Raw genomic sequence first — 288358 nt, forward strand, 5'->3', positions numbered from 1 at the left:
TGGACACCCCTGCTGTAAACCAAGAGGGAGTACTTTTATCTTTGATGTGTTGATGTGTTTTTATGCTTTACTTTTGGCAAATGTCACTATTCTTCCTGATGAATACTGCTTATGGATCTCAAATTTGGATTTTGGCTCAGATTCTTTTTGGAGTTTTCCCAAAAGCAGAAAAGAATAAGCAAAGATCAGATTAAATTCCTTCCCATGAGGTTACAGGCACAAAAGCTCTCACTTTTCTTCATATTTCTTATTGTTCTTCTTCTTTATCTTTTGTTTCTTTTTTAGGAACTATGGTGAGCAAAGAGGACATCAAATGTGTTATTCTCTCAAATTCAGATGAATCCGACTCAGAGACCGGCCCATCGCACTCTGCAGAGTTCAGATCAGACTCAGACAAGCTGCTGGTGAAGAAAAGAAACAAAGCCTTACAAGTACGTTTTAAGGATATCTGCGAAGCTCAGAGAGAACATCGGGGACGACACTCGAGGTCCATTTCCTGCAAAGTAACACACAGAAAATACTTGACCATGCCTGCCAGGCGCTCTATTCCAAACGTGACCAGGAGCACTGGTGTTCAGACCTCCCCAGACCTCACTAAGCGATATAAAACTTTTCCTTTTGAGAGGAAAAAAGGACATACGTTCAAACATACTGCTTTAGTGGAAGATTACAGAGGACAAAACAATGGGTTTCTGAGTGATATAAAGACAGGAAAAGGGGATGAACAACCTGCTGGAGAATCCTCTGAGTACAAGGGTAAGATTGTGGGGCAGACAAAAGCTCTGCTTCACCACCCCAATGACAGCAGCGACACAGAGGATTTGCTTTCCAGCGTCAACTGTTTGGATGGACCCTCGTGTCCAGACTCATCACATTTCTCAGAAGAGGGCCAGCTGAGTAGCCCTCCTTCTAAAAGTGAACCAGAATACCAGGTTTGTGGGAAACGGACCAAACACAAAGGATTATCCAAAGAAGACACGGATGCTGGCATTTCCTCAAAGCGCCAGCTGGCTGACTCAGAGTTTTCACAGGACAAGCCGAAGGGCATGGGCCCTGTTGCATGGAACTCTTTGACACAGGTGGCGTCAATAGGAAGCCCCTCTGTGAGCTGTAAACGGAAAAAGGGTCTGCAGTTGGGTGAACAGCAGTCCCAACCCTTTCCTCATAGTGCTAAATGTTCTGTGCAGTCACAAGGGCAATGTCGGACAAGGCATGTGTCTGCCTCCTCTAAACTGCAGCGATCAGTTGAGGGGGACGAGGGATTTCTACCAGGAGGCACGGGAACCCAAGGCATGGGGAGCAGCCAGCAGATAATACCCTTATCTGGAGACAAGGATATCAAAGCACAGCTGCAGGCCATGGAGAGCCTCATCAACTCAAGCCAGGAAACCATCAAGGTCCTTCTTGGAGTTATTCAAGAGCTGGAGAAGGGTGAAGCACAGAGGGAGGGGTGAGTCAACACTTCCACACTGCACACTGTTTCTGGTACACTTTGAATTGTTTTATACCTGAAGGTAAACATGCTTAGTAAACACGACATATGTACATTTCATTTAATGCAGAGAAGCACTATGATTACGGTCGATACAAATTTATTATAACTTCAGTCTTATTTATATATTTTTGTCTGTTTTATCTGTTTATTCTGAAATTTTGTGCTCACACATTTTGGCACACAAAAATATATTCATATACCACGATAACTTCATCCAGGCTAGACCCCCAAAGCACAGAGTTAGGTTGTAAATCTCCCACAAGATGGTTGTTTAACTGCTCTTTTTAGAAACGGAGAAACAGCAGCAGTAATAAACCTCACCTCACAGGAACATTCGGTGCACAAATACATCAAGATTGATATAAACTAGGGAGTTGGTCTAGAACAGGGATCACCATCCCCAGACTTCGTCGGCCAGTGTCTTGCAGGTTTTCGATGAGTCCCTGCTGCAACACATTTGGTTTAAATTAAAGGGTTCTCCGCCAGCTTGCTGTTCAGTTCTGCACAAGCTTTATTTAAAAATCCATTATCTGTGTCAGACGTGTTGCAGCAGGGAAATAGAGAACTTGCAGGACACTGGATCAACAAGTCCAGAGTTGTTGATCTCTGGCCTAGAAGGTTTGCTATTTTCTAAAGACACTACCATGTGTATTCATTTCATACCTGTGTGAAATGTGAGTTTTGGTCCTTCATTCCTTTGAAGTAATTAATCACTGGTAATTATTAGGCCTGTGCACAACTGGACAAGAACATTCATTCACTCATTTTCTTAACCACTTAGTCCAATGAAGGGTCACAGGAAAGCTGGAGCCTATCCCAGCAATCACTGGGTGAGAAGAAGAGTACACTCCAGACAGGTTGCCATCCCATCACAGCATGCATGTATATTAATCTAAACCTGTGCATAAATGAAAATAAAACCTGCCAAGTCGGGATATGTAAAATGTGTTGTTGGGATTTTCTGTTGAAAAACTACAACTTGGAAAAAAGGCAAAACCACAAACATGAAGCGCTGTTTAAGGTAGGGCTTTCTTTGTTGTGAGTATGACCCAACAACTGGGAATTTGCTGTAAAAAATATGTTGTAGAGTCACAAGCGTCATCCTTGCACTAAATTATAAATTGACCCCACAAACATTGTATTTGTATAAAGTGTGTTTAACTTAACAGAGCCATGAAATCTGACTGAGAAAGAAAGTAAGAAAGTAGTGACTCAGAAGGAGTAAGGTAATTTTAAATAGTTAATGAATCTTTATACAAGTTGAGTAATCCACACACACATAGTATCCTATACCTATCATTGCAACCCAAATTTAAGCAATTAGCACAAGAAAAAATTATGTCATAATGAAGAAAAAATGTACTGGCTTAGAAGATAAAACATATGTTTAAAGAGAAACACTTGATTCTTCAATAAGACCTTGTTTAGCTTTCACTCAAATGCACAGTAATGGCACACATTTTCCTACACAGCTGATTATTTCAGGGCAGAAGTATCAGCACACGTTTGGTGACCGCATGGTGTGTTTCTAATGGGCAAAAAGTTTTGATTTCAACATTGTTTACTTATGATCCAACATAGTTGCATCCTTTATACAAACGAAAGGAACAATCAACCGTTTTTAAACTACAGGGATTAATGTGCTGTCACAGACCAGGGCAAACAGGGGCAGGGACAACAGTTTTTAATACAAAATGTCTGCAATCCTGGAGTACCGTGAAAGCAGCTATGAAGGTTTATTTAATTCAGGAACAACTTCAGTAAATTAAAGTTTGCTGCTGGTGTCAATAAAAGAGATGCAGAAGAACACTGTCTCCTTTCCCAATTCAATGAGGCAATGCAGTCTAGCTAGAAAAAAATCTAATAAGTGCTTATTTTGTGTTCCTAAACATGAGTGTCTCAATCCATGTTAACTTATTCTAATGCTAGCTTTAAGTTTCATAGGTATATATGCATAAAAAAGTAAATAATAAGGAAAATGGGAGGAAGCAGAAAAGTTACAGGAGTTGTAACCAAACAGAAACCTGACATGTGTGTGTGGATCAGTTTGGTCACTTTGTTATATGTGATGTATGGCATAATTTTATGATCATGTTTGTTGAATCGTCATATTGTTGTGCCTGATGTTTCATCGGAGGTTCACCAAAGGTTTCAAAAAGGTTAAAAGGTTTTATTAGTCACTCCATACCATAAGGAGGGTCCCTCTGAATACCATAGACATGATATACATGTAGACGCCTTATTGAGCGCTGGAGACTGAACCAGCGTTGCCGCCATATTGGATGGGTTTCCGCTTTCGAGTTTTGCTGCAGAGTCAACGTAGTTTCCCCACATAACTGTTTTCTGTGGAACAACGCATATATATCACACACAAACAATACACTTTTCTAAGTAATTGGTTGATAAATAATGTTTACACAGTGAATAATCTACTAAATGCAAATGATAATTTTTACTCCTATGAGGTGTTTTATGGAAAAATATGATATTGATGCCTCACAAAGAGAGTTTTACATGGTAGCATAACTACCTCCACCAAGGAGGTTATGTTTTTACCGGCTTTATTTGTTTGTCAGTCTGTGTTCAAGATAATTTAAAAAGTCATGAACGAATTTTCATGAAATTTTCAGGACATGTTGGAAAAGTGAAAAGGAAGAGCTGATTTAATTTTGGTGGGGATCAAGATAACCGTTTGGATCCAGGAACTTTTTAAAGACCTTGGCAGAGGTTTGTGCTCTTTGAGTGTTTTTCTGGGTAACTTTAGAATTGCACAGTTTTGATACAATACTTTAGTTTCAGACTGTGTACAACTGTATCTGTATATTGATAAACTAATAAATGTAAATAAAACAATGAGTCAACCATAGTCAAGAGAAAGCCAGCAACTATTCCCTTATTTTGTTCAGCATACGGTTGCAATAACCCGCAAAATTTTAAATGCAGATTGTGTAGACTTACATTTCACGAGGTTGAATAATAATTTATTTGACCCGATAAAAATAGACAGATAAATCCAAATGCATCAATAAACAATCAAAAATTTTTGTATCAAATTCATTTAAACATTTATTTATACTGTAGCTATCTTATGTCTTAGTTAAATAGCATTATAAAACATATTCTAACATAAAAGTATGTTGTTTTTAACAAGCTTTACTGTGAGAAATATCAGGTAAAAATGAAATTATTGTTGTGATTGGGCCTATACCTTACAAAAAATGCATTGGAGGCACATGGGAGACCCATCCAAGATGGCGGTGCAATGAAACACCAGCTCGTATAGGCAGCGTGATGCAATGTGGCGTCTATATATATTATAGAATCAGGTCAGATCAACATTTTAACCCATAAGAACCAGCATGCCATATATGACACACAGTTTCTGAGACATTTTGCATCCCTTTATGGTACAAACTTTGCTCAAAATCCTGTGAAATACAATCAGATTTCTGTTTTCTGCCCCTTAATGGAAACCAGAAAGCAGAAGATTACACTATAAAAAATGATATACCACATGGTAATAAATGGCAAATATCCCTAAAAAATGTGTTTCTTTTTTTTTTACATTGTGTTAAAGGGACAAACAAAGACCTCATTTTAAAAAATTGGACTTTTTGGTAATTTTTTCATGGGTTAGGTCTTTATGGGTTGAAGTTCATCTTCAGCGGACCATTAACAGTCTGACTAAAGACAAGCTCTTTATACCATGAGTTTAAATACAAAAAACATAACCAGTTGTGTGACACTTATACATGTTTTTCAGTGGAATTTTTGTACAAAACAGCAGTTCCTCTGTAATGTAAAACAACTTACTACATTTATATTGTATTTATACAGACATTTAAATTAGAAATAGCATCAGCAAAATTCAGAAAAGCCTTTGAGCCAAATCACTTTTACTTCTTTGACAGTAGCACAAACCTAGGAATAAACATATTCCATCTCAAAAATTCATTCCAACTTTGACTAAATTATGTTGAAGTCATTTTCATATCAGAACAAGCCACCTTAGTGTAGCGCTGTACAACTCAGTTTTCAAAGCTCAATTAGTGCAGCCTCATAGCACTTTGCCTTTCATCTCCAGAAAACTAGTCCTGCTGTGGAGTCTCCACAATGTTGTGTTGCATTGTGTGCAAGTGTTATTAGAGAAGTGTAATCAGAGAAGAGAAAGGCTTGCTTCTATAGTGCAGTCCAAAATAGTCTTTCCTGATTTTTCCAAGCTTTAGACAAATTACTGAGGTGGCCAGTCCTCATTACCTCACATCTTCCCACACTGACAACAGCGTGAATATCTGGACTGTGGTCTCCTGTTATTAATGTTGCAATGTCATCTGGGCATTGCAAAGTTGACCTGTTTCTCTCAGGGCATTAATTTAAACTATGATTCATCTGACAGAAAGTGATTTTAATAATGAACAATACACACTGCAATATAAAATATTAACCTGATTATAATAACTTAGTAAAAATTAAAGGTTCAATCTTTTGCAAAGACCATTAATTTTCTGTTTTGTTAGATATTTGGCTTAGTTTTGTCATAACTAGTTCATGCTCCGGGACTCCATGTGCCTGATCTGTTTGTGTTTACGACTGTGTTCTGACAGCATTTTATACAAAGAAGTCTCTTTTGTTTCATTGTGCTGCTAAAATTATATATATATATATATATATATATATATATATATATATATATATATATATATATATATAATTTTTTTTTTCACTGAAATGCAGTTGTACTAATAAGATCTAGATTTCTTGTAAATTCCAATTAACTTTTGTCTTTTTTTATTTCACTATTGAAAACATAGTTATTGTTTATTTAAATTCATTTGAAGTTTTAGATTTCCTTTTAGAAGTTTAGAAGAAGTTTTTAGCTTTTATATGGCAAGATGGGAGATGTATTTCCCACCCCTGTTCATTATTCTCATTCCTGTATTTGAAAAGATGTGTTAGTGTCACAGAGTTTTGTGACTTTTCTTTCAAACTGCTCGTGTACTGCAGCTACTTTATCCAGTGGGAGAAATATTTCTTTAGACTTTTTTTTTACTGGTCTGCAGACTATATAGTGTCTGCTTCATCAGAAACTTGAAAACATGTGATTGTCAGTATAAAATGTTCCCTGGTATGCTCCAGTGACATGGCCATACTTGCTTCATGCATGGACTTTTTCAGTTTTTCAGATTTTTGAGTGCGACTGAACATGCATTTGAGTTGAAGACATCTGTCGGCGTATTTGTTTCACATCAATAATTTACAGACATGGTGCAAACTGAATTAATCAACTGAATAAAACCTTGAAGGAAAATATGACCGTTAGCAGATGGAAATGAAAGTATAATGAGAAACTACAGCTACAAAGAGCTTCATCATCACCATTAGTGTAGCCATAATCATTTTAAACGAGAAAATCTATATGCGATCGCTATGATTCATTGTAACTTCATAGAATATCTGAGGTTAAAAATGCTAATTTTGCATCATTATTTTTCTTGTCAAACATATTACATTTATTTTTGTCCCTTTTTGGGGGGAATCTGTATCAATTAAAACTGCTTCTTTCAGTTTGTGCAGTAATTATGTGAAGGTCAGGTAAACAATTCAGAATGACATATTATGACTTTGATTAAATTTTAATCACACAGACCAAGTCACAACTCAGAGTATCAAAGCTCACCTGCCTCAGCATCTTCTCCTCTCTCTAAACTGCCTGATCACTTTGATTTTGTCATCTGACAGTATAAGGAAATAAGTGTCGCTTAGTGATTATCAATTCCACTATTATTACTGACAATATGGCACTTGGAAAATGATTTCTTATTTATTGACTTAAACTTCTATGCTGACTTGTTTTAAAACAACTTATGTCCCCCTTTGTTTGTATTATTCCTGAAGTTCTGACACCAGGCACAACCACCTTTAGTACCAACAAGCACTACTGCTTTGAACAGCAAGAAACAAATGAAAACGCTCATCAGAGCATTTTAAATGGGTTATAAGGCAGGACCTGATCCGGAAAATGACATGGATAATGCAGGAGGTGCAAGATATTGATGGGGACATGTCCTTATTGTCCCTGCCCAATCCCACGGGTGCGGGTGAGATCCAAACTGCAGTAACATATCCAATATTTGAAAATGGACTGAAAACATGTCAACAATGTATGCAGCATCTCACGCTTTGACATCATGGATACACCCCGGTCCCCTCTAGTTCCTAAACAGGGCCAAATCGATGTATTCATCCTTCCAATATAAATGAAGGGCAAATAACAGTTGATTATTACAGATTTTGTGCACGTTATTTAACAGTTCTAAATTACAACAAATGTTTACATACTAAGGATGAATTTGATTTGAACTGCTTTTATTTTACTTCTTAGAGTCACAATAAATAAAATAATAGATATTTTTAATATTTTTTTACAGCAAATGAACATCTACTTGCAGGATGACAATACACCAATGTGTTGTTGTTCTTCCCAGACTGCAGAATCTCTGTACCTCTGTAAAACTCTCCAGACTTGTCACACATGTGCCAACACACATATGTGGACTTATTTGTAACTTTCTTTTTCTTCCAGAACAACAATTTGTTTTTTCTTTTACCTTCTCATTTCATCTTCTTTGATTTAAAATACTCCAGCAAATGGATGTGATCTGATTCCAAATTGGCTGGTTTAAATCACTATGGAGATTTATGAGCTGTTTGAAATGCTGCAACTTAGAGAAGTTCCACATTTGATTCTGGCAGTGACATTAATAAAAAGCTTGTTACAGTAGTTTCTAAAGGTTTGAGTATTCTTCCCTTGAAAGCACAGCTTATACCACATCATACCATATCAGACCATACCATCTTTATGTATAGAGCCCTTTAAATATAACTTGGCTGTACAATAAAAGAAAAGGCAGGCACAATATTATCAATGACCAATAAACATAAATACACAAAGCAGACGTCACATTTGCAACAAGTATGAACTGCTGGTCCGGTTAAAGTTATTTGTAGAATTATTATAATTTTATTTTGGTAACATTCAGACCAACAATTCATGTTACTAAAATATAGAACAATGGGCAACATCAGATATTGCCATTGTGTTGCAGACCAATGCAGCAAAGTCCCAAATTGAAACATAAATGGATCAGGCAGGTGGTCTGAGTGGTCTGTTTCCAATTTCTTCTAATTTTACACACATTGGCAGATAGAGTATGCCACCATTCTGATGCATGAACTTACAGGCAGCCTTATCAAGTTTTCATTTCTTCCATTTCACAATCAGTTTCCACTTTTAACAGTCATGGCCGAGCAGCTTTAATAATAGAACTTGTTACAGTGGAGAGTAGATGAAGTCTTCACAGGAACATAGGGGTAACCTGGTGAGTTTAAGATCCTGTTGAGATGGAGAAATATAGGGGGGAATCGATTTCTATTGGCATAAATCTGATCACTTAGTAATCTAGAAAAAGCCTCAGTAACAAAAACTGCTTATCAGACTCTTGTGATGTTCATGTTCAAATCTGCAAAAACAACAGTAAATAATGCAGATAGATCACAAATGCAAGTACAGGTGTTGGTCTACTCAGAAAAAGAACAGTAAAATCAGTCATTCTTCACGTTAGTCTCAGCAAGGGAATGACTGCCTGTTTGGCATGTATGAAAAGAACCTACACACATGAACCTAACCCCTGCTGTGAAGGGATTTGTTGGCTCTAGACCCCTTAAAGGAAAGGGTCACTGCAAACAATGATCGAAGTGGTCTCTTCCAGAATAATAATGCTCCCATCCACAGATCAGAGGAAGGCGGATCACTCTATGATGTAATGAGAATTATTTGTGCTGTAGGTAATGTCCTTCACAATCACCTAAATCCAAATAGATAGCTCCTTTAGCCTCCATAATCACTAGAAAATCACTCAGAGTGCAGTCCACACCCAGCTCATTTCCACACATATTTTGAAGAACCTTTTTTAAAATTCCTGTTCACGGTTACTTAAATTTCACTCCCAAAATTTTATTAAACATAAATTAAACCAAGACACATACAAGAAAAGTCATTGAAATCTGCATATAGCTTTTGCATAAAGTTGCTAACAAACAGACAGACAAGCAGATAAAGGTGGCAAAAACATCATATCCTTGGTGACGGTAACAGTAAATAAGGGGAAATCTGTAAAATTTCTCAAGAATTGCAGGAAGCTAATATGACAAGACATGGTCAACAGCTCATTGAGATGTTTCATGTTAGTTTGTCTATTACTTTCCAAACTGTACATATCCTCATAGGTCACACTAATTTCATCAACAAAATCCCCTTTTAGGGAAATTTAGGAAAGTGTTCAGTTCATGGTCCATGAACTATTTTTGTGTTGCGAAGTCCAGTTGGAAATTTTGATTACTTTTGTTTTCATTTCACTTTATATTTGGTGAATAAATGTTTCTCTTTTGTTGGAGACTTTTCAATGACATTTTTAAAAGAGGAAGTATAAACAATCCATTTGATCATCATGTTTCACTTTTAATGTTTTCTAAACCTCAGCAAAATTACTGTGATGCTTTGTGGTTTATATGGTGTGCCAGTGAATAGGATGCATTTCTTTTTTTTAATCCTCCATTCACCTTTTATACCTCTTAGTCCAGTTAAAAGTCCCAAGGAAACTGGGATTGTCCCAGCAATAAGTAGGCGAGCGGCAGTGTGCACCCTGGACAGGTCGTCAGGCCATCATAGACCAACGCAGAATTACAAACCATTCATGCTCACATTCTTGCTCACGAGTTAACTTAACATGTATGACTTTGTGGGGGTTGGGAAGAGGCCGGAGTACCTAAAGAGAACTTACGCATACACAAGGAGAACATACAAACTCTTCACATTAAGGCAACTTATAGAAACCTTTCCACGGCCAAGCCTCCAACTAGCGACCTTCTTGCAGTACTGCTATGCAGCCCCATATGGAGTACCTGCTCTAAATAAACGCTTTACAGTAGTTATATCTAACCATATCTTAATGTCAAACCTGTTCTATACCACCAGATGGTGATGAAGTGTACTACTGGTTTGCTAGCAACCCAGAGGTGATGAAAGGGTTAACACCATGGTAAAACAATGAATCAATATACAGAAAAGAAAAAAAAAAAAGCCTCCTCTTAAAGTGAGTAACTGTAATTCTCGCTACAGTACATGTTTACATTATATTGTAAGGCCAACAGTGTAATTACAGAAGTAATATTTTGGCCAAATTGTGACAGCTATCTAATTCTACCTTCCCAACACTGCTAACTCATCATGCATCATCATTTCTGAATATATGACTTAGGCATTATGCTATGAGGGTAACAATTAATAAAACATTGACTTGGCACAGTAGAGCTTTGCTTTTGTTCACACATTATGTAGTGTTCAGGCAGGCAGAGCAGAGCAGCAGGCAGCAAGGCAGGGGTGTTGACAGTAAAAGTGGAATGATGAGGGCAGGGCACATCCCAGGAAAGCTGACGTAGGCAAACCACACAGCCGTTAGTCCACACTAACAGTTCGCTTTGAGGAACTAAAGAACTTTGAGAAGTGAAGTTTTTGTTTGTTTTTTCCCCATGAAGAATTTCTCAACCTGGTAATCTGTGCTTCAGTACAGTCTCTGTAGAAAAGGTCATGAACCTTCTACCCCGGATAGGAAAAGGTTGTGCTATGTACAAGCGCTGATTATAAATTTAGGTTAATGCACTTTGATTATTAAAGCAAAGCTCTTTAAATTACTGGACTCATCGTGCAGCTGCACAGCTCCAGATTAGACCTTGTCTGTGCTGTGAGTTACTGTCCTTGCTCGCAGCTGTTGGAAGAGACTTTATTTGCGAAGGGGGCAGGATGGATGAACTTTTTGCCCTTGAGCTCTGATCAGCATTTTCAATCCGAGCACAGGCTTCACCGTGTCCCTCAGTGAGGTCACCTCTCGTGTCATCATCATGAACAGTTGAGGTCCACACCCTCCACATGTCATCTATCAGGTTGAAGGGCTGCCATGACAGCATGCAATTACATGTGCGACTCTAACGGGCTCCTCCCATGTCATCCCGACATCACTGTAGATTACCAGTGCATTCAGTGACATATAGTGTATAGAGTGTAAACAGTGTATAGAGTGTATATAGTGTAAACAACACTGCATGCACGTGTCTATGTAAATCCCTATAGAGTAATCAAGATAATGACAATAAAATGTAAAATTGAAACTGTTAAACCAGTAAAAGTCACTGGAGTTTTAGTGTTTTCAATTTAACATGTGGACATATTAACATGAAGTGTCACCTGGCTTGCAGCTGGCGCTTTGCAAAGAGCTTTCAGCATAAAAATCCCATTGCTTATTCAGACATCAGACCCACGGGGCAAAAAAACTAAATCATGGTAATTGCTTTTTTTTTTTTTCTTTAAATATCTGTCCGCAGAAGACTGAGCAGGATAGGTGGCAAAAATGTAAAACGACGTGCAGAATGTCAAGACGCTGATTTATCATTGTTCGTGAGTCATGTAGCAGTTATTTGCTTCTTACATGCCATTACCCATAGAACAAAGACATGGAAGACATATTGCAGAATGCGATTGCAAAGCACAGTAATCCTGTTATAAAGCATCAGCAAGCCCACACTCTTAATTAAGCAAATCTGGGAGATCTGCTGGATCAGAACCCAGCTGCGAGCAATGCAGCATGAAAACGAGGTTGAACAAATCTGATAGCCAAAGCACAGGTGTTGAAATGCAATGTTAAACTGTCCCTGCAGATCATACATATCTTTCCATCTCTTTTGTTCACAGGCTCACCTACAGAACGGGACAAGACACAGCCAACTGCGATACATGTAGAAACAGCGCCTGCATCATTTACAGGTGGGCCTTTGGCGATGCCACTCACTACAGCTGCATTAAATGTGAAATAAACAGGCTTTTTTTTATGAGTTATTTGAGGCAGTGATGCTTCGTGAGTCATTCATGGCAGCTAATCTTGCATCTTAATTTATGTGAAAACTCACATTTTATACATGGGACCATCCAAAATCTGGAATCTCTGCACCAAGTGTGGTTGAATTTGGCACTGGAATAGTCGATAAGAATAGATTTCTACTGAACTGTTCTGAATGTTTCACATTAATCTTGATCATTAGAGGAAATCGTTATCTACCCTAATTTACTTTTGTTCAGTATTGTATTAATGCAGCTGTATTTTATTTAGTAGGTATTTACAGGAATCAGCATTAATTAGCTTAATAACAGCCTGCAGTAATTAGCTCAGCCAGTTTGACACTTGGCTTCTTCTTCAAGGCTTTTTCAGATACAGCAGCAGCTCTGTGATCTCAATATTACATCAAACTGTGGAAGGGTTTAAATGAATTATGGGTGTACTTTTTATGTTTATTTTGTGTTTATTTAGCAAAAGTTGATACATAACTGTTTCAGTTGGTATTATCCCAGTACCTTATGAACATCTTTGTTTGTATTTGAAAAAATAAAAAAAGTTTTTGTCCTTTTTTTGAGCTAATGAACCACAATTAATATGTTGTCCAAACATGTAAAACAACATAACTTTCTACAAATGTCAAATAACTAATTTTCTTAATTTAGTAAAGACATAAAAGTAATCACAATATCAATATTTATAGTGGTATGTTTCAAAGGGCTGAACGGCGCACTATATTGGATTGAATTAGAATTCATGCAGCTAAAAGGAGCAAGAAAGTGTGGTTACCACCTAACACAGAAAAGAATAGTACTAATACACACAGTGTATGGTAAAATGGTAAGTGAAAAGTATGACAATTAGCTATCTTAAAATCAATATTAAATGATGGAGTCAACTAAAATTTTCTGTTTTCATTTTAAATTTTAAAGGTTCCCTTTAATCAATATTTTAGGGCATTTTAGAATCTGCTGAGCTGTGCAGATGTAATGAGCCATGATTAATTTCTACGTATATTGCCAAAAAAAATATAAACAGTTTGCAGCAGTTTAGTGAAAAATTGTGTACTTTTTACAAGTTTAAGCCAGTATTCAGTTTTAGCACTTTTATTCTTCAACATAATCTGAACACTTTTAAACAAGCTTTCCTGACATTTCTTTCAGTCTTCAGAAGAATAGACTTTTTACATTACAAAGCTCCTCTTGTGGTTTTGGTTGTTTTGTAACTCTTTTGTAGCTTCAGTAATGTTGAGATCTGGACTCATTGCAGGCTTATCACTTCATAAACCCTGCTCACACTGAATTTTAGTCTAACTCTGGTGTAATTTGGTATACAGAAATCTTCACCGAGTTCCCCTTCAGGAATTGCTTCTTTTCAGCTGCTGTTCCATGGAGATCATTTCAGATAAAGCTTCAGTGAACAGCAGATGGATCACCTGAGGGTCCAAATGCATCATCTCTTGCACTGGTCTTTTCTGGATTTGTTCCATTCACCTGATTCTGTTCCATTCATCCATTTAAGGAAAAAAAAGTTTTTACTGATTTCTTTGAGACAGGCTTTCAAAGGTCTCAGAAGCCTCAAAATGACTTCTTTGTAAAGTTGTAAAGTTTTTGTCTCACTTGATTTATCTTTTAGGTTAGGAGCTTAAAAACATAATTGGCTTTTATTACGAGCCTTAATGACCAAAAACCAGATTCCTCTGTCACACGGACTGGACTTAAAATACATAAAATAGCAGCAACTGTTTATAGAAAAACTAACAGAAATCTGTCAAGCCAGGACAAATATTCAAAGAAAAGCTATTGAGAACTCAGTGATGGGACACATTAGAAAAAATACAAGGTTAAACTCCCCTATATTAGTTTTTTTTTTTTTTTTACTTCTTAGGTCATTTTGAACAAAATCTAGTGATTTTACATATTTATTTTAACAATACAGAATTATTTATATGATAGAACAATAAAGATATACTTTTTTTTTTCAGTAATAGGTTTTTCATTTGGGTGGAATCCTTCTGTTTTCATGTTTTCTTAATAATGTGAGTAGGATGATGGTGCAAAACAGGAAGCCTAGGAGTTGAGAACTGCTGGCTGCAGCCTGAGTGATCTCTCTTTTCCTCCTCGAGGTGCTTTCGTTGTTTGGTATATGACCAAGGAGGGAGGGAGGGAGGATGGGAGGGTTGGATCTGTGAACTTTTGCAAAGAAATCAGTGACATGCACTGGGAGGTAAGTTGGAAAATAAATATTTGGAAAGCAATATACTTGCTGGCTGAGGTATAGGGAATAATAAATAACCAGATAAACAAATGATTTAATCCAAAATGGAGGAATCAGAGAATCATCTGGAAATGTATTGAATAAATAACCCGAGGGAGCAATTTTCAGCACAGCAATTGACAGGAACGTATAGTGGATGTTGCACTATACCATATTTTTACTGCAGTGGATGATGGGATGAATAATGGATCCAGAATCATTTGCAAGGAGTTTCTGGGGAATGTATGACCTGAATGGGATGGGGAAAAAACAGAAAGCAAGCCAGTGGGAAGTGAGCTGGTAAAAGCAGGAAATGCTGTGACCCTGAGTATATGAGGAACAAAAAATGTTATCACTCCATAACACATTTAACCTTTTACATACTGGAATGATAAAAATGTTTTGTGTTGCACAGTAGGACTTAAAGGGGTTTACACATACACAGGACTCTAAATAATCTCCCACCAGCATTCATTTATTTCATTTTTAATTGGACTTTTATTTTTGTTTTAAACTAAACACTGGTTATTCTAGTGGTGTGAAAGTGTTCTTATGTAATAAGGGAAAAAGAATGACTCAGAGGTCATAAAAGGTCATAAAGATGTAAAATTCCTTTAGGCTGTGATTTTGTCACTTCTATGTTAAAACCTCCACTCCTACACCCCTAAAACCCCACTGTTCTCATGTTCTCTGAAACAGGACATGTGAAACTCTTTGGAAAATACGCTGAAGTCCATAGAAGAAGGATATACTTTGAACAGTTGCGTTTCTCATAGTTAAAGCTTAAAAATACGAAACCAAAACCTCACACCACACCTTCCTCTCTGAACACGTAGTTGACTTAAGCAAAGAGATCTGTTTTCAACTTCTGCTTGAAGCTTCCCTCTTCACAATATACACTGAATGACTGTGCAGCCTCACTCTGCAGAAGGCTTTTTTTTTGGACACAAAAAGAAAAAATTGTTATGCTCTGATTTTTTGAGGATTTTTCCTCGTTATAACTTTTCCTACAAGACGCCTCCGCTCTATTCTCCACTTGATAAGTCCATTGTGTCAGACTGACCCAGATTGTAGTGAAAGACTTTATTGGAACTCGGAACTGAAGCTCAATTTCATTTGAGTTTTAGGGGAATGAAATATCATAAGGTCCCTTGCAGGCGCCCCCTGTGCTAACAAATTTGCTCTTTTGGGACGAGGCAAGGCAGGTTTATTATACAGCACATTTCATTTACAAGGCAGTTCAAAGTGTTTTACATAAAACAGTGAAAGCGTTAAAAAAAAAAGTTAATTTAAAACAGACTTTTGAAAAAATCAAAGAAATGAAGACAGAAAAAGCTCGAATAAAATGCAAGACATAAAAGTTGCATTGTTCATGAGCCTTGCATGAATTGTTTTGATAAAAGGCAGAAGCAAAGCCTAAAGTTTCCACCCTTGATTTAACTGCTGAGAGTGTCATCAGACCTGCAGTTTCCTGCGAGTTTGTGCCACATGTAAGGAGCATAAAAACCGAATACTGCCTCTGCATGTTTAGCTTTGACTCCAGGAACAGAAAAAAAAGACCTGATTCTGATAACCCGAAGAATCTGGTTCATAGCAAACCAGAAGATCCCAAATTTAATTTTCCCTCTGAATCTTTCAATGCTTTGTAAAATAGTAGCAAGATTGCGAGTGTAAAGATGTGAGGACTGGTTATATGATCAGCTTTCTTGGTCTGAGTGAGGATTAGAGCAGCAGCATCTCGGATGAATAGCAGGTGTCTGGTGGACTTTTTAGGAAGACATGTAAAGACAGCATTACAGTAGACTAGTCTGAAAAAGATAAATGCATGAACAAATTTTCATGGGACGTGCTGAGACATCAATTCTCATCCTTGATACGTTCTCTAATTGACAATCAGCTGACTTTGCACGTACCTTAACATGACTGCTAAAATTCAGGTCTGAGTCCATGACTACTCCCAGGTTTCTGGTTTTGTTGTTAGCTTTTAACTTAGCTGTTTAAAGCTGTTGAATTCCAAGTTTCAATCTTTCTTCTTTGGCTCTTAAAAGCTTTTTTCTCATTTTGTCTTCAGGGGGTCGGTGTCAACCTACAGCCCCTCATGAGCAACAAGTCTAAGTTATTCTTTTGACGGAGCGGCTTGATGATAGTTGTTTTTAGGGTCAGACAGAAGACACCTGAAACCACATACTTGTTTACAATCTGAGGAGCCTTGAAAAACTCTGCTGGCAGGGTGTCAAAACAGCAAGTGGTGGATTTCAAATGGCAAATTATCTCGTTCAGGTTTTTCAGACTTATTGGAGAAAAGTGTGTAATGATGTTTATGTCTCCTCTGAGTGGACACAGTGATGACATATGACCTGCTCCTGGTCTGGAAGCTCTGACTGACTGCCTGATTGTCTGCATTGTCTCAGTAAAGAAAGAAGCAAACTCCTTACAGGACTGGTTGGATTGAAGTTCCGGGGTTCCTGACTTGAGATGATTAGTTAACCTGTCAAAAGTAACAAACAAGGCACAAGCTTTAATGCTGTTCTTAGCAATGATGTGAAAAAAGAATGATTGTCTTGCATTTCTGAGCCCCAGATTATAAATCCTCTTTGTGGATCTCATAGTGAACTTGTAATTCTGTTTTTTCACCTCTTAGTGGCATTTTTCCATCGAGATCTCTTTTTGGTGGTGATCGCTTCCACCTTAGTGGGAGCAAGAACAGAAAGGATCAGACAGAGCAACGGCCATCACCCAAACCTTGGAAAAATCCTGACTTTTAGTAAAAACAAGATCCAGACTGTGTCCTCTACTGTCTGTTTTTTCTTTCACATGCAGATTCAGATCAAAGTTGTGAAGAACAAAACACACGTCTTCGCTCCCTTTGTCCTGGGGGGTCATCGGCATGAATGTTGAAATCATTACCAAGCTTGGATTAGTCGAATTCATTCATGTATGATACATATATGCAAATGGAAACTTTTTCATTTATACACAAAACATACATCATAGTAAATCATTTCTGTGTTGTACAGCTGAACAAAGACAGAAAATTATGATGAAAGTTGATATATATATATACTCGGTAAGTCTGAGATTTAATGATGATCACTGTCCAGGTGAACTTTTTCTCTTACACCTTGCCTGATGTCTGATTAATCTAAATTTATGTCTGTAAAACTCCCTAAATCACACCCGTCATACCATTTATAGCAGCAGAATGTTCTTATTTTGTCACAAATGTTCAAATAATGAACTTACATTTCTTTGTAAACAGTGAATATTCAATATGTTTATGCTTGAAATGCATATATGAGAAGTCCTTTAGGGAAAAGAAAAACTTAAATTGAGTGTGCGAAATTGTTTTTGCTTTGTGACTCTGATCTTAGTTGCTTTGTTATGAGAGCTTTTGCAACCAAGCCTTATATGCTGTTTAAATTTTGATTTACTTTAGAAGCAGGAAAAGGACTATTTCATGTTCTCCTCCCATGCAGAAGAAGTTGGTAGCCAGCAGCAAAACTGGTAAAAAAAAATAAATAGATAACTAAAAAGCTGCCCTCCATCTATATCTAATAGGAGGCTAACAGAGTTAGAGTGCCAGCTACTCACACTTCTCCACACGAAAGCAAAAGAAAAGCAGCTGGACAGTGGTCAATAAAACATGAAACAGACTCAAGCCTCTGCAAAATGAGCCTGAGTCCCCATCAAAGAATGACTTTCAGTAGCCATCAGTGGTAAAGCTAAGCAGACTTGATTTCTACTCTCACTGACTCCCTGCCAGAGCAAAACAACCGCTGGAGATTCCAGAAACAGCAAATGATTAAATCTACATCTGACTCTCCGGTCACAGCGAACATTTAAATCTTCTCTGCCTTCACAACTCATAAGACAGAGTGCATGCGGAACTAAATAAAGCTTTTAAACAGATGCACATCCCCTAAATAGATGTGTTGCTAAGCTGTTCACCTTTAGCATACGGTGCTCATCCATCCAGATGTTGACCCTCTTCTAATGTCGAAGTAAACAAGGCCAAGGTGGGTGATAAGAATACTTGCGTTCTCCCAGGCACTCCGTTACCCTCTTCCTCATTCTGCTCAAACGTAAAACCCACTTTAAGCCTCAAGCACTTCACTGAGCAGGAAAATAGGAGGGGAATCTGAGACAGCTTTCCTCATGGACAGCGCTCCCTCAAGCAGCAAACAGCATCAGAAGTCTGACTTCAGAGAAATGTAGCATGGTAGTTCTTCCTGACATTGCTGCATTTCATACAGCTCAGTCTGATTACCTTAGTAGTTTTTTTTTTTTTTCCCATTAGGTCAATAGAAGTTCTTGTGGGGTTCAGTAAAAGTCAGTATTAAGTTTTTTTCTTTTCTTTTTTTTTTTTTTTTTTTTTTTTTTTTTTTTTTTTTTTTTTAATGCTTCTCAAGGCTCAGGACAAATGATCTACAGTGAGATAAAAAAAAAAAAAAGAAAATACAGGTTTGAAATCAGGCCAAAAAAAACCCTCATTTCATCTCTTGCCAAGAGTCCTGGAGTGGTCTTTGATAATGACTTTAATTTTGAAGTGGGAACATCATTAAAGTATCCTTTCATCACACAAAGAATGAGAGAGCCAAGGTCAACATTTCTCTTTCAGTACAAAAAAAAAGATTTTTTTTTTTTTTTTTTTAAGAGTTCTCAATTAGTGTCCTGCAGAATTTTCATGGAACAATTAACCTGGATTAAATGTCACTTGTTTATTAAGGAAGACTAAGTGGTACTGCAAAGATTAAGTTATAATATTGAATGTCTTCAGGTTTAACACAGTCTTCCAATTTTTTCTTCTGTGTAGATTAGTGAGCATCAATCCAACCTGCATGCGGGTGTAGTGCATCACAAGCATGAACAGCAGTGGATGAATGAGAATCCCCTACCTCTAAGAGGTTTCATTTACCAAAATATGGCAAATTCAATTATGATCATTTTTATTATTTATGGGGAAGGTATTAATATTAGCATTAAGTTAAACTTAATGGAGATCTGCTATGCGACTAAAAAGAAGCATGTGTCAATTTGTGTCCTTATTGCAGTCTGTGGAATTTGTGTCATTATTGATCAAATGGGTCTATTCATCAATATGTTTTCAGGGGTTAAGCCATCATTGCAAAGACTGGGCTTTCAAAGCATTTTTGAAACTGTATACTTTAATCGGTATTGAAGTGTGTTATCTGTGTGAGGAGATTTTGTTGGAGCATGCCAATTGTGTTTTACTCATCATAAAGTGAATATAAAATTTGAAACTTTAGGTTTAAAAAAAAATAGATGTAACGGCGACATACTGCATGTTGTCATATAAGGTTCATGACAGACAAAATCCCTAGTAAAGCTCCCAGTAGAGTTTTTTTTTGTTTTGTTTTGTTTTTTTTGTTTTTCTTTTCACTTTTGATATCCAGATATAAGGGCAACTTAGTTTAATAATAACAAAAAACTCTGTATGGTTTTCACTGACACAAAAAGTGCCCACAGCCTGTTGTCATCAAACTAAAGCATGCTAATAAAATCAGAATGAAGTCTGCAGGCTATAAGTAAAGAAGGAGAGTTTCTTTCTGTCTGTGCTATGTATTGTTAAAAAGGTGTTTATTTCAGTTCATCCAACAGATCTTTAACAGTTTCTGAAAGGAGCAGAGCTTTGGCAAGCAGGGTGGTAATATATCACGATCTTATCTGTCTCTGCCAAAGCAATTGTTACCAGTTCCTTAAATTCTGCAAATAGCGCTGTTTAGTATTCCTCAGCAAAACTAAGGTACTAAAACTTTCAAGCAGTGCTCAAAGAGGAAAAAAAACAAACAAATTTCTCTATTTTAATCTTTAAAGTTTTTCTACCCTTTGCTCTGTCAAACAAACCACTTCATTATTCAAAAACTGCTGTGGGGTCCCATCACAGCAGCCCTGTAAGTTATCCTTTGCTCTGTCCAGTGTGTTAAACAACTGATAGGATGGCAACAGTCACCTACCTGGACACTGTTCAATGTGACATATTGATAAATAAGATTGAGTTCCCTAACAAACCATAAACAGAAAGATGGAACGTAGTATGACCCCTAAAAGTGTGTGTTGCAACAGTAACCAACATTGTCAGCCACTAAAATATTAGCATTCAGTTTCGGAGGTTCTGCACATCGTGGATATCCAGTAGAGTCATGCCGAGCAGCTGCCGAGCTCGGTAGTCAATCTGCTGCTCGTATCCAAGCAGTCTCCTCCCACCCTTTGGTATTTTGCAGCATCTCATACATCACAGCTACAAATAGGGCATACATTGGCATGAAGAATAAAGATAGATAGGCCTAGTCTACAGATGATAAATTACAGGAATAACTGTTGTGACACTGTCCATCACAGAGGACGAAACGGGAGTCCCTTAAAAAAAATCCTCCATATTACATAATTACTGACCTAACTTTAGTTTGTAATGCAAGTACTGTGTAATTTATCTGTTAAGTTTCATCTGTGGTAATTATGGCATTAAGTTTTCCAGTTAAGACAACACCACCAGACACTGTTGCTGCAGCCTATTAGCTGTATTGTATCATAACTATTGACACTTAACAGGTTTCTCATGATGAATATTCCTGAGAATAAATGTTTTACTGTGAAGCAAACATAAAGAAATAAGTGACTTCAGTTTTAGTCTCCTGGTTTGCCGGCTTACTGTATAACATGCAAGATATGAAAATAATCCTCAAGGCTTCGTGCAACTAGAGCAAGGATTAAAATTTATTATTAGGCTATTATTAGTGTTCTCATGATTAAAACGGAGCATCTGACACAACTGAACAACACAATTCGGAGATGGGGGTTGTGTCCACACTCTTCTCCTTTTGTTCTCCTGCCATCCTTATCTGCATGCATTAACGAGAGCATCAATTCCACATAATGCAAGCCCACCACTGAGTAAGCCTAGACTACAGCAGAAGCCCATATTAAAACCATGCTCAGATCAAAGCATTATGGGCTTCTATTCCTGTCATGCTGTGTTGACTAAGAGCCAGCATTTGAATCAAACTACACAATGTAGCGTTTCCAATTTGGAACTAACAATGACTTTGAAAAACAGTTAAGTTGAGAGAAAGGCAAGTGCATTTCAACATGATCAGATGCGAGGATCTAATTAGCTCTTGTGTCCCATGCTGAGATGGCGGAGCTGTGGCTGTTTTGTTGCACAATTGTCAAGAGTGTCCATTTTGTTCTGCTCACATTAATGAGATAGGCTTTTTTCTCTCTGTATCTGTTGAGCAGAAGGCGACCTACCTAACAACCACTGCAGCTATTGTATTGGATATGCTGTACGTGACTGAGGGGAGGATTTCCACACAGTTTACACAACCAGAGGGAAGTTTTCACTTCAGTCGTTGCCTGTCAGCTGAGGAAATAACTGTCATTCTCCGGTGATTAAATCTACGATACCATCATAGATTTATGAAGGCACGACAACATGTTGGGCCTAAACCACTCTATTATGTCATGTGCATCATTTGAACTGTGAACGACGGTGGGGGGGATCAAGGGACGGAAGAGACTTTACGCCGAAAGGTGCCAGCAGCAGCAGAAAAGAGCAGAGAACAGAATAAACAGGGCTACAAAGACATCTCACAGCAGCAATATCCCTCCCAGGAGCAACAATTATTGAATGGTGCTCAGCGCACCACGACCACAGACAAACAAACAGCTCACCACTGATCACAGCAACAGCTACTCACACTGCATAGCTAAAAGGATGATTAATCTGCTTTGCTGAATGCCCTAGAAAAGCTACCCTGTCTCCAACCGCTTCAATCTGTTTGTGCACGCAGATGATCTTAGATATCGGGCTTTTGTTAGATGAAGCACCTGCTCCCCGGTGCCACCAGAATCGTTAAGTACTGCCTCTGGCTTCCCACCAGGCCTTTGTCCACAGTGTGCGGCAATCACAATGATCTGCCAAGTGATTAATTGTTTAATAATTGCTAAGGCTACTTTAGTGCTGCAGTGTGCTGCTGTCATCCCGTTCTGCTTTCTGTCAAGTCAGTGTTATTTGAACAGCAGCTTTAAAAGATGCAATGTTTTAAAGATACAAACAGTGATAAAAAGCAAAAGGAAATGGAGAAAGGGAACAGTGGATGGTATGAATAAGAGATGCTCAGCACATACAGCAAGAAACAGCTATTCTGCCTAGATAAAGGCTTTCACTGTATTCTGAAAGCGGAGTGGCTCATTGTTACGGATTCAGTATTCAGGAGACTTGCTGGTGTTAGCTCTCATTTGAAGTGGGAACAAAGAAAAAAGTGCACAAGAGAATAAAGAAAACCCTGTAGAGATGGAGTTTTTGCTTTAATTCAACAAAACAAGTAAAAAAAAAAAAAAAACTCCTTTTGTATTAATAATAACATTAAATTTTAAGCACTTACAAATGCACTTTCCTGTATTTTGTCTTGAATTTGTTTTATTTAACTCACTGATTCACTGGAAGATTCAACCTATTAAGCCAATTTCCAATCCTCCATGGGGTCTCTCCCCTGGAGGCTGAGCTCTTCTCTTAACTGACACTCATCACAAGGATGAGGACAGTTTCCAGTTTCATTATAGCACTTTGATTCAAGCATATCCTTTAGCAAACTAATTACACTGCCCATCAAAGCGGTTAACCCATCAGGGCACACTTTGTGCCATAATGTCCATCAGTCTTCCTCTAGACAAGGTGAGGACCACATTATTGGCCTTGTCTCATCAGGTGTCATCTCTTTTTGCAGCATTTATAATCCTCTGAATGGCAGGAATAAGCTCTCTAAATTGTGGTAGTCATTTGAATCAAATAGAAAAACAATTAATAAAAATGACACGGAATTAAAACACCAAACCAGAAAGCAACACAAGACTTTTTTTCACCACATTTCTTGTTTAAGAAAGCTTTGTTTACAGGTGTTAGTTTGGAATGCACAGATGCTCCATTCCCAGCTATTTCTACTGATATATTTTCAAAGTTATTGCATAATCTAAGAATAAATACATTAACAGAGCACCAGAAGTCAATAGCTATAAAGTGAGAGGAGATAGTGTACAATAGTGTATTTATCCCTCGCTTGAATACAAGCAGTTAATCAGGGTCTGCTCTGCCTCTCAGTGGTCTCATTCGGATGGGATTAAGCCCCACATTTCTCTCAGGCCTGAGAGATTTTAATCATAGAGAGAGTACAGCTACTGGGGCGGAACAAAATCAGACGATGACCAGCCTGGGATTATTCTCATGGATGTGGAATTCTGATGTCAGGAGCAGCCCACATTCTGGCTGTTTTATTTATTTAGTTTTTTTTTTTTCATAATGAAAATAATCTATGCCAGAGGAGCCTTTTGACTGCAGGCATGGAAAATGGAGAGAGGATGCAACGGAACTCTATCACTCAGAAAAGACTTTAAAATATGGATATGTGCCGAAACTAATATGTGCTGCCAGCAGTGCCTGTTTGTGCATTTGAACCTTTTGCCTCCATTTCAGCCTTCATCTGGACATCAGTTAGTTATTATCATAGCAAAGAACTCTCACACATAAATTTTATGGTTACCAAACAGTCAAATCACCAAACGTTTAAATCCATCAAATAGATGTTTCAGATGTTGGTGTTTGCCAAAAAGTATAATAATGAATTAATTGATTGAAAAATTTCAACATTCTGTATTTTATGCTTGCCTTTGCAGTGTTGAACTGGACTTTAAACAACAGGAGGATAAGCTCCAGCCCCTGATGAAGAGACTTTGCCCCCTGGACAGCCAACAATGCCCTGCTCTGCCTTATTCCAATGAAGTGTTCACATCCACCCCAAAACGCAAATCCAAGACAGAGTCAAAGAAGCATGCCCGTTGGAAACTCTGGTTCCTCTGAATAAAACATGAAGGCCTTGGAGACGGTCATTTCATTGGGAGCATTAACACCCCAGTTATTCTCAAAGTGGAAGGAATATTCAGATGGAGATCAACCCAAGTGAGCGGATGACGATGGAGGCCTGTTGATTTAGAGCTCTGAGCTGAGACTGTCAGGTCAGCTGGGGGACAGCAGAGACACAAAACATTTTCAAATCAGTCTAACCTTTTTCTGGTATGATTGCAGGACGGGATCGGCGTACACCTGCAAAAATCTAGGTGAGCTGTGACATGCGTTTTTGTGCAGTGTTTAAAAAAAAAAAAATTGAATCTGTGTGAAGATGATTTGTCTACTGGATACATTTTGTATTCACATTTTTTTTGTGTCGTGTCTTCCAATGATTGCAACACACTTTTGATCTTTCCCCCTCTTTAGAGCATATTCCTTGGCAACAAGAGGAGGCACCCTGTGGAGAGTCTTGTATGACTGAAGCTAGAATCTTTGAACGGACATCAGCCCAACCTACAGCAAAGCACAAACATTTGAGCATTGATGGGAACATGCATAAAAGAATGACATACACCAGTATGTGACAGAATTCCAGTACTGTTCTTACAACCCTTCGCTGTCCTCTCCTCTTATTAACTTGCTGCTCTGTTTTTCTGACTGTACGTCTGCTTCTCTTTACAAACAACTGATCACCTCCACATCTCAAACTTTGTCCCTTTATCTATCTCTCTCTGTGTGTGTCAGTCTGTTTCTTTAGCTCACCCTCAATCAACTAGACAGCCAACTTTTCTTCACCACTGTTATCTCCTCCTACAGTCTGACACAATGTGCAGAATCAATATTTTAGATTACCTTAATCTTTTTTTGGCAAACTACTGTGAAGTTAAACTCTGAAGACTACATGTTCGGACCATCCTCTTGAAGCAGGTACGACACGGAGAAATATTGAGAAACATTCTGGGTTCGAAACAGATGTTTTTTTGTTTTTTTTTATCAGCACATATAATGTTATAGCTACTTCTACAGCAGAGTATTTTCTGTGATAACTAAGAAATATTTCCTTTTACTTTTTTTTTATTTCAAATTTTCAACAAAAAGAAAGGGAGCAAAGACTATTTTAACATTTTTCATTTAGTCCACTAAAAATTTTGCCTTGCCTCTTTGCCACTTCGTGCATCGCAGCAAAGCTCAAATATGAAGTCTTGAAACAAATTTATTTCTAAGCCCTGTTTCATGTCAACTACACGATTATAGAGCTGTTTTGTAATATTGATTTTACTTGCCATTCAGCTACAAACTCCATTTAGCAGCTTGTCTTTTCTTTTTTTATCTCTCTCAGAAAGCAACAGCCATTTCTTTACCAACCCACACAAACAACTGTGCAATCAACTTGTAGCAGGAGCAGAAGGGCTATATACTAAACTAAAGGAATATAGTAAATGTTTCTCAGCAGAAAAGATTTGTAGCCACCAGCTTTGGTCGTGTATTTAAAAAAAAGAACAAAAGTTTGATTATGTAGCAGTGACACAGAATGTGTTGCAGAACAGGTATGTAATGAATCTTAACAGTCATTTTATAACTGTAGCTTTTGAGTAGACAATGATAAGTGTATGAGAAATGTAAGGAAAACATGAACTGGACTCCCATCATTAGGTTACAAGCTAAAAGACATTATCCAGGTTGCTAATATCCATGCAAAGAGCTGTACCTTGAGAAAGTGCAATTTAGTGATTATGTGCAATATTATGCATTTTTCTACTGTTTCCACAATTAAAATGTTTTCAATTGAAACTGATCCAGTGTGCTCCCATGTCTGCCAAATGAAAGAGGCAAAAGAGTTGTGAAGTTTCACAAGATGTTTTGAAATGGGAAGCCCAGTTAGAAGAAAAAAAATGTTCTGCATTCATTACTTTCTTTTCTTTTCTTATCAAATAAGACCAGGTAGGTCATAGTTTAGGGCACATTCACATCTGCCTTTTTGAATCAAATCCTGGTCCATTTGCTCGGGAAGTCCGTTTTGTTTGGGGAAATGATTTCTTTTTTAGACCAAATTATGGGACTCGGTTTGCCTACAAACACAGGTCTCAGTCGGCTTCAAGAAGACCAAATACAAGAAGCGGACTACAAAGTCACAAATAAATAGTCACTCCTTGCATTTGGCGTAGCATTGCATTGTGGGTATCAATTACAATAAGGGTCCTTTGCCTCGTCTGTTGTTCATACTGCGCCACGTTGTTGCAGTGTAAGTCCGCAGTATACTTGCATTAGACGATATTTAAAAAAAAACCAAAAACAGCTATAACTTCGTGCTCCATGTTTAGCTCGCAAGTTTTCTTCTTCATGTTCTCTCTTTTGCTAAATACTAGTGCAGCGCCACCTTTGGTGAGAATGGGGATATATTATTCTTTTTTTTTGTTCTTCTCTTTTGTTTGTCTTGTTCAGCTTTTAAGCAAGTAGAATAATGGTCTGGATGCTGTGTTCCGCTGAGTAAATTTACTTCACCAAGGGGAGCTTTGTAGAAATAATGATCCCCGTGATATTCTGGATTCTTTTTTTTTTTTCTATTTATTTTTTATAATTGTTTGTATTATAGATTTCGTATAATACTGCTTGGGGGGGATATATTATTCTAATGGTTTGGCTCTTTTGACCAAAGTGCAGCATCGCCTGGATACACCGCGGACAATCCTGATGCAAATGCACCCTAGTGTTCTCGTTTTTATGTCTTATGGGACAAATCAAGCATTTACAGTGTTGCCAGACTTCAACCGGCTCACCCTGAGCAAAAATACCCAAACACAAGTTGTATGTTCATGCTGGTGCAGTACGAAGTGCACAGACCTTTAAATCAGAGAAACAAACCAACCAGCCCACAAACAAATTGCAGCCCAGGACAGCAAGCTCCTCAGGTCAGTTTACCTGCATCTCAAGGACAAAACTCCTTTAAAGATGACAGTGTGCGTATTCTAGATAGAGTCGACTTAGAGGTACTTAGATTATGATTAATTGCTGCATTCTTTGACAAGTAAGTTCTCACTTTCACATATTGCCAATTTTATTAAGGACTCTTTAGCATCATGCTGCAAAGACAGGGTTGGCTGCTGTTCAGGTTCTTTTCAGTGTTCCGGGGTAGAAATTTGTGGTTGCATTTTGTGCCAAACAATGATCTTGTCATCAACACTAAGCCAATTTTGGTGCCAAATCCTGATCAAACAGTGAGCGAGAGTTACGCTGCAAATGGTAGTCCTGTCCAAACATCCCAACAGACTAAAAAAAACGCACAGCAAAGCAAAACTATATGAGAGAAAAAAGTCTTGCATAGAAGTCAAACTACCTCAAGGACAAAAATCACGTGGGTTACAGCATTCCACCACCTGTCCTGCCTGGAAAGACCCGGTCGATCGTTCATTTGACAGCATTTGGTCAAAGTGTCACATATTGCCGTGGGAGGTGTGTCATGGTAGTGACACCTAAGGACACTTTATGCATATTTTAGATGCTGTACAAGCTTTGGCAAAGCAGGTGTATTTGACCTCCTATGATAACTGGGTGGAAATATTGCAGGTGGCAGTTTAGGTGCATGAAAACTCTGAATAATTTAACTAAGACTTCCATGGTGCATTTAGGGCAGAAACAAAAGAACAAAAATTAAGTCCCTGTACTTTAAGATTCACCATCGTACGCAAAGAATTGTGCTGCTGAGAAAACAGTTTTGCAGTATGCTACATAAATTAAGTCCCTGTTCCTTTGCCTGTCAGTTTTGGCCTAGAAGCATTGTATTCTAAGCCCTGGTCTGCAGAGTGATACGACACTATTTACAGATGTCTGGGACAAATTTATATAACATGAACTTACATAACTCAGAAGAATCCTGCATGCAACAATGAGGATTTTACTGAAAAAAAGGAAGATTTTTAAAAAGAAATACCCCTTCACAGCTGTGTGTGACAAGAGATGACCACCCTACTGCAGGGTAAGACAGCCTGGGATGTGTTCTCATTTTCCGTCTTTTGTGCTATAGTAAAGCAGAGAGGGACCATGACGAGCTGTGCAGTTGTGCTCCCTCTGTGATCTCTTCAAATGTGATTAGTCTTCAATAGAAAGAAGAGACACAACCTTCACGTCCTGCAGAGGGGTGAGGCGGTTCCAGTCCATCAAGCTCAGTGACCTGATCCCGTATCCATCCTTCGCCCTTATCACTGCTGCTTCGTCTGTCCCTTTTATCCCCCTCACTTACTTGTTTCTCCCTTTCTTTTAAAAGCATTTTCTATCATTTGAATCTTTAGTTTTCATCAGTCCTATTTCCCTAACGGTCCCTCACCCTTCTGCATTGTCTGCACCATTAGATCCTATACTTGCTATGTGTTGTGATATTGTCATAAAATAGGAAAACAAAACACACATTTATGTCTAGAAATAAAAAAATCTGAATAAATTAAAGTTATCAGTGAATAAAGTGCTTTTTTTTAAACTACAAATGTCAAATCGTGTGACTACGAAGTTTAAAGTTTAATTTTTTAGATTTGTTTAAAATAATAATTTGCATGCATGGATTTTCTTGAATTCCATGCATTATCTCATCAAGGAGATTCTTTAATAAAAACATCATGTTAATATTGATGCAGTGCATTAATTGTGAATAATCATAAATTAGTCAATTCAATAATTTTCCTAATTAAAAGGTAACAAGTCAGCAGAATGAATTTTAAGCCGCCTTCCTTAACACAGTTACATTTTCCACCATCAGGTGAACAGAGAGAAAGCAAGGTTAGAATATCAGATCTTCTACAGTGGGAGGTGAGATAAATCTGAAGAAAATTTACAATACCTTGCGTCCATGCACAGTTACTGGTACATTTTCAATGTTTCTTGCCAACAAATTCTCTAACTATGCATAATTAGCTTGACTAAAACTGTTTCTATGACCACCAAACAGTTAAAACAAGTAAAGAGGGTAAAAAAAAAACAACAAATAGAACAAATGTTATGGATCTCCATGTTTATGTACGCAGACAAACAATACCTCAACTGAATGCACATATCTTGCTGTGACCAAAATTAATCAAACAAGATGCAAAAGAAAGCTGAATTTATGCACCACATTCCTAAGATATCTTATTTTATCTTTACATCCACCAAGATAAAACTGTATTTAGATGAAAAAAATAAATAAATAATTAAAAAAAATAAAAACAATCATTATAATAATAATAATATGTTTCTCAATGTGCTCTGCAGGCAGTTTCCCATCCAAAATCTGTTTTCTGCCCAGTTAAATGGGTTTGATTGGACAGACATGTCAGTTCTTTTTCCTTCTTTCTTAAGTGCCAGACAGAAAGCTTCTCTTCATAATGATGAATACATCCTGCTGCAGCAGAAAGGAAAATAGACATAGAGGACCTTGTAGAACCCCTGATAACTTGGAGACCCAAGAATTGGATTGCAAGCGTCTGCATGTAGTTTCTCTGTGATCGGAAGCAGAACTTTGAAAATAAATGTGTAACAAACAATCAATTAACAGCAAGAAATGACGCAGTAAAAAAGTATTAATATACTCACTCTTAATTAATATTAAAATACATACATACATACATGCATACCTACACACACACACACACACACACACACACACACACACACACACACACACACACACACACACACACATATATATATATATATATATATATATATATATATATATATATATATATATATATATATATATATATATATATATATATATATATATATATATATACACACACACACACATAGGGCACAATACATAATATTGTTGTTAGAAACCAGCACAATCTAATTATGTGTTAAGTTGATCTTTAGCACAAAATGTTACAGTGTGACAATAAAGGCTCCAGAGTTATACAGTTATTGTATTTTTCTCACTTATTTCCTAAACAGACAGTTTTCTGATGTAGTCATATTGATGTTCCATGTCTCAATGCATCTTCCTCTACCTTGCTGTACATCATCTATGCTAAAACTCTTGCAACACTCCCCTATGTGATGATTTTTAAGTTTCATTTCTTTGTAAATATATTTTGGCCTACATTTTTCATGTTTTGTCATGCATTCAACACTGCTGATATGACCAGAAATACCTCTTAAGAGGGGGCAGTGAAAAGAAAGGATAGCGGAGAACTTAAATCTGCAAAAGCAGAATCTTTTTTGCAACACTTTGTGAGATTAAAACCTGCCTTAAGAGCCATTTTTCACTCCTACCACCTAATTATTTCCTCTTGCTTGTGAATATTAGGCAGAGGAGTTGCATACACAAAGTTAGGAATTAAAATGGTTAGGTTTAAATAGTTAGTCTTTTACATTTATAAAACTAGACATTCTTCCTCTCACTTCACACCATGGATGCTTTGCAGCAGGAAGCACCAGCCAAGAGATACAGTGGCATCTCTGAACTTACAAGAATGGATGATGATTTGATGATGTGGGCAAAAACCAGCCTACAAAAGATTTTCTGGGGAGATTAGGCTGCATAAATAGTGAGCAGTGCTTTGGACACTCATAACAGTTGCATCACAGTGCAGTGACCTTCTTATGTTGCTGCAGTTATTTGAGAAGTACAACTGTTGTGAGGTTTCTTCTTGGTACCTGCCATAGTTATTAACGCTCACATAACATTGAAAAAGTACTATATGGCCGATTTACTACAGCTAGTAAGACAAATACATTTTTAATGTTTGAGGTAGCCATTCTGCACATTCATATTCTCTAAGCCTTTCTTAAAAACAACCTCATGAATACAGAATATATAGAAAATTTAAGAGTCCAACTTAAACTTAAAGCTAAAAGTTACATTTCATTTTCTCTTGACGCCATTGACCTCTCTAAGATCAATGCTTTTTTGGTAGTGTTACGAACACTCTTGAGGAAGACCATGAGGTTAGACCCACCAGTCCCAGTGCCGTTCAAAGCACTTCCCACTCCTCTGAGAGGACAGCCCATGGACCGGGCATGGTTGCCCGGCACAACGACATATTTAGTCACAGTATTAAGGTGGTAATTCCGTAAATCCACAAGTGCAGAGACGCAGGAGTTGTAGGCCTGACAGAGCTCAGAGCTGGAACAAGTCATGATGAAATCCCGCAATGATGGACAAACAGATAGAGTCTCTATCGCCTGGCGGTGGGCAGGAGGCATGTAATCTCTCATGCGTGTCAGGAAGGCTCCTAGATAGGGTGAATCAATGGAGACAACAGAGAAGAGACTTGAGACGGGGAAAAAAAAAACAGCCTTTCCCGGAAACATTTGCTGTCAGAACGATCAGCTGACTACACAAACTGCATGACTTATTCATGAAATGCATTGAGGAGGTCAAAGGTTGAAAGGTATTCCTCTACCTGTTTCATCCTCATGTTGAATGCACAACAAGGCATCGAAGCACTGAATGGCTGAACTCTGTGCCGCACTTCCACCGGACAACATGATTGGTTCATTGCTCACGCCTTCATACAAAAGACCCTTTGGAAGCATGGGGTTATCTCGCCACCTGAAACAATTTAAAAGTGCTATCAGTCTGCTGTTTACAGACGTGCAATTAAAAATATGCAATGCCAAGTAAAACATAGAGGACAGCAACAGATGAGCAGCATTGAGGGATAGAAGGCCTGAAGATTGCTAAAATACTTGAAGAGACTATCAAAGCATCAACTGTAATATGTGTGACACGTGAGCAGACGTAAAAAAAACTTACCCTGAGACAAAAATTCTCAGTGTGCCATGAAATGCAGCTGGCTCCACATGATCTGAAAAAAGCACAAATTCCGCCACTTTAATTATCTTGAATGTCTCAGCCTTTCTAATAGGCACAGCATGTAAATTGATTAAATTCATGTTGAGATAGTTATAACTCGAAATTACTGTGCATGAGTTGGAAAGTTTCCTTCATCTTCTTAAGTGACTGAGTTACTTTGAATAAACCTTTCTGTATGCCGATGAGGTCAGAGATTTTCATGGCGTGCATTACCTCCAGAGCCCCCTGAAACACAAGGGGACAGTTTGAAATCCATTGTTAATTTGCAACAGGCAACTAAAAGAAAACTGAAAAGTTGATGTAAAGGCAGTGTGTCAGAGAGTGTTGGTGTTGGAAAAAATAAAGGGGAAAAAAAAAGAGGAAGATTAACAACTGAAAGTACTGACCGTTATGCCTGAACTGGCAGCCATCTCCACCAGCAATGACACCATAAAAAATCCCTTGCAACTCTCCCCACCGGGAAAGGAAAATATCAAGTCCATGTTCCTGTTTTTTGGGGAATTTTTTTGTTTAAATTAAGATTAAAAAGATATTGCTAAAACATCATATGAGATGATTACACAACTAAATTCCATGAGAAGGCAGAGTGAAAGAGAGAACTTGTGTTAACTTACCCAATTTCCATATCCCTAAAACGACACAGAGAGAAACAGTGCAGGAGTGGGTTTAAATGGAAAAGGAATTACCAAGATATTTTATTGCGCTATCACCGTTACAAATGCTCAGGGTACTATAAATGCAAACTTAAGTATAAGAAAGGCAGACATTACTCACCCTGTGGGATCCTTTAACTTCCAGTTGGCTAAAACAGAGTCTGCATAAGTCAGGATGGGTGGGAGGCCAAGCCTGCGAGACACTTGCCAGTATGGCCAGGCCAGTGCTTTTGGGAGAATCTGTCAAACAATGTGACATTAAAGTTTCTGTTTAGAGATAAGTCACAACAATGTTGACTGCACATCTCAGTTTCTTAACCACACATTGTTGTTGGTCTACCACTATCACCCAAACTGAAATATTGTCAAAATATTTTATTTATAAGTGAAATGTCACACCGATCATACTATGTGGCATTCAAACATCCATCCATCCATCCATCCATCTTCTGCCGCTTATCCGGGGTCGGGTCGCGGGGGCAGCAGCCTAAGCAGGGAAGCCCAGACTTCCCTCTCCCCAGCCACATTTGCCAACTCTGCGGGGGGGATCCCGAGGCGTTCCCAGGCCAGCCGAGACATGTAATCCCTCCAGCGTGTCCTGGGTCTTCCCCGGGGTCTCCTCCCCGAGGGACGTGCCTGGAACACCTCACCAGGGAGGCGTCCAGGAGGCATCCTGACCAGATGCCCGAGCCACCTCAACTGGTTCCTCTCGATGCGAAGGAGCAGCGGCTCTACTCTGAGCCCCTCCCGGATGACTGAGCTCCTCACCCTATCTCTAAGGGAGAGCCCGGCCACCCTGCGGAGGAAACTCATTTCAGCCGCCTGTATACAAGATCTCGTTCTTTCGGTCACGACCCACAGCTCATGACCATAGGTGAGGGTAGGAACGTAGATCGACTGATAAATCAAGAGCTTCGCCTTCTGGCTCAGCTCCTTCTTCACCACGACAGACCGGCGCAGAGCCCGCATTACTGCAGACGCCGCACCGATCCGTCTGTCGATCTCACGCTCCATCCTTCCCTCACTCGTGAACAAGACCCCGAGATATTTAAACTCCTCCACTTGAGGCAGGACCTGACTCCCGACCCGGAGAGGCATTCAAACAATTTTCCCTAAAGGATACAAGGACACCCTGACGTGCGCCCATCACTGTGAATTAGTACTATTCTCTTGATTTTCTCTCCTCCATTAAGAAACTACTGTTAAAAGAGCATTTTGTCCCTGTGCGCTGCTTTGTGTTAGCATGCCATAGTTTTGTGAATCTTACCAAACGTTAGTTTGTTTAGAATCTAAACTAAGATTGTAAACATTGTAAGAATTGCCAGAAGCTAATGCGTACAGTTTATAAGTCTCCAAACCCCATATATTCTGATTCTGATCCAAAAAGCCTGGTGTCATTTTCAGTCTCACTGCATAGTTTAGCCTTATCAATAACACAGCATTGAAAGTCTCTATCAATCTGAAGTGATAACCTTTACTCATCTTGAACCACTGGATTTCACCAGATATGTTGTTGTGACTAAGCCAGAATTGAGTAGAACTAATGTTAATAAAAGGAAGAAAGAAACAGTGGTCTTACAAGAAACTGAAACAACATTGGCGATGACGAACAAAAAAAACAAAAAAAAAATCTGGGTCTGGATGAAAATGATACCACAATTTATTCCACTAATTTTTCTACCATCCAAAAGAATACTGACATGCTACTTATTGAAAGTTTGAGTTTCATCGTAAAATATGTTTCTCATAAACAAAAATTTGGTCCATTTTAAATCATTAAGTAACCACTTTTCAGCATTTATCTAGAAGCAATCGCTTTCAAGGGCTCGCATTTATATCACATTGCCAAAGCACTGAAGAAAAAGTGTATCATTTTAAATGTCTTTCATTTAGTTGAAGTGATGTTTTACCTTGGCAGGTGCATGTTGCCCTTCTTGCCACACATATCCCATGCTGATGAATCCCAGAGCCAGGTGAGCCAGCCTCAGCTCACGGTGACCGCTCAAAAAATGGGGACTCAAAACTGGCATCTGAGTTGAGATCAGATTTAATGTTTACAGTTTTCAGGAACAATGAGCACCTTTAAAGCTGAGAGCTCACATTCACACGTGTGATTTTTCAGTTCTAATACTGTTTGGTATTTTTATTGAGGCTCTGCAGACTCTTACCTTATGAACCAGATCCCGTAGTTTACAGGACTCAATCAAATGTGTGAGATTATTTGCCAGATCCAACCACACCCGATAATAGTCTGGAAGGTGAGTCTAGAAGATTATGAAGATAAAATAATGTGGTCATTGATTTTCTCCAGTGAATGTGTGTGTGTGTGTGTGTGTGTGTGTGTGTGTGTGTGTACGTGAATGGATGAGTGAAAAGGTGTGCTGAGAATTTACACATAGATTGTAATCAATGATATCATCAGCTCATGTTTTCCATGGTGCATGACCTACATGTCAGTGAATGATTGCTGCTATCAATCAGAGACAAAAAGCTATTTAATAAAGGGGGCATGACAGAATGAGGAGGGGGGAAAAATCTCAGCCGAGGTATCCAGAAGGGGAATAATCTAGAAAAATAAGCTTAGGCTGTTCTATAATTTCTTTGTTATAAAAGTTTTCAAGTAATGTCTAATTTAACTTGACGTTTTGAATTTACGGAACATTTTCGGACAAGCGGGCAGTACTGCTCAAATGAAAGGCTCAATAGACGCTAAGATATAGGTTTCCACTGGATCAATAACCTTCCATAACATGACACAAAAACAACAATACTTATCTGTTTCAGCCCACAGGGACTAGTTTTGTTGCTGACCAAACACTTAAATGAAAGAAGTAGATGAGAAAATATGGCTAAAAGGTAAACCTAAATATCTCTGCCTGTGCTGAATGGACGACGTTGTTATTCTTCAAACATTTGGAGAATATCTGCTATGAAACATAAAGAATGATAAGATAACTTACCAGTGGCTCTTCAAGAATAAATCCAAGCTCTTCGGAAATATCAAATGCATCAAAGTATGCCTGCAGTGTCTCTCTGAGGTTTGTCTCCATATGTTCCACTCTGTATCCTATCGTACTTCAGTTATAAGAGGGGGGGAGAAAAAAAAATCACTGTGCGCGAGTGACTCACATATATCAATTGGTAAACTTGTTCCGAACTTGCTTCCACTATCTTTGTCTCATCCCTTTTTATTGCACTCACTCAACTGCAAACAGCCAATCAGATTTCTTCCACAGTAATGTCAAGAGTTCACAGAGCAAAGCAGAAAGTCCCCATTTTGTGCAAGTTGCAGTTGAATATGTTCCTATTTTGTGGCACTCCTAAAAATGAACTGAAAATAACATCAGCTGCCAAATAATAGAAAGTGTCAGGATCACATGGTTTTCATGTTGCCTAACAAATCAGCGAAGAATAATGCCTTTGTGACTCAACATGCAAAAGGGATGATTAGATGCATCAGTTACTGAGACATGTATATTACTAATTATTCACCTAATGCGGTAAGCTTCACAGACATCATAAAGTGCAGGATATTTACATCTTCCCACTTGTTTATAAGTGGTTCAGTTTATGGTTCCTCCTCGTGCCATCTTTAACATTGTCCTTGTCACTTTGGTGTAAAAAAAAAAAAAAAAAAAATCCTTCAAATATAGTGCTAGTGGATGAGAAACACTTTTAAACACACTTTGTAGAACCACTGAAAAAATGGAAAGAAAAGTCTTTTCTTTTTTTTTTTTTTTTTTTTTTTTAATAAAAGGTCTTTATTTAGCCCTTTACCAAAATGTAGCATTTTTGGGGAAGATATTAATCATTTATTACCATGTGATATGTCAATAATAATATTATGTAATCTATTGCTTCCTGAATCTATTAGTGGGCAGAAGACAAGTGTCAGATTGTGTTCAACGGAATTTTAAGCAAAGTTTTTACCAGGAAGTGATGCAAAAAGTCTCATAAACTAGGGTTAGGTATTGATCAAGGCTGTCTCTTTTTCTTCAAAGTTTAAACATCTGAAACTTGTTTGGATGAAATAATAACTCTTTAAGTGCTTAAATGTGCGTTGTGTAACATGATCAAAGGTCAGTGACAGAAAAATGTTATATATCTTTAAAAATTGTACTACACACTTACATAATATAACTGTTATGTTTTTATTCTCCTGGAATGAACCATTTACATCTACTTGTTGTAAGTCTACAAACATAGTAGCTGCCACCATTTTAACTATGGTGTCTCTGAATGGACAAACAACTGTGTGTTTTTTGGGACCCCTGAGCTTTAAAACTGCAATGCCAGCTTTGTTTGATAAGTGGGGCACCATTTGGGATAAGTAAAAAGGAAAAAGACACATAAAAGAGGGTGCACTTGGACAGCAGTTACCTGTAATGTAGTCATTGCTACGCCTTAGGCCACTGGTTATGTCTGGAAGGATTTTGATTACTGATGGTTACCATCTATGTACATCTGTTCTTGGTTTTTAATGTAATTTCTATGTAAATCTTTACCACTATCTGTCAATAATTCTTACACACTGCTCCTTAAAGATAATAAGACAAATGAGTCAAACTATTGGAGATAGTTTCACTTGTGAGCCAAAAGGGGGAATTCTAGTCTCAATTTACTTAATGTACTGTCTGGTCACATCTAAAATAATAATTTGCTTCATTGCTATGATAATGGAGGAAAATGTGGGGCCATCTTTGTTTACTGCATTTTTACTTACATTTTTATTTCAAATGTGACTGACTGGGATTCTTGGTAAAACTTACAGGTCTAGTGTGGAACATTTACCATTAACTCAATTTGTGTTCAGTGAAACTTAAGGAAGGCAAGGCAAACTCTATCCAAAACCTACAGTGAACATGTCTCCTATTTGTGAGAGTGACAGTTATTGTGTGTGTGTGTGTGTGTATGTGTGTGTGTGTGTGTTAACCCTTTAACTTTCACTCTCACAAAATGGCCAGGGAATTTTTTGTGTGTGTGTTTCTTTTTGACAAGAATAAATGTATTTTTCACAAATGGCTGAGATGTTGAAAAGAAGAAGTTAATAATAACTTCTAGTAGTGTTATAAAACACTACTAACACACTCAGTTTGGGTTTAAACCAATTGGTAGTGTTGGCTTATGCAAGTTTATTTCCACTTTTTTTTAAAAAAAAAAAGATATTCTGCAGATTTACCACAACCACGTGGTAGACCAGGACCTTAAAGTGTTAAGAAAAGGAATCATACAATATTGGGAAGCTTTATTTTAATTGTGATAACTCTTTCTAAATCATAATGATTTTGGAAGTAGCTGCTTTCTAATGAAAGTAATCAACTCATAATGTATGTAAGTGTTCTTAGTTGTAGTCTCACTTCTGTGATGAGTTTTGCTTAACTTATAAAAGGCTGCTGTAATGGGCTCCAGGTTGGCATGGTGGTTATTTCAGTTCCCTCAAACCTTTGCTGGGTCTTTTGAGGAAAAGCCTGTGTATGCCTGGGTTCTCTCCAGTTTCTTACCACAGCAAGTCCAAAACCTGTTTGTTAGTTTCTGATTCCAAATTCCCCTAAGGAATGAGTGGATGTTTGTCTCAGTGTGTTGATTCTGCAATGGATTGGTGGCCTGTCCAGGTTGCTGGGATGGGCTCCAGGGACCCTGCCTTGCAAAAACTAGATATAGAAAATAAATGAATGGAAGATTATAACTGGAACACATGCAATAGTACTGACTCTCTGAATGCAACAAAGAAATATACATTTTAATTGGGAATCAATGTCGATTCATTGTCTTGCGCCTGCATACACACTCAAAAATAGAGGTACCAGCTTGTACCTAAAAAGGTACAAAATACTGACCAGCCATACACTTAGTTTGCAGCATCTGACCTTCATTGTCTGGTGTAGTAAATGACTGTTAAGTAGTACTACTGTCATCACTCAACTCTGCTCTAGTTTATAACATTACAGCCATTAACATTACATTTTTCAATGCTGCAGGTACCCTTATGGTCAAAATGGTACAAATTTGTACTTTATGTCATTTTGAACCCTTTTTCATACTCTGAAGGTGTGCTTCTGGTCTCTTAAAGACCAGTATTGTACTTTTGAGAGAACATTTCTTTAAAATGTACCTATAGGTACAGAAATGTCCTTATCTTGTACCTCTATTTTTGAGAGTGTATTCAAAGGTAGTGTCATGGGGCAGTTAGAGACCATCCTAGCTGATTCCATGTACAAGGCAGGTTGCCAGTCTGCTGCAATAAAACATGCATAAAATAAAAAATAAATAAATGTGCCTTGTATATATTTGATTTCTAGCTCATTGAAATGAGCACAATAATAGTTTCTCAACAAAAGTCATTGACAGTTTAAAAAAATAATTTCCACTACAGAATGTTACATATTAATCTCCTTTCTGCTCTGTGATTGGAAAAATTTGAAGTATTTACAGTCAATAAAGGACAATTAGTCCAAGCTGGACACCACTGATCTCTAAACCCTCTAATAGCACTGTATCATCATTCACCAGCAGCTATTGTAAGCACACAGGCAAGCAGTTGCAGTGGGAAAAGTAAAATCTGCTCCGATAACCAAGGCCATATGTCAAACACCAGCCTGTTGAAAGGTTTGGAGCATAAAATAAGTATCCCATCATGAGAGAAGTTTTCTTCAAAATTCATCCTGCTTAGTATGAATAACACTTAAAATTCCAGTTTTAACATTTCCCTCTTGGCCAGGATGTGCATGTACATATTTTGACATTGCATTATATATATATGATAATATTATAATTTCTGTGTATCTAATCATATGTGTGGATAATTTGAAGTTCATGAAATATCCTCACATAATACGTAATACACAACTCATCAGATGGAACCCATTTTGTCATTTGTTCAAAACCACAGCCTTCTCTTTTCTACCACCTTTTTCCCACAGTGGATAAACTGGTTTCATACATCTGGCTGCTTTATGGAGGTTGCTTTGTCCTCTGTCAGCAAGAGTTGCTGGGCAATTTCTCTGGGATTTGATCAGGTCTGGAGTTTAGACCCACAACTAAGCTGCTTTGTCAAACTGCTGCACCACTGCAACGTAGGCAGAGCTAAGGTGTCCTCCTATATCATGCAAGCCCTCAGTTTCTGGCTCCTATTGTCAGCATGCTTAACTGCAACTGCCAGCAATCTTTCAAACCATTTAACCATCCAAAACAGCAGGACAAACCAGTGGGAGAGGGAAGAAGAGCAAGAGGGATGAAAGCTGTGGTGCCTAAATTAATTTCAAGACCACTTACCAAGTCATCAGACACAGGGCGAGCAAGAGGACAGTACACTTACTCAGGCAAGGGGAGAAGTAGACAGATTGGGCAAAGGGACCTGGAATCAGGATTTGTGTAATGTTAAATTTCGTGGTAGGAAAGAGGATACCAAGAGCAGCAAAAGTCCATTTATTTGTACAGGGTTTGAGTCACAAAGTGCTTCTGCAGCGATCCTTCAATTCTCATTTCTTGCTCAAATTTTGACACTCAGCAGCTGTACTCTGTCGTCTCCCACATATATATTGTCAGGAGGAAAAGCAGTGGTTTCCAACCGGCACATCAACTAATGGAAAGAAAAGAAATCAGAAATGTCCCAGTGTTCTTTCCAGCATTATTTGTGTTCAAGTATGTGGAAGAACGAGTCTACCAGCATGCCAAAAGTACATTGTTGACATATAATTTGAAATTCCTACTTTTGTAGTCAACAGAAGTGACTTTACAGATAGTTGTTATAGATCTTTATGTTTAGTTTCTGAGAATGACCAAGAGTCTTTTTGTTTTGTTTGTTTTTTTATTAATTTGGATCTAAATTGGATTTTTCAACTGATGTAATAAATGATGTACATTTCTTTATTTGAAATGAATTGTGAGAAATTCATCATACTACAGACAAAATGGTGCGCAATCCAACTATCAAACATAACCTTGTTTTTGTCTGACATTACTTTTCTCAAGGAACTTTCTATTTAGCCAATGTTCTACTAATAACAAACTCAATTTCAAAGAAAATCTCTCCTACATGCTGCTTTAAGTGGCTTAACCATTTTAGGTGGGAGCGCTTTGGAAAAGTGTGGTTTTGCCATGCACTTACTTGCTGGCACTATTAATAGTACTGGGATGTTCTACAAACATTCAAACTCAGAATGATGCTTCTGCTGCAATTATTGGCCAAGTTTTCATGGTATATATATTATAAGAAATCCAATAGAACCATCATACCACCTTTAATTTGAATTAAACTGGGTCAAATAGGTAAAGAATATCAGTATATCACAGCTTGATATCATATATTTACAAATTTGTATTACTGTGTTGAGAGAGAATCCTTTAAAAGTTGGATATAACTCCTCATTTAAACTCATTTAAAGTTACTCTGCTGAATTTCTGTGTTAATAGTGACAAGCCACAAGATAATTCATTTGAGATCAATCTACATGGGAAATTCAAGATTATTTCCTTTATGCATTGGTTGATATGATAGGTAGAAGGAAGAAGCTCTCAGCAGAACCAGACTCGAGGAGGTACCCATTTGCCTCCGTTGTTGCCATGAGAGGAGATACAAAAGGTGAGAAACAATAAGCAATAATCTATGTAATCTCTGCAAGAAGGTTTGTGGTATCAGCTTCTGTAGATAGGAAATATCAAGTTCTGGATATGTCTATAAACAAATACAGGAAGAAAAGAGCAAAGACTAAAATGGACCAGCTTCAGGAGAGAGAAGAAAGTTAATGGCATGAAACTGCAGCGTCAATGCAAGTAGAGTATAAGAAATTAAATTTGAAGAGATGTAATCAATTTATCATTAGTTCTCCCCCAGTAGCTTGGATCAAGAGCATGATAACTAAAGCTTGATTTATGTATCTGTGTTAAATCTGCATTGTGTCGCCTTCACTGCAGACCCAAAGGTTCACTCGTTCCACACACCATTTCCTCCATTGTCTTACTTCCCATCTATGTTTAAGTAATTTCACTTACAGGGATTGTTCAACAGGTATCATCTCCAATATATGCCACCTGTACACTAAATTTACTCAATACAACCTTAACTTCAGATTACATGGCATTTCAAATATTTAATATCCTGCTGGAGTAGATTTACTACAACAAAAGATGATTGGGGATTAAAGTCTTAAAAATTTCACCCGAAAAGAAACAAACACGACATAGTGTTGAGCGAAATAATGGAAGAACCAACACTAACTAACTGCTGAGGATAAAATCATATAAAAAAAAACAAAACAGCACGTGTTCTGCATTCCGGTCAACTTAATAGTTGACCGGAGTGCAGAACATTTAAGAATTTTTTTATATTAGATATGAAGAGGAAAAACTATGCATCAGTATGCACGTGTATGCTCGCCACGTTTTACTAAGATGTATCAGCTGTCATTCAGACTCTTCTCTCCTGAAGAAGCATTTTATATTTCTAGCACGTATGTCACATTTCTTAGCTTGTTTTAAGCCCAGTTTTAGAAGAAAATCTTTCTGTTTCCCAAACTTAAAGTTGTACCTTGGAGACTCTGCTTAATTTGGGAAACTCCAAGATCTCAGAGAAATAAGTTCTTTAGGATAAAAAGAACATGATGTCTTGAAGATACTATAGAGCTTTGTCATTGGAGCGTTACATGTGAGAAGACTTTTGTAGGAGATTTTACACAAGGCTAATAAATGTATAAATATAAGCTCAATCAGATCTCCTACTGTAGCATTTTGGGCCTGCAGGAGTTTTTCTGAGCATTCACTAAAACATCCTGAGACTTAGATTGTTCAGCCTCACAAAGAAAAACAAATAAATGTTTTAGTTTTTCTGCAACAGTGTGATACGATTATCTTTTGACAATATTGTATGAGTCAGTAAATTTAAAACTTGAATCCTTATTGAGCAAGGATCATGCAGACAATTAAACATTTTTATCACAACAAATCATTATTATACATATAATCTTGTTCTGATTTGGGTATTTACATTCCCAAGGAAAATAAAAACAGTAATAATGATAATGAGAACTTCTCTCAATATCTGAGACAGGAAGTCTCAAGTGTTGGTTGGGATTGTTTTTTTTATGGTTACTCAAAGAAAATGGCTGAAAACATCATAGTATAAATGAATGAAAAATTTCAAATAAATAGAAACTTTATTTGTTACCATTTAACAGTTAGGGATTATAATTGATTATGTGAAAAATATCACATATATAAATTGTAAGCCAAGCACAAAAATCATGATAGATTCTATTCTACAGAAATTTAGCAGACGCTTTAATACAAAGCGATTTACATTTGAAATATATATCATATACGATATATAATTATTTTTCAAACATTCTAATATCATGGTTGTTTTAGTTATTTATATTGTATAAATTACCATAGTTATATGTGAGGTTTATTGTACACAGAAATGCCAAAACTGTGACATAACAAGATAAATAATGATTACCAATTTATCAGCCTCTCTCTGGAAGACGTTAAATAAGACAACAGAATCTCTTCCCTGCATGATTAGATCTCTAACTTAAGCAACATGCCAGTCAGCAGAACATTTAGGATAAACACCACATAGCCTGCCTCTCTCCTGCTAATTGCTGGGATAGGCTCAAGCTCTCCCACCACCCTAAATTGGATTAAGCACTTCAGAAAATGGATGAAAAGTTGGATGGATCACGTGCAGTTCTGGTACCCGTCTACTGTCTTTAAAATGATGGAAACCACATTTCACCACATTTCACCATACAAGCATACAAATACGTACTCAAACCACAGATAAGGGACTCTTATTGTCATATGGACATACTGTCTGAATGGGTAAGGCGGTGTGGGGAGGCGGGCATGTGGTATCTGTTTGGTGCTTCAGCAGGATGCCATGATATTATCAAATGATTAGCCTTGACCTGATGTTGGAAACCTTTTTGTTTCTCTTGAAATGTTTTTCAGATTTCAGCTGAAGTATTAAAGAGTGCCACGCTTAAGGCTGAAAACAGCCACACACAGTAAATTGCGCTTTTGCTGAAATGTGAGAATTGTAAGAAATAACTAAATGGAAAATCAAATTAAAGCTAAAAATCATTTGGAAAGTGTGCAGTTATAATTAAAGCAAAAAGTAGATTATGAACAAACAAATAACTCCTTTTTTCTTTAAAGGCTGACAAACTTGAAAATCTTCACATGCAGTCAGATAAATATACTGCAAATATCTTTGCAGTTATTTTCTGACTGTTGTTCACATTCCTTTTTCTGTTTTTATTTAGGTCAAAGTAGATAAAAACTTTCTTTCAATTTGAATATATGTATAGATTACATCACCTCCTCTAACAAAGCTAAATGTTTTGGAACTGACGACATAGTTTCTTATTCTTACTTCACATCATATTTTAGTTTTATTGGTTTTTGGACTCCTGTGCCGTGTTTTTTGTGTCATGGCAATTTGGTTTAATGGGTTTTAATGTGTTGGCTTTTAACTTTTATTATGTCTGATGTTTGTGTTTGTTTTGATATTTATATTTGTTTTATTTGTATCACATATTTTCTTGTGTGCAGCAATTTTCAGCTGTGGCTGTTTTAAAGTGTTTTATAAATACAGTTTTTATAATGTGGTATGGTATGGTATGGTAGGGCTGAAAAGTCTGGATTTCAGGTATGTCTGTTTAGCAAGAAGACGTTATTTCATGCATTTCTAGCAGTGTTTTGTTGAAATAATTGAGTTTTCTCTGAATGAGATGCCATTTTGACAGCACCATATGTTTCTCTATTACTATATATATATATATATATATATATATATATATGTCAACATTACCAATGTCTTCACAGATGTTCAAGTTAACTTGTGCTGTGTACACTGTTACACCTGTTCCATGTTTCAGCATTGTCTCCCAGGAGCCACAAGACCACTTCTACTACAACTTGCACTCACAAACAAAATTTTAATGATGGCATAAATGTGATAATTGGAGTCCTATTAACAAATTATTTTCACAGACTTTTTGTTTCTTTTTTTATTCTTTATTGCATACTACTGCTACTGATTCCATAAAGTACATTGTAACACAGTGACACAACTTTCATTAAGGAATCACATTTAATACACCACAAAATTTGTTAGTTTGGTTTTGATTTGCATCCAGTTGCTTGTTGATGTCATCATTTTATATGTTGTAACCAATTTGGCTTGGTATTAAAAATGAGACCCATATGGTTATATATAGGCCTGTCATGCAAGCTAAATATTGCTTGGATGTCAACTTACCCTGTAAGAACATATTCCATCCCCCTTAACTAAACACATTAGATTTGGACACAAAAACTGTGCTGGATGGCAAAAAAAAAAAATCTAATATATAATTATCCATGAGTAATTGATTTTCATGTGAATTTTTGGTGGATTCACACTCTCTTTTGGTTTTTGGGCTTGTTATCAATTAAACTTTCCTGATTGTGTGGCTCAATACATAATATGTTGCAAAGATGGTGAAATTTCTAAATTCCTTGCATTTATACATGATGACTTCTATTCAGATTTTGACAGTGTTCAACATGATATACATGATATAAAAATCATGACCTTAGAGTCTCTGGGATGTTTTTTTTTTTTTTCTCATTTATTACTGGCACAATTCATTTATTGCTGACTGTATTGTCAAGTTTTTTAGTCAAGAGAACATAAAGGAAAAGTATGAAGTCTGTTTTTTTAATCCTCAAAAGCGCCAGCAAGCCCTGTCAGGAGGATCTCAGGCTGCACGCAGACTCATATGGGGTTCAGAGGTCAGTACTGTATTCTGCAGCTCACTTCGTGTTGTATGCCTTAAAAGCAAAACTAATGAATGCGAGGTTCTTGCTTTGTGCACTCTTGTTAAACCATAGGTCATCTACACCAAAATGTCCACAACTACACATTCTTAAATGGATAATGAGCCCAACAATGCTCAGGGAGTCACCGCGGCAAGTCTCAGCGAAAAGGTTAAGAGTGTTATTCTAAATACTCCTCTTGACAGTCCTGTTAGCAGTGCAGGTGCTTTCGTCCTTGAAGGCTTTGGCTGCATGAAGCCTTCACATTAATGACCTTTGCATTGTCAGTGTGGAGCTGTCTTGGAGCACCACTTGACTGTGACTAGAATGAGCCCCATCAGCTTTTATGAGTGCTTTTAAAAAGCAAGCCTGCATCCTCTTTTTTGCCACAGAAACAGGAACGTTTGTGTCCTGGTTGATGCTTCTGACAGCAGGTAGCCCAGCTGAGCCTCTGGGTGAAGCTTCTTCAACCATTTAAAAAAAAAGTGAGAGTGCATTCACATCAGGATAGTCCACTAGACTCGGTCTGATTGGGGACTTGGTTCAGTTGTAGGGGTGTGTATCCATTCGGACGGAGATTGCATTCACGCTACACTTTGGTCAAACGTGCCAAACCTTTACAATAATATATCCCCATTCCCACCAAAGGTGGTGCTGCACTAGTATTTAGCAAACGAGACCCACATGAAGAAGAAAACTCAGTTGCAAGTTTAACATGAAGATGAAACTCTCGTTGTTTTGAGATTTTTTTTTTTTTTTGTCTTATGCAAGTATACTGCAGAAATACACTGCAACAATGACTGCAGTATGAACAACAGACAAGGCAGAGGACTCTTGACCCAATCGCTATGTATTTTCACCATCAACGCAATGCTACGTCAAATGCAGGAAGTGACTTTTTTTGTCGTCCGCTTCCTGTATTTTTTCTGCTTGAAACACGCCGAGACCTGTGTTTGTAGGCGGAGTCCGCTTCTTTGCACTCAGACCTCCCCAAACGAAGCGAACTTTCCAAGCAAACGGACTCTGGTTTGCATCAAAAAGGCTGATGTGAATGTGCCTAAAACTGTTTGGGGATAACTGTTGTGGATTTTATTGTCATTATTATTAGTATCATTATGTGAAGGTGGAGAAGTTGAGAAGTTTTGTTGTTTGTTTGTTTTTGTTTGTATTGTACACTTTGGCCATGCAGCTGACAGGCAGCCAACCTATATGTTTTACCATTGGAGGGGTTTTTTTGATAAAAAAGAAAAAAAGAAGCAAAAATACTAAAGATAAGAAAAGAAAGACAAAAAAAGGTTGGGCTTCCAAAGAAAATTTAGCTTTTAGATCGCTTTTGGCTAACTGTACATGTGACTCTCACTCCTTAGATAGATAGAAATAAAAAAAAAAAAGACTGAAAATAGCATTTTACTTGTGGTACAAAGCGGTTGTAAGTCTTAATATGCAAAAGTTTACAGGTAAACTTATCCAAAAATTGTTCATGTTTAGCATGACAATTCATTTATTTATTCATCCAGTCGTTTTCTTAACTGTTAGTCTAATTAAGGGTCACGGGGAAGCTGGAGACTATCCCAGCAACCACAGGTCACCAGTCCATCATTCATGTGGACTTATTCGATGTTTAAAAATTCAGTATTGGCAACTAATCTAAGAATTAGATTAGTCAAAGGCATTGTTCAAATCAAAGTAATTTTTTTCTAAAGCTCTTTAACATCAGCTACAGCTGCACAAAGTGCAGTACAATACATCAAATTCAATTACTGTTGGCACTTTTTCTTTTTTATGTAACCAGAAAAGTCATTCATATTGAAATTGATATTAAAATATGCAAATTTGTCCAATTTTACTTAGCAGTGTTTTTACAAATGTAACAATTAGTCAAAAAGTTCTTAATGCATACTTAATGATTGTTTCAGACTTATTCTATTACAATATGATGTGAATAGCACTGGTTATTTTAATTGGTTGTTGTTATAATGTAAAAAATATGTTGGTCTTTGTTTTTTCTCTTTTTTTTGTTGTTTTTTTTTTGTTGTTTGTTTTTGTATCTTGTGTTTCAGAAGTGCTCTTGGTTCCTTTAGTTCTGTTCATGTATTTTGCATAACAAAGAATTACATCTGATGGCATTATTGTGTCTTTCTAAATTTGGTCGGATCCTCCGACTTTAAATCAGGCTTCGCGTTTCTTCTTAACTGCAATATTTGGATACAAAACAGACAAATTAAAATAAATGTAATCATCTATGTCAGCTTCATCCCAGCAAAGAATTAAAAGCCAAAACCGGACAAATAGCACCCTCAACAATAAGCAAACTGTCTTAGGGGAGGCTTATTTTGTTTCCAGTGCAGAGAAACATATCAGCATCTATCTCAGTATTAATAATAATAAAAGAAATATTCTTTCAAAAAGCACAAAAATGGGGCAAACTTGAGTGTTGATGCTTGAAAACAGTCTGGACTTTTTACCCACAACTGGTAAATCAAAACACATTGTCCTATTTCAATGGGACCCTAAACTGTAGTTTGTCTTTTGAGGAAACATCTCTGAGCTGCAGCATGATGACAGGCAGTTGTTCTGGGTATATCACCGTTCTGGCCCTTAGCACTAGACGGGAGCTCAGACAACTCTGACATGATGCCTGCAGGAGATTCACTGGACCCTTGCCTGTCTTTCTTTTCATTATCAGGCTGCCAATGCTGCCAAACAGCTATCATCTATCAGCAACTGTCACTGGTGAAAGCAAGGAAGGGGCAAAAGCTACAGAAAATGCAAACTGTAAGGAAAGATTTAGTAAAGCAAAAGAAAAAGAAAAAAACATAATAAAAGGGAAACAACATATATAATAAGTTATACCAGTAGGATCAGAGGAAGATGTAATTACACGCCACAATTCTCATGTGTCAATCAGCAGTTTCAGATTCATGTGAGGACGACCTGGCAGTTAAATGTTGCGCCTCTTGCAGTCCAAAGCACATGAATGTATTCATACACCCTGCGCTGAGAGCAGGCTGTAAATAATCATTTGGCTCATACAAGTGGTGGAAGCATATTGTCTGAGGGATAGATTACTGTCTGAGATTCCTCAGCTGCCTCCTTGTTTTAATTCCCAGACAAATGAGACATACGCAGATTTTGACAGACTGTCTGTCATTCAGCATGTGATCGTTTTAGGTGTGCATGCCCCTACTTGTCTGGTTATATTTGTTTGTGGATTGTTTGGAACAATGTTCATTTCACTCGGCAACAGTGAAGCGTGTTTTCTCCTAAACAAATGTGGACTGTATGAAAACTGTCAACCAGCCAATTGAGACTTTGTTTTAAATATAACCTTGTGAAAGACATGAATCCATTTCAACACAGCAAAGGGAATCTGTCTATTTTTCTGATGCATCACATTATACATTACGATTTAAATACAAAAGTATTGTACTGATATACTTTATCTTTTTAATATGTGGAGTTCTGCCATTTTATGACAAATACTGTTTAATGGGAACAGTGGCTTCAGTGAAACTTATGGGGATTCCCTCTCCTCTGATGCCATGAATTCCTCAAATGACCTTCACAGCAAGTGCATCAAATCCAAAGAGTTCCATCCTGTACTGGAATACTTGGTGGATTTTTAAATTGCCATGTGCTGACATTTTCTGCATTCGTAAGTTTGTGCACATGCACGCGAACGAGGCCACTTTATCGTTTCCCCTTTCGCTGACTGATTTCAGCATGTTTCAACCTCCACTCCTGTTCCAACCCTCTTCCTTCACCAATTATCTGCCAACATGTTGGCTGCTGCTCTGTGACACGAGGGCTGCAGATGGCCATCCAGTGTAACAGTGCCAGGACAGGAGCAAGTGTTCCCTGTGAATTACTGTCACAATTTGCCACATGACATGCTCACTGTAACGAGCCTCATTCAGTTGAAACACAGGCTAAACTGAAGAAGAAAGGCCTGTTGTGTTGTGCATACACAGGGGGGGATTTTCCACACTTGTGCACAGAAAGCATTAAACTCTCCATGCCAACCAGCAGACAGCTGTCGATAGGAGGAATTACAAATAAGAGCAGCAGAATTTAAAATGTGTGTCTTGGGCAAATATTTGAAAGCAAAAATGTTGTAAAAAAGAATAAAAAACATTAACCTGAAGTGGATCATCTTATGAAAAAAAACATATTGACAACGGGGGATATTTACCAGCCATGACTACCTTGTCCTTCTATCGCTCTCCCCCACTCAATCACCATTTTAGAGCTCCAGCTTTAATGTAATTGCAAGCCATATGGACAGATGGTCCCTTTACTGCATGTTTGTCATGTTACACTGCACATTCAGCAATCTTTTAATTTGAGCTACCTCTCCTGACAAGCGCTACATTATTGTTTAAGTAATCATGATTAACAGATTCCCATCATAGCTGCTATATACACTAAGTGCTTTTGCAATACTTTAAGTAATAAAGGCGAGGTGGGCAGAGGTGTTATGCTTTTCTGAATGTCACAATGCTTTGAATGCTCTATGTCCATCTCTGACTTTTACAATGCAGAATTTGTCTGAAATGCCAAAGAAATATACCTGAATAATCATATGTTTTTTTCTCCTCAAACTAAATCAATATAAAAGGATTTTGATTGCAGTGATTTCAGTGCAAACTTTTCACTTACAAGTCTTTCAGTCAAGTTCTTTTTAATCATTTTGAGATGAATTTGTTTTTTTTTTTTTACTAAACCAACCTAATTAATTCCTGTGCCATGTTACACATAATATGTAGAATAACATAAAACAGAAATAAAGAAAGGTTATGGTAAACTGTAACCGCAGTGTTCTTGGGAATAATGCTGTTTAACATTAGAATTCATTGACTTGGTAATTATTTGGGGGTTCATCAGTCACATCAATTTTCAGTAGATTACTTCTTCTCAGTGGGAAGAAGATCTTATTAAAGCTGACGAACTGATTGTAAGCTTTCCTGCTCCCTTGTACCTTCAGTATAATTACTTCTGCCACGAGGTTATGTTTATAGTCCCTATTGCTTGTCATTTCAGTGGCTGGCGGGGGATCTAAGGAATGTCAAATGAGATGTCAGTGAATTTCAGTTCAAGCTTGGCCAGTGAAAATACTCATGATTGGATTTAATGAAAACTTCTATAAATTTTTACAAATTATTCCCAGACACAGGCATTTTTGTGAACTATCTGTTTTGTTTTCTTTTTAGCACTGCACCAACTTACTGTTATTGCAGCAACATATCTCGAGGACATTGCAGTTTGGCAGTGGCATGCACACAATCGCTTGCTCGTACTGGGGTGGTTTTGGAAGAGTTGCTGGCTTGGCACTGACTGCTGAACAAAATGTAACAGTGAGCAAAAAAAAAGAAGAACAACAAGAAAAAGAATATCCAAGATTTCAGGCTTTTCAAATCTTCTGAGTGTTTCCACTTTGCTTTGCTGAATATCAAAGCGCTTTTCAATGCATGCTTCCAGGAAGTGGTCTTATCTACTCTCTGTTTGTCTATGACACGCCATTCCAAGTTTTTAATGTGCATTCTAAAACATTAGTGCTACACTCAAAGGAAAGGGGTTTTGCATGATTTTCTGCTTTTTCTGAAATACTATGCAGACATACTCTTAGCAAGAAAAACAATTAGTAGCACAAGAGGAGCATATCTATTTTAATGTAATGTGAGTGTGAATTATACAGGAACAGCAACAACAGGGGTTATGTCTTTCTGCAGGACACAAAGGGAATCCCGAGCAGTGCAGAAGTGTGTGTCAGTTAACTCAAGTCCTGCAATACTTGCAGCATATTGCTTGTTAAGCGTGATGCCGGCGGTCAATCTAATCAATTACAAAAGGTCATAGTCCACATATCTTATAGGAGCCTTCTAAGTCAGAGGTCAGCAACAAACTATCTTAATGCAAAACTGCCAGCAACAGTGATCTATACTTTCAAAATAAAATTGAACCTTAATTTGTCCTTAAAAACAGTTACAACATGCATCCCTTCAACCAAAGACAGTATAGTTATGCAAAAAGGTGGGTTACTGTCATAGAGTTCAGACCTGCACTTGACAACAGTAAGTTAAGTTACAATCCGATTGAGCTGGTTGAGCAATGTAGTTAAATAGCGAGCATGAAAGAAAGAAAGAAAACTCAAGCCATTTTCAAACTTAAAGTCTCCAAACTTCCAATTTGGTGAAGCAGCACTGAAACTAACAACAAGACATGTAACACAATGTTTCATCACTGATTTACTATGTGAACATGTTTACATTTTTACTGCTCATAATAACTAAGAGTATAACTAAAAGCTTTTGATCAGATTAACCAATCACCAGCAAGTATGAGCACCTGTAAAGGCAGCAGTTTTAGGTAGTTAGATGGGCACGAGGAGTGCTTCTCAAACTTAGACATTATATATTATCCTAGAAGATTTTAAACTGTCCAAGTAACTCCTTTATGACTGACAGTAATAAAATAATAGAAGAAACAATCTTTTCCATCTGGTACACGTTAGACAGAGGCAGGTTATTTCCAAATGAAAACATCATTTATTGTTTTGAGGTGGGAGCGATCATGGTAAATGTTAACATATTGGTCATTTAGACTGTACACCATGGCTGGAAAGGATGTAAATGAAGGAAATATAGAAAAGAAAGTGAGAAAGTACAGAGCAAGAGACAAGGGTCAACACTGGACTAACCTTTTTTCACTGGACAAGCAACAATATGCAAGATGGAAGCCAAACTATTCATCATTAAAGGGTGCAAAAAACATCAATATCCAATTGTCCATTCTCTGTTTGTCCACAGTCTGTCAACATCGAACAAAACTGAGAGTTTCCTTTGGTTTAAAAGCACTGCTCAGGGTGGCAGTGTGAAAAAGTCATGTGATCTTTGTGTGACCACAGATCCAATAATGTCACACTCAACAATACATTGGTCTTTTCACACATCCCATTTGCTAAACACACTGTACAGCACACTGTGCTAAACACACTGTGTGCATAATGGAACAATTATGCACCCAGACTCATTTATGTGAACAGTCTGGTTAGTGCGTGACAAAGTTAGAACTTTTACCAATGAGCTTGATGAGAAGGATTTGGCCATTTCTGTGAACATCCATACCTGGACCAATCCATTTTAGCTTCAGTCTCTGAAGTTCCTCTCACAAAGTCTCACAATTTACAAATGGCACAAGGGACAGAACCAATATCTTCTGATCTGAAGTCACACCACCATGATCAGATCACGTGACAGAAAAACTAGGTCACCTGAAGGCGTGCTGCTGTCAGCTTCACCAACGGTTCAGACTTAAAACTCTCCCAGTTGTTGCTTGACATTGATAGATGATGTAATATCAGCGACGTGACAGTTTTCATTAGATTAGACAGAAATACTTATCCATAATTTACAGATTAGCAGAGTGTAATTGGTTAATTGGTTGATATCAGAAGTTTCTTCAGTATACCAGAGGGGATGTGAGTTGCCTACCATCAGTGAAATGCACACCACAGTTTGTGAGCTATGGGTTCAAAGGCTTTAGAGTAGTGCCAAAAGGGACAGACATCAGTAATGACCTTACAGAAGCAATTATTGCAGACTATCAACTTAGGGAGAGTCATAAAACCTTCATTTACTTGATTTTCAACACTTTTGTTGGTAAAGATAAATATAGGCAGCTTAACGAATTTCACATTAACCAGAAAAACCATAGCAACCATAGCAAACAATTTCAGGTATTTGATTTTAAACATATCAATAATTTTAGTCTAAAAACCAAAAGATAATCAAAGAGCTGTTTATTTTTAGCTAGGCAAGGAGGTGACAATGCATTGAACAAAAGGCATGTGTATGTGCAGAGCTACAGTCTCACTTCTATGTGCTGAAGGCACAACTGTCACAGGTGGGGAGTGTAACAAGCAGGCCCCATCAAGCCAACTCAAACACACACACACACACACACACACACACACACACACACACTTGCATATGCCCTGTAATTTGAGTTGGCATGACAGCCAATCCTATCAGCCACACACACAGTGTCATGCTTCTTATCTGTGTTAACAACAGATGCATGACTGTACTGCAGAGAACAGGGAGAGTACCGTGTGTAAACGGCAAACTTAAAGCAATTATCGCTGCTGTTTGTGCAGAACAGAACAGAGGAAAATCCTTCTGAACAAACAACAAAAAGCTGGAGTTGTATAAAACAGACTTCAAGGATAGGAAATTACTCAAATGCAGACATAGTCAGTGAATAATGAATTTATTGCATGTATGAGGTTTCTGTAGTGTTGCTTTATGAACTGTGACTTTCAGGTTCCAAACCAGAGAGCTCTTAAATCAGTGCTCACTTTTCTGTATAGGAGGTAAAAACAACTAAGGTTTGGTTTGTTTCCATCTGTGTTTGTTTTTCTCTAGAAACATCCATAACATGAAGCTTATCATGCACTGGAATGGCCGCTCACCTGATCTGATTCAGGTGGAATGATTACATTTGGCATTCAGCCAATGGTAGCGCTGTGCACACCACATATATAAGCAGCTGATCTTTCTGTTGCTGGCACATTGAACTCAAACATGTGCCGCTATTACTGTGCAGTTGAGGAAACTGCTCCCGCTGCTCTGGAATCACTTAAAGTTGGATTGTGACTGATAGTTAAGGGTCAGAAAAGGACTCATGAATATTGAAGCTTCCAGCAAATTGGTTCAGAAAATGGTTCATTTCACAAGGCTTCTTGTGCTCACAAAGCCACCTGCTGGCCAAAACGTATAAAACAAGCAGCTTTGATGTGAACTGTGACGTAGTGCATTTTGTGTCAGTAAAGCATTTGCTTCAAACAGTATGTTGGATTTTCTAGAGATTATATAACTGTTGTTCTTTTTATCTTTGTTCACATTTTAGCCATAGCTTTTATTTCCTGAAAGTTTGCGTTTTCAGCAGCATTGGTTTATCTGTTTGTCTTTCTGTCTGTTAGCAACATAATTCAAAAACCTATTGATTCATTTTCATAAAATTTTCAGGAAATCTCAGAAGTGGAATGAGGAACAAGTGATAAGATTTTAAGGGTGCTATTTCAGTTTTTTAAGGAATTCTTTAACATGCAGAGAGTTTATATATAATGCACACCAAAAAAAAACTATAATGGCTTGTAGAAGGCCTGCACTTTCTGTGTGCTTCAAGTTAACTTTTTTTTTTTTTTGTTAACCTATATTTATATTTAAATTAAACCTGTATTCTAATATTAGTAGAAACAAGCCAGGTAGATTTACTTGATTGAAATTTCAAAGGTTACGTTGTTGGGTAGCTTTTCTGAATCTGTTTTGTTTATGTCTTTGTGGAACAACTCGCTACGATCAGGTCAGCCGAAAAAGACATTTACTCAGGTTTCCCTTCCATTAAGTCTTGTATTAGAGCTAGTAAACGTACAGGAATCTCTAAGTTAAGTATGCCCTCTTGATAGCAAGTATTTCCGTAACAATCTTGTAAATCGATCTCAGACACATTATTGCAGCAGAAAAACAATGCCTGTGTCTTACTGCCTGCACCAGGCACTACAACAATACTTCCTTTTGTCAGTAAATTAGACTTCTTACACCCAATTTCCTTTCACAATTTGGATCTATAAATTTCGTGCAGCAATTTTCCCTTGAATGGATAACATTGTAGGTAAATCACATAATGCATCAAGACGGCTTACAATAGAATCTTGATTGTAAACTCACAGCCATTGTTCCGTTCTGTTCATTAATCTTATTGATCTGAGCTAACATGAAAACTATATGAACCAACGGCTATCCAGTTGCTGCAGTTGCAAGTTATTCTCAAAAAAATCTTAAATGGGGGTTTACTGCTTACATGCACAAATACAAACACTGAAATGTCATGGTTTGGACATTTTTTTGTGTTTTGTACTTGTTTTATTTTGCAGTTGTGATTTCTGTCTAGTCTTGTTTCTCGTTCATTAGTTCACCTGGATTCATTTAGCTTATCAATTACATCTCTGTCTCATTGTTTTCCCCGTATTAAACACCTTGGTTTCTGTTTTCACTCGCTGATTCCTTGTCTGTAGTCACCTGCTATGTCTCCTGTCTTCCGTCCTGTCAATTATTTTGGATAAAATCTTGTTCTGCCTTCTGCCTCTCTGTTCCTGCATTTGGGTCCCCATATCTCCACTAACCCTGAAATGAAACATCCATAGAGCTTGGTGCATTCTTGCTGAGGGTGCTAACAGGGCTTGAAGGATGCACACAGGATAGATGAAATTGTTCTAATCAGTATTTACCGAAGTGGCACAGAAAGTGCGTGAAAGAAAGCAGCTGTTTTTCTACATGCAGACCTGGTTTCTGTTAAAATCTAGTCTTTTTAACAGAAATGTGTGAAATTAACAGGAATATTATCCACTGTCTTTCATGGAGGAGACACGTATTGTGTTAAATTACAGTACATAATCACACCACAGGAAAAAAAACATGCTTCTCCTCTGGTGACCGAACCATGTAAATAAGTCATGCTCATGTCACAATTATGTGTAAAACCAATCCATTTTTATTTTGCTTGAGAGAAAAATCCCATTTTGGCCATCTGCATGACACCATAGTCAAAATTGTAGAATTATTCATTCAAGGGAATACAAAATTTGGTTGAATTTTGACTTTAAAGGCAACAGCAGGCTTAAAATGTTGTATCTTGACCCAAAGAAAGTATTGCTACTGTACAGGATTCTTTTTTTTTATCTATTAAGAAACATAGTACACACACACATGTAGTTGAATTAGTTTAATATTAACATAGTTAAACAGTTTACTAGCTTCAATGCAAATGGACAAAAGATGTTTCTTAAATCAGGGAGCATTTTAGTCAAAGGTTTGACAGTTAGATAATCTGCTATTATGTCTTCAAAAAAAAAAAACATCAGGGGCTTCAACAGGGTGAGGCGGGGCAGCATTAAGTATTATAAGTAAGTGAAGTATTCTTTAAAAAATGTCTGCTAAATGACTGTAATGCAACAGATCCAGTCTTCTCAATCTTTATTAATAACTTCTTTTTTCCCATCAATGTTTAAATGAACATGAATGAATTATTTAAAACTATGGATAGTTTGTGAACATTCATAGGATCATAAGAATAGAATTCTTCAGAACGCAGCTTTCTCTGGCATCCTCCTTGCTGCTGGAGACCTTTCAGAGCATTGCACGCAAAGTTGCAAACAAAACAATGAAGCACTTTAGATAAATTAGAAAACTAGATAAAAACCAGAACAATGTTTAAATCCTTCAATAAGTGAACTATTGATCATCTACATATTATTACATCGTGCACTCAGTTTACTTTGTTAAAACTCATGATGAGCTTTAGCCACGCAGGTGCACAGCAAGTTTTCATTGCATTGTGACAACTGCAACTGGCCATTCAAATTCAGCTTATTATACATTTACAAACTTTTTTCCTCTTAAATTTCAGAAAATGAAAAAGTATCAAGAGCAGAAACCAAGAAAATGGATCAGACTGCAGTCATATCCGTTTAGGCAGAGCATTATTACATTTTAGATTATTTCTCTCTAACTTTTCATCATTCATTTATGTAAAGTTTTATTTGTAAGCAGAAGAACTTTAATGACATTATCTAAAGTCAGAGTTGCAATCTTGTTCGTGAACACTTCATTGAGAGGAGATGCAAGCACTGTCTGTTGTTCTTCAGGCATGCAGTCATGCTACATTTATGGCACTTTGCTGCCTTTGTATTCATTCAGGGATAATTAGAAAATCAGGCACAAAATTGTGAAGTCAAGTTAATCAAAATCCAGCTGCTTCCTCTTCAGATTCTATCAGAAAATCAATTCAAAAGAAGCAGAAAAACCAATGGCTTCTTCCACATCTATGTTTGCATTTATCAACTTTAGACAAAATAGTCTCATCAGACAGTACTGTTGTGCTTTCCACATTATATGAATACAAATCCATATTCAGATATACACAGACCTGAGCTGCAAACAGAAGTACATTTTTTTCCCACAGTTTTCTCATCTCACCCAGCTAGAAATTACACTAAATCCATTTCCCAGGTAAGTCATTGGCAAATATCTTCTGTTTGGCTTGTGTTCAGAAGTAACATTTTAATGAGAGCTATATTTATGTAAGGTTTAGAGGCAATACAGAAAGTGGAAAAAGCAGCACCTGCTTCAGCACTCTGCCAGAGGAAAACACTGACAACCAGTTAAGGACAGCAGCTTTAGTGAGCAGTCAATCTCTGCAATCATTATGATGAAACTGCCTGTAAAATCAACTTGCATTTTTACTTTCATATTAATAAGCAATATGTTACTCAAACATGGCTGCAAAAATGCAAATGAGATTTTTAGCATTTGATTTAAACATATGCTATGCGTTGTAATGAAATGGAAGCCCAAAGAAAGACGAGACAATAAAGGAACAAACTCATCCAGCATGCTGTACATGCTGTGCTTTAAATGATAAGTCCAAGATTTTATAAATTATATAGGTTTAGAAGAACTATGGCATCACTCCATCTGATGATGTGTCTTTATTTTAAAAACAACCAAAGTGAACCAAAAAAAAAAAAAAAAAGAAACCAAAGTGCTTTAAATTCACTCAATATGTCAATATGTTTAAAATCAGTGAAAGTCAAAATGGAGTACAGATCTCAAATTATTTTTAAGCAGACAGAAGTCCTAAATAAATAATTAGGATACAGTAGAAAACCATAAACCAAGAATTCAAAGTACATGTACTTTCCTGCTGTATGTTCATACGGTACAAGCACTGTACTTTGACAGTAGATTTTCATCTATTCTTGTGTGTATCCTTGAAATGAAATGATGAACCCCAATCCCCCAAAAAGTTGAAGTGCACATTTTTAATCAATGCATGTTTTAAACTGTGAGAGTTCCTGGAAAAAGGCCATGTAAGCACAAAAAAACATGCCAACCCTCCACAGAAAGGTGCAACCAATATCAAAATCAGGAAATTTTTCCTGTTAGAAGGTGATTATTCAAACCACAACACCACCATGGTGTCAAGCAGGTGTGCTGTAATGATGAAGGACCCAAACACAGGCAAGGCTCCAGAAGCAGGCAGGCGTAAAATTGTAAGCTTTATTCAAAACCAGACGGTGCTGCATTAGCAGCAGAGTGAGGCAAGGACAGAGCCATAAGGCAAAACAAGGGAAGCGCATCATCATACAAAACAAAGCTGAAGATCTGACAGAGAAAAGTAGGGAGTATGCATGCATGTGGCAGCTAATGGCTGGCAAAAGGCAGATGTGGTAAAGAGGAAATATAAGGCCAGATTTGAAGGGCAAGCGGAGACCAAGACTAATGGAGACAACTCAAGAAATAGATCAACAATATAAACACAAATACAAGACAGGAACACCAGCCATGATGCAGCACACACCTATCAAAGGTTTAGCATGTGGATCTGTTTCTTTCATAATGATGAAGGAAAAGTTTTCTAACTTTTAGGGTTGGGCATGTAATTAATGTCAGCTATTATTTTACTGCTTGTAAACACAGTTTTTTCACTTCTGATACTTACTGACTGAAAACACACAGGCAAAGCACAGCACACACAATGGATGCTGCAGGCTTCCAATGGCCATCTTTGTGCATCAGGGCCGTTGAAAGCATCTGTGGCTGGGCTGGAACCTGAACTGCCGTCTGCCACTGTCTCCATCTGGGGGGACGAGCTTGAAATCAGTAAAAAAATTTTCCAAAGTACTTTGCCTGTTTCATGTAATTACAAAGCAAATATGTTGAATTGTGGATTAAATGGACGTATACTAAAGTTTGAGGTCTTTATCATTTTTATCTTGAAACATTTGTTGCTTTCTCGCATTTAAGAAGTGCCAAGAGCATAATCCGGCATTTTGTCTGTTCTAGCATGAAACACACCAAATGGGTGGAAATTTCCAATCAGATATAGTTTCTCTGTGTCTCAAAAGAGAGTTTTCCCTGGAAGGCCAGTTCACCCGGTTCTGAAATTCATTTGGCAGTTGTTTATGTCAACATATCTGAAATTCTTCGACATCAGTTGCATTTGATGTTATTATGATGAAATTTAGGGCTGCACGGAGGCGTAGTGGTTAGTAATGTGGCCTCACAGCAAGGAGGTCGCAGGTTTGAGCTCCGGCTGGGGGTTGGTTTGAACAGTGGCCTCTCTGTGTGGAGTTTGCATGTTCTCCCCGTGTAATCATGGGTTCTCTCTGGGTTCTACGGCTTCCTCCTATCGCCCAAAGACATGCATATTAGGCAAATTGTTTGCTCTAAATTGTCCCAAGAGTATGCGAGCATGAATGGTTGTTTGTCTCTGTGTCGGCCATGTGATGGACTGGCGACCTGTGCAGGGTGGACCCCGCCCGTTGCCTAAAGATTACAGTCAGGAAAATAAATGACTGAATATTTCATGTTTAAATTGAGCTCTTACTGGAAAATTTAAGGTACTCATGAAAATTTACTATACATTTGGCTCCTTTTGAATCATGAATAAATTCAGCAGAAATTCATGCAGTTAGTCATTGTTTAATGTTTAATTCATTCCATCACACTAATCTTATTAACTAAAGTTAACTCAGATGTAAGAAAAGATTGGTTGTCAAATGCTGGTGTTCAGCTTGCATTACTAATTTGTGGTTTGTGTGAAAGATTAAAAGAGCTGCATCAAGAGTTGGAGTATTGTGACATTTGGAAAAGGACCCAAGAAAATAGTGATTTGAATAAGCTGTATGTATGCAGCATATGGTTTGGATATGTAAAGGCATTTTTCCAAACGGGGGCCTTTAACCAAAAACATTAATCAATTAAAAATTCCACAGGTTCATTGTGAAAGGTTAAAATACGACTTTAGTCTGTGATAACTCTGATGTATGCAGAGAGCTTTGTGTTGCAGAAAAAGGAGCTTGCGTAGATGTTGTCTAACGAACATAGCATGGCATTAGAGCCTGGGGTTGATTGCACAAATCCCATGAGCTATGAAAACAGTAGTGATCAAATGAGAAAGGACATTGCTAAGACTTAGGATAGACATATTAAACAACATGAGAATTTTATTAGGAATAGCTCAGAAGAAACTCCTATACATGTATGAGACACTCAGCAAAGCCTGCAGTCTCAGACCAGAATATGTGACCAGAACAGACAACTTTTTTACCGGTCATTTTTAGCTGGAGGTGTTCAGACGGTCTTTAATAAGCTGAGAACAGAAAAGGATGGATGGTTAAAAAAGACTTGGCTCAGCTTGCTGCTCCCGACCAATGGGTCTATGAAAGATGCTTTCAAGTAATTTAAAAAAAAAAAAAAAAAAACTGCTAAGGAAGCATTTTTGACTTTACAAAATCTAAAGAGGTCATCGCTGAACTTAATGAGACAATATTGTATGGAGGCGCAGTAACTCCAGCAGCTGGGCATCTCTGACTTTGTCCAAGGAATCTTTGTGCACTCGCCAACATAGCTGCCTTAAGCTGTTATAACACTTGCAGCAAATTTATAACAAATCGCTTTTTTTTTTCTCTTTATTTTATGCTTTGTCTAAGTTTTATCAATGTATTTAGTTTGATATTATTTATTTAAATATTTTTTGTTAAGTTTTAATAAAGTATTTCATTGTATTTTATTTTTGTCTTTTTTTTGTTATTTTTCCAAATTTTTTTATTCATCTTTTTTTTTGTCTATTTATATAATTGCATAAAAATTCAGGCATTAAGGAGTTAAGTCCAGGATGCAAACTCCAAACAGAAAGGTCGCTTTTCAAACCTCCTCCCAGCCAGGGCTCTAACCAGCCTTCTTGTTGTGAAGCCACAGTGCTAACCAGTATGCTACCATGTCATCCAATTTAATCAGTTTAAATAAACTTATACACTAATTTACCTAATCACTCCTCAGAATATCCCAGTTTGTAAGCTGGTAACTCTTTAAAACCTACTTTATGGCCTTTAAAAATTATTAGGGAAGAACTTTGTAAACCTGAATCAAGCATCCACTCACAAATACTATTTTTTTTCTGATTTCAAACTGTTGTATTTATTAGTAAAATATTAGAATGTACAATTAATGTGTTAGTCCAACTAATAACAGACGTTTAAAATGTGAATAAAAATAATCGCCCAATCAAAAACATACAAAACAGATGCTCTGTGTAGCGTTAGACATATCTGCAGCAGTTTGTTCTTACAGGAAAAAAAGGACAGACCTCCAAGTCTCGTGTCGTCTGGGAACTCACATCATGGTAAACATCATGGTGCGTGCAGGCACATGTGGTATTGTGACATCAATACACATGCTACTTAACATGGCTTTCATACCGTAAAATGTACTTAACACTCTGAAAACTGGACTAACACAGACAAAGAATGCTGTCGAAAAATCAAATCCTTCCTGCTTTAACGCTCAGCTAAACTCAAATGGGTCCTGACATGTCACACAAGTTCAATCTTTTGCATTTTTTATGAAAACAAAGACAGCTGAATTCCCTCTAAAGTGTATTTTTCTTTCTTTTTTTCAAAAAAGCCAAAAAAAAAAGTTGTTTCTATCACTATACAATGATGTTACATCTCAGTAAATCAATAAGTTTTCATGGGTTTAAAACATTTAGTCGCACTGTTCTGAATAAAATCCTAATTTTATAGCCCATCTCACATTCATCCATTCATTCATTTATTATCCTAACCGCTTAATCCAGTTCAGGGTCGCGGGGAAGCTGGAGCCTATCCCAGCAGCCTTTGGGTGAAAGGCAGGGTACACCCTGGACAGCTCGCCAGTCAACCACAGGCCCATCTCAGATCATCTGGCAAATGACAACATGTGTGGAGTGGCCATACTATTGGTGTAAGATTATCTCCCAGTGAAAAGGTTAGACACAGCAAAACTCCTTGAAAGGTGTTTATGACACAGTCCACAGCTTTGCAGCATCAAACATTTGGAAAATAACATGATTATCGTAGCTCAACTCATCCGGGCACGTAACCAGTGCATCGTTTCTTTAGCAAGTAGTCTTTAGCAAAGTAAAACATCCAACAAAAATATTATTCATGTCTATGCTGCACGACTTTTGAGCGGTCACGGTTTTTTACTCGTGTTTGCTGCTATCTAATAGTGGTGCAGCATAACTCTCAGATTAATCGCTGGGATATGAGCCATTGATCATCACCTCGCTTCATTCAGCAGTCATATCAGCAGAACCACTGGGTCATGAGTTATGACCACAGTGAAATATTCCTCGTGTTTTTGCTGTTTTACTTGAATAATCAGGCAATTTATCATTGAAAAGTGTAAACTTACTGTTTCTACTTTGATTTTAAACCTAACCTACTTTGGCTGAGTTTCATAGAAAGAGGAGAAGCGATAAGATGAGCATTCAGCACTTTTCGTATTGCACTAAATCTAGACAATTATTTATAGTTTTGCCTTTACTCTACTTGTTCTTTTGTCCACACATGGGTCTATCTATTCTGAGAAGATAAATGTGTCATTACAAAGAAGCTTTGGGAAATATCTTTGGAAAGTACTGGTTTGAGGAAGCGCTGCAAAAAGTAAAAGCGAGTGCAAGCAGCCATGCGTTTTCCATCTTTAAATATAGAATATTTTCCTTCCGAGCCTCAGAGAAGAAAGCTGTTGAGACTCTGCAACTCCATTAATAACTTGTGCAGTGGGGACGTCTTATGCGAGTCGTGTAACCTGAGATCAGGTCACCTGTTCTGCTACCTGAGCTTAGTTTCTGTTTGTCTGGATCGCTCTTCTCATATGAAAGAAGCCTGAGGTAGTACTGCTGGGACCTCCCTTAAAAAAAAAATCCCTGAGGGGTTGTTTTTTGAACCAGCACATCTAAAGCAGAGGCATGAGTGGGGAATTAATTAACAGAGAAGTATCAAGATTCACTGAAGTGTGTCCATGAGAGTCATCGCTGTTAAACTTCTACCAAGGACTTGTATTTCATTTGCTGAGCATACCCTGCTCCCGAGTCTCAGGCGGCTGACTGGAGCTCAGAGGCTAATTTGTATAAACGTATTGACTTAGTTGATGGGTTTTGCTTTTTTCATTGAGCCCCTGTCAGCTGAGAGGAGTTTCCACTGGGGGTTGAGGAACGACCGCAGAGCAGCCTCACTACCTGACAGTTTGTTATGCACCTAGCTGAGCAGAGGACAGCTCACACTGTGGCCTCTGCTGGAGCAAGTAGTTCAAAGGAAAAAGGAACAACAGTGGACGTGTCTGCGTTGATTCTCCACTTTATCAGGTAAGAAGCCTCGACAGCTTGTACAGTAACAGCAGCAAAATAGACTGTAAACAAAATGTATGCATGACATTTCGCAAGGATTAGGTCTGTTTTTAATTGTAGCAACTTATAAATGGAGAAAGTATAGAATGATCTTATGTCTGCAAAACCAGAATGATCCAGCCAATTTTTCTATACAACATAGGGAGTGATCTAAAGAATAATTTCTGCCTTTGGCAATTGGTGATTGATCGCAAAAATAATTCTCAAGCCCACTGGTATGTTTTCCAACTGTGAATTCAAACAGATTACAATCCATGTGACCACATTCCAGCGACCAACAGTCAGAACCATTACAGCGTTCCTGAATGGGCCGGATAAATCGCTCTAATGGAGAGGCCATTATGTAACTGACACAGCCCATAACGAGGGCCGTGTACTTTATGTACCTCATTGGTCACCCTTACAATCCAACAGTTACCGATCAATAATGAAAGTAAGTTATTAAACCTAAAAGAGCTTCATTAAGAGCAAAACAAAGGGGGAAATGTTTTTCACAAAAGAGCAAATTCATAGGTGCTTTGTATGGTAAGTTGCACAGAGAGATGAGAGGAACTTTTGCTGAGTGAAAATCTCAGAAAAATGACAACATCCCATCCCATGGTAAATATAACAATTTCTCACATTATATGGCACATCTGAGCACCAGTATTTTGTGTAAGCATTCCCTCAGAGCCTTGTTTCAAAACAGGCTGCGCTGATGGGTTTATACAGGTCTGTGCAGGTTCTCTGATTCCTAACCAGCTGTAGTCTCCACCGTTTCCCTCCAAGTTCCTGTGACTGTCAGGAGCACAAAGGCTTACTCAATCACTAGTTTCTGTGCCTGTGAGAAAAGCATATAGTAACATCTGTCAAGTACAAACCTTGTTTGCGGTCCTGGCTGTCACTCACAAACACACCTTTTGCCTCTCTCACTCCTGCTTCATATATATATTTTGTATATATTTATGTATGCCAGTGGTCGAGGCGTGTTAAATTATAAATTAATAAAGTAAAATCAGGGGAAAAAAATAAAAAGAACGGTCCTCTGAGGTTCTTTTAAAATCAGTGGGAGCAGAGTCAGCCACACTGAACCTTAAAATAGTAGAAATCGGTTTATTACAAAACAGATAAATAAAAGATTAAAACATCCTCCAACCAAGTCCTCTAAAATGTCCTCGGGGCGGTCCTCTCCTCTGCAGTGACTCATGTCCAGTCTGCTTTCCCTTGTCCTGTGTGACCCTCTGGATCCTAAACTCGGACATCATACTCACCAATGGTCCTGGGCCAGGAACATCCAGAGGCCCAGGACTGAGTAGCTGCGCCATTGGATCCAGACTGACTGCTGCTCTTCAGGCTCCTGTAGCAGCATAGCAATCAGAATTAAAAACACATGCAATAAAACAATTCCATTTTAAAACCATGCATTTGACCCCCGTCACATGTATACATTATCTTTTTTTTGTCTTGTTAAATAATTTATGAATTTATGTCAACAAGTCCGATAACAAGACAAACCAAAGGTCTGTTTATGACTTGCTATTGACTCAAACTTTCAGTGGTTTACTAAAGTTCTGGCATACCAAGTTAAAAGTCCTGTTCATATAAAGATTGCTTCCAAGTTTTATATTCATAATAAATAAATAAGTGGCCACTTGCCTTGACAATTTGTTTTGACCACCTGGTCGTGTCTTATGACTATTTCTCATGCACACTCACAACCTACGTCTTTCTGGTGCTGCCATTTTGCAGACACTGACCCTCCATGTGGACAGGATATAGGGAAAACTACCCATCCATCTGTGTGTCCATTTTCAGCTAAACATAAACAGGCCTTTAGGAAAATGTGTGAATCACATGCAGTGACACGGAGGTTTTTAGTGATTAGACACTGATGCTTCATCTTCATGGATCGCTGACATGAACATAGGAAGCAACTAATGCAAGGACCTCCTGGGGTTTAGATGCTGGTGGTGGATAAGCAGAGATGGAAGGTGGTGGATCCTTCTGATCATGCAATATTAAGTGGGGATGTATATGTGGAGGAGTGAATTATGCTAAAGTCCGCCTGAAGGGGGAATGACAGAATGGAAGGGAGTTTGCAGAACAGGGATCAGTCCAATTGGCTTGATAGCAAACGATAAGACCAAAGAACCAGTCATAACATCAGAACTAAGAATGAACTGCCTATATTTTATAAAATAAAAGTCTTAAGGTCGGAGTTAAATATGAATTAAATGTGATGGAATCAGACATTCTCACTTCTGAAGTAATCTGATAAATCAGTACTATAGAATCCTGTTGCATCAGGAGGATAACCGGCACTTTCCAGCTTTAGCACAGTCCTTTCTGCATTGGAAAATGTCCATAAGGGCGTACTGCATGCTTTGAAATCCTGATTTAAAGTTTTTGTCCTACATGTGATCTTACAGATCTCTAGTTGACAAAAATCTGTCATTTTTGGTGCTTGATTGCAGCTAAGCTCTAAATCTCTCAGCTGAGAGTAAACATGACTTCTGATTAAAAGACACAAAACTTATACATATCTTTACCAAGATTTTTTAACTTTGTCATGAAAAACATCAGAAAGCATGAATACAGGAAACCTCTTTTTGTTCTTTTGCTGTTGGAATGCAGTTTTCCATGCAGAAACTATAAGAGGAACAAATATGTCTCTGCAAGGCCCCAATGCTTTTTGAGTCTTTTACCCAAATAAAGTACAATTAACCAACCTGTCATCAAAACACAAAGTAAGCCTTTGTATGCTGTACACCAGCAAGTGCATTTGTTTTTACTTCCTTAATAGATTACAGAGGTTTTCCTCTAAAGTGCCCTGAGCTTTTGTCAATATTCCATACGAAACAGGAAAATTCTGCACTTATGCAAGGACACTCAATGGACTTTATGCATTTATTATTTAGATTTTTTTTTTATTTTTATTTGTGCTCTCCGCTTGTTTGAAATGTCATCCAGCTTTGATTAATTATATTAACTAGTGGTGCTTGGTTGAATTATTCATTTTGCAGTAGAATTTATATTCATTTCGTTTCCCAGTCAGTGTTTTCACACCCCGCCTCTTTCTTCCACAAAGACAAACTTGTGTTCAACCTTAATTTAAGGATGCAAAGTCATAAAAACAATTCTTCCACAGAACTTGGCGGCAGGAATGGAAAAAAAAAATCTGATCTAAAACAATGTTAATGTATACATTTCTATTTTAGTGCCATTACATTGCAGTCCCGGGAGTTTCACATCCAAGTGGAGCACTCAGGATAAACATAATCACTTTTCTTGCACGACATTATGTGCATTTTGCCCTTCATACACACATCTTAACAGATGTTTGACTCAACAAACAGTTAGCAAGGCGTCACTGTGACATTCTACTGTAATACCCTAAATTAATGATCTGCATGTTTGACAAGTTTGAGTAAATTATGCCTCCAGTTGTTGTAATCTCAGTTTTATTGACTATTGTAATTACAATGGGATTTATACAAGCTGAATTGAGAGCAGTGCACTTGCTGTATCGTAATTATAAACTTAATTAATCTCAGTGTTGAATAAAATAAGCCCTTTCTTTGCCATTCAAAGCATTGGCCTTAAATATCTGAGCTTTGTTTTTGTTTTTAGGGAATTATCCAAAATGTGCCAAGCAAGCAAGGCAGATAGGAGACTTATCAGCCGAGCCGAGGAGCAAAACGACTGAGAAAATGAGCTTTTGCTTTGGAGCAGTGACAGGAATGAGCTTTAATTAGCAAAAATATTATTTTCTATAATATTTATTGTCACTTTAAGTGTGTAGTTGAAAATCCTATTATAAAATATTTGTATTTTTCACACCTCTTCCATACTGTATATAATGTGTAAGGTTTGCTGTCTTGTTAAAAGCAGAAACTGCAGCGTTCTGTTTATTTCCCCGCTCTAAGCTGATGGATGAATAAGTAAAAGATGTCTTGGTGATGTGCTTATTAACACCTCCACACAGCCATTTGTTGAAGGTCTTATGACCCAGAAACTTGTTAAACACAATTTATGCAAGTTCTGCACAAAAACTCTGTTGTGATCAGTTCTCTTGTACTGAAGATGCAGCGGTTTGGTCTGAGGTAAGAATGAATGTTTATGAACAGAAACTCACCGCTGTGGGCTAAAATTGGATATTCAGCAGAAAACACATTAATCTGTAATAATAATATTTAATAATACTGTTGGACTTCTAAACTAATTATGACATATTTGTTCATTAAGCCAGTTAAATTTGCATTTGTTGAAGATATCATGTTGTTCACCCTCCAAACAAAAGTGTAAGCCTTATGAAGGCAGTAGAGGGGGTACGATTCAAGCATTGGACACGCTCACAGTTTGATTTTTGCTATTGGAAGTGAGAAACAGAACAGAGCAAAGACTTGTGTTTTGCTTTTTTGAGACAAAAAAGGGTGTATTTTTCATTTTGAGTTTCATAAGTAATTTTTCCACAAATGCTGTCTATTGTCATAAAAAAGACCAGCAGATAAAGGCTGAGCAGAAGAGCAGGTAATCGGTCCCTCCAATCACATTTCAGGAACTAATGACTTTGTATTTGCTGTGTGTCTTGGTTTCATTTCAGCATGCAGCCTTTTAGTTTGCTCAGAAGTCATTTGGAGCCCAACACTGATATTAAACTGTCTTTGTCTTTTCACAGCCCTCGTGTAAGGACATCACTGCTTCGCTGCACAGGCATGTCCTGTCGTAGGGTGTGTGGTGGGACGAGAGGCGAAGGAGAATTTGTCTTTTTGAGCAATAACTCAATCTGCCTACTCAGACTTCAGATAGAGGATCCATGTGAGGAGTTCCCAGAGTGTTCATGCCTGCAAGTGTCCCACATTTGATAAGAACAAGTCAACAGACAGCATTTTCTTCCACCTCCATCACAGCTTGCAGGGTCCACCTCGCAGGAGTCGTTGCATCTCTCCAGTTAAACGCTGCCTTGACAATATCACCTCCTCCAGATCTAGCAAGGATCTTTAAAGGAAAAAGTTTATCAGTGCCCATAATGAGAGGCTCCATCTCCCAGCCGGATGTGTGCAGACAGAATTCTGCCATATTTATGCCAAAGGAGTTGAGACAAGCCCACTCACCAGCTGATGGACTGGCCGAGACAAATCCAGGAAAGAGGAAAGTACAACTTGTCCGATGCAGACTGGACTACACGGAAAAGGGCAGAAAAGAGGGAGGAACACATGACTCAGTAATAAAACTGTTCTCCTTAAAGCCTCTGTACAGGTCGTGTATCTATCATGAGGTGCCTCTGAAGTCCTTTAGCACCACTTTGTTTTTGGATAAGTCACTTTGTATTTCTCTAACAGAACTGGAAGAAAGAAGAACAGGCCAGCCCACTTTGTACAGGTCTGCCCTGTCATGTCGCCTCAGTGTCTCATCCCGCCTCAGATTCAGTACAGAAAATAAACAAGCCAAAGCAAATGAGGGTTATGAGAAAGCCAGAGCGATCTTGTCAGGCAGGACCAAACACAATTCCCAAACGGATGGTTTGGGTCGCTGTAGATGGCCTTTTTCAAAGCACGAGGCCAAGCAAGCAGCTCCCACTCAAAGTATTAACAGTAAGGCTGATGACTCAGACACACAGCTCCACAGCACCTCTTTTGGATTACTGTCATTCAGAGGGCCAGTAGCCTCTAACGCAAAGGCTGGCAGGCGGAAGGGGAATGCAGATGAGGCAGCCTGCTCTGCACGGAGTAATTTCAGGCACAGCCAGCAGACTTTCAATTCTGGCTCAGGTATGAATTTCATCACTTTGATTCAGAAGTGAAAATCTTAAATACCAGCCAATTGATCTGTGTATTCATTTCAATGCCTTGCATAGTCTGAAGCTATTGTTGATAAGATCACCCTCCAAGGTGTAACAGGAAACTGAATGTGGTGCCAAACTTGGTTTTCAAGAATGGAAAGTGACTCCTCCTTTTACCTTTTGATTTATACCTCATGCATCGCTAATAAACCCACACACACCTACCACACTTCTTCCACTGTACCCTAATACTGTTTAAGCAAAATCCCAAAGGGAAAGGCAAAGTTTCAGTTGAAATGTAGATTTTAATAAGGTGCAAACACTCTCATTTGTCCTCCACTGGCTTGTTAAGCTTGCATATGTGAAACAAATTCAAAAATGGTAACTACATTTTCTAACAATGAGTCGCAAAAATGTGAGAAAAAAAAAAGATGTGGACTTAGTGTTGCCATATCGAGTTAATGTTTGTATTTTTTTTTTTTTTTTTTTTTTTTTAAATTAAACTGTAAATAAGAAAAATAGTTAAGTAGTTTCAGATGTTTGCAGTCTAGGGAAAAATTCAACATTTGAAGATGGATGATGTTTTTAAAATGATGCACTGTGAAATGCTGGGTATCCCTGCATTTCACAGCAAATTAACTAAAGAAACAAACACCTGAAAGATATTTATGTAAAAGAATAATAATTTAAAAAAAAAAAAAAAAGAAAGCAGCTTCATTAACAGCCAGATTGTTAATGAAATGCATCCTTTCTGTCAAGCAGCTCATAACCATCCTTTTAAAGCAAAAGCTGAAAAGACTTCATACAATGAGAGATAAAAAGAATGAAATACATCCTAATTATCAACTAACCCTTAAACTCAGAAACAGAGTCAAACCATGACACAGATATTATCAGCAGTGTATCAGAGTGAGACACAAACACTGGCAAAACAAAAAGAAAGAAGTCCAGATTATTTATTTATTTATTTATTTTAGCATTTTTGTTTGTTTGTAATAGACAAGAGACATTGTAACAATCTAAATATAATATCTATACCCATTCATATCATGTATAAAAGATTTGGAAAAGTAAAAGATTTAAAGAAAAATGTGTGAGGAGATCTCAGGAAAGATTTGCACGTCCAGTTTTGGAACCGAGAAACAAGTTTAAAAAAAGGAATTCAGAATACAGTGTGCCATTCAAAGAAGCAATACTGAATGAATAAAATACCAAATACTAAATACTAATAATAAAATACATAATACTAATAAACTAAAAAATTAAGATTCATATTCTGAGCTCCTGTTACATGTTTGAAGTAATAGGATCTCAGAAGACTTTTTAGGCTTAGAGTACAAGGCAGCTAAAGGTAAAATCACAGCAAAAGAGGATTAAAAAGATCAACTTGCTGAACAAAAGACTGATTAAATTTAAAAGAACAGAAATTCTAAAAATATTTAAAAAAAAAAAAAAAAAGAAAGAAAAAACCTAAAGGTAAACAAAGAATAAATATTTAGAAAGTTTCAAATATTGATATTTTACTGATGTCACACATGCTGGAGAAGTTTGTAATTGAAGAGTTATAGCTGGTTATTGGAGGAATAGTCAAAGGTTTACAAAGTTTTTCAGTATTATGAAGGCAAAATGAGCAAAAAAAAAAAAAAAAAAGTTTGGTTTGTTAGGAAGCATGTTCAGTCTTCTACAGGATAAACAGCTAAGCTGAGCATGAGCATAGCAGAGGCAGCTGATTTCTATTTATTATGTCAGATAAATATGAAGTTACTCGGCAGTAAAAACCTGTCATAAAATTTATTACATCTCATTTCAGTAGAGTAGTATGTTTCTTTCTACTTCACACAACTGGTGTTTAACAGACCAACAAAAACAACCAAATTTTACTTGTATGCTTTGTAGAGTGAAAATACCTAGCTTACTGTTGGAATTCGGTGTTTCAGCCTAGAGACACAGCCTTATAAAAACAACAGTAGCACAACACTTTTTTTTAATTATTAAACTGTCTCAACTCAGTGCATGTTTACTGCCCCATCGCATTTTTATTTCTTTTATTCTTTTGTGCTTTTTGCCAGACATAAATTCAGTTACTTAAAGGGCAAAACACAACTTACAGTTAAAGCTTGAATGGTGACATTATAATACAGAGATGCACAGCCACACATGTGCCACATGATCGCAGCCGGCCGTTCAGTGAAGATATATATTCTACAAAGGTAGAGGAGTGAAGTTACAAGAGCAGAATGGATGCACCACCATCTATTACATTATTCATCAGCCACACTCATGTTCCCTCTGGGTTCTTTTTTTTTCTCTCTGTATGAGTTGTGGGGCTAGTGTGTGTTTTTGCATGTGTGTGTGTTTGTATGTGTGCATGGCAGTGTGTTAGGTTCAGTTTGAGGTCTGTTCATTTCCTTGCTTCTCAAGATGATAAAAGCTCAGATTGAACTCAAGAATTCTAAATAGTGCCACTATAACTCAGTGTAAGATGGTAAGAAATAGTAACAAACTGTATTTAAAAATATGTTTAACACACATGTGCAGGCCTACATGTCATTATTTCTGCCTGTGAAAGTTTCACAGTGGAAATCCCTTTGCCCTTTGTCGTTCAGTTTAGTTGGAATGATGCAACTTCAGTTCTTTCTCTTTCTTTCAAGGCGAGCCAAGAACATGGAGCAAGCAAGGAGGAAGTAACGAGGCAGAAGAAGAACAGGCAGACGGCAGATCCACAGCACCTCGAACAGTTGCCACTCTGCATAAGACTTGTCATTATCGTTCCCGTCTGAAGGATTCTGAGGGAGGCAATCCCAAGACTCTCAGCCTCCAAGTAGGAGTCGCATTGTTCAACTTTTTTACTAATGAATTGTCAATATGTTCAAATATGCTTCTCGGGAAATGGTTGTTAGGACGATGAAGAGGCTGACCAGCAGAAAGACATTAGAGGTGCAGTGTGGAACAAAAATCAAAATCAATGACAGAAAGTTTAAATAAATCATTTAAAAATGCTTGTGTTGGTATCTAATCACTTTACTAAAATAACAGTTGCGCTTTTATTCTAGAAAGAGCCATTTGCATTTATTTGCTGTGGGTCCACATACACAGCAGCTGCTATATTTTGTGCCAACATTTCCACTATGGTGTCCCTGAGTGGACAAACAACTCTGTGGGTGAAGTGAAAACCCAGTAAGCCTTAAAACCGCATTTGTTACTGGCTTTAAGCAACAACTTTAACAGCACATAGAAGAAGACAGTACACACTGAGGCAAATTTGAAGTAGTTAGCTGTAATGCAGTCACCCTGCACCTGATGCCACTGGATCCACTCACAAATAAACACGTTTATGTCTAGATAGAAGGATTTTGGCTTCTGACGGACCTCCATCTATTCACAACTGTGCTTTTAAAGTAATTGTGCCGATCTTTACCACTGGATGTCAGTGCTTCTTACACACTGTACCTTTAAGGGTATGACGGGTTTTTGACCAAAATAAACAGACGAGTGAAATAAATATTATTAAATGCAGTTTTTTCACAATGTTATGAGGTACTAAAATACTTGTTTGATGGTGACTAACCAAAACTACATTTAGGGGGAAAAAAAAGTAATTTAAATGAAAGAAAAGAAAAAAAGAAACTTTGGAAGAGATTAAATGATTTACAAATTGCATACATCAATATCGGACTCACAGCAGAGTACAGAAAACATTTTGCATGTTTTATGAACATTTCCTGACACATTTGACTATTTCATGAAAAATATTATAATTGAACTTTCATCTGAATTTTGTTTTTTCCACATGTCTTAAAAACAATAGGAAGGCGCTGGAAAAATAAATGGTACTTTATTGTTATAGAGATAAGGTGCTGGTGTTGTAGAAAACAACCTTTGTGTGTCATCTCAGTCTGGTTGTAAGTATCATTCATTCATTCATTCATTCATTCAGTGTCTTAACCACTTAGTATAATTAAGGGCCGTGGGAAGCTGGAGCCTGGCCAGCATTCCTTGGGCGAGAGGCAGGGTACTTCCTGGACAGGTTGCCAGTTTATAACAGGACATGACACATTCACCTATTCACAAACACACAAACAAACACACACACACACACATCTGGGGACAACCCAGGTTTCCGTGTCTTGTCCAATGACACTCAGACATGTAGGCCGGGGGAATCCATCCACCAGTTGCAAGACAACTGCTTCAGCCACAACTGCCCCTTTGTTAGTATTAATTCTGGTTAAAAAAATTTTTTAAAAAGCCCTAAATTGATGTTCAGAGACTGTCAGTGGCAAATGCAAACAGTGGAAATCAGTCAAGGGAAGTTAAAAGTGAGCAAGATTCAGGCAAGGTGTATTTATTTAATCAGCATACAGGCCAAAAAAATGCAATAAGCCGACCCCACATCTCCTGAGACTCAGCCTTCTAGTTGAGGCACATTGTAGCTTCAACCCTTGATTGATTTTTAAAACAAGTTTCTTTTGGCTGGACACTATTAAGTCAGAGTTACTTTTTAATTCCGTATTGAACATTACCTTCGCTCTTTTCACTGTAATGTCCCACTCACGGTATATCTGCTCTTTTCTCATCTTTACCTTTATTTTGTTTGAAGACATGAAGTACATAAAGTACTTATGTAGGCTACCAGTTATACATTGCTTATCTTTAGTAGGCTACCTTATGCTCAGCTAGCACTACTGTCAGGCAGGCTCTGTGGTACAGAGATAAAATGTTCTACAAGATGTTTTTGGACTAGCTTGCATTCAGTCCAGACCTCTTGAAAATCAATAATGTTTTGTGCATCATTACAACATTCAAAAAGAAAACAGTAGCCTCTGTTGCCTTCTTATCAATGAAAGGTAACAGAGGCTACTTATTGGAAACATGGCCCAGTTTTCTGCTTTTAAGTAACTTTTATTTGAGAGATTACGGGAGCATAGAGCTGTCATCCTAATAAAAAAAAGTTTGGGCCTTATCATGTTATAACATAATAGTTTTATTGTAAAAACGTGAAACGTATCACGTTATAAGGTGATATGTTTCAATTCTTTACAATATACTATCACGTTATAACGTGATTCTTTTCACGTTTTTACAATAAACTTATCACGTTATAACATAATAAGGCTCCAACTTTTTTTTAGGATGACGACAGCTCTACGCTTCGGTAGCTCTGAATGTCATATATCATATGAAAGAAATATATACGAGACTGATAATTGATCATTGCTTTGTCTTCATTTTACAAAGAATCACAATTTGTTTGTTTATTTGTTGCTTTCTAGTAATGATTTGTTTTTGTTTTTCATTTTTATTTGAATAAAAACTCAAATCTGAAATCAAGACAAGTATAAAAAAAATGTATCAAATTGCCAGGATTCTAATCAAATTCTACCAATTTATATTAGAAAGTATTATTTGTGTTGAACTTACAAATCTTGGAAGGTTTTTGAGTCCTTCTAAAGGATTCAGCTTTTCTGTGAGAGTAAAGCTCTCCTACCTTTATCCCTTCTAAAGCTGAGCATATTTCCATGTTGCCCACACCTCATCACTATTACAAGGCTGAGAAGTGGATTCTCCAAGGTTAAGGAATAGATTAAGGATATTTTCAGAGAAGATTCTAACACTATGAAGATTCTTTTTTCCTCTTTCTACAGGATTAGTGTCTATGAGTTGTACTCTGTTCTTCCCACAAACAAGCAGCTTACTGTATATCTCCTCATTTCTGCCCCAGGAGGCTTTAGAGCTCTTTAGGCCAGACTTCATCAGCCGATCTCAGGGAAGGGTGAGGAGGCTGGAGCAGAGAGCTTGGAGAAGAAAAGCGCTCCAGGACTCAAATCCAGACCTGGTTCAAGGCCTCAGGGAAGATCGAGGCAAGCAAAAGAGGAACTGCACCACACCAGATCCACTTAGTGGTATGTAAAGCTGAATGAATTCAGAAGTAAGCCATTAAGAAGAACCCAGTGCCACCACCTACATCATAAAGCAGCAAAATCTTTTTTTTTGGTTCTACTTTCTACAACAGCTGTGGGTTGTATGACAAAAGATGGTGGGACTTGTGTGGCATCAGCCCTGGTGACAAGAAAAAGTCGTTCCGCTATCTAGAACAATCAGAGCAGATGGTCTCTCATCCTCTGCATCCATCTTTAACCATGGTACCCCATCTCTTGTTACATCACGTCTGCAGATACAGATACATTCATCACATCTCTGGGCTGCAGGGACAGAAGCTCCTTCACTGGGTGTTGTTTTCTGGAGATAAGCCGACACAGCTGCCATGCAAGGAGTGGAAGATGAATAAATAGGGATCCTTTGGTCATTAAATCATTTTGACATTTAGAGAAACTATTGGCTACTTTATAAGGTTCAACAGCCTCAGCAGGTCTGGTTGGGTGAAAAAATTGTAAAGTAATTCTCCCACAGCATGCTCCATTTAACCAACTTTGCTCTCTGCTGGTCATTGTCCAGTACTGCTGATTATCTGCATTTTTCTGTCTGCAGATTCACACGCACCAATTCATTCATTCATTTATCTTCTATATAGATAGTCCAATTAAGGGTTGCAGGCATACAGATGCATTAAAAAAAAAGTCTCTTTTTGTGTACTTGTTTTTAGTTTTTCGCATGCAAGCAAGCTGTGCTGTAAAAAGTATCCATACACAGCAACAGTAAAGAAAATGGAAACAAAAACATGTCTAAATGCTATGATGAAACTAGAAGCATATCAGTTTATATAACATTTTTCAATATAAAACAGCTTTAAACTTATTTGGGGAAACAGCGTCCGGCAGGAAAAAACTAATTCCTAACCATTTACAGGCTATGTTTTTGTCAAAACTGTGAAAGTGTTTAATACTAATGTAATTGATTTTTACACAGGAAGTGGGGCTTTGCATATTCCAAGAAAACACTTTCTCAACCGCTGAAACTGATTGATTTGCTGCTCCATGTCTTAGGAAAATGTAGGACTTTGAAACTTATGACCTCACAGGACACCTGGTTACTTGATATTTTAGTAAAACATTAATAAAGTGTGGAAGCGCTCCAGTTTGGTTTTAAATAGATGCTGAAGGAGTAACCAAATTAGGACAGTTCACATCGTCGTCTCACTCATGTCTCTGTGAGAGACAGACTTGATACAAGCACAGTTTATATATAAACACTCAACGGGTTCACAGGATGAAAAAGAGAGATCAGCCCTCAGTGTAAATTTATTATGCAAGATTCATTAACATATTCATTCTCATTTGTTATTCCTATGTGCTTGTGTGGCTGTGTGTGTATGTGTGTGTGTATGTCCTAGATAACCTTTACAAGCCAAGAGAGAGGTCTATTTCAGGCAAAGAGATGCAGCTGAGGTCCAGACGGTGAGTTCTCTAACCCAAACCTCCTGTCACAGGATGTCACTCCTGGTTTTTTTTCTTCTCTTTTTATGCAGAACAACTGTCAGGCTTTTCTTTTCACATGTATAATAGATTCATATTAAGTCATCCACACATATGGACACAATAGATGTTTAAAGCTCAAATGTCTTGGCTGCACATGATGCACTTCTCTCTACAGCTTATCTGTTGCTTTCTCTCTTTTTTTTTTCTTATCTGGAAAGACACACCTGATCAGATGACAGATGCCCCCATTGTAAATGTTTTTAAGAAGCAGCAGTATCTGACTTTAAGGATCTCTTAATAAATTGCTTGTAGTTGGCCAAGTGAAAAAGGAAGTGTGTGTGTGTGTGTGTGTGTGTGTGTGTGTGTGTGTGTGTGTGTGTGTGTGTGTGTGTGTGTGTGTGTGTGTGTGTGTGTGTGTGTGATCTGTTTATCAGTGGATCCAGGCTTTTTTTTTTTCCAGGCTGTGGTCTAACATGAAAAAACCATGTCTGTGTTTTGCCTGTTGATTCAGATGTTGGCATGGCCAAGCCGCCCTCAGACTTGTGATGCCATTTTTCCCCTGCACAGCGTGACTTTTTCTTTTTTGTGGCTTCAGGATTTACAACAAGCTGCCAGAGGTCACAAAGAAGAAAGAGGAGGAGAAAAAGAGGGCTGTGTCCCAAAACAACAGATTACGAGCAGAGGTCTTCAAAAAGGTAGAGTTGGAAGGAATTTGGTTTAAAAAAATGAATTGACTGGTGGCGCATAAAGGGGAGGGAAAGGATTTTAAATATGATAAATGATAACAGACTTCAAAACTTACAAACAGTGAAATCAGGATCAAATAAAACTTGATAAATATCCAGCAGAGGTCACTGTTTGATTGTTATAGCCTCTTTCTCCTGCTATCACATTGCACCGTTACCTAAACACTGTACATATGCATTCCACATTTTAGGTTCCATTGAACCATCATATTTGTTCTGTTTATCATTTGTGATAGTTATGGATCCTCTAACAGTTTCTAGTTGCATCATAAGCCTATTTTACCATTTAAAACACCAGGCCATTTCGGCTTTCACCTTATCTAGAAGCTACATAGACAACACCATTATGATCAACAGTAACTGTTTTAACAGTCAGTAACCGCATCCTCACACAGCCGGGTGCACGTGGTAAATGAATGATGTATTTAGGTCAAGCAATGTCAAACAGATCTACTCACATTCACACATGGTTGAGCCGTCACTCACTTTCCCATTATACCGTAACCAGAACAATGAGTTTGCTGTCAGTCAGGTGAGGTGTGAGAAATCATAAGAGACGTCTTCAGTCTCTTCTAGATAACTGCATGATCAATACAGGCTCAGAGAACATATGAGTGAGTAAGCTTCTTTTTTATTTTTTTATTTGTCCATGGTCTTATTCATGATTGTCTATATGATTGGCTGATGCCTTTGTCACTGTAAATGTAAACAGGGAACTGCTTTACCCGAGGCTCTTTATTTTATATTTCTCAGGAAATTACAGTAAATCTGAACAGTGGTTTACTAACAGCCAGAATATTTTATTTCTTGGTGAAATGGAGCAGTTATGACCTTGCCGCCTCTCAAATGAAGCCATTAGCTTGGCCCAACCACAGAGATTGGGGGGAAAAGGAAACACTGTGAGCTTTGCTGCTCATTTTTATCCCACGCAGAGGGAGAACTGAGGGAAGACTCACAGCGGGGGTCTGATAGCGTGAGTTTGAGGTTGGTTTTGAATGCTGCCTGAAATGAGATTCCAACTGTTGGGTAGTGCTGTTATATAAAGATGATTGCATAGTAGTCCAATAGCAAAGGAGACTTATCTCCTCTACCTGGACTTGGACACCTCAGGTGTGAGGCTGATGGGTGTGAAAGCCAATTTAGCCATGGGAGTTGTTCCTGCGTGACTCGGAGCTGATCCAAAGAGACTGAAAGAAGGTCATCAGAGTGTTGATAGATGTGTTTTTGATCAATTTTCTGGGAGACTTATCAGTACTGCTGGTGTTTTTCTTGTCTTGCAGAGGCTCCTGGACCAGATCCTGCAAAGATAAGCCAGACACCGAAAGAGTAATGGGGTTAGATTCTATTTATTACCATTCTAAAAGCATAGATGACTTTCTAATCCAGTTAATCTCCAACAATGTAAAACCTTAAAGTTCTGCTTTTATGTGGACATACATCATGAGAATTTCATTCCTGTCGATCATCCAGCTCTATTTTTGCATTATGCTAACATGGAAATATGCGGTTTACAGCAGGGACCCCCAATCCTGGTCCTCGAAGACAAGTGTCCTGCAGGTTTTCCAAGTGTCCCCGCTGCAATAGACCTGATTCAAACCAATGTGTATTCAGCAATGTGCATGGACATATACTGTATACAGTTTCAAGGAATAATTTAATTAATTATTGTTGTTCAGTAGAAACTGATACATCCCATCTTCCTCACCTACAAACATGCCTGTGAACACAAAAAATGAGATGTTTTTGCTACTGTTATTTTCCTGCTCAAATGATTAAAGGCACACAGATTATTCATATCATTAAAATATTTTAATTGCTAATATTTAGTTTACTGTCAGCAATTTTAAGATGCCAAAAATGTGCTGTAAGTATCACACATTAAATAAAAGTATTGCAAGGACATTATGTAGAAGCTGCATCATTTATAGCTCTGCTGCTTTGAGTGGAACACCTTGACTTTGTCATTGGTACAGTGTTGTGTATGAAATGAAAGAGCCACGTTTCGTCTTTGGATTCACATTTGCCTGAAGGCCTCTGGAGCTTCCCATCCGGAACGGTGAAATTTCAGGAACGAGCTCAGGAGACACGCAGTGCAAGTGAAGGAGGCCTTTGTCACAGCGCTTCAAACCAGAGACAACATTGTACTAAACGAGGACAGTCCTGAGCACAGGCTGGGACCTCTGTCCACATATAGCCTGTAAAGGTGACTGACAAGTCTGTGGCATTTAAACACAACCTGCTGGGATAAGGAGAGCAGGGGAAGGGTGTGGATGGCACTGCAAAATAAAAAACATTACTCACTCATTGTAAGTGGGTTATTCTACTGTAAATACAGCATTTAAAGTGATTAATAAACCCTCATCTTGACTCAGAAAAGTATTTGACTCTCCTTGAGGATGAAGGTGAAGTGTCAGAAGAAATGTACTCTGTGGTTCTTCCATTGACAATGATCGATTCTGGCCCATGGGTGTTGTAAATAGTATTGATATCTACTGACTTCACTCATGCCTGTGTTACCAGGAAGGTCTTTTAAGGTTAATCCACGATGGAGACCTGCTCTCTTCTGATGCAGGCGGGTTTCAGATAATGAGCACTGACTGACAGGAGCTATATTTGAGGAGACAGGCTCTTGTCAGTCACCCTCAGTCTCTCTGGGGCATCGTGTGTCTGCATGTCACATTGTTATCACTGCATAATGTGGACTATGTGCTCTGAGGTCCCTCCACTGGCTTGACGGACTCATACGCCCTGCGGTTATGTTGATACGGTGGCTTAGAAAGGAGAACTTTGTTCTATACATGCAGAGTCACAGACTGTATCTCTTTTGCCATTTCTCTGACACAAACATCTGAATGTGTGACAGATAGAAACAGATAAAATGTTTGTTTTTATCTAAAATGTTCAATATATACACATATGAAGGGCTTGAATTTGTTATACTTTAAAAAAATCAAATGGGTAAGCCCAACAGCCACAGAAAGCCAGGGTGGGGGGGGGCATAGGGAAAGACAAAACATAACCAGCTCAACAGATATGAGTAAACAACAGTGAATTGAGTGTGATAAATCTTTTCAGAGAGAAAATGAAAATCTACAAGCACGCTGTGGGATTTTAGGGACACAACTCAAACATAAGTCAATTCAGGCAAAGCCCTGCAGTTTTTTCTTCCTACCGTTTCTAGCATCCATGGAGATGTGGTGTCAAATGAGGGCTGTTCAGAGACATCTGTGGCTTTCTTATTTATTTATTTATTTATTTGCCTGCAGCAAACACTCTAAAAAGATTAGGCTAAACCCGACCGGGTCGCTCGCACAAATCACAGATGGGACCAAAGTAAAGTTTGTCTATGTGTTTATTTGTGTGTGTTTGGACACAAAGATAATAAAGGAGACATGGGGAGGGGGGGGGGGGGGGGGGGGGGGATCACTTTTTAAAACAAAGTTTTAATCATGTCTTGTTGGTTAAGTTAACGGTTTATTTTTATTTAGTCTACTCATTAGAAACACAGGTTGTGCATAGAAGTGTCTTAAATGTATACATGGAGCTTTATTATAAATCTTAGAAAAAAATGCCAAAAAAAAGTCTTTTTTTTGAAGATTTTTATTTTGCACACATCACCTCAGCATTTTCCTGTGGCTGAATTTCCTAACTGCCAATGGACCTTTTCCTTTTCAAAGCTGTTTTTGTATTTTTCTTAGCTGTGTGCCTGAGGCTCTGTTCATTACATGTTAGAGAGAGCGAGTCAGGATAAGAATCAGTCATCTTTATCCACCGTGGACCTATTAGATCAAAGAAATCACACCCGAAAGGAAGGTGAAAACTAAATGAAATAGCTTATAAGCTATATTCGCTATATAATATAAATGACAATTTGTTTTCTTTAGAAGGGAACAAATGCTCTTAATGCTCCTATTTGAAAGTTTATCCTTCGAGTTACTTACATCCAGTAGTTCGAAAAAAAAAAACTCCTATCGGGGAATGTGTTTCTAAACACATATATAAAAATATACACAAATACATAATTATATGTATGTTTTCTTGATGTTACTTATAAGGATATGAATCTGGATTTATAAACATTTATAATCTATAATCTATTAGATTTGCATAAGTGTAATTTTAGGCAAACTAAGTGGAAGGGCATGTGTCACACTAGAAGATTGAAGCTAACCCTTTTCTTATTTCTTTTCTTTTTTTCAAACTGTTGATTCATTGTTCAAGTTTGAAATCAGACAGACAAAAAACATTTGCAATTTCCCCCAGAAATACTGTCAATGGCAGGACTTAAAAAAAAACACTGAGTCAAGTGGAAGCATTTGTTGATTAAAGCCATAAATAAAATTCAGCCAATCAGATTAAAGATGGGGTAGGTAATCTTGCTCAGATACATTATTTCTTACTCTGGGTGAAGTGGTTCCTCGTCCTGATAGCAGTCTGTACATTTTGTAATCATGAACAACAAGAAATATAATTAGACCCCTCAGTTTACTGTAAATCTGTGAAAACTCTGACCAATCCAAATGTTCAGACAGAAATGGAGTTGTTCATTTCTTATAAAAAAAATTAAAAAAAAAAAAAAAGTCTTGGCTCACGCAAGGAGCAAAACCAGAGGGGGAGGAGCAAAGACAGGGTGTCACTTTCAAATCTTGCTAGCTCCCTAACATTACCTACCCCAGCTTTAACCGAGCATTACAAGCAAACAAGGAATAAATAGAGGCTTGTTTACTTTGTCTAATTTCACCCTCTTTATCTCCTCTCTACTCTGCCCTCCTGCATGTGACCCGATAATCATTCACTGCCAAATATTTTGCAAAGGTGTTTTATTCTTAAAATGAATTTTGAAAAGAAATCCAGAAGCTGGGAAGCTTGTTGGAAGGTCATTAAGCTAAGATCCACTAGTGTGTCCCTTGCAGATATTTTGCACCTGACATCCGAATTGTGTGTAATCTTTTACTTTTACTCTTCAAATTTAGTGAAAATAAATATAAATCTTTTCTCAAACAGGTGTATCTGGCAAAACTAATCTTTCATGCAGCTGTGTTACACAACATGTAAGTTTAACACGATGGCTCGGAAATAAAGTCTTATTCAACACCTCACATCTATACTCTCCCCTCATGTCCGTCCTTGACTCCGTTTCTTCTTTCTCTGGATGAAATGGCACAGAACAAATAAAAGAGCTGAGTGGATGATTTCAGAGGTTGTGCTTTGGAAAACAGATATGTGTAATTCACAAAGGCACACTGTGGGTAATGTAGATCTATAAACCAACATATTGGTTGCATGTTGCTATCACATTCAAGTTCAGACAGTATTTATATTCCCCTCTCTGTCAGACTTAGCTGCTCCACATCAAAATGAAATATTTAAGACAAACCATGATTGGGATGCTGCTTCTGCAATGATGTGTCCTGCAGAAATGAGCTCATTATATGGATCTTGGCTTTTTGGATGAAACTTTGAAGTTGAATTAAGCTGTTAAGACGCTTCATTGTCAAGCACAGCGCACCAGCAGACTGTTGGTTACACGATACACAACAGAATATCTGAGCTCAACCACATAACAGTGAACAACTAGCATACACAGACTCTAACTGATCCAATTTCTTTTTAAAGCAAATATTTTAGTTTCATATTGATTATATCTGTGTATGTGTGTGTGTTCACAGGAGGGTTCCCCATTATATTCTTTATTCTTTTGAAGATTTATTTTGCATACATACACTGATGGTGGTTATGATGATTTTCCTGTTTTATCTGTTTGTATAAAATATAAATGACTGTGTTTATTAACTTTTATGTTTTCTTTAGTTTTTCATCCTCTACAGCACACTGAGTTGCCTGATTGATGAGAAGTGCTACAAAGCTAAGCTTTGAGATGTCACGGTTATGATCATTGACTGATTCCTCGCAGGGTTTAAGCTTTACCATTACTTCAATGTGATGAGATATATATATTTAAAAAATCACTTGGTTATGAAATTTTCAAGGTTGGATCGTAATTATTTCTGTTTTGAACCATCAAAATCATCCGAACCATTTATCCCTTTGCTCTCTACCTGTTGCATTGTGACCATGTTATGTCTTATGTTAAGTGCTGCACCTACAGGGAACGTTAACAATGTGGTCTCCATCTATCCACGGTACATGGGAACTGGTAAAGCTTGTATGTATGTTTTGATAAATTATATTATGTCCTAAAATCAGAGGTGGCAATTCCTGGTCCAGAAAGTAAAAGTTCTGTCCGGCAGCTGTTCCGACCTGTCACCAAACAAGCTGAATTTAATGAGCAGAGTTTATTTGCCAGGTAAACGAGCCACTTAGTGAAAAGACTTGTTCTAAATGTATAGGTAGATCCAAGACTTTTACTTTCTGGACCAGTAATTACCACCTCTGCCTAAAATCAGCAGGAGACTCAACTGTATGGTTGGTCACCATACAGTTCCAATGTGTTCAAGCATTTGCATGCATTTCCTCTGGTGACCACTAGGAGTCGCATATTCTTTGAAGTAATTATAGTCGATCTGTGCATATACATATGCATATGCCACATGGGCGTTTTGGAAGAGACTAAAACTCTCGGTCTAGTCGTCACGAGCCGGCTTTAGGACCCAGCAGGATCCACAGCGCACATGGCAGAGTGTTGCTGCTCCAGTATGAGAGGCGACAGCAATTCCGCAGCTTCACTCTGCTCTCCAACATCCTCTCATTCTCTGCCTTTTTCTGCCTCTATCCAACATAATCCGAGCTGCACATACAAAAACACTAGTACATGCTTCTGGAGGTTTTCCCCCTTAAAGCGTTTACCTCCACATGTTGGTTGTAAAAGTTTTTGACAGCTTCTTTCTTGGAGTGACAGCCGGCTGAATCTCGTTGGAGTCTGGGTGTGTTTTTTTTTTTTTTTTTTTTTTTTTTTTTAACCCTTACCTTTGCCCATTCTTAAATCACTGTGAATTTGCTTGGCACGTATCTCCAGCCTGTCACCTGTGTGAGGTTCTGTCTGGTGGTAAAAGCGCTGTGTGAGCGGAGCGTTTTGCCCCGTTCCACCCGCACCAACCCGGGCATGATGAGCTGGAGGCGGCGGTGGAACTTTGCGCTTCTGGGCTTCACTCTCCACGTCTGGTGTTTGTCCACGGCTGTAGAAAACGCTGACAAACAGGGTAAGTTTCCAACCTATCTATAAATGTTAACATTTCAAGCCACAGTCTGGCCATATGAAGTTGATCTTTGAAGTTGGATTTCATTTTTTGTCACATTTGGGATGTATGAAGAGTTTTTAAATGTGGATCATTCTGTGTATTTCACACACACAATCAGAAAAGGAAATGGGAGTTTGTATTTTTGTTTTAAGATCCATCTTTCTGCTCGGATGGAACAATAAAAGGAAGTGAGTCTGTTGTCGGATGAACAGATGAGTTTAACATCCAGGAGGATGCAGCTTCATCTCTACGTTGTAAACATGAGCCAAAGAAGGATGCTGTTTTTTTTTTTTTTTTTTATTCAGCTGCAAGATTTAATCTACTGAATGCATAGGGCAGCAATAACTGTGTATGAGACTGAACATTGTGCCTCTCATTGCAAATATTTTATGTTCCTGTGGTCGCAAAATGTCAAAGCTGAAGACAGAAAACAGGAGCAGGCTGGATGACGAGGCTTTTTAAAGCACAAGAGGATGTTCACATTTCTGTGGTGATACAGACAACTTTAATTATACATGAGGCCAACCTACTGTCAACAACTTTATCATCATTTCATTGTAAGATAATAGAAAGATTATTATTTCACCCTATAAATGTCAAACCCAATATAGCCCAACAGGAACATAAGGAACCTACAGTTTATTGTCACAGACTTGTTTATTGTTATAGTCGCAAAACAATGCAGATGATTTTTGATTAATAGCATCACAGAAATTATGAGCAATCGTCCCCTTTAATTACCCAAGCTGTCAGAAGCAGAAAGATGCATCTCTGGCGATGTCTACTGTGCCCATCAGCTCAGTGTGGGGTCATTAATGCTTTCACTCATAGGCTCTGCTCATATGCATGGAGTAAAAATAGTTTGAAGAGGTAGTGTGAGCGTTAAAATAGGGCAGCCTCTTTGATGTCAGCAGGATATTGACTCCTGTCTTTATCTGAAATTTTTATCATGGCCTGACTCCACTTGGGTGGAAAACATATTGTCAGTATCTATCATGATGCAGCTTCTTTTTTTTTTTTTTTTATTCATCTACTGTCTATAGGCTTTGCATATTTGTGATTAATAATGGCAGCAACAATGGGAGCCGCAGATGGAAAATCATTTCCAAGTTGTTTTACATTGAACCGCATTGTTTTGCTTTCGCATGGATGTTTTAATCGTCTTCATTTTGAAGGTGCAGTACGGTTTTGATGCTTTACAGACGAATGAATACCTCTTCCTGCTAGTAGCCAATGTTTAACGCTACAATGCCATGCATATCTTATTTGATGCATACAGTTTAGAGTTCAGAGACCTTTTGCATAACTGCATGGTAAAATCTTGGCTCAAAACCCCGTTGTATGCAATCTGACAGCTGTCTTCTGCCCCCTGGTGGATACAATGATAACACAATAATGCACTACTGTTAATTTGATCATCTGTTAAATATAGCCTTCAAAAAGTATTTTCATTTGTTTATTTGTTTTACATTTTGTTTAAGGTACAAATGAAACTTCAGACCTCAGAATAAAAACCACTTTTCTCCCACTTTTTACTTAGATTGGGCTTTGAAGAAGTAAGTAAATGATGCATCAATGCAAATATATAACAGAAAAAACTTCAACAAAAGTAAAAGGATTCAAAGTACCACAGTAATTGGGGGATGTTAAATAGACACAGGCATTACCCTTCTAATTATATCAGCAAATGTCTGAGAATACATGATGACGATCCCCCTTGTGGCTGTAAAAGGTGTAGCGCTTGTGGAGAATTGTCTTATCACGCAGAGATACAAAACTCAGTGGGAGATCAGAAAATTATGTCATTGAAAAAGAAAGTGAAATGTTGCAGTTAATTTGTTAAAAAGATTGAATTCTGCACAAGTGACCAAATCAGAAGAAAACATGGCTTATAAATCATTTTGGTCTTGCTTTCAGTCCCATTAATCTGGTGGCAAATGTTGGCTTTGTGCCCGTATAAGGATTTTGGTCACTCTAACAGCTGATCCCTTACATAGATCCCTTTAAGGCCTTATCAACTGGAAAAGGCATGTACAGTTTTAATGATCATTCCTGCCCAGTTGGAATAAACAACTTTCTTGTTGAAAATGGTCAAACCATGTTAGACAAGGTGATACGGAAATGTGGAATAAAGAAAACTGGCGTGTGATGAACCTTTTTGGTTGGAGATTTACAGGATTGAAAGATTGTTGAGCACAAAATCATTTCTTCATTGGAAAATTCAATACAGTCTACTCCTGGAATAGACATGATAAATTAAGCCCGTTTACAGACAGCAGAAGTGCTGTTGAGTTTGTTGCATCATTAGAGGAAACAGCAGAAAAAACAAAAATTGCACCACTCTTATTCATCTACTGAATAAATCATATTTTATCAGTAAGACTGGGAAAAACACTTTTTGTCTCTTTCTTTTAATGGCTATTCTGCAGATTAGTCATGAACTCACTGTTCACTTCTCAAAAGAGTATTTCATTCTAATAAGATGCTTTTGGTATATATAAGAGCTTGTAGGATGTCTTGTAAGGCTTTTTTTTTGTAAAGATTTTTATTTCAATGTCTAAACAGAATTATTCAAATCAAATTAAAGGAAAAAATGCTTTTGTATTCTTCATATTACAAGGATAACTTGTTTGTCAGTTTTAATCGGGCGCAAGATTGCTGCATTTATGTTGATGAATCAACCTGTGGAGGTAGGTGTGGGTCATTTAGGCATATAAACCCCTTTTTTATTGGGAATCCAACAGATTGTGTTTAGCAAACAACAAATTTGTGCATAGTTAAGAAATAGCAAATGAATGAATGTGTAAGTAAAACTGCTGAATACAATGTAATTTAATCAATGAATATTTAGCCATAAAGGTTTGGCTTAACATTTGCCAAAATCTGACACAAATGGCTGCAAATCTGAGCCCAATGCGTGCGTTGCCAGACTGAACCAAACGTCGACCACCGACATGAACTGACTATCCCTAAGCTAGCGTGATTGCCACTGACTGAAAAGAATTTTAAACCCAACTCTGTACCGCTGCTACCTTTCACTGCCAAAGCTGGCAGCCTTGAATGGACCAGAGCTGAGTGACATCCACTCTTCTGGTGCCAGATTATGTCTGAGTGTGCCAGCACTCTGCTGCAATCAGCTACCTGGCTGGAGTTCAGAAACCGTTGTGTTAGCGTTTACGGAAGAAAGTGATGGATCAGAAAATAAGGAATTCCTTTGGAGGCGCTTTGAAGGTGTCCCGTTGAGTACTACCCTTGAACACAGCAATCACACACTTTAGTGGATTTTTACAAGCACATGTTTTACAATAGAGGATTCTGCAGAAACACATGATGCCTATAGACACAATGCATTATCACAAAGAGAAAAAGGATTTTAGCATCTGTAAGCAACTGTGCTTAACTGTAAATCTGTCGGTTTGGTTATCCATCCCTTGGAATCTAAAACACATTTAGATGTTTCTAACGTGAGTATTTTGTAAATATTGCAATCAGTAAATGTCCAGAAATCGTGTTAGCAGTAGCTGTTGCAGAAAACTGCTCAGTCTTTACTGAAACAATTGAGCAAAAGCATTTGCTTGTTCTCATTTGAAATGTTATTTATTTTCAGACTTCATATGCCTTCTGAACTTTCACATGAAAAATAAAACAAAATAGAGTCCCCCAAGGCTAAGAATCAAGCGGTCTGTGTTTACAAGTCTGTCTGCGTCTTTGTTTCTCCTCTGCGTATCAGCCAGTTTTCTGAAGATCTGATCTTTTATCTCCTTTTTTTTTTTCAGCCTACAGGAAACTCAATAAATAAGAGACAGAGCCAAATGACCTGGATTAGATTTGAGGATATCAGCTGGTCAGACTGAGCCATCAGACAGAATTAATTAGAAAGATTAGAGTGTCTTTGTTGTCTTAAACTGGTGAAAAGTGAAGATAAAAAAAACTGCCCTGGGTGCCTTTAACTCACAAGTTCATGCAATCCTGCCTTTTTATTGCACAGCCCTACCCTCCGAAGAAGTAACTCAAACCCATTGTTCAGACTGGTGAAATGCTAGCAGATGACCGCCATACTGGTTTAAAACAAACGAAAAAAAACATTTCTGCTAAATCCATTCAGGAAATAACCTCACCCTGGTTTATCTTTCAAACCCTTGGGGTGGCTGCCGCTTGACATTTTGAGGACAGGCTGGCATTGATTTGTTGGCCATGAGGGAAGGACAAGCACAGTTTGAAACGTCTCCCTCTGTTAAGCATCACTGGTCATTACAGCCATCAGTGTGATTTAGCTTTCTCTTGCGCCGCCTCTGGATGACAGAGTTGCAGATATAACAGATTAGATGTTATGAGATTGCAACACAACACAAAAAAACCAGCGGCAACTGTGAATATTACGGGCACACACGGAACCGCACCCTGAGGAATTCCACGTGTCATTAGTGAGACAAAGGAGAGAGCGTGGAAAGAAAGAGCATATGAGAGAGTTTCTGTATGAAAACAAAGCTGCAGACCACCGCCACCCACAGATCCCTGACAAACAGCAGTCAGTCATGTGTGTGATGCAGGTGTTGTAGGTGAAGGGCTAGTAGAATCCAAAGAGCGGACACTTTGAGTACAGAGAGAGGTTTATTGATTTTCCACAGATTCCTGTGAATTCTTCCAACGGAGCTTTCAGAGACTGGCAGACTGGCGGGCATCAGGAGGAAGGCAGGCAGGCAGGGGAGCAAGCGAACGAACAGGCAGGCTTTCTCTAGCAGGAGGAAGACAGGACAGGTTACAATCAGGGTCAAGCATAAGCAACGTGCGCTGAGGCCGAGAGCTGTTTTACTGCAGAGCAATCAACAATCTGGCGCTGGATAGCAGGCAGAGCTGGTCTTAAATAGGTGGTTCGTTGATTGCTGAGATGTGGATCAGCTGTGCCTCCAGTTGTCAGCTGACCGCGCCCACCAGGAAACAGGAATCACCACAGCAGGGTGGGTAAATTCCCCCCCTAAATCTGCATCAGCCTGACATAAAGACAGGTGTGAATTTACTGCAGTAATTGAAAAGTGTCACACCTCCTGTGAAGCTTTGGTGTTTCTGTGGGACAATTTCATCTGCAGTGAGGAGAAAAACATCACTTTAATAAAAAGACGGGAAGCCCAGGATGATGAATAGATGTTGAGAAGAAGGGGGACATGGAGTCATTTTGTGTGCGTCTTATCTTTAAATGGGAAGATGTAGATATTTATTCTGTAATGAAGAGTGGCAGCAGGCATTCTATTTGAAAGAAGTGCAAACATAAAAGCGCCAGTTCTCACATTTAAAACGAATGACTTGCTCGAGGTGCGGCTGAATAAAAGGGGAGTATTGCAACCTGCAAACTCACAAACACGCACAGAAAAACTGGTGGATGTGAGGACGCTTAACAGCAGCAGCTACTTTTCTGTTTTACTTTTCTCCAAAACACCACTTTTCTCAAGAAATCTGCGGTTTCAGTCAAATGAAATGAAGGAAAACAACAAAGTGGACTGATGCAGCATCAGGATTTGGGCATGGGACTCACACTGCTTCACAGCAGGCCCAACGACCAGGCTGACCAACATCAATACTTTGTCAACAGAAAGGTCGCACGCCTCTGTGTCAGTGTATTTACCTCTACATGTTGTCGACTGGATCCTGCTCTGCTCTTCAAACAACTGCCTTTGTATTAAAGAAGCGTTTGATGGAAAGGATAGAGCCTCTTAAGAAGAATATAGCCAGCGGTGAGAACACTTGCAAATAAAGACCTGTGAGTGAGGGATGTTAAAGACCCCTTGATCCTTGTTAAAAGGTTTGGCACACCGTGCATGGTATGAAATGAGAATTCAAATTTCCAAATGTGAAACAAAGAGCAGTACAAGAGGCGACGTAAATCTTGTGTCCTGAATGAACTAATGCAGCGTTCCATCTTTCTGAGTAAATCAAATTAAGCACCCTGAGTTGTGTCTGTGAATTGTAGCATCCAAAGAAGATGCATAAATTAACTTAGCCAGCGAGGTGCTAATATACTCTAGCGATTATAATATTACAGCGTCTAAGAAATGGCTGCTTTGCTCCACTGTGTCATCACATGCAGAGTCTGGAGAGAGGAAAGGTAGCTGCTGATAAGTTGCTCTAGATTTTACAAGTTAAAGAGAGATACCAGTAAAGGTATTGATGTTTAACAGCAGACGTGATGCTATGGAACTTTATATTTGTGGTCCTAATGCTATTCGGTCATTCATTCATTCATTTTCTAAACCGCTTAATCCAATTCAGGGTCGCGGGGAGCTGGAGCCTATCCCAGCTGGCTTTGGGCAAAAGGCAGGGTACACCCTGGACAGCTCGCCAGTCCATCACAGGGCGGTCCTAATGCTAATGTAGGCTAATGATGTTGACTCTGGTTGGCTTCAATAATGAAGGCTATCATCTACGCACCACATTGTATTAACTGCTTTTTGCAATCAGTTGTTTAAATATGTGGACGAGTCATTTACAGTTACAGTGGTATCCGTTACTGATATGTGATAAGTTTTTATTCATTTTATATATGCAGTTGCTGTTGTTTAACCAGTAATTGCTGGGAAAAGCTCAAGCCTTCCTTCATTGGATTAAACAGTTAAGGAAATGAATGTATGTTGTTTAACTATTAAAAACTATAACCCAACTGTGTACAGAAACACACCAAATGAATCAAACGAATAGTTTTTTGTTTGTTCATTTTTTTCATCTTTTCCCAATTTTAAATCTGACCGATCTCTTTGCAGTATCTGTGTCCTTCATTCTAACACATAATGATGTTTCCTCACATGCGATTGCTTACATGGAGTGCTCATCAAAATAAAGCCCTGACCCTGTTGTCAGAACAATTGAGCAAGAGCAGCTGAATATTCATGTCTCTCTAACAAGCGTTGGCACTTCCCATTTGCTGCAAAGAACTGGCTCTTCGAGTTGACTCATTTAAGGAGAACATATGACTAGCTCACATTAAGAAGGTGTCTCAGGATAGAAACAACTTTTCAAATGGCATCATCAGATAGTAAAGCAACAGATGTTTGTTTTTCCTGAATGATCAAATATCTCAGATATTACCAGAAATTAGTCTTTTCTTAAAAAAAAAAAGAAAAAAAAAAAAGAGCACTCTACATATTGGTCTGTTGTTTTATTGGCCAACCTTTAACAGACTAATTTATTGTTTTCAAATCAGTCTGGAAATGTGTCAGAAATGTCCTAAAATGTGTTCAGTGGTGGTTTTCTACCACACTCGTTCATTATTATATTTTTGACCGCTGTTTGATTCTTATTGGTGAGCGACCATTGACTGTTAACATACCATTTATAGAATTGCAGCAGTAGTGAACAAGTCTGTGTGTTCCTCAGTTATGACTTTAACATAATACTTTTCATGTCCGTATTGAGATTCTAGCTGTAGTGGCAGTGGGTTTGTGCCGCTGGTGTTCTGGGGGGGGGCCACTCCACCAGCTCACCCTGCTTCCAGAACCATTACCCAGTAGGTGGGGATCATTATCTGTAGATCATTAATGTTACCTGTGGATCATTATTGTATACACAATTCAGTGCAAATCCTTCCAGCATTTGTAGAGATGGGGCCAAAATGGTTGAATGACTGACAGGCTAACCAGCTGATCCATAAAACCATTTTACTAGCAGGACTCCAATCCATTCCATTGAACTCTATCTCCTCCCATAAATGTCTGTTTGGTGGCATGTGTGATAAGTTCCTGCTAATTCCCACATCCTCCAAGCTCCAATCCCCTTGGCTCTGAAACGTAATGCCCAAATCTGCACAGAACAAGACAGGAATTGACTTTTCCACTGTTGCTCCCACAGGATGGGAATGGGACACACAAGCAAATCTCACTGACCCACCGCGAGAAATCTTGTGTTACCATTATTTCACTGTGAGCCGATGATTGCTCTGTCAGGTCAATATTGGGGTGCTCTGTTTGGAATGGATCTGGGAGGTCCCTCATCCAGGATTAACACCATCTCAACTTCAAGACTAATTACTCCAGTGTGTCATCACAGGAAATGTGAGTGATGTGGGAACTGATTGAAGGAGGGAATGCTGAAATGAGGCAACGAAAGAGTACTAAAACTGTAGCCGCCTCTAAAAAGCTGTAGGGCTCTTTCTTTTTCTGTATGTCTCAGCCCCTCTTTCTCACTGTGGATAAAAAGCTTGAAATGTGGTTAAGACTGAGTCCCCTGGTGGTTTTTAAATGCTGAGAGGAGGCGCATTGCAGGGATAGAAAAACAATTTATTTAAATTGAACAGATTAGTCTACCAGGTGAAAAGAAGCAATTTGATTATTTATTTATTTGTGTGCTGCTTTAGAACAGGGAAGAGTTCCCTCGTAGAAAAACGGACAATAAATGCTCAGATGGTTACATACTATTTAATAGGAGTGGTGCTATTCACAGCTTCCTTACTATTTGTTCTCTTTTTGGTGTGAAACATATTTCATGTTGTGTATTAAACATTGTATTTATGATTTGTAGAGCTGAACACAGTAATATCTGAAATTAGCTGACTTAAAGACGCACTACGTAATTCCCTGACCTTAAAACTAAGTGTTCTGGACTCGTTCGATGGCATTGTGACATTTATCATGTGTATTTCTGGAGCCGCTGCTGCTCAGCAGCGTCCCGAGGCTGAGAAACCGCACTGTACAACTTTTTCGAAGCTGTGTAACGTTGCAGCAGAGTTTCTCTTCATGCTAGAAAACTCACTGGCTGTTTTTAAAAATGCAATGTTGCTGATTCTGTAAAGAAACACACGGAGATTGAAAGAGAAAAGGGACAAAACAAGTCACTGTAAGATGCTAGAGAGAACGAACAGGTCAGGTACAAGATGGATGCTTAATTAACCATCTATAGGGGGTATATGACAGAGAAAATGGCAAAGTTCTGTAATGTGTCCTTAAAATAACATTATAAAACCCTGAGAATCTGCAAGAAGGTCTCAAACGCATCTTTAGAACTCCATGATTCTCTTACATCTGTGGCCAAACTACAGAAAAACAAGCTTCCAAAGACTTCCAGGTGTTTATAATAACTTCTTATGTCAAAGCTTCATTACAGACAGACTTCTGCTTATTTTAAACCATGTGCATTTTCCTTGTATGCGGTTCTGTGACATGTTTCATTATTTATTATACCATGAATCCTTTATATAGGTTAAAGTGAAAATGAATCATTTGGTGACACGTTTATTTTTTCTCCAATGATACCACAAGGTTGATCATTTTGGCATTGGATAAAATAGCCTGACGGCTGTCTCATTGATTGCTATGAAGTATGACTCAGATGATTCTGAGAGCATAATTATCCCTAAAGCTCAGTGAACTTGCACTAGTAATCACATCCTGCTGATTCACAAGGACATAGTGATGTCCTGACACAAAAGAGTGGCTGTACTCGCATAGATACAGGTTGTAAAAACACAAATTTTCATTCAGTTTTTCATAAAATTGCCTAAACAGAACCAAACATATGTAAAACTGGAAGAAAATAAAAGCAAGTGCAAAAGGACTGTTTCAAAGGGATCTCAAACTCACAAAATATGTATATACTGTGATACTCCTCAACTTCCCTTCCAGCTGCGTCGCTGTGAACTTCCATGTTTCAACTAACTGCCAAGAACGACTTTTGTTGCATTTGCTGTCGTCATCCAGTATTATCGTGTATGTTGTGTCAGAGCGCTGATGCCAAAGGGTAATTTCGGACTTTTTTTTATACCTCTGACTTTAACAACACGGCAATATTTAACACCCTTCAAAAATAAAGAAAGAAAATACACAAGAATGGGTTGAGTAAGCAAACCTACTGAAACTTGCTCATATATTCACCTGATCACTTATTTGAAGTTAATTCTAACTCCAAATGTTTTTGTAGAGCTACTGCTCGACTGATCTTTTAAAAGAAAAAGAAAAAAAAGCACACACAAACACTCACACACAAACACTCACACACAAACATGCACTTGCCACTCTTGACTATGAATCTGGGGAAATCATATTGAAAACTGTCAGTAGCAAAGTTTTTTGTATTGTTTAACAGAAAATACACACCAGGATCATGCTTCTTTTGATTTGATGACAGCAGGAGTGTCTTCCTGCTGAAAGAAAACCCAAGGTGAATTCTCTCTGGGAATAAAAGTCATTGTCACAACCTGTAATATGGCAGACAGAAATATTATGCTCTGCCTCTCTCTTCTCTGAGCTGCTCTGACATTCAGCCAATTAAATATCCTCTCAGGTATTCATGTAATTCATGTTAGATGCTGATTTTACATTGAGGAACAGTTCTATTAAGAGGCTAAACTTGGTCAAAGTGACTTCTTTTGACGGTTTGCTTTGTTAAGGTCACTTTATGGCTGAGGGCACAATTTATTTACACCCTTCACCATATTTAGGTCAGTGGTTTTCACACAGTGTCTGTAATTGGATGAGAAAGCTTGATGAAAACATTTAAGCACCCTTAATCCATAGGTTTATTTTGTAAGAATGTAAAACCTGGAGCTTCTGAGGTAGAATTAAGAAAAAAGCGAAGGTCTTCCCAGAATCTGAGCATCATCTGAGTGCATTTGCAGTTGCGCCATCTTCCCTTTTAATTTCCACTCTGCTTCACGGGCTCATTTCTTGTCGAGCTCCTTTGACTTTTTCCAATCTGTCAGTTCCACTATTTTGAAGTACAGTTGCTGCTGATGCAGAAAAAATATGCATCAGGTATGACTAGTAGGACAAGAAAACTTTTGCTCCATTACAATAGCTGGCAAGTTCATTTTTAATGGTTGAGTCCATCAGCAGATCATTTACATCATCCAAAATATTTACTTTGAGATGTATGCTAGTGCACTGAAGTACCTCCAGTTTACTTTAGGGGGAGGAGGGAAGGCTGAGGTAGGGCAAAATGATAACCTGGAGAACCCCTGCCCCCCAGTACCTCCACAGTTCTCAGATATCACAGCTTATCAGTGTTGTTTACACTGTATACATGCCAAAGTGTAATGGTTGCTAAGTTGTGTTTTTGCAGAGAGATTCCACCTTGGCTTTTTTTGGCAAGCCGTGACCAGGGCCTTGTCTACACATAAAAGAAGTTTAATATGTTCCTTTTTAAAAGGTTACAGTATGTTACTGGTAGAGATGCTGTGTGTAATTAAAGGAGCTGACACACAGATACCACAAGCCAAACATCTCCATCACCCTGAAAGACTTTAATGCAGGGAACAAACATTTTATTTGTGTGTGAATGAAAAAACACAGAAAAGCTGCGTTGTTTAAATTTTCTGCTTACATGCGGACAACTCTTAAGGTATTTGCTCATGAAGACACATAAAGGCTTATGATGCCCAGGAAAATTGCAACGCATGAGCTGTAGATGTGTTGCTAGACATTCTTCTTTTTACCTCTGGCCCCATAGTACTTCTCTTTGTTGGCATTTGTGCTTAATCAAAAGAAAAATGAAAAGCATTTGGCTTTCATGTTGGGACTGAGGCACCTTTGTTGTGCATCACGTCATTAACGAAATTGTAGGCATAGAATGGGTTTAAGTTGATCAGTCGCTGATGCACCTCTAAACTGCAAGACAACAGTGTCCGAATCTCACGTTAAGAATATATAACATTAGTTGCATTGTCGCTGGCATAACACCAAGACAAAATTTGTTTCGTAAGTGTTGATATTTTGAAAAAAATATTTATGTAACTTCAAGGGTGGTTAAACATTGTGGAACATGAACGATTTTGGGGTTTTTTTTGTTTTTTTTAAATAAGCAGTGTTTTTGTGAAAGGACTCTATCAATCTCTAAATGTAAGGTTTTGAATTAGATCATCTAAAATGATTCTGCATTGATTGTAGTTGATTAATCCATGTAATATGTGTTCCATTTTACTTTGTAAGCAAACAAATTAAACCCAAAAGAACATCCTGCCCACTCCAATGAAAACACCTATCCCACATCAATGCAGGGGAGTTTTGGCTTTGCTCGGTATGTTGCCATTTTGTGATCAATATGGATGATCAATACAATAAGCACTCTCAGATGTAGTTCTGGGTTCGATCCAGACATCCATCGAATCCAATTGCAACAGCTGAACTCACCTCTTCGGTGTAGTGCTTATCAGCATTTTGGCATAACGCCTGGATTTAAGGCTCCATGTTGCCGTAACGCTATTCTCCTCGCTAACAGAGGCTTTTCACTCATTCACCGCCTACTGAGATTCAGCCGTTTTTGGGGGCAATCACAGGCACTTCACAAGGGTGTATGATACTCAATTGCCCATGAAATTGTCACCATTATCCAATCCATAATCAGAGTTTTTGTCCTTCAATCTACTGGAATTCAGGGTTTGTACGAGCAGTATCAGATACAGATTAAATTTTGTGGGTCTCTGTGTGGGTGAAGACTTATTTAGTGCCAGAATTTTTTCTTTTCTTCCTTCTTTTTCTTATTTTTGTGAGTATGACAAGTTTCCACAGTTTCACTTATTAGTCGGTTTACTGTACAGTGAAGGCTGCAAGAGTGGTTTCAAACCTTGCATGTATTGCAAGGATTGTTCTCATCACCTCTGAGCCTCGTGCTTCACTGCAGTATTATGCAAGTTAAGAAAAATGTTAGAAGCAAGTTTTGCTTAAAATAATCTGTAAAATATATTTGCTGTGTTATTGCTGCTTGCTTTTTATTTATTTTAAGTGAAAACGATGACAAAACAACATCACATTAAATATAAGAATGAATTAAGAAAAGTTATGCAACAAAGGGGAAGCTGGTCTAGTTATGGCTGTAGATCAATATCCTCCTGACTGCCAGTAGTTCAACTTTGTCCTCTGTGGAGGACTTTTGTAAATCTAAATATTTTCATCTCCCTGAATGCTACTGAACTAACACCTTTTGGTTTTTCATTTAGTGCTTTTAAATGGTACCTCATTTGTGGGGGTGGGGCTTTGTGAACTTTCTTTCTCTCTTCAAGAAAAATGGCCTCCATTGCAACAAGCATGTTTTATGTGAAGAGCAAAAGTTCATAATGCTTTTCTTTGTGCTGATTTTTACTTGAAATTTTTTAGTTATATTTTCATTGAATATCTTATGGATAAACACATTAAATCGTTTCCTAGATAAATATAACTATATTATACCACAATATTTAAAAGTTTAAACAATGTCCTCCGCAGTGGACATTTGTAGTTACACATTTTTTTTCCTGGTAGTCAGGAGGATATGGTGGCCGTTCAGGTCCAGTTTTTATTGTAGAAATTGCACCTGCAGGACTCTGATCTGACCTTCATCTTTCTTTCTCACTTCATATAACAATGATAAACGCATAAACATTTTTTTTTGTCTCAAAAGAATAACTAACATCATATTTGTAGTGATAAACTTCCTATTTATTGGATGGCAAAAAAAGAAAAAAAAAAGATTGGATGCCATAATATGCTTCCATTTCTTCCATATGTGCATTTCTGGTGACTTACTTTGCCTTACAAGATTGTAAACTCTAAACTTTTGAATTATTTATATTAGAAATCCAGATGTTCATATATCAACTATGATTTTCTTTAATATAGGTCAAATGCTTAATCACTCGGTAAATTGAATGTCTTAATTTCACATTATGCTGGTAATTGCAATCATTTGTCATCATCAGTATGCAAATGTTGCTTCAGGCCCATCAGATCGTATAAAGTCTGTGAAGTCCCTCTGTGACGTCTCTACTGTCTTTTTCTCCCTGAAAACCCTGCTGTTATGTTACTACATGTACTGCATCCACATTTTGACCTTGTGTTTAAATTCTCTTGCACATCTCCGGAGAGGGACGCCATGATAACATTGCTGATAGACCACATGAAGCATGTGGTGTGAATGAAAAGAAGCAGACCCTGTTTCTGATGTAGACAAAAGGGGATATAAATGCAGATACATGGCTTTTCATCATCCTAGTTCAGTCTGCATTGCTGTTCTGATTAACATCTCAAGTAATTTAAAAGCCATTTGTTGACAGATATCTGAAAACTTCATTGTCATCAGGAAATCTGTGATTTTGAGGTTGTTTATGACGAAAAGTTGTAAGATTGATTTTAAACACAGCTCATCTGAGTAAAGGGAGACTTAAATGCAATGACCTAAATGTAATTTAACTTTATTGGATCATTCTACCCCTTAGCCTTGTTGGTGGGGCTGTTAAAAGAGAGTCAGTGAAAGATGTTTTTGGCCGCTTGTGTTCTTTAGATGTATGACCTGCAGCTGATTCTCCCTCGTGTCCAGCATGTGAATACAACTGCGGCTGGCTTAGCAATCATGATACTCCCAAGAAACCATAGGGATTAACCCAGTTTTAGTTTGAATTTGAAAGGTTCCCAAAGAGGATAAAGCCCACAAGAATGATCACGAATGTTAGATTTCTTTGCTATTTGACGGGAGGTTTTTTTGGGAGGCAGCAAGACTAGATGTTGTATTCTCAGGCATATAGTTCACACACAAAATGGGACAAACACACAGCATGCTCGAAAGGGGCCAGTATGCTTCACACAGAGTGTTTGCCAGAACATTAAACAGCATTGCAACTCCTAAATTATCAAGATGGTGTCCAACCTTTAGCAAACACTGTTGCCTTACTCAGCGATTGGCCAGGTGTGCCGGGGACAGAGACCACTGGATTAGACTTTAGCTTTGTACCGTCTCACCACTTTATTTAGCTGTTTTAAAGAGTTTACTCAATTCTCATATGTTTTGTTGTGGAAACAAGTGCAACAATTTTAATGTTGTCATCAAGAGCAGCAATGTTACTCCTGATTCAATGTTTCGTGACTTTATACAGCTCTCGGTGGCGGCAGGCTTTTTTAGAACAACCAGCAAGCCTTTCATCCTTCCACAAACTAGTTTGTTTATGTCGCAGCTGTTATTGTTTAATGAACATAAAGTCATTTAACATCTTAGAAATGTAAATGGATTGAGTGGGGATGCCAGTGGACATCTGCTCCACTGTCATTTTATAGCCCCTTCTTTTACAGAGTTCTAACCACGGCCTGTGGTCTCGGTCACGCTGCTCCGTCTGTCTAACGTGGTCTTCGTGCACTGCTTAAACTAACAAACTACCATCGACACATGTCGAGATACCTCATTAAAATGTAGGAGGTCCCTTTTATGTCCTTGTTAGCCTATTATGCAGTGTGGATTAATGGAGTCTGTGCAAAAGCCAGTCGTCAGACTGTTTTGATGTAGTGCGAAATGCCGTTGGGATGGTACAGGCAACGGCACTTAACTTAGTCATCAAACCCCAGAAGCATCTGACTTTCAAGAGACAAACTGCTTCAACCCATTCTGCTTATGTGTACATCTACTTGTCAAGTCTGATGCGAGCATCTCATCCTAGTTAAAAGAGACAGAGATAAACATGGAGGTTTAGCCTTTCAGATGACTCTCATTTGGTTCTTTCAGAGGCTGAGAAATAAAAAGAAACTGTGTGTAGTTTGTAGTTTTCGAAGGCTTTTAAAACAAAGCCGTATGCCTGAACGGGTTAGTCACATCGAGACGGGAGAGGCAGTAAAGAAAATGTGTTGTACTTACTCCACAGTGCACTACTGAACTTTTCTTTTACCATCTATGACATCACACATGCATATGTAGACACGCAGATCCTTCTTCTCCTGGGATTTGCAAAAAAAAACAAAAAAAACAAAAAGTAGGGCAAATAGAGATGAAGCACTCCATTTCAGTCACGCTTTGGTCATATTGGGAGTGTAAACTCTTAAAAAGCAACCCACTCGCGCGCTACTCTCCGATCTCTATTCTTTCTCCGCGGCTTGTCTATGGGTTTGTAACATTTATTGGGCTTCACAGGAAACCTGCTCGGCCAGCTGTAATACAGACATGCTCAGTAAGGCAGCGGGAGCCTCAAGGCCAGCCTCAGTTGTCTGTGGGAGGTGAAAGTTGTGAGAACCCAAAGAGAGAGGGGAGCCAATTCTGACTGTGATTCCCACATTCTGCTCCAAGCCCTGATTCGGTTTACTATGCCTCTTCCTATCTTTATACTGTCTTGAGAGTATGCATGCCATACTGCTTGCTTCCCAAATGAGCTCTCCTTTGAGCACTAAGTACTAAAACTGGCTTTTAAGTTTGCTAAATTGACTCAAGAGTAAAAGTTCAGAAGACAAATAAGGTTTGTGTAAAAGTGGAGAGAAAGGAAGAAAGTGGAATGGAACCCACGGCAAAGCCCTTTGCTGACCTACTATATGAAGGGCAAGAAAAAAAAATACAAAGAAAAATAAGAAGTGAGAAGGACAATTTCATCTTGCTATTTTTTTTTATATCATTTTATCCATCTGGAGACATTTTCTGAGATTGAGTTTCTCATGAACTGTGTGAGAGCATCCATTATTGATGCTTCGCCTGTGGCAGAGGTCCTTTGGGGCAAAGCACATCTACTCACAGGAACAAGGCTGTGCTTTTACTCTTTCCCAGCAGCACTATCCACAAATAATTTTTAATAGTGCCATGCCATGTTTCTGATGCTTCCCTGGCTTTGTTGCAGTCATTGTGTCTTTTAATTATTGACGACATAACAGCAGGCTTCGGCCCATATGGTCGACCCAAGCTTTGCCTGTGTGCTGTTTGCCATGCGATGCTACGTTTCATCATTCATGTTAATTTGATGATCTTTTCACAGGAATCAGTCCGGACAAGATTGACCTGCGTGGGGATGGAACCAAACCACAACGCTATGAGACCACCGTACCTCTGATGCTGAAGGGCAAAGAGCACAGACCTCTCAGCCAGCTCATGTCTGGGGTAAATACTCACGAGACCACTTAGCAGCGCTTGTTCATTGGTAATGAAATCAGTGGCTCATGTCAGTGGACTTCCAAGAGCTCAGCCAAGTACATATCGCTGGTTTTTTGTTTGACACCACCACAGTGTGTGAATCCATCCTCTGTTGCCTGCTTCCCCCGCCTCCTTAGTTCCTTTGGAGAGTCCCTTCTATTTTGCTCTGTTTATCCTCTTTGTTATGTTGTCGTTTTTCTCCTCCCTCACACCCTCTCCTTTGTCCTGTTTTGTTTGTCGAACATGAGCTTGGCCCGTAGGCAAAACATGCTGAAATTATTCCTGAAACAAAGACTTGGAGGACGATTTGAGAGCTTAAAGCCACTTTTGAATATTTTTTCAGTTGATGTAATTCATTTATCGGATTGCAATGTTGCCTAGATCAGAAGATGCATACACAGAGTCAAGTCGTTGCTCCTAGAATTCTCTGCATTTGTTCTGTCTGGCAGTAAAGAAAAAAAAAAAAGTCCTGCTTGCTGCAGCTTGAAGAAAAGAAGGGGAAAAAAAAAAAAGTTTCAATCTGGCATCCCCCGCTACGACTGAAAGAAAGTTTTCCAGAGGAGGCAAATTCGTAGGTGTTGAGAAGTCCCCGAGCAATCAAACGTTTTTCCTGGTGCAGGGAAGTCACCATATGACTGAGCTGTTTGTTTCCAGCCTTATGCTCCTCTCTCCCAGTCAGTCAGTGGAAGGCCAATGATGTTAATTACATGAACATCACAAACATGTCATGTAGGCAAGTGGGAAATGAAACTTTGAGCTTTATGGATTTAATTATTCACCCATTTTCCACTACATTAAACATCCTTTCCCGTCGGCTACTGCTGACATAAGGCATTTTTTTGTTAAGGGGATACATGACTTTTACAACAGACTATCTTGAAATTGGCCTTCCTAAATGAATCTGACCACAAGGGCAGCTGGTGATTGTTCTGTTGGAGATTGCAGTAAACCTCCAGATAACAGATTTATACTTTTAAACCCGATTCTTGTGCCAAGAGGTTATCAAGGAGTCATAAAGCACTGCAGAATCCTTGCTTGGTGTCTTTGCTGGATGGGTGACACGGGATAGACTAGTATCCTGACACACACACTAATACACACTTGTTGCCATGCTTGCACACAAAAACAGACTCAGTGCCTTTGAAAATTGCTGACAAAAGACTGAAAACACTGGTCAGTGCTGACCCAAAAGGTTATTGGGAAAGAGCATGACAAGATACACCTAAGATGTTTAGTAATAATTAATAAATATGAATTAATTCCACCTTTCACACCCACACACACACACACACACACACACAACAGTTTATGTCTCCCTGTCGGCTGGGATGCACAAAAATCTTGTTTTTCATTGTTGTGTTGAGACCGGCGGTTAAAAGTGAAGCCTACGTGGGAGTGCAAAAGATTGCAGTTTGCCCCACATCCACTAGGGGCTCCAAAAGGAAGTTTCCATAGACTCCATAGACTTCCATAGACAATGATAAAAAGGCCAACTTCAATGCAGAAATATACATATTTACAGCCTGTTACAAGATAACATGTTAGGTTTAATAGGTCAGGTTTGCCTTCATGACAATGCTGGGGGGAGTGATTTTTTTTTTTCTAACTCCTTAGTTTAGAAGAAATTTAATCTCTAAATTCATCATAATTAGGGGTGTGTCATTTTGATTGACAGGTACCCAATATCTGGGCCCACCCAATGAGCTTCAGTTCAGCTCTTCAGAAACTTACGGGTGGCATCATGGAGGCTCTGTTCATCTTATATATATAGTCTATGGTTGAGACCTTGAATCTCAAGCATCTGTATGCATCACTTATGTCCTTCTGCACAGACACAGCCTTATTCTGATAAGAATACTTTCTAAAAAATCACAGACATTTTATGTCCAATTTAATAAGAGTTGCTGTTTTTAGATGTGATAGAAGAGAAGAGATGAAATCCTATTTGACTGTGAGTGAAATCTGCAGCATCACTATTGCTTCCTGGGTGCTTGGAGCCATAAATCAGTTACATCCTGGTGTTATCATAGTTGTTCTTCTCTGAAATAGAATTTTTGCGCATAAAGAGGCTTTTAAGTCTGACATGATGGTCCGATCAGCTTTTTCTATTGGTCAGTCAACCTTAACAGAAAACTGTCATTTTAAAGCTGCTCTCTCAGGTAGTTATGCACTGTTGTTGCTGTGGTAACTGTCTGGTTTCACATTTCACATTTCACATTGTAAGAAATACTCGTGGAGCAGCTACTTTGTCTGAAATTGCAGAGGATTGACAGGCGCCTCGGCTCACAGTGTGACCTAACAGAAGCTGTCAGGTCACACTGTTACGTCTTAGATTTCTTTTATTCCATTGCTCCTTTTCAATAATCGAAAAAACAATTAATTATAAAACTATGCTAATTATATTTAAGTAATTTTCTAATGGTGGTTCTAAGTATATAGCCTTTCCCATAGCATCTCCATGATAAAAGTCACAATGTTAAGTTGGCAATGTGAACTAGCGAGTTTCTATTGCTTAATAGAGCTGTATGCTGTTGCAAAGGATGTGAACTACAAACATTATCAATTAGATTATATTTTGCTGAATTATAATTAAGTTCCCCTCAAGTTTATTTATCTATATGCTTTAAAGCAAAAAAGGTAGACGTTAAGATAGATGCTGATATAGATTTTCATCATGAATTTAAAGAATTTTATTATTATTGCAGTGTCTGTAATCGCAGCTATTATAAAGTTGTTACCGCTGGTTGCAAGCTTTTTCCATGTCTCTGTTGGGATTTTGGACCTCTTCTGCGACAGCCTCCACAGTTTATTGAGCTTGGAAGATTTCCATGTCAGAACTGTGGTCTTTGGTTTTTACAAGATAATTGATGACATTTAGTTCTGAACTTCTAAATGTTGGTTTTTTTCTTTGCTAAATAAATTTTAACCACCTTAGTTTATGTTTCAGAACATTGTTGCTGGAACATCCTGTGCTGCCCAAATTCAACTTGCCATGAGATCCATATTGTACTTATTGTTTTCTTTTTTTTTTTTTTTTTTTTTTTTTTTTTTACTTATTGTTACTTATTACTTTACTTATTTTTTTCTTATTGTTTTCTAAAATACAGGACAGACAGCAAAGTGTCACAGAGAGGTGGTAGTGTGGACCCACAATGCAGAGACAGAAGCAAGGGATGCAGAATCAAGATGTTTTTAATCCCAAAAAAAAATAAACAAGACAAACTAACACATGAAGCAAAAACATGAAGCTAACGAAATGAACCAGCAAGTGGGGGCAGAAACAAAGGACTATAAATACTGGGAAACGGAACAAGACACAGGTGAAATGGATGAACTTATTGAGACCTGGTCTAATGAATAAACGGCAGGCAAAACAGGAAACAAGACAAAATACAAAATCAAACAGAAATCTGGAACTAAGACACAAAAGGTCCAAACCATGACACAAAGCATCACATCCCCTTTTACAATGTTGAAGCTTGACGTTGGTGCTCTGATGATGGACAGTTTATTACTTAAACCAACTTTTTTTTTCATATCATTTAATAACTAAATTTATCCACGAGTTGTTTTCTTGTTTATATGTTTGTGCAAACGAGCTTTGTTGTGTCTGTACTGAATAGATGAATCCACTTGCCAGCTTTGAGCTGTGTACGTTGAGGTGTTTATGTTGAGCTGTTGATGCTACAACAGTTTCAGTTCATCATAGCAGCCTTGTGAGGAGAGCAAACTTTGATGCTAGTGGGAAAAAAATCAAGAAAACATGGACCAAATTGACCTTTAAAGAAAGGACACATCTCAAAGGGCTCCTTTCAGTAAAATTATAATTCAGATCCAGACAAAACATTGCTTTTATTTACATGCTTACATATTATGTAATGAGATATGAAAATTTATTGTTTAGTGTTTTTAGCCTTAAAACTGAGGTTTTAGATTTTTATACACTCATGGGACCATATTTCAGGCTCACTGTCCAAGTTCAGAGTAATTAATTTTCTATTTAAACATAAAACTGCTTTTATATTACTTGAATCTCACCGTGTGATATCCTATTACAAAGTGTATCATTTTGAAATAGTACATTTTAAATGAGCACTTTTCCAGTCTATCAAACCCTGAGGACATGAGCTTTCAGTGAACATGTATTTTCATTCATTCTTTGGCATTTTCTTTATCTCTGTCTGCACATGACCTTTTATGGGCATGTTCTACTGTTTACCTACATGAAGTAGGGCCAGCAGGCATGTCTTTTCAACTTATGGAGAGACTTGTGTTCACATGTAAGAGGAAAGACACAAACATTTTGTAAAATCATCAATCTGATACGTTTTTGTAAATGCTTTATTAACCCCACAGGGAAATTGCAAATGGTTTAAAATGAATGAAATATATCAGTAAATGAGGCTCAGTGATCTTATTTTGCTATAGATTACAGAGGTAAGGTATGAATAGCTTTGACATGGCAATATTAGCTAACACATTTTAAAAAATACATTTGTAACATAATATGTTATTGTTTTTCATATGTACATATAATTTCCAGCCAAGTTTCTAAGATCAAGTAATGAAAACAGATTTTGCCCTTTTAGTTCACACACCGACCTGATTTTCCGAAGTCTTAGTGAGATGGCTGTCACATGTTTTTAATTAAAATTACACAGAATCACAACTTAAGTATCTTCTGTTTACTTAGCTCTGACTAAGCAGATTGTTTTAGGGACATGGAGTGAACCACAGATCCACTTTTCCCCTCTCCTCTCCAGGGTCTGCTTCTGTTGAGGTATATAGTACACAGTAAACTTTGGAGCACGTTATTGTAGTTTGAGAAAAGCTCAGATCACATGCAAAGCTGATAGAACAAAGTTTCTTCTCTAGTACTTTCTTTCCCCAATGTTTGATCTTTAAAAAACAGCTTGTCGCAAGTTATTTGTTGATAAAGGCCTAAGCTGTAAAAACGGCCATAGCTGCTGAGTAGTTATTAGCATCAATGAGAACTTAAAATATTCCTATAAAGTCATATCCTATTTGATACAAAGAGTTTCTGAGACATTTTGTGTCACTTCATGGTAGAGACTTTACTCAAAATCCTGTTGTACATCATATAACGTGCCAAATAAAGACTTCATGTCAAAAAAATTGGACTTTTCTGTCCTAAGGTTGGGTTTTAAAGGGTTAAAACTCTTCCATCATATATCAGCTCTGCACTTCCCAGTCACTCCAGTCCTCTGCCTTTTCTTGTGCAGGTTTCAATAGCTAATATTAAGAACTCTGACTTGTACATTTCACCAATGTTTGTACATTACGTCTCAAATCGTAAATATGAATGTCCATTTCCATCAAGAAACATCAGTTAAAAGTCAGGTTTTCTTAATAGGTTATAAAACATTGAACAAATCACTGGTAAAGCATTTGCTTCCTATAAAAAGTGTTTTTATGACTAACAAGGAAACATGTTAACAGTGAACAAGCAAATTAAAGCGGTTCAGTTTCCCACTTTTGAGGAACAGTGAATCCAGCAGAATTTTAAGTTAATAGATACGGAATTAAAAGGCAGAATTTAGGTGGGAATGACACCTATTTATACACTTACAAGCACAAAAAAATGGTTTAAAGAAGACAGTTACAAGATGTATGGATGCATGTGTGTAATGGTGTAAATACAGTTGCTCCACTTACTACATTATTGAAACAATTAGTGGAAATAAATGGGATTTTGGAAAAGGATTCTGACTTTTAACAGTAAGTTTATAAAAACAGCAGTTTGGTACAATGTGCTATCTTTCATGTCATACACATAGAAGTATAGGATGTGGAAGTCTTCTTCCTGTTCCTCTTGCACTATTGTACTTTACTACATCCTTCCTAGTGCACAGCCTCAGTTTGAAAGGTGTCACTTTAGAGAAAAAGCTGTCTCACTGGCAGGATGAGGGGATGAGATCAGGGCACCACCTCATCATTCCTGATATCTTTCTGTGTTACAGATTTATCCTGCATCGCTCCAGCTGGTGGTATTTGTGGAAGGTGAACAGCTGATCCTGCTGCTGGAGAAAAATGAGTAAGCTTTTCCTGTTCCATTATGACTCTCTCTCCAGACGTGCCATGAGCACTGAGACAGGAAATTTGATATTTGTTATGTTAATCACACACAGAGCCAAAAAAATAGGCCTACACTCCTGGTTGTGAATGGTGTGAGCCGTATATGCAAGTGGAGGAGGAGTTGTATGGGTCTGGGCTATGATATAGTGTATTCAAGGAGGGAGAAATAATATGTCCCCCAGTGATTGGACTCTTTTATGGTTCATTCTCTCTGAAGAGACGAGAGATGAAAGCTGATAAAGAATAAGGCTGAAGAGAGCTCTGAGGACTTTACTTTCCCTCGCCTCTCATTACTATCTCTCCTTTCCATGCTTTAGAAAATAGCACCGTGAACTCTAAGGCAAGGGCTAGGGATCACATGGAGTTTGCAAACATGCACTATCATGTACATACTTATGAATAAACTGTGCTGTATAGCTACAACAAAGGCTGAAAAAAACATCTTAAATGTTCATGGAAAGTACACCATCACTAATTACCTCCGCCAAGGAGGTTATGTTTTTACTGGCGTTTATCTGTTTGTTTGTCTGTTTGTGTTTAAGATAACTCAAAAAGTAATGGATGGATTTTTATGAAGTATTTTAGGAGTTGTCGGAAATGTGAAAAGAAAGAACTGTTTTCATTTTGGTGGTGATCCGGATCACCGTTTGGACCCAGGAGTTTTTTTTAAAGGATTCTTTAACATTGTGACATTGAGCCATTTTCAACATTTGTGCATGTAACTCAGATAAAAATGGTCGAAGCACTGAGGAAAAAAATACAGGACAAGTTTGTGACGGGTTGTAAAATATATGAAAGACTGATCAGGGTAAAGGAATCATTCTGGATTTAATGATCCAGAATATGAAAAAATAGGGCGTCTTTATAATTAAGAAAACAAATAATTACAATATGGGGAGAACTGTGGCCCTCGGCGGAGGTTTGTGCTTTTCTAGTTCAGGTCATGTCTCTGCCACTGTTTCTTATTCAGAGGAAGTGGAAACATAATATTTTCCTTGCGTCTGGGGATGCCGATATTGACAGTGAATTTTGATGGACTTGGTCTGAAACTGATGCTTCAGATGTACTTTTTAACAAAATGGCTTAATATTCATGCAGAAGAAACTATTTATGATGCACCTCTGACCTTTCTCAATCTAATTTACGTGTGACTGAACAAAGTCTGCCAATACTCACCGGCTCATTTCACATTGTTTAGACTAAACCGTCCATCCTTTGCTCTCCATGTGACCCGCAGTGACCACAACATCAGCTGTGAGTCGTAACTCACGAGCCTTCATCCACTCGGTAGCGTTCTGCCATTCCCATCCGGCCTGTTCACTATTAAGCCAGATGTGTCCTCTGATATCGTTTTGTTAGTACAACCAGCACTGTACAGGAGGTCTCTGACCTCCAGATGTCTATCTGTTAAAGTGAAGATGCATCTGGTAAGTCATAATAAGGTCATGTGGTAAACTATATATATAGTTTACCACATGACTATATATATATATACATATACATATATATATATATATATATATATATATATATATATATATATATATATATATATATATATATATGTATATATATATATATATGTATATATATATATATATATATATATATATATATATATATATATATATATATATATATACACATATATATATATATATATGTAGCTTATATATGTATATATGTAGCTTTTCAAACAAATGTACCTTTATTTATCATACATGCTTCTGCTCTTCTCATGCAGTTTGTTCAGTTGACGCCGCTGCAGCCTTTGTGAAAGGACCTCAGTCCTTACCAGTATAAAAACACGACCAGAAACAATTATTAAACTGTTGTTTAGAACTCCTTTGGATTTGTTGTTAGAAAACTTGACCAATTTTAATGCACATTCAGCTGAACTTTAGTTGAACTTGAGGTGTAAAGGCCATTTCTGATCCTGCAAGCTGCAGTAAATGTAGTTTATGTGAAATAAAATACCTGTGAATTTCAAGAACTGTGTATCTGTTGTATGACATTATCAGCACAGTGGCCACAATCACAGCCTTCAAAAGAAAAGCCCTGCACAGCTCAGGTTTAATGTTGCTTTACCCACTGCAGTCTATTCACAGTCACGTTGAGGGTCTCAGTTTTAATAGGGCGCGAAGGAAGGTTGTCACAAACAGCCCTGCACGCTCACACTCGCTACAACTGTCAGTTTAATAATCACCAATTAAATATTATGTATGTGTTTGGAGTCCAGCTGAGAATGAAATCATGAAACCTGACCTTTGTCAGCCCTGTGCCTGAGCAGCACAGCAGGAAGTGACATAGATCAACCTTTTCTTAATGCAACCATATATTGACCCTTTTTTTCTTGTGCAAGTTCTTTCAAAACTGGCTCCTCACATTTCTGCTCATTTTCATAAGAGCATTGGAAATAGGCAATGTCATACTTAATATTTCAGTCTTGACGTATTGTACAGTGCAAACAGAGCTGGACAAACTTGCAGACTTGTGCCAGCAGCTGCAGCTTTGAAGCACAGCATTGATCAATGGCACAGTTGGCCAGGTTCAAATGATTAATGGTGGCCGTATGGGACATTCCGCATTAGTCTTGATTAAAGACTTCAATAACACTGTCTGGAGGACCAAGAAGCTTATGTGTATGTGTGTTTGAGACGAAGAGAGGGGGAAAATAAAAAGAGAGAAGTGCCAGTGATCCACAGCTGGGCCCCCTTAGTGAAGTATTATACAGTTTACATCATCATGTCTTGTTTCTGAGGCTGAATATTATTTAAAATAGTTCAGAACTGGTATAAAAGCCATTTTCTCATTTAAAAATATTGCATACTAAGTAAATGCTTTATTGCAGATTAAAATGACTTAGTTTAGATATTTACACTGAACAAGCTGAGAAATCACCACCTTGTTTTATTGCTTATTTGTGCCTCGAAGAAATCGCATTATTCTTATTGGTTATTTTATCTTATAGAAAGCACATAAAGAGTGTTACATGCAGGATTGCTTATCTAAAAGTTGTTGTAACATCGATAGATAAACTAAAACATAAACAGGATGGAAAGCAGCTTGGCTCTTTTGTAAATGCTTAGACATTTTGTTACAGAGTTATTTGGAGAAGTTAGCCTGCCAACCAGTTTGAACCAGCTCAACTAATGTTATACTCCACTTAAGATGAGATGGTAAATTGATAGATCTTCTAGTGTGACAATAGGAAGTGGAACGGCCTGGATTTAGTGGATGATTTTATCTTCATGTCAGCCGAGGCAGTGGTTGACTGTTAAACTGCAAGAAAGCAGGGTAGTTGGGACTGGCTGCTGAGCTCTTGCCAGGCTCACACATACTTGCACAGCACTTATGACATCCTCTTCCCTGGACACCGGCATCTGACAACACCAGGGACTGCAGTCCTTATACCTTGAGCAAATGGAGACGTGCACCTTATCAGACAAATCAGCATGCGGATCTCAAGCTGGAGAGTTCCTAAGGTGTAACTGTGTAACTTATATTTACCATTTGTCCCCATATGGCCACAAATAAACGCTGCCACTTCCTTCAATACACGATCATCTTATTAGTCTGGACTTTTGCTACATATGACACATTGTCAGGCTTACAGTATATGCAAAGGCATTAGAAACTCACTCCTTTTGTAAAAGTGGACTGCAATTATTTTTTACATAAATAAACAAACTTAATCATATGCATTTTTAATGTAGTATTTCCCCAACTGGCAACGCATGCTAATCTTGCTGTTGCTTAAAGTGCACACTCTCCTGTCATAATTGACTGATTAATTTCAAGCCTGTTCAAGTATGCATGAATTAAAATACCTCTTTTTATCCTTGAAAAACAATGAGCTGAATGTGCTCGCTGGCTCTCTACATATGACCATGTGTTTCCCAGTGACAGCATTTCCTTTCATTCTTCTGTAGCAGGAAAGAAAAGAGGAAAGAGGAATCAAAACAACATCATTATGTTTTCGACCCAAAAAAAAAAAAAAATCTCCATAGCAACATCTTTATTGTAGTCCATGAAAACGATGCATTGTAGTTTAATAACAAAGCTGACAGTGCCAACATGTGTCTGGATGTGTGTTTTACAGAGGAGCATAATATTAACCAGCCTGCTCAATGAAACATCTTCAGGAATAAGAATCTTGTTGGGCTTCTGTTGCCCTTTAATTGGATCTTTCAAGAGAACGAGATGTGTTCATTTGTACAGAATGTGTCTGTCTTTCAGCTGCGGTGTTCATAATGAAGAGAATCGTCCGCCTCTTGTTTGTCTTAGCTCTGAAGCCTAATCAGAAGGTCGAAAAAGTCCATGGATGCTGGCTGTTGAGCAGCAGAGTTTACAAGCGACAGTGTGACAGGCCTGCTTTTCTTGGTGCCTCTTGTGCTGACACTTCCATTACTCCCACTTCCTCTGTTCCTGCATGTCTTCGTACACATCTGCTAACAAGTTGTTGTGATGTTTTCTTCATGTCTCGTTTTTTTCCCTATGTTGATCTTTTCTGCTCCTTTTCACTCACTGTCTTTCATTTCCTTTCACACATCCATGTTTCCTTCCTCCTAGATGCTGGTGCTTTCACTCAGCAGCTCCTTCCTCATTACACTGAGACCCTGTCAAAGCCACCCAGAGGGAGAGTTGGATTTCAAGCTGCTGTTTGGTGCCAACACATGTGTACTTGGACTTTAGTGCCAAGTTTTTGTATGGTTTTTCGTTGGATGCCAAACTGTTTTGTTGTTCATACATTATTAGGTTAAACACCAGCGGCCTACAGACAATTTGCATTAGTTGTTTTGATATTGTGTGCTTCATTAAATAGGCTAATTATTGTCTGATTTCCTAATATGGTATGGTTTAGCTGGGAAATATGCAGACGTGCTATTTGAAATTAGGAAGTAAAGCGCATTGCCACTTGCATTTAGCTCTGTTGAATACAACCCATTTGTCAGGCAAGGAGTAAGTAAGTTCCATTAAATTCAGCTTTTTAGTGTTGTTACGTGTCATATTTTGTCATTTCTAAGCACCTTCAAACAAAAACAAAATAAAAAAGTTGAAATTTTACCCTGAAAAAACTTTGAATCTAAGCAATTTGGGTGGATAATAGTGAGCAGTCCCTGCTCAGAAATGCAGACTCTATGATTTGAGACACATTGGGCATTTTGAAAGTTGGCACTCCGTCTGTAACGTCTGTAACTTTTGGGGAATTGATGAGTACACTGAAGCAACGGCCTCTCTTTTGGCTGTTCCATCAGATTTCCATGACTCAGTCTGTCTTTGGATGCGGTGGCACTCTGCTTTTCAGAAGATGCTTGTTTATTTGATGACTATCGTCACAGCTGCAGATGTGCTTGTGTGACAGAGGGAGCAAGACTCGTTAATAATTTGTCAAAACTGGGCAGTGTGTCTTGCAAAAACAGGTCATTTTGCCATGACATTTCACACAGCATTATCAAGCAAGCTGTGGATAGAATAAACTTACAGTGGATGTGAACACATACCACTTTTCTGCACCTTTAAAGCTCAATGAAGCGGTGCACTTATAAAGATTTTTTTAATTGGTTTTTTTTATTTGAAGCGGTTTTACTGCACTTATAGTAACAGCTGTATGTGTTGCCTGCCATTGAATAACTTTGTTTTTTACTTGATGTGGGTTCACTGTTTCCACAGCTCTTTTTTGTTTTAGATAATATGAAGCAGCTGCACACAAGAAAGGAAGTTTTTATCCTGTGCGTCTCTTTTGGTTGAGATACTGTGGAAAACATTAAGGTGCTGTACCTGAGGAAATAATGGAAAACCACGGAGAACCAGTGTTTGACCCAACACTGTCATTTAGTCAATGACTGTTTGGATTTCTTTGAAAAGCGTATTATATGGCTAATTAGCTCGCCTGTTATTACGAGTACCACTCCTCTCATTTCCCTGCATGCAGTTCAGACTCCTGCTGAACTGTGTCTGAATAGCTTGCATTTACAAGGTAAAAAAGATGAATCTTCAACTAAGAAATAACCAAGGTGCCCTTTGAAGTCATGAAGGTGACAGTGTCATTTGGTATCAGATTAGTGGAATGGAGTGCTTGTCTTATAGGAGCTCCAGGCAGAAGCCAGCTGAGTAACTTAGCTTATTACAGAGACTTGAGATAAGAGACCACCCAGCCCGCTTCTCTTGAAAGGTGTCAGGCTGTCAAAACACTTTGACACATCTTCTTCTTTTATAGTATGGGCATGTGTCCTGAGACGTAGCATCCCAAAATGTAGCCTACATTTTATCTCTTCAGATATTGATTGGATTGTGAATCCCACCTCTGATGACATTGTCGTTGTAGGTTTTGTTACGCTGAGAGCACATCGTAATCACATTTTGCTTCCTACCATCTTTTAATTGGTTGGCTAAAGAGTTTTGAGGATAATGCAGAGTGCCCTTGGGGAAAGTTGGCCAGCTCTGAAGGGCTTTAAGGGAAAAAAAGAGAGAGAGGAAGGGTCCTCTTAGGTGTTGCTTAAGAAGATTAGAGTGGTTGTTTTCTTTTTTCTTTAATTAAAGGGATCAACAGCCAAGTTGCTCAAAGTTTCTGTCTTTACTTTTTTGTTTGTTTGTTTGAAATCTATCCATCTTGAGCCCACTTTTCTCTACTTTCTTCTTTTAGTCCTTAAAAATGTAATTGATTCTCAGACGTTGAAATGACTGGCTAACATGTACACGTAATACTGCAAGAGGCATTTGATTTTTATATTCTTGCTTATTGTTTTACCACATTTTCACATAGTTTCCAGAGATCTTGTTTATTGTGATAGTTTTGTTAGAAAACAGCTGGCATCAAGAATTTGTTTAAATATTTTGTATGCTTCTCACTTAAAGGTGGAGAATGTAAGATTTTCAATATTTTCAAAATAAATTACCGTATTTTCGCGACCATAAGGCGCACATAAAAGTCTTAGATTTTCTTCAAAATGTGCGGTGCGCCCTATAGTGCAGTGCGCCCTTTGTGTGCGTGTTGTTGTTGTAATCGGACGTAGTAGTGAACACCATGAGAACGTTAAAGGGTGAAGTGTGGGCGTTGATCGCATATAAAAGAACAGGTATGTGCGTTATGCAGAACACCTTTTCTAACAACCCTGAAAATGACAAAAAAGACACGCTTATGAAGCACAGTTTAAGCTAAAGGCCATCAACTACGCCAAGCAACATGAAAATTGAGCAGCCGAGAGAGAATTTAAGATTAATGAATTGATGGTTTGCAAGTGGAGGAAGATGGAAAACGAGCTCCGACAGGTAAAGAAGACGCAGCTGAGTTTCCGTGGACATAAGGCAAGGTGGCCCAAGTTGGAGGAAAGACTGGAGCAGTGGATCATCGAGCAAAGAACAAGTGGGAGAAGCATTTCGACGGTCACCATTCGACGAAAAGCAGTAACGCTAGCAGAGGACTACTACTACGGTAGCGCTGCAACTTCCAGTGGATTATAATGAAAAGCTGGACATTTTCCGCTCTTGCTTGCGCAAACACATCGCCGACAAACACATCCAGCCCAACCACATCACTAACATGGACGAGGTGCCGCTCACCTTCGACATCCCGGTTGGTCACAGTATGGAGAAGAAGGGCAGTAGCGATACGCAAAATGGGGCATGAAAAGTCTTCTTTTACCATTGTGCTTGGCTGCCATGCTAATGGACAGAAACTGCCGCCTATGGTGATTTTCAAGAGAAAGACTTTGCCTAAAGAGAAGTTTCCAGCAGGAGTCATCATTAAGGCAAATGTAAAGGGCTGGATGGATGAGGAAATGATGAAAGAATGGCTGAGGGAGGTGTATGTAAAGAGACCAGGTGGTTTTTTTTTCACGCATCACCATCGCTGTTGATCTGTGACTCTATGCGTGCCCATCTCACAGCCGATGTGAAAAAACAAGTGAAACAAATTAACTCTGAGCTTGCTGTCATTCCGGGAGGCCTGACGAAGGAACTCTAACCTCTGGACATCGGTGTGAACCGGCTGAAGTAAGGCTGGGAGCGGCGTGGGAGTGATGGATGACCGATGGAGACCACAGTTTCACTAAGAGTGGAAGGCAGCGCCGGGCGAGTTACGCCACAATTTGCGAATGGATTGTAGATGCTTGGGCTAACGTGTCTGCTGGCACTGTTGTCCGCGCTTTCGCAAAATCCGGCATCATTTCAGAGGAGCCGCACAGCACGGAAAGTGACTCTGACAGTGAAGAAAGTGAACCTCGCATGTTTGCTGGAGATTTAGCGCAGCTGTTCAATTAAGAAACAGAGGATGAGGACTTTGATGGGTTTGACTGATGACGATTACCGGTAAAAAAAAATGTGAATACCAAACTCAGTTTTGGTCCCGGTCTATTTTTAAATACGCACACTTGTGTGCTTGTTTTATCCGTGTTTTACCATGCCCGCACCTATTGATGATTGAATGATGATTAAAAAATGTTAGTACTTTGTAATCAATACTTAAATAAAGCACAACCAAACTCAGTTTTGCTCCCGCTCTGTTTTTAAAAAGGGTTAGGGTTATGTGTGCTTGTGTGCATTGAGAATGTTATCGGGGGAAGTGTGGGCGTGGATTGTACCGGTATATAAAACCCGCACCCTATGGTAGGGTGCGCCTTATGTATGTGTTAAATACAGAAAGGGCGCACATAACTGAGACTGCACCTTTTAGTACGGTGCGCCTCATGGTCGTGAAAATACGGAAACTAAAAAAATAACTACAATCATAATTAGATAATTTTTTAAAAAATGTAGGTTCCACTCTGTCCATATTTGATGTGTTATTAAATTACAAGTTTAATTAATGACAAAGACCCTTCTTGAATGTTTGCCTACCAGTAAAAAAAGTGCTTTTTGTCATTTGTCATTAATTAAACTTGTAATTTAATAACGCATCAAATATGGACAGACTGGAACCTACATGTTCAAAAAACTATCTAATTATGATTGTAGTTATTTTATTAGTTTATTTATTTATTTTTTTTCTAAATATTGAAAATCTTACATACTCCACCTTTAAGCTATATCCACTCTCTTTGCTTTCGATGAAACAGTTCACACAATAATGCAGTTTGTCTTTACTATAGAAGCTCATTTTTGGGCTCTACAGCTGCAGAGAGGAGAGCGAGGGTCCTGCCACTCTGTAGCCAGTTTGGTCAGGCTGCGCTTTGCTTTTCTTTTATCTTAACTTTACATTCATGCACAGGAACAGAGTGGAGCATCTCTCTACGACCAATAATCTTACCTTTACTATACAATGGGTCACCCACTGAGGGTCCAAGTGCAGAGAACACTTAACATCATGTGTGCATAAGCAATTTACTGTTTTGTTTCTGAGCACTTTGCCTAGAGCAAAATCCTCTCAGTGAGAGGACAGAGGGGATGCATTTGCAACCCTGGTGACAAATTCCTTAAATATTGCAGTTTTGTTTTAGATTATACACTGAGACACTATTAAATGAGCTATTGTCTGCTGAATGAACTATTGTTATGGTGTAGGTGAAAAGAATGTTTATTATCTGTCTTGGTGTTTCTGACATGGTGGATTGAGGCTATGGAAGGATGTTGATGATGCATAATAGCTGGTTCCATCCTGAGCATAATTTATCTGCATCAGCAGGAAATGTGTCCTGGAGAGTGTGAGGGATTATAGTACCTTGCTGTACATAAATAGTCTTCTCAAGATAATACAATGCATGTGTTATCTGTACAATATGATGCACTTCAGTTCATTTATCTATGACAAGATGGGGCCATTAGTGTAGACGATGTCCTTAAATTACAGGTCTTACCAGGGGATCAGCCTGCAGAGTTGTAAATTCTCAAAAAGTAAAGTTTTTGAACTGAAACTTCTTTAAACTAGAATTTTGCACTGTGTGCAGTTCACAGCGTACTGTATGCCCAGTGACAGAAAGAATGGTTCAAACAGCACAGCTCAGAAGCTGTTTGATAGTCTCATTGGTCTCTATCTGATATTGTTGATGCTAGCTAGTGCGCTCCATCACATCAGTCTATGTAGGTGATATAAAGACACATTGTAAGGACTGAAAGCTGAGCCAAAGTGTGTGTGCACCAGCTAAACATAAAAGCACGTCACTATACAAGTTTATGTGCCTCTATGCAGGTTTCAGCACATATGCACTAAAAGATAGCCAACAATTATCAGTACATGGGAGAATCTTCAAATATCAGATGCTTCTCAAAACGTGTAAACATATTGCAGTCTGTGTTTCCACAAGGTTTACAGCTCAAACTTTATGGATTTTTATTAGAAAACGTACTTCTTATCTCATAAAAGGTTTGTGTTGACAGTTTTCACAACCAATGAAAGGAAAAGGCTTTGTACTCTCTGGGAACCTTGTGGCTGATTTGTTGGGAAAATCTACCTTAAGGTAGCGGGCTACAGCTGCACCTCTGGATCACAATATGTGCTTTTAGTATAGCCCCTTACCTGTTTCTGTTATTGACAACATCTTCAATTTAAAACACTTTTATGCTGCTAAAAATGTTTTGTGGAGAGTTTGGTGAGTCATCATTTCAACTTGCAACAGCAAAGGACTTGAGGGATCTACAGAAAAACACTGAAACTGGATGTATTTATCTCCAGGTCTGTTTATAGGGACATATACAGTCACTTCTAGCTCGCTGGCATTTCTTATGTTTGTTATTTCAACTCGTTTCCTCAAGAAACTGTGTCTTTTGCCAGGTTGTTATTGGATTTTTTGTTTTTATTTATGACACGCTTGGTTGGGTTGATAAAATATGTTGCTTGATTAGAATCACCATAAAAAACCATAAAACCTGAGACATGTCTTTGGGCTGAGGCAGGAAACCAGAACACCCAGAGCAATCACACACAGGCACACAGAGATTCAAGGTGCTTTATTGGCATTCTCATGTCAGAAATGAAAGCATGGAATTTGTATCGCATGGCCTGCAGAAGGCAGAAAAAGAAAAGATTTAAAGAGAAGATAAACTAGATAAAAATAAAAACTGAAAGTATTGCGCCCTGCGATGGACTAGCGACCTGTCCAGGGTGTACCCTGCCTCTCGCCAAGAGACTGCTGGGATAGGCACCAGCTCCCCCGCGACCCTTAATTGCACTAAGCGCTTCAGATAATGAATGAATGAATGAAAGTATTGTATATAGAAAGCAGGACAGGAGACTGTTTGAGTTGTGAAACTGTTCATGAGTCTAACAGCCTCCAGGGAAAAAGCCAGATCTGCATTGAGAGGTTCTGGCACAGCCTTTCCCCAGACAGCAGAGGAGCAAGCATTTTAAATGACGGGAGGGTGAGGTCCTTCATTTTCCCAGAGGTCCTGTTCCTGCAGCGACAAATGCAAATGTGTTTAATGGATGGTAAACTTCACTCAGTGATCCTACCACCTGTCTTGATCACCCGCAACATTGCTTTCCTTCCTGTGCAGAGCAGCTATCCTACATACTGTGACGGACTGGGTCAAAACACTTTGCACCCGTAGAGTGAGTCTGGGGCTAAGAGGCCAAAACCAGCAACTTTAGGTTCTCTGAGGAAAAAGAGATGCCAGTGCACCTTTTTTTTTTCATCCTGTGTGTATTGGTGAACCAGAAGAGGCTGTCTGGGGTGTGTAGAGGCAGATACTTGAAGCTGAACTGCAGTGCCTGCAATGAGATAGTGGGGATGGTGGTGGCTTGCAGTCTTAAAGGAGACTAACAAAAAGGACCAAGAATTCTGAACTCATAATCTTTCTATGAGACAACTCCTCTCACTGCAAATTTATAAATGGCTTGCTTATGATTCATGTTTAGTTATTACTCTACTCATCATGTCCAGCATCATAGCAAGCAGATGGTGTAACTGCTGTGTTGTGCAGAACAAATTTGCTTTGCCAAGTGGAGCCTAGTGGATATAATAGAAATAAAGTTTTGTGGATTTAAGGCTCCCCTTGATGTTTGAGAATTGTTCTTTATTTTGGTTAGTGCTAAGTTACATTTTCATTTTGGAGCTGCTGAGGGGAAAAAAAGGAGGAGGGGTGTGTTGGGGTAAGAGTGAAGGAGAGAGAGGAGAAGAAAAAAAAAGAGAAAAAGGGTACAACAGATAAAAAGCAACAGTTACAACTAAAATAGAAACCAAACAGCTAGCTGCTATGTATGAAAACAAGGCAGACAATCATCAGGGGCACTTATAAGAAGTCAAACTGAGAAAAACACAAAATTAAGTCTCTGTTATACTGTATACAGACATTAACACACTGATCATGTTTTTGAGTTTGTTTTTTTTTGTTTTTAAACTGACGAATAACAATATGTGTATACATTTGTATTATTATTTGATTATGCTGAATTTTTATTTGACACTGCTGTTTTCCCACTTACTACTTCAGATAGTAATAATGCTGTAGAACTCAAACAAAAGGGTTGCATAACTTAGAGACCTGTTTTTTGGGGGGTTTTTTTTATCTCGTGCTTGAACAATGAACAAATATAGCAAATGCCATTTAGCTACCAACATGCTTAAGACACTCACATTAAACTCAAAGTCAAAGCTCTTATTACCTTAAAAGCACTTTGTTGTTTCACCGCCTGTAGTCCATCCAATAATTGACATCACCAACTCAATACCAGCAGCCATGACTTAAGTTACACTGCATCAGCATCAGCGACAGATTACTCACCCTGATCCTTGTGTTAAACTGATAGATCAGTGCCAACTGAAAGTTTCCATCTCCAGCATATTTGCAGGGTAATGGGCTGGAGAATGACAGATTGCGTGCTATTATCTTATTGGACAATCAGTGCAGCATCCATGAAAGTGTAGAGAGTGTGTTTAATGACGTGAGACTTTCTTTTTTTTTATTTTTTAAAGAGACGGGAGCGGTGCCTGATGTAGTCTGGAACTAGAGAGATGACGGGCTGTGAGGTGTGCCATCACTGGAGCAGCTGTATGGACTTTATGGAAAATAATAAAACTGTTTTGTTTTGTGGCACACGTGCTCCATTTGTTTTCAATAAAAAAGCCTTGGTGTTTAATCAGTGGAGGTGATTGTCAGGAAGTACAAGTTGATTCATGGTGATTTGTAATAGCTACCTGTTTTTTGTTTTTTCTTTTCAGGGAAACAAGGCAATAACAGAAGAAGACAAGAACAAAAGTGAAAGGAAGAAAAATAAAAGACATATTTAATGTCTTCCCCACTCAGCTCTTAATTGCATATTTGCCCTGAAGACAAAACTTATGGTTGAACAATGAGGCTGCCCAGGGGAATCACCATAGATTAATTGGACAGATAGGAACCCTCTGACATTAACGTTTATGCATTTGTTTACTCTTTTTCAATGAATAATAATAGGCCGCCTCCCTTGAAGATTCCTAGTTCCTCATTAGTTCCAGTGTGTTGCTCGTTATGGATAGGAATACTGAAAGAGCAAAAGCAAAAAACTTTGCAGTTCTGTGCAGGCATATGAAGAAGAACTAGATCCAAAATTGTTTGAGTACTTGTTCTTTTAATTCTTTTTCACACACTTGTTATCCATGTTATAAGCTTGTTGATGGACTTTAAAAGAAAAATAATTTGCTTCTTCTTTTTTTTTTAAAAAAATTAAGCTCTTAATGAAATGTCTGTTACATGCTTTGATCAAAATATCACATGGATTAAGTATCACAGCATTCCTCTCCTCCCCGTCAGAACATCCCTGCTTAGAGAAGCTTGTTTTAGAGGTGTGAGCCTCTTATGAGAACAATTATACAATTTTGGGCCAAGATTAAACCAAAATGTTGGACCTAAATTCAAGAGCTGACACAAGCGCACACATCTAAACACATGTTAAAACACCCAGCCATTAATTTTATCCATCAAGTACTTAGGTTTCCTTTTCTGCATAGACAGTTGGTAATAATACCTTACAGCCACATTTTAAACTGGCCAGTAGTAAAATATTCAGATTGCAGTTGGCTCCCACTATCTGATTTTTGCTTGAACATTAAGGGAACATTACTCCCAAAATGGAAGTCTACTGGGGTCTTATGTCCCCTGAGGATGGGGTCGATGTAACGATGGGTGCAGCTCATTAAAGCTGAGCTGTCCACTTGACAAGTTCTCTTCACGGTTCTGGCGTATTGATGTTGAATCTGGTAACACATGCAATGTTTGGAATGTTTGTCGACCTAAACAGGCTTTCAGATTTTCAATCATTTCTCAGAAAGGCAATTCCAAAATAAATATATAGTAGTTCATCTGATAAAAATACTGGTACAGCATGATTAGCATGCTCATTTCTTTGACTAGAAAAATTACAGCTGATAAAGAATGCTGTAATTAGTGAAGTAAAACAGCAAATCTGAAGGAAGCCTTGTTTCTTTTTCCACTTTTTCCACCAGACATACAGATATTGGAAATGCCAAGATTCCAAGCTCAGTCTTCCAACTGATTTTAATACCAAGTTGATCCCCCCAAAAAAGTGACATGGTTGTGTTAACTTGCGGTTTTCCAGTTGTTAGTTACGTGAAATAACCAGATAAAGTACTAGTCAAAAGTTTGGTCACACTTTCCCTTTGGATTTAATAGGAAAGTGTGTCCTAACTTTTGACTGGTAGTGTAAATGTGCATGAAACATGAAATCAAACCAAAAAGAAGGCTTTTTTCATATTCCACTTTTTTGTTTTATTTATTTAGTGCTGCATTAAGGGAATCGGTATGAAATGTACTTTTTCCTATATTTTGAACAAGAAAACATGATGAAACAAATCAACCTCTGCATGTAAAATGGAAGAATTCATACCTTTTTTAATAGTTTGAATAGAAAACCTTAATCATTAAATGCCATTGTGTATGGATTTCCTGAGTGATTAAAGTCTTTGCACTGGTTAAGGCATCAACCACTCATTATCTGCCCTACTATAAAGTGCACTGCACTAACAGCTTGAAATATTAAGAGTTTTAAGGACCACTGCTTGTTAATGGTGCTGGTGTGGTCTCCCGCCATATTGCATTTATATCATCATCATTTGGTGCCTAGCAATATTCTCTGCATTGTTGTTTGGGTAATAAAGAATTCATGTGTTTCTTCCTTGGCCATGCTTTTTACATTAACAACATTCTGATGTTTAGCTGGGTAAGCTGGGAGCATTAATTAGAACAAGCAGCTGTGGTGGTGCAGAATGTGACATGAACACAAATGCCAGACACTAATTTAGTAGAAGATAGACATGTTGCAGCCCACATTATCACCGCTGAGCATGCTCAATAGGAAGTCAAGATGAGTGGCCTGGATGCATGCATGGACTTGATATGACCATATTTTTCCCTCACAGTGATTTTTGCTAAGTATTCCCTTTAAAGGTAGCTAGGGAAAATGACCTCATGGTCTTTGCACAGTTATTGAGGAAAATTATGTTTAGTATGGGAATCGTTTGATGGTGTTAAATATTCCGGACATGTAGGCCAGCAGCTATGAAACAGTTCACTCTTTAACAGTTCTGCTGTGCCTCAGTCAACGCGGTGGTTGTCATCATGTTCACACCCGAGGAAATTAATAAGAGTGATGTAGTTGTATTACAAATTACAGTGTTTCACACCCAAAATGAAGTGTGCTTTTATCTTAAGCATAAAAAAAAAAAAAACGTTCAGAGGCTGACTCTACAGCATTTTTCATCCCTTTGTTGAACCTCCAGCACTTCATATTTATCAGAATTCCATTATCAGTTCCTAAGACTTTTAAGACTTCACACTATTCAAAAGCAGAGACAGTAAAAAAACAATTTAGAAAACAGAAAGCAGGAAATGTCTGGAAGCAGGGAGATAAGGTTGCCATCATCAGAAATGAAACAAAAAGAAAAGCAAAATCTTTGGAGTGTACATGCAGTGAAGGCATATTTGGTGAGAAGAAAATGACTTTAGTCATTACTTGAAACTCTCAGACTATATCTCAGTGATATAGTCTCCTTTCATTCAGATGGTAGTTTAGGCAACATAGGAAATACACCCATCACATCCGTTTCCTACGGTGCAGCTTTAATACCTGCAGAGTCTTGCAAATAAGTCCTGTTGAACTAGTTTGTTCTTTTCTCTCATGACCATCTCAAATGGCATCAACTCTCCTATTAGCATAAAAAAAACTTTATCAGTCCCTTTGTTTTCGAAGAAGGCAAAGTTCTTTCATTTTCCCTGAAATTTTACTACTTAATCTGTATTTTTGAGGTTTTTCAATATCATTTGTGATATTGATCATTATTCCAATGAAACACAGTTGTGCTTCCAGTCAAGCAAAAATGAAGTTGAGTTCTCACCATTCTCCTGAGGTCCCTAGTTGCTATGCAACCACTGGCCTTGCAAGTCAGCATTTCTGATCTCATGGATGCTTGTTTTTTAGTTCATTTCAACACTGTTAAGTATTAGTGCTCCAAAAGACAAAAAAGGAAAACATCCCTCTGGAGTCTGCAAGAATTACTATGCACTATTCAAGTTATTCTACTTTGTCCAGTTACACCAAGTGGAAAAGAGTAGAATCCAAGAGAGAATGCCAATGACTCATGTTACACAGCTTTTTAGTGATTTTATAACATAAGCAAACTCCATTTACTTGTACGGTTATTATCATGAGTGTCAAGGACTTATTTGTTCTGCAGTTCTGCAACTTGTACATCAGCATCACAGTAGATTACCCTGGAATCTTCTTGCTTGACAGCTGATATAGATTCATACTTGTAGCAGGTTTCATGGAGCAGGAATCATTATCAATGATCAAATGAAACTAAAGCTTGGGAGACATAGTGTATTCTTTTCAACCTGCAACTAAAAGAATTATGTAGATAATTAAACCATTTAATTATGTGGCACACTAACTGTAATATCAACAGGTTGAAAAGAGGGTAAACTTACACAAAATGGTTCATTTTTTTGTGTGTGTTTGGTGAGGTGGGTCTTAAGTTTCGCTCTGTCATTCAAAGGAAATGCCTTCGTTTTTTTCTTTATTTCCTGTGACGAGCGATTGCAAGTGTGTCCTTGGGTTCAAGTGCTTCTGACACACATCACCTCCTCATGGAAATGAAAAGCTTTCATTCACCTCATTAAAAAAAATATTATCCAGAACAGAATGAGTTGGGATTTTAATAAGAAGTGTCTGCATTCATAGGCTCACATAAAGTGCCACCATTGGCCCACTGGATGAGAATCCATGCTGTAGTTGTTTTGATGGAGTAGCTCAGTTTGATGTGGATACCTGCGGTGCATCATTGTTCCTAATTTTAGAGGGATCCTGCCCCTTTCTTGGAGCAGGACCTGCAGGTTTTCTGCCTTGGAAAACCTGCAGGATACCGGTCCTCAAGGACCTGGATTGAGGATCCCTGTTTTACAGCATCTACATCCTTCATTTTATGGTGGGCAACAAGTCAAGCATTCATGAAAGATGTCATGTGGCCAGTGACATTCCAAACAAAAATGTCTTTACGGTTTACGCAGATTAGGTTTTTCTTTGATTTTGTTCCTTTTATAGTGTTTGTGAGCAAGGACACCACTTACTGATGACTCCACTGAATGACTCATCCCTCACTTCCGCTTTATAACTTACATAGTCTTCTTTCTCCCTTTGTGGATTGTTTTACTGATGCAGTGACTCCTCTCGCTTCAGGCAACACATCACACAAAAAAACACAAAGCCCGAGGTAGGGGATACAGACAAAGAGGGGTGTTTGATCAAATGTGTGTTCTTATGGTACTTGAACACCATAAATGGAAGTATTTATTTAAATATTATCAGCAAAGCACAGCAGGAAGTTAGAAGTATGCGAATCGCCATTCTGCTTGGAGCTGAGCAGAGCCATTGGTGTATTTTTATCTGCAGGGTCATTCGGTGCTAACAATGCTTTTAAGGTCAATTCTGTCAACATATCTCTGTATTTGAGCTTCTTTCTCAATCCCTATTATCTGAACATTATTTAATTACAGGCGTCACAATCTGGACCTTTGTGACCTCACACCAGCCTGATTTAAATATGAACGAGCTGCCTTTTCTATGACTTCTGAGCACAGAGACCCAGACTCAGAGAGGAGTGACAGTACCTTTATATTGACTTGTCTTTATAGGCTTGGCCTAGAAACATGCTTGTTTTTTATTCATCTGCTGCTTTCTGGAGGGTATATACATTTTTTTTTCTTTCTGCTCTCATTAATATGACATTTTAGCCTTGCTATTGGCAAGACTAGGGTGCCTGTTCAGTTGGCTGACTGGTCCTCAATTTCAACAAAGCTTTAATGTGTATTGGATGGATTTGCAGACAGTTTGAGCTCTAAAAGAATAAAAGAAAGGTCTTAATGCCTCTAGTGATTTTCTTTAGTCTCTACTGTCACCATGATGTTGACACATCATGGTGAAACCCCTTAGAATTTGTGGGAAGATAAGGCTTAAATAAGATTTCTTTTTTGACTTTTTTCAGTGTTTTTCTTCTCTTTCTTTCATTTTGGGGTCTCTTTGGTGACAGAACTTTGGTGACAGATGTCCTGATGAAAAGCTGCACCAGTCAAAACAAAACAAAACAGACCAATTTAATTCTCCAACTGCCTTTTTTCCACATTATTTAGTCTCCATTTAACTGGGAAGTTAGAACCTTTGCGTTAGTCTTTATTGAACAGCAGATGAAGCAAAGTGAAAATGTTTTATCCTGGAAAGCAGTGGCTTACTCCCTACTAGGCGCACCATGATTGTTCTCAGTTCTCCCAGTGATGGACATTAACATTATCCAAAGTGAAAGAGGCTTTTGGTTTTGCAGAGTACTTTCGTGACCTTGCAGACTATTACCCACTGACTTTTGCATTGATCTCTGTTGCTCCGCCACTCCTGGGAAGGGTAACTTGAATTTCCTCCCTTTGTACACAACCTGCCTGACTGTGGATTGGTGGAGTCCAAACACTTTACAATTACTTTTATAACCTTTTCCAACCTGGTAAACAAAAACCCTTTGTATGAGCTCCACAGAAATCTCCTTTGTGTGGGTCATGATGAATTTCCACAAACGTGGGTCATAAAGATTACACTTATAAAGCAATACACACTCACGCACAATTTTTTATCCTATACAAAGCTATACTATTGTATGCAGATGCAGTTTGCAGTTTAGAGTCTTGATTAGATATGCACTGACTTCCTTTAAAAGTACTCATATGGATGTGAGCATATGTTGCCTGCATATGTCTTCAGGCAAGGCAAGTTTATTTGTACAGCACCTTTCATGTGCAAGACAATTCAAAGTGCTCTTCATGAAACTTTAAAAGCATTACAGATGGAGTAAAAAAAAAAAAAAAAAAAAAAAAAAAAAAAGCATAAAAGACAACACAAATAGCAAAATCACAATAAAATCATAAATTGTAATAAAGTAATTAAAAGCAAAATTAATTAAACTTTATTATGCAGATTTCATGCATGAGAATGAGAAAAGAAATGTTTCTAACCTGGATTTAAAGTGTCTACACATGGTGAGAGTATAATCTCCACTGTCAGCTTGTTCCACTTGTTTGCAGAATAACAGCTAAATGCTGCTTCTCCATGCTTAGTCTGGACTCTGGTCTGGACTAGTTGACCCGAGTCTTTGGATTGATGAGCTCTGCTTGGTTTATAATCTCTCAGTATATCACAGAAGTGTTCTAGTCAGCAATGATAATGACTTGTCAGATGAGCAAGTTGCCTCTTCTATAGGCGCTAATGACATTTTGAACTAACCCCTGATAAATAGACAGATGTGCTTGTCCACTGTAGACAGTTTCCATGATTTCCACAAACCATGTGAAATTTTGATTTGAATAGTCATATCTGCTGATTTCCACTTTGCTTCAGAGCATGAGCTCTAACTCAGAGAAAACAGAGACATTTTCTGGATCATGTTCATGCATGGCTTCTTCTTTGCAGGATGTAAGTTTTACCTATATTTATGGATGGAACAGCGAACTGTTCACCAACACAACAAGTGTTCCTGAGCCCACGCTGAGATTTTCATGAGAGAATTACAGTTGTTTTTAATGCAGTGTCACCTGAAAGACAGAACATACCACACTTTCACACTTTTTTTTCTTTTTATGATCTATTATAGATTATTTGTAGTCTTATCAACATTATTCAGAAATTGCGCCACAATTTTTTTGTAGATTGATCTACCTTGATTATTCCTGAGAGACTCCCCCTCTCTAAGGTGCTCTTTAAATACCCAGTCATGTTACTGACCTGTTGCCAGATAACCTAATTAGTTGCAACATCCTCCTCTAGCTGTGTTTTTAATGTCTTCTTTCTTTTGCAGCCTTTTTTTTTATTCACTTTGCAGCTTTTTTTTAGTCATGTTGCTTGTAGCAGTTTGTAGCTTTCTCATGACATAATTTATGTGTCACTTTTAAAGGTTTTCTTTTAATGTTGTGGAAAAAAAATATTGGTTTATAGATTAGGACCTCGTTGATTTTGTTTGCATTTAAAATTTCGCACAGCATCACGACTTACTTGGAATTGGGAATTTGGAAATGTCCAAACACTGCACTGCATACTTAGCAGACTACAGATCCAACTAGCAAAGATAGTCAAAGAATTTGTTGCTGATATGATTTTTCTGAATTGCTTTCTCCGTTTTTCTCACCATCTTTGCTGCCTCTCCTCACTTGGCTTTGGTTTTGCAGGATTTTTACACCCCAGTGCTTTTACTTCAGCCAAGCATAAACTGAAGGGACATTGAGCTGTATGTAAATCAATTTGGAATGCAGCCATACGTGGAAATAGAATTAGGCTTGTCAGCCACACCTATTTATATACTCTACTTCATCTCACTCTCCTTCTGTCGAAGTCAGTCTTTTTCATTTAGCTTTTTCTCTTTTATTTGGCATGTGCTGCCATAAGTAGCTGCTATAGGAAGGCTTTAGGTTTGGCTTGTGGGGGAGAGGGGAATTAAAAGAAATCACTAAAGTTAGCAGCCTTCAAAGGAAGCACAGAGACTGAATGAGGAGCAGCGTTCCTCTCTAAAGGTTTCATGCTCATGGGGATTTGCGTAATGGTAAATTACTGCATTAGGCATGAAGTCACATATATGTAAATAAATCACAACACTTTGGATTTGCGTGCAAGATTTGACTCTTGTCATATCTGAAAGAAATACAATTGAAAGAAAATATTTATGTTGATTGTGATCAGTATGAGGCGCGTCTCCTGCCAGTTTCATTGGCTGTGCAGTTGTAGTGTGTCTGCTTGGTGGGTTTTATTCTTTTCAGCTAGAACTTATCAAAGCATGCTTTTGGTGCAGTTCTATATGACGGGTCAAATTTCTCACTTATTTTATACAGCAGGTAGAAGAAAGAATTCTCCTCTGTGCTCTCCTGTAATGAGTTTTTCTGCTGTCCTTGTCTGTGTGGACTGTGCATTGTGCTCGTCTTGTGTTTGGCAAAAACTCACTGGTTTTTGTGTAGAATACACATCATGTTAGCAATCCACAAGTGTCAACAAGAGAAAGAGTAACCGGATCACAGAATGCGTCGATGTTAGGGATCACAGGTTGAAGGTTTTAGATTAGTTATCGCTGCCGCTAAATAAGTTCTCCTGCAAAGCGTGTGTGGGGGATTTTATTTACATTTATTAGTCGCCTTCTATCCTTTTTTTTTCCAAATAGGGAATCATTTTCTTGATTGCATTCAAACAATATAACTGTGAGTTGCAAACTTGTCTCAGAAGCCAAGTATAGAAATCTATTCATCTGACTTTTCAGATGCAATCAATAATTCATGCAGTAAATGAATTTCTAGAGGAGTTAAATTAACTGTGAGGAACTGCTCGAAAGGTGTGAATAAAATAAAAAGCAGATGGTTTTTAAGAAAAAATAACAGTATTTATACCTCCCAGAGTTGCTGTTATTGAGCCTGCCATTTATCACAATTAACCTGGGCGGCTACAAGTAGACTGTTAATTAGATGCTAGAATGTGTGTAATGTGCGCAACACAGACTCAGAAGCATTAAATGCATAGTTATTGACAACTGACAAGTTGCTAAGAATGATAGGTGATGTGTATTCCTTTTTGTCTCAATGGAAATGGTATTGCAATCAGGAAAGTGTGCAGTGGTTCATGCAAGAGGGATAAACTTGAGTTCATGGTTGCTTTTCTCAACCGTGCAAAAAGCAGAGCCTGCCAGAAATGATGTCATCATAGTTGCAGTTGTGCTTTTGGGTCATGTACCACCCGCTCTTCGTAACCTGTTGCATGCTGTGCAGATGCAAAAACAGCAAGCACTGTGAGGACAAGTGTGCCAGCAGATCTGTGGTTATACATCTATATGAACCATCAAAACTGTGAAGCTGAAAAGATTGCAGGTTGCTATTTTTGTGATGAAAAACTTTTAAAGCACGTTCATCATTACTTTTTATATTCCCAGGAAAACAGACTATAAGTTTAGCAAAAAGAACAGACATTTGTGTTTGGTCTATTGTTTCATTTTTTGTAACAATAATCTTTGGCAGTAAATGGGACTGGACTGAACTCTTTCCACCAACACGATAAAGGCTCACCCTGACAGAACAGGTTTATCACAAACTACCTCCAGAAAGTGGAAGTGGGGGAGATGGAATGTTTTGCCTGCAGTCCTTGTAGGGTTGGCTTGTGCTTGCTGTTAACGCCAGAGTGACCAACACAACACAATGTCCAACTGGTGTCAAGTACCGGTTGACGAATAGGCTGCCATCCATCCACAGCAGAGTGTGAACAAGCTGGTGACCAGCATGAGGTGGAAGTGCCAGGCTGCTTGTTAAATTAATCAAATGGTTATATTGCAAACATGTCTTGTTTCTTTAGAGTTCAACCGGCCAACCCAATTGTCAACAAGACTGACAGAAAAAATCTGGTCAGATTTTTACAGGCACAACCCACATACTCCACTCTGTTGCTCGTCCCACAAAGGGAGTTTAGCTAATAAATGTCCTTATAAAATAAAGAGGTTTTCCGGCAGTATAAGATTTATCGCAAAGAATTATTGTTTCAGTAAAGAAAGAATCCACTGAATACAAATCTCCTTACTTTTTGTGTCCATACATGGAAACACAGCAGTTTTTTTACAACCTACATCAGAGGTCTGGTCCTAGAGAGCCCCATTCCTGCTGGTTTTCAGTGTTCCCTGCTCTAACACACCTGGTTCAAATTAAATGGATCCAAGAGCTTTTAAAGTTTTTTTCAGTGACTCGTTCTTACAAATCGTGTGTTGAAGAAGGGAAATCTCTAAAACTTGCAGGACAAAACTTGCCTACACCCGACCTACACAGAGCAGAAGAAGAAATGCTCATGTTTGTGGTTTTTTTTTTCATGATTATAAACTGAAACAAGCAAAGTAAATGTGAAACACAACAGGAGAGCTGCCATTCATTACTTCCTGTTGGATAGCTACAATATAACATGCTCTGCATCAGTCTGGCCTCTGGATTTTTTTCTCTGGATTATCTCCAACAGTTAAATCTAATCTGATATTTGTTATTTTCTGATGCCTTGCTTACACACTTACTTCCTCTTATGTCCTCCATTGTTTTGGGTCTATGTGCTGTGTAGCGTATTATCATCAACGTTAACCTGTGATCCAATGTCGGAGCGACAGTGGATGTTTTAATTATTAATTTGCTGTGTCCTTAGACAAGCGGACGATCTCGGGACACCACCCAGCCCTAAATTTGTTATATGGTCAGGCAGGGAATACCATAATATGACAATGATATTTGTCTAATAACAGATAACCATCAGTCTCAAAGTACGCTTACTGTAAGTTCTCGTCAGAGGGAACAAATCACTTCTTTAAAGATCGATCACGCTACCACGACTTCTTAAAATATAACACACTTTATTAAAAACCACACCCGTTAAAATCATCAGGCACAAATGAAATCAATAATGTAAACCAGAAATGGCGTCAGCAAGCATCAAATACTGAATTAGCCAAGATGAGAGAGAGGGAGAGTGAGAGAGCGAGCAACAGAGAGCGTATGGAAGCTCGAGCCGAGCCAACCACAAAAATGTAAAATAAAATAAAATTATTAAAGGTAAAGTTATGTAAGCAGCTTACATAACTTACACAACTAGGAAGGTTGGAAAGATGGCAAGTCTAATGAAGTTAACTAACTATGTCAGGGTAGACTATCAGGCGGATACCAGGGGAATGGATTTAAAAAGGGCAGCTTCTGCTTACTAAGACACCATCTGGATCGGAGACAGTGGAATAATGGGTCGGCCTTACTTCAGCGCCTTGGTGGTCGAGAACCCGAACCTTGGGTCCAGTTGGCAAGGATTCAGTGGTCGTCCTGATACTTGTCCAAAGGGGACCTCCACAGAAGTCAGGAGCTTGCCTGGAACCGCATGGTTTGACGTCTGAAGCTGGACCCAACTCCGATTAGAATCCACGGGTCACGGGTGCCGGCAGAGTCCTGGGATCAGCTGGCGCAGTAACATTCGGGTCGTCCGTGCGTTACTGGTCACAGTCTTTGTGGGCCGGGAGAGCAGCTTTGATGGCGTGTCAGAAGCAAAAATTGTTCAGCCAGAATTGGATGAGTTTTCTGGTGTTAAGCAGGAGCGAACTTACTTACTTAATAAAAACGAACATGACGCCAGACGGACAAAAACACGACTAAAGCAAACATCAAACAAAAACGAAAAGAAAAAAACAAGAGAGAAACAAAAGAAAACAAGAGAGGAAAAATCAAAAGCAGAAAAAAAAGACAAAAAGGAAGATAAGAGGACAAGAGAGACAAAAGAGGGCGAGTTCCGGGAAGACTTGCAGTTAAATTTGCCGGCACTCTGGGGCGGACTTTAGATTATCCAATCAGAGCGCAGGGGTCAGGACATGGGGTCTGAAGGTTTGGTCAAAATACCAAGTTCTTGGGGAATTAAACTTAACATTTTTCCAACCTCAAAACATGTCTATAATATCCATTTGTAGATGAGAAGAAGTATGAATGATCCTTGTAAACATGAACCTTAAAACAGTTTTGCTGCTGTCAAAAGGGGAAAATGTTTGTTTGGGTGGTGTTTGATTTTCACTTTCCACGGACCTGGTGGGTCAAGAAATTATTTCCACACAACAAGTTCTTACTTTGAGTCAGAGTCGTTAATAACAACAGCATATAATATTAATCACGGTGTATTTAATCAGCCTGAAATGCATATCTCAACCTGTTCGAGGGTGTCTGCTAGATGGCGCCATTGCTCTATCCAAGGAATCACAGAAATTAACTAACTTGCTAACTTCTGTGGATTTCACATCTGAAAAACGGTTAAAGTCCTGGAATAATTTAGATAGGAAGAAGAGTCCATTTATCCAGGTGTGCTGAGGATACATCCAGCATTTTATACAGTTTAGAATTCAGAGCTTAAAGGTTCTGCTCTGGAATTTGGTCTTTGTGTGCTGTGGATACAAAGGGACCTCATGGGGTGATGAACAACAGGCTCTTACCAGGGTCCAACTTCAAAAGGGTGCCAAAGTCTGTCTGTGTAGGCATTTCCTACCAGGAACAAGATAAAACCAGCAGGGTTCCTGGTTTAAAGTGGAGGTCTGTCTACCCGGATTAAGATGGATCTGATTTTTAGGGCTTTCATTGAGCTCTGTTTTGGAGATGTGTGGATGGACCTCCTCAGATAAGAACGTCCTGAGTTCTTATCTGATTCGAGGGTTTACTCAGCCTTGGTAGGTTGCTACAGCTGGATCAATTTTATTACATTTGCCTTGTTTCTTTTTTTATAATTATTATCATGATGAATGTATGATGTAGTTTATGGTGTGTGATGTGGTAACGTAAAGGAAAACTATGCCAAGCCAGCCCTGGAGACTAAAGTTGTGAATCTCAGCCCCCAGGCAGGTGAATATGGTGGGAAGATAATCATTTGTCTCATGTATTTACCACTTGCAATTAATCTTTCTTCCAGTGGAATGATGGACCCCAATTACTTTTAAAATTCCAAGACAGGCAGCAAAATCATTACTGATGTCGTTTCTCCTTGGCATTGTGTTAACACACACTTGGATGCGCCAGACAAAACATCTGCTTTTAAAGAAGTGGGCACTTTAAAAGTGGGGTGAGGGGATAGGGATGTGTGCGGATGAGTAGATATGTGTGTGTGTGTGGAGGGGTATGTTGGTGGGTGGGTTGTATGTTGGAGGTATGAGGGTGTCTGTGGGGGGGCTGTGGGTGGTGGAGGGATGTTTGGTGGGGCATGTGTGGTTGGGTAGAAGTAGAGGGGTGGGGTGGCGGGGTGTGAGCGTGTGTGGGGGCGGGGTCGGTTGGGGTTTGTGTGACTTGGTATGGGTGAGTGAGTAGAGGTGAGGTGGGGTTGTGTATGTGATGGGAGATGTGTGTGGATTGCGGAGGGGTGTGTGGATGGGGGCTGAGAGGGGAGTGCGTGTTGGGGGAGGGAGGGTATGCATGTATATGTGTGTGTGGTTTGGTGGTGGGGGGGTGGTGTCCTGTACCCGGGGAGCGCAGCTGGCACACTGGGGTGCAACCTGGCTGCCGCTAGGTGGCGGTCTGGGGATCCTGGTCCTCCGTTGGTGTGGGCTGTGCCCTCTGCCTGCGGGGGCGGGGGGCTGCTCTCGGGCTCTTGGGGCCCTGGGGCCCTGGGGCCTGCGCTCTGTCTGCCCTGGGTGGCCGGTGCCCGGCAGGATCGGCCCTTGCCGGCCTGGGCCTGCTGGGGCCTGTTCCCCCTGACTGCGGGGGACTCTGGTTGGGGACCTCCTTCGCCACCTCCTGGGCAGATGCATGGCTGGCTCCGTAGTGGGGTGGTTGGGGTCTGTGCCTGGGGGTGACTGTCGGTTACCCGGGTCTCTGGGTTCTCCTGGCCTGCCTCTAGCCCTAGGCGGGCGGGGTCACATTGGCATGATCACTCTTCTCTGAACACGTTCCACTCTAAATGTTCTGCATGAATGTTCTGCATGTGTCACAGTCACTGAGTCATCCAGCAAGTTTATACATTAACAGCAGGTAGCTCTCTTCCTGTCTTTTTGATTTAACATGCTAGTTTCTGGGCCTCCTGGTTGTCAATGGTTTTGTTCTCCACAGGGACCATGAATCTAGAGTTGGCTTGTGTGGGTGTATATATTTATGTGTGTGGGTGGGTATGTGTGTGTACATATGTATGTATGTATATGTCTGTATGTATGTGTGTGGATATGTGTGTGTGTATGTATGTATATATATATATATATATATATATATATATATATATATATATATATATGTGTGTGTGTGTGTGTGTGTGTGTGTGTGTGTGTGTGTGTGTGTGTGTGTGTATATATATGTACGTATGTATGTCTATCTATCTATATATATGTATGTGTGTGTGTGTGTGTGTGTGTATGTATGTATATATGTATATATATATACTGTATGTGCGAGTTTATATACATATATATGTAGGTGGGTATGTGCATGTGCATATACGTGCATGCATTGATCTCTTTTTGTTTTTTATGTTCTCTTTTCTGTTCTCTTTCTGCCCCTTTCCTGTCCTTTCCGGTCAGGTCCAGCAGCATAAACTCTGTAATACAAACTATTATCCAAAGCAAATAGAAAAATAAAATAAGAATCAAGAAATACAAGGGGATCATTACATCTATAAAAGTTCCCCTTGGCAAAATAAATTTGCTCAGCAGAACACAGCATCCAGAACATCAGTCTGCTTGCTTAAATGCTGGACAAGACAAAAAAGAAAAAAAAAAAAAAAAAAGAAGTGGGCACTGTTGCTGCTGATTATATAATCAACTACTTTTACTTCAACAGAAGAAGTAATGATGTAATTAGTTTTACACGCATCATGTGGCTCCTTTTATATTGAGTAAATGATGCAATGGTGTAGTATGCCACATATAGTGTTCGTCAGAAGTTACATATACCAAATTTAAGACATAATAAGAATAATAAGCACATATGAGTAAGCTTAAAATACAAACAGATATACAATGATTAAGGAATATTTGGAAAAAGCTCATCGTTTTGACTGCACAGCAATGCAAAAGTGAAAGTGTAGAAATCCAAAGTAATTCAACATGATCAAGGTAGAATGAACTTTTATTACACAATCTCATTACATATGGAGCATTTTATTAAACCCAGACAATAACTCAAAATATTAGATAGTATAACCCCTGCTGAATCATCCGCTTGGCAAATAAGATGATAACATGTCTTCACACCTGTCTGTGATTTGTTGCATTTAATGAAGAAAAAAATCAGTGAAAAACTACCAATAAATCCCAAATTGACAGATTTCTTTATAAAATATGAACCTTAGAGAAGTTACAATCATTTGCACATTAAAGCACTTCCTGAAATGTTCTACTTATAAAGCCCTAACATCAGTTTTTTCTTTTGCAGGATTAGAACATACGAAAGACTGCATTTCCACAACTATTACAGCCTCAACATTTTTATCCATTTATAAATTACACCACTTGTATAATAACATTCTAAAAAAAAACTCTAATGATTTAAAAGCATGATTTAGAGCAGGGGTGTCCAAAGTCGGTACTCAAGTGCTACAGTCCCGCAGGTTTACAGTATGTCCCTGCTCTAACACACCTGACTCAAATTAAATGGATCCAGCAGCAATTCTGCACAATGACTCATTAATGTGAAGCAGGTGTGTTGGAGCAGGGATATATAAAAACTCTCCAGGATTGTGACCCTCGAGGGGTGGAGCTGGACACACCTGATTTAGATAGTTCACACAAGTTTTTTTCTATGAACTGACCATTAGTTTTCTGTGATTTCAATATATATCAGTCGATTGATTTGTCTTGAAAAAATCTAGAAACAAAATTGGATTGTGTTGCAAAAAGATCTATTCACATGAAAGTATTCTGCTATTCAGAAACATCCTGCATTCTTTCTCTTCTCTGTTGCTTTGTAAAAAAAAAAAAATCATATTCAAGTTATTTCAACTAATCAGACAATACACCTGTTTCGAAAGAGTTTTATAAGATCCAAACTTGTCAGATAAATTTGTCTAAACTTTAAATTTAGGAGTAATCTTGAAAGGAAATAAGCATCTGATACACAGTGTGGTCATTTTAAGCTGTATAAAATACGTAGTTTCATCCCAGTAAGTCAAAAGGTAACCAAAGAGGTCAGAGAACACTCAACCACAAATTCCCTGTGAACATCCATGGCCTCATAAACTCTGTGATGTTGCCAAGGAGTTCATTTCAGGGAGATTCCATCATGTTAATCCTGCAGCTTCTCTGTGGTTTATAGCTCGGTACCAGAGGCCACCCTGCCCTAAGCTGGCTTTCCCAACATGTTCCCAAAAATGCAGCGCTGGAGCATTTTGCTTGGAATTACCACTCAGATGACACAAATCCCATCTTTAGTACAAATGATGAATTTCCACCAAAATATCACTTTGTTGGAAAGTTACTTTTCATCAGTGTCACTCTTAAAGCACTGCAGTTTGCAAGTTTAATGTAAACATATATGGATATTTTGTGATATTTTCATTAGGCATACATTACCCTCTGATGTGTCATCCATTTTTAATGAGACGTACCAGGCTCTTCACAGTGATTACTGCCCGCTTGGCTTATCAGATTTGGTTTAGAGGTTGCTAATAGCATGATAAGGCACATTAAAGCGATAATAAGTATTTAATGAAGTTAAATGTGGTAAAGCTCGGAGCACAGAGGACTGATGCTTTTTTAAACGGGTCATAAAAGATGAACTTTAAATATGCAGTGAAGATATGAAATTTAGATTGAGCTCATGATGGGCTGCACGGTTGTGTGGTGGTTCGCGGCGCAGCCTCACAGCAAGGTCACTGGTACGAACCTTGGCTGGGGAGGGGTTCAAATAGCGGCCTTTATGTGTGGCGTTTGCATGTATGCATTGTTTCTTTCAAAGTAATCCAATTGACTTCCATTGTCCAAAGACATACATGTTAGGTTAATTGGTTACTCTAGATATTCTCGAGGTGTGAATGGTTGTTTGTCTGACCGTGTTGGTCCCGCCATAGACTTATGGCTTGTCAAGAGTGTACCATGCCTCTTACCTGTTAATTGGTGGAGGTAGGCTCCAGCCCACCGTGAACATGAATTGGAATAAATGGTGTAGAAGATGATTTAATAGAAAATAAATTATATGAAATGCTTGAGAAGTATTAAAGGGCGATTTATTGCAATAATTAAGTTTGATCAGACTCTAATTTCTTGCTGCAGAAAGGCAGCATTGGGTGATACGTGTAAGTCCCACATCATCCCACTTCTTGGAACCTCTCCCTCTCCTCTTCCCATTTTGATTTTGTTCCACGGTGGCTGACAAATTCTCAAGTGATTGACATGCGTCATAATAACCGTTGGGAAAAAAAAATAAAAGTATGAGTAGTCAAGTCTTTTGGAGTACATACACACACACATTCACACACATCCCTAAGATCATCCTGCCTGATGTCAGGGAGATTACGCAGCTGCAGAAGGTGGGTGTTCCTCTTGCTCCTTTGCCATTGCTTTGGGAGGGGCTTTCTGCATCCATCTGTTCGTGCCCTGAGAAGGAAAATGCCTGTAAACACAGTTTCAAATATGTTCACACACACTCACGTGTATAGATTATTGTCTCAGTGGGGATTCAACTCAAGCTGAATGCCAGGAGATTTAAGGGCACGTACAAATGAATCTAATAGACTAGCTTTTCTGTAAATCTCTTTCATCCACATCATCCGACATGCGCTTACCAGCAACACTATGTGAAAAGTCCAGAGTGCCGAAACCAGTCTTTCAGCTATTCAACGCAGACATAAAGCTTTTTTTTTTTAAAACTCTGTGGGGGTTTGATGTGTCTGTTTTCTTTATGTTCTCTTCACAGGGGTCTTTTTGCGAGCCACTACACCGAGACACATTACAGGGAGGATGGTAGCACAGTCACGGGTGCTCACAACTTCACGGTACGGTGGAACTCAAGGGCATTTGGTCACGTCAAGATGACACGCAGTAGCGCTCTGTTGTTGCAGTGTAAAAACATTCAAGGAGACAGATGTTTTTCTTGGAAAGGATCAGCTTTTGAAAGAAAAAGAGAGAGAGAGAAAGAGAGAGAAATGTACACAGCCTCTGAAGCGTTTGTTTAAAATCAAATATTGACTCAAACAGAGCAGCGTGTGATTGCTTGTGTGTGACCCATTGTGTGTTTGGAAGCCTCTGGACATCGCTGAGCAGGACATGCATCCTGTGGCCTACTTGAAGTTAAGCTGTGTTTTATTCTGGTTGTTATTTAGCCAGCACCGCCATCAGGATTTGTCATGAATTCCTCCCTCCGTACTTATCAAGCATGCTAACTGCTGAACTGGATCGGTTGAAATCAGTTTAAGAGGCTTACTGATAGCGCTGTCAAAGTTAACAGGTTAATGTAAAGAGATTAATCTGCAGCATTAACACACTGATTTTAGTTAACACATAAAGTTATTAACCGTGTCATATTAAAAATCAGAATTTGGCATTATCTGGGCAAGAGATGCTGATTTTGGGCGTGTTGGTGCCTTGTCGTAGTGGTGAAATGAATCTTTATCCTTCTAATTAATGAAGATTCTGATCATTTGAAGCTTTATATTTAGAGGATGAACCACTTAATTTCATAATTTAATTAACCACTCAGTCGTTGCATCTGACATTTTGGTTCACACTCCTTATCAGTTGGTGACGGGATTGTCAGAATCCAATGGTAATCCAAAAAAAACCTGTCGGCTCTGACGACGGGAAGTTAAGAATTGAGCAAAACAAAAATCATTTGCAGACAAAGCAGACTGAAGTTTTCATTTCACCAAAGTCCTCTATCTCAACATCAAGCAGACGTTTGTTTAGGCTTCAATTTCAGGATTATCAGCCCGGCTTTCGGTAGACCAACAGCTAGGTGTTAGCATTTGTGATTAATCCACACCTATCCTGTGATTTAATCGGATTAAACATTTTAGTTGTTTGACAGCTCCTACTTACAGAATTAGACAAGAAAACCTTTTTAGCATCCATGTTTAAGGAGATATACAGTTCTTTGGTTGCCCAGGATGTGCAATTTTGTGTGATGCCCCTTTTGTCTCTCTGTTGGGCTGAAAACTGTGTTTAACTGAACAGCTGTGAGGACAGTTTGACAGGTTTCTCGCAGCTTGAAGGAGCCGTTTGGTAATTTGGCAGCAACTGACAGCTTCTCACAAAGTTGTGCCAACACTTTTCCACACACACTTTCTTTCTCTCACCTTTAATTTTGCACGAGGGATGTTGCAAGCTTTGGGCTGTCATGCAGTATTGTCTTCGATAAGCTTCTTGCAGCTGCGCAATTTTATTACCTGCTGTCACCCAACAAAGCAGTCTGCCATTGTAATCACGGATCTGTGGAAAAATGTAAACTGTAAATAAATTCAACTCAACACCTTTAAAATAATTTAAATCCTTAAAGGATTGAAAACATTCATTAAAGCCAAAAACACAAATGACAAGGCATCCCTCCTCATCCAGCTGCCTTCTCTTCCTTCTCTCTGTGTGCTCTCTTATGCACAAGCACATGCATATGCTTCATATTCACTAAAAATAGATTACCATTGATGGGATTTAAACCCTGTTTCTTTGGATAAGAGAAGCCGTTCGTTAACCATTCATCCACTGCATCTGGTCAGAAAAGACCTGTAAAATTTCAGATTCTCCTGCCACGGTCTAATTTTAGATAAATCCTTCAAAACAAAGCAAAGAGGAAGTGCAGATGTCTACTTTCCTCTTGTACCTCTTAAAAGACAATTACCACTCGCTGCCTGATGTTTTCTTTAAAAAAAAGGTGAGCTAATGTTGCTTAAGCTAAGCACAGCCTTTTGTTCTGCTTTTATACTAATAACTGTACTGGACAGAAGTGTTTTAAGCTGGTTTTTGGATGAGAAATGGTCGGCATGCTTGCTAGCTACAAGTAAAAAAAGAAAAAGAGGACTGGAGAGCTGCTTGACAGTAAATGGAGGTCTGTACTGTCTCTTAATGACAGTCATTTCCTCTGCTTTACTTCCAGACATGAGTGTTTTCTCTGTCTGAGGAGCTTTAAATGTCCTCTTCTCCTTCTTTTAGACTGTTCTGATGGAAAGATGAAGGATAAACTGTTACTACATGACAGTCACCCCACATGCATGTCAGCTGTCCTGCTTCTCTCTTCAGCAGTTGTCTGCGTTGATGTCAGACAAGTTATTTTTGAGGAGAGGGAGAGGAGGAGACACTGATCTACAGAGTATGCTAAATGAAATGAACATGTGTTTGGCAACATCAGGATAATTCCAGTGTGTCTTGTTCTCTTGTGGTCTTTTGAAGTCAGGTAGAGTACTACTTCTGTAGTACTTCTGTAGAGTAATACTTCTTTATTTTATTTTATTTTTTTTTTTTTTGTTAAATTGTTTTTTTGCTGAAGCTATCATTTTCATTAGTGATTCGGTTTCTGTCATGTTAAGGTTTAAAATAAATAAATAAATAAATAAATATAAATACATATATATAAATATATATACATACACTATTCACAAAAAGTTAGGGATATTCAGCTTTTGGGTGAAATTTCACAAAAAGCCTAAAATGCATTCAAACCTGTACAGGTGAACTTAACGTGATCTTCTCTAAGCTTTTAAATGCACATGTCCAACTGTTGAATGTTTCAATAAATTTTGCACAAGTTGCTGTTCTCTAACAAGGAGCTTAACGGCAAAAATCACAGCAGGTGTGTGATCCTTGAATTGACCAATAAATGTCCTGGTTCAATTAGAGCTGGTGTTTAAACGGTTGTCCTCATCATGCTGTTCACATTTTGACATCATGAGACCAAGACGACACCTAACAATGGAACAACAGTCCCATGCCATTGCGATGCTTCAAACAGGACGTTCTCAGACAGAAGTGGCCACTGAGCTTGGAGTGTCACAGAGTGTCATCAGCAGGTTGCAACAGAGATATGGAGAGACTGGAAGAGTCACAGAAAGGCCTAGAAGTGGACGTCCTTTGGCCACATCCCGTGCGGATGACCGCTACATTGTGAACACTGCCCTGAGAAACCGGATGATGAATGCCACTCAACTCCAGGCACGTTTAAGAGAGGTGAGAGGCACCCAAGTGTCACGTCAGACCATTCCAAACCGTTTCCATCAGCGTGGTCTGCGTGCTAGACGACCTGCACGGGTACCTGACCACACCACCAGGCACAGGCATCATCGTCTTGCATGGGCCAGGGAGCATTTACGCTGGACGAGGAACCAGTGGGCCTCAGTGCTGTTCTCTGATGAAAGTCGATTCACACTGAGCAGAAATGATGGCCGGCAACGATGTTGGAGACGTCAGGGAGAACGCTATGCATCAGCCACTGTTGTCACCAGGCGAGCTTTTGGTGGTGGCGGTGTTACAGTGTGGGTAGGGGTGTCCACTTGGTACAGAACTGCCCTACACTTTGTGAATGGTACAGTGACAAGCCCATACTACCTGAATAACATCATTAATCCAGTGATTGTGCCCCTACATGAACAGCACAGGCCTAATTTCATCTTCATGGACGACAATGCTCCTGCTCATCGAGGCCGCATCAGCAGGGAACGGCTGTTGGAGACTGGTGTACCTCAAATGGAATGGCCTGCACTCTCTCCAGACCTGAATCCCATTGAAAACCTGTGGGATCAGCTGAGCCGTCGTGTAGAGGCTCGAAACCCTGAACCCCAGAACCTCAATGACCTGAGGGCTGCCCTTCAAGAAGAGTGGGATGCCATGCCTCAGCAGGCAATAAGTTGCCTTGTGAACAACATGAGACGTCGTTGTCAAGCTGTAATTGATGCTCAAGGGCACATGATGAGATATTGAGACGTTCAAATTTTTTGTTGTGGTGTAACTACCATTGTTGTTATCTTTTGTGTTGAATGAATTTTTTGAGATGAGGAAATCAGTAGTGCATCCTTCTACTTAAATGTCTTACTTTTATGATATTATACCACTGTAGCATGAACATATTGCATTTTCCATAAATTTCACCTGAAAGCCAAATATCCCTAACTTTTTGTGAGTAGTGTATATGTATATATATATATGTATATATATATATATATATATATATATATATATATATATATATACATGGTTTTTCTATATATACATGGTTTTTCTTTATCTCTTTTAGAAAAACTGCTACTACCATGGGGAGGTACAGGAGCATCTAAACTCGGATGTTACCGTCAGCGTCTGCTCGGGCCTTCGGTGAGAAACACAAGAATCTTTTTGTATTCAAGGCTGCCCTTTAAGCGCTATTTGCTGCTGCAGAGTTTGTATTTACTTAAGCCACTCAGCACAGCAGCACTTTCTTAAGCCCCTTAAGGGTGCTGTCAGTAAGCCGGTGTGTGGCTTGCAGAAATAGGAGAAAATGTCACACAAATGTCTTTGTTCACAGAGGTATTCAGTAAGAATCTGCTTGTACTTTTGGCAGTAATTGGCATCTGGTTGGGGGTAATGGCCAACCAGAATTTGGAGTTTTTTGAAGTGGAATTTCGCCAAATTTTTTTAAGATTCACAGTTTTAGCTCCTGCTTAATTAATCTGCGGGGAAGCAGAGTTGGCCGTGATAAGCTTTTATCAACACAGCAGCTGCTCATGACTCCGAACATTTAAATTATCTTGATCTGACATGAAAGATGTAACTTTTTCAGTGCAGGAATGAATGTGAAGAAGGTTGTGCTTCAATGTCTCTCTGCTGATTTGTGGAATTAATCAAGTTTTTATCCATGGAACTATGACTACTTTTAACTGTAGAGGTATGTGGGATGATTAAAATGTTTTCAGATAGCTTCATTTGTCCTTAGTAAAAGTGGGCTTGTATAAAAAGAGCTATTTCCGGTGTTGCATATTCCATCAGAGAGCCACAGTCGATTTCTATATTTGAGAAACTTCGTGCTTTGAAGCTTTGTTTTTTTTTAACTTGGGCTTCTGTCTCTGCAGAGGTTTCATTGCAGTTGAAAACAAGACGTTTATCATTGAGCCTGTGTCTGGTCGTGACTCCGGGGTCCACTTCATCTATCGAGTGGAAGAGCTAAGACTGACTCCTGGAGCCTGTGGCCATGGCTTCAATATGTCCTCTGTTGCCCCTGAAAACCACATCAAAACCCCCTTTCAATCCTTCCACACAAGGGTAAGATTACAGTGTTGCCATTGTTGCCCAGCAGTCATTGACCATAACTGTTCAACGCCACATAAACATCAAACTGAGCACATTATAAATATATTTCATCATCAACATTTCTGCTAACACTCAGCTGATGAGATACGCAGGCATTTCACCAAAGAATAGAAATCTGGCAAGCACCCAGGTTTGGAAAGGTTCCCTCAGGGTGCTGCCTTTGGTTTGACATGCATTTTATCTGTGTTAAGAGCCCAGAGTCGAGGGCTCATGCAGAAGGTTTGGCTGACGATTTGCTTGGAGCAGGTGCAAAATCCATCTGCCCCTATTTCAAAACATTAAAAACTCCACTTGAGTCAGGAAGTGCCTTGCCCATTTACAGAGCTTAATGACCCCCTGAGTAATACAGTATGTCAGCTTTGGGTTTATGGAAGCGCACTGGTTCAGACTTTGAAATTAGAAATTTGATTTTAAATGGAACTTGAGTATAACTTGAAATGTGGTGTGATGTTGTGTGATTTCCCAGAAGACTAAATAAATATTAAACAAAAAGGAAAAAAAAAATAAATAATACTATTATTTCCGGAAGGAAATCTTGATGTTTGTTATGTGTAGGAATGGGAACTGATCAAATTCTATTGATTTCAATGCCATTAATAATTCTGCCTGTCAATCTGGTTCCTTATCGGTTTTAAATGAGGAAGCAAGTATTCAACTCAGATTTACAGTGTCAAAAAAAGAATAAAGTTGGAGTTTACAATCTTTATTGACTCTGTAAAAACTATGTAAACAGTGTTCAGGTCAGGTAACTTTATTTATTTCTAAGTGGTTTGCAGCTTGGAGTTGTCTTACCAACATTAAAAGTCGCACAACAAAATAAATATGCAACTGCATAGAAAACATTGCAAACACATCAAATATCATCTCTTCATCATCATTCCTCATTTGAGAGTTCCTTCAGATTTACTCAGAAAAATGTGCTTCGCAAACACAAAAAAATATATATGTATATATAATATTATATATAATATATAAGTTACATATTATCTTCAGACTGCCAATACTACAACACTACACATCTGGTCTGAAAAAGGGACAATAATAAATAAGCTGATATAAAAAAAAAAAATCAGTCAATATTTGCATTGAGTAAGCCACAATTTGTCCCATTCTCACATGATTGTGTCAACTGCATTGCAGACTGCATTTTAATAGCAATGTGCCCGACTATAGGCTACTGAAGTCTCCATGCAGCATATGTACACAATTGCTACTACAGGTGAGCTAATTAACACGCGGCTAATAGCCTCCACAGAGAGAAACAGCTGGAATATTTTCACCAAATGGAGGAAAACTCACAGTTCATCTAGGTTAAACTTTCCAGCATCCACTGAAAGCAGGAAATTCTGTGAAATTATTTACTGGATTGATTTAAAGAAAAAAGAAAATATTGCAGCTGAACATCACGAAGACCTCCAGCAAGTGCTCTTCTCTCCTCCTCACATACAGAGGCTGGAGCAGAGCAGCCATTAGGCAAGGACATCGCTCTGTCCTGTAATCTATTAGTATCATTGGTCCTGTAGGGTTTGTGCCATTGTTATGCTTGCAAATTAAATATAGCCATGCTCTGAATCATCTTTTTCAGCAACAACTATATACCTTTATCTCAGACTGACACAGGTATTGATAAACCCAGTGGTGCATGATTCCGATGCTGTGGAAAAGTGGGAATCAGCTCCCGAGTGGAACCAGTTTTTGATACAGAGTCTGAGTTAGGTGGCTCAGTACAAACCTTTAGTTATGTTAATAATCATTTGTAATACACTTATAATAAATAACATATAAGAAATATACTTAAGTTATGTAAAAAAAAACACCAAACACTTTAGTTCTAATATTGATACAGGGCATCTAGTTAATTTATATATCATAAAAATGTAAAATTTTGGTAAACATCATACCTTTCCAACAGCAAAAGATAACTTTGACACCTATATTTATGTGTAAATGATGATTAAAGTGAGATAGCTTTCTGCACTCACCTATTTAGCTCACACTGCACTGTATTGGCCAAATATTGACATGCACTCAAAACTGTAATAATTACTGAGGAATCGATTGATGATTGGCCCACAGGCAGTTTCTAGTGCATGCCTAACTCAGTTAACTTGCAGCCTAGTTTTATATTGCTGTAACGGCACAAGGCTGCCTTGTCAAAAACCACTTGGCAAGAAAATGTAACAGTATTTCCAGAAAGGCTAATCCTCATGTATTGCAGACTTTTAAGGGTTCATCTTTAGGCTTTTGATGCAGGCCCAGGAAGTGCAGTACAAGACGCTACAATATGCAGATCTTTTGGAGTATCAGGTGGAAAATAAATCCTCAGAGATTAGTTCTTCTAACTTTAAATATATGTCCATCTTTTGTTTCTAACCTCAGCACAAAAGGCATACTCAGAAGACAACCAAATACGTTGAGCTGATCATTGTTGCCGATAACAGAGAGGTAACGCACCTGCTTCACTTCCACCCACATTTGCACAGTTTTTTACAAGACCTCATATACTAAAAATACAGCAATTTGTCCTGACATAAGTGTCCCTTATGATGTACATAAAGAACAAAAAAGTCAAGGAACAGTAGATCAGTTGCAGAATGTGCAGAAAACCACTTTATTCCTGTGGCAGCAGCCTTTTTTTTTTTTCACAGGAAGTTGTACTTCTAGTTTCCCTGTGGATCATACAGGAAACAAAAAATAATCCATGTTGATAGAGCAGAGTCTCCTGCAAGCACTGACAAGTTCATTATGGGGTTTCCTCAAAAACAACCCTCTACAATACCAGTTACCACGATGGAAAGAAACCACTTTTTTTTCCATTAATGGATAAGAGTTCAAGTATGTTTCAAGGATTAGATTTGAGGTCCAGCATTAACACTACATGATCCACAGCGGAGTGAAAAATACACCGTTTTGCTTTGCTGCAGTTTGAATCCAAAGCATTCCAGCATGTCATATCTGCCAGTACACCTGCTCTATGCAGCCCTGCCTCTCATCTTTGTAACACCAGGAGATTATTCTCCATCCAGATGGCCACAGCTTGAAAACTTGTCTAAAAGGCAGGAGAAAAAAAACATACTGCCAGTGAATATTTTAAGCAGTGATTCATATAAAATGCCTCATTTGCATGTGTGTTATCGTTTTTTCATGGTTCATAGTTTGGAAAATGATGGTGTCACTTATGTCATCTGCTGCTTGTGAATGAAACTTCTAATTTTATCTGCTGATAAGATGTTTTGTTCTTTTTATTTTTTTTATTTAGTTTCAGAAGCAGGGGAAGGATTTGGACAAAGTTAAGCAGAGATTGGCAGAAATAGCCAATTACGTGGATAAGGTAAAACATCCTGCCTCCTTCTATTAAGGTGGAATAGATCCCTTTTAAAATCACCGTAGATCTATGGCTGGAAGACACAAGAGGTGGATGGATTTGTTTTCAAGATGGATATAGACACATAAAACATGCTTCCTTATCTAAAATAAACAAGAAGCATATCTGTGATGCAAACTGACCTGCCAGAGCAGAAAGTAAATATAATTGTGATAATGTCTCACTCATCCATTTGAAGTTCTTTTGATCAGTTGTGTTTGCACATCTCTGTAAATCTCCCAACATCTTTAGCCACACTGATGCTTTCCACTTGTCAACATGTTCCCCCCTCAGTTCTACAGGGCTCTTAACATTCGGGTGGCTCTGGTGGGTCTGGAGGTGTGGAGTGACTCGGATAAATGTCCCATCACTCAAGATCCCTTCACCACCCTGCATGAATTCTTGGACTGGAGAAAAATGAAACTGCTGCCCCTGAAACCCCACGACAATGCTCAGCTTATAAGGTAGATGTTGCTGTTGTTGTTTTGTAACTTCCACTAGAATATGCCGTGCCGTCTGTTTGAGCTTTAACATCTGGCCAGAAAGAGATTTTATGAAACTCCAGTCATGACCACAAAAGAGCCTTGTAACAGCATGGGTTTAAAGTATCTGCGAGAATTAGCCTTGAAAAGGGACAAAGCACAGAAAAGCCTGTTAGATCATGGACTTTGTACAGATTTATTTAAAAATATCACATGAATACAATTTTGTAATAACATCATTACATAAGTGCATGACATAAACATGTTTTGCCTCCAAAATCCCTGCAGGAAAGTAGTCACAGACATCCTCCCATTTTACTTTTGGAGTATTGAAAGCGTTAATGAGTTTTCTGTGCAACATCATCTCAGAGTTGTGTGTGTGTGTGTGTGTGTGTGTGTGTGTGTGTGTGTGTGTGTGTGTGTGTGTGTGTGTGTGTGTGTGTGTGTGTGTGTGTGTGTGTGTGTGTGTGCAAATAAGAGGGGAAAAAAATCATTGTTTTACAGAGTCCGGCTCCCAAACAGAGATAATAAGGTCATTAACTTTAGGACCACAAAAGATGGATGGAAATTGTTCAGAAATCTGAAGGGATCATAACCATTTGCAAAAAAATAAAAAAAAAATTGTAAAAAAAAAAAGAAGAAGAAATGGGAAAATTGAGTCCAGCAAGACTGGCGTGTTTTAGAAAATGTTTTAAGTAGGTGTACTGATGGAGTTATTACATTAATGAGTCAACAAGAATATTGAAAAAGTTAACACCTGATAACACATGATGGTAAAATCTGTTGTGTAAAGATTTTTACTCAAGTCCTATGACTGGCAAACAAACTGTAAACACAATGTAAAAACCTGACTATGGCCATCGTCTCGCTCCTGTCGCATCTTAATGTCATGCTTTTCTTCTTTTGTGCAGCGGCGTTTACTTCCAGGGCACCACCATTGGCATGGCGCCCATTATGAGCATGTGCACAGTGGAGCAGTCTGGAGGCATTGTCATGGTTAGTATAAAACCCTCTTCCTGCATCCTGCTCCCCCTCTCTGCCTCCACCGCCCCCTCTTCCTCTGTATGGCCCGATTACATCGGTGCAGACATTCAGCAGGCTAACACAATCCAGGCATGATTTACGCAGGGAAGGTGTTCGCTGTTTGCTGGAAGGGAACTTACGGACAGGTCTGCCAGGAAGTCATGCATAATAACATAATGATATTTGTGCTGGCACCCCTTTAACATTATTACACACACACACACACACACACACATGCACAAAACAATGCATGTACAAGTATACTCTCAGAAGGATTGGTTTTTTTCAGACATGCACTGTGTTCCAAGTGAAGTCTTGCAGTCATGCAGTGTTAAAGCAAGGCAACAGCTGTCCAATATGGGTTGAGTGAGTGTTGAAATTATTCACGTCATAGTGGATACAGATCTGCTGTGTGAGACTGGTGTAAAAAAGGGCTGGTGGGGCACTTGGAACACAACCGCATTTACATTTTTATGAGATGTGATTAATTGTTTATTCCAGCTCTTACAGGGCGCACATTTGAGTCAGAATGCATTTTCATACACAACCGTGCATCACCCCCAAATACAGAATTACTTCACATGGTAAAATTGGTTTCCTCTTATAGCACTTGACACCCATGCCAAGTCACAAAGTGGTTATCGGCCCAATACCATTATCGCCTCAGCCCAGATGTGTGTCCCCATTAATAAACGTGTTTTCTGCTGGTCGTTGCTGTGATGAGGCTTCTCCAGATGTTTCACTTTCCCATTACTTGCATCAAGCAGATGGTCTGGATCAAGATTAAAGGGCCACATAAGCAGTGAGAGGGGCTGTCAGAGGAGGTGATCTATTCCTCAAACCATACTCCACCATGTGTTCTGCCACATATCTTGTATTTGCTTATTTATTCGATCAACATGAGCGTGCTTGTGAATGTTTTCTGGACACATGGCTCAATTTCTCACATGGATGTTTAATAAAATCTGGAGGGTTTCTCAGCTGCAACCGAGACATTAATTCTTTGCCATCATAGCAGCATCTTGCAGCTGCTTTAAAGTCATGAGTTCTTTTTATTTCAACTGATATGTCACTTAGTTTGGAGTACTCCGCTATGAATTACACACACACACACACACACACACACAGTACAAAAGCAATCTGTACTGATAAACATGGCAGAAGCAGCAAAGAGGTTTCCCATCCTTCCCGTTAAAAGGCAGAGAGCAGCTCCCATGACGCTGGTCTCTAATCAGAGCAGGAAGTGGCTCAGCTTGTCCACAACTTTGACTGATGATCTTACTTTCAAAGGAAGCATTTTCTCATGAACATGGCAGACAGATACTGAAACCGTGACATATACATTAATATGTAGGTGGTTTTTTTCCTGAATTTTGTTCTGGATTAGAATTTTTTTTAATCATTCATGTAATGTAAACTGTGTTAGAAATGCAATCACTGTGTCACCGTAGATACAGCATCTCTGTAAGGCAGAAAAATGCTTCCTGGGCTGCACATGACATTTGTATTTTATCTTTTTCTGGTTGGAATCTAGCCCACGTAGCATGCCGTTGCATATGAAAGGTTTGGGTCTGCACAGCAAAATGAGCTTTTGGAGGTTACGTGGGCTGCTAGCAGAAGCTTTACATCTACAAAGCAATGCATGGAATCAGTTTAAATATTTTAATCTACTCCTATTCTGGAGCAAAGGCGTGCGTGTATGAAACGGCTGATTAAACCCAACATTTTCCCAAATGTTTGCTGACTATCACAATAATCAATCTGATTTTCTCTGTATATTTTACCAGGTTTTCAGTGTCACCTTGGCAGACATGCACTGACTCACTTTCTCACTCACCCAGCCTGATCCCTGCCTCCCTGCCTTCCACCTAAGTTGTCATTATTTGTCTCTGTGGCAGGTGAAGGGCAGTTGTCTTGCTTATCAATACATTCATACAGCAGTAGATTTATGCAGCTTTCTGCAGTAGCTGTCTCCACTGGCAGTCGACGTGATTGGGTCTGCAGGGGAAGTGAAATGGCAGCTGAATTCGGGCTTCCATGAAGAGAATGAGTAATTGAAGAAGGATGGAGAGGGCAACAGAGCCTCTGCTTAAAAATAGTCTTTATATTCATTTTTTTCTGCTTTTTTTTTTTAATTATTATTTTTAGTTTACTTCAGTTCAGTTTTTTGTTTTTTTGTTTTTTTTACTGAAAACAAAGTCAAGCATCCAAGAGTGCATGTGATTAATATGCTGGGCCCTCTCTTTGTCCATCATAGGATCACTCTGAGAACCCACTGGGCGCAGCCGTGACTTTGGCACATGAGCTGGGACACAACTTTGGAATGAATCACGACACCCCAGAGCGCGGCTGTGGATGCAGGATGACTGCAGATCGTGGAGGGTGCATCATGACCCCCTCAACAGGGTGAGATTCTGATTATGTTTAGGTGACGATTTGAGAAGTCGCAGCTAAATCTGAAACAAGTTTCATTTCACTGAATGAGAACAGACACACCTACAGAGCAAACCATTTTCAGACCAACACCACTGCATTATCAATGATTTGTTCATCTTATCATGTAAATTATTCGAGATGCACAACTTTAAAATAAGGATCAGTTTCAGGGAGTCTGGGGAAATAAAACTAGCAAGAATCCCCCACTGGATGTAAATGACCTTTTCACCTCAGCAGGCACTGCATGAGGAAACCCCCATGACACCATTATTAGTATGGTCACATGGGCATGGGAGTGCAGTGGACAACTATTCTCATTCAACAGATTTCAGCACAGTGTATAAAAAAAGTAACCTGAAACTCTGTCACAAGTAAGACGAAGCCAAATATCACTTCTGCACAGAAACGCAACAGATTGTTTGTGACGGTATGAGGTGACTAGTTTACCTTTAGAGCCTTATAAGATACAGCTTTGCAGCTGGGTTTGGTATCCTTTACTGTGCAGAAACAGTCTCTATGTAATGCTACATGGTGAATCATCGATGAGCAGGCCAATCACAAGAAAAGTCAATGAAATAATAAATGGCATGACCCATGTCCTGCATAGACCATGAGCTGCTGCTCCTCAGAAAGGAGATACAGAGTCTCTCAATGCAGGTATAACAGATTTAAAAAATGAATTTGACCATGTCAGTTAAACTTTTAAACACATACCGATGTCCTTCCACCGTGAGACATTGGTGTTCGGTTAATTGGTCACTCTAAATTCTCCCTAGGAGTGAAGGTGAGCATGAATGCTTGTTTGTCTCTGTGCTGGCCCTGCAACAGACCGGCGACTTTTCCAGGGTGTACTCTGCCTCTTGCCTGCTAATTTGTGAGCTATGCTCCATCTTTCCCACAACCTTGAATTGGACTAAGTGGTATAGAAACTGATAGAATGAATGAATGAATTCACGGGCTGTCACAAAATGTAAACAATGTTGGACTTTAATGTAAAAAATGTTGGGTTAAGCAAAAGTTTAAACTCTAAAATGTGCACTTACTTTTCACATAGCAGGTCAAAAACTAAAAGATAAATCAAACTTAATTGGTTGCTTGAGTTGGTTGGTAGTTATCTGTACATGATGCCTCATTATTTATGTGTTGATGTATACAAGAGAGGGCTTAAAACACACACACATACGCAGACACACACTCTTTGGCCTGAGACTAAAGCAGCTGCTGTCGCATTCTGCTCGCATTGCCTGGGTCGCTGAGATAACAGCGCTGCTGCAAGCGATGGACTTTGCCACTGTTAGTAAACAGCTAGCAGATAAAGAGAAACCAGAGTGCAGTACTAGGTTTTTACCCTTGGCCTGCTGGCAGTTATGTTTGCCTGATGGTGAGTCCCAAAAAGCCATAGATGAATGTGGTCAGGATAAATGCTACAGCACTGACAAGAAGACAAACATATGGAACAGTTGTCTCACACATTAATCTTATCACTGAGGGATTAAATCATTCACATTATACACACAACTGGAGGTTTGTGCAGCGTGAGAATGTGGCAGGAAAGGTTGCCAGATCCTGCTCTCTTTAGCACGAGCAGCTGAAGCCTTAAATTAGATGCAGCCTTAATTTAGTTTTTTTTTTTTTTTAAACACATGGCAGAACTATAGATTTTGTCCCAAATATTTCATTGGAATTGAATTAAGAAGGGATTTTGTCATGGCCAAAATAGTGAAATTAATTAAAAACAAGCAGTATTGGAAGAAGAATGAATGAAAGACGTAGTAATGAAAGCAGATAAGACTTCCCTGAGTGAAAAAATTTGCTGCATTTTTTTTTTTTTGTTTAAAACAAACATGTTAAAAAAATGACATGCTAGTTATACGAGTTCAGTGCAACAAGTGGATGAGTTAATATGGGTGACAGGTCATCATTTATGTAGGATTTGCTGGCACAAATGTGGCCATTATTAAGAAGCATGATGAATTTTGACAAGTAGTATCAGTCTGTCATTGCTTGCATATTTCGTAATATTCTCCATATTTCTTCTTCACAAATCCCTGAAAATAAACTAGTTTATGGTCTGAAAAGGGAAGCCAACAGACATAAACACAACCTAAATGGCCATTTGGTGCCTCTGGATGAAAAAGCAGCCATCTGTATGGAGAGCTAAGGAGTATGTGGTTTCCATCATCTGTTTTCTGTTTTTCTTTTTAGAACAGAATGATGTTAATTTGTAAGCTGCAGCCCACCAGGGTAAACATTAGAGAAGGATTGCCATGTGATAGATAAGTCACTACCATATGGGTGGTCATAGTGACATTTTAAGTATGTTTACCCCTCAGATTTTACAAATGTGGTGCCATCTGAAATGCAAAACCTGAGTTTTCATATGAAGACTGAAGCACCATACTATCAGAACCTCGTGCAAATAATGTCTAAATAAACACCAGTGTTGCGCTCTGTATACTGGATATGTAAATGGGTGACATTTTTTGTTCATTAAAGTTTAATTTTTTTCCAAAAATGTAACATATCAATCTCTAAGTATCTTTTGCCTTTCATGTTGATGTGATTTGTGCAGATGAGACATCAGCCGTGTGCTCCGGACGTTGTTGTCTCGGTGTTATTAGTTTTGCAGCGTCAGACCCCCAAGCCGCACAGTCTGGAGTTTGTTATTTTGCCACATCTGCTGAGAAAGAGTCAAAAATGAAAATCATGAACTCACCCAAGTTCACGCTGGACTTTCTCTGTTATCTCCCAAATTGAATTTCTGAATTTAGTTTCCTGTTGACAAAACACATCATTTCACAATGTCGACCCCCTCCCCCCCCCTATTGCAGATCTGAGTTCTCTTTTTTTTTCTACTTTGTTATTTATTTATTTATTTAATGTTGGCAGCCTACTTTGACCCTCGGTTCAAATGTCTTCAGAATGTTAAACGCGGCGCTGAAAAGCAGCGTGGCTTGTTTGATTGTGTGTCTTGGTTACTCTGAGCTTAGACTTGCTAATGGAGGAGAGGACAGACTGCATCTAAATGATGTGATTATCAGTGACGCTGCCAGCTGCAATCAGGGCCAGAGCACATTGAGAGGGATCCGCAGAGAGGTGCTTTATGCGGCGATAGACAGGCTAAGTGTGGATGCTGTGGTTTTGTTGGTCTTTTATCTTCCCCAGTGGTAACATAAGATGAGAAACAGAGGAAGAGGTGATGGTGGGAGTGAGACAAACAATCGAAAGACGACTGTGGAGGAATTGTTTCTGGTAGGTGTGGGAGATTATGACAAGCATGTGAGCCATACAGACTGGCCATGAGGGACTTATGACTAAACACCAGGTGAAAACTTGAGTGACAGTGGAGAAGAACAGTTTACGTGGATGTTTTGAAGTAAGAAGTTGAGCCAAGAGTTGCATCATATAAATGTGGCTAAAGGAGCACAAAAGTACTTTCTTTTGATTCTTTCCGGGTTTGTTTGTGTAATTTACTGGAATAAGGAAGCGCAACAGGAAGCTGCAGCTGCACTTTTAAGTGACAAGGCAAATGTGTTGTCAAGACGATTGGAGGAAGTTTGTGACTCGTGTTATTTTCTTATCAAAATGAGTGCGAATGAGGTGAGAAGGAACAAAATGCAATTCTCTGAATATATTTTCTGCAGTGGAGAAAAGGGGAGCTGGTTAGCGAGTAAATGTTTGAAGTAAATTTAGCCCGTGTGTTTTGTTTTGGTTTTTTTTCTGATGTTTAATCACTGTGGGCGTCTGGCTGTGTTGCCATTTGCTGAAAGGTCAAACGTGTCTCTCCTGCTTAGCATGGACTAAATGCATGTCAGTCTGTTGTGCATCTTAGAGAGCAGCAGAGACAGGCCGATGTCAGTCAGAGGGTCTGCAAGTAAAAAAGCCTTTTATAAACCTCATGTAAACAGTACATATGCTGTTCACGATCCTGTTTTCGTCATCTTCACATTCCTCTGGTCTAACATAATACCTGCACTGGGTCTGTGACAATAGATCTTCCGTTTTCAACGCATCTTCACATTAAACATACGACTTGCTATTGTAGTTGCAAGTCAGGAGAAGAAACTTCATCATCGTCGCACAGACATGAAATCAATTAGCATTCTACAGCCATTAGCAGAATAATCTTTTCCATGCAGACCTGGCTCTTTTCAAACAAACCTCTTTTACACTTCTTAATTAAATGAAGTGAAGTTTTGATTGTATTACTTTTGAAACTTGACTCTTGATCAGATTTATTACAAAGCTTGTGGCTTGAATTTACATAAATGTATACATATACATATATATATATATATATATATATATATATATATATATATATATATATATATATATATATATATATATATATATATATATATATATATATATATATATACTTTGGAACATGATAAACATTAATTGCTTTAATTCAATTCAGCTTTATTTGTGTAGCCACCTCAGGGCACTTTACACACACACACACACACATCAATTCGATCCAATTCATAATAAATAGCCTACCTAATGGAAACCAACAGATTGCATTGTATCTTGACTTCGATCCAGTTCCCCATCCTGAGCATGCATGAGGCGACAGTGTCAATGAAAAAAAACTTTCTTTTAACAGGAAGGAAAAACCTCCATCAGAACCCAGCTCAGGGAGGGCAGCTATCTGCCTCGACCGGTTGGGGTGGAGAGGGCAGGAAAGAGATAACAACATGCACTGCAACTTTTATCCAGAAAGGCTTCTGATGCCTCATCCTTTTTCTCTTTTCTTCACTATCTTGCATATGCACATCAAAGGGGCTTTCTTCTATTTTGCAACAAAATCTGACATCTGTTTCTCACCTCTCTTAACATTCAATGCAGAATCCCCACATTGGATGGACAAACAGATTTTACATTTCTTTCATGAGTGAGAGCTCGCAGTGTAAAAAGAAGTTTAATCCAGCAGTTCTATTGTAATGTAATGAGAAATCACAGTCACAGAGATAAACACTTTTACCTCCGGTGTCTCAGCTGATTAGCGTGTCTGTCTGCCACAGTGCTTCTATGGTGCATCGTAAAGCCAGCACGTACATCATTAGGTTTAAGCACCAAGCAACCAATCACTGTCAGGCATTGGAGAGAAGAGCGGAAATGTTCTGTTACTGACTTTGCCATATTCGTTGTGACACATATACAGTCTATATTTAGATAAATATTTATGATATTTAGGTGGTGTTTACCTCACATGTTTTAGCTCTTTGACCCCCCTTCCTGTCCAGCTACTGCTTGTTAAAGCCCACTAATGCCACAAAGCAGTCTGTATTGAGTCCATATCTGCATTAGCAGGTAAGTTCTAAATAAGGAGTTAAAATGCAACTCAGTAGTAATAGCTGCAGGAATGTTTTTGCATTTATTCTATGCATTTGTTGCATGTCCCCTATAATAAACCGTAGAAGTGCATTTACCTAGTAAAGCACTAATTATTATTAAATATTGTCTTTTTTTTAACATAACCTAATAGGAAAATGATATTTCCCAAATGAATATCCAGACATGTAATTTTTCCTCCCTGTAATAAGGCAAATTAAAAAAAGAAAAACAAGTCAGACTGACAGCACCACTTCTTTTCCTCTATGAAGAACCCAGATTTATGAGGCTTGATCTTTATCAGTGTGTTATTAAGTAAAAATGACACATTTGCCTCTCAAACAGAATCAGCATCCAGAATGAGTCTAACTAATTAGATTTTTTTTTTTGTTGTTGCTGTTATGCATTACCAAATCAGTTCCACTTCAGCAAACTACACCTGGAGAGGGTGAAGGACTGTACAGCAATATTATCCAGGGAAACCAACAGTTGCTGCGACTCTAATTTCCTGGACAGCAGAGCAGCCGCGCGGTCTCAGCTGTGATAATAAACGTCGTTGTGGGCCAGACTCTGCACATTGTTGCTGTTTCTTACAGCAGACTTATAGAAGATTTGTAGAAAATAGATTTACAGAAAATGGGGAAGATTATGAAAAATGAATTGAGTTTTGGCTTAGCTCTCCACTTCCTCTTCGATTGAGGGAGAAAGAACCTGGGTTTAAAGCTACTTTTTTTTCTTTACCAATTTAAACACTTTATTACCAACAAGCCCTGCACTAAATACACTGTCTATACTTTCAGTCATCAAATGGTTTCTAAATATCGTTTTATTCAGTTGACATTAATTAATTTCCGCTCTCCTGCCGACAGTCGCTGACATTCAGCTGGTGGCATCACAAGAGTCTTTGGTTTGTGCTCATCTACGTCTGGACAGGATTTTCTTTCAGTATATCAGCTTATTGTCATGAAGAAGAAGTGCAGCAGGCGGGTGGGGTGGGGGGGAGTGACAGAGATATCTTCGCATCGTCCCTGGACACCTAGTCAGGCTGACGCTGCATCTGTTACCAGGATTGTGTGGGCAGCTGCTACCTGGAGGAATGTCAGCTGCAGATTAGCGCTGCAGCTCAATTATCAAAGTCCTGCTGATACACAATCACAAACCACAGCGGACATCGGTCGAAGGCAGTTCATTCAAGGTAATATCTTGAGTCTCGCCATGATTCCATGAGATGCAAGCATATAAATGATACAACACTCCTCGTGCAGAGTTGTTTTTAATCTGTCTTTGAAGAATATGTTGGTTTTGGGTTATGTTCACTATTTTACTCTTTTTTTTATTTCATCATATTAAAGAAGCTATGGGAAGGCTGTGGAATATGTTTCAGTGATGATTATGAGCCCATGCCTTAACAGGATCACCCCTAAACAGGCAATACATGATGAAATATGTTCATGTTGGGAAGAAAAATTAGCCAATAGTCTGCAAAAGGGAGTTACCCACTAAACACCTGCTGTTTTAGGCGTTTACCTCAATATAACCATAGCTGTCTACATAATGATGCAATCGCGTCAAATTGATGCAGCTTGTAACACAGGTTTATGTTCTGATTTAGCTAAATCTTCCCATGTGAGTCTGAGATAAAGAAAGCTAATTTTCTGCATGACTATATGCGGCTTCCGCAGCTTTTACCATTCCAGCAGGTTTATTAGGAACAGATTGTGTTTACCTCATTTTGGACATTGCACCACCTTTCCTGAAGCATGTCTGTGTTGGTTTTTTTTGTGTTTGTTTTGTTTTATCTGCAGTGGTCTAAGCAATCTACAATGGACTTGGTCTGTTGAATCTGAATGGTATGTGCTTGATTTCATGCACAGTCTCCATGAACAGGACCACAAAGCTCTTAGGATGAGTGTGTACAATGATTTATGAGTGGATTATGTGAGGGAGACATGAGTGGACAGAGGCAGGTAGATTGGCGTGTGGTCAGTGAAAGATGAAAGGCAGCAACGTTCAAAACTGGACGGTCTGAGTGAAGTGGAGGCTACACTTTCACCCAGGGGTGGCTGTTAGAGGAGGATGTTTTCTGTGTTTTGTGTACTTTAGAAATCTGTTTTCCTGTTGGAGGGGGGGAACAGATTTCTTTTCCACTGAATGCCTCCACTGTTATCTCCTGACCCCTCAGGAGAAGCCTCACTATAGTCAGCTAACAGCAGTGAAATATCCATGCAGTTGCAGCAGCCAAATCCCCCTTAGGCAAAGGCAAAATATCACACATCCCTCCTCCCACTGCTGTCCAACGGCAGGCTCCACAAACATATTTTGTGTCATGTTGAAATTTCATAAATCTGCCCTGCCAAGCCGAAAGCTTTGCAGTCTCCACGCCTCGATGCGTTTGAAGACCTCAGTCAGCCTATCGCCGTATAACTACGTGTATGACATGTTTCTGTCTAAAGTCAAGCTTTTTAAGCATCCAATGTCGAGCTCACTTCCTCTGTACCCTGCTTGCCAATCCTTTGTTAGCTCGCTGTCACCCTCCATCCTCCACACGCTCTTCTTTGGGCCGGGCTGTATCCAACAAGGACTACTTTATACCTCTTTTTCTCTGAGTCTTTTTGTGATGCTGTCTGTGTGATGCTGGCATGAAAACACAGGGATGGCTGCGCTGCAATCATACACTGGGTTCTTGTATTAGATGTCCTGTTGCTCGTGTTTCACACTGGCGGCGTTTTCTTGACAGATAAGAGCAGGAGTTCAAACACAGTGGCAGGTTTCACAACATCTGTGTGAGGAGCTGAAACCACAGCGGACAATTCAGATTAAGATCAACTTGGAGGGAAATGAATTTGTGTTGGACGTCAGCGCTACATCAGTGGCAACCGGGCATCATTCAGAAATGTATTTATGGATTAACTTATTGGTTTATTTATTTATATATTGTAGGAAAGGATTAAAAAGAAAAAAAAGCTATCTGGCCTGACTCAGCAAAATAAAAAATATTTTCAACGTGTTCCTGTTGTGCAGAAACAGAAGGACACGGAACATTTCAGCAATGTTATCACACATTATTTTTAACTCTCCATTATCTCTTTATGCTTCTTCTTTCTCGTCCTTTTCCTTTGTTGTCTCTTTCCCTCCTGTCCAGTCTAGCAGTTTTAAACAGGAATAAAAAAGAAAAATTCAAAAAGTTATTTATGATATAAATAATAAAATAAGGATTAAAATTAAATAATCAAGGGGAACCTTATATCTAAAGGCTCCTCTTGGAAGATTAAATTTGTTCAGCACAACACAGCAGCCAGACAATCATTCTGCTGTCATGATGCTGGATAAGACAAGTTTTTTAAAAAAACAGTCCTGGTGATGTTACAGTCCTGATCTGCTGTGTAGTCAGTACTTTACAGATGGATCTTTTTCCAAAGCACTTCCTAAAAGTACTAACAGCAGAAGTCTGTTACTGATCTGGTTGAAAGTTCTGATCTGGGCTTAAGTTTTTTACACCAAGGCAGCTATTGCTTATAGATAAGCATCCCTTTAACAGCCGGACTTGCCTTTTATTCCCACGACTCAGGCAAAGTTAAGAGAAGTCAGTGCAACCGAGCTGAACAACGGTGAGTCCAGCCTGTTAGCCTGTGGTGGAGTCACAAAATACCCAGTGGTGACAAAATAATCTTATATGAAATCACCAGAAAATGAAGCATAAAGAAATAACATCAATGACTGAAAGCTAATCAGTTTGCAGATTGTCAACTGTTGCTCAATCATGTGCTGATTTTATTCCACACATCAATGTGCAAATGGCATAAGTGCAATCATGTGTTCAAACAATATCAACGCTACTAAGAAGTATCAGTTAGTAAAAGTTGCATCAGTGAAGTCCAGTGTCTGATGTAGTTGTCATGTCTATAGTGGGAAAGGAGCCTCTCTTGCTGAAAAATGAACATGGAAAAGCTTGCCTGATTGCAGCAGAATGACCCGGCACTCACAGGAATAACATGGAGGACTTGATCATTGTGTTGGCTTTGGAGCTGTATTGTCTGGGGTGGATGTCACATAGGGGGGAGAAAGCTGTTTTTACCTGTTCGTCTACAAGCACCAATTTCTGCAAAGCTTTTCCCTCCCAGGCAGAGCTCTTACCAAACTTCATAGAGATGCTCTGAGCTTGCAGAAAAATTTCAGCATCTCTGGGGGGAAAGCTGAGTTGCCTCAACAGTCTTTGGTAATATATGTGTCATTGTTTGGCTTTTTTTATTACCCGAGCTTGAACGTTGTAAGTCCCCAGGGTTCTGCCAATCCACTGATGCTGGTCAGGTCCGTGATTTCTCTCCTTATGGCTTTTTGTTTTGGTGTGCACGACTTTTTTTCTCCATGCTACTGCAGCAAGTTTTTTTTTCTTACTCAATCTTTTGTATTCTTTTGGATCTGGAATTATAGCAGGAGATTTATTCCGTGCTGTTACTGAAGTATCGCAAAGCTTCATCTGTGATCTCCAAACTATTTTTTTTTTCCTCTTTTGGTTAGAATTCAATTTCTTTCTTCTCTAAATTAGACATTAAGTCAGCACTTCATGTAAGGAATTAAATTAATGCGGTAGAAATTACACGGTTTCCGGCTTGCTATTTCAGGATTTGCATACACACACGCTCACACTCCAGTCACCTTCATTCGAAATAGCACCGTTCCCTCTAGCCAGTCACTTAAATTGTCCCTTTCCAGTCAGGATATGCCGTTTGAAAATATAGCTGCCAAAGAAAAGGTTTCTTTTGAGTTTTGAGGGGGCCATTTAGGTTTTGTGCCGGGCAAAAAATGCAATGAACTCTAGTTCGTACTGTAACACATGTACTTTTTATTTTTTAATATTCTATATTCCTCGCACAAAAGCAGGATTTTCTCTTTTGTTTTTTGTGAACGTTCTCTTTAATGTGTTCCCCTTGTTGTCTTGCAGATATCCGTTCCCAACAGTGTTTAGCACATGCAGCAAGAAGGACCTTGCTGCCAGTCTGGAGAAAGGTGTGGGAATGTGTTTGTACAACATGCCAGAGGTCAAGGTGCTGTACGGAGGACAGAAGTGCGGCAATGGCTATGTGGAGGAGGGAGAAGAATGTGACTGCGGAGAGCTCGAGGTAAAGTCCTTAACAGAAGCCTTGATCTTCACCTGTTTCAGCCGAGTGGATCTGTCGCCACTGCTGCCGTCACACTGGACAGCTCTTTGTGACTAAATGTGAAACTGCAGAAGGAAAAGCGGATTTTTTTCTCTGATTTCATGTCAAAGGTTTGATAAATAAAGATCTGAAAATGTTTTTTTCCACCATGATTCTTAGTTGAACAGTAAATATACTGTTCAAATACCTATTTCCTGTCACAAAGTAAGGAAAGACTGGGTAAAAAAATGACATTTTTCCAGAGACGTTGCAGAGACTGCTGCAGTCAATCATCCGGAAGCATTAAAAGTCCGACAAGCTCACCAAGACCTCCCCTAACAAACCACACAAACTTAAAGTCAGACATTTCATGACATTGTTTTTGTAATTTAAAGATTTGACTTTAAAAATTTGAAAAATCTTAAAAATTACCCCTCACTTCGACAGGCTGCCGGTATGATGTCACATCCTTGTTGAAGACATATCAATCAAGCCGCTGTCCATCTGTTTGACAAAGCAAACAATCTAAAGAATGATTGGCTCGAAGCTGAAATAAGCTTTTTATGGCAGAGGGATCCAAACAAACTGACTCCCTCTAATGTGTGCATCCATGCTCACTTAGTTTCTTGCCCACACACACACACACACACACACACACACACACACTGTAAGACGTCCTAAGATGTGATGTAAGAGTCACAGCTATCGCTCAGCTGCAGCCAAGACAGCTGCGTGTCATAGAGCCAAAAACCACAGGATGAATGCATCACACAGAACCCTTAATCTGGAGAGGAATAGGTGCTGAAAGTAGTGTCAGACACTTCACAGCTTGTATAAATAGCCTGTATAGCCAAACAACATCCAAACCCCATAACTGCACAACTTATAGTCATAGAAAGCTCAGAATAAGAGCAAGAAATCGGTTACTGATAAAACTGCACACATTTATATTCCCACATTAGATTATGTTCTTTTCAGTCTGTATTACATCTTTCTACATTTTAGCTTTGACATTTGCAGGGAAATGAAGGTATAAATGAGTCATCTTGAGAGACTGAAAACAGCGTTTTTCCTCTTGCTGGCTATGAGGTCAGAAACAGCGTGGATTATAGCAGCAGCCTAATTTATATTTACTTCTTGTAGCTGCAACCTTTCAGAAGATATGAAGTTTTGATTAAATATGTATCTGACATATTTAAACAACTGTTGTAGACTAATTGATTTCATACCATGTTTTTCAAAAGATGTTTTCTCTGGGGTCCTTATTGCACTGTTAAGCTAAAATATTTATATAGGCATGAAAATTTTAAATGAGATTTTCATAAAAACGTGATGTGATCAGTTCTGTGGAGAGGCGCCTTAGCCTCTCTGCTGGTCTTGTCAGAGTACAAAATAACCAGGCAGTCTCTCGCCGTTGTAAAGTGATGTTCATTTCTCCCACATTTTTTAAGTTTGGCTAAACTGTCTCTTTAAACATCGACAGTGTTTGTTATTATTTAGGTAGGAAGAATTATAACGTAGGACAAAATTATTTGGATGGAGCTATCATGTTTGACCACCAACAAGCTAACTATGGTTTACATTTGGCCAACTCTGCCAGCGTGCCCACACATTCATTTCACCACACAGCTTGTTTTGATCTGTTGGACCAGTTGTACTTGGAGATGAAAGCACCCTTTGCTCTCTTCTTGAAATAATGGATTTGCATCAAAACCAAGATGAGAACACCCAGAATCACAAAACATAGCTGAAAATCAACACAGAAATTTCTGCTTTCAGCCCTCATTAGTGCAACACAGAAATATATTAGAGCCCCATGCTGTAAACAGTAGAACTGTTTTTTTCTTAATATGATATATTATAGTACTTTCACATAGTTTTACCTCTTTTTCTTCCTCTCTTCTCCGCTCTAATGGCTGGTTTCAACCAAGCGGCAACCTCCGGCAATTAAAAGTGAAGCCTATGCGGAAGTGCATAAAACTGCAGTTTCCCCTTCATCCACTAGGGGCTGCAAAACAGAACGAATCCCCATAGATTCCCATGTTAAAAAAGGCCAACTTCACGGCAGAAATAAACATGTTTACAGCCTGATTCAAAAATCCATTTTCGGTTTATAGGTCAGGTTTACCTTCATGACAACTGTGGGGGGAGTGAATTTTTTTCTAACCCCCCCGTTTTAAAGTAATGTAATCTCGAAGTTCGGCATATTTAGGGGCGTGTCCTTTTGATTGACAGGTACCAATCTCCAGCTTCAAGTAAGAAGAACGTAGAACAACCGCGGTTTTTAGCCAGGTAACAATGTGACTCAGCTTTAGCCCGCTTACCTCCGTTAGCTGGTTAGCTCCTGTTTTCTCGGGGTTAGCTCGGTTAGCTTTTAGCTACAGAAATCTCGGAGTTCGCTCGATGTCAATCATCCACCATGACACTCACGGCTGCCCTCTCAGCTCCACCTCTTTGCCCATATTTGTATTTTCTGGGCGAGACGACGCGCATGACGCTGCCAACATGGCGACGGTAGGAACCGCCCACCAAGCTTCAATTCAGCTCTTCAGAAAGCTATGGGAAACGTCACATAGGCTCCGTCCATCTCTTTATATACAGTCTATGGTTTCAACAGCAAATTTCCATCTTTGGCTTCTCAACCCTCTTTTTTGCGGGTCATTGCATTGACACACTCCTTTTATCAAGTCAAAACGTCTTGACAAACGCTGAATCTAAACCATATGAACTTCAGTGAAGTGCCTCTGCACAGAGGTCTCCAGGTCAGGGCAGGAATCTCTGAACAGGAAGTCCATCCCTGACCTGGAGGTCCTCATCTGACCAGCACCAGTTAGCAGTTAGGGATCTTCAGTGTGATGATCAGGTCCACATGCAATAAGCTGCTCTGTTTTCTTTCCTGCATACCAGGAATGCATGAATCCCTGCTGCAACGCTACAACCTGCACCCTCAAGGGAGATGCCGTGTGCGCCCACGGACAGTGCTGCGAAGACTGCCAGGTAAAATGTTTGTTTCGCACAGTGCCCTACCAGTGCTTACAGGGCCTTTACAGTGCTGTGCAAAAGTCTTGAGCTCCCCCTCTTTTTTTTAATATTGTTGCCTGAAAAACAGGAAGTAGTTGCAGCTGTTTATTAAGAAGTGTAAATATAGATTCAGTAAATAAAGCAAACAGTTTGCATTGAGCTTCAAAGTTTATGTTTGACATGAGTACCTTTTTCCTTTTACACAATCTAATGGTTTTCCAAGTTTCCTAATGGACATTTCAAAGGTCTTGTTTGGATTCTGAGTGCCTGTTGTTCCATTTCTCTGTCATGATGATGCCACACTGCCTCAGTGGCATGGTGGTCCAGGCTCTGATGAGGATTCATCACTTTATAACACCTACTGCCACTGTTTTTCTTTCCATTTCTAGTGTCATCTGGCATACCTCAGCCTTTTTTCCTTGTATCCACTCCTTTAAACTGGCTTCAAGGGAGCCATGGAGACCATTTCTGTGCACAAGAGATGTATCATCTAAAGATCCAGATACATCTCTCTGGTCAATTGTTTTGCTTGAGCTTTTCTGATGTTTTTCTGAAGCACATAAGTTTTACATCAAATCACTCTAATATTTTCCTTGAAATTTCCTCAGTAAAGGACATGCTAGCATACCAATGCTATATGCCATACCAAACCTTTGCTTAAAACTTCTTTGGAACTCTTCTTATTGGTGGGAAAAAAGTATTATTTGGTTATCAAACACTGTCACTGTCACCATATTTAATAGATACAGAAAAAGAAACATGAACAGTTTTAGCAACCAGTTGCTACTGAAGTGCCTAAAGACAGAATTTAATGTTGGTTCATTGTTTAGTTGTTATGCATCATAGCACTGGGGCATTCCTTGAGATTGGCACTTGCTTGGATTACATTTTGGCCAAATGTTATTGCCATAACACACAATAAATGTAAAACAATTCCTACAAAAATGTTCAGATACAATAGCTGGACTTAAAAAAAAAAAAAAAGCAACCAAGTAAACAACTAGAAACAAAAACTTGATAGCCTGAAGAACTACGTTAAAAATCACTTCAAATGATTGCAAGAAAGTCCAGCTCTTTGAGAGCGCAATGTTAGAGGAATGAGGGACTTTTGCACAGTTCTGTGACCTCACGTATCTCTTAGAGCAGAAAAAGTGTTCAATTATATTTTTTATACTTTCTGAAACTCAGTGAGTTCTCATTTGAAGGTTGTTAAGAAGCTCATAACAGTGTGTATAGTTTAATATTTCGAGTGAGTTCACTTCAACTTTGTATATTCACCTCAGTAAGCAGGTTTCAACGGATGGCAAATTCAGATTGGATTTGCTACCATTTGATTATTAGTGTTTTGGGTTTTTTTTAACTTCAAAATCTTTTAATATTCCTGATGTGTGGCGTCGCTTTGCAAAAGAACTTTGATGTCGAGGATGATTAAATCCTTTGATATGTCTTGCTTTGCAGCTGTTGACACAAGCATGTTTAACCTCCGTTTCCTATTTCACAGCATTGTACATAAGCTGCAGTTTTTATTCTTACTTCGGTATATAATAATTATGTCTTTTTTCCCACAAAGACAACAAAGTAAATGCTGCATTTTAGGTTTATGTTTGAGGAGAATTGTTGATTTTTCGTTCCTATTTTTAATGAGCTTTGATGGAGTTGGGATGTAAATTATTAATTATCTCAATATTCGCTTTTCATCTTTAATTTACAGAGAGAAATGTTATATTTTATGGCTATTTTTTACTTATATTTGGAGTATTAGTATTGTAATTTTGTTTTGTTTACATAATTATTTCCAATTATGTTCCCATTATTTTAATTTCTAATTGCTTTTTTCACACATTTAAGTGACAGTAATTAATCACTGGGGGCTGTAGCTCAGGTGGATGAGCAGTCGTTAAAGTTGGGAGGTCGATTCCAGGTTTCCCCTCACTATGTGTCAAAGTGTCCTTGGGCAAGACACTGAACCCTTAGTTGCCCCCTGATGTGCCTATCAGAGTATATATGTATGTCACTTTGGATAAAAGCGTCTGCTAAATGAATGTAGAATCAAGTACTTTTTTTTTTTTCACAAGATAAGTGTATACACATGGCATCAGCACAACTAACCAACTGTTCATGGTGAAGCCATGCTGTGCATCAAAAGGAGCATTACTCCCCTCAAAAAGATATGAGCTCGCCCAAAAACATGTTTTCTGGATTTCTGTAGGTTTCTGAAGTATTGACAATATTCTGTTTGTTTCTTATTTTTCATATTTCCATGCATTATAGGTCAAATCAACAATTTTTTTCTTTTTGATCATTTTACTTATTCTTTATTTGCTCATTTGATACGTAATATGTAAACCAGGATTACTTGGAACATAATGCTGGTCCAGTGGTCCGCATGGAAACATCTTTACTATCCTCACTAACCTAAACGTTGGATTAATAAATGTACCACAATCCAAAGTTAATTAATATATCATGTAAACCTTTAAATTGTTTTTTTTTAAAGAGTGTGTGCCCCAGTGATTACAGCACATTCTGTTATTATTCATTTAAAAAAAAGATAATTTGTCATTGGTGACATACTGAATCAAGTTATTTTCTCCAAAATTCTTATAAATATCAACTCATCTGACTACAGAACACACGGCCTTTGTCTTTCTGTCCCTCTTAGGTAAGTTTGTGTCCAGATAATTCAACTTTGTTTCTGTACAGAGTTGATACATAGCTTTAGCTGTGCTTTAGCTAATACTATGTAGCTGTGTTTAGCTACATAGTATTAGGGTTTAATGTTAAATTTCTGGATGACTAATGAGTACAAATGATTTCCCAAGAATCTTCTGAGGCCACGTGATTGCACTAAATCATGGTTGGATGACTGTTTTTATGTACCTGAGGACACAAAAGTCATACCAGTTCAGCAGTGGTTTCTGCCCTTAACCTTTAAGCTGTGAACATTTCTCAGACTTCCTAAATATTTCAACATTATTCATTGTCGTTATCAATGAATAATGTACTTTGCAAGCAATCATTCAACTATATAAACCTTTTTACACTCATTGATGATTCTCTGATAGTTTATCTCAAAGTGCTGAACCACGGCCCATCTTTACTGAGAAAGAAGGAGCCTTTTTCAGACTCATTTTATACCAAATCCTGACACCCTCACCTCTCATTGATTAATCTCCTGAGCAAAAAATCTTACAGAATGGGGTTATTTGTATTCTGTAAACATTTCTGACTTTCTGTCATGATCCCTCTATTTTTTTGGAATGCATTAATGCCTTTTTGTGTTTTCAAAATACTATAAATTATTTTAGTTACTCTTTGCAGACACAGCATTCACCTCTCAAATTCAAACAAAGCTGAGTCTAAGCAACAAAAGTGTTAAAACAAGTTGGAGCAAGCAAAAGATCACAGCTAGTAGCAAATTAAAGCTGTAAATAAGAGAAATAAAACTTTATTACTGACTGTTTCTCATTAGTAACATTGTGAAGGCCAAATAAACACTTCTTTGCTTTCACGCACACACATCCTCAGAGGAGGCGGCTGCAGCTGGTACATTTGTCAGCTGACTGGAACTTTTTTATAATCTTCAGTAATTGGAAAAGTCTACGATCTAAAATCCATTTCAAATACGCCAACTTAAGAAAAAACTGGGAAAATACAGGCAGATGTAGGGTGTACAGAAATAACATCACACACACACACACACACACACACACACACACACACACACACACACACACACACTGTCACAAGATATGGAGATATTAATTTAGTGTATATCCAATAGTTGTAGTAGAAAACACATATTCTTGTCAGTCGGCCATTGAGAATGCAATGTATGATTGGAAATGCTATAATGCCTCACAACGAGAATTCCTGCATCTTCCATAAACGACTGTTCCAATACAACTAACACCAGTAATAAAATTTGTCTGACTCCGCACTGACATATTCTCATACCCACATCAGATGCCAAACATCACCCTAGCAGTGCTGCCCTATCAGTCCGGTCATGTTTGAACAGAGACCTGATGGGACCTTGACAAGATAGATGAAGTCAGCAGTGTTGGAGGTTTTCATTCTGCAAACTGTCTTACTGAACCGTGCGTGTTTACAGCTTAAACCAGCTGGCACCCTGTGCCGCGAGTCCAGTAACTCATGTGACCTGCCAGAGTTCTGTACTGGTGCCAGCCCTCACTGCCCAGCCAACGTTTATCTGCATGATGGACATGCCTGCCATAATGTTGAGGGCTACTGCTACAACGGCATCTGCCAGACTCATGAGCAACAGTGCATCACCTTGTGGGGACCAGGTAAATCAGTCGCTTTTGTGTAAATATTTTTATCACCTTATAAAAAAAAAAAGATCCATGAAATAAATAAAAGATTCTTTGCTCATTTTTTGTAGTAGTATTTTCCTTGTTTGCCTTTGTGTGCAGGAGCCAAGCCTGCCCCTGGGATCTGCTTTGAGAGAGTCAACTCTGCAGGTGATCCTTATGGGAACTGTGGGAAAGATTCCAAAGGCTCCTTTGCCAAATGTGATGCAAGGTAAGTCTGCTGCTGCACAGATATCGCAGAGGCAGACAGAAAATACTGTGCAAAACAAAGTTAATTAGCTGTAAGTCCCATTATTTACCATCAGTGTTATGTGTGGTCTTCAAACAAAAGTTTACAAGGATGAAAAACATTATCTAAGACACATACACTGCAAAAACTGAAATCAAAGTAAGACTAAAAATCTTAAATTGAGTACACATATGCTTTTTGTTTTAAAGGTGAGTTAATTCTTAGTTTTTGTGCCAGAGAATTCATCTTGTTTTAAGAGTATTTTTACTTGTTTTGGAAAGTCTTGGCAAGCCAAATTTTCTTGTTCTGTTGGCAGATAATTTATCTTATTTTAAGCAACATTTACCTAGTTTTTGTACATTTTTTTCTTGTTTTTAAAGGCTAAGTTTTTGCAGTGTGGCAGCTAATCACAGAAAAAAATCTGTTCATGAATAGCTTCAGATTGTCCTGTCGCCTACTTGTATGAAAGAACTTTTCCCTTTTTCTTTTTTGGGTGAATTCTCTAATCAAGCTTTTTGTTAACTGATGCAATTGCTTTAATGACAGTAGGCTCAGCAGCACTCTCTCATCTGTCTCTAAGGTTATTATCTTCATCTTTAAATGACAGGCCAGAGCTGTGTGGGGGTTTTTTTTAAATGTCTGTGTGCACATATGTGTGTTTGTGTGTGTTTCATGCAGGGATGCAAAGTGTGGTAAAATCCAGTGCCAGGGTGGTGCCAACAGACCAGTGATTGGAACAAACGCTGTGTCTATTGAAACAAACATCCCTCTCCAAGAAGGGGGGCGCATCTTGTGTCGAGGGACACACGTTTACCTGGGCGATGACATGCCAGACCCCGGACTCGTTCTGGCTGGGACAAAGTGTGGCGACAGCATGGTGAGGAATCAGTGTACTATTCAAGCCTCAGTGTTGCAGTATTCTATACCTGTTTGTCGCAATACATCAGAAACATATCAAGTGACAATCACATACTCAAATAAATCCAGTGGTTCATTTTTAATATTAAGATGGCAAATAATAAAGCGCACATCTGGGAAACTGGAACATATTGTGTTACATTTAGTTGCATCAAAGGTTTCCATTACCATCTAGTCAAGGGATTTACACTTGGCGCTAAATAGCTTTTCTGCATCTTTGAGCCTTGATACAAAATGGCCATAAGCCAGGCCCAGCTGTCTCCTGGCTACAGTCTCCTAGGTCACGAGTTTGCTCCAGTCATTATCTGGAAATTCTCAATATCCTGAAAGAGGGTGTTTGTCACGGCCCTTTGTTCTCCTCCAAAAGGTTTTGTATTTTCCATGCCAATCAGGGCAGAACATGGCCTGCAATGCAGTGGCAATTTGAGAAAGATGAGAAGCTAAAACTGCACGCGTAATGCAGGCATTATTAGTGACATAAAAGCAGCTGGCAGCTTCTTTCTCCCTAGTCTGATTTTTTTTGTTTGTTTGTTCTAATGGGAAACATAAAAAATCAGGATATCTGAGTATTACTATCTAAATTAAATACCTACAAAGTACATCTCATTCTGCTACACATTGAAAACATAACTAGAATGGGGTTCTTTCACCTCATAAACATATTGAGAATGTGACAGTTCCTGTCTCAGGCCAATGCAGATCCACGTTTTTATCATATGTAGAATAGATTATTGTAATGCTCTTCTTTCTGGTCTTCCTAAAAAGACTATAAACCCACTGCAGCTTTTACAAAACTCAGCCGCTCGCCTACTGACGAAGACCAGTAAGAAGCTCACATAACACCAGTGTTAAAATCTCTACGTTAGCTTCCTGTGCGCTTCTGAGTTGATTTTAAAATACTCTTATTAGTTTTTAAAGCTCTTAAAGATCTTAGCCTGAGGTATTTATCAGATTTGCTTTTACCTTATGAGCCACTCAGGGCTCTCAGTTCGTCGGGAGCGGGTTTATTTTACTTTAGTTTATTTAAGATATTCATTAGCTGTAGCAACCTACAGCTATTCTTCCTGGGGTCTGGCATAATTATAACATCAAAACAAAAAAACTGGTTAAAAGTTACACAGCAGCTGGTCTCTTGTTGGTCCCTGGTCCCGCTATGGTGAGGACCGGGACGTATGGAGAAGCATCTTTTAGTGTCTATGGTCCTCGCCTGTGGAACAGCCTTCTGGGAGTGAGAGGCAACTAAAACTTACCTTTTTAGTAAAGCTTTTGATTAATTATTTTTAAGTCATAACTGTTTCTATTCTTTTTTCATTTTTTTATCCTTAAATTTTAATTTCATTTTAAAGTTTATGATTAGTTTTTATTGCTTTTAACTCTATCCTTATTTTTTATGTTTTCTAAGTTTTCTTTTCTTATTTATTCTCTTAACTTTTTGTTTAGCCTGAGCATTTCTGTTATTTTTCCAGTGTTTTACCTTCCAGACACAGTTATGGGTTGGGGACAGCGCCTCTTGAGACACAAATGAATGTGTTTGCTATGTTGTGTATTTGCTGATTGAATAAATTCTTCATTTAGGGGAAATGATAAGTATTTCTTTCTCTTCTATGCTTTTTTACTTTTTATGTTAAGCACTTTGCATTGCATTTTCATTGTCTGAAAGGTGCTTTATAAATATAGATAGATAGATAGACAGACAGACAGAGACTCTGGCATAGGGGTAAAAAAATAAAACTTTAAACCGAAACCAGAATGACTGCAAACTCATCACTTAGGAACCATACACTGGACATCATGTGACCATCAAACACGGGGGCAAACTGAGACTGGGGTGAAATGAATGGCAAGAACAACTAGAAACTGTTTCCTGTCCTAAAGAAACAGAGTCATGCAAAATTCCTAATCAGTGAAAATCAATAGGGGAGTTTTATAATGGATTGTTTTTACTGACTACTCTCCTGCAGGGACCGTGCTTTCTATCAGTCAGCCAAGTACATAAAGGTTTGCATGCACTTTCTATTAACTGCAAATAATTTGCATATTAATACTATATCAGATATTTATTTTTGAAATGCAAATTGCAATGTGATTCCACAACTTTTTAATCTATTCAACAAACAACATTGCCATGAATGAAAGCACTTGAATTCTGCTGAAAGAAAAGCCAGAATGTTAAAGAGGAAACAGCTCAGCAAATTAACTTCAAGGGTGTTTGTTCCATTATTTTTTTATAGGAGTTGGATGTATAATATGGTCTGCGACAAACACATTTAACAAAAAAACACAAAAAACATTAGTATCCATTTTATTCATGCAAAATTGCTTAACTTTTTAGTCAAATTGTGCCTTTCTGAACACAACCATAAATGCAGTAAAATGTCTCTGTTACTTGTGTAAAAAGTAATCTGCAGTCTTGCGAAAGGTCTTGTCTTTGCAAAAAGAGAAAACTTTCTCCTTTTCTAGTCCCAGTTTTTGTGTCTATCTTCACTGGAAATTTCAGTTCCGTGCATCTAAAAATATTTAACGATGCTCCTCTCTTTATAGGTGTGCCTGAACAGGCAGTGCCAGAATGTCAGTGTCTTTGGCGTGCATGAGTGCTCCGGAAAGTGCAATGGACGTGGGGTGAGTGCAAAGTACCTTTTAACTCAGTATTTAGTGTTTAATCATGCACTGCAGCTTGTTAAAAACTGTTACAAGCCAGTGATGGCTCTGTGTTTATCCATTCATTCACATTTTGACCAGCTAAACACTCAGGTTGCTGCTCGTCTACCCTGTAATTACAAACAACAGCAGAGCAACGCTGTATTTACAGTGCAGCCTGTGAGTTATGGCAGACACTCCCTTTCTGTACAATCAATCTTCATTGTTCAACAGAGGTTAATCAAGCACATTTAATAGCATTGTTTAGAGTCTGCTTAAAATGTTGTCCATCATCTCTTAGCAGCTTGGAGTAAGCATCTGGAGAATGCAATGATAAAGCTCTTGCAGTATTTCTTTCTGCTCTGAAATGATCATATTTCTCTCAAAGCATCTCTTATCAATTATTCAGCCAACGGTGCTTTTATGTTTTATTTACCTTGTTGTTTAGTTTTGTGAATTGGGCATTCAGCACAGGCTGGATTGACCCGCTGTGAATAGTGATCTTCACTGTCAATTAAGTGCAACCGTATATGCGGTGAGAAATCAAAGCTATGATTTCCGCAATTTGTCTTTTTGTTATTTGTTTCATTTCTCGACAACTTGAGTCCATCCGTTGGAAATACTTGTGAAATGCTCTGCGAGAGACAAAAAGAAAAAGAAAAAGTAGCTGCCTGTTTACCTCACAGAAACAAGAAAATGATTATAGTGAAAATGACTTTGCTTGAATATTTTAGAGAAGAATTTCCAGGGAAGTGTCAGAATTTATGTTCGTGCAGAGCGAGGTAGGGGTTGTATAGCCACACTGTGTGGGTGTGGGAGACAATATTGGTACAGGTCCAGCACAGCCATATCAAGACTGATGATGATTACAAAAAAAGAATAATAAAAATATTCAGATTATCAAGGGCAGCCATATAGATGAGATGACTCCCTTGACAGAGCAAAACTGTGTGGCAAAATTATGGCACGCAGATTGCTGTTCTGTATGCTGAGATGCTAGACAGGACAAGGGGAAAAAAAAAAGAGACAATATTGTGTGTGAAAGATAAGAGCATGGTAAGATGTGTGTTCTTCAGCTTATATCTTGTGTAATTGAGTGTGTGAAGGTTTGTGGTTTTTCCTTTCTCTTTTTATATATTTAAGAATGTTTTTTTTTATTATTATTTTTATGCAAAGCACTTTGTGTTGCTTTTGTTTGAGGAGCGCTTATAAATTTTTATTTGATTCGATTTCGCATCTTCCCTTTGCAGAAACATCTGGCACAACAAATTGTCTTCCATTTTCTGAAACACCCTGAAATGTATGAGACCTGACTGAAAAAGCAGTGAAACTCAGAATTCATTGGTGGAGTTCAAAGAGTTCTGCTTGCCTGAATTTCATATCTCTTTATCATAAAAGCCTTTTAATGGCGTTTCCATTTCTGTGGGTGAAAAGAACTTTTGATTTTCACTGTTTTTTTTTTTTCTACATGAGCTGTAGATCAAGTCCACATCTTTAATAAGTTATTAAATGGAAACACGGAGTGTGATATTTTCAGATGCATTATATACACGCAGAGATCATTATGTGTGCAGCGACAATGACATTCAGTGATTAATTAGCCTTAATAGGCTGCATCTTTTTAACACTGCAAATACATGAAATATCTGTAGTCAGAATAAATAAGGTATTGCTTTTACGCATACGTTTCTGGTAGATTCCATCCTTTATATGTCTGTTGTTAAGAGGTCCTATATGTCAGGACATGTTTAAGATAAATTATGATATATTACACTGTGTTATTATATAATTAACAAAAGCTGAACCAGAATGCAGAAGCAGTGTGTGAAAAACTTCAGCCCTCATGCTTCGGTTGTCTGTAAGAGTTAAAGCAGCAGTCAAACGTTAGTAACTAAATGCACCTTATAAATCATCAGTAAAGTTTGCTGGTTTGGAGCATTCAGGTGTGTATCAACGATTTTAATCAGCAAGGACCTTAAAGGTGGAGTATGTAAGATTTTCAATATTTTCAAAATAAATTAACTAATAAAATAACTACAATCATAATTAGATAGTTTTTTTGAACATGTAGGTTCCAGTCTATTCATATTTGATGCGTTATTGAATTACAAGTTTAATTAATGACAGCTCAATGATCACAGCTCAATGAATGTTCTGCAGCATATATATATATATATATATATATATATATATATATATATATATATATATATATATATATATATATATATATATATATATATATATGCTGCAGAACATTCATCCTTTGGATTTAAGTAGTTTTTCTGTTATATCTTGTTGATTGTGACACTTTTATGACCTTTATCCTTTTTGAGTCAATAATTTTGTTTTATCTTTTATTATTAAAACTACACTCTAACGTCACACACTTGAAATGTGCTTACATTACATTGTCTACTTTGATCAAAGTATTACATTTTATGTTAGATTATGCACCACTGTTCTTTTCTTTCTGGATGCACTTTGTTATACAATATATGAATTGTTGCAGTTGTCTGAGACTTGCCAAGAGACAACAGATGTGAAATAGTTTTTTTTTTTTTTAATTGTGCTCATTAATGTGCAAATATGGCCCTTGCAAATAAGTTAAGATAAATAAATAAAGATATCAGATCAGAATATTCCCTGTGAATATGAAACCAAAGTGGAGATGTCACAAATGCACACAGGGCACATCAACATGATGCCATTTGTCAAGCATGTTGGGGAGAGTTTTGTTTTGCAGACATGGGATGTGGACACCTTCTGCCAGATATGAGTCCATTTCTTCAACAGCTCTTGCTCAGTCAACAAGACAATGATCTTTAGCACAACAGTAAATCTACTACTGAACTGTCTTTTAAAAAAGACAAGAAAAGAATTAAATCTATCAAGAATCACGGTGTTGCAGTCTCCCACTTCTTCAGTCTGGAGCCTAGAGAGCTGAGCTTTAAATATGCCCACAAACTTAAATCAATTCATTCAATTTAATTTAAAAAAGTGGGGCAAAATTCCCCCACAGTAACGTCAACAACTTATCACAGATCACATAGAAAATGATCTCACTTTTGTCTTATCCCCATGTCTCTTAGTTTTAAACCTGTAAAATTAAAAGACAAAGAAAAATCCAACAGAGAAAATTATTACTTTTTGCTACTGCTGCTAAAAGAGCCTCCAAATATTTATATTGTATTTTAGTATTTTAGGTATTTCAGCTTTCAAAGGCATTACTGTGTCCAAACGGTGTCAATGGCCTGAAGGCAGAGAAGACACTGTGTGTATGTGCAGCATGTAAATCCCCCACAGCTGCTCAGCTCCGTCTTCCTCCGACCAACAGCTGGATTTTGTTTCCTCACTGGGGAAATCCTCCTTGATCGTACTTGACGGACCCTTCCACACACGTTTTATCTATTAAAGTCCTTTGTTATGCACACATGTGCACTTATTTTCCATCCATTCATCCATTTTCCTGATCTTATCCCTGCATTAGCAGAGAAAACCTGACTTCCTTCTCCCCAGCCGCTATTTCTAGAGATACAGTCCCCCCAGCATTTCTTGGGTCTTCTCCAGGGTTTCCTCCCTCACATCGCACCCAACCCCCATGCCCCCATGGTGGGTCCTTAGGAGGGGGTACCCAGGTTATCTTTTCAGACTGAACCACCAGGTTCCATGCCACCGCTGTGCACCACCTCCAGTCCTGACTACAGAGGGGAGGCCTGGCGGTCCATGTGTGGGATGGGAACAATATTAATAATATGATGAAGTTCATTATCAGTACTCTGACTTTTAGATATAAAACTAACTGAGAGCTGTTTGTGTTTAGCACACAAGTCACTCCTATCAGGGAAAGAGAAGTCTGTACGCTGTGTAACTTTCTCTGCACGTTTCAGGTGTGCAACAACAAGAAGAACTGCCACTGTGAAGCACACTGGGCCCCTCCGTTCTGTGAGAAAGCAGGCTTCGGAGGGAGCGTTGACAGCGGGCCGATGAGACTGGCAGGTAGAATGAAACGTTACATTTTTATCTTCACTCTATAATACACAAACACAAAACCCCACCTGCTGCACCACAATCTGGATTGTTGTGCAGTGTGGACTGCAGTCCTTCAACAACACGGCCCGCCTTCCACCCCCATGCACACAAACACACATCACACACAGTGAGTGATACGTCACATAAAACTTTAAACTTTACTTTGAAGTGAAGACGATATTAATTTTTTTTGTATTTTGCTGACCGTCTAGCTGTAACAGTCTTATGTCTTGTCATTGTTTTGTGCTGTAGATGTGCGTGTGTGTGTATTAATGTGCGTGTTGTCGTATATGGCATCAGCCGACAGTGTGCTCATTACTGTGGCAGTCCTGGTCACCCTGATCAGCCTTTTGGTGGCCATTGCTGTCATCTTTCTGAAGAGGAAGCCTCGGCTGCGCCTGTTCTTCAACAATAAGAAGAGCACGTTGGAGAAACTCAGGTAAAGAAAAAAAAGCACAGCTTAAGCTACAACTAACCTAAGAAGAAATAAAAGCTTGGAAATGTAAGTAATATGATTTAAAATAAGGATGTATTGTGATGTAATCCTTTATGAATCCCCACATCTTGCTTTCTTTCCACTCAGGCTTTCTCTTGCCCTGTTTCTAATGATAAATGGATAATGATTTGGGACATGATCATTGTAATTAGCACCAAATAGAATAATTCCTTCCAGGAAATTTACAAATTTTGCTTTAATTAAACTGGGTAATTATGTTTAATTACGCAAGTTCATTAAAAAAAAAAAAAGAGTTATGTAGTGATAGTGGAGCAGCTGCTGGCTGAATCAGAGAAGAAGGCATCGGACAACCTCTCATCTGCCTACAGAATGATTATATCATATGCTATAATAGCACAACAGCAGCAAACAAGGCTACTCATTGATTAGTATTCAGGTGTGAATCCTCCTCAGCAGTCAGAGTAACTGAAATCAGATGTGATTTAGATAAACCAGGCACACATTGCAGAATAGTCTCTAATGATTATATAATGAGTTAAAGAGCTTTTTTTTTTTTTTTTTGCATTAAACTGGGCTTATTGATCTCTTTTCAAAAAGCAGATTTCTGAAGATAAATGGATAAATGGACTCTGGAATCTCAAAATGAATGCTTTAAGATAATACAGGCTCAGCCATTTCACACTGATGTAGAAAACTGAGTAAATAAGAACTTAAAGAAATATGACTAAAATCAGTGTTTAGAGCTTAACAATAAACTGTGTTTGCATCTTTGCCGTTCAGCACATAGCTTTACCATTTCGCTTCACCCTCACAGCCCTTATTAGCTGTTTTCCCACAAAACTGCACCCCTAACATTGTTCCAGAGCAGTGGCTTGTTAAAAATTATCCTCCGACTTCTTGTGGATGTTTTCCAGGCATCTCCTTAGAAAATATCCCCAGAAGATGTCAGAACAGAAGTTAATATTCATGGTGTTAAATGCAACACAGTGCATGTTAGCTACTGCATCTTACACTTCTCTGATGGCCTGTATGTTGATTGTCACTTAGTTTAATTATATGTCGTATTGATTTCCCTGAAATGTTTGTAGTTAAGGAGCACCTTCCACCATTTTGAATGTGCTGCTAACAAAACAGCTTTATCCGACCAAGAGTTGCCATGTGAGACACCTTTTATCTGCCAAATATGAAGTTTGTTCAGAGTCTTGTTCACAAATTGTAGATTATCTTCTTTACATTTTATTTGCGGGAAAGATAAAATTAGGCTTTGGGTTTCCAAGCTAAAGCCAATGTGTTTTCTCTTAGGGGGGACATTTATTTCCACAGAGTTACTGTCACAGATCTGTCTGTTTTCTAAATCAAGAATGTCAGTGATTATGTCTCTGGAAACTGAGACATTATTTGAAGCTGATAGAATCAAATCAAATCAAACTTTACTTACAAAGTGCTTTTCCTGCCAAAGGCAAAACAAAGTGCTTTATAATATAAAAACAGTTTATACTTTGAAAATAAAGCTTCCTGAATTTTTTTTTTTTTTTAAATCCCTTCTGGATTTTAAAACTTAACCTTTGCATTTTTCTTTGTTAAAAAAGGGAGAGACGTAAAAGTGTTTTGGGAAAAATTAAACAGGACATTAAAAGTGGAAAATAAAATTTGATGGGAAACAAAATAATGAGATTTTCTTTTGAAGCCATATTGTCCAGCTCCATTTCCAGCACCAGACACTTCTGTGCAGTATTTCCAGCTGTGAGAACATCTGCCCAGCAGTTAAACTATCCATTGTGAAGAGCAGTGCTCAACAGCTTCGGAAAAAAAATCCACACTGAATTTTCCTGGCGTGCGTTCAGAAAGAGTCGATTATTGAAGTTTGAAAACAGCTTTTTCTTTGCTATAGATGCCCAGTGTTTACCCAGTCAGGGTAAAAACCACAGACCCCAAAAGGGAATAAATATTGACTTAATGACTTAAATGAGCCTTAATTGAAAAAGCTTATTCAGTTTTTACAGAGCACCATTTTTAACAGCTGCCTTGTAAGATCAACAAGCAAATTCTTGATGGAGATGTTTCCAAAGTATGTCTGGAGCTGAATTGCATTGTTCTGATCATGAGTAATAATTATTATTGTAAAGACTGCAATATCATTTTTAGTGCATGTTGAGCCAAGAATTTCAGAAGATCACAAACTTGATATCATTTTAATTAAAACATCCATGTCAGTTGTTTTATTGTAAAAAAAAAAACAAACAAAAAAAAACAGGGTATGTTTGTTGTGCTTACAGATCTGTTGAGGCAAACAGGCCAACCAGCCCCATCGGAAGTGAGCCCAGATTCAGGCCCACACCATGCCGAAAGCCCCCACCCAAACCCTCTACAGCCCACATCTATAAGGTTAGTCTTGCACTTCGACGTGTTCACATGTATCCATCCATCTGCTCTATCTGAGTCCATGTGTTGCTCCTTCTTCGAGCTCCGCTCTTCGGTAACCTACAGCCAAACCTAATTTCCACGTCTTCATGCTTGCAGGCGTGTTGACAAAACAAAATGACTGCAAGTCGGATAATTGATTCAGCCTCAGTATACCTCACTCAGGAGGAAATATTAATTACGGCACCGATGTTGACAGAATGCAGCAGAAGTGTAATTGAGCGATTGCACCATTTAAATGAGATTCAGGATGTTGTCATTTGAGGCCCCTTAAATGTTTGTGATATAGTGGCTTTTTTTTTTTTTTTTCTTTTGTACAACGGGAAGGGAGCTGATTGATTCGGGCAGAGGAGGAAAATAGGTTTTGATTTGTTTATTGGGAATGATAAGGACAGAAGGAGATTACCTATCACTGTGTTTGTGGGGCACAATAAAGAAGTAGACATTTATATGCATGACAGCCAGTTGGTCTGATTTGTGTTTGCACTCGCCTCTTTCTGCAGCAACTGTGTATAAAAGTTCTATCAAATGTCATAATTGAGTGTAGAAGTTCATCCGCTTTATCTTTTCCAGCATACTGTTCGCCAGAGACTCTGAAACAGGTTGTCCGCTCTTATTATTGTGACTGTTTTAGCCAGCCACAGACGTTGGGCAGCATCACAGTACAGCTCTTTAAATGCATCAGAATTGCTGCATTGTGTGTGTGTGTAGGTGTGTGTGGGTGTTGTTGAACAGCCAAATCCTTTTTTTGGGGCCATTTTAGGTGTTATTGTTAGTGAAAGGATAACAGCTGGTCAGGACATGTGACCTTATTTAGACTTTTACAGCTGAACAACATCATGTCTGATCATGTTTTCGCATTTTTATGCCTGACTGAAATCAGCATTTTTACACTATTCAGAATCTTACAACCGGAGTTTACCTTTAGCTTTTCTGTCACATCTTAGCATCTCAGTTTGAGATGCTAAGATTTTTCTTTCTTTCTCTGTCTGTCTCTCTCTTTTCCTCTCTCTCTCTCTATGAGGTGTTTTCTTTCTCTTTCCCTTTGTCTTTCTGTCTTTCTTCTCCGGTCTGGTCCAGCAGTAGAAACTCTGTATTACAATTGTACAAAATAAATAAAGATAAAACATAAGAATTCAGAAAATGATATGGAGAATGATACGGAGAATGATACGGAGGAAGTCCTGCTTATCAAAGAAAGAAAGAACTTCCGAAAGTAATCGAGGGTGTTGGAATATTAGCAACAAATCCTTTTGGCTCTGTTGGAGTTTTTTGTGGGCAAGAGTCCATCTGTAGCTGCCATCAGATCCCATCTGATTAGTTTCTGGGGAGGTCAAGTAAATAACTCAGACTTTGTCATGTTCATTGAAGTCTGATCTGCCGTTCTGCTGGAAAGGCTGTTTGACTAGCTTCATACCAGGAATGCGGCATTCAAGTTGTATCTGTTTTGTCAAACTGTTGAATCACTGCTACTCACAAAAACTTTAACTCAGAGGAAATTTACAGATAACATCTAAAGTTAATGCTATGCTGACATTGTTTGGCGATCTGGCTGGAAAACAGACAGAAATGAAGGGAGAGCTGAATCTTATTTTGAAGTTGGAAGAAGTTAGTAAGAGTGAAAATTGGTTCCCTTTCAAAATAAAAGTGTTTGTTTTAATCCACCAATGAATAATTTGGTCTCTGTCATCACAACAACAATAACATAAAAATAACTAATAACTTATTATGTATTATGGTTTGTTTTCTACTAATTATTTATAAATGTAAACATTATAATAAAGGTTAATCACAGCGTGTTGAGTAATAAATACTTCAGCATTGTGCCTGTGCACTGAAAGGTTTCGAGAAGCTCACCTGTTCAGATTCAAGTGCAATTTAGGTGGATTCTGACATCATACAAAAAGCTAAATATCCTTAATTTTTTGTGAGGAGTATAGATGCATATTCGTATTTACAGCAACAACCTTTCTGCTAAACTAAAGTCACTGCAGGCTTAAAATATAGTAGCACAGCATACCTCTAATAATGGCTGCAAATACACAGTTTTATGCAATCTGTTGCTGAAATTACTTGAAAAGTAAACACAGACATTGCCCAGCTGTTACTTCATAATAGTTACTTTCAGTTGCCAAAATTACCTCAAAAGTCTTTAATTATGGTCATCTATTATCGTCATGTTAGCCTGTGTGGATGTTATAATCATCTGTTTTCATGGGAGTGGAATGAAAACCATCTTGTTTCACGCGCCACGCTTCCCATATGGAGCAGGTAGGAAGTGTGACTGGTCTGTAAAAACATTGAAATACCATAGATTTCAAGTATCAGATAAGTGACCCACTCCAAAACAGGTGCACTGAAATCTTAAAAACTGTTTTAAAAAAGTCCTAATAGCTCACCAGCTGTTATATAAAACAGGGAAGAGGTTATGGGTAGCTAATTTAGCTCCCTTTAAGAACATTCAGGTTTGAAATCGATTTCACGTTTAGATTCCGGTCTCAGGGTCGTGCTGGTGCACGTTTTTGTCTCCCACTGTTAACATTTCATCATAACTTCTGCAATTACTGAACATAACTTCCAACAATCTTCTTTTCAGCCATCTCTTCTGAGTGCAGAGCCTTTGCTCCCACCACACAACTTCCACTCGCACAGCCTGCGCAGACTGCCTCTCTACCAGCCCCTGCACATCAGCCAGCCCATGCCTGTGTCCCTGAGCGTGGGTCAGCCTACCCTGCTTCCTCTGCCGGCTCACCGCCACCAGGTCCTGCCCACCCACGCATCCCTCTCGCCTCCTCCGGTGCCACCTTTCCTCAGCCTGCCGCGCCAGCAGTCATCTCGCAGAATGGACCAGGTTTGTTAGAAACATGTTTTGAAGAATGCTACAAATCAGACAGCAGTATGACTTTTTCTTTTTTATTTTCTTTTTTGGCACAAAATGCAAGGATGTAATTTTTAGCTTCTGCTTTGTCAGAGTACCTTATGATAGATGGAAATGATGATGAGTTCAAATTCACTACACTCTTTCTTACTGGCTCTAATATTTGACATGGTCTTATAAATTCATCTTGTGTGTGTTTTACTGTAGGTCGCCCTTGGCTTCCAGCACCTTTAAAGCCATTAATTCTGTTTGCTTATGAAGTGTGACCATCACATGCCAAGATTTGAGGCTTATAACAGGTCACATGACCATTCAGGTGTTTCTTTTTACCATTACAGCTAAATTCTCAGTGGATTTTAGGTGCTTAAGTGCACACTGACACCTCAGCTGCTTAAGGATAAATTAGCTTAGAAGATTAATGTTTTAGTTTTTATGAGCCAGCATTTTTTTTTAGAACCAACTTATTCACGTTGATGTAAAAATGAAGACTAAAAGGTGATTACTGACCACTAAATTTACCAAAACATTTACGGTTTCTTTAAACACACACATTAGGAGTTAAAGGTTTCACATTTAACTGCATCGCTATGGAACAGAAAAATTCTCACTATAATGGATCATCCATGTTAGGTCAACTCTAATTTCTATCCCTTTCCGACACTGTAATGAGCCAAGGATTGGAAGGTATAAATTAATCTGAGAATCCAGGTGCTCTTTTAAAGTGGCTGGCAGTAATGTGAAAAACATGCATATTGTAGTTAATGACCTAAAACTTGCCACCTGCGTGGTCATTTTTAAAGCAAAGTAATGAATCCTGGGACTCGTTGCGTTTCTACACTGCAGTCGGTTTGCTTGCCCACATATCGACTGCAAAATTCAATCTGTCTCTCCTCCTGTGACCCAACTCCTGAGTAAGGCTGTGCTTTCAGTTGAGCCAACGATATCGAAGGCAGTGAAGATAGTAAATCCATCCGTCTACTCCGGTGGTGGATCCAAATCCTGACCTGTGCCTGTACTGGCACAGCGAGGAGAGTTGTACTGGATGCTGGCAATTTGTGAGCACCAGCAGAGTACACAGGATTCTGGCAGATGTGTTCTGCCTTGTACAGAAAAAAGGAAGAGGATTTTAACATTTTTTTCTATTCAAGGGGGGGGGGGGGGGGGGGGGGGGGGGAATGATTGCAGATGTGAAGCCAGAAAATCAGAGACTTTGAGGCCAGTTTAAGATGATCCAGTCTGAGCAACAATAATGGCAATAATAATGATCCAGCAACAATAATGGCAATCAGCTTTAGTCATGTTGCTTAGCAGATTCCTATTTTTTTACAACCCAGTTTGTAAAAATGTTTGAATGTTAAGTAGAATGTAAATAAAATCAAAAATAATTATTTGGTAATCATTTAAACCCTGTTCTTAAAAAAAAAAAAAAAAAGAGCCCAGACAACACAATTCAATTTAAATAAGATGTTTTTCACTGTGTTGGAGAAAGTCAAAGTGCTTTAAAAGCATTTTGACCAGTTTTCCACAGCGTTGCATCACATCAATGCAAGTAGTTGGTAACTCAGCAGATCAATGGTTCTGTTCTCAGAGTGAGATGTTGCTCTTTTCTGGCTTGATGGCTTGATGTGGGATGTGTGGTGCCCAGCAGCTGACAGTCTGCTTTGACATAAATATCACCCAACATTAATAATTTCTTCTCTGGTGTGCAGGTTAGCCATGACATGTGAGCTAATCACCATGACCAACACCAGCCATAGCAACAGGGTGCTGGTTCTGGAGAAAACTGAAGCTGTGTTTTCATATGTTTCTACTTCAATCAATCTTTTCTAATCCATCATTTCAGAAGGCACATCATAATACAAAAAAAAGAAGAAAATGCTGAACTCGGTAACCTGAAGGTGGTTTATAAAGGTGTTGTAAAGCCTGAGCTCTGATTTGTGCTTTTATATGAAATTAATTACTGATTCGGTGACATCAGAAGACCTAACAAGCACAGTTGCTCATTTCTGATTATTGACCTTTTATTTAGAGATTTTTCCAGATTATTAGCATTTTTTATTACGTTCTGTGTGGTCCTGCGATGGACTGGCGAGCTGTCCAGGGTGTATCCTGCCTTTCGCTCAAAGACTGCTTTGATAGGCTCCAGCTTCCCCGCGACCCTTAATCACACTAAGCGGTTAGGATAATGAATGAATGAATGAACGTTCTGTAGGTTTTAAATTAAAAATGGAAACTTGAATAAATTGTGTTAATAGATCACCTGGACAATTGATGATAAATTTTTAGTAAACCATTAATATTTTTGTATTAAATTTTAGTATTTATTGACTGTAATAAATTGCTGTAAAAGTAGAAAAAACACAGTGTTTACTAATTTCACGTGGCAGTTAAATTCAATGGTTACACTGGAAAATATGCACTCACGTTTATCTTCAACACCATTCTTAAGATGCATAAGTGTTATTGATTAAAAATGTCCTTGAATAAATTTTTAACGATGAATAAATCAATTATTCCTATCCCTATTGTAAATATTCCCATATTCTTTCCAGTTTTTTATTATGATGGAATATAAGTGATTCAAATTTTTTTTTTTTCTAGTTGTTTTTATTATTATTATTATTATTATTATTATTATTTGTTCAGTTTTTTGCCTTCGTTTTACTTTTATTTTTTCATTTTTTTAAATAATGTTTGTTGTTTTGTTTTCTTTCTCCCAACTTTCTTCATGTTTTTTTTTTCAGTTGTCTGTTTTTTATAAATACTTATCTCTCTTTTTTCACATTATTGCATCAGTATTTAAATAAAAGACCTGAATATGTCATTCACCACTGAGCAGCAGACACAGCTGCAATCACATCCAATTCTGGATGTTTTCGTGGCGTCCATATCAAACATTGCAGCCCATCTCCCCTGACTGCAATGAATGCTTGCCAACCAAAGATGTATTTCAGCCTAAAGGCCACTGTTTACTCTATAAATTGACTCCTCACTGCCTGCCAAAACAATGAAACTCTGCTACCTGCTAATATCTACCAGCCCTTTTCACTGCAATGAAACACACTGAGCGAGAGGAGACGGCACATGTAGGTCAGAAACACTAGAGGGGATTCTGCTGGTATTTAACAGAAGGCCAGCAAGGACATACAGGACATCAATCCTTAAAGAGAAAGTGCATTACAAGCTTACTGTAATACTTGACACAAGCTCCCTTGCTGTCTTACCAAAATGTCTTATTTTAGATGTCTTCCCACAGAATGCATCCCAATAAAGTCTGTCTCTAAGTTAGCAGAAGATTTTCACAAACAGACTTTGTTTTGTTCTGAAAGAATAGAAATAACAGAAACCTGCAACACTGAGTATATAGAAAGCAAATCATGTTCAGGTGCACTTTAAAAGCAGATGGAAACACCAGGACTTGGGGAAAACAAAACAACAACATGGCTTTGGAAAATGTCACCTGTTCAAGAACTTTGAAAAACTGGTTTATTTTTGGCTGGATGGCCGCACATTTTTCAGCGGGTTTGGAAAGGTGCTTGTAAGCCCAGGGCGCAGCACTCTCGAAGACAGCTCGATACTTTATTTTGAATTAAAATATGTGAACTCCACCAAGATTTTTCCTGCCAAGAAAAGTGTCAGGAAGCACGCAAGTCCATTATAAATCTTCCACAAAAGCAGTTACATCTGTGCATTTCCATCTTTGTTGTTGTTTTTCATTTTAAATCTATACTTCTGAACTGTAATTACAGCTTTTGTTTAAAAAGATTGACATCTTTCAGGCATCTTTGTAAGCAAAACACATTGACTGTCCAGGCATGTGTTATGTAGCCAAAATGTTGGGGAGTAAAGGTCTCTCGCCTGCAGGAGTCTCCACCACTTGGTCACAAATGTCGGCCGATAAGGTCTGACTCACAGTTGGTGTTTCCATGACATCACAGGGGTGTTGGACAGGGTGAAGATTAGAGCCGGTGCAGGCTCGTCAGGTGTCAACGTAGGCATTTTCAAGCTGAAACAGGAATAAAAAAATCTTCTCTTTGCTTCAGCCGCACAGTTTGAGTTATAATTCTGTGACATGGAGAAAATCAGTGTGTGCTGCAGCTTAACGATTCATCTTCATCCCCAAGCTGCAAAAATATGTGGACAGAGATTTATACAGTTAAGCCCACACATGCAAATATAAAAGTAATCACTTCAGGGTCATGTTGGGATGTTTGAAAACTACTTATTGCAAAGTTCTGCTGACATGAAGCAGCGGCCAAGTCGGAGTCTCGTCGGTCACTCGCGGGTTTTCTAAACTGTATGAAATTCAGCACAATCACATCTTTGCTGTGTGCACGTGTGTTTTATGAAACCTTTCATAATCCTTATCCATGCAAGATGAGGATTTTTTTTTTTTTATCTCCCTGTGCACGGATCACTTCTATGTATTACTTGTTCTGGTTTGTGTCGTCGCGTGGGTGTTGAGAGATTTTGTGCATATGTGTGTGACGGTAGCAGGGCAGCTGGTAGCAGATGTTTATCACCGTCTCACCTCCTTGTGTAGATTAGTAACACACGATGGCACCTCATCAAGATAACCTTCTACACTCACAGCACTGCCAGGGAGGTGGTGGAGGAAAAGAGGTGGAGGTTTGGGATTTGTCTCATGTTTGCGGTTGGTATTCAGAGATGCTGATAACACAGTGCCCTCTAGTGAAATGTGTCAGCTTCTGGTAATAGATAGCTGCTACACAACTAATCCATACTTAAAAGAGACTGCTTGTGTTATTCTGGTGTCCATAAACTGTTTCTTTTTTTCTTTTTTTTTTTTCTTTTTTTTTTTAAATTCGTGTCTTGTCCAGCATTTAAGCAAGCAGAATGATGGTCTGGATGCTGTTTTCTGCTGAGCAAATTTACTTTGCAAAGGGGAGCATTACTGGTATGATGATCCCCTTGATTTTCTAGATTCTTATTTTTATATCTTTATTTATTTTGTATAAATTGTAATATAGATTTTCTGCTGCTGGACCAGACCAGAGGAGATAGAAGAGAGACAGAAAGACAAAGGGAAAGAGAAAGAAAACACCTCATAGAGAGAGGAAGAGAGAGAAATAAAGGGAAAAAAAACAGATCATAACCTGTTTCTAAAGATAAGATTAATGTGCTTTTTTTTTTAAGGTTAATGCTTTAAAAAAAAAAAAAAAAAAAAAAAAAAAAGAAATTAATATTGAGGACATGGACTGAATTTTAGTTTCTTCCTCAGGATTTTGAGAAACCCAGTCCACCACAGAAACCACTACCTGCAGATCCAGTGGGGAGAAGCTCTCGGCTGGGTAACAGTCCCACAGCGGCAGGGATCTACATCCCAAGGACCGGAGCCCTTCCAGTACCTATCCCCACCGTTCCCAGACCTCCACCCAGCATCCCTTTACCCAGCAGGTCTGTACAGCAGGACAGGCTTTTATAATTCCAGACATACTGGGAGTGCTGGTTTGCTAGCTTGTTTTTTGGGGTTTTTTTTCACCTTTTACATTCCGCTGCTCAACATAAAAGATCAAGATGAGTTTTTGTCAAAAATGAAATGATTGGCTTTAATTAGACTCGAGGTGGGACCTAATGGATATATCACATCGCTGTTGACAAAGCAGACATGACACACATTCAGTATCTGTCAGTATTTAAATTTGCGCTGCCATTACGGTGCATCTGACCTAGAAAGATTACCAACATGATTTAAGATAAACACGACTTTTGTTTAGCGTGACACGTGACCAACATATTAAACTGCTGACAGATGAAAGTAACGAGGTGCATGCCTGAAAGAGGAGAGTCTGATTGACGGTTATGTCAGGAGATGGCGCAAAATGTTATTGAGGCCCCCAGAAAATACTGCAGATCAGTAAAATTCAACGTTTAAGTAAAAAGAGTGCAAAGACTGCAGGACAGATGTTGACATTTTTAGTGCCAGCAACATCTGTCCAAAACACTGGAACAGGACTGGGAGGGTCATGTGATGCAACACCTGGTGGAAAGTCACAGAAGCAATCAGAGAAGGCTTACTGGCTTCAGATTATTACTGGCTGTGGAAACAGTGTCGTGTAACTGGTGGGAGTCTTTCATCAGTCTCCATCTTACAAGCGTCTCCATGTAAGATGGAGACGCTTTTTTTTCTCTAACAGACCCCCTGGTAAAATATGGAACCATGCGAAACTGCCTACGATTTCAGCAGGGTTTTTGGAGCTGTGGTTGTAGCCGATTCTATAGTGCAGACGCTTTTATCCAAAGAAACTTACATGTGAGAAGTGATCAATTTACCAAATACACATGTCTTGTGGGTGGGAGAACCTCTGCATGTAAAAAGGAGAACGTGCAAACTCCACTCACAACGGCCACTGTGCAAAAATCCCCCCAGCTGAGGCTCAAACCAGCGACCTTTTTGCTGTGTGTAATAGGGCTGTGATGATATGCTTTTGTCCCAATTCGATTCCAATTTTTTGTGTGCCGATTCGATTTAAATTGCAATTCTCACAATTCTTTGATATTGCCGATTTTTGTAGATTAAAAACAAAATAAATGTATAAAACTTATTTATTTGCTCGTCATTTTTCTTGATTTCAATTAGAAAAAAAACAACACAGTCGCCAGATCATCATCCTGTTGCTATAATGCCCAAGAAGACAAGTTAAAAGATCAATAAAAACAATAGAAATGACGAAAACTTTATAATGGATTATTTTTATTTGTTTGAAAAAAAAAAAAGATTTTTTTTTTAACATAAATCGATTTTAAAATTGTGAAGCAAAAAAATCCCGATTTTCGATTTTTCAATTCGTTTTTCCCATCCCCTAGTGTGTAACCACTACACCACCTATGATGAATTGACATCATTGACAATTAGTGTCAATATAGTTTCACTAATTGCGTCACTGATGACATATTTGTGTTTTTGTTTCAGGCCTGTGCCTGCGCTGCCCTACAGACCACCAAAGACTCCTAAGGACTGCTGAGCTGGCTTCATGTTCAAATAGAACATATTTTTAAAAGAAAAAGACTTGTTTTTGCACTAATTACTGAGATCCTGTCAGACATTTCAAACAGCTGGAAGTGTTGCAGAATCCTTCGTGAAAAAGCGGGCTAACATCGGAGCTTGGTGTTATGCCTGTAAACGGTGCTTTTTGTTGTCCTCGCTCAGGTACCAATGAACTATTTATTTAACTATTTAACTTCTACGTCGCCAGCTTGTGCTCAGAGCACGCTGACGAAGATTGATTTTCTGCATGGAAAACTTTAGAAAGGGAAACATGGTGTCATTTTGGTTCTTTCTTTTACATGCTTTAGGGATTTTTTTTTTGTTTTTGTTTTTTTTTTCTTAAATGAAGTGCTGAAATATCCGATCTTTTTTATAACCAGACAAGTGAAAGAGAAAACTAAAAGTTGGGCTTGGATGAATATAAAGGGAAATGGAGCACAAGTCAGCACCTAACTTGTGGCTCTCTGAGCAGTTTTATTTATTTAGTTTGTCATATTTTCTGATGTCTTTAGTACCAAATGCATTCTTTTTATCCTTGCTACCACTGTGCCAAACAAATATATATAAGATCACTTTTTTTTTTTTCTTCAGAAAATGCAACAGTTTTCAGTATGACTCATAAAAGCTGGATGAAAACAGATGAACCCTCACCTTTTGTTTCATTTTACTGAGTTGGATTAATCAGATTGCCTCATTTTTCAGTGAGGCTCTCTTCCATATAAGTCCATTTTTTAACTTGTCAGACTGGCTCTGACGTACTGCTCTGGGCATGTGCTGGAAGCTGGACATGTTCTCCTGATGCTGATGAGTGGACTATCAAAAGATTTGACAGACTGATTGTGTTCCAGAGAATTACGCCAACGCCAAACGATTCCGTATTCATGCTGGTGTTTGTGTGTTTAACATCCACGCTCACTTCGTCCATAAGTGCGTGAGCCAAGCTGGATGACTTCAACGCTGTGCGCTCTCCAAGCTTCTCCTCGGCCATGTCTAACAAAATGTTTCACTGTGTTTGATTTTTTTTTTTTTTTTTTTTTTTTTTTTTTAAATTCTTCCACAACATTTTGGCTTTTTGCTGTTTATTCATGCAGTCACTGCATTGTTGATTAGATTAGGAGCTTGGCATTGCACTTTGTGGCACTTGTCTTGATGTTGCAGTGTTTTCCAAATCTCACTGCAAAATGGTCAGAGTTGGTAACACCTGCGTTGTGTTTATGTGCAAAAACGTGCCAGTAATGCTTTTCTGTTTTTTCAGTTAGAAAGTGTTCGGGTGTGTTTAACAGTCATAATAATGGCTCTCTGCTGGGAAATTGTGGAAATCTGTGTGGATTATCTGTTAAATGTTAATGCAAATTGTACTTCCTGTATCATGTTCATGTATTACTTTTAGAGTAACATGTTCAGAGGCATCGTAATGTGTAAATATTGTTGTCAGTTATCATTTCTCCATTTTTTTTCCTTAAAAGCACAGAAATGTAAGAACTTCTTTGAAGCTGTGCCCCATTTCAACTGGTCTGTAAAAAACAACGATTTTTAAACGTTTCCAGCTTAGAGTTAAACTGACCAGCTGCCTTTAAGGTTGCAGAAAAACAAAATGATACAGATGAAGTCACAGCCGAATAAAATTCTTTTATGATTGTTTGAAGAAGTTGCTGTTGTTTCATTTTTAGTTCTGTAATCAGTCGACTGCCATAAATTCTGGATAAAACTACGTAATGTTGCATTTTGTCGCATCAATCTAAATATCATTAGATGTCACCGTGGGCCCATGAAAAGAAATTAATTCAAGCTAAGTTTCCTTTTCCCTGGGTGTGTGTGAGGTCAACTATTCTTTCTTAGCATGAGTGTGGACTCTGCAGCTGCAGCGATTCATGCTTGTTTAACACTGCCATCCTTTGGACAAAATCAGTCATTACAACTAATGTTGAATTGACTGTTTCTCTCCACAACATGCTCTCAGTACAAAGCAAAATTACCCTAAGGTGTTGGATGTATGCCAGTAACATGTAAACACAGCCAGTCGCTGAGGGAAAAAAATGAAATATGTATTTTGTGTTGCTTGCCATCAGCATTGATCATGTAAAAAAAAAAAAAAACAACAAAGTAGGACATGAATCACAACATACTTCAAATAGAATGGCCAAGTTTTAGGTAAACTTTCAGGTTAAGTCAGTGTCATGCACTGAATTGCACATGCATGTTTGAAGGTAAGTTGTAATTTAATTTTGAGTTTTATTGTTTTATTTTTTATTAATGTTTTTGGAACTGATCCAAGGAAAAATGTTTATTTATCTGGTGTAATAAAACATACATCAGTTTTTTTGGGGTTTTTTTTTTTTTTGGTTTTTTTTTAATACAACCAGCAGACAAATAAAAAGCAAAAGAACTCTTAATTAACTCCAAAGGGAAATAATTCTTTTGATAATTGCTTCAAACATTGTCCTGTTTTTCTTTGTTGAGCTGGAGAGCAGCATAACAAACATCTCACACCAGAGCATGTGTGTGTGTGTGTGTGTGTGTGTGTGTGTGTGTGTGTGTGTGTGTGTGTGTGTGTGTGTCATCTGTTGATGACCACACTACTTCTGTGGGATTAGTGGCCACATGACAACACTGGGCTGGACGCCCAGTGAGCCTTTCATTTGGCTCCACTCGGCAGAGGCAGTCTCTGTGCCGTCCAACACTTCACTAAGAGCTGGAGATTTTCAAACTTAATTTGTGTGGATCTGTAAATGAAGTCGAAAAACAGACCGGCTGGGAGCTCATTTGTGATGGCGCAGGACGTTAGCAGTTTAAATGGAGAGGACTATTTTGAGGGAAAATCCCCCTGTTGTTCAGACTCAGAGGCTTTGAGTCAAGGAGACAAAGAATATGATGACATCTTGGAGCTCAATCAGTTTGATGGACTGCCTTACTCCTCTAGGTTTTACAAACTGCTAAAAGAGAGAAAAGAGCTGCCAGCGTGGAGATCAAAGAGTGAATTTTTGGACACTTTGGCCAAAGGACAGTTTGTTGCCGTCAGTGGCTTTGCCAAAACTGGAAGGAGCTCTCAAGTGAGTACTGTGGTGCGTTTGAGATCTGAAATTGCACTGCCTTGGAAATGTATTGCATATTTTATTCATGCAAGAGTAGATTGAAGTTTGTTTTTTCCAGGAATTATTAGTAAGGCAGCATCTATAATTATGGGAGGAAAAAACTCATCTCTATTTTATTTTTGTGCAGATTCCACAGTGGTGTGCTGAATTCTGCCTGCCGGTCCAGTTCCGGCATGGCATGGTGGTTTGTACACAGATTCATTCGCAACAGGCCGTAGATCTCGCCCTGAGAGTGGCTGATGAGATGGATGTCAACATCGGCCATGAAGTCGGATACAGCATCCCTTTGGAGACGTGCTGTACCAACGAGACGGTCCTCAGGTCTGATAAGGCTTTGCCTCCTACTCTCACACAGATGTATCCATGAATCTTTCTCTCTTAATGCACAGTCATGACACACACTGCTAAATCACCCCGCCTTTTCTTATCCTCAAGAGAGAGGTGAACAAAAGGCTTGAGGGAGCTCTTTTCAGGGGCTCCGCCACAGCTGCCCGGCTCCCTGTCGACCCATATGTCACACTCACTATGTTAGCCCCTCATAAGTTAGCTTGGGAACAAAGGAACTCACTAAACTTAGGAGTGGGGGATAACATAAACAGGCGGCCAGAAAGTGCAAAAGGAATCTACCTCAAAATCTTATTCGAGTAAATTACAGCAAATGCAGACAAAGTGCTTTTCATTAAGATGTCGCCCTAAGGTATGTTGAATCCACATTTCCAGTGCAGGTTTACGTTTGCAGAAATCTGAGGACTTCTTTCAGGCTATTATGAAGTGAAAGTACATCTGTAATACATTCTGATTGTTTCATCATCCGCAACAGATACTGCACAGATGATATGCTCCTTAGAGAGATGATGTCAGACCCTTTGCTTGAGCGCTACGGTGTGGTGGTCGTGGACCAGGCCCATCAGAGGACTGTAGCCACGGACGTTCTCCTGGGTCTGCTGAAGGACATCGCTCTCCAGAGGCCGGAGCTCCGTGTGGTCCTCCTCTCAGCCGTCGTGCAAGGCCCAAAGCTCCTGACTCACTTCACTGGTTCGGCCGTGCCAGTGATTCACCTGGAGACTCTGGGCGCCGGGGAGGTGGTGCATGGCAGCACCGGTGACAATTACTTCTACTCTGCTCTCCGTCTCGTGTTAGAGGTCCATCACTCTGAGGAGCAGGGAGATGTGGTTGTGTTTCTGGTGACGACACAGGTAAAAAAAAAAAAGAAAAAAATCTGTATTGCACCATGGATCTGCTATATCTTTAATGTTTTATCCTTTGTGTACACATAAGGAAATCGATCTAGCCCATGATATCTTGTGTCATGAGGGACACAGTTTACGTCCTGATCTGGGTGAGCTGCTGCCAGTTGCTGTGCATCCTGGCCGGCATGGGAATCTGCCCATCATGGGGGATGAGGAAGCAGTCCGGACACGCAGAGTGTTCCTCACATCCAGCCCAAATGAGGACTTTTTCTGGGCTGTTGGCACTATCAGCTTCGTTATTGATGCTGGTCTTGAGAAAAGATATGTAAGTTTGAGCTCTACTGATTAATCAATCACGTATTTGAGAAATTTAGTTTGAGGGTAATAAATCATTAGGTTTTATTAATGTTTTTCATTAATAAATACTGTGATGTAGCCCTCTGTGGTTTTAAAATGAGAGATTCTTAACATTTTGTTTTAAATCTTTTTTTTTTTTTTTTATAAACTAAAAAAAAGACAAGATTTTATGAATTATACAAATTTTGCTGCCCATAAATATCGTGACCATGCCAATATAAATGCAGTAAACTGATTGCAGGTCTACAACCCCAGGATCAGAACAAACTCGGTCATCGTCCAGCCAATCAGCACAAGTCAGACAGCATGTCGCAGACAGCTGGCAGGTCCAACTGGTGAGAAGCCATGAACAAAAAACTGTTCCCATGTAAATCTGTTGATGCTGCTCCCCAGCCTAAAACTGGTTTGTCTAACATGTAGGCAAGTGTTTTTGCCTGTACCCAAAGGAGAGACAACTTCCTGCAGAGATTATTCCACGGATTGTGGAGTCGAACATCACCTCCACTGTACTCTTCCTGAAGAGGATGGAGATTGCTGGGCTGGGCAACTGCGACTTTATCGACAGGCCAGGTGAAATTAAGATGGATTTTTCTTTTTTAAATGAACCTAGGTGCTTATTTGTTGAGTTGCATCAGCAAAGGTTTTTTGTTTTTTTTTTTTTTGCATCCCCAAGACAGGCATCCTGGGGGGATGATATGAAATGTGGGTTCAGTCAGTTTGCTCCCTTTCACTATAACAGACAGGAACCTTTTTATTGGAGGGCAGTGAGCCGTGCTTCAGCTGAACTGACAGCTCCTGTTCCCGTAGCTGACCTGCTTCTGTGTGCTTTTGTTCTCGCAGATTTTTTCACCCCCACAAACACACACACACAGACAAACACTGAGCCTCCCATTAGCTGATTAGATTGTGGATATGCTGCTGCTTGCGTGAGCAGATGATAACATGCAGCATCTTTCTCCCCGCGCCACACATGTCCAGTATTCCCCAGATTATTCCAGAAAAACATGTTTGTTTCAAGAAAAGAGAATTCTAAAAGCCCCGTTTGTTCTGCAAAAGACTTTGCATTTTGCATAGTTGTGCATGGCAGATGTTGGTGAGGATTACTATTTCTAATCTGCTGCTGTCCATTCACTCTGAGGATTCCCACTAGCGTGCACGTTTATATGGGGGATTGTATCACTGGGTCACCACTTCTATCACTCACAATGTACAGAATTAATAATCTCCCTGTTTAAATACTGCTAAACACTAGGATTTGTTTAATGTTTTCCTGTACAGTTTTTCACCACAGTTAAATGTTACGGTATTTAATCCAAAAACCTCTCCAACCCAGACCCTGGAGGTCTCATGCAGGCTTTGGAGGAACTGGACTACCTAGCTGCTCTGGATAATGATGGCAACTTGTCTGAGATGGGCATCATCATGTCTGAGTTCCCCCTGGAGCCCCAGATGGCTAAGACTGTTTTGGCCTCCTGTGAGTTTGACTGTGTCAGCGAGGTGGTCATCATCGCTGCTATGCTAACAGGTAATGTCAGAACAAATCTACAAAAAGTTGCACGATCTTATAGTTATCACCTTTTTTTTTTTTTTTTTTTAATTTTAGCACCAAGTTGGTTTTTGGTTCCCCCTGTGGAGCTGAAGCCAGAAGCAACCCAGTGCCATCTGAAATTCCAGCACCCAGAGGGAGACCACTTCACCCTGATCAATATCTACAAGGCCTTCAAGCAGTGCCGGCAGAACCCACGTGAGCTTCGAGAGCATCTCAAACATCCACATGATAAGAAAAATAATCCTAACTTGAAAATGTTGGCAGTGATTTATAAGTGTAGTTTTGCAACCATTTATTAGAAAATACTTAGAGTAAGACACTTTTATATGATGGATAGAAAAGACAGAAAAACTAACAAAATCCAGCTTTTAATTATGCTGATTTCATCCCTGATTCTGGTTTTACTCTTTCTCTTTTTCTCTCCCCTCTTCAGACTGTAATGAGGAGAAATGGTGTCAGGATTTCTTCCTGAACTACGGTGCTTTGCTCATGGCCGATGCTCTTTGTTTGGAACTCATTGACACTCTGAAGAGGATCGAGCTGCCCATCTCAGTGCCTGCCTTTGGCTCCCGAAGCAACACCGTCAACATCAAGAGAGCCCTTCTTGCAGGTTTCTTCATGCAGGTTGGATATAATTCCAGAAAACTCTTCTGAGTTGAAATAATGTAGCTTATTATAGAATGTGGTTTAATTACAAACGATTAAATTTGCCCAATGTAGAGTCATGGGAGCAAAACCAAATTATCATGCATCTTCTATGTCTGTAATCCTGTCTTTCTTATTCAGTGGTCTTTTTAGTAGTGAATCCTATTTTTGCTCTGATTTCCCCCTCAGGTGGCACGGGATGTGGATGGATCAGGGAACTACTTTATTCTGACCCATAAGCACGTGGCACAGATCCATCCTCTGTCTGGCTATGGAGCAAAGAGCCCAAAGCTGGGCCTGCCAGAGTGGGTCCTGTTCCATGAGCACACGTTTTCCGAAGACAACTGCCTCCGTAATGTAACCCGGATAACACCAGAGGAGTAAGACTTGCATTTTTATAACTGGCTGAATAGCCGTTTCCTTAACCAGACTCTGCTGTTGCTGGCTTATAAGGCAATGATTACAAAAACTGGTATCCTAGCAAGAGGCTTAAATGTAATCAGACAGATACATTCCCCTTTCCTTCTGAACCATGAGTAAAACCCCCGTTCAGCAGAGGCCAGTCATGCTGGTAGTGAAGGGAGGAATTACAATCCTGGTCTCTAGTATCTGCTAGTTGGAGAGGGGATTATGGATTGCACAGATTCATGGGAATGTCGAGCTGCAGCTTAATGGAGAAAGTAAAAGCTCTGAAGCCCATCACTTTTCAAGTTCACACAATCTGTCCAACAGCTAAGCGGATGAGTCCAAGTCGTCTCTGCAAACAAAACGGTACAACACTGAAAATGTGTTGTTGAAGTTAATTGTTCAAATTTGTAATTAAAGTTTGTATAATGCACTGAAGACATCTTCCCATCTTCTTCCAGGTTCGTTCAGATGACGCCGCTGTACTTCTTCTACAACTTACCACCCAGCGAAAGCAGAGACATGCTGCAAAACATTTTGAATCACGAAGCCTCGTGTCGAGAGGAGAAACGGCCATCGCGAGAGGAGGCTCAGGTGAACCAGACATTTGAGCGTTGTGTCATACAGTGACTGACAGTACTACTGTTCTCAGCTACGATTAAATCATCAACGGGACTTTACACTTCACTGCTGCACAGCAGCTGGATTCCTGAGTAGTCACCAGAGATTTTTTTTTTTTGTTACTTCCTTTTATCTGTGCTGCAATCTGTCTTTTTCAGTTACAATGTCATTTTCTCTTTGTATAGTAATACAAATGCTCTAATACAATCAATAAATGCAAGAGCTAATTTTAATTCCTTTTTTGAAAAAGTTTTGCTTGGTTTTTACAGTAATTGTTCTTAACCATTTAAGACTGTATTTTTATTTTAAATCTATGAGAGGTTTTCACACATGTATATCTGTAAGTAAATAAAATGCATTATATTTAGTTAAAAGTCAGATTGGTATTTTAGAGACAAAGGTCCGGTTGATTTTTTTTTTTCTAGTATTATTCTGTTGGACTTAAACTGCCCAATAATCGGCTATGCGAGGGTTGAGCCTGATTAATGAGCTGCGTGGGCAGTTTGAACTCGTCTGTCGCTCCATCTCCTGTGGATTCACTTCATTAACAGTGGAGTGACCCAATTCTCTCTTCAGTGTCTGGAATAAAAAGTTCTGCAAGGACCACTGCCAGATACACCATGCACGGTGTTGCCCTCAAAAATCTGATATTCATCCTGTATTGATCATACTAAACATTTGTTGTTCAAAGAGAATATGAAAGTAAAATTTACCTCCAAAGGAGCCAATCAAATGTGCTGCATTTGCCAAGAAGCACCTTAAAGAGAAATATGCATTTTTGTGGAAATAAAAAAAGAAACTTAATATGTAAAATCTTAAAGTCCTTTTTATTTGTCATAGCAAACCATGCAGATATAAATTCACATTTGTATATACAGCATTATGGACACACTTGTGTCATGAGTTTGCATTGAATGCTGCTTAAGTATTGCACACTGTTTCAAAGTAAATTCCGCAATTTACCTAATTTCTGTCAATCAACCATCAGTCACACCTAGCTTATTGTAGTCACAGTACTCGTCAATATCAAAAACTTTATTTCTTACACATCATATATATACATATATATATACATATATATATATATATATATATATATATATATATATATATTATATATATATATATATATATATATATAAATTTTTGTGCTAAATGCTGCATCTCCATAAGTGAGAGAACGAGATTTTATGTGTTCGGTGACATGTTTCTGTTTACAGAAATATAGTAAAAATACCCACTTAGCCGGTGTTTGAAAAAAAAAACTTCACATCGAACATTCACATGTGACTAATAGCCATAAGAGAAATTTTTAAAAAATTAAATATCTTCTGAATTTACACGTTTTTGACAAAAAAAAAAAAATAAAAAATAAAAAATAAAAATAAAAAAACAAAAACAAAACACAATTCAACTTCCATCCTGTAAAGAGTAAATATTTTTTAAAGGCGCAGGGTGAGTGTAACTTCAAAGTAACCGTGTTGCCTGAGCTTGTGTATGTTGATACGGGTCACAGTACGTCATTGTTTCTGTAACTACCTTTCTGATTATGATTTGTTTGCCCCTGTCCCATCACTTCCTGTTTGTGTTGTCAGCTGCTGCAGCAGCTCAATGTAGAGCTCAATGCGACTGAGCAGAGGTGCGTTTTTCTCAGCACGCAGTAGCTTTGAATACACGTTCTTGTAAGCTTTCAGCATTTCCTCATCTTTATTGCTGGAATACACACAAGCACACAAAAGAAAAAGTCAGGACTGATGATACTGTAGGTGAAAAACACATTAGCAGAAAAGACCTGCAGCTTTGCAGCCTGCTGCTCACCTCGGTTTCCGTTTCGTTGTTGTCATAAGTTTGATGACCTGCAGCAGCAGGAAAGAGAAACTTGGCTCGAATACACTGATTAATTTAATCACTTCCTGGAGGTCCAGTCCAGACATTGAGCCACTGGCTACATCAGGGGAGTCAGCTGATTCAGCAGCAGGTGCATCCCAAGACTAAAGGGTGAGATGTAAAAGAAAAGCCTGTGTAAATAACAGCACATGATCAAATACGTTTAACCTGCACAGCATTCTCTCTCTGAATCTTACCTCCTCCTGCAGCTCTTTAGAGATGAGCTGGAAAGCATGGCGGGTTTCTGTCATGATATCTATTGCTCCAGTCAGGCTCTTGAGCTTAGCCACACTGCTGCTCTGACCTTTGGAAACACAAGACGCAACATAACTTAAGAAGCTTTGGAAAGGAATGTTATTGTGTACTTTGATTCAATCCTTCTCTCGCAACAACAATCAAACTTTGTTCCCAAAGTTATTTGTTATTTATGTGGATAAAAAAAAAGTGCTCACCTGCCATTGTAAACTCAGCAAACGCCACTCTCTCCAGCAATGTGCGGAGCAGCTCACAGGGTGCGTCTTTAAGGCTGAGGAATAAAGAGACAGCCTTGCTGTAGTGGAGCTCCGCCAGGCTACGATGTTGCTTCCTCAAATGCTCATCCCCCACCTGCCACACAATAACAGCCAGAAGCTCATCTATCAGCAATAACTCACTGCTGTACATGTGAAATACACACTCTCCATTCATACTACAAAGAGGAGTACGGCGCGGAGCTGTCGAGCTACGAGACATTTCAATGAAATATTTTCATACCGTTTTCTTAAGATTCAGTCTCACCTGGTTGCGAAAGCAGCTGTGGTACATGGAGGCCAAGCGATGGTGGATGGTGGCAGCTCTGTACTGGTAGAGCGGCTGGCGGGCCGACTCGGTCTGCAGGTCGCAGTATTTCAGGGATTTCATCATGGCCTCTGTCACCTCTCTCTCAATCTGATAAATTAAAAACAGACATACATTATTTCTGTTGTGATCACACTTTACACAGCTTTGAGTAATAAAATCTGAACGGTGTTCTTGTGATTTTATCAATTATCTAAGATTATTCAAGAACAATAAATAATAATAACGAGAAACAGTTATTATTGAAATAATAGCAACTGTGAATGCCTATTTATTGAACTATGCTGAATGATTAAAATGAAAATGCACAAGTATAAGAAATTGAAAAAAAAAATAAAGCACATGGGCATTCACATTAATAATAATAACAATCTAGTTATCTACATTATATTGCCTTACCTGTTCCTGGGCCTTCCTGGACAGAGGGGCGTAGTCTTGCAGAAGTGTAGCCAGGGTGAAATAGGTAGTGGATAACTCCCAGTTTACACTGTCCCACACTGCTGAGTGGCTCTCTCTGCTTCCCAGTGCCTTCATGGCTCGTAAATAATAGTCTATGGCCTGGGGTGAACAAAAGCATTAGAGGAAATAGTCTGGATGTAACAAGTTTAAGAAAGCTGCAGGAAAAAAAAAAAACAACGAAGAGGAGTTTTTTTTACAAGGCACCTTGTTGTAGTAAAGAGCCTCTTCAGGTGAGAACTCTCCTCTGCTGTCGTTGGTAGAGACGGTGCAGTGGGCCTGAGCACAGATTCTCATCAGCCTGCCTGTATTACACAGCAGTAAGGCTGTGTTGGTGCTGTCCCCGATGGCTTCAAAGTCCTGCATTCCTTTTTCAAAGAAGGCAAAACTCTTTTTCCACAACTCCTGCTCTGCTGTGGACACAGACTTCTTTGCTACAAGGGGAACACAGGAGAAAGGATAGCAGAACGTTTTTATTACATGTCTTTGCTTTGTGGCTTGTCATTTTTCAAAAAGCATCCAAAAAGAGAAAGCATTGCCAAGCAAATGAGGACTACATACAGAAATACTCAACAAAAATACTAAGAAATACTTGGTAAAATTAAAAAAAAAAAAAAAAGAAGTGCTACAACATACCCTCCTTCTCAGCCTGCATTGCTGCAGCCTGGTTCATATAATAGACTCCCATCTCATTACGGATGTTGCCAAGCCTTTTTAGAACCTGAGACAGCTGATCTGAGGTTTGGTCTTTCAAGGCCTCAGAGACAAGAAGCTCATATGCTGCCTCATAACATCTACTGCTAACAAACAGCTGGTACTCCGGGTCCATGGCCAGGTCTGTGGCCATGCTGAAGGCTAATGGGTAGAAAACAAAATAATGAACATATGGGATGATATATAACCACAAATAATGATTTTTTTATGACTGATACAGTGACTGACCCTGGCAGCTGCTCTCTCTGTGAAGGCTGTGCAGGAGCTCCTGGTCTTCTTTGGTCTGATAGCTGTATTCCTCCAGGTAAGCTGCTCTGTTGTTGGCATTCTGAGCCAACATCAGCTGGATGTCTCCACACAGAGACAGGCACTGGCTGTGAAACTGAAGCACCTGTGGGTGTAGTGCTCCACTCACTGAACAATAAGCATCTGGGAAGATGGATGAAGAAAACACAAAAATAAAATATAACTTTTCAAAACTTGTAAGTCGGGCTTTGAAACTAATCAATTTTACAACGCACGCTTTGATGGAGCACTCTTTCAAGAATGTTTCATTAAGGCTGTTACAAGCTACGAGCCAAATGGTCATAAGAGGTCGATTAAAAGAAAAAGCCCAAACAATAAACGACATTTATAAGAATATTTATATGGTCTCACCGTAACACTGCAGAGATAGTTTGATGTAGCGCAATGCTCGCCCATACTTCAGCAGGTTAGTAGCTGCATCAGACAGGACATAGTAGGCTTTGGAGGCTTTTAGGAAAAGCTGCAGCTTCATACGATGCTGCCAGGATCCCGGGATCATCCCGGAGCGTGTTGGGTGCTTCTGGTCAGACTGCACAGGCCCCACTGATTATGCAAATGTAGAAAGACCAGAAAAAGTTGAAGTTAGGTCATTATTGGGTTAGTTAGTTATACCAGACGAGTAATGAGGGCAGCAGACTGACCTCTTTCAAGCAGAAGAGAGATGCCTTTCTCTGGAGCCGAGGCCCCATTAGCGCCTGCGTCCTCATATTTGAGAGGAATGGGTGTGTTAGGATCTGCAGATGGGAGATCACTCTCCTTCTTGATGCTGCCATCAACTGCCTTCAACCCCTGTGCATTATACCACAGAGTTAGATTAATCCTTTCCACTCAAAACACATGTTCACTGCCAATGATTTGAGGTTTTACATGCTTGATTAAGAAGTTCAATCTTTAAAAAAGATACTTCTTAATGCTTGCAGTAACAGTTAAATGGTTAAGAAAAAAACTTGCAGCGTAGCATATGCTGAAAACACTGACATCATAGAGAAACTTGCCTTGAGTACGTAGCTCAGGACATGTCGGCATCGCTCCTCCTTGTCTTGAGAAACAGGAAAAGCGCTACTTGGCTGGAGGAGATTTTAAAACAAATGATAGGTTACTATTTTGTGTTTACAATAAATTTTAGCTGCGACATTAACTCCATAATATTTGATACATTTCAGGTGGGGAGACAGAAAGTCACTCACTCTGATCTGGTAGGTTGACTTGTATTTCTCAGGGACAGACAGCTCCCCCACGGAGCGAATCACAGCCACTGCTTTACTATCATCCTGAGGCCTAGTGCGGTTACTGTAGGAGTCGTTTTCGTCATCTTCCGTCAGATCTTCCTCCTCTTCTTCATCGCTGTAGCTATCTTCTGAGCCACCAGCGCGCAGCGACTCCCCTCCATCTTCTTCGGGGGGCTCGTCGAGCTGGAACAGCTCAGACAGCATGTAGTGGGCCGAGGCGATGATCTGGGCAGAGAGAAACAGAGGCAATCGGGGTGGAGTCCATTATAATCAAATGAAAAGGTGCTACATTTGTAGATTTAGTCAAGAAGCTTCACCTGGTGCTTCTTCGCTGTTTAAAAAAAGACTGCAATTATGTATTCAAAGAGCAAAAACCTAAGAAATCAGGTCATTTACAAACAGATTTAACTCTCACCCATCTATAATTCTAACAATGACATAAAGCAGTGATCCTCACTGTTAATTCAACAAGAGCCACACTCAATATACAAAAACAAGAGGAGAGCCGCCTCCCTCCAAAAAAAGCGTTCCCACGCTACTTATCCTGCTGCATTGCCAAATCATTAACATTCAGCTTTTTAGCAAGGAGTTGTAACCCTAAATATTGCACAGAGTAATGGCATTCTTCTGCAACAGTATATGGTGAAAATACAATGATGCCTCCGGAATGTGGGTGTTTCTTTTTCGATATATATATACGGAGCGACTGATAGAGCAGCTCTTTGGCGGAGTTCGGTGCAACTGAAATCAGCCAAAACTTGCAACTCTGACAAAGTCAGTCAGGGGTGTTACAACAGCAAAGTTTTTGCAAGCAGCCTGCAGCTCTTGCTCGTGGGGAGAACGGCACCGTTGAGAATCATTATGACTTGTTTAGAAAGCATTTTCAGAAAGCCAGTGGCTGCTTCACGAGCCGCAAGACAGGAGTCAGTGAGCCGCATGCGCCTCGTGAGCCGCGCAATGAGGAAGGTTGACATAAAGGTTAAAGCGCCTTTGAAACGCCACCTACCTGAGGATGCCTCTCCTGATCAAGAAGTTTGATGCAGTTTAGGAGCAACGTTCTGATTGTTCCATTGTGCTTCCGGTTTTGCCTCGCCTTCAGCATCAAGTTACTGGCAACTCTGGATCACAAAGACAAACAAAGTAAAGACACATTATCTGGGATGAGCCCAATGAATAAACTTGCTACTGAGGTGATGCATTATTTCCTCTCATATTGTGGGCTAAAATTGAACTAATTGACTTAAAAAATAAATAAATTTACCAACTAACTTCACTGTTGAAAAAAAAAAAAAAAGAAAAAAAAAATGTCCAACAACACAGAGATGATTCATTTCTGTATATACCACAGACACTTACTTGTACAGTAACACAGCAACAGGAAGAGTGAAAGGATTCTGATATTTCTCCTCTTCGGCTTCCTCACACAGAGTAGTAAGGTCATAAAGCTTCACAATGTCACTCCCACTTGCTGTGGATTCAAGATGCGACAGTACAAAGCATTAGGAAACACACATTGCACAGCTCAATAAGCACTCCTTAAATGCAATTCTTCTCTCACCTTTGAAAAGCCAGTAAGTGTGCCCCTCTTTTGTGCAGTTGGATTTCAAGAAGGAGAGGATATTTTGAGCGATGTCTTTCACCACTCGAGTGGAGAAAGTGGAATTCTCCAAATGAGGAATGTCCTCTGTTTTTATCATCTCATATTTCTGGAAGGAAAATGACAAAAAAAAAAAAAAAAAAAACATAATCAGAGGCTGTCATGTCCTCCACAGCCGTCACAACAGAACATGTATGTTTAAACTACAAATAGCTTGTTTAACAACTTTTTCATCAAAATAAAAAAAAAAAAAATCAAAATACAAAGATTTTTTTAGAAAGAAAAATTTTATTAATCTTGCGGCACCTGTAGGATAAAGATGACAACACTGTATTTCTCTTACATCAATGCATATTTAGTGTTGTTTCATGGATTTTCTTTTTACAAATATACACAACACAATAAAACATTACACAAATATATAATTCAAGAAGCAAATAGAAGCCACGTAGTGAAATATATTGTTTTCACATGATGCTCACACTTACTATCCTGTGTTATTATCTACAAGATACCATCAGTAAAACTGTATGAAAATAACTGATGGTTGCAAATGCAGCCATCAGGTGTTAACAAACAACCCGTTCCCACATTTACTTTCATACAGCATAGCACAGTGCTTTGTATGCTAAACTGAAACAGTTCCCGTGATGTCTAACAAAACTCAAAATAATCTCTTTCCATCAAACAATAATTTACCTGAACTATGCCGTTGACATGGAAACACATGACAAGTTCGGGGACATTGCACATCAGATTGTCAAGCCAGTAGTCGATACCCGTCAAAATGTTGATTGGCTTATTGTTGTCCCTGAGAAAAACAGAGTTAGAGGTTAAATAATAAATCAGACTGAGCAGTAATGATGTAATGGAGCGATGGATGACTTTCAAGAGGCCACAGCGTTTAACTTCATCCCAGTCGATCTGTTTTTGTGTCCTTGGGCATGGTGCATGAATGCATATGAGGTGATCAGAGAACCGTAGGCGCAGACTGACTGCCACGTTTGCATCAATCTGCTCCAGGGTAGCCGTGGCTACAGATGAATTTACCATCACCAAATATGAATGTGGAATGAATGAATAATGAATTCAATGTAAGTGTTTGGAGTGAAAGAGGCAGAAAAACCCCAGGATAAATCTAATCAATAATCATTAAAAATCTTACATTTTTGGTTTTGATCAGCTGAATAAAAACTGAGCCACACAGATTAATTATTACTCCCAATGATCGCTGTATATGTTCCACAGAAGTTAGGGTTTTTTATGTATTTCTTTTTAAACAACCAATATGTGAAAAGGACTTTTTCCCATGTAGCTTTTTATTTGCTAGTTCATTATGTGTTGAGATTATTTTGCATTATCTTACTAACATATGTATCCAACTGAGGAAGACAGAGACAGAAAATGGGGAAAACAGTTACAAAAACTGGTTAATTAAGCTGGAAGAAACTGAGTAAAAATCCAACCTGAGTCTCAGACTGACTGCAGGATAGCGACCACCTCCAAATATCGGCATGTTAGACCCAACCAACATGTGGATATCCTCAAACGTCCACATGATGTTTCGCACAAAGTCATTTCTTAAACCCTGTAAAACAAGTGACACCAAAAGTACAGCATGGCAGTGTGATTATTCATATTTAAGACATAAGTTAAGGGCTGTATAATACTAAAAAAAAAAGAACAGAGAAGAAAACCACTACCTGACTGTTCTCCCCTTCATTGAAGAGGGTAGGGAGGTTCTGTTCTTTAGGTACAGACATCACAGGGTCCAGAGCGAACTTGCTTTCCACATAAACACTTTCCTGCACATTTAACAGCAACAGAGATTTAGCTTTACAACACAATTCGCTCAAAACAGTGCAGATATGATTCCTTGCTGAAACTAAAGTTAATCTCAAAAGAGTCCCTCTAACCAGGGGAAACTAGCTTAGTGTATTCTGGCTAAGTCACCTGCTTGGAAGCGTCTGGTTCTTCTGCATCAGATGTGGCGCTGGTGAAAGTGGTGGGCCATGAAGAGCTGTACTCTTCGGCTCCATTCTCCTCTTCACCTTCATTCATGTCTGATACAGGCTCTGCAGCCCCGTCCCCGTTAATACTGCAGAAAACCCAGGCTGTTACGAGACTGGAACTGACACGTCTTCAAGTTATGCAATACATAACTTCTATGCTAAACCCAGCTCATACAGGCAGTGTCTAACACTCACCTGTAGTAGAGGAACTTTGACAGGATAGCCTTCTGATACCAGTGCTCTTTGCTCTTCTTTTTTCTCTGCCATTTCTGATCTATTAGCCGTTGGTAAAAGTCTTTCAGCCATGTCCAATCTCCTGTCTACAGAGCATGGAGTGTGAAAAAAATAAACATTGCATTCAGAAGTTACTACCATAACAGTGGTTATAAATGACAGAAAATGGAGCAAACTCTGCAGCACCTGAGAGGATCTCCGGAAGAGTTCTTGAATGTCGAGCTCATCTAGAAGCAGTGTTCTCCCTACGCGATGAACAGCCATACTAACGTGGGACTTGCTGTAGGGAATTTTCAAAAGTTTCTTGATGTTCTGAAGATGACAGGAATAGTTAACTTCAACTGCATGTGTACAAAGACAAATATAGCGTAGGAGCAGCACCACAAACCTCAGAGTCTGACACCACGTCAACATCATCCCCGATGCAATCAATAAAGTCATAGGCCATCCCGAAACTGCAAAGAAGAAAAGAACGTCATCAACAATGACAGACTCCACGTAACTCTGTTTATCTGATAGGTGATAACTTTTCTGAGTAAACTGTCAATAATACATCTACTTAAAAAGTACATATAAACATTATCAATGGATTGCTGCTGCCACTTTTAGATAAGCAGTGAAAACTTTCCACAGCTTCTTGTTTCGGCCAGGTTAAACTACAACTACAGTGTGCTAATGTTAATACCCTGGTAAGTTCTGACTAGTCTTCATGAAAAGACTAGTCACTATTAAAAATGTAATCCTCAAATAGCAATAATGTGAGATAATCATAGCCCTCGTAACACAATTGCCATTAGTGTCTTTATCTGTTTGAAATTAGCTGGTAAAAATGGCAAAAATATTCTATTTCCACATTTGATATAATTTAATAAAGTTCATTGGCAGCTACAGTTTATGTCCATCTTGCCTGCCTTTCCTCCACTCTGGACACGCTATTGGTTTGTTTTTAGGTAATGGCTATTACATAAATGGCTGCTATATAAAGTGGCTTAATTATTACAAAGCTTTCAAATATAACAAAAATTTATCAAACTGAAAACTGCAATGATTTATTTCAGTAAGAGGTTTCTACATTATTGGATAATCATCACAGCTTTACCAATTGCTGATCATATGTCTCCTACCAACAGCAGGAGACATATGATCAGCAATTTAACACAAGCAAAGAGTAAACACTTTTAACCTCTAACGAAAACTGTAAATTGCTTTGTAACAAGATCTCAGCATTAGAATGAAAAAGAAAAAATAAACTAAAATTCAAAGTTAAATCTTTACTCTCTTGTTTAATTTTAATGCATACCCAAATGGGAAGCTTGTTCTTTAATTTGGCAAAGGCAGTTATGTTACATATGCAGCGTGGACCATTTTGCCTCTGTTAAACAAGCACGTTAACATTTCGTTAATCATGTTAAACACTGAGAACGGATATGCAGCTCAGACACTACATTGCACCAGCATTTTCATTAGTATAATTCCAGAGAAATTACTCAGACAAAAGATGCTTTGACTTGATGCAGTGATTTGTTGAGATGCCGGACGGTCTTGGGAGAAAAAAAATGCATTCTGGTTAATAATGTAGAAGGACTTTCGCTGATGCCAAAGAAAGTCATTATGTCACATGGCATTTCGGCTTCGTGGAAACGAGTGGGCTGCAAGAAGCAAGGTAATGCACCGCAGTTGCTGTGCTCTGGCTGCACTGGTTGGGAAGCTCATGTGTGACGACACAACTCTGTCAGACCAGTTTTATCAAGGGTTACATATTCTAATGAGCTGGTCTTGTATCTGATTAACATCTCTGACAGCTTACTTTCAATATGGGAAAAATAAAAAGTGCAGTTTTTAATACTGGCCAAAACACTGAAGGAACAGCTCAGGTTTGAAGAAACTCGCTAGTACCTATGAAAAATGACTGCCAGCTCTAGTAAATTCACTTACATTAGTGAAATGTAGCTAATTTAATTTAATTGCAGTGTTTTTATAATTCAGCCCAAGTCCTCAAGGCAGCACTATCAGACTCATAAACACACTCCACTAGTTACACCAGCCTACATAAAACTTCCAGCTAGGTTAACGTTGCACATGTATGAGCTACGACCCCAAGATTAACACATGCTGGTGATCACCAACCAAATTAGAACCTATCAGTGTAGGTTTTTTTTTTTTACTTTTCTGCTGACCCTCTAAAATTATCATACACCCCCAGTTTGAGAATCACTGGTTTAGACACAAGCTGACCAAGAACCATTTCATTTAGTGGTCAACTTAAGGTTCACATGCTTGATTTGGGTTTTGTTTTTCTGTTGTGGTTAATATTTTTTTTTAAACAGATTGTAATGAATAAGAACTTAAACACTGAAAAGTTGTAGCTCTGCACTTAAAAGTTTAAGGTCGGACAAATTAAGTTATTCTAGCAAACATTGTAATGTCCATTCTGATATCATACAAAACATCAAATATCATGTTATCTCTTGACATGACACTATTACCATCAGCTTCCATCTTTTACAGGTCTAACAACGCAAGCATTATTTGATGAATCAGCCTCATTCTTGAGAGGAATATAATAACAGTCTCAGTCAGAGATTTAAAAAAAAATAAAAAAATAAATTTTTTAAAATAAAAAAGTTTTTTAGTATCTTGTAGAAAGACCTACACCAAATCAAGGTCAGTAAATGCCTCTAATCAAAGGTTATACCTGGAAAAAGGCTTGCTCTTGCTGCTGGAGCCTAAAACAGTGGTGCCAGCAGCGCCGAGCTGGGGGTTTTCTCTCAGCCAGTTGGCAGGTGGCAGCTTCAGGTCTGTCTTCTCCTGCAGGAGGGCATATGTAGCTGGAGGAGGGGCAGCAGAGTACTTGACCACAGCACGGCTCTTGACTTCACTGTTGCCTGAGCATATTACAACGTCCTACAAAACAAGGACATTTTTATATCATACTTTAAATGCATGCAATAAAACTATGGTTGAGGTGTTATTTTCGAAATGGATAAAACATTTTGTACTCTGTATACAAGGGAAATATCAATTTCACGTTGTGTCACGTTGATCGATGCAAAAACAGTTTGAACACAGTTCAACAGACCCGTCAAGCAACCACAAAGAGTATTAAAGTACTTTTTTTCTAACCAAACTACTTACATGTCGGTTGTGATCTGCTGAGCAGCTAGGACCACCGAAGTCTTCTTTTACATCATCCAAGGGTATTCCAGGTTCCCTGTCCCCAGCTGATGAACTCATACTAGACAAACGACTGTTCACTCCCTCTAACATTTTTAGCAACACGCCAACATATCAATGTCGTGAGTAATCCACCACCTAAAGATACATTTGCTTATTTTAAAATGTGTTTTGTGGATTTTAGCGACAAAGTTCAACAGCTTGTCGAGCTAGCTCAGCTAAACACCGACGCTTCCACGTAGAGCTGTCAAAAAGAAAAAAAGATGAGAAAAAAGATGGTACCTGGACAAGTCAGAAATTAATTTAAACTTGGAAACTTCTATCAAACTGTGTTAGTACTTTGTAAAAAATAGAAACGTTTAGCTTCTAGTGTCGCAATCTCGAAGCTTCTCTTGTTTCTTTTTCCATCTACTCTGTGTACATATCATCCCACATTAGCCGCATGCAAGCTACGACTTCCGGTATCCGTTTTAGACGGACTGAGAAATAATAATTTTGTTTTTACTTTTCACTGTTAAAATTATTACGAATTTTATTTTTTCTATAAAAAAAAACATTTATTGAGATATTAAAAGAGAAAATATAAACTTTTACACAGAAAATATTCAACCTTGAATAAATATTTATTGTGTGAACCGGAAGTAGTTTCATAAGTTCTTTCTGGAAAAGTTGAGCATGTTCGACTGACGTCTTTTATACTGACAGTTGCTGACGTGTGATATATATATATATATATATATATATATATATATATATATATATATATATATATATATATATATATATATATATATATATATTATCTTTGCTGTATTAGTGTTATATATATATTATATCTTATTATATCTTTGCTGTATTAGTGTTATATATATATAACACTAATACAGCAAAGATATATATAGATATATATATATATTATCTTTGCTGTATTAGTGTTATATATATATAACACTAATACAGCAAAGATATATATAGATATATATAGATATATATATATATTATCTTTGCTGTATTAGTGTTATATATATATAACACTAATACAGCAAAGATATATATATATATATCTATATATATATATATATATATATATATATATATATATATATATATATATATATATATATATATATATATATATATATATATATATATATTATCTTTGCTGTATTAGTGTTATTAGTGTGTAAGTGGTCGCGGGGAAGCTGGAGCCTATCCCAGCTGGCTTTGGGCGACAGGCAGGGTACTCCCTGGACAGCTCGCCAGTCCATTGCAGGGCCACACAGAGAGACGAACAACCACTCATGCTCACACTCATTCCTAGGGGCAATTTAGAGTAACCAATTAACCTAACATGCATGTCTTTGGATGGTGGGAGGAAGCCGGAGTACCCGGAGAGAACCCACGCATACACGGGGAGAACATGCAAAATCCACACAGAAAGGCCACTGACCAAACCCCTCCCCAGCCAAGGATTGAACCATTGACCTTCTTGCTGTGAGGTCACAGTGCTAACCACTGTGTCACCGTGCAGCCTTTTTATATAATACCACTTTGTAAAGAAAACAAATTTATTGGTCTGATTAGCAGAATAAATTATGTGGGTTTTGTCCAGGAAAAACTTCCTAAATCTTCTTTGCTAATGTCAAACAACTTATATTCTGCTACTGACTTGTTTTCTCTCTTTTGGTTCTACAGATGCTATTATTCAACAGGTGCTACGAGTGAATCATAAGGTTAAAAATTATGGAGAAGATGCAGAAAATGTTATGTTGATAGCTGTTCTGACATGGGAACTGCAGCATTTGGTGGAGGTAGTGTGATGGTATGGGGCAACATCTTAAAGGGGGAAAAAAAAAACAAGGCTTCTTATTGCAGGCAAGCTCAGTTCAGTCATCCAGATGTGGTGGCAAACCCAAGTCTGCTGTCTGGGACCGGACTCTAACGGTTTTTGTTTTTTTTTATGAAAGACATCCTCCAAAATTTTGAAATGGCATTCCTGCACTTAAGACTTCAACCCAACTGAAAGTGTAGGTCCGAATAAGCATGGGTGTGCTGTTTGTGCGTGATTGATCGTAACATCCCCATTGGCTGAGATGTGACAAATGTTGCTTGATAAATGTGACGTCACCCCAGTGCAAGATTTGATCAAATCTATAAAATTCTTCTGCTTCAACGATACACTCTAATAACCCAAATATGACTATATTATATTATATTATATTATATTATATTATATTATATTATATTATATTATATTATATTATATTATATAGTCTCCAGGACCGGAGGGCTGTGAAGCTGGTGACTCAACAGGGAGGAGGAGCTGTGAAACTTTACTTGCAGGCGTAAATTGTCGCGCTGTTTCCCTGCAGACACTTTCTTCTTACTTGGCTGCATTTAGAAGTCTCGGCCAGCTGCTTAGCAAATGGTTTTTTTCCCCCTCTGGATTATAAACGAACGTGAGCTGTAAGTTTACTCATTACAATGGAAAGTTGGAAGAATCACGTGCGCGCTCGACTTCTGCAGAGAGACCACAAAGAGAAACATCCATTTGTTGGCGTTTTTACAAGCCGTAAGTTCAATATTATTCATTATAGTTTGTGATAATGTGTCTTAGCTGAAGTATATGTTTTTTGTAAATCTCAGTGTCTCAGCTGGAGGAACGATTTGAATTTCGCCAGCATGTTTTGGAGAATGTTCAATATAAGAGGTTAGAAATATAGAGTTTTACTTAACTTATATATAAGTCCACTGCTTTTGTCTGTTCAGAACCCAAAATGTCATACTTTATTTTAAATTTTCAGTCTGGAAAAAAGTGGAGTTGAAATTGGGAAAAACACCAGACTCATCCAACTCCAGCTGAGAGAGAGTGAACACCTGGCAGACAAGGTGGGCCAAATCAAGACTCATCCTAAATTCAACATTTTAACATGATAAATAGCATCAGTATTTGCATACTTCTGACAATCAGCAGACAAGCATGTGACATTTGTGAGGTTTTGATTAATTTTAACCGCATATAATGACCATTACCATGAGAAATTAGGTTGTGGCAAAGGAAAGAACTTGTATACTATTCATCTTTATTTTGTGTGTGCAGGCTGCAACATTTAAACTGGTAATATCTTCCCATCATTTCATCAGTTGCTATTTTGTTTTGTCTCTGTAGTTGTCTCAAACTGTGTCCGACCTGACCACTGTCCTCTATCTGAAAGAGGCTGAACTACAGTACTGGCAGTCATGGTAATTTTCCAGCTTAACAGTGCAAAGCTAAAAGTCATCAATAGCCCTGTTGATTTTATTTTGAATGAAACCCTTCATTGCCTGATTAGAATGAAGTAAACCAAAGATACTTCATATGGGTAAATATAGTCTTATTATAATAAACAATAAGACTTAATACTAGTGAAATTCACAACAGAAGTGCTGCCATGTTAAAAATCTGAAGCCTAAACCCAAATCAGCTCTGACATGGTGGCATAATGGCTGGATCATGTTAATGAGGAGGCTTAAATCTGCAGCTCCACCTAGTTGTTGTTCTGTATTGATGGCCAAACTTGCAACATTTAATCAAAAATCTAACAGTGTTTAGTAATGGTAGCTCCAGGCAATCCAAAAATCATATTTGTATTGTTTTGTTGCCCCAGTGTGTCAAAGTACCGTCAAGAGGCACTCGCTCTGGCCAAAGGGAGTAACAACCTGAAGGCAACCATCTCCGAGCTTGAGTTTACCATAGAGACACAGTCAAAAGAGTTATCAGCCCTACGTTTGGAGGAGAAAGGACTGAAGGAGTCACTTGCACAAGCTGAAGGAGACAAGGAAAGGCTGCTGCAGCGATGGATCGAGGAGAAGAGTGAGGAGGCAGACAGGCTGAATAAATACAATGACACACAGGAAAGGTAAGAAAGGGAATATTACACACCTTAAGCATGACTTGGACATGTAAGGAAACAAAGTCAGATTAGAGACTCTTAACTCCAAACTCTGGAATTACTGCTTTTTGTCAGGTGGCAACATCTGGCCAAACAGCTGAAGAGACATGTCCAGAAGGAGAAGAGGAAAGGAGGGAGCTCTCATCATGACAAACTCTTAGAAACGTGCAAGAGAAACAACCCCATCAGTCAATCACAGTAAGAAGTTTCTCATGAATATTAATGGAAATCCCAATGGGAATAAATGAAACTGGATCCAGTAGCAGTTGAAAACGCACATGGTGGGTGTTTTATTGGGTGTTTTAAGCAGTATTTATACTTAATTGAACAAACTGAATTGTTTTTGGTAAATATAAAAATACAGTTGAACTTTGACCTTTGCCACAGATTCCATCATGATGCTGCAGTAAAAGTTTTCTGAACATATTTAGACTTCATCTATCCTCAAATCTAATAAATACTCAGTAATTTGATAATTTTGATGAAACTATAACTTCACACATAACTGATCACACTGATGTCCATAAGATTAGTCAACTACTACTTTTCTGAGCAATGTGTCATCCCCTTCAGCAGCTTCAACTGATGGAAACATTGTTTTATTTTAACCACTTGTTCATCTTGTCTTCAGGAATCAATGATACAACATGAATGCAAAGGACATTTGGATCGCAACTGTGCCTCAGCTGCAACAAAAGTTGAGTTAATCAGGTTTCTGCTGTTGTGACCCATCTTCCTCGGTGCATGTGTGGATGGAACTGACAGCATTGACTTTGGTGATTTTTAGTACAAAGGTTAATCTAAGCGTTTTATTTATGCAATTATTAACCCAAAAATAGTATGTTATTTTCTGTTTTTAATTTCAATGTGTTAAAGTATTTAAGTGCTACGGCCTGAGTGGCTGTTGTTCAAGAAACAAGTGATAAGCTGCAGTTAAGACAACATGTCTGAACTTTGCCTTGATTGACGAAAGTTTCTGAAGTAATCTGGAAGTCCCTACAGTTATATCATACTGTCTGATTACTGATCCACTTAAAGAAGTTCTGCTCATGTGGTTTAAATAATTTCAAGTTTTAAAAATGGATAACCTTGTGCTTATGTTTTAACATATTTAAAGAAAGAGAAAAATATTTTAAAAGAAAGCAGCCCCAGATTAGTTTGATGTTTGTATTTAAGATTTTTTTTTAACATGTAAAGAAATAAACTTGTATGCAAATTTTCTTTGTTCTGTAAATTTTTTATTTATTTTTTTTTGTTTTTTTTAAATCTGAAAATTTCATTAATTTAAATTTAAGTTAATTTGGCACAAATTGTAAAAAAAAAAAAAAAAAAAAAAAAAACAACATAATACTGTTAGGTATGAATATCTAAACACTGCATATTAGGCAATAGCACTGAGATGGTGTATAATAATATTTTAGAATTTAGATTATTTTTACTTTGATATCCACAATACCTACAAATTTTTTAATTCCAACATTTATTTAGACATTGTTACTGTCTTCTTAGAAATAAGTTTTAACTTTAAGCACATCAAATCTCACCATAAAATTATTTGCCATTTGGGGATTTCACCACCTGCTGTGTATAAGGATTTTGTGAGTCCTGAAATGTACCTGGAAAAATCATCTTTAATATCTGATCTTTTGTTCCTCTGGTAGTTTTGCATCAAAAACAGACATGATGAGAGGTGAAATTGATTTGCTTGGGAACACGTTAAAACAAAGTACAGCTCAGTGCTGTATCATGCAAATAAATCTTTTTTTGCAAACAAGTTTAAGGAATTTATTTTCCTCAACCAGAAACTTCATTTAGAAACAAGTTCTTAAACATCGTGCAATAAAATCCAGTCACAACAGCAACCATAATTTAAACAATTTAAAAGGTAAAAAAATGATTAATCAAGTGATTAATCAAATAAAATTTTTAAAAATGGGATGGAAAAATAAAAAGTTATCAATAATAAAAAAAGTGTGTGTGTGTGTGTGTGTGTGTATGTATATATATATATATATATATATATATATATATATATATATACTATGTATGAATAAAAGTATGTATAAAAGATGTCAGAACATGCTCAACTATATATGTATATATAGTGTGTGTGTGTGTGTGTATATATATATATATATATATATATATATGTATATACATATAGTAAAAGTAAAATAATTTGAGGCTATTTAAAAATATTATGGCATGAGGAAAATGAGTTTTCAGTCTCTTGTTTCTCAGCCTTGGGCTTCTAAATCTGAGACCTGAGGGAAGCAGTTCAAAGTCCTTATGTACAGGGTCCTTCTGGCTTCCCACAATGCATCTGGCCTTCCTCACTACCTACTGCTCATATACAGCAGGTAGTGAAGACTATTGGAGGCCTGTTGTTTTGCTGGTCACACACAAAAAAAAAATCCACCAAACTAAACAGAGTGGTGAAGGTGGCCAGCCACCACCTACCAGACATTTATTTTGTTTATTTGTTTTAACTTTTTTTTTAAACTTGCCACCTTCTTTGAGGCTGAGCTCCATTGCTCTTCGTGATGCCTAGGGCCCTGCCCGCACTTTATGAAAACATTTTATTTTTATTTTTTTTTTTTTAGCCTTAATATTTTGAACTGTTTTCTTTGTACTTTTTTTAGTCTGAAGTAGGTGTTTATGCTTTGCAGACACTATTTATTGCTTTTTACATGTCAATGGCAAATGTTGAGGTCATTCTGGGACTTCAGCTTGCGCCATTTCCTCAGAACCTGAAGTGCACAGCTCCTAGACAAGACTGTGCAAAGTTTCTCAAAAGTTAAAACAATGAGAAGTTTTTACTTTTATTTAATGATTTGATTTGTAAAATACATTTTTAAAAATAAATCAACCATTTTTTTTTTTTAAAACAGGTTTTTTCCTGTCTTACTGTTAGAATTCCAGATCCACATCACCATGGAGATGTGGTCTCAGATTTCAGGTGGTTTGTTTATGTTTCTATAGTCACTAGTTCACTAGTTGTTCAGCTGGACAGTGAAAGTGTGTGTGTGTGTGTGTTGGTGCAGCCAACCGGTGGATTCACCCTGTGTGAGGATGGTTAAAGGTGGAAAAAGATATTTTTCTAAGAGCAGTGACATCAAATGGGTAAGAAATTCCGCATGGCATCACATGTTGTAACATTCAAATGAAGATCTTATATTTTTTTGCCATCTCCTTTTCAGTTTGCTCATCCACTTTCACCAGAAAGTGAGACGAGATCTCGTGAAACTTGTACAAGCACTGGGTTCATGCTGAGTCAGGTTAAGTCGTCGCTGCCTCAGGCTTTAAGCTTTGAGCGTCATCCTAAATGGAAAGCTCAGCAGGTGTGTGTGTCCTTCACACAACGCTTGCCACAATATCTGTTTTCTTCACATTATAGTCTTTGCCAAGTCAGTGTCAGTGGTTTTAGACCGTTATCCTCTGAGCTTCCTATCGCTGCTTTTACAGAAATCCAGAGAGTATCCCATCTCTCACCATGACAACAAGTATACCTTAACTGATGACATATCAGTCTTTTCTCATGTGAGTATGCAGTGAAAATTTCAATACCTAAAGGCTCAAAGCCATCCTACACAAAGTATAACTGCATGTTTTTCATGTTGTTGTATGTCAGGGTGCAGGGCGGAGGAAGTGTCCTGATGATGTCAGTCAGAACAACTCTCACTTCTGTCTGTGTCACATTGGAACTGAAAGCAACTCTGATGAGATCAGGGGCAACCTCAGTAACTACAAAACTGATTTCACAGTGATGGAGCCTGATAATCAACCAAACAGAACGAGGCGGTACCCCCGCAACCACAAGCTGAAGTCTGCAGAGGCAGCATTGGCACAAGCGGGGGAGCAGTTCATGTGGTTCGGTTGCAACAACTCAAACATTCTGGCAGCCCCTCACCACATTTAGGCATCAGTGCATTGAACACAACTAAGAGGCCTCAGAAAGAGCTCCAATAAAGAGGCAAATTAAACATTCTGGCATAAGCTGTTCTTATTGTGAAGACTCTGGAGTTTGAAATTAAATGGAAATATTTCATGAGATGTACTTACAAGAGGAGGGACCCCCACAAATGTGTGTCTCAAAGTTAGAAAACGATCCATCAAATGTGCCAGGATTGTTTCATTGTGTGTTTACTTGCAGACTTAATTACGATAAATACATTTCACATTTTCAAACATTTATTTCAATTTAATGTAAATTTGATGTATTTTTAAGCATGTGATCAAATTTTAGTGTGTGCAGATAGATAGCTTTTTTTTCTAGCTATCATAAAACACACCTTCAAAAAAGCCTACCGTTGATTTTCCTTGTAGTTTTATTAAACTGGGAGCTCATAGCACAGATTAAAGAAAAATCTTTTTTTATTGTTTATCATTTAACTTTAGTGCAAGTTTAGGTAAAGCTTGGAAAATAACTGCAGCTTCCATTTTTCATCAAGCAACATCAGCTGTTGTTACATGGCTGGAAAATGCTTTATCTTAATCTCTGTTCAAAGAGAACCAAGTTTTAATATATTTATACATAAAAAAAAAAAAGATTTTTTTTTCTATTTTTGAAATTTTGTTTAGACAAAAACTTCAGATTTGGGCCAGCATAAAGATAATTGTGGCCAAGATAAGGTGCATTCCTGGTTTATTAGGTTCACTATTGAACCAGTTCTTGCAGCATTCCATGGCTCACTGTGTTTGTCAACCCGAAACAAACCATCACAGTGCCATTGTTCCATCATGAATGTGGGCTTTGTAACTGGATCGAGTCTCAATTTGGAGTCTGTTCATGAAGCATTTTTAGTCTTCTAGCAGCAGAAATGACAGTGGAAATGGTCTTGATGTAATCGATGCATGTTCTCTTTGTGTGGAAGCTGTTGTGTTATTTTTTCAAATACTGTTCCTATTGTAGTTCATGGCTCCATTTCTATAGCATATAGGAGTACGATTGGCTTATTTCTTTCAAACTTAAGCCAATTATTGGACCATTGAGGTCTTTCCCAGACATTTTACTCATGTCCAGTAACTTACTTCTCTTTCAATAGTGCCACATAATCTTATTGTGTATTCTTTGAGTTTAGTATGTTTAATTTTAATATTTGCACTTACAAATGAAGTTGGGACATTGTGTACTGCTCATGCAGTTTTTCACAAAGTAGTGAGCCTCACCCCATCCTTGATTGTGAATGACTGGGCCTTTTGGGGTTGCTTCTTTCATACCCAATTATGACACTCACCTGTTTACAATTAAACTTTTCCCAAGAAAAGTTCCAAACTGTTCTTTTTTTTTTAATAATTTACATTAAATTTTAACAATAAATATCTTGTGTTTGTAGTGCACTACATTGAATATAGGTTAAAGGATTTGCAAATTACAAATCAGTTTTTTGGTTTTTTTTAAACAATGTCCCATCTTCATCGGAAATGTTATTCAGGTCTTAATCACAATTTTACATTTTACACAAAAATTACATTTTGCAGATTTATTTACAAAAGCATGCAAGTGATAGAGGTTACTAAATTCTACTAAGTTGCTCCATTAGCCCAGTAAAGACTGTGAAGAGTTCACAGTTTTTCCAGCTGGGGGCAGCAAGTTTACACGAGTTTCGCAGAGCCAATGACTCAGTCCACAGCCAAACTGTGAGAGATGCAATGATAACCAAAACCCTTGTGCAATGTACATGCTCAACACCGTGTAGAATAATTTCTCAAAAAGGAATCCTGCTATTACAATTGAGTACATGTCAACATAAAGACATTAAATGAAAGCATGTGAAATAAATCAGGCTTGATATGAGTCATAATTGATGGCTTTATTTCACCTCTGGGGATGAAAGGGAAGGATGTGTTTGTACGATGCCCATACAAGAAGAAGAGGAAGCGTGGGAGAGAGTGACGGAAAAGACTTCTCGGGGAGAAAAAAAAAAAAAAAAAGGAAAGGCACTTAAGTGAAGAGTGTACCCGACCACTCTCTCCAATAGCTGATGTTTTCTCCAGAGTGTGCTTTGACCAGCTGCTTTCTATCTCTAAGTACACACAGGGGAGATCTGCTTTTCTCACAAGCTTTCTGTCAGCTGTTGTAATTATCTCATTCACATACAGTGCCAACCTTGTAGAAGTTTGTTTTACTTCTAAAAGGAGAAGTAAATCTTACAAATTCTGCTTTTTCTAAAAAGAAAAAAAAATCACATCCATGTGGAACAAGTTTCATTTTGTGATTTCAACTTGAAATGACTTACCCACTGCCAAAAAAAAAGACTTTTTGATGCAGGTGGGATCCTAACAATAGCCCATAGTGAGAGGATTATAATCCCCAGCTTTGTTTTAACCCTATGTTTGTTACCTAAATTAATCTAAAGGTGCAGTGGTGCTTACAAAAGAGCCTGAAGACGCATTCTAAACTCGCCATAACCCGAACAAGTAAACTGCACAGTAGCCAACAGCACTGCATAATCAGAACCTCTCCAGTCTTGTCTGAATAGCAACAAGGGTTTCAATACTTCACAAGAGAAAAACTCTTAAGAGAGCATACTGAAGTAGTGTGTCAATGACATCCTGTATGCGACTTGTTCAGCAAGATATGTGTGTGTAATATCATGTAGAGGCAAGACCGCAAGTATATGTAAATACATTTGCTCGGTGGAATATCAAACCTTCTCCCAAGGACAAAAGACACATCTCGGTAAACAAGCATTCAACCAGCAAAGCCTTGCACCTCATGAATATTAAATCAGACACTTTGAATACTACCTCTTTGGTGTTAGGAGGCTCTAGTCGGGATTTTTTACCATTTGCTGTGATTTATTCGCAGGTGCATGTGCGTCTTTGATGTGTTGAGTTGAGAGGTTTTGCACCTGTTAGAGGGGAAAAAAGAGCTTTGAAAACAAGAGGTGGATTTGCCAGACAATCAACATAACAGCAACAGAAAGAAGATTTGTTTTGCTATGGTACATTGTGCATGTGTGTGTGTGTGTGTGTGTGTGTGTGTGTGTGTGTGTGTGTGTGTGTGTATGTGTTTTCTTTTCAAAAAAGGCTGCTTTGCTGTTTTGACAAATTCGTTTGTGTGGAGCAAGATCACTTTTTGTCAAATTAAATCTACCTTTTTTTCCTCTCTTGTTAGCTTTGACATCTGCTCTGACATTATGAGGTTGTGCATTTTGCATTTTGTCCATTACCCATTCATTAAAGATCCGACTTGAAAGAGAGTTGCTATGGAGATGCTATGGTTAAATCACAGATCTCAAAGAATTTTTCTCTGTTTATCCTTTTGCCAAGTAGAACTAATTTCCAGCTTCCTTGATTTTCCTCTGTTCTTATGTATTTTTAAAAAGATGTCAAGGGCTTAGTGAGATTTTTTTTTTATGTGAAACATTTCATTCAAACATTTACTACACTGTTCAAAAATCCATCTTCAAGTTGACCCCCATGGCTGGTTAAAGTATGTCCAAACTGTAGGACTTCTTTGAATCTGCCATCAGTCTTTCTGCTTGCAGTTCTTCCTATTCTCAAGCAGTTTTCGTATTTTTCTGGCAAACCTGTCTATTGGTGTCCCTTGGCAGCCGAGTGGTCCTTAATACAATAATGGTCAGGAGCCCTCCAGAGTCTGAAGGTGGTGATAAAGGTGGCTGGCTATCTCATTTCCACAGAGGACTAGATAACATCCTGAGAACATTCCCATCACTCGAGGAGTTTGTTCAGTGGAGATAAGAGTTCTCCTGCTAAAGCTGAGCTAAGGGGGCTCGGTTCATGTGTATTTGCAAGGCTTTTTACTGCATGTGTGTTTAAATGAAGCAATTTGAAGCACGCTAGGTGCAGTTCTTTCCATGCAGTGTTGTGTCTCAGAACATCAGACATACGCTGGCACCAAATCACAATTTTCCATGCATTTTTCAGACCTCGGTTTACATGGTAATTTGCGTGTAGGTGGTGAGAACAATTACATTAGGCTGGTTGTAAACAAGTGCTTACAAGCAGTGGAGTGTTCAAGTATCCCACCAGAGAGATAAGGTAATAGTTTATACAAGGATAGATTAATTAATAATGCATTATTTACATGGAAGAAATTGCATTTCATTTGTGACCATAGCTATTGCACTATAAGAGTGTGGAAAATATTGTTTTCGTGTTTTTATTCTGGAATTAGATAAGTGATTAATGTGCTTCAAGCAGAATCCTTTCTTTAGTCAAATAATAACCCATTCAGGTAGTCCTGGCAGGTTTGTGTGCTTCTCTTTTTCAAGGTTTCTTTCAGCGATTTCAACACACTTAAATAATTTTCTTGTTAAATTGACCATCATAAAGACTAAGAGTTTTAAGAGGTTTCATGAAAATAGTGGAGACTGATTCCATGCACTGCTAAATGTTAAGAAAGCCTTTTTAAAGAGCACCTTGGGTTCAGAATAAGGAACAATACAATAAGAACTATTCTGTGCTGTTTCCTGCTCAATAAAACAAAACCAAAAAAACATCTCTGTCAGTTGCTTAAATCTGGATTTCCTCATGTGTACAATATTACCAAGTGTTTCATCACTACTTAAGAAGCTGCACCTCTTCGTTCCGTCAACACTGGTCCATCACAACCACAATATTACAGCAATATAATCTCATTAGGAAACATGCTTGAATTTGTTCCAATCGAGAGGCAGACCACACAGCCCACAAAGCCTTTTCACACTGTTTCTAATATTTGAACAAGAGCAAGAACAAGGCCATTAATTTGAGAAATCTGATTAGAAACATGTCAACAAGTGAAATTAATTGCATTTGACAAGCTCCTCTAATTGTAAGAGACAGCTAGAAGAAAAAAAAAAGAGAAAAAAAAACCAACATTTTACTTGAATTCTCTTTCTTGGATGGTATTTAGCAACAGCAAACAGTACATTGCAGATAGTGTTGTTATTTTTAGATATGACTGTATAACTTCCTGCTTTCAGCTTCTTTGCGAACCGTATCTACAGATTATATAGTCAGCCTTGGAAACTGATTGAACATCTCGCATCAACATTCACAGTATTGTTTCCTGCTGTAGGAGTGTGCAAAAACAACCAGTGACGCCACAAGTCTAATAAACTGCTTTCACACTTATTTTCCAGTCAGACATTAGTCTCCTGTCTTGGGCATAAATATGAAATAATAAAGGCATGCCTGTGTCTCTTAAAGTCAGCTCAGACTGTGACAGAAGCTTTAATGTTGTGGAGTATAATTAGATGTAAGTGAGTCTTTGTTTGAAACACTTTAAAAGCAAAAGACATTCTGTCACTGCATACTATATGCATTTAATGGAGGAGGTGCATGCAGCACAAAGGCACGTAGTTAACAATCTATTATTATTATCACATGTAAATTGCACACCATATGCTGCCAATTCCAATACCCCATATGTAGAGCATGCCGCAAGTTGTTAAATCCTCAATTTAACTAATGTGCTTTTTAGCTGAAGAGAATCATAAGTTATCTACTTGTGAAGCTGAAGTTAAATAAGCTGCACTTTGCTTTCTCAAGAAGGGCAAAAGATGTGAAATGTTAATTTAAAAATCACACAGGAGGTCACTGTAGAGGTAGCTGTCTTATCCATGGTGGTTTATACAAGGTTATTTAGGATAGTAAGGCTGTGTGATGAATAGATGAACGTATGTACTGAGTGAGTGTGAATCATCGGTTTATTTTCACGTCAGAGACTGTAAGTCAAGGTCTAAGTATATGCACACAGACACACAACCGGCTGCATGTTAAAGGAAGGCAGTGCAATAAGGTGATTTAAGCACAAGAGACTTATTCAAGGTTGCAGTGAAATATTCATTCAAATGAGGTAAAGAATGGAGCAGCATAAGAACAACCTGCCTTTTAAGATTAACATAACCCTTGGAGGTGTTATTGTATCCCTATAACCAAGTCAAGACTTTAGCAGATGCAGGTGCAGAACAGCTCTCCCTCTCTGTGAGTTACTGTATTAAGTCCCTCAAATTTAGTAGCACAATCATGAGCCTCCCGTTCACTCTCTGGAGTAGAAGAATCGCTTTGCATTTTAAAAAGGTCAAACACTCAGATCTCTGCCAGGAGGAACTGAGGGAAGAAATAATGTCTTTCTGCAGAAATATGCAGTCGCACACTGCTGATCCTCTCAAATACTGTCTATTGAACAGATTAGAAGTGTGTCTTGAAAGACGTCTTCTAACAGCTAGTGTACTAACAAAACTAAATCCCAATGGCAAACATGAAAGAGGTGAACATTTTATTAATCATTATGGTCGTTTTTATGAATACATTTGCTTCATGTGTCTTATTATGGCTTTTGTTTCTAATGGTTTGAAAATATTTTTTCTACAACAACATGCTTTGTTCTCCCACAGTAAACCTAATTTAGGATAAGCTTATAACTGGCTATTACAACCTTTGTTTCTGTTTAATCTGTGATGATACATCGTGTAACCAATAACTTAAAATGACAAAACATTTAAGTTACAGCTACCATGGTCATATATGTCATTATATGTACTATAAAATGATCCATCATTAACAACAGAACTCTGCTTAGAGCTGGAGACCCGATTATTTCTTCAGGTGCTTTGTGTTTTCTTGTGCATTCGGGGAATCTGAATTAAAATTTGAATCATGGATACGACCTCTCAGCCGAGATTCAAACTGTTTCATCTGTCTCTTCCTCTCATCCATCCCCTCTTGTGCCTCTGCGAACATATGCTTCAGTTGGTGTGTCTTCTTGGCTGGTGTCGGTCTTTGGAGTGTTTGGGTTCATGCCCAGTTGTTGCACTGTGCTGAGGACAAAATGACCACAGGAAAGGATGCTGTCAGAGCAGGGCCAAGAGCCCCGAGGCTTGGGACCACACACAAACAGGGCTTATGGTACAGAATCTACTGTATGGTGAAATAAACAGCTAAATGTAAAAAGCATGCAGAAGTAGTTTTTCTTTTAAAAAGTGAGTGTTCCTACTCAACTGTGATGACCAACCTATCCTATATCAGGGGATATAATATCTGTATACTATACTAATATCTGTATTTGCATAAAGTGTATAAACTTTTGGGCATTCAGCATTGCATATCAATGGCTGAATACTTAGGTAATAAGTGACCCTCTTAACTGGGACTGGGACAAATGCTACATTTTATGTGTAAGGTACAAAAGAAGACTCACTTTTCCTTATTAGAAATTCATATTGGGGATTCAACTGTATTTTGATTGACTGAGAGCAATGTACTTGTGTATGCACATAAACAAATCTGCAGCTTGAAGTGTTTGTCATGCTGCAAAACTCTGTTTAAGAAAATACAGTTTGGTGGAAGAGATAAAAAGTGACTAGGAAATCTGAACATGCTTTTTGCCATCTGTGCTATGTTAAATTGCCTTTGATGTGTAAATAAATAAGTCAAAGAGCATTCTGCAGCTGTGTATGAGGAAAATAAGGAATAGAATATAGGCTGAATGTATTAAGCATTAATCACGGGATGATGCAGTTGCTTCAATCTGAACCTGAAGCAGGAACAAGAAGAGTGAGCAGAGTGTAAAAAACATATATATGTATCTGTTAGTGCCTGACCAGCTTTAATTTATTTAAGCTAAAAGTTGTTCCAAAACTTAGATTTGGTGAAGAAGGAAGAAAAATGAAATGTGAAAAGAGAGAATACTGATATTACAAATCGAAACAGGATGGTGAAAGGAAATGAACAGCATAATCATATGCTGGACATGATTATCCTGACGCACCACCTTTGCTGACATTGCAAGCTGTGTTTTTGGACTGAATGGATGCATTTTGCATAAGTTAATGAACAATGAACATTTCTTTTTTTAGAATTGTATGCAGGATCTGCTAATTAACCAGCAAGTGTTTTGCTGAAATCTTATTTTCTGCTAACTCAAACCCACTTTTTTTGACCCATTTAAAAAAGTGTACGCAACTTTTAAATACATTTAACTTGGTTTATGGAGTTATAATCAATGAGCGAGTTATTATATTGTTAGTAAAGACCGGCTATAAACTTCAAACTTGTTCAGGCAATACTACGTAACTGTGTGACCTTACTCCATATTTCTAACTAGTTTTGATAGCACACTGACATTCACTCTGGATGTCCTGGAGCTGTCATCGCCCAACATCAACCCATTGGCTGTTTTGGCAAAGGTTGATTCAGCAAAGATACACAACAGAACATTATCAGAGGAAGCACGGAAAAGAAAGAGAAAATGAGAGCTGGAGACAAGGGTCAACTCTGAACTGACTGTAGAGAGGTCATAGAAGAGACGGGATACAAGATGGATGCCAAAAATACCTTCAACAGGGCGTGCCAACATATGCAAATCTGCATTAATTTAGTAGTGCAGATTAAAAATGTGTTTTCATTCAACTTTCAAGACACAGATGTATAAAACATTTTTGTATGACAAGCATAAACTCAAACATTAGCTGACAGAATACGCCATTTCCTTGCAGGTATGCAGTAAATAAAACCACAAACCGTTGTCAAAACACATAGTGTGGTATATCAGCTTCATCTTTCACTCACTAACACAGCTAAAACCCTACTTGATTATTGATTAATAATTTAGGTCTTAAATGAGCCGTACATTAAAAAATGCCATGCTAATGGATGCTAAACTACTATGCAGTACTTGCTAACTTAATTAGCACAAGTGATAAGCTAGCACAAGTGCGTTTTGTTTGTATATCTCCATAAATACAAACAACAAGGCATTCATTTATGTTTACAGCTTTTATATTTTAGTTTTACTGCTATATAAACCAATTCTGTTCTTTAAATTTGAATAGTTTAAGTCGAAACATATTTAAATGAGGCAACTTCTTTATCTATGTGATTCATGGGAGCTAACGTGTTTGTTAGTACAGCTAGTTGTAAGAACTACACACTGATCAGAGGACAAGATCTTTAGTAGATGTTTAAAATAGACTAATAATAATCTTAATGTTTCCTTTGAGTGCTTAAAACACGACTGCACCGGATGATCAAGATCTGAAATTACAGAGGAAAATAAATCAATAACAGTCAAGCTTAAAATGACTCATCACAATCACAAAATCGCCTTTCTAGAAAATCCCCTCTGTCCCATCTCCATCATCTGCAAGAAGAGTGTCTTATCTGTGGAGTATACGCGCACGAGTGTGTTTGTGTACGTATGTTTGTGTGTGTGTGTGTGTGTGTGTGTGTGTGTGTGTGTGTGTGTGTGTGGGAGAAGTGGGCAAAGGCTCCGCCTCACTCAAAGAGCGAGAGAAAAAAAGGAAAAAGCAAACTGATACACACCTCTCAATTCTGGCAGGGGGAAAAGAATAGGAGTGTTTATGAAGCGTATAAGTAAACAGCAGGATATTCAGACACACCGAGAAGCGAGGCTACTTGTTCTCGTAAAAAGCGACACCAGGCACCGTTTCCCAGCGCCGGAGATTGTCCCGTCGCGTGCAGGATTAAGTTTTTATGTCATCTAAAGGTGGATCATTATCTAAATCCGAGATAACAAGCGAATTAGAAAATGCGTAGCCTGCGATGCTATTTTTGGAGCCCCTAAAGCCGACGTTTGAACTCTCAGTAAACATCCAGTCGAGGTAGGATTCAAGATTTTTTTTTTTTTTGGGCAAAAGGTGGTGTAAAAATCTATCCGTGTGTGCTCCACCGGGGTATAGTTTTGGAAAGCTGCACTCGCATCGCAGTCCATGTGTCTCTGCGCCATCAGCAAGGAGGGACAAGGGAGGGTTGGAGTAGACATTAGCCGACACACCACTCCGTAGTGATGATTTATAAACAAGATTGATAAACTTCCCGGATGGTTTTGGGCAACTATAAAGCAAAGATGAGCATATTTAAGAATATATTTAGACTAATTTGATGTGGTTTCAAAATATAAATAGACTCCCCCTGTAAAATGCATGTAGGAAGAAGAGGAATAACAAGGTGTGTTTGGAGTTTGGTGAAAAGTTTGTGAGCTGTGTTTTGCAGTAGGTGTTTAGATGCCTTTTTTCCCCCCAATCAATTAACATACTAATTAATGAGTGATTAATTAGTGACTCAGCTGGAAATCTGTTAGAGTAGATGACTTGCAACAGGATGATAGTCCTGTTTTACGTTTGACAGGCAGGGAGGGCTGTGTTTCTTAAAAGGCAACTCTTCCCACTCTCACTCCTTCTCCCACTTCTTTCTTTCTTTTTCCTTTTTTTTGCTGCAGTTGGAGGCACTAGTGGAAGAAAGCTTCAAGTGGAAGAGGGGGGGGGGGGGGCTCCATTGTCTGGCCAGTGAAGGGGTGGGGATAGAGGCTGTATGCAGATGTGCTGCTGGCAACGGACATCTGCTCTACCCCCGTGGGCATTGTCACAACAGGCAGGGGAACTTAGTGTGGAGCCTGCCCGCAGAGAAAAAGGCCTTTGTTAATGATGTGCAGACCATGTTCTGCACCCTTCCACATCACAGTGTTTGCATTTCAAATGCAACATTATGAGGATATTTGATAATCAGAAGGAGTCTGCTTTGAATTAGAGATTAGTGTGTGTTCAGCAATGCATACACCCCAATAAAAGTTACTAATAATGCAACAGATATAGATATCAGATACTGACTTGCCCCCCCAGTTCCCAGCCTCCCTTTTCAACACCCTCCCTCAGCTCCACTAGGGCGGAGGGGGGTGGGGGGTGTTGAAGTCCCTTTCCTATCTTTGTGGCATGCATGTGTTCAGATATGCATACTGGCCTCTCATCGCAAAATCATCATAGGCAGCAGTGTGATGTACATGACCAGTCTTATCAGGCCTTTTGATTTATCTCAGAGAAGGAAAATGCCAAGAAAATGCAAAGTCAAGGCTTAAATATTTATGAAATACACTCGGCTTGTGTTTCATGTTCACTGTGTGTGTGTGTGTGTGTGTGTGTGTGTGTGTGTCTGTGTGTCTGCCTGTGTTTGTATTGGAAATCAGGAGTCTCATTTGCTTCAACAGATATTCCCTGGTGACTGCTGGAGTCAGTGTACTGTGATTATGAACATGATTTGTGCTTGTAGGAAGCACCGGCGTACATGGTTGATCTGCTGCACAGCACGCTTGTGATGGGACTTATTTGTGCTTCTCCGCTGTATTATACCATGCTGGATAGCTGAGAGGAAAGCTGGAGAGCAAGTGCACTAAAGGGATGATGGATTTTGAAAGCATCGTTGCTTTCCTTTCTTCTCTGTGTTTGCCTTGTGGTTTTGTGGACAGAGGACACTTTCACAAATCTCAACTTTATAAACAGGAATAAATAGGAGCATAGCAACAGAAGGGAAAAAAAAAAAAAGTCAGATTCACGCTGTAGCTGCCTGTTTTGAAGTCACACAAGAAATTACAATTGGTTAATCATATTCTCTGAACCTAATACTCCATTTAACACAGTCATTTGGACGCTACTGAAATAGCTCTTGTGAACTCTTCTGAGAATTCCTACAATGGCCATGGCTTCTAAAAGTTCCCATAGGTTGGTTTGAGAGGATTTTACTGTCATGTGATTGTGCTGGGCATTGTGCAGAGGAGGTAATGGGTGTGAAATTGCATTGTGCTATCTTCAAGAAGCTGAAAATATAGAACTTGATGTCTTGCAGACATGCTGCAAAATCACAAAGAAAAGGAAGATTATGGATTCATATCACATATCAAATATTGAGTCATTCTTACGGCTTTTTATTTGAATTTTTTGTATAAAAAAAACAAAAAAACAAAAACAAAACCTGTCTATTAATAGTTCCATGTTTCGTAGAAACTTTGAATGTTAACCCTGCCTAATTCCTGTTACACACACACACACACACATATCGTCTCACATCGGGATTCTCGGAGAGCACTAACGCTTTGATGCAGAAAATAAAGCAACTGCACGCTTCAAAGTCAATACAGTGATGAGTTGCATTCATTTCATCTTGGAGCAACTGTTCACAGCTAACCTCCCCCCACAAAAAAAAAAAAAAAAAAAGTCATTGTGCTTTAAGTAGCTTTGCAAAATTTCTGCACCTGTTCCTTGTTGGAAAATGCTCTGTTGTGTCTCGAATGCTCCCAAGTATCTTTGTCTGTGATTGTCAAGGATAGTTTTGAGAGAGTGTATGTGCTGCAGCAGGTGTCTGATTCTTCTCATTGATAACACTTGTTTGCCCAGTGTTCAAAGCAGAGGCAGGGTGCTCCGATTCTCTGTGTGCCGATTTGTGTGGGTGATTTTGCTCTTGTATGCTGCGGCTGATATGATATTTACAGTAGTGAGAAATGAATACTTCCTCAGCTGTGTGCTCCCAAGTGCAGCCAAGTAATTCTTTTTTTTTTTTTTTTTCCTTTTACACACACCTGTGTGGCTGTTTCTTGTTGCAGCTTTGTCCTGCCACTCTGGCACCATGCTAGCTTGTTTATAAGCTCTGCCAACTCTAAATGATGTATTTAACTCACAGTTGAGCTGTAGCAGCCAGAAAACAAACGAATTGTAATCCGCTCTGCTGTATTTGAAAGGTTTTTCTTTAATCGAGACAAACAAAAAAAAACCAAAAAACAAAAAACGCAGAACAGCATCTGCACAGTGTTGCCAAATCTTACATATAAAATCTAAAGTGATTAAATGAGCAAGTTGGATTGCTGCTTGTGTTAGTTTTTCATTGTCGCGCTCCTCCTCTCAGAGATTTGGGATGCTCATGTAGGGAACTGCAGCTGGCAAACTTTACCATATTTATAAGATTTTTAAACCTCATTAAAGTGTGAATACTTCAAATAGTCATTTCAAGCTATTAGTTCTTTTTTTTTTTTTTTTAAACTGAGGGAAAGATGAGTGTGGGCGCGTAAATGAGCATTTCTCGTAATGCTTTACTCATTATGTGATAGCAGGAGAACTCTTGGCAGCTTTGAGGCAACAGCTGTAGATGTTTACTCTTCTATATGTTTATGATCATGGGAGTTTGTTCCCTCCACCTGGTGGGATGCATCCCATTGTGGGTTCCTCTTTCTTAATGACTGTCTATTTTCCTCCATAAAACCTCCCGTAATTGCTCTCCTCTCCATGCTTGAACTCTTGTGGAGATGGATAGAGTGAGCAGAGGGAGGATTAAATCGGCTGAAGGGACACCTTTTTGGAGAGGTAACTGTCTCTCCAGCATGAAGAAGCAAGTGTGTGTGTCGGCATAGAAAAATCAAAATAAAGTGTTGACCTTCTCCCACTTGCTTTGCCTCCCTCGGAGCCACCTGCTATTATCTTTTATGGAAGCCACAGAGACTCAGGAATGAATAGTGACACAATCTTCTAAGTATGTGTAAATGCGAACGTGTGTGACTTTTGCAGGAACTAGCAGAGACAAAGAGCCATCTGCACGCAGCAGGCTGTCCCGAGAAGCGTTTAGAGAAGAAGCTGTCTCCGGGTGTCGTTATGAAACCGGCTACTGCTGCGGCTGCTGCTGCTGATGCTACATGGGCTGTTATGCTGACAGCTAATAATGTCCTCCTGGATAGCTGTGCCTTGCTGGCACCAAAGAGAAGAGGCAGAGACTAATGAAGAGAGGCAGGAATTGTAGAAGAGAAGAAGACAGGAGCAAACAGAGAGGAGGATACCGGCGGGACGGTATCAGATCTCTTTCTTTTCACGCCGCTGAAGTTTTCTGAACATGATTACACACACACATACTCACATGAGTTAAATGCACTGACACATGCATTGAGCTTTATTTCTTCTTTTTTTTTTTGTTGCTCTCATGCTCACTCTCTGTAGTCCCAGGAGGGAGGTGACAGGAGGAGGGGTTCCTTTGTGTCTGTGCAGAGACCCTATTCCAGTCCAGCTGACATAGACTTGTGTCAGGAGGATCCATCCTGCTGATGTTAGGCAAGCTGCAAACTAAAAGAGATTTCTAAAATGCTGAAGTGGGCCCTGGCCAGCGAAGAGATGGCTCTGTTTGTTTGCCATTCTGCTGAGCACCACTTCACAGGAAACTTTTCTGCCAAAATTCGCTGACGGGGAGAAAGGGGAGAAAAAGAGATGCAGTTGGGGATTTGGGAGTCACTCGTGGGTTCACAAAGCTTCGGCTATTGTGGTTCTGTGACATTGACATTTGGACATGGTGGTGGTGGTGGTGGTGGTGGTGATGGGGGGGGGTTAAAGGCTTACTTCTTTTTCTCCCCTCATCTCTCTTTTACCGCACAAACAGTTTTGCCGCTGGTCACAGTTCTCAGAGACAGCCGTCATTGAACCTTCTAGCCACATGAATATGCATGATAAGTCTGCTTTTCTTCTCTGCCCTCTGAGCTGTATTTCTTTTTCCCGTCCAGAGATGTGTCGTGTTGTGTGTGATTGGCCCTGACATTTGAAAAGGTCCTTGAATCTTAAAAAAAAAAGAAGAAGAAAAAAAAGAAAAGTTGTTTATGACAACTGGAGAACTCTCCTTGCAGCTGCGTATAAATGGCATTTTGAAGGCAACGCAGCTCCTGCATATTTAAATGCTAATGGCACTCTGAATGTGTTGGCTAATAGGATGTTTCAATCTGGAGTAGTGCGGTTTGTACACTTACAGTGTGTACGCACACTGTCTGAGTGCTACTTCTAATAGCAGTGGAAGACGCATCAGCTCATTTTGTTAACTGATTATGTGAAGCCAGAAGTTCTTTTTCCTTCTATAGTAACTCACATTTATGTCAGTGTGATGGAGATAAAGTGTAAATGCTTGTTTTACAAGCTTACTGATATGACAAATTACAGATATTACTTCTCCTAATAGATGGTCCCTGGGGTTGTGGCTGGGCAGCCCTGTAGTGAGGCATGCAGCCCTTTGTGTGTGCCATGGCGCTACCTGGACTTTGACCTTCTTATTGAGTTTCTTATTTCTTTTGTTTTCTCCCTACAACATTTGACAGTTGATGATCTTGTTAGCTTAGAGGATGTATTCATTTTTATCCTGTTCAGTTGCGTATTTTACTGGAAATAAAGATGCGATCATTTTGTTCCCGCAATTGTTTTAATAGCTTTTCTGTGACTATGGCGAGCAGCGTAAAAGCATGAACAGGCGTAACATTTGTCAAAACATTTCATGCATCATTTAAATGTTAAACCACTGTGGGGGAGTTGGGGGGGCTGTACCACATAGACTGTATATAAAAAGATGGACGTAGCCTCCGTGACGTCACCCATAGGTTTCTGAAGAGCTGAATTGAAGCTCGGTGGGCAGTTCTTACCATCGCCATCTTGGCAGGGGCATGCATGTCGTCTCACCTGGAAAATACATGTATGGGTGAAAAGGTAGAGCTGGGAGGGGGGATGTGAGCGTCATGGTGGATGATTGACATCGAGCAAACTCCGAGCTAATCCAGAGATAACAGGAGCTAACCAGCTAACGGAAGTAAGTGGGCTAAAGCCAAGTCTGTTGTTAACTGGCTAAAAACTGTGTTTGTTCTGCATTCTTCTTACTTGAAGCGGGAGATCGGGTACCTGTCAATCAAAAGGACACGCCCCTAAATATGCCAAATTTCAAGATTAAATTACTTTTAAACGGGCGAGTTAAAAAAAATAAAAGCACTCCCCCCCACAATGATATGAAGGTAAACCTGATTTTAATCCCAAAATGGATTTTTGAATCAGGCTGTAAACATGTTTATTTCTGCTGTGAAGTTTGCCTTTTAAACATGGGAGTCTATGGGGATTTGCTCTGTTTTGCGGCCAACCCCTAGCGGATGAAGGGGGAGCTGCAGTTTTATGCAGATAAAAACCAGCTCATTCAGGGAGCAGCAGACGTGGAGCACTTGTTGTCTGATTGTGATTCGGCATTTAATACAACTTTGTTCCCTCTTTGTCTGCTTTCATTTGCAGTCTTTGCTTGTATCATTCACTGCTTACATGAAAGTCCTTCAATATTTTACTGCGATACATGCTAGAAAACTTGAACATACCAGAATTGGTCACATTAGAGCTCAAACTCTGATTTCTTGTTGGACATTTAGCCCTTTTGTTTGGGACGCTGGACCCCTTTTGTTTTTGTTTTTTTCTGTAAGCAGTGCTGCTGTTGCGAATTTGCCTCCTGAGGTTTGGCAAAGTCGAACCTGTGTTTGCATATTTCTTGCCCTCCCCTTGACTTAATGAATCCCCCTGATGACGGCTGCTATGAACTGAATTTGCCCAGTTTTAATGTTGGTGTGATTGGGCTCTTAGGCCAATAAGTCGAGCCAACCTTTAGTCTTTTAAAGCTGTAAGCTTATCCCTCCAGATGAAGTGAAAACTGCTCACATACCACACTTTCATGCATCTAACAGCCTCTTTGCTTGCACAAATACTGGCAAGAGTCCAAAAAGGGAAAATCTGGCTGATGTCCATGTAACCATTTAACTCCTAAACCACACTCTTAAGTTAGTGACTGCACTTCTCTTTGACTTAAATGAGCGTTGGATGTCAGAATGGTCGCTATTGCACAGCGTTGTCAGTAATGCACACACGCATAAACACACACTTTTATAACAGAAAATCTACTTGTTGCTGTACTGTGACCTAAACTGGGAGCGCTGTCATCCTGCTTCTCATCACTCATCTGTTGTGAAAAGTCTCGTATCATCGGCTTGTTGCTTACAGATATGTGAGTGTTGACAAGGCCTCTGAGCTGAGTGAGTGAGCTTTATCACCTTAGCTATCTCTATAATAGATATTAGCAGTGTTTGGCTAGCCTGAGGCCAATTCTTTGATTCTGTGCTGCTGAGAAGCTCAGTGGGATAGTTGAGCTTTTCAACTCATCAGCTTGTTTGCACAAAGATGTGTTTGATTTTCACGCGCATGGAGATGTAAGACCTCCTGGTCCTGAACAAAAAGGATTTAGTGTGGGTTCACACATCACAGGGTCTGAGAGAAGGCACAGACTCGCCGTCCCTCCTCCTCAGGCCTCCGAGACTTGTCTGCTTGGGACTTTGTGTGAGTTTGGAAATGTGTGTGCATGGTTGGGGTTTGAAGGAAGCTTCAGTTGAGGCTGTTTTTAAGGTTTCTGTATCTTTTATTATTTGGCTGAGACTTAATGCTGTTGCAGAAAAATATTTGCTGGGTACATGTTTATTTCTGGGGCTGAACGATGGCGTAGTGGTTAGCTGTGGCCTCACAGCAAGAAGGTCACTGGTTCGAGCCTTAGTTGGGGGGGAAGTTCAAACAGTCTTTCTGTATGCAGTTTGCATGTTCTTGCCGTGTATGTTTGGATTCTCTCCAGGTACTCTGGCTTCCTTCCACCATTCAAAGACATGCATATTAGCTTAATTGGCTACTCCAAATTATCCTTAGGAGTGAGTGTGTGTGGTTGTGTGTCTCATTGTGTTGACCCTGTGATGGACAGGCAACCTATCCAGGTTGAAATTCAGCATGATGGATGTGTGTCTTTCAGACTGACAGGTATCTGATGTCCAGCGGCAAGAAGGCAGAGCATAGCACAGTCGTAGATTTCAGTGAGCTAACGGTGCACCTTACCTTTCACCCACCTACCTCCCTTAGCTGGTTAGATCCTGCTAGCTTGGGGTTAGCATGGTTAGCTCTTAGCTACGGGCAGCGCAGCGTTTGATATGTCAATCATCCTCCCTGGGAGTGACAACACGTGTGACATGGCCAGGATGGCGACAATGGGAACTGCCCATTGAGCCTCTCTTCAGCTCTTCAAGAAAGCTATGGATGACGTCACAGAGGCTTCATCCATCCTTTATATATGTAGCATAAACCCTGGAGTAGAATAAAATATGTCTAAAATGGTTCTTGCCCAGTGATTGCTCGGAGAGGCTTCAGCTTCCCACGACCCTAAATTGGATAAGCGGTTCAGATAAATAGATGGAAGTTTATTTCCAACCTAAAAACATCTCTTAAGCTGATCAACATCTTTCCAGTACTGTCCAGTTCGTCAGTACTGGATATTTCCCATTTTGCTACATTTTCCAAACCCCTGTTTTTCTCTGATGTGTCAAGAGAGGGAAAAGTGTTAAATTTCACACCAAACTGAATTGATAATAAATTGAATAGTTGAATGCTTTCAGATTTTTTCATCTTTAAACTGTTCACATTTCAAAATACTTTCAAGAAAGAGGTTTTTATTAATTTCCCAACAGTCCATCTTTTTCTCCCAAACTTGAACCTGGTCTGTGACCTCTTCTGCTTTCTTGGTCGTTTTTTCACTCCTAAAACCCTTCTTACTGTCCTCTGAATGTTTTTCGGCTAAGGCTGCAACAATTTGTCGACAATGAAAATTCTTAGACACATAATTTTGTTGTCGAAGCATCATGTTATAAACGCCTGTAACGGCTTTGCTAATAAAATACTGTGCCAGGCAACTTAACGCCATTTACCAACCACAGCTTTTCAGACAGTATAAGAACTCTAAACACCAAGAAATTGCCACAAAGCACCAGAGGAAGTGCTGGGGGCAGTATTGTCATTTTGTGCAGCGAACAAACTGATGACGTCACAACTTTTTTCCAAAGTTTGGGGATATTTCACGCTAAACAAAGTGTCAAACAGGTGAAATGTGTGGTCTGCCATGCAGAGTAGGCGTACTACAGGAGCACAACAGTCATGCATGAGCATCTGAAACGAAAGCATCCCAGCGTCATGGTTTCCAGCATTCTGAATGGCAAAGTTAGCGTTACCAAGTAGTGATGTGCTGTTGTTACCTCTGCCAAAGAGCTTGTGTGTTTTTTTTTTTTGTGTTCAAGATAACTCAAAAAGTTATGGATAGATTTTCATTAAAATCTTTAGGAGTCGTTGGAAATGTGTAAAGAAAGAAGTGATTTAATTTTGGTGTTGATCCGGATTACCTTTTGGATTCAGTAATTTTTTTTAAACGATTCTAGCACTTGTTTACCTTACAAAACAGACTTTTTCAAGATGTAAATAATCATTTCAATGCAATTCTACAAAAATTAAGACGGTGAAATATTTTATTATTTTGTTTTCCTTTTGAGGCAAATTTTGTACAGCTTGGATATGACACTATAGCTAAGTTTAAATGTTTGAAAAAAAAATTAGTAGTAAGCTGTTAAGCTTAAATTTAATATTCAACTGGTTCAGGACACACTCTTTTAACTTATTAAAGGACATTATGTTGTGACTGACTGGGAATCAGGGTGACATTCATATGATGCAAATGAAGAAAGTGGGGTAAAACATACTGGAGCCTGTAAAAAGAGCTGCGTACACTGGGAGCACAGATGGTGGGCGTGACAGAAATAATCGTGACTAACCAACTAATCAAAAAAATTATTTACAGATTAGTCAACTATTAAAATAATTGTTAGTTGCAGCCCAACTTTGTCTTCATATCCATCGCTACCCTTGCTTGTTTTGCTTCTTTCAGTCTTCCCTCAGCTTCACGTCTGTCTTGTTGCTCTCAGGTGGCCGATGCATTTGCTGGCTCTTTGCTGCTGTCCGTTTAGATTTGTTCTGTTTGGTATTAAATAGCAGTTTGTGTCCTTGCACAGAAAAGCATGCCAGCGTTTAGCAAACCTTTCTGATACAGAGGCACAAATAACAGCAGATGAAGTGGTCAAATCTCTGCATACATACACAAAGAAAAAAAACGTATGTAATAATACATTTGCTCAACAAGAAGGAAAAAAAAAATAAATTACTGCAACTTATCAGGGGTGAAATGAACAGAGACCAAATTTGCTGTCACTAAAAAGAAATCTTTTCTGATTGCTTTGAAAGCAAATGTTCTCTGCAGTCGCTTTCCATCCCTGGTATGATAAAAGACTCGTAAAAGCTGAGTCCCCTCGCGCTCCTCCCTGGAGGCAGGATGCAGCCAGACACCCACCTTGGCCTCAGTTCCCAGCCGATACGTCTGTGTTTTTTGGTGTCGGTGTGTATAAGTGTGTGTGTGGGGGCAGCGGCGTTCAGCCGTGTTCTCACAGCCCAGCTGAGACTGACAGATGGAATCATTTCACACACAGACAGAAAGGCAGGATACAGGAAACCGGGGTGTGTTTAATAGTCCTGGTGCTGCTGTGGTTGGTATTAATCTAGGTCAGTGGTGTTCAGCCCACGGCGAGCTGGCCTCTCGGGCAAGATTGGCCTTTCCTTAACCCCATTTACTCACCATTTACTCTAACTTACAATCCAGCCGACTTGTATGTTTGTTATTGTTACGAATCTGACAAGATGTTGCTCTGTTGGACACGCTGCTACTTTACCTGGTTTAACTGGCCTATTGAAATCGGAGCATCGCGGTTCCTCAAACCATCTAGTCTTTTTTTTTTTTTTTTTTTCCAGGTGTTGCAGACACACAATCGATGCTCAAGTGTTTGAATTATCGAGAAGAAAAAAACAGCAAGTGCACAACTCAAGTGTAGATGGTGTAACAAGACTGCAGGGTAAAAGCTGAGCGATATCTCAGGGGATGTGTTCTCATCAGTCTCTGCTCATAAAGACAAGTATGAATCAGCGATCGGTTTGTTGCAAGTTGTGTTTTATTGTGCCAGGTTGGTGGAAATAAATGAACGGCTTAGAAACGCGGCAGACTTTGAGCTGTGGAATCATTCTTTTCCAGCAACTCGCTCACTAATGCGGTGTCAGGAACGGAAATTTGGCATTCACTGAATCTTTCAGAAGCCACTGCTGTCAGTAATTACGAAGACTCAAAAGAATATTAAAAGGGGAAAAAAAAGCAATTCCTTGTTGACTCGTACATTTATAGAACATTTCCTGGAATGTATTAAATATGAAAGTATATGTATTTTTAAAAGTAAACTGCTAAATACAGGCCAACATTCGTTAATTACAATGAAAATTTCACTCAATTCTTTCATTACACAAATAGAATTCGTCTCTTTACTCAGTCTGCTATGTTCTGTACACCACTTTTTTTATGCCCAGAGTGTAATAAATTACATGTTCTCAACGTGAACAAATGTTCAGTAAACTCACCTTTAAATGGAGGATTTCATATCTGGATAATGACTTTTTCTCCTCCAAACTGGAATTTGTAAATGAAAGCACTCGCATTATAAACTCATTTTAACAGTTAATTTGCTGTTTTATTGCTTTTAACAGTTGTTGCATATGCATCAGGTGCTTAGACGTTAATTAGTACAAAAAGGCTGATCGCCAAGTTCACCAATTAAAATTGGCACTGGTCAACCTCAACCGACAAAAAAAATGTGTGAGTGTATGTAATTATTCTGACACTATTGTGATGAGGTGGGGGAGGGTGTGTGTGTGTGTGTGTGTGTTGCAGAATAGATTTCCTCAGTAGTCTTTAGAAAAGGACTTTTCAAAGTCAGTTGCTGTGGGCTGTGAGTCAGACAAAGCTTAAAGATGATTTCTTTTGCTTTGTCCCCAGGTGTTTATGGGGTATCTCATGATTATTTATCTCATTATAATTTTGTTTTTCAGTCAGCCAAAGTCAAATATTGCTTTTGAAAAAGCAGGTTTTACCATTCAAATTCTAATTAAGGAAAAGCTGCTGTTTGAGTCTCACATGGAGCATTTCAACTGGAACTGTTTGGTCCGTTTTTACCACATGTTGGTCCATTTCCACAGATAGTAATGTTTAGCTGGAGTTGTATGAACACTCAGTCATACTGTGTTGCAGACCAAATAAGCAAACCTGTGCGAATGCAGATGGGTCATCCAAAGAAGCAAAGGGAGGAAAGGATGTCTTAAGGTGTCACAGAACAACATGCTGGATAGCTTGCTGTTAGTACTGACAAGCTTTTTGTGAAATCACAGCTGCTCCATTGCAGGGTTACTCCTACTGCAACCAGAATCCAGCAGGTTTTCAGTGTATTCCTGCTTCAACACACCTGAATCAAATCAAATGGATGTCTCGTTAACCCGGAATGAGTAACCCTGCTTTATTGTTTATTTACGATGAAAACGCCAGCTGATTTCTGTTTCCAGTCGCAATTGATGAGCTGAATTTTCCAGTTTCTCCAGTTTTTTTCTTCTGGGTCGGTGGCCATTTCGGCCCTGAGCAACCTAAACAAGCAGCTGTTGGAGCAGCGTGATATTGCCCTGGTGGTTTGGTTTGCTTGAGTAAATGCAGTGTAATATCTCACTTCCTGCCCAGTCTAGTCTCCCAGACTACGTCGGTGTGAACACGTCCTTTCTGGGCAACTTTTACCATTTAGATGTTGGGTTTTTGTGGTTGTCTAGAGTGTCTTTTTGAATGTTTTATCTCTCTTTGTTTGTTGTTTTACAGCTTCAGTTGGTTATGTAGTTTTTTTTTTTCTCATCTTTTTCTATTTATAGACCACTTATATATCTTGGTGGTTGCTTAGTGGGTATTTTTTAAATTGTGTTTCATTGTGTTGATTTCTGCATGTCTGTGTGTTTGTTTTGCATCTCTATTTTTTGCTCTGTGTGTCTGTGTGAGTCTAAACTTTGAGTCTTTGAGGTTGCTTTACATTTCCTCGGAATGATGCCATTGTAGTCGTTTTGCGTCCCTGTGGAAGAACTGGTAAACTTCCTCCAAAATAAACAGTAATGGGAGTGTTGGCTTAGCTCACTTAAACAGGTTCAGCAGGTTGTTTTCAGCTACGTTTTTACTTTCATGAAACATATCTTTGCTCTAAATACCAGAAAAAGCCATTTTTAACAGTCACTCGTTGTTAGTCATGCTTGCTTGCTTGGGAATGTTAACTAGAAAAGGGACTCTGACTTCTTCATTCCTCAACCAGCCTCTGGTTAAAGTGATCGGCCACATTTCTAAATTCATCTTTTCATTCTTTGCCTTTTTGAATGAAGAACTTGAAGGTCCCTGATATATAATTACTCCATATGTCTGAAACGGCAGTCTTGTTGCTCATCTTTGTTCTTTCTGTAGCGTTTCCAATGAAATCCAAAGACATCCAAGAAATGACATGGTGTAAGGGTGTATTTTTTTCAGTTAATTCAATAAATGATTAAAAAAAAAAAAAAAAATTGCTTTTGCTGTCGCTTTGTGGAAAGTGGGTGTTAAGAAAATGAAATGTGCTTCGCAGCTCAGAAGGACAAGGTGAGATGGCAAACATACCATCTGATAACAGTTTCACACAGCTTGTCGACTACAATGTAGCAAAGACAAGGTTTGTTTTTATGCCTCCTCTTGGCCGAGTATGTGAACACATTGAAAGCAACTGCCTCTGTGTTGTTTCTTTCCAACGAAGCAGCACACTAATTTGGGAGGCTTGCAGCTCAGCAAGAGCGACAAAACTTAACTAAGTTGAGCCAGATTGGTTTAATTTATTTATCCCTGCACTAATCAAAGTCTTGTCCCGATCTGTAGGGGAAACAACCTATTCATACCTCCGTAAAGTCTCGGGAGTCTCGAAAAGAACAGTAGGAACGTGAACGTAGACCAGGCCTTTGGAGGCTAACGTGTAGACAGGGATCATGACGTGCTAGATCACATAGCCTCGCAAGTCCGAGTTAAATAAAAACCCCTTAAAGATAAATATTAAATTTGCAAAAACCTTGCAAAATGGAACCAATTTAGTTTTAAAAAGGTTTTCGTATTGGCCGTGTGCATCCATAGAAAACTGGAAACGCTGTTGTGTATATACCCGGCCTGTAAGTGGCGTTATAATGCTGCCGCAGAAGTGCACCAAATACCAGGCGTATGCATAAACACATGCAAAATAAACTATTCAAACAAGATGATGATTTAGATTTGAGCCAAAAAGGACTCAGTCATAGATGACAATACTAAACGCTAAAAAAAAACTTGACCAGAAAGCTGCTTTGTGTGGACATATTCCTGATAATCATTTACTACTAAACCCTTTCAGCCAAATTCATTTCATCGGAATCAATTTGATTTAGAAAAAAAAGTTCATATAAATTTAGAAAATTGTAAAGACAGCTGTCTGAATGAGGCTAAAATATAGAATTCTAAAATGGTCATTTCTAGAATTTGACTGCTAATTAGTTTAGGTTGGGACATGTTTTAAAAAGAGCATCACTCAAAGGGCAGTAAAGGTGGGCTGTCCATCTGTGATTAAAAGGCTTTAACTTTTGTTTACCTGTCCGTGTTTCCCCATGGAAACTGTCAGAAGCAGTTATTAATGGATCCAATCAAATCTGTTTGTCATACTTAAGTTAACACACAGGGTCAACAGCACAATGAGATGTTGTGGAAGAGAGGAGTCAGCAAAAACCACACCAGAATGTCAGGTAATGTGAACGTTAAACTTTATATTCATATTGCAAATTTTCAGAATATATAAAAAGAATAAAAAAAAGATACAGCTATATGAAATGTATGTATTAGACCCTCAAAAATACTTAAGAGAAAATCATTGCACTTTTATGAAGGGTTAAAATGACAAAAAAAAGAAAGGGGCCGTATTAAAAGCTGAGTGATGACGTTCAGATTTGGCCTTGGATGCAAGCGAGTATAATAAGCACATCATATATTACTTTCAGAACAAAGAAGTAAACAGATTAAATAAAAAGAGAATTACCTGATTGTTTCAGGGCAGTTATGTCATAAAACCCAATAAAAACATCCATACACACACGCACACACATACACACACAAATGCACACGGATCCGTTGGAAGGCTGCATGTAAAAAGTTATGTCGACTCAGCTTGATTGTGTGTTGGTGTGTGTGTGTGTGTACAGTGCATTGTAGTGTACAGTCTCTTTAATCAATAATTATTGTCTGAATTGTGTCTAAGGTTTAGCATTATGTACTTAAATCATACATTTTACATTTTCAAGTCCATATATTACTTTTTTTTTCTTTTGTTTAATGATGATTGTTCATCATTGGAAGCTGATTCTTTCAACCTCAGCGGACGCATTAAACTTTGCTTTGATTCTCAGATGCAGCAAACATCACAAGCAGGCATCACCATGACATCCTTTACTTTTTCCAGAATGATCTGGAAGAGAAGTTAGCCCAAACCACTAAAGTATTTTAATACATTTAAGGAATGTGTGTGTGTGTGTGTGTGTGTGTGTGTGTGTGTGTGTGTGTGTGTGTGTGTGTGTGTGTGTGTGTGTGTGTGTGTGTGTGTGTGTGTGTGTGTGTGTGTGTGTGTGTGTGTGTGTGTGTGTGTAGTGCAACTCCAAGTGTTAAGCTTTGCCTATCGCAGAAACAGGCCTGAGGTTACTGTCATTATGTTGAGTGTCAACTGGAAAGTGGAATAGACAGATTTATTATCCCAGTAAAACCATCTTAGAAACAACCTTTCACATGTCAGTGTAAGTACTAAAGGTTTAGAAGTGATTACTGTGTGTGTGTGTGTGTGTGTACATTTTTTTTTTTTTTTGTCTGTTGTGTTGTGGTGTTCATATCAGTAAATATGTTTTTAGTATCTAGCCTGTTAGGAAAGAGATAAATTCATTATGACAGACTTTGTTTTACTTCATTAGATTTAAGGAACTGTGGGGGGGGCGGGGCTACTGAGCTTGGCAAACAGGCTGCCCGTGCGCAGTAATGTCACCATTATGCGTTTCCTGGGTGACTTAAACGAATAGGCATTATTGCAAAATTGTGCATTAGCCCAAGTCAGCAGTTAGTACTGCTGCAGTCTCATTTTATTTAAAGCTGAGAGGAGAGAAAGATGGAGAGAATCTGAGTTGAAGGAGGGAGGGATGAGGGAGAAAATGTTTTAGATAAAAGGCAGCGTAAAGGAGGAGTGGGGAATAAAAAGGATGCTGTATGGCAGAGGCTGGCAGGACGTGCAAAATAAGGTAAAAGGAGAAGGCCTAGATGGATGGAGAAGCTTAAGGGATTGTGATGACGATGGAGAGGTGGGGGGGAAAAAAAAAAAAAAAGCAGAGGTGGAACTGTCAGTGGCCGGCGAATTTACATATGATAGTAGAAGGAGGCTGGCAGAAAGTAGGAAGACATAAATCAGCGGCCTGAGTGACAGCTTTACGTGCCCCTCAGAACCCCAACTATCAGATTAACGAGAGAAGAGAAACCTTAACTAGCCTCCTCTCTTGGTTTCTTCAGTTTTTGCTACCTTGCGCCTTTAGGGATATAAATCAAACTTTTAAACAGTCACTTAAGGAAGCAGCTATCACTACTCTTCCTCAAAATGTTGACTGCAGAGTGCCCCCCCCCCCGTCTATTGCTTGCTGTATTATTAAATCTGGAGCATTTAGTTCGTCCTGGTCTCGACACCACCGTCATCGTCCTGGAGAGGGAAATGGATTGCATGAGCACATGTCTGCAATTTTCCTTACAATTTATTGACAGGGTGATGTTCAGACTAAACTGCTTAAAAAGAATAAGTTAATAAAGCAATAAGAGGAGGAAAAGAAAGCTATTAGTTTTTTTAAGTTTTAGTCAAAAGCCGTCCCAATTATATAAAGCTTTTGAGCTTTTGATATTTAAACTAAGATTCAGGGTTGAAATCTTATTTGATGTATAAAAACATTGTAAGATCTTTTTTTTTCTTCACGATTGGACATTTCCCTTGTAATAAACACCTTCAGATGTTCCAGTACAGCATGGAGAAGTCAAAGATTTAACTTTACTTTTTTTTTCATCCTGATCAACTGCAGCCAGAATAGTGCATCTTAATCTGGTGAGAGGCTTCCCTTCAGAGATGACTTCAACCAAAAAATAAATTAATAAATAAACAATTCAATAAAAGGAAGCTCTCCATTTTATTTCCTCCTCTTGTATTCTGTGATTTTAGCCCCCCCTGACATGTCCTGGGCTCCTGTTTTGTGTTGGTTTTTCTTACAAAAGTAGTAGAAAAATACAGGTGAAATGTGATGAAAAAGAGAGAAAATTGCTGTTTGTGAAATTTCTTCATTTACAAGCAACAGAACGGGGAAGAATTTCTAACCTGCTGGAGTGACACAACGATGCAACTCCTTGCGAGGAGACAGTCCACATCCGACCTGGTTCAGTTTTATTGGTCAGAAGAAAAACATCAAACTTTAAGGATCATTCTTTGACTCTACTGAAAAAGGTGCTTTAACCAGATAACTTGTGGCTTTGTTGCCTCTTACATGTGGCTCAGGAACTATTGGGGTTGGAAGAGAGGAGCTGATCCTTCTGGACCAACTGGGGAGCATATGATATGTGCTTCTCATCACATGTAGGACTGCAGAATTAACTTTTTGGCTTTGACTCCACTGGTGCAATTATTTTTATAAAAAATATCAAAATTGTTTGCAAACATATTTAATGTCTGTTCAAGCACTGTTTCTCAAATGGAGGTATGTGAAATTTTTTGAAAACATATACTTATTTATGTTTTGTTGAAAACATCCTTAGATATATAAAAAAAAAGGTGTTATAATATTATATAAACATTTTATATATTTCAATAAATGTAAATGTACATTAATAAACTGAATTTACATTGACTTACAACATTTTAGTCCTCCCAAAATCCCACATTTAGACTTGAATTGAACCCCACCCGTTACAAACCAATCAGTCACTGACGCCGTGACAACGCAAATGATGGAGTCCTGGTTGAAGTGTAGTAAAGATATGCAAAAATATTGCCATTGTTTTGCACGGTTAAAGTCTAGTAAATTAAAAACAAAGGAAAAAGTGTTTCTTTCTTAACCAAAAGTACTTTGCAGTGGTGGGGGTACTTGGCTGAAAAGATATTTTAAAGGGTAGTGTGTTGCTAAAAGGTTGAGAACCGCTGTGTTAAAGGGTCAAATGATGTGCGTTATAATTTTTTAGCTGGCTAACATTGGGTTTGATGCTTCTCGCAGTGCTCCGTTTGCAGTCTTACAGGACAGGTGACATGTTTAATGTTTACCTACACCGAGGTAAAGTCTGTGCTGGAGCTTTCAGAGCTGAAATCAAGGGTGTGTGTAATGAGTTACGTGCCACAGTTTTTTCCTAACGAAAACAAATAAGATATTTCTTCTCTCAAACTACAAGTGGCCAGCTTGTTTTGTTTTTTTTCCTCATATTTACCAGTTGCTAGTATGTGTGCCTTATCAGCACACACACAGGTTTAGAAGAACTTCTGGGGCAGAAGTGAAGTCAGAAGTGATGGTCTGACCCTCTTCTGCCTTGATTTACCACAGAGCATGAAGCCCTTTTCAACTTAACATAGATTTTCCAGTACTTTTTAGTTGCACGTTTATTTGCCCCCTTTCATCCTTTTGTTAAGAGCAGGAATATTAAATCTATCTAACAGAGTTAGGTGCTGCCTGATTATGTGTGGATGTGCTGTTTATTAAACAAATCTTGAAACACCCCACATTCATACTTCCTTTAATTATAATAATAATGAAAATAATAATGATAATAATATTCATTTATTATGTTTTTGCAGTCCTCATAATCCTCTTCATAATTTTCAAAGGAAAAAAAAACAAACAAGTAAAGTAAAAATATTACCAAGAATAGAACAGTATTGTCAGGAGTTGCATCACTTGTCAGGAGACAACTCGGTAACATCGACAGGCTTGTCGGGGAACCTGTGAAAATGATGAACCAACCACAGCTGAGAGTGTGTTGGTTACAGCGAGTCCTCGCAACACTGAGCCAGACAGTGTCAGGGGTTGTGTACTTTTTTTTTGTCATTTTGCATGTGTGTACGAGACGTTTTCCTCTTTTCCTTCTCCTCTCCTCCGGCTCAGAGCACATATTTTCTCTCAGGTCAATCCCCTTATTGTTAAGTTACGTAACAGCACTTAGTCGAGCAACAATCGAGCAGCGACGGTGCTAAGTGCTGCAGGATAGCTGTACTTCCTCTCTGACACTGTTCTGCCTGAGAGCTCCGCTCAAAGTTGTTGACTTTTCAACCCACTTAGTGAAGTTGACTCTTTCTTACATGGACCGCTTTCTTATGTGAGTTGGGTCTTTGGTAATGGAGTAGCATGTGTTGGCACTTCTAAACATGCTTACTTCTCGCGCTGCGTGGTTTGTTCTTTTGTTGTTTTTTGTGTGATGTGTAGGTTTGTTCATTTCATTTAAGGCGTCAAGATCTAAACTTTCATCTTTGAAAGGATTTTTGGATGCATATGAAGTGTCAGGTGTGTGTTTCCTCAGGTACACTGCAGATAAATGATGCAGCGCAGGTGGTGAATTGCTGTGGGTCTTGTGGACCCCATGCTTGAAAAAGCGAGGCCCCCATGGATCGGTCTCATCCAACTGATTCCGGATCAGGTTGGGATCTGGGGGAGCTTGGATGCCGCTTCGGTTTCTGGCCTTTTTCCCTTACATTCTTCATGTGCTCAATATACAGCAGCTTTTAGGTGGGCGGTACGTGTCAAAGTAGCATCCATGGAAATCGGCACGAAAGGTTTGTTTGCAGAATTTAGAAATGAAATAAAATGATTGGCTTTATCTAGTCAGAACTTTTAGCATCATGGATACAGCATTTTCCCATTTTCATACATTCACACAAGAAAGAAAATCTTCTGAATCACTGCTTTTTGTTGAAATTTTTTAAAAAGTTTAACAATGAAAAAGGAGTAAAAAGATTCTATTAGCTTGTACAGCACTGAATTACTTCTCCACTCTCGTGTTGTAGTTGCAAAAGGATGCAATGCCGCATTATTAGAGCAGCCTTTGTTGCTCTGAGGGAAAGGAAAGTCTGGATCCAAAATGGCCGGATTTGCAGGTAACTTCTAGGTTTGTTCACCAGGCAGCACAGAGCCGGAGACGCCCGTGCATTTCTTCTCGGGTCTATTTATAGACAAAAGCGTCTAGGAGTGACTTCTTACTCAATGGCTTCTCCTTTGACTCCCACATGTGGGTTTTCATGTCTTTGGCAGAAAGGCATACCTTGTGGAGGAGGTCTGTAGCAGGCTGAAATGCCTTCAGTCTTACGCCTGCTCTTTTAAAGCTGTTATGGCCTCACCTCCCCTCCTCCTGCCTCCACAGCAGGCACATTGTTTCACCTGCCACTAAAAAAAACCACGCTGGTGATTTACAGGGGGAAATATTAACGAACAGCATCATCATGCAGGGAGCCATCGTGACGGTGCAGCACTTTGTGTCCAGGGACAAGAATGGAGCAAAAGTGCTGACAGACTTACAGTTAAAACGTAGGAGGATGGTGTCACACTGTACTCATCCTGGTAGATGATGTTTTTATTAGTACTTTCCTCTCCCTCCCACCAGCCCCTCTTTTCTGTCTTCATTCTGCTGATACAACCTCCTCCTGTCTGCTGACTAACTGACCCACATTCCTCTGTGTGACTCGTTGCCCTTCGCGTGTCTGTAAGCATGCTTGCTGTTTTTATCATTCTGTGTATCCGTGTATATATATGTGTGTGTGTGTGTGTGTGCATTCTTGTGCCGACCTGTCAAAAAGTAAAAATTATGCAGCGTCCCTCAGGCTTCAGCAGAAGCCAGTTAGGAAATAATTTCTCAGAGTAGCATGAACGTTGAGCATAATGAGTTGTAAAATTTCTCATTAATTCACTCTGTTTTTGTCAGCTTGTGTTGTGTTCCTCTTGATTTGAGCTGTTCTGCTTGCAGAAGGGACATTTCTTAATTTAATTTGAATAGCTGATGCTTTTGAGAAGAGGCTCCCTCTAGTGGACAATATGTGGAAGTTAAATCCAGTTAATTATTTTCTTCCTTTGAAAAAGGGAAAAAAAAGTAATTCAGTGCTCCTTCTATGCTTATAAGATGGAAACAACTGTGCAAAATTTTCCTTTTAGCTTCCACTTCATATGATCTGCTTTTTAAAAAGCTGTTAAAAATCAAGATTAATTTGTGACCCAAATAAAAGATTTTGCTGAAATTCACCCGACTCTGCAACCACTGACTCTGCATTTTCATTGCTGTGTGCCCTACACACACAGTCCTGTGTTTTTAATTTGCACATCATGCATTTTTCATAGCGTGTAAGTGATGTTTTGCTTTGCATAATTCAGAATTATATGTCGCTCTAAGTCACTGTGTGTACAGTGTATTTTGATTGTGGCCTCCCCAGGGCACAGCGGATGTAAATTACTTTCAAGATAACTGCTGCAGCATTTTAGTTACATATTGTACCACGTGGGCTTCCTCGCATAAGATGAAAGAAATATCATTTATCATCTAAAATCTATTGAATAAAACCTTCTCACTTCTTCTTAAACTGCCGTCAGTAACAATGTTTGCCCCTTGCTTTCTTGAATTTCAGGAAGAAACCAGCAACAGGCTACGTTTTTGAGGGCTGGAGACAAAGAGGAACAGAGAGGGATACAGACATCAAGAGAGACGAGAGCATTTACAGCTGCGACAGGATGGCCTTGGTGGAAAAACACAAAGTGAAACGACAGCGGCTGGACAGAATCTGCGAGGGTGAGTAACTACTGGCAGTGCACGTGGAAATGGATAATTTTGGTTGCTGGATGTCTGTCTCTTTGCGTGTATATGTGCGAAGAGTGCATGTGAGAGGTTCTCCACGGTTTTTCTGTAGAGCAGAAGTTTTCATAAGGATTTAAGTTCTTCGGCCGGCTGCTGCAAATTCAGTGAAAAGCCAGTGGGATTGCGAGCATGAGTGTTTGCGTGTGTCAGAGGGAGTCTTGAGACCGGCTGAGGCTTCAGACTTCATCTGTGAAGGAGATCTTATGGAGTAAGTGTGTGTGTGTGTGTGTGTGTGTGTGTGTGTGTGTTCCAGAGGTGGATGTGGCCTGCTTGCTGTGCCGAGTGACACTTGAGTTTGATGTTTCCAGATTGTTGGAGAGATGAAGAAAAGAGTTTGTGATGAAGTGACGCATTCCTCTGAGCCCTTGGGATTGATTATAGGGGCTTGTAAGACTGACTCGTGTGTGTTTGCGTGTTGCTTTAGGATTAGGCAGAACACACAGCAAGACATTTTCCCATTGTTTTTTTTTATTTTTTATTTTTATTGTTTACCCATTACCAAGAGCTGTGTGTGTGTGTGTGTGTGTGTGTGTGTGTGTGTGTTTGTTTTCCTTTTGCTTACACTTGATGCTTGTAGCATCTATAAATCACATTAATTAGGGTTTTTTTTTTTTAACTTGGAAATGAATTTAAGTGAAAAATGTCATGATTTGTGGTAGTTCTTTTTGTCATATACATAATTAGTAAACATTTTTATTCAGGCTGTTATGTAATATGATGCCTGACAGTATAATTGATAGTTTGTGTTTGTTTTTTCTAAATTTGTTTAGTTTGTTTTTATTTTGACATGTTTAACCAGTTAACTGTCACACTAACAAAAAGACCAGAGAAAAATGTTTCTCTTGTGTTTTTCCATTTGTTTTGAACAAGAATAAACAGAATAAATGTTTTTTAGCAAGTAGTTGAGATATTAAAACAGATGTTAATATTAATATAACGAAAGTGAAATGGAATTTGAAACAGTAGTGTTATAACAAACACTTGGTAGAGATGCTCAGGAAGGTTTATATGCACAATTTCTTTTTTAAGAAATTCATCAAAGTCACTGCAAATTTACCTCTAAATTGCAGACCAGGACCTTAAAGTGTTAAATTGTTCAAATTCATCAGTTAGAAACCAAACGGACCATAAATTAGCTCGCCTAATGAAATGTCCGAAACATTCCTCCAAATGTTTCATTTTAATATGTTTTGTTGATGAATATGAATGAAGATCTGTGCATATTTAACTGAATAAGACTTAGTTTGCATTCATAACCTCAAGATTTTAAAAAACTACTTAACAAATCATTTGAATAGATTCAAACTCTTAATAGTAAATTATATTTTTTAATAATATGTTGAATTTTATGATATTAACCTTTTTTATTAACATGTATATTCTAAATGTTTCAATGAAAGGGGATGTTTATATTTAATTCATAACCCGTTCTGATCATACTTTATTCATAAAACCAAATATTTTGTTATATGAGAGAATAAAAAAGGATATTTTTTTTGATAGTGTAAATTTAAGATTTCTGTGTGAAAGAATGTGAGCTAATCAGCTTTACTTTCATCCTGGAACAAAAAAAAAAATCACCAAAAATATTTGAGGTTATGGTTGTAATTAGTTTAAGTTGGTGTGTTAATTGTACCCTGTTCATTTCCAGTCTCTCCCATTGCTGGCTAACTAATTAGGACTAATTATTTGACTGTATATGTCATGTTCTGGCATTGACATAATTTTTCTCTTGTTCCTGATGTAAACCAATAATTGGTCTTTATGATGTTGTCTTTTTGACACTGCAACTGGATCTCCCACAGTATCCATGCTGTCCACATTCCATCAAAATAGGTGGTTGTCGGGGGAAACTGATTGTCAGAGATGGCAGCAAAAATACAGAAAGCGGCGAAAGCGGAGCTTAATAACTACTTTTCCTTCTATGAAATGATTTTTCAAAATTTGCTGTTTTGCATTACCGGCTTTGATTTAAGTGAAACAAACAGTACATCCTCAACACTGACATGTGGCAGAATTTTAAATAGTAACTTCACTCTTTGTTCATGTCTAAGGGAAATCCCACTCAGATGCGGGAACACACTTTTGTAGATTCCAAAATGAAGCAGTGATGCTGCTGTTTCCTCCCTCACAACGAGAGCCACATGTGGCATCTCGAAACTCTCCAAACACCCCAGTTGGAAACATGTTTCCAATCTAACTTATTTATTTATTTATTCTTGACAAGAGGAATGAAATTATGGTGTCTGAGCAATGCGTTAAACATCATATGACGATGTTTCCTGAGCTGTAAATGACGCCTCCTGCAGTGTCTCTTAACAACAATGAAGCTCCTCAGCCAGATAGGAAGGGGGATTTTTCTCAGCAGCACTTAATCACTACAGCTGCTCTTAAAAAGTGCGTCGAAGGGAATGACTCACATCAGGGATGTTAAAAGATCAGAGGGTGCTGAATCACGCTGTTTCCACGGCAGCGTTAAATCTACTCATCCATGTAAAAAGGGTATTTCGAAACTAGAGGCATGGGGCGTCAAAACCACCCACTATTATCTAAAAACAGAGTGTTGGGACAGAGGCGTGAAAAATAAATGAAAGTTGAAATCAAGTGTATTGACAAAAACAAGAACGCTATGGAGTGACTGTGACTGCGAGGGCGTCATGGGTTGCACTTGGCAAGACGGCAAGAGCAGCTTCCCTAATCTCCATTTATCTTCTGAGGATAACTGTGTCAATCCGATATTTGTTTCGCAGCGAAGTGCATTGATTACGTCCAAACTCACTGTGATGAGTGGCTAACTGAGTCGTGCCTGTGTCCCAAATCGCAGCTGTTTACCTTGCATCAGGAATAGTCACGCTGCAGGAATGTAGATTTTACTGGAACTGTGGATTCGTCACCGTTTTGCCACTTTGTGAGTCTCTCTGACCAAAGTCCAAAAGCATTTCAGGTATAATGACATGAAACGGAAACGCAACAGAAGCAAGAAGCTGACAAACGTATAACTAAAAAAAAACATTTTGACAACAAATCAATGCATAAATTCATATAAGATTTCTTTTTTTAAATTTAATTTTATTTATTTGTTTATTTTTGTCATGCACTGTTTTTTCAAACTGATTATAAGACATGATCTTTCCAAGCCGGGGTGGTTTATGATCTCAAGTTTATGATCAGCCGTGTTCAGTTTATTTGGCATATAACAGCCGAGACAACAACTACTTGCATGATATCTGCACATCATCTACTGCACATTATGCTGTTCTACTCCTTTTTTTTTTTTTTTTTTTTTTTTTTTTTTTTTAAGCTAAGATGAGTATTTATATATGATCATTAAAAATGTACCGGCAAACTTTTTCCTTCTTACATGGAATAAAAGTTGTATTCCTCAGTATTTTCAGCCACTGTTTCAGTTAACTATCCAAGTTACTACAGTTATTTTTTCAAATAAGCTCACACAAGTATTGTTTAGTTTAGATATCAGCTTCCAAAATGTATACGGTACAAATGTTCCTTCTGTTGTGGGTTTAATTAAGTGCCAAGACGAGTGTAACCGCAATAAGGGAACTGTGACAAACAGCTGTTGTCAGCATCGGTTCCCATACTCCCACATTCCCCCATTTTCTCTAACTCTCTGTCTGCCTGTGTCTCCTTCTGTCCGCTCCATCTGTGTTCCCAGCATGCATTGGCTCCGGCGGCAGCACAAAGTCGTTGCCATTGCCGTTTAGCCAGAGCTAACTGACTGATCCAGGCAGAGATGGGATGCGAGAGGTGCTGCGATGTGAAGTAGGTTGCGGTGACAACATGTTCCTCACTGTTGATTTATTTACACGTTGTGAGTTTGTGATTGGATGCAAACACCACAAGGTGGGGTAGTGGAATTTGCCATGATGAGTCCAAGCGTTTGCCGCTGAGTGGATGTGTAGCGGCTGGTTTGAGTGTGTAAGTTTTGTTTTATCGGTGAATAATGTGACCATTAACACCAAAATATCGTTTGATTTTATGCAATTATTTATATTTTCCCATTTCACGGACCTGACAAAAAGAGTTATATTAAACAGGACATATGATCAGGGAGTGTGAGAGGGGGAAGAGAGGGAGGGAGGTGACCTGATGTCATCCCCTCTGAGGGGTACGAGGGTCCTCCTCGATCCTGAGCTTTTTAAAAAGGGCTTTGCTGCATCTCTTTGCTTTTATCCCTCCTTTTCCTCCTTCAGGCTTTGGCATCCTGCTTGGGTATGAAATCATCGGAGTGGTGTCTGGTCCGACGCCCCTGCCTTCGGGCTTGTTCCATGTGCCGCACAAAAAACCATGGCCTTGTTTATAGTCTTTATGGGGAGTATGGGAGAGGAGAAATGTTGGGAGGGAGGAGAGTGCAGATATATAAAAAAAAAATGCTGAAATGTTTTTGGGTTTTTTGGAGGGAAAAATCTGACACAAGCATCATCTGAATGTGACTTCTGTTGTTCTTTCACCAATATTTAAGTTTGCAAATACAGCTTAGCAGTCGCTTAACGCTTCAAACGATTTCCTGGAAAATTTCTAAATGATTCTTCAGCTGTGGAGCATCATTGTTTGACCTGCAGCTTCCTTGTTCAAGCGACAGACTGGATGAAGGATGGCTCAGAGGTGCCCAAAGGAGATGGATTAAAGGTGGAGGAAACTGTAACGTAGCTGACATGGAGGAAATTTGGGGGCGTTTGCAGGGTGCTACTTCTTTTTGTGGGTGTGTGTGCTAGCGCAATGGGAGTGAAAAATGTGTGCCACTTAAAAATCTTTCAAACACCCAAACAAACATGATTTTCATTCACATAAGCGCCACTCCTTGCTGTCATTTACTTTCATTTACAGTCTCTTTAGTCCCTGTGGAGAGGCTTTTCACTGGATCCACACACACACACGTGTCCACGTACACATAAAATGTATCTGACAACATCATTCTTTGCAGTGGTATTGGCATTGTAATCTCAGTTAGTGCCTCCTGCCACACGCTCATGGATAAGTCAGTGTGTTTAACATTCAAATCATGCCTTTGGTACGCGATGTGACACTCTATAGGAGACAGTTGTTTTTATTTCTGTTGTGGGGCAGTTTTCTCTTTGAGTTGGCGTGATTCTTATTCATGTATGCAAGTCGGACCAAGGCCAGAGCTTTAGCGGTGGATTACACGTGAATGAAAAGGGACATAAATGAAGAGCTGTACGTCAGAAGACAAGCAGAGCAGGGTCAAACGGTTGCAAAGCAAACATGCGGCTGTGTCGCTAGCGGGGTGATGGGGAATTTTGAAATCAGCTTGTTGCATGTGAAACCCTAGATTTCAATATTTGGCTAAGAGAGTGTACATCTTGCATGTTTAAAAGCATGCATGCTCACACACATACATGGAGTGACCCACCTCTGGTTCTCCTACTAGTTTAGCTGCAATATTAATGTGGCGGTGAGGTTTGAAAGATGCGTAGTCTGCGTGGTGTGCATTGTGTCAGCCTTATTATTTGCTTATTGCAGCTTTTTTTTTTTTTCCTTCCAATTGTGGGGAAAGTGGATAACTAAACCTTGAAAACGAAACCTTGAAATCTGAAAATACTGAAATCTATTAGCAGTGAAAACAACCCCTGAATTTCACCTTCGCTCGTTGTTTCTTTATGTTCTGGCCATTTTGAATAATTCACCAATCAAGCTTTATTCAGTCCAAAGTCTTTATAAGCTTGTGCTGTGGCGGTATTATATTTGCACTAAAATCCCCAGCTTAATTCCTAAATCCTTCTGTTACAGTAAAACTGGCGATGTGTGCACAGTCTGGAAACTATGGCAAGTGGAAGAACGTCAGAATTTGAATGTCAAACATTATTTAGTTTGATACAAACATGGCTGTGTGATTTCACTTTTTCTGTCAGGATTAGATCTGCAAACCCTGAGAACACACCTCTGCCCCCATCTCTGTGTTCGGGGCTGACTTTATGGGCATGTGGACTCTGCTGGACTGGGAGTCCCTGGAGAACCAGAGCAGAAGTAATGAGAGTAGTAGAAGAGGTTGGAGAAAGAAGCCTTGATATACACATGAATTAATGTCTAGTGCCACCAGACAGCTAGGAAAGTCTGTCAAACTGTCAAAATCACCATAATATTCATAGGTGGCATCTCAATAATGAATCCCATCATGGAGTCTGACTTTTACAAAAGAATTGCTTATTTTGACAGCACTAACAGTTGTTTCTGCGTTTTAGATTGTAAATGCCAAGTTTATCACACACAGATATTCTCTTTTAGATGACAGTAGAACCCGACCTGTTCAATTTGTTTTGGTTTTTTTTGTTTGTTTCATAGAAGCACTGCTGTGATTGAATAATTCATCCCATCTTGTTCATTTTAGAGCTCTGCAAAGCCTCGCTCTCTCTGCCTTCCCCTTTAAATTCCCTCTCTGACCTTACTGAAAAGCTTTTCTGTCATCTGCGAAGCTGTTTCAGGGCAACTGCCATCGGCTTCTTCCTGTCATCTTGTGAAAACAGCAGAATACTCCGCTCCCTCTCTGATCTCCTCCTACGCTAATTACACAACTGTGATTAAACAAGATATATGTGCCAGAGACTGTCACGCCTGCAGGTTTCACAGGCCTTCTGAATTTAGGAAACTTTTCTTTATGTGCTGAGATAGTTTTCCCTAAAGTATTAGTCACTGCATTGCTATGGATGTGTCTTAGTGTAGATATGGATGAAAATGGACTCTTCCTCACATTACATGTTTTCATGCATTAATAAATAGGGTTCCGCTTGGAATCAGCTTTCAGTAAGGAAGTGGAGTAACATCACCATGTTCAAACAAAGCAGTAAATATCTCCCGTCCTTTACATATTAATGTAGCCTACAGTGTGTGGCAAAGTTGATATATTAAATAACAGAAAAATCGTAGTATGGCAAATTTACATGAGGTGCTTTCCTTCTGCCACTTGTGCTTGTCAAGAAGCATATTGTTTTTGGAGGCAAAGGTTGTAGGTGCTACAGATTAAGTGCTGTTACACAAAGAACCCTCCGCCTCGGCAAACATATGCAGAAACACACAAATATGCGTGCGCACAACACTCCCTCAGTGTTTTTTTTTATGTTACAAAGGGGCAAATCCAGATTACAGAGCCTCTCTATGTGAAGGAGATCAGAGGAGATTTGTGAAAGAGGGGGAAGGTGCTGTATATTACAGACGGTAAGATGCATACAGTTGTAATATATGTGGTGGTATGCATTGGAGAACTGAAACAAGCGATGCATTTCATATATTTTTCTTTTTCCATGACAGAACATAGTGTCATATTGATTACTGAGTAGTGGAGGACAAATAGGACAAGCTCTGCAGGTGGATTTTATTATGCCTTCTGCAATCTTCATGCATTGTAAATTTTAGTGTCCTGCAGTTGGTGCACAGAAGGTCTGACTGATCCCAAAATCAAAGAGAGTGAGGCAGAAACAGTGAGCACCACAGAACTATCAAGGACATTTCAGAGTGAGTTGGGCTGCAGTTGCGTGGTGGCTCTGCTGCAGGCATGGGGCCTGAGAGATTAGTGTCCAATCAGAGTGGATTTGATGTTTACTGACAGCACATGGGACTTAGCTAAGAGACTGTATTTCATTTGTGTCAATGGAGCTGTGCACCTTGCTTGGCTGCCCCTCCCCATGCTGTGAATCCGGCAGATCTGAAACCTGTTGACAACAGCGCATCATCAGCAGCTTCAGGTAAGTTTCTTCAGAGGGAGAGGACGGGGTGGGGCAAAGTTTTTTAGGGGGTGGTGGAATCAAAATTGTTGGCATCACCATCGTCATTGCCATCACCAGATTCGCTGGTATCTGGTTCACGTGACGTCACAGAAGGAAATGGAATTAAACAGGCTTTATTTAGATGTAATCCCTCATAGCAATCGGCAGAGCGAATAAAATGTCCCAGAGAGGGGAGAGATAAACCACACTGGATTAGTACAAGCCCCTACCCATCCCAACCTATAACCCAGCATATCTTTTCTTTTTTTTTCCTTTTTTTTGTATGCCTCCTAACAAATGTTTGGTGGCAATCTGAAGCCTGCACCCAGTTACCAGGGCTTCCATGGAATAACTGTTTCTTGTGCGGTCGTGTAGCTTTGTGTGATGTTTTTGTGTGTGGTGTCCTCTTTCCTCTTGCACAACATGCCAGCATGACCGAAGATTAATTATTCAAGGACTGCCAGCTAAAAGGGGAGTCACCTGATAGTGCGGACTTACAATATTGCAACCTGATATCAGGTGAAACGGTGCACCTTCTGTATTTGCTTGCGCTTTCTGCTTACTTTTAGTGCTTTGATGCTGTTCCTGAAGAATTGCACTCTTAAACACACTGCCAAGAGCTTGCTTTTTCTGTTTTGTGCATTTTTTTGTATCTGTTAGTTTTTTGGGTTTTGTTTTGCAAGGTTTTTTCTTTTTTTGCCAATGCTTGTCACCAACAAACAGTTAGGTCTTGGCCGATCCCACAGTTGGGACACGTTAGGGGGGAATGAGGGTCAGTGGGAGAGGCAGTGTGACAGCGTGTACGATCAGCAAGCTAGAGTAGCAGGCCGACGGAGCTCCCTGTCATACGCAGAGGGAGGAGGGTGGTACGAGGCTCCACCAGGGGTTCGTCCTCCTGACCTGGATTTGAAGCGTGCATCGTATTCTTACCAAGACACTCCCTACGGACAGGTTTACGCAGAGCGACACGATCCACGGGGACTGAGGAAGGGCTCTGTGCCGGATCTAAACCACTACGAACGGGCACCCATGTCTCACAGAGGATCCATTTCACATCAGGATTACTATTCTCATGACCCAGCTATGACTCCACGGCCCCCCGAGTGCCTTTACCGGCCAGAGCACCAACCTCCACCACCTCATCCTCATTCACTCAACCGGTCAGGGTCACATTTTGGAATGGCACCTGGGGCTCGTGCTATGTGGGATCAAGGTCAGCCAGGTAGGGGAGTACCTCAGGCCCCTTCATCACCTCTACCTCTACCTCCTCCTCCCCCTCCTCCAACTGCCCACGAATTGAGTCGAGGTTATAGAGAACCTAGTGCTGGAAATGTTGCCAAGATGATGCAAGATGGCCAACAGCGATTACCTTCCCGGGACCCATCGCCTGCTCACTATGGTATGGAGCATGCATCGCCTAGGTATGCCAGCGAGCCTCCTCCTCTGACCGGCCAGTCAGTTTATACGGATATTGATGGCCGGCCAGTAGATCCACAGCAGCAGGCTGCTACGTGTCTGGTAGTGGATCCGGCCAGTCAAGGTATGATTATGAGGCAAGATACAGCCTCACCATATACCATCCAACAACAGCAGCAGTTACAGCAGCAACAGCAGCAGCTGCAACAACAGCAACTTCAGCAGCAACAACTGCAACAGCAACAACTTCAGCAGCAACAACTTCAGCAGCAACAACTTCAGCAGCAACAATTGCAACAGCAGCAGATTCAGCAGCAACAGATACAACAGCAGCAACTCCAACAGCAGCAGTTACAGCAACAACTTCAGCAACAACAAATACACCAGCAGCTTCAGCAAGAACAGGTTCAACAGCAACTGCAACAGCAACAGCCTCTTCCACCTCCGTCTGCCATGGCAGTATGTGACCCACATGTTGCTATGACGGCTCCACTTTCTGCCCCACCTGCTCCAGTGCAAACTACAGCAGTTATCCCAGCTGCACCTACACCTGTGCAGCCCGCACCTGCTCCTGTGCAGGCTGCCCCAGCTCCAGCTCCCACTCCTCTTCCACCAACTACTCCACTTCCTGGTCCTGCCCCTGCTCTTCCCCAAGCTGCCCCACAAACTCCTTTGCCTGTGGACCCCAAGAAGACCGTTGATCCAGAATTTCTTTCTTTGCTTCGGAATGAGGGCCTCTCAGAAAGCACCATCTCCTCACTCATCCAACAGGGATTTGATTCCACTAGCATGTTAGCTGTTATGGAGGAGAACGATGTCCGCACTGTCGCCCCGAACCTCGGCCAGGCTCGTGTACTATCCCGCTTCATTCACAACTACAAACGTCCTGTTGAGGCTATGCTAGCACCGTCCCGGCCCCAGACACCCATGCGAGGTCGATCTAACAGCTTTAGCCATCGCTCAGACATCTACCATCACCAACAGCACCACCATTCACAACACCCTCCACAGCCTTTATCTGTGGATCCCCAGCTGATGCCACCACAGACCCCTGGGGCCATGCAAACCATCTCTCCAAGAATGGGAGAAGTAATTGTTAGGAGGCCTAGCAGTGCACCCTCTCAACATCTCTTGGAAGCCTCTGGAGGATACCCAGGTCAACCACCTCGTTCCCCAGGGCCATATGCTGGAACCATTATGCCTGTCCAGTCAAGACCTATGTCAGCCTATTCTTCCGGGGTGACAGTACCCGGGGTGCCTATGCAGGGTATGCAGATAATGCCACAGCAGATGACTGGATCAATGCCTGCCATACCAGGATCTATTCACTCCATGCAAGGTATGCCACAGCAGATGCCGGTGTCCATGCCAGCTTTGCAGCAGCCACAACAAGTACCAAAAGCGTACTGTACCAATTACACAGTGCCCATGGAACTGATGAAGAGGGACAGGAATTTACTGCCGTTGTCACCTATGCACAGCCCTCACCCTAGTCCTCAGCTGATACGTAAAGGTGGAGGATCAGCATCAGATAATGCCCTCGTCCCTGTGGGAGCGCCTGTTCAAGGCCAAGGTGCCTTGGTTGCTAACCAGAAGTTAAGTCGACGCACAGGTCCACCAGTCATCGTGTCCACTATGGCATCTCCAGATACAAGTAAATCTTTTTACCTTTTTTATGATTATTTGCTATTTCACTGTTGATAGATTTGGGCTTTCCTTTGTTACAGGTTTCATAAATGGGGGAGTTTATTTGTGTTCTCTTTTTGCAGTTTTACAAGCCACTTGATGCTTTGGATCAATCCAGCATTGTTGCATTGTGGTGAATCACATATCATGGCTTGAGAACTTGATTGACCATTTAAAGAGCAAGATAAGATTACCTTGAAGTCAACTTGAAGTTATGTTAGATTATTTCTGTTAAAATGGGTCTTTATCCAGTAACTTTACAAACTATTTCTATATTTATAATATACAATTACATTTGGGTTGTGTGTACTCTTTCAAGTCATTTCTGGTATTTGTTAGTTATCCTCTGTTGGCGTTTATTCTATCTGCTGTAGCTGATAGTCTTTTCTGCTTATCTCCACCAGTAGAAGAAAAGGCTTAATGTTCCTCATCTCTTTTCTAAATCAGTTATTAGGAGTTTGAATTAACTTAATTTAAAGACAGCTTTTGCTGTAAACACTGAGAATCCTTTCCCTGTCATACTTTAGTTTTGTCATGATCCTAAAATGATATCTCGCCTTATTGTTTGCTTATCAATATGAGATGCATATTTGTCAGAATACACCATACTTCACGAAGAGTTCTTCATTATTTCAGTGATCTCATGCTTGCTTTATACCAGAAGGGGGAAATTGCCTCATTAAATACAATACAAAGTGGCCTTGACAGGGCACAATGTAAAGGATTTTGGAAGCAACACCTGTCAGCATCTTTTCTGGTACGTTTCAAATGATAGCAACTGTGCGCTGTGTTCATGTTATTGTCTTGTCAGTTGCTGCATTCATGTGTGAACAGTTCACATCAAGATTTCTGTGACTAGAAAAGTTAGAAATTATGTGCAGATGTGTTCACTGTGTGGGAACAGAGGGGGTATTCATCTGTTACAACAGTTTTCATATGTGTGCAGTATTTGAGATTGTGTGTGCCACTACCCTCACGTGCAAATATTATTCTGCTCTTATCTATTTCTTATCTGCTATGCTCTTGCTAACTAAGTTGGCCAAGAATGCAGGCAATATTTTGTTAATCTCTTCTGCTGAACCCATAAGATGTACAATTCACAAAAGCTGCATAATGATGGTTGCAGCTTTTGCCATATGTAGCTTTTTGGATGTGGCGTTGTTCTAACTGCAGTTCTCCGTAAAGTCCTTTCTGCTCATCACCCCGCCCACCAAGCCCCTGTTGTGCTGAACAAGAATGTCTTCTTTTAAAAATGTCGCAAAACCCCCTTGACCACACATATTACCTCAGTTCTTCTGTTGTCAAGGTGTTCCATCAACTCACACAGAATGACAAAAATGGGTGTTTTTCTGATGGTTTTTTTTTTTAGATTTTATTTGTGTTTGTGTTCGAGGTGTATATTTATTCAACCTTTTTTAAAAAAAAAAAAAAAAAAAAAAAAAAAAAAAGAAACCCGATAGGATTAAATGCTTTCAGGCAGTGCATCCCTACTGTGTATCTTGGACATATCAGATTTAGGCTTTAATTTGAAAACCACAACCCAAAGCATGTTCTTCTCAGTTCCATGTCCTGATTATGGTACTTGTCAGACATTTTGGACCTTTGGGACTGACATCCCCATCAACATCAGTCCATAGAGGCTGACTAGCAGGATCACCAGATGGATAAAATCGAATTACCTATCTGATGGCCGATGTGCGATTGTGTCATTTTCTCTGTGCAGGTTGTAATGGGAATAGAGAGGAAGGTTTAATCCTTCAGATCCTCCATTTTCATGTCTGCACTAATCCATAGATACTCTCCTTTCACTCTGACAGGCCTTAACTACTTTACATAGCTGGCAGGTTTTAACAAACTTGAAAATGTCCAGTGCAGATTGTGCACATGTGATTTAACTCAGGAAGTCCCTTTTGAGACTTTAAAAGCACAAGAGAAAAGGTGCTTAAAAGATTCACATTGACTGATTGTCAAAACAGGGCGCTGTTCTTTGCTCACATTGATTCGTGGCTTGGAAGCATATTCCTTTAAGTCAGCCACATACATCATATTGTTATCATGCATGCCGCCAGCAGAGTAGACTTAATTTGCATGTGGCTGACATTTGTTGCATTGGTTATTTCATCTCTTAATGGACACGTCCGCAAAGCTGCTCTGAAAGCATATTTCTAAATTGTACGTTGCTAGGCAACATGAGTTTTGGTGGTAATCGTAGGCAGATTTGCTTCTGGTTAAAGCATCTGTCAATTATCAGAAAACATGAGATTTATTTCTTACTTCTCTTCCTCTTTTGTTTTTTAGCTGGCTGAGCTTAAACATTTAAAAGCCATACTTATTTACAAATATTAAGTGCGTTATGTTTGTTTTAAACCTGGCTGTATATTGCTGTATAATTTGTTTTCTGCGAAATAAGTTTAATCAGAAACAAATCTTTTTTTTTTTTTTTTTTTTTTTTTTTGCTTTTTTTTTTTTTGCTTTTGTTAAAATCGAATTGCCCTGAGCTTGTGAGGCCTACAACATTGTGTTGCATCAACCACCAGGAAAAAACAAAACAAAAAAAAAGTTCCCCTTTAAATTAACAACCCATGTGCAAACACAGATGGCCTGCCCCCACCCACCTCACTATATGATGCTCAGTGTAATACCCTTGAGCAGGAATAACTGACTAACTAGGACTCCCCTTCCCCCTCTCTAACATAGTGTGACACTGTGGAACAGGGCAGCACAATACTGGGAAAAAATGACTTTGCTGGGCTTTGATTTTCTTAGATGTATATCATGTGGAAATTATAAGTCACTCAAGGATAATTGTGGTGATTTCTGAAGCAACTGAACTGATAGTTCGAATGATTAATGGCATTTTACTCTGATAACACTTGTGTTTTGTTTTTTATTTTGTCTGTAACTTCAGGCCTCTAGCATTGGTTTCAACACATTATATTATGGAGACTAAGACTCGGCTACTTTAAGTACAAAACTGGGGGGAAAAAAAAGTTAATATTGCTCCTTTACTTTGCTTCTTTATATTATGAGCATCACGGCAGAACTATTCTCTTTTTAGGTTCCTCACTTGGTAGAGACGGAGTGTCAGAGGGCTGCAGAGATGCACCCATGAACAGCTGCTTTGTGTCTCGGTCCTAGGTCACCTAAATTTTAAGTTCAAGTATGAAAAAAAAGATCTTTTCACTCCTCAGTGTGATGTGTTTACTGTTGCAGCCAACAGTTTGGGTGCACAAAACCTTGACCAGACACATTTTGATTAAAAAAAAGAAAGAAAAAAAGATGAAAACTGGTGTGTTGAGGCTGAAATAAAATATTATACCACGCTACTTTAAAGTTTTAACATCATTCGTTCTCCCGTACTGAGGGTGTTGGGTCATGTCGGTGGGGCGAGTCAAAGGGAGCCGAAGTGAGTTCCGCTCTGCGTGACATGCTAGCTGCAACTTTTCCCTGTGCTTTGCCCTAGCGTGCTGGCATGGGAGGGTTGTAGCATATTAGTTCTGGAGATGGCAGATTATGTATTTACAGGGTCCAGGTTAAAGCGGCAGGCAGTTGTTGAACTGAGTGAGGGATTAAGAAACTGGGGGAGGGAGGGACAGATTGCTGGCTGCATGGTGGGGAGGAGAAATAGGATGGTGACAGCTGTCAGTCAACTTTACTGTTTCCATGGAGATGAGGTTAGCTGTCAAATCTCACATCTGCACTGAGGGTCAAGTAGCAACCTTAATCCGGGCTGACAGTAAAAGACTACGGTGTCGCTGGTCTTTCCATACTGTGCAGGCAGCTTTTTTTTTTTTTTTTTCTTTCCGTCCAGGCTTGGAATGATTGAGCTTCTGGATCAAAATGTTATGAGATGAAAAACAGAACAGACTTTTTTCCCCACTTGTTCTGCTCTTCCCTTACCGTCCATCCAAAAACAAGCCGACTCTCCAATATGTTGTTGTTTTATTATATGATGTCTGTAAAATGTTGCATCACTCTTTCAGTATGATCTGGTGTTGATGATGGTAAACTGCACTGGAACTGGACTTCTTGTCATTTCATCAAGTCTTTTCCAGCACGCTCTGAAGACTCTTTGGGGTCCAGGTTGTCTTTGGGGGTTAATCCAGTGAGGTCTTCTTGTGTCTGAATCGTTGCTTCCTAATCTCAACCTGATGAATTTTGACTTGTTGCAGAAAAAAAGTGATTTTTATGTGCTTATGACACTGCTGAACCTATACACGATCGACTCATGCTACTTTAGATTATGATACTGGCCCTGGCCACGGGCTTGTAAAGTTGCTGGGTATGATGATTCCAGCACTTTATCCACCACTCAGATGCTTCTAACACTAGAACCGGTTAGATCTGGACACTTTAAGCCACATGACCATTCATGATTCCAGTTTTCATGGTCTGTGGCACATTAAAGCTGTTTGCTTATTATTTGTTTGTTTTTTGTCAATACGTTTTTCCTCAATGACTTTTCTCCTGGTTCTCTTGCATTTACTGTTAAACATTGTCATGGTTTGTAATGTTGATTTTTCTTTTCTTCTTTTCTTTTTTCCCCCCAATCCTCTGAGCTTAATTCTAGGGATCCATCAATACCGATATCAGTATCAGCTCAATACTAAGCTTGTGTACTCGTACTTGGTATTAATAAAAGTCTCCCAATACCACAACCGATACCCAATACCACACTAGTCAAGCCAGCACAGATGTATTGACATGCTTCGGACATGTTTTAAAAGAAATAAATGCCTTGAATGTTAAAATGGGACGTTTTTTGTCACACTATAAGCGAGATCTTTGTTTCAAAACCACACATTTATAGTTGTATTTGTGTAAAGTGTGCAAAATCAAAATAAAACTTGTTGAAATTGTTAGATCTGTAATATTATATATGTATTGGTGAGGTAACTTTAGAAAGGATGGGTAATTTATTACAACCTAATGAAATCTTACACAGTTATAACAGCAATAATAACCACAGTCACAATAATGTTCACATAAACAGATTTGATATCGGCAAATATCGGTATCTGCAGATATTCAAATTTCAGATGTCAGTATCGGATCGGTGGATCAGTGCATCCCTACTTAATTCTTCCAAGATTTTTTCATGACCACATTTCCTCATCGAATACAACGGTTCACCTTTCCTTTAAGTCTTGAATGATGCAATCGACAGTTGTTGACCCAGTTAAAATAGTTTTAATAATTTCCATACTTTTTCATAACCACAGCCTAACCAATAAGGTTGTTTCTGCATTCAGAAGTTACTCTGCATCATTTGGGGGTTAGAGATGTCTGTTTTTATGTTTCTCCCGTGCTGTAAGTAATACAAAGTAAAACATTTGGATAAGTTACACCATACTCAACTCTTTGCAAGGCCTGAGAACAGAATCTTAAGGTTGCTTATTTTGGCTTAAAGCTTAGAATTTTGTCCACGTGTGATGATAATTTCTAACTACAGCAACCTACAGCACAGCCAGACATGTTTCCATTGTTGCTAGGCTATGTGTCACCATTTTCTTGCAGTTAATGTTAATATCTTACTAAACTGTGACATGAAAACGTTCCCATGATCAAAGCATGTCAGAAAATTTTGATTAATAATCAGAGCATAGCAGTGAAATAATACACATTTCCTGACAACTATGATTAGTTTCAGAGGTCAACTTAAGGATGGCGTATTAAATATAGAAACTGCAAATTAAAGGAAAAAAAGTTGACTACGCAGTGTCTTGCTGCATCCAGACCCATCCTGTCCTTCACGTCAGAAATAATTTGTAGCAATGAGGAATAATGATTACCGCAGTTGTGCCAAGTGCAAAGTGCATGCAGCTCCGTGGTTTTGGATATGCTCATATGCATCATCCAGCTGTGAGAAAGCTGCAGGTATGTGACAACCTCAGAGGAAGGACATCTGCAAACAGCTGGAAGACGCATCTTCAGCATCTGAGGTTTTTGCCAAAACATAACTTAGACTTTTACCGGTGAGTGTCTTTAATCTGCCCCGTTATGGACTCCTAAATGCACGCTGTTGGACTTTCACAGATATTTTCACAGATATTTCAGTTTTTTTGGTGAAGTTCAAAAACAGACTGGGGCTTTTTTCTTTTTTTTTAAATCTAATATTATTATTTTGGACAAAGACATCCTTGTTGTGTGAAGTAAGTTTTGGCAAAGTGCGAGATAGAGCCTGAAAGCAGCTACCTCACAACAACAGCAGAAACATTGGCAGTTCTGCAGCATGATGTTTCCTTTCCCATGCATTTTATTAAACCTAATACATTTTAAACAAGAACCTAACAAACAAATAAAATCAACCGATTTTTAGTTTTTGTGTCATTTCAGGATCATTCAGGATGACTGTGGTGACGCATTTTTGAAATGCTGTTTTCTCAGGTAGTTTTATTTGAATTTCTAAACCTCCTCTCCTGGTGAGAGAAGCAAAATGGAATTCATAGTGTGAGCTGCTCATTAGTCACAATATCGTACAGAAAAAGTATTGATTTTCAAGGGTGTTTCACACTCATTACCAGGCATGAGTGGTGAGAGGGGCTCCCAGTACATTGCCACCACCTACTAAGACATATAGGTAAAATGAAGAGAACGGCGTCTTCTTGCAAATAAAGCACTTTCAGAAGGATGTCACAACTATCTAAGGCACAAATGAGACATTTTGAGGAGAACAAAGTCTTTGTTTAATTTGTTTTTTTGTTTTTTGTTTTTTTTTACAGTAAACAAAATGAGTGAGGTAAACAAGTGATTGGTTGATAAAAAAAATAAATGAACCAAAGCAAAGATGGCAGAACAGACTGAAGAAGAAAATACTTATTTTTAATTAAAACATACATACTTATCACGGCTGCCTTGTGTATTTTGCATCTCCTTGATGTGTCATTTGTGTACTTTCTTAGAAATTAATACTATGCATTCACAAGCTGAAGTATACAAGTACCTGTCAGGCGAAGTGAAGGGACTAATTTGACCAGAAGTGATGTCATATGTTTTATGGCAGTTTCAAAGACAAGACATGATACACTTGATTTAGGGGCCTTAAATGCCATCAATGTTACTGCTGCTGCTGATCAGAAGATTACCTATCATCCTATGTTGTTACCATATTTATTGTTTCATTTACACCTCACAACTCCTGCAACTCTATCCAGCCTGAGTTCTCTGATGCAGCTCCGAGTGGATCCTTCGGTATCAAGAGAAATACACCGGCAAATCACAATGATGCCAGTTGCGTCTGTAAGTGCAAGATGCAAGCAAACATTTAAGACAAGGCAGCAGTTTAGTCAGTGAATAAGTGCTAATATAAAGCACTGTTTGCATCTCAGGGATGAATGTGGGCCTGCAGGTGAGAATTTTATGCTACTTGAGTGTATTCTGTGTATTGACATACCATCATGGCATCTTGATGGTTGTTAAAAAAAAGCTGCTGGAGGATGAGCTCAGTCCATCTCAGCCACACAAATACAAGTTGGGTCATTTTCTAGATTTACAAGTAAAAAAAGGAAAAAGAAATATTTTGAACTTTCTCATAAAACTACAGCTTGCGTTAACACATCTAACTGGGATATAATAGATTGCAATTAATGGCAGCTTCATCAGACTGTTCAGTTTGCCGCGGTTGATGAGGGAAGATGAGTGTAAACTGCAGAGGAACAAAATGCAAGGAGATCCCAAAAAGGAAAACAACTTACAATAAAATATCTGCATATGTTTACATTGGGAGAAGAACGAGTGACAGTTGGAATCAGCGCAATGAAACAACTTCATTATGACGGCCATGTGGTATTTGTATAGCTACACTGGTTAGTTTTACTCCTACCATCTCTCCTTTTTCACTGAGTAAACATCATTAAAAATATAAAACCTCTGAGCGTGGACACCTGTCGGGTGTTTGCACGGTGCCAGATGTATTAGCATAGAGCTTCCAGATAATATACAGTACAGGTGCCGTCAGCAGAAATTGGATCTTGAAAGGCAAAGTCTGACCTTTCTGGCTTTTTTAAAAAAAAAATTTTTCTTGTTTTTGTGCTCCATCATTTCAGAGAAGCATGAAGTGATTAACAGCTGGTTGTTGGGCTCAGAGGGAGAGAAAGGACAGACATAGGAAGATAGATGCTCAAACATTTGCAGCTCAAAGAAAAGATGAATAAAGAAAGCAATGAAACGAAAAGTCCAAAGCTCCACACTCCTACTTCCTACATAAAAGACCTGGCCGCTACCTTCTCCTCTGCCTCCTTCTTAGTCCATTTTTTTTTTTTTTTCTTGGTTCTTCCTCCAAATTTCCTTCCCTGTTTTCCCCTCTTCATCTCGTACGTCTTCTTCTTAGTGACCAGTGAGTCAGCCTGAATTATTCATTTAGAGAAAATGAAATCTTCATGGGTGTTAAGCCGGAGTAAAGAGAACGCTGCGCTGGCCATGTTTGTGTGTGCGGGCGTATGTGTGCAACCAAGCATTGCAAAACTTGACATTTTGCTCTTCTGTGTTTAAAAAAAAAAAAAAAAAAAAGAAGTGAAGTGATGTGATGTGTTTAGAGGTGCAGATGAATCTCATTTGCACTTGACAAAAAAAAAAAAGTCTAAAATATTTCTTCAGAGAGCATGTCTGGTGTGTTGAGGATCACGGGGGGGGGCTGCAGATGGGATTGTGCTTCAGTGTCACACAGGCGGAAGGGTTTGTGGCTGGCTGGCCTACATTTTTATTTAGTGGTTTGGTTATTTATTTATTTATTCTTTGCATCATTCAGCAAGTGGAAGCTTGTTGATGCAGCTCACTGATGGATGAGGTGATGTCTTGCGGTTTAATCAGATTAGCGTTTGAAAATATTTGTTCAGTGCTTCATTTTTCATAACTGCCTGCTCTCTCTAAGCCCTCAGCATACATGAAGGGTGTAATGCCTCCCCCTCCCCCAATCCTGACACACACACTTGTTGGCTACCACCGTCTTCATGTCTCGGTCTGTAATCAGGCCAGTTGGCTCAGGTCGGAGAGAAAGGAAAGGTTAAGGAGCTAGAGTGATGTTTTTTGCCGAGTTGAAGCAATGTCTGACAAAGTTTGAATGGGAGAGCGTTAAAAAGAAAAGCCCTCGGCATCTGTTGTCCACCTGCAGCTGTCTCATCTGTCTTCTTCTCGCTCTTCTCCCTGGAAACTCATTTCTGCCTCGGCCACTTGGCAGCGGCAGCTCATGTAGATCACAGGAAGCAGATGGGATGTCGAATTTTTAGAGGTCAAATTATACAGAAGGCTCTTCTTACTCTGCCGCTTTCTTTTTATGAATGAGGCTTTTTTTTTTCTTTTTCTTTTTTTTTACTGCAGGCTTGGTTTGTAGGCTCCTGTTACATTTCTAACCAAACCTCCTCAATGAAGCCTTTTAAACTCTTTGCAGTGCACCGCATATGTCTTAGAAGTACAGAGTGCGAGTTCAGTCATATATTTAGTCATTGTTAATTTACCAGTTTAAAACTCAAAGTACACAAAGTTCAAAGTTCAGAGAAGTTCAGTCAACGGATTCAGCTAAACTGAGAAAAGTAAAAAAATTCTTGCACGTTCTACCTGCAGGTTTCTGCTTTATAATTGAAGTATCAGCGATCCCTGTATTTATATATGAAAGATATGCATACACACACAGTGCTATGAAGGAATTAAAGGCTAAAGATTAAAGACTCATGTAACAGCGAGGAACAACATTTACCTCCTGTTTTCTGGCTAAAATAAAAATAACAAATGCCACTCTAACAATCGGGTTGAAGTCAACGGGCTGTAGCAATCTTACATTAATGTTCTTGCAAAGTTTGACTGTTTAAATGTGCTGTTAGTTAACAGGCTGTGATGATGCTGCACAAGTGTGGCGTTAGGACAGATATGTGGTTACAGAGGGAAAGGGGTGTGGTAGAGCGAGAAGGGAGGGAGGTTCCTGAGGAGTCTGGGATGTGTGCTGATGCAGAACGGCGGAGGAGAGAACAAAGTTAGTTTTTTGGTGGTTATAGCAGGTTGGTTGATGCGGTTATGGCCTACAGTAACCATAAGTGGTTAATAAAGCCGCTGTTGAAGAAATGAGCCCCCATCAGGTCTTCAAAACGTCCCGTCGGACGCGACTATATTTTAAATGCAGTTTATGTGATGTGTAGAAATTGTAAAAAAAACCGACATGTTATTCATGAAAGGCATTAGATTTCTGTATAATCATCGTTACGTTTTGTTATATGTTCAATTATAATCCAAAACAATTCAAACTAATTGATAAATTTCCACAGTTGGTTTTAATGCAGGTTCCTGTAATATAATCTGTAAACTCGATGTAATCTGACTCCGCTGCTGCTTGATCTCCACATGTATGTGGACAGCTAAGTTTACATATCTGAGGAATTATTTATACATTATATATTCAGATGTCCTTAAAAGCTGTGTCAGGCATCGTCTGGAGGCGTCAAATACATTTATCACATCATAAGCCATTATATGGTATTGTTGTAGATTTGCTGAAGATGTCAGGACAGTCATTAGAAACTCAGTCAGAATGGAGTTAAATTAACTCACTGAGAGGATTAATGAATTATCAAAATGAGTTATCAATTTATATTCATAAACTACTTAATATGCATTTGTTTTAATGTATTTTCATTTTGTATTATTATTCTTATTATTAATATTATTACTATGATTAATAACCACAGTGGATCTTACTTCATGCTGAATTTTTAGTATAAAAACATTTATGAATTCAAGGACATCCGGTGATTGAGGTTCTTACTCATCTGAACTGTTCATTATTAAAAGCATTAGTAACAACGACAACAGATTAAATGCAGATTAGATGTTGTATTTAGTCTATTGTAATTCATAATCAATCATATATTTGGAGAAAAGAGTGAATATGAACAGTGGAAGACTTTCTTAATGCACATCTGGAGTGTGTAGCTAACTCTCTGCTTGCTTTAAATGTTAGTCTTAATCAGCCTGTCATGAGTTTTTGACATGACTAGTTACACACTAGCGTGTTCATTGGAATGACAAGGGTTAAATAAGCCAAAAACAAGAAGCCAGTAAAGACATATTCCCAGTATCTGAGACGAGTCCTAACTGGATGATAATATATGTCGCATCTGTCATGTGCTAATTTTCCATTTTAGAGCTGCAGCTAATTATTGATGAATCATGTGACAGATTTTTAAAAAATGATTTATTAATCATTCATTTGGAAGCAAATATTCACATTTAAGAAGATTGAACCTTCAAATGTTTTCTGTTGACTGACGAATCATTAAATTAGTTCCTGCTTTTAAATGATGCAACAACATAACGTTACGTTAGCACACGTTGCTTCCGTAAAGGCGTGTCGACCTGAAAGCATGGCCTTAACCATTATTATGAAAATCCTGTGAGGTAAAAGTGGCTTAGTGTTGGGCTGACCTCTCAGCTCAGACAGGTGTAGTAGTAAACACACTAATCTTTACTCCTGCTGGAGTATAAATCTTGGGATCAGTTAGACTGCTAGAAGGATTTTCCTACTGTTAGCGTAAGTTTGCATGTGAAAGAGAAACAGACCTCTAACACTCTGGCAGCTCAGTTTCAAGACATATTTTACTGGAGAAATTCATTTTTCAGCCATTTTTTTTAATACTGAATGTTAAATCAATGTGCTACGTAGATTTACCTGGATTATATCTGTGTTTCTTGTCATTTTCTATCATAATAGCAACATGGATTAGCCTTTACTAACCAGTTATGTGCAAATACAAACTTTTATTTGCACATAATATGCAAATAATTTAAAATCCATGTTTAAGTTAAAGATACAAGCACATCAACTTTTAATTGTGACCCATTTTTTTTATGTAAGAATTTTCATTTTACACTTGATCCCAGTAATACTAAAAAAAAAAAGTCCCTCCAAAAACCTGGTACACAAATACGTTTACCACTCTGTTGCATCACCTCTTTTTTCTTTTTTTTTCTTTGACAACACTGCAAGCATTTGGGATGTGAGGATGTTTTCCTGTTTTTGCCTCATATTCTTCCTCTCACAAGGCACCTGATAATTAAACTCTTTCTTTTTTTTGTATGTTTGTTTGGGTTGTTTTTCTTCACTTGAAAAAGTCTGGAAAATTAGCATGATGTTGAAACAACACCAGGAAAAGCCCTCAGCATCTTTAGCTTCAGGGGGCTCAAATGTTCAGTAATATAGTTACATTTGAAATTTCCTACAATTTTATGGAAATCATCATCTGTTATGTATAGGAAAATCATAGAATGAGAAGACAACTTAACAGTAAAAGGCTGTGATCTGTGGCACTTTGTTATAAAGCTGAGCTTACTTCAAGAGGAAATTAGGTGAAGTTAAAAACTGTCCTGAGATCTGATGAATTGGAACAATAATTTGTTATTTTTATGCACTTAAAGACCAGCATCTGTCCGACAAGACATGTCGCTATGGAGACAGCATCTTTTTCAGGGAAGGTCTTGCTGATTTCAGCAAAATAATACATGGATTGCAGAGGCAGGATGCTAAACTTGAAGGTCAGGCATCAGGCTGACAATATTTGCAGCATTAATTAGCAAAAAAAAAAAAAAAAAACTTGCATAAGTGCAAACATGAATGAGAAAACAAAACCCTTCCAGACCAAAGAAGCCACTCTCCTCAGCTCCTCAGTTGTTAGGATGCAGCAAGCCTCTAATTCAGTGCAAATTTGAAACAAGAAAAAACAGTTTTCAGACATAAAAGACGTCTTTGTACTCGTTTTTATAAAGTGGAGTTAAAGTAATTTGCTCCCTGTTAACAAGTTTGTGTGTCTCTCTTTGTATCAACGCTAAATGTTTGCCCGCGCGAGCTTGACGAACATCCCTTTGAACCATTTTTTTTTTTGTCACAGAGTGTCAGAATAACACTCGATGGCACTTTGTTGAACGGCAAAAGCAGTTGTGCCCATTTTCAGCTGCGAGGAGCGAGTGTCAGATTGTGGAGAGTTTGTGGATAAGAGGGAGAGAGACCGAGGAAAGAGAGGGTGGGGGGGAAAGGGCTGGCACTCCTAAAGGACCGTGGAGCCCAGATCACAAATAATAAAACAGAAAGGCAGGGAGGGAGGGAGGGAGGGAGGGGAGGAAAAGAAAAAAAAGGGCGAAGGAAAATATGTTATGCGAAGGGGAAGGTCGGAGAGAATGGAAGACAGAGTTGTACGTGTGCCAGGGCCGCCGCACCTCTCACTGTGACTGGTGCTTTTCTTTCGTCTCTGTTATTTACCTCCCTTTTTTTTTTCTCCCCCCCCCCACTCCTGCATAGCTGTGGCTCCAGATTGTTTTCTCTGTCCTTTTTTATTTTTTTTTTATTTTTTTTATTTTTCTCCCCCCACCCCTTCCTCTCTCTCCCTCCGTCTCTCTGTGACTTCCAACAAAAGGCTGACGGAGTGAGCCTGACGTCTGAATGAATAGCCCGAACCTGCTGCGAAGCAAGAGAAGAGGGAGACGGAGCAGGAGAGGAGGAGGCTGAGGAGGAACGATACAAGTGATCCAGCTGAAGAGGCGGAAAGAGGAGAGCGCAGACAAGTGCGGATTGCCGGCTGCAGACCAAAAGAGATCTTTTTTTTTCTTTTCTTTTTTTTAAAAATTATTCCCTCCCCCTCTCTGGAGAATAAAGGAGTTGAAGGCACCGTTTTTAACTGCGCGGGTGTGTGTGTGTGTGTGGGGGGAGGAGGAGGAGTGACCACCGCTGCCCTCCTGTGCCACCATCCATTTTTATTTCCCTCAGTAGTACCAGTCGTGTGAAAAATGGAACTTCTGGGGGTGAGGTGACGAAGGAGGACAGATTTGCAGACAAGCAGCGGGAGGTCAAGAGAAGACAGCGAAGGAGGACAGAAAGGAGGAGGGAAGCTGGAGGAGGAGAGGATAACCCCGGGGCATACTGTGTGAGAATACACCAACGCCCACTTCTTCTTCTTCTTCTCCTTTTTTTTTTTCTGCCCCTGACCTCAACATTTCCTCTGCCATGTGCAGCACCTGATTTGAAAAATGTGGAGACAGCATTTTCCAGGCAAGGAGCATGTTTCACATCATGAATGTGTGTGTGCGTGTGTGTGTGTGTGTGTGTGTGTGTGTGTGTGTGTGTGTGTGTGTGTGTGTGTGTGTGTGTGTGTGTGTGTGTGTGTGTGTGCATGAGCTCACCGGGGATAATAATAATAAAGATCTGTGCCTTGTGTGTGTGTGTGAGAGAGACTGTGAGAGGTGGAAGGAGGGAGTTGGCTTTAAGGCTAATGAGCCTCTTATGTTTTTGCAATGAAGTGTGTCATGAAAACAGTGTGTGCGCATGAGGGCAAGCACCCCTGCGAGTGTGTCAGTGTTTCCTGGGTTTGCAGCCGCTGCAGAGCTCTGCACAGCAACATGGGGGGGGGGGATTAGATGGGCTATCATTTGTAGGGTCAGAGGTCAGGTAGGATTGGGTATATAAGTGAGTCTCCCTGCGTGAAGGTTAATAGTGTCAGTCCCACTTTTTTTTTTTTTTTTTTTTTTTAAATCTAATCGCCATCCAGAACTTGTTTTGATGCTTGAAAAGTTTAGAAATCTGAGCTTCACACGTTCTTCTTAAACTGACTGGATGCATTTGTCTAAACCAGTGTGTTGCATTTAAATCAGACAAAATTTCTGTGCTTCTGTGCATGTAAGAGACCGATATGCCTCAGAGTGTGTGTGTGTGTGTGTGTGTGTGTGTGTGTGTGTGTGTGTGTGTGTGTGTGTGTGTGTGTGTGTGTGTGTGTTTGTGTTTGTGTACAGGCTCCTGACTTGGACACACTCGTTTATCTGAATGCATGTGAAGTAAAGCTGCTACGTTGTCCATGAGCACTTGCTGGTGAAGTGATTTCAAAAAGGAAGGATGTCCGTCTGCTTTCCTATTTGCATCGCTGTCACTTCGCACTAAAACCAGCTCTGACACCTTTATGTATGTAGCCCGCCCCCCCTTTCCTCCTTTCACTCTCTTCATACACTTCCACCCTTTTTTTTTTTTGCCTCTCCCTCCCTGTCTCCTCCCTCTCTTACCCCTCTGGCTGAGCGTTTGGGTGGTGATAACTTTGGAGGGGGCGCAGGCGGAAGGGAAGGACAAACAATGTCTTTGTGTGTCCAGATAGTCGAACGAGAGACAGGCTGGGGTGGCGGCAGTGCGGCCAGGCACTGAGAGGGTCCGGTGGGGGCTTGCAGCAGGCGAGCCTGCCAAAGAAAAGCTTACACCTCCCCTATTTTTCTGCACATGCCAAGAGATCGTAAACACACTTTAAAAAAAAAAAAAAAAAAAAAAAGACAGACACTCCCAAGAATACAGGCTTGTTTTTACTTCAAGATTTACAATTTTCTGGATAATCACTGGTTATTAGTGTCATTTGTGGGTTTGTGAAACGTTTTATATTTCCAGTGTTTTCCTCTGGAAAATGCGACCGACAGAAACACCGTTTGTGCCACTTATTCTCCTCCGAGTTGGGTTGCCATGTTGGGAGGCCTGCAGGGATGAGATTTGATATAATCAAACTCACATTTTAACCTCTTTTTTTTTCTTCTTTTTTTTTTTCTTCTCGGTTGCACTTGCTACAAATAAAGGGGTTTTCAGCCCTCCCTTCCTCTCATCACACTCATAGACCATCCCATCTCTGAGGCCCCCCAGCTTGGGAGTTGCTAGGTAACCAGAACCAGCTGTTGGTCCTAAGCCCGTTAAGTCCATTTTGGTCCTGCGTCAACACCAGTGATTTTTTTTTCTTTCTTTCTCTATGAAAGCTTGCTGTGAACTCCGCAAACACCACTGTGTCCCTGACATCACCGTGCCATGGAAAATCTTCCTCACTTCCTTTTGTTTTTCCAGTTTTATTGTTCCACTGATACTGGGACCAGTGTGTGAGTGTTTCTGGCTTGTATCACACAGGAGCATTTCATCACCTTTCACACAAGTATTAGGGGAAAAAGATGAGAAGTGGAGCCAGGGAAGGCCAGACAAGGAGACTGGTGAAAAGAACAGGCCTTTAGGTGGCGAGGCTTTGACAAATGATGTCACCTGTAATTTAGAATCAGCGAAAAGTGACGTGAGGATATTAGAGAGGGAGCTGGGAGTGTGCGACTCCTCTGCAAGTGCGAAGAATAAACTGTCTCAGAAGACTATTAACAGAGATTCGAGATGGCAAGCACACAGTGAAATTATTCAGGAAAAAACAATAGTGCAGGTAAGTTAATACAACGCTGTGGTCCCAGAGTGGAAAATTTACATTTCAAAGTGTGTGACAGCCTCACAAAACAAGCCGCAAATAAATCTGAGGGGAGCGCATTAGCTTCCAAATAAAACCGCCTTTTTAAACCAACCGAGGCATGTTGGGGATCCATGAAACCACAAAACCAGAGCACTCGATTTGTCAGAAAATAGAGCTCGAGAGATGAAGATTACTGATGTAGTGTCGTGTTATTAAATAGCAATTTAAAGGCTGATTTCCAAACCCAAGGGGGAAAAAACACAGGTCTGAATGAGGATTTATTTTCTTTCATCGATTGTTTGTGCTCTATTTAGAAAATGATCCTTCTCCCTCTGAAAACTCTGAGTCACAGCATCTGGCAGCGGAGCTCCCTGAGCTGCTTTTCCAAGATCAGGCCGTCCAAATGAGAGAATTAGACACCAGATCGTACTCACAAAGGAAAGACACGTTTCTTTGAGCTCCATTTCTTTTTCTTTTTTTTTTCTTTTTTCCTTTTTCTTACATTGAAAACTTCTATTTCTGTTGTCAGAATCCAAAAAGGCTTTTTGGTTTGGAACATCTGTAACCCATTTGTGGTTGAGAGTTTGCTCTTGTCAGCTCTGCCAAAAGTTTTCATACTTCCTGACACATCATCCAGTTTGTGATTAGCGTTGGCGAAGGATGACATCAACTTCAGCCCATTCAAGCGTTCCTCAGGGGGATGCAACAACACATGACCTCCGCTGGATTAGACTATCTGCTGTCTCACTGAGCATGGTTTAGATTTAGTTACCCGAGCTGTTTGCTTCTTCGCCAGCTTTCTTTATTATTGACAGACAATGCTGGCTGTTGTGTTGTGATAAATACTTTTTTGGGTACAATAACAGGACGTTGGCACAAGCTGTTTTTTTTTTTTTTTTTAAGCCCACAGACTACCAGCCAAAATATCTTACAGCCTAACATAAACGTCTTTAATCATGTTGTTTCTGCTGCTCACAGAAGTTTATATAACAGCTAATAGGCACTTGAATAATGGCTTTGTGGTGTGTTTTTTTCCCCCCTTTGCTTAAGCAGGAGTCTGGTGTTGGGTGGATCTTTTATGTTTGGACAGGGTATGTTCTGTGTTTCCTTTTAAGTTCAGGTTTCCAGTCTTGCTGCATTGGTGTTCGCCCTGCAGGGTGCTGGACAAAGGGATATAAACAGCAGTAAAATTAGATAAGCAAGCTCAGCAATGAAGAGTAGGGAGCACTTTGTATAAAAATCATTTATATACTCTCGCTTTTGGGCTCCTTTGCTGTTGCAAGATGTGGTTCTTGCTCTCTGAATGCAAGGCAGATTTGCAAAGGGCGTTTATCCTCATGCTTACAAAATAATTGATTCATAACCTCAGCATAACCCCAGCTGTCATTTGATAGTTATTTTATTTAAAAAAAAAAAAAAAAAGTGCATAAGTTGCGTTAATCAGTAAACAATATTTTGCAGTGGTCTGCATACGGACTGGTTAGGTTTCTGTTATTGAAACGATACATTAACCAAAACGTCCTCATGGTGATCGGCAAGTTTCCTACAAGTATTTTCTACGTTTAATTACACAAACAGTAAAGTATGTTCACATGATGGTGACATTAGGGAGGAAAAAAGTTAGCTATTTTAAAAATAGCAAGGGGTTTTTGTTTTCCACATGGGGGGGAGGGTTGTAAACTTTTGGGACTGGAAAGAGAATTTTATTTTGTAATCAAGCTGTGAAAATGTGTTTTTTTTTCAAAGAGAAAAGCAGTGAAATAGCAACAGTGAGGAAAGCAGCTGATGATATAACAATGCGATGCGGTATTACCAGAGTTATGGGTGAAATGCACATAGCAGTGAGCAAAACTGTAGTTCTGTAAAACACTTACTCCTGGACACACCATTCTATTTGACACCTCTGCTTTGTTGGAAGTAAAACACACTGAATAGGGGCCAAAGTTAGCAGAACATGAACTACATTAACATTTAGAAATTGACAGCTGAGTACACCCCCTTTTATCCCCTTTGACCCTTGTGCCTATTTTTTTTAGTCCTCTGCTTGATACTGCACATCCATAGAGGTAAAGGGAACACTTTTTTTTTTTTTTTTTTGGTAAGATGGTTTATCAGGATATGTGTTACTGGTGAAAAACCCTTCTAGCTTAGTTTTTTAGACTAGTTTTTTTTAGGACTAGCCTTAAAAAGAATACAATTTTAACATGAATATATGGGTATCCTTTGGAATGATGCAGGTGTAGCTGGACACACATAAGGCATAGTGCAATGTGTGAACATTATCTTTTCAAAGAACAAATCTGCAGTAAAACTGGAGAGTTCAGGTGAGGTCTCCAAAAAAAATTACCATTTTGACACAGTTTGCCACCATTTATTTGTCAAAGTACCAGTTTTGGGACCTTGAGATTTAAAAGGTTAAACAGTGACGTAACAAACAGGGATAACATTTGCTAAAAAGAAGTGAGATGGGGACATATGAGAAATTACTAGGTGATCAACATTCTTTCATTAAATCAGCTGTTTCTTCAGAAACTAGTCACAAAAAAAGAACTGATGGGAAATGCGAGCAATAACCTTGCTGCAGTAGTCTAAGCCTGAGAACATGTTGTTTTAAAAAAGCTGTATCACAATAGAAATCTTCTTAATATTTGATATCATCATAGCGATTTCAACATTTTTACTGAGTTGTTTTTTTTTTTTGTTTGTTTGTTTGTTTTTTCCTCTAGAGGGAGGGTTGTGAGTCGGCGCCATGTCAGACTTTTAGGAGTATATGAAAGGCTCCTGACCTTATGAGATTTTTTATTAAACTCAGTGTGGGAAGGGTTTAGGACATTATCCTCTGAAGCTGATAGGAGCATTTAAAGGCAGAATAATCTACTGATCTAAATTCATCCATCAAACTGTTTTCTTTGCTTATCTGAGTGTTTTGAATAGATTAAAAGAGCAGATGTACGACAGCAGTTTGAACGTTTGTGAATGTTTTCCCCTTACGTTGCCAGTTTTGCCCCGTTTCAGTAATGCAGCGCCATCTAATTGCTGTTTCATGACTGGTTCGCGCTCCTCGCACGCCGCCAGTGCTGTGAACCAGGCTCTGCTGCGTGTCACAGAGAAAGATTGAGTCCTTTAACTTCGCATCTCTCGTGAGCCCCCTCTAATCACCGGTCAGGTATTGGAGTCATTAAAACCCATATTAACGACCTTGTTAAGTGTTGATTATCTGCACAATTTCCGTGTGTTTCATTCAGGGCCACGTTCTGCCTTATTAGTTCAAAGAAAAGCAATTAGCCACTAGGAAAGAATTAATCAGAAGATTATTTTGACCTACTTCCTTCAAGTGGCGCAGCTTTTTCTGCCGGCTGCTTCTTGTTTGGACATTATGAGCACCTCACTTCTGTCTTTTCATCTTGGAGTGTGTCTTTACAGCGTTTTGTGAGTGTGTGTGTGTGTGTGTGTGTGTGTGTGTGTGTGTGTGTGTGTGTGTGTGTGTGTGTGTGTGTGTGTGTGTGTGTGTGTGTGTGTGTGTGTGTGTGTGTGTGTGTGTGTGTGTGTACAAGGCTGTGATGTTAGAGAAATGCTGCGTTTCCTGGTGTGTGACTCTTATTTGGCTGGAAGTATTTTCCCGTCTGATAATGAACTCTGCAGGGGTGTGATGAGGAGACGCAAGGAGGGCTGCAGAGCCACAGGTGTGTTTGTCGAGCTGTCGTCTTCTCCCCACAGCTGCCCCGCTAACACACATTGAACACACACTCTCTCACACTCGGAGCACACAGAAAATAAGCTCATCCTGCAAGAATACTGCGTTCTTTTAGCTCACAGAGAGATCGAGGTCACTTCTGCCGCATTATTTCTTAAAAGTATGTTTCATAAAGCAATTATTTTTATTGGCTTTCTTTTTTTTTGTAGCTTTTGTGTGTAGGTGTGTGTGTGTGTGTGTGTGTGAGAAAGGAAAAGGAGAGGGATGATGGGTAGTAAAAGTCCAGGGTCTCAGCCACTGAAGGCATTTTTTTATCCATATTGCATTCACCATAATCACCGGGTTTAAAAGTTATCCCAATGTCATTTTTTTTTTAGCTATTTTTCCTGCCAGCATGCTAAGCTAAGCCAAAAGTTTTCTATCTACTGTATATGACTGCATGGGTCTCTGCAGAGGCCCAGTGTACCCAGGCTTATCTCCTGCTATAAGCTCCCAGGAAAGGCACAATTGAAATGAGTTTCTGCTTCAGCCACCTTGCACTTTGGAGACAGTGGATGTTCCGGTGTTGTGCATAAACTGTGTGTCGGTAAGGCTGCGATCGAGGCAAAGGAAACACTGAACTTAAGGCAAATGCATGTCGGGCTGTTTAACCAAAAGAGGTCTGGTGTGCCTTTCATTTGCAGAACATATTCCCAGTATTTCCACTGGGAACCAGATGACAGTTTGATCGGAATGGGAAAAATTGTGACGACAGCCCCATTGATATGTGTGTGTGTCTGTATGTGTATGTGTGAAAGAATAGGAAATGCTTTACTGACTCTTTCTCAAAGTTCGGGACCCACAAGGGACAGATTATAAAAAGAAATAAAAACATCAGTCACCAATTGATCATTTCCCATCATGCAGCTCTGCAGCTTTTTTTTTTTTTTTTTCTTGCTAACTTCCCATTTCTTTCAGTCCTCTCCAGTTTGGGACCCAGACTTCATGCAGCTGTTTTCTCAGGCTGAGTTTTTGTCACAATATGAAAAAACAGACTAAAAAAACATTTTTTTTTTTTTTTAAATTAGCAGAAAGCCCCTTTTTAAAGGAGCATCCACTGCTTTTGAAAATGATCATCAAAGTTCCAATAACTAGACATTTAATATGTGAGAAATTAATTTAATCACATCCCACATTCCAGGTTTCTTCCCCTATCCCTCCTTTGTCCTCCTCTTCCTCATTGTTTCACTCCTTTTGTAGGTTTTCATCTTTAATTAGCTGTGTGGTGAACTGCTTCCATGCATGTTGCCTCTGGTTGTAAGGATGGGCTCAACCTTCCCCTGTTGTAGAAAGAAACCGTCATTAAATGAATGAACTCCGAAACGCAGGTCATTTGTCAGAGCAGTGATATTAATGACAACCTGCTAAGCTTCTTTCAGAAATTAATCCTCTGATTTCATTCCCCTCTGTGGGCCAAGAACAGGTGGTATCTGTGTTAGTGTGTACAGCTTTACTCGTGAGAATAAGACATAAAACTTAATCAGTAGCTGTGAACAAAGACGTGCTATTTTTGAATATGTGCCAGCGTGAGAAGACATCGAATGGATATGACTTATTATCTGCTAAAAACAATGTAAGGCCATAAAAAAGACTTGATATTTAGCAAGTTTTTAGATTTTATTTTTTGATAATGATTAGCAATTAGCAATAGTGTTATTAGAGACTTTCAGGGACTGCTAGGAAAGCACTTCTTCTGGCTGATCCCACTCTGCCTTACTGTAAATAATAATGCATACTGATGAAAAGTGTGGACAAAATTATTCATGAAAACCTTCTTATTTAGAGAACAGCTGAAAATGGAAATTAAAAGTACTTACTTAAAGTCTAGGTCAGCCTGACCACTAAATAGTCATCTCTCCATTAGCCCCAGCAATCTAACCCCAATAATAAAACCCTCACCATGGGGTGAGAGAGGGTGGTATCAACCCGATAACAGATGTCTGAAGACAGACATCTCAACGCCTCTACATATTATTTACAGTAAAGCTAAATAAGCAGATACTTGGTAACTAAGCTTAAGTTATTAAGTTCATCATGACCTCTTCAGAAACCTTACAAAGCAACAATCACAAATAAATATATAGTAAGGATTATGAAATATATGAGTGCCAAAAGCTAGAATATGAAATTTCTACAAGTACTTAAAATGGTGTTCTAACTTTTTTTTTTTTTTTTTTTTTTTTAAAAATCTGTTTATTTATGTCCAGGGATATTTCCTATTTTTTCCCTGACTGTTGTGCATTAAAATGTAATTAAAAACATTTTTCCAGACATCACTAGAGTTTGGGTTTACAATATTAATGTCTGCGTCTGTCATGTTAGTCGTCCCCTCCACTGAAATCCATATGAATAAAAACTTGTTCGTTTTTTGGGTGTTGTAATGCGGTTAAAATGTGAGATCAATTAATGGATTATGGTTCCACATCCTAACTATAAAGTCTTGGCTTCGGCAAGCCAACAGAACCACATTCTCTACAAATACTGAAGCTGCAGACCTGCGGTTCCCAATCAAATGCCTCCCTTTCCCAGACCAGGTCTCACCAACAACACTGTAATGAAAAAACCAATAGAAGGGCAGCCATGGCGGTGTCCAACACGCATCATAAACTAGCTAGACTTTGTGCTAAGGATGTGGAAACAGTTCCCTGCTTTGGTTGTAGCGTTGTAATAGCCCACTACAAAGACTTTAATACTCTATTCCTGCAGCAATCCTCATAAAATCTTCAAAGATACACAGGTACACAATCAATCACGTTCCCCTCAGCCGTAAAGATCTGGTCTAATGCTTTTGTGAAGCCTTATTCTATTCCCTTTTCTTCCTTGACCCCCTTCTTGGAGATCATCACCTCTGCCTAAAACTTTCATGGGACAATGAAAAGACTAATCAACCAAGAAAGCCCTACAATGTCCAGAGCCTCCAGCATCTCCAGGTTACTCCTGTAAACCTTCAGCGCTTTGCTGCCAGGAGCAGTTCTTCACACAGATCAAACACACTCTTCAACAACCCCTGTTTACCCTTCCTGAGCCACTGAACTGCTCTCTTTTACTTCTTAAGATAACTGAAAGTCCTTCACCTCGACCTCTTGGAATTCCTCTCAAACCTGATTTTAGGGTACATTCATAAGGTTTCTGTTTGGTCCGCTTTAGACAGTCTCTGGTGGTTTTGCATGGATCGTCTGGTTCACTTGGAGCAGTAGAAAAACTCATTAGCATTATAAAGTGGACCACAGATTGTTGAAAACTTGGGGTCTCAGTTCACTTGCAAGTGAACCTTGGTGTGGTTCACTTGCAGTGTGAAAGCAAACGGACCATCCCGTGATCCGAAGAGAGGAAGCGATGTAGAACATGTGGTAATGTAACATATTTTGCTGCATTTCCTGATGTTCACACTGGACTGAACATCAAGGTAAAAGCAGAAACCCCATGACTGCATACATTTTAGGGCTGTGACGATATGCTTTTGTCCCAATTCGATTCGATTCCAGTTTTTTTTTTGGGTGCCAATTTGATTTAAATTCTTCGATATTGCTGATTTTTGTAGATCAAACACTAAAAAATGTACTAAACTATTTTTTTGCTTGTCATTTTTCTTGATTTCAATTAGGAGAAAATAACACAGTAGCCATACCATCATCCTGCTGCTATGATGCCCAAGAGGACAAACAAAACTTTTTAGTGGATTCATTTCACTTATTTGGGGGGGGAAAAAAAAAGATTTTTTTAACAGAAAAATTGATTTTAAAATTGTGGCGCAAAAAAATCCAATTTTTGATTTTTGGATTTTCATCTTCTTTTTCAATGGTCATTGGTCATTTCAGGGATTGCAAGCAGTTTTTGTGACAGTGATGTTGTCCAGGAGGGGCTGTTTGAATAAAGTGCAGAGGCATACTAAACCAGTCCAACAGTAGGTGGAAGATTTGTCAGAATTCCCATCCATTTGAGCAAAGTCCTCAGAACTCTCTTTGTATGAATTCGCCCTTAGCTTTCATAGACACTGTGGGCCTTTGCACCAACAGGTATCTGACAGTTGTTTCAGACTTCATCTTTTCCCAATTAAGCTCCGCCCATTCTTTAATCTAAATGAAAGCAAAAAAGTCAGATGTAGAAATATGTCTTCCACATTTACAAAACCTGCTTTAACTTGTGAAAAAGTTTATTTTTCATCAAATATTCTTCAGCTCATATATATCAGCTGATTGTGAAAATATTAAGTTAAGTCCAAGCTATTATTTAGTATCAAAAACTAGATTTTTCAGAGTGAAATCCGTTGGTAAATAACCATGCATAGCACATAGAACTGCTACCTTGGCTGTACAGACTCCTCTTCTATGTGTAACATTGTGTACCTCTGACGTGTGCGGTATGTTTGCTGGCCTTTTGTAGCCGGGGAGTTCACAAACGCTGCTCTTGCTTCCCTAAACTGGAGGAGTTACAGAAGCAGTCACAGAGCGAGCAGGCTTGGATGTCCTTTCCAGCAGCGCAGATGCCACTAAATAAAATATTTCATAATCCTGCCCAAATCCTCTAATCACCATGACAACAGGCAGCAGGGAGCCAGCGAGTGGCGGTGTGTGGACCCCACCACTTCCTTTATCTGTTTTCTTTCCTTCTTTTTATCTGAATTTGGGAGCAAACTGTTGGGTCTTTTGTCCCAGAAACTAAACTGCTCTCTTGTCAGCTGCACAATTAGATGTTTTTCATTTAGATTAAAGTATTTAAGAAGAAAATTAAGTGTGTCTCAGAATGCATCACATGGGATGATGCTGCTTCTAGATGGGCTACATAACTACACAGAAACTCCTGGAGTTTGATGTAATTTACATCTACAGTGTACAAAAGGTGTCTGCACACACACACACACACACACACACACACACACACAAACACATGCACACCTACACTAAGAAACAGTAACCAAAGGCCTGCCGGCTCCTGCGTGGTGATAGGATAATGGAGGTGATGACCTCATGGGGTGAAAGGACCTGTTGCCTGGTAACAGTGTGGATAACAGCGAGCGAGGGGGGTAGTCATATCATTGGTTCTGCATGTCTGTGAGTGTGTGAGCATTTGAGTGTGTGTTTGTGTAATATCGACCCTTGTTGTCAGGTACAGGAGACGATGACAGTGGTTTAAAGTAGAGACTGCTTCAGTCAAGTTGAGGGGTATCGATCAGGTGTGTGTGTGCGGGTCACTATCACACAGCCAAAAACACTCCGCCGCAGTGTGTGTAAACACTCCCATTGTCCTTCTTCTTCTCCGGCTCTTGATTGCGTTGCCACATATAAATAATGAACTGCGTCTTTTCTTGCTGTCTCTCTCTGCAGGTATTCGGCCCCAGATTATGAATGGGCCGATGCACCCGCGCCCCCTGGTGGCGCTGCTGGATGGGCGCGACTGCACCGTGGAGATGCCCATCCTCAAAGATCTGGCCACTGTTGCTTTCTGTGATGCCCAGTCCACACAGGAAATCCATGAAAAGGTTTGGAATCTGTTACAAGAGCTGTATTTTCTGATTTCCCTTTTTATAAAATTCATCAGCTGTGACGCTTGCAGGTTGAAGCTCTGACTCATTTGGCTTGTAGGAACTTGTTCATTTAGAACCCTGCATCTAACAGCGAAATATTTCTCATGTCTGAGGCGTGACAAGCCTGAATGCCAATCAGTCCACCACTTTACAGTAGTTCTGTCAAACTCATCTGATGTGTTTTTCTTATGCAAACATATTTTGCATGTTGTAAAGAAAACTTTAAAAAAAAAAAATTGATATTTTGAAAATTCAACTTTTCTCTGTCCTCTGACTTTTTATGGCTCGGTCATTGTCTGCAATAATGCTGGAAAATGCAACGTGACTTCACAGCTGAGATCAGATGTTAAATGATTTTGGGATTTTTTATTTATTTATTTATTTTTTTTATCATTATCATGAGTTACATGTGGCCTGTGAAGATGTAACGGGTGGGCTACCTGTTACATCATCATCAGGGTTATTTGTGAATACACGGGTCGGTAGTGCTGATTTTAAAGTTTATCCTGTGTGACAGTCAAAGCAGAGTTATATGATGGAGGAAATACAATTTTACTATTACGTGTATATATTTTAGCAAAAAGAAGTGGGGATGCGGTATTCGGGAGTGCTGAGGCAAGATTTATTTAGTTACTTATAAATAGAAAAATGAATGACTAGATAACTAAAACACAATTTATAGTGAATGAATAGAGGTTTATTTCAGGTTTTTTTTTTAGGTTTTAAGAATGTTTTGTTTAATCCTGAGAGACGGAATAAACAGGCAACTGTGAGAGGAATATGTGTCATTTTCAGTTTTCTTGTGCGTCCGTCTCAGTGGTTATCAATCTGGGGGTCCCTGAACCCCCAAGGGAGTCATTGTTAAAATAAAGGCCTTCTCCACACACAAATGTATCAAGTGTATCTGCTCAGATTTTTTGATTTGGACATTTTGTTCACATGAAAAACAGCTTTTTGGGTTCTGAAAGCACTTTTCTTTTTTAAAGCATTCCCCAAAGTGAATAAACGTGAGGTCCATGTCTTTTTTGTAGTTGCATGAAGGGGTCCCAGAGGAAGATCGCTGCTTTATCCACTGCTGTGGATGATGTAACGGATAATGAGCGCGGCTCACGTTTAAAAAGTATGAACCTCAAATGTGTTTCTTGAACGGTTTACTTTCTGCTCACTACAGAAGATTCATCTCACCCTTTTTCTCTTCCTCCTCCTCTGTATGGTTTTAATGATATTTCAGCCCACTGGCTTGTTCTGCTCTCCCAGTACGACTATAATGGTTTCATCACTGACGCTAATCCCACTGGGTGCTGAAGTGCGGCTTTGTTAAATAAGAAGAAGGAGGAGGAGGAGGAGGCTGGTAATAGAAATGCGGTATAATTGTTCTCAGCCAGAGTGGGTGAAACATTTGTCTTATTTTACTGTCTATGCTCTGGAGCCAGCGAGCAGCTATTTTACAGTCCAAGCTGGAGGGTTTGTGGTTTCATACTCGAGGAGAAAAAGAAAGGCCTCCACTCCATGTTGTGTCAGTTTCAGAGTAAGCCGCCGCCTTTTTCCAATTCTCAAAAAAATCTTGTGAATGAGGGACTTGCAGCTTTAAAACCAAAAGAAAACAAACAAAACAAAAAGGTTTTATTTATTTCATTTCATTCTGGAGACTTTCACAGGTGAACATGCCCCCCCCCCCTCCCATCCTCCCAATGCATATACATCTAATCTCTGTTTGGTTAAAAGGTCTGATTATAAACACGTGACACAAACCGAAAGCTCATCTGGAAGAATACATGTTGGCTGAGATCCAATGACTGCAACGATACACACACACACCCACACACACACACACACACGCACGATCTAAGTAGTGAATTACTGTTCATCCATTAGAACCTCGTTGAGAAAACAAAATCACTTCGTTGATTGTCTGCACGAGTTTTTTAAAAGTGAGCAGATGTAGCAGATTGTACGATGGAAACAGATCAAAACAAACTAAACAGAAAATAAATGAATGTGGAACGACAACGTTGCTACATTAATACAAACAAATAGAACAAAATTGAAATGAAAAGTAAATATGAGTGTTCATTTCATGTTCCTGCGTTGCATTTTTATTGATTTATGCAGAAGTTCCTGAAACATGTCTAAAAAGATAAAATAACCATGTAATTTATACTATTTAGTATACATGAAGTTATTTACAGATTTTCTGTTTTAATATGAAAGTTATCAGTGATAGTTTTTAATGAGATGACATACATGACTGTGGACTTTCAACAAACATTGAAAAAACCTGCAGCTGAAAATTGGAAAGCGTTTCGTGTTCTGCGTCTAGCTGGAAGCTCATTCTGCATCAGTCAGCCGCTGCTCTCAGATGCTTAGTTTTATTCCAGCATCTAATCAGCTTTTAGCAGCTGCCACTCTAAACTAAGGCTAACTTTTAATAAGTTCTCCTGCTACGCCGTCATGCGCAAACTGACACCGAAGAGGACCTGAATAATTTTATAATCATTTAAATCAAGAACCTTTTATTGCACTGTGCTGCCAATAAATTAAGGAGTATGCATGTGACCTCCATTTCTACGTGTCTGTGCAGCAGTTTATGCAAGTTGTACTTTGTTAG

General features: G+C 38.9%; 8 protein-coding genes across 9 annotated transcripts in view; 6 read left to right on the forward strand and 2 right to left on the reverse strand.

Moving 5' to 3' along the window:
* Positions 1-290: 290 nt before the first annotated feature.
* On the forward strand, positions 291-24568 carry insyn2ab (inhibitory synaptic factor 2Ab; the record flags this gene model as incomplete). The annotated part of the gene is made up of 3 exons (XM_079249317.1): positions 291-1450; positions 12300-12371; positions 24385-24568. The coding sequence occupies 3 exons, from the start codon at positions 291-293 to the stop codon at positions 24566-24568; spliced, it is 1416 nt and encodes a 471-aa protein (XP_079105443.1).
* Positions 24569-31384: 6816 nt separating this feature from the next.
* On the reverse strand, positions 31385-36048 carry LOC306762371 (indoleamine 2,3-dioxygenase 2-like; the record flags this gene model as incomplete). The annotated part of the gene is made up of 10 exons (XM_079248814.1): positions 31385-31761; positions 31933-32081; positions 32286-32337; positions 32453-32570; positions 32732-32831; positions 32960-32974; positions 33120-33238; positions 34909-35028; positions 35167-35262; positions 35959-36048. 10 exons carry the CDS (start codon positions 36046-36048, stop codon positions 31385-31387), a joined length of 1236 nt encoding a protein of 411 aa, XP_079104940.1.
* A 33415-nt stretch (positions 36049-69463) lies between these two features.
* Positions 69464-189982, forward strand: LOC306762372 (disintegrin and metalloproteinase domain-containing protein 12-like; the record flags this gene model as incomplete). The annotated part of the gene is made up of 29 exons (XM_079248815.1): positions 69464-69498; positions 69608-69840; positions 72503-72672; positions 75574-75754; positions 77739-77769; positions 77823-77922; positions 84950-85133; positions 101842-101963; positions 107978-108051; positions 138903-138981; positions 143205-143281; positions 144016-144205; positions 146633-146698; positions 147513-147584; positions 147912-148081; positions 149011-149095; positions 151380-151528; positions 161841-162018; positions 164944-165033; positions 169172-169367; positions 169494-169602; positions 170299-170497; positions 173080-173157; positions 177066-177174; positions 177460-177646; positions 179941-180049; positions 182682-182936; positions 188206-188381; positions 189898-189982. The coding sequence occupies 29 exons, from the start codon at positions 69464-69466 to the stop codon at positions 189947-189949; spliced, it is 3756 nt and encodes a 1251-aa protein (XP_079104941.1). The 3' UTR covers positions 189950-189982.
* A 2758-nt stretch (positions 189983-192740) lies between these two features.
* On the forward strand, positions 192741-197840 carry dhx32b (DEAH (Asp-Glu-Ala-His) box polypeptide 32b; the record flags this gene model as incomplete). The annotated part of the gene is made up of 11 exons (XM_079248499.1): positions 192741-193022; positions 193192-193385; positions 193885-194260; positions 194343-194579; positions 194853-194946; positions 195032-195181; positions 195945-196136; positions 196215-196355; positions 196594-196784; positions 196995-197185; positions 197672-197840. 11 exons carry the CDS (start codon positions 192741-192743, stop codon positions 197838-197840), a joined length of 2217 nt encoding a protein of 738 aa, XP_079104625.1.
* Positions 197841-198985: 1145 nt separating this feature from the next.
* On the reverse strand, positions 198986-210689 carry edrf1 (erythroid differentiation regulatory factor 1). The gene is made up of 25 exons (XM_079248541.1): positions 210239-210689; positions 209799-210007; positions 207492-207558; positions 207290-207415; positions 207065-207189; positions 206811-206955; positions 206561-206662; positions 206324-206445; positions 205557-205668; positions 204819-204966; positions 204617-204728; positions 204267-204378; positions 203219-203485; positions 203027-203098; positions 202673-202820; positions 202383-202574; positions 201954-202154; positions 201648-201866; positions 201219-201445; positions 200955-201113; positions 200496-200645; positions 200171-200324; positions 199916-200022; positions 199650-199822; positions 198986-199544 (listed from the first exon to the last, which is right to left on the reverse strand). Exons 1-25 carry the CDS (start codon positions 210368-210370, stop codon positions 199379-199381), a joined length of 3747 nt encoding a protein of 1248 aa, XP_079104667.1. The 5' UTR covers positions 210371-210689; the 3' UTR covers positions 198986-199378.
* A 2039-nt stretch (positions 210690-212728) lies between these two features.
* On the forward strand, positions 212729-215346 carry LOC306762581 (autophagy-related protein 16). Its single transcript, XM_079249115.1, has 7 exons — positions 212729-212849; positions 212924-212987; positions 213082-213166; positions 213447-213520; positions 213925-214176; positions 214285-214407; positions 214841-215346. The coding sequence occupies exons 1-7, from the start codon at positions 212762-212764 to the stop codon at positions 214848-214850; spliced, it is 696 nt and encodes a 231-aa protein (XP_079105241.1). The 5' UTR covers positions 212729-212761; the 3' UTR covers positions 214851-215346.
* Positions 215347-217281: 1935 nt separating this feature from the next.
* tex36 (testis expressed 36) lies at positions 217282-218128 on the forward strand (the record flags this gene model as incomplete). Its single annotated transcript, XM_079248816.1, has 4 exons — positions 217282-217332; positions 217410-217550; positions 217675-217749; positions 217841-218128. 4 exons carry the CDS (start codon positions 217282-217284, stop codon positions 218126-218128), a joined length of 555 nt encoding a protein of 184 aa, XP_079104942.1.
* Positions 218129-227649: 9521 nt separating this feature from the next.
* The window catches only part of ctbp2a (C-terminal binding protein 2a), a 69947-nt gene continuing 9238 nt past the window's right edge, over positions 227650-288358 (forward strand). For both annotated transcript variants that reach the window (XM_079249078.1, XM_079249077.1), the window contains exons 1-3: positions 227650-227783; positions 249215-249375; positions 285551-285705. In XM_079249078.1, the coding sequence (XP_079105204.1) occupies positions 227725-227783; positions 249215-249375; positions 285551-285705 (375 nt within the window). In that variant the 5' untranslated portion in view covers positions 227650-227724. The remainder of the gene's footprint in view (positions 227784-249214; positions 249376-285550; positions 285706-288358) is intronic.

Source organism: Telmatherina bonti, assembly GCF_933228915.1.
Source record: "Telmatherina bonti genome assembly, chromosome: 11".
Classification (NCBI taxonomy): Eukaryota; Metazoa; Chordata; class Actinopteri; order Atheriniformes; family Telmatherinidae; genus Telmatherina; species Telmatherina bonti.

Excerpts from the sequence above, each read along its gene's own strand:
- LOC306762581 (XM_079249115.1), top strand. The coding sequence starts at position 212,762 with ATGGAAAGTTGGAAGAATCACGTGCGCGCTCGACTTCTGCAGAGAGAC. Across the intron at positions 212,850-212,923 it reads TGTTGGCGTTTTTACAAGCC|TGTCTCAGCTGGAGGAACGA; the intron begins GTAAGTTCAATA and ends TGTAAATCTCAG. Across the intron at positions 213,521-213,924 it reads CTACAGTACTGGCAGTCATG|TGTGTCAAAGTACCGTCAAG; the intron begins GTAATTTTCCAG and ends TTGTTGCCCCAG.
- edrf1 (XM_079248541.1), bottom strand. The coding sequence starts at position 210,370 with ATGTTAGAGGGAGTGAACAGTCGTTTGTCTAGTATGAGTTCATCAGCT. Across the intron at positions 200,646-200,954 it reads CCAGGAAGGCCCAGGAACAG|ATTGAGAGAGAGGTGACAGA; the intron begins GTAAGGCAATAT and ends TTAATTTATCAG. Across the intron at positions 200,023-200,170 it reads TGCTGAGTTTACAATGGCAG|GTCAGAGCAGCAGTGTGGCT; the intron begins GTGAGCACTTTT and ends GTGTTTCCAAAG.